Genomic DNA, 288,358 nt, shown 5'->3' on the forward strand with positions numbered 1-288,358 from the left:
TTTTTAAGTCTTGACCAAGGTTTTGACCTATTTTGCTTGATTGTACACACACACACACACACACACACACACACACACACACACACACACATATTTATATGGAAGGACTTCTATTTAGAGGAGGGGAGTTACTGGCCAGTGAGAGTGATGTAAAAAAAGGGCAAATGAGCATTCAGTGAAACATTTGTAAATACAGAGAAGGCAATAGAATTCAATTCAGAAGGGAACACAAACAGGGCAGTTCCCTGACTATATAGTAAAATTTAACATATACTTTTAAAAAGCAAAACATTTAACAAATTCATAGTTTCATGACAATCCCCTTTTCTCTTCTTTGTATGTTAAAATGTTCATACTTGTTAGGTTCAAAATAGAAAAGAATTTTTTTAAAAAGGGGAAACTCAGTGGCTTCATGAACTCTATTAAATCTGTCGTGTTCCTATGAGCAAAGGAAGGCAAATATTACTACTTATAACAGTCCATCAAGACTATGCCACAAATGGATAAAGTACATTCAACTCTCAAGAGCTAAAAACTCAAAAAACAAACGATGTAAGAGAAGTTCACAGTGTCATTTGCAATCCTATTTTGTCTTCTTTTTATATTAAAATGTTCATATTTGTTAAGTTCAAAAATAAAAGTGGTTTTCTCCAATACAGCAATAGAGACTTGGTAGAGTTCTTGAAGTCAACAAGTTTCTCTCTTAAACAAGTAAACAGACAACTCTTAAGTGTTGAGCCTAACAAACATGAAAATTTTAATTTGAGCTAAAACAATAGTGGGTGGGAAGCCAGAAAGCATCACTTCTGTATTCCTGTACTTTCAACAGAAATAAAGTATATTATTAGAAGCCAAAGAATGGATTGACTTCTTTTTATCAAGATGTGTAAGCTTAATTGGCAAAATGTATAGAAACTTAGAGGAAATGGACAGCTTAATTTTTGGCTAAGAATAAATTGTGAATCACACCAAGCACCACATTCTGGAGCCTGGCCAAACTTAAGGAGCGACATGGAAATAATCCAAGGTCCAACAATCCTCACCCCTAACCCCCAGTCCCCATGTTGCCAAAGCAGCCAGTATGCTTTTAGTTGATGTCAAAGACAAGGAAAATTAACCTAAGGAAAAGGAAAGTTCAGTATTTGATTTGCAGGATTTCAGTTTCTCTTTGCTAACATAATATGTTCTTCTCCCAAAGCAAGTTGATTTATTTCAAATATTCTACAGTGAAAGTGTGCCTCCTTAAAGGAAAGAGCTAAAAATATAATTTTAAATGAATCCTTACAAAGTGACTTATGTTTTTCCATTAACTTAAGTTATATTTTTACAGATGCGTTACCAGGGAAAATTATTTTGATCCCAAGCAAAATATGTTGTCTGCTACCAACAAATCCCCTGATATTTGATGGTTAGAGAGAAATTTCACTGTCCATCAGATATTGGAAAAATGTAAGATGCTCCCACTTCTTCTTCGTGAAAATGTTCTCCAATGACTGACAGAATATGGGGATACAGCCTGTCATCAACAAGTTAGAAAATCTCAGATCTTGGACTCGAGTAAATTCTTAATTTCTAAGAAATTAGAAATTCCTTAGAATTCCTTCCCTATCCCCAACCCCCATCATTAGATCAAATTTGGAGCCAAAAAGCACCTTAGAAATCATCAAGTCCAAACCTCTCATTTTACAGCTGAAGAAATTGAGACCTATGCATATTGAGTAACTTTCCTAAGGTCACACAGGTAGTAGATAGAAGAGTCAAAATTTGAATCCAATAAAACCACCCTATAGGTCCTTATTACCTCTCATCTGGACTATTGTCTTGTGACAATTTATTTCCCTTTCTTTTTTCTTTCTTATCTCCTTTCTTTCTTCTCCATTCCATTCTCCATGTAGATGCAAAAGTGGTATTGCTAAAGTATAAGTCACAGTCAACTAAATTTATTAAATTTCTACTACATATCAGGCACTGGGCTAACCCCTACAGGAAGACAAAAGCAGTCCCTACATAAAGGATAAATTGCAGATAGTCTTAGAAGGAAGGCACTAGCATTTAGGAAGACCAGAAAAGATTTCTTGTAGAAGGTAGAATTTAGCTAATCCTTGAAGGAAGTCAGGGAAACTAGGGGGTAGAGATGAGCAGAGAGAATATTTCAGGCATGAGGAACAACTGTTGAAAATGCTTGGCATTCAGAGATGGATTATTGTGATAGAGGCAGGTGTCAGTGGATCAAATAGTATAAGAAGGGGAGTGAGGTATGAGAAATCTAGAAGGGTAGTATAAGGAAAAGGGTAGTGAAGTGGTGAGCCATATATGTAGAGAGAAACCCACATATGGTGAGGGTGCTGTCCTTGTATGTGGCTCAAAGGGAGGCAGAATTGACATCTCTAACCTCTTCTCCCACCCTTCCCCACAGGAGACTTTCATTCCTTACAAGGGGGGGGAAGAGGGAGGTTGGGGTCAGAGACTACTCTGTTTTCTTTAGAGAGAAATGGTACTGGAATAGAAGTGTATCTATCTGTTCTCTTAAATATTCATCTAAGGATGAATATTTTGGGGGAAGGGGGAACCCAATCTGTATATACAAGGCTTGACCTTTTCCCCACCAAATACCAGTTTCCAAATCATAGCAAAACAGAAATCAGAGAAGGTATACATATGAGAATATATATCAGACAATAAAAGTGAAGGAGCTTTCCCACAAGATAACCCAGTTCAACCAAGAGAAGGTCCTGGATCTTATTCAAGTGAAATTCCATGAAGTTTACAGAATAACATTCTGGCAATAGGGACATGATAGAGACCTCTCCTTTTGTGTCTTCATAGAGTCTTTTTGCTTCAGCAACCTAGAGTGGGGTTGGCTTCTTCCATCTTCTCTTTTGAAGTTGGAGGCCAGGAGAACCTCAAGTGACTCAATACTCAAAGAAAATTTAAAACTTGACCGGTCCCAAAGGGGATTGACTCTGAAAAGCCCTCAAGGGGACTCAAAAGGGAACTCTGAGTTGGAAAGTCCAGAAAGGGACTGGTGAAGGCTGGGATTTTCTCTTTTCTCTTACTCTACCCCTAATTCAGGGCAGAGTTTTCATCTTTATCAATTAGGAGAGAGTCATATACCAATGGATTATGTTATGAAAGATTTTAAAGGAAAATCAGAAGATTTTATATTTGTCTCTGGAGGTAAAAAGGAGATATTGGAGTTTATTAAATGGGAGCAGAGAGGTGATGGGGAATCGTATGATCAGATCTGTACTTTAGGAAGATTATATTAATAGCTAAGTGGAGAATCGACTGGAGTTGGGAAAGACTTGAGGCAAGAAGATCAACTGAGAAGCTATTGCAGGAGTCTAAGTTTGAGACGATGAGGTCCTGTACCAGGAGGGTGGGCAGTGAGAAGATAGAAGGGGGAATATATGAGAGCTGCCATGAAGGGAAAAGTAACAGGATTTGACAACTGACTGAATATTGAGGAGAGAGGGAAGGAGGAAGAGGAGGAGGAGGAGAAGAAGAAGAACAAGAAGAAAAAGAATGAGGAGGAGTAGGAGAAGGAGGAGCAAGAGAAGGATAACACCTAGGCCTGGGTGACTGGGATAAGGGTACCTTCTGCAGTAATAGGGAAATTAGGAAGAGGGAAGGTTTTTTAGGGAAAGATAATGAGTTCAATTTGTCTACAAATCATTCTGTTTGAGATGTCCAATAAGCAGTTAGAGATGTGAGACTAGAGGCTGGAAGAGAAGTTAGGAATGGACAAACAGATATGAGATTCATCTGCATCGAGATGATAATTGACACTATGGGAACTGAGAAGATCATTAAGTGAAATAGCACAGAGGGAGAAGGAAGAGGGTCCAGGATAGAGCTTTGGCGGTGGTGGGGACACAAGCAGTAAGCAGATACGACCTGCTTGATCATTTGTGCACGACTAAGTGACTTTTCTGTTTCAATAAGCTCCCATCATTCCCTTTTGTCTCTAGGTTAAAACACAGCTTCTTCTCTTTGGCTTTCCAAACCCTTCACAATCTGGCTCTAGCCTATTTTTCAGACCGATTACACAGCGCTCCCCTTCACATACTCTCTAGGGAGAGGGAATAGACCTGGGATTCCCATAGTGTAGGACACTCCTGGGTGAAGAACCTTTCTCTCCCAATGCAGCTCCACCTTCTCTGGAACTTAGAGTCTTAGCAAGTTGCCTAAATACTCAGACATTAAGTGAGTGACACAGTGTCATACACACAGTATGTGCTCGTGGTGGGATTGGAAACCAGATTATCCTCATTACATTCACCTTGAACATTTTCCTGATCTCTTTATCTGTTAATTGCCTCCCTACTGAAAATTCTCTTAGATTTCTGTTTTATGGATTTACACATGTATATATTATTTCCCCTGGCTGAATATAAGTTCCTTGAGGGCAAGCACTGTTTCATTTTTGGCTTTTTTATCCAGGTTACTAGTTCCAAAGTTGTACCAGGTATCTGTGTTGCTCCTGAACACATGCCTCTGATGTATTTCAGAACCTTTCTTCTGTGCATTTAAAAATATCCTTCACTGGGGCAGCTAGGTGGCACAATGAGAAGAGCACTGGCCCTGAAGTCAGGAGGACCTGAGCTCAAATCAGGCCTCAGACACTTGACACATTTACTAGCTGTGTGACCTTGGGCAAGTCACTTAACCCCAATTGCCCTGCCTTCCCCCCTCCAAAAAAAATCCTTCATTGATGTTCCTTTCTTTTTTTTCATTGACATCCCTATACCTCTTTCTCCTGTTCCTTCTCCATTCTGTCTCCTTCCCAAAAGTTTAAAAACCTCCCTTGTAAGAAATAATCAGTCTTCTGGTTGAGATGGCTGTCCCGAAGAGGAGGCAGTTTGCTTCATATACCTACCCTTCAAAAACCTGAAATAAACACAAGACTGAATGATGATCAAGAAATACAATAAGAGACTACAATTACTTCTTCCACCCCCAAACTACATAAAAAACTAGAAAGAAGCCCATGGGCAGTGGGAAAAGTGGCAGCCAGCAAGGCTATCACTAGTGTAGGCAATCAATTCTGTAACCTGGCAAAGAAATAGGCCAAAAATATGTGTAGCTTGTAAGGCTCTGTGTCCAGAGACAGTAAGGGTTGGGGCAGGGGTAGGAACAAAGGCAAGAAAGACCTAGAGTAGTCAGAAAGCCCTAGCATAAGGATCTTGGAAGTCCCAGGTAGCAGAAACAATCAGTATGGTGTTACGGTGCTCATCTCAGGCTCTCAGGGGGCTCTGAGGTCTCTATAGTTCTATCCTGGGGCACTATAGAGGGCCCTGAAGATTCAATACTCTGAAAGTCAAAGAATGGGGGGTGTTTAACCCCAGATAGTAGAGGTCATCGCAGTAGACCATGTTATTACAGCAAGGAAGGATGCACAAAGCCCCAACTCAGAACTTAAAACTAGAGAGGTGAATAAATCCGAGAAAACCCTGACCAGTATAAAAGAGTATTGTAGATTTGGATGCATAAGGGGTCCAGAGCATGCTCAGTGTGCATCAGCTTGCTCAGGTGACGATACCTCCCCAGATGGAAAGGCTAGGAGCCTGATTCTGGGAGAGTTGTGAGGATGTGGAATGGAAATGCCTGTGGGGAAACTGCAGAGTATGTATAGACATTCTATAACTGGTTTTTTCTGCTAACTATGTGGTTAGGAGGTGCCTTTTGTATTTGTTGTGTAGCTGGAATGGGTGGCATCTTGAAAAAAGTTGATTCAATTTCAGCCTAGCTTATTGATCTCTTTCTCTTTAGCTCTGCTTTTAGGGAATCTAGGTAACTTCATTCAAAGAATCCAGTTAGAGACAATATGGTAGGGAGAGGCATGGGACATGTCACTTTTTTTTTGGCAAGGCAATTGGGATTAAGTGACTTGCCCAAGGTCACTCAACTATTAAGTGTCAAGTGTCTGAGGATGGATTTGAACTCAGGTCCTTCTGACTCCAGGGCCGGTGCTTTATCTACTGTGTCACCTAGCTGCCCCAGACTTCTCATTTTTAATGCTATGTGGCACTATGAAAGGGCTTCAGTTTTGGGCCTCTGCATTTCTTCTTTTCTGTTACAGGTCAAGGGGTTGGAGCTGCCAATTCTATGTGTTTTGAAGGAACAAAAGGGTGTTCCAGCAACCCAGAATCCTAGAGACCTAATATTGCAACCAACATACCACTGATTGTGTAAGGTGCAAGGAGTGACCTATGAGAGTGACCTTCAGAATACAACCTGGTGGTAGCAGAGACAAGGAATCATTCTAGCAGTCATGTAATATCTATATAAGAACTTGGTGGGACCAACATTCTATAGGAACTGAGCTAAAAGTGTGCTCCTGGGATGTTTGGGTTAATATTTGTACATTTGTTCTTACTATATTTTTTAAGTAAGTGCCCCTTTGTAAAAGCTAATTGATGTTAAATGGAACTGGAATGCTAGTCATTGGTGCCTAACAATTGGTGCTCCACAGTGAGTGGGGGCTTAAGCCAATGGCAGTAGAGAAGAGACTCTACAAACCTGTCAGTATACCCTAGAACCCCAAGGGACGGATGTAGCTCTCTGACTTTGAAAGGATGAGGCCAGACTGTACTCTCTACAAAGAGATCCTCCTCCAAAGAAAGAAAGAGTAATTCAATGACAATAGTAAGCAGAGATTCAAAGGGAAAAAAATGGATTTTCCACAAGGATTCATGAAAACCTAAAACAAAAGTAGCATTGGATAAAAAATGAAATAAAAGCTCTGGAGAAAAGAATTGGATGGAAAATAGTTTAGAAGAGAAAGTAACACAAAGTAACAAATTCCCTGAAAACTAGACTACATCAAAAAACAGTTTACCGCTCCACGAGACAGCAAGAAATATTAGAACAAAATCAAAAGATTGAAAATGATAGAAGAAAATATAAGATACTTGATATCAAAAATAACTAAGCTGGAAAATAGATCAAGGAGAGATAGTTTAAGAATCATTGGACTTCATAAAAGCATTTTTTTAAGCTTGGACAGTATATTTCAAGAAATTGTAAATGAAGATTGCTCAGACCTATTTGAACCAGAAAGCAAAATGACAATACAAAATATTCAACAATTGTCTCCTGAAAGGAATCTCCAAAGAGGAAAAGCCCCAGGCAAGTCACGAACAAAACTCAGTGCTCCAGCATCAAGGAAAAGATACTACATGCAGCTAAAAAGAAAAAAAATTCAAGTACCAGCGACTGAAACCTGTCAGCTTTTGTTATAAATGTGAATATATCGTGGAATACCGTACTACAAAAGGTAAAAGATATAGACTTAGAAGTAAGAATAACTTAACTTGCAAAGTTGAGTATAATACTAAAGGGAAAAAATGTACCTTTATTGGAAATCCTTTCAGGATTTTCATGCATTTCTAATAAAAGAACTATAGCTCAATAGTAACTCTAAAATGCAAACACTAAAGTTAAATTTATTTGATTAATTGGAAGGAACTGTATGTTGATATAATTCTAGCATTATAATGGCAGTAAGAAGAAGGAAACAAGTGACCCCTTCAGAAGTTTAATGTCTTCAAAGGGTACCGAGGTATTTAACTAAGAAAAATAGAGTCCCTGGGGGAAGATTGTCTCTGTTCTGAAGGTCTTAAGAGGGATAAAGAGAATGAGAATAAGAAGAATAGTGTAGAAAAAAGGAAGGAAGGAATGGAATGGGTTATTTCTCAAAATTGAGGTGTATGAGAAGATAAGCACACAAATGTGGAGGAAGGAGTAAGGAAAGTGGGCATGAGTTAAACCTAACTCTTATCCCAAAGAGAGGAAGGAGAGTTGAACATATGCATTCAAACATACATTCACAAATGGTTTGTCGTAGAGCTCCAACAGACTCCTGAGGGAAGCAAGTGGGTATAGGGTGGGTGGGGTTTAAAAAGGAGAATGATACAGGGGAGGGAAGAGCCAAGAGTAAAACCAACTTCCTAGTCCTGAAGGAAATATTAAAAAAGAAAAAAAAAGGTAACAGGGTAGCTTAGATTGCCTCTTTGACAATTGGTGAATGACCGTGGTATAATGTAATATGATAGATACAATATGATATATTATGATACATTATGATACGATGTAATATAATGGAACATCATATAATATGGGTATATAATAAAATGTAACACAACACAGTATAAATAATGTGATAGAGTAGAATGTATTATAATAAGCATCTATGTAGGGAAATTATGTAAGTTAAGTGTAAAGTAAAGTTAGGTGTAAAGTGGATAATTTCAGTTACATTAAATTAAAAAGGTTTTATACAAATAAATGTAACCAAGGTCAGAAGGAAGCAGAAAATTGGAGAAAATTTTCTATATACAGTTTATCAGATAAAGGCCTCATATCTAGAATATATAAAGAACTTTGTCAAATCTATAAGAATATGAGTCATTCCCTAGTTTTCCAATGAAGAAATCAAAATAATTGATAGTCATATGAAAATATGCTCTAAGTCATTATTGATTAGACAAAATGCCAATGAAAACAACCTCGAGATATTGTTTGAGATGGCTACCAGATTGGCTAAAATGATAGAAGGGTTGGAAGTGACAAATGTTGGAGGGGATATGGGAAAACTGGGCGACTAATTCATTGTTGGTGGAATTGTGAAATGATTCAACTATTTTGGAGAGCGATCTGGAATTATACCCAAAGAGTTATTTAACTATATCTCCCTGTATACCCTTTGACCCAGCAATACCACTACTTGGTCTATTTCAGAAGATAATTAGGAAAGAAGGAAAAGAACTTATATGTTCTAAAATATTTATAGCAGTTCTCTTTGTGGTAGCAAAGAACTGGAAATAACAGGGATGCCCATCGACTGGGGAATGGCTGAACAAGTTGTGGTATATGATTGTGATGGAATACTACTGTGCTATGAGAAATGAGCTCAGTAATTTAGAAAAACATGGAAAGACTTGCATGAAATAATGAAGAGTGAAATGAAGAGAACCAAGAAAACATTTTATACAGTGACAGCAATATTGTTTTAAGAATAACTTTGAGTGAATAAGTTATTTTGACTATTATAAATACCCAAATTAACTATAGAAGGACATATGAAGAAAGATGCTATCTACATCCAGAGAAAGAACTGATAGATAGAAGTATATATAGAACAATTTTATATATATATATATATGTGTATATATATATATATATATATTTTATACCAATTTGTGTCTAGTGATAGCTATCTCTAGGGCAGGGGAGCATGGGGGGAGGGAAGAAAAAAAGAAATGTACACGATAATTTTGTTGTATTTTTGAAAGAAATAGCAAGTTGTGCATAGTAGATTTGCAGTTCTATTTTCAATCTTTTTTAATTGTGCTATGTTATGGAAATGCTTGTTTTATTCCATAAATTAAAAATAAAATAAAAAAAGAAATGTATAGAGTGCTAGGAGTCAGGAAGATCTGAGTTCAAAACTTGCCTCAGACACTTACTAGCTATGTGATCCTGGGTAAGTCATTTTCTGTATGCCTTAGTTTTGTCATCTGTAAACATGGTGATACTAGTAGGACCTACCTCACAGGGTTATTGTGAGGGTCAAATAAGATAACATGAGAAGTGCTTTGCAAACCTTAAAGCACCAAATAAAGCTATTATTATTGTATAATATTGTTGCATTATAATAAATAATGAAAGAGACAATTTCAGAGAATCCTGGGTAGTATGAACTAACACAGAGTGAGGTGAAATTAAAAAGGTTTTATACAAATAAATGTAGCCAAGGTCAGAAGGAAGCAGAAAATTGGGGAAAATTTTCTATAGACAGTTTATCAGATAAAGGCCTCATATCTAAAATATATAAAGAACTTTGTCAAATCTATAAGAATATGAGTCATTGAATTTATACAAAGACAGCAGCTTTGAAAAGAAACAACTTTAAAAGACTTGGGAACTCTCATCAATGTGATGACCTGCTACATCTCCAAGGGACCTGTGTTAAAGCACCTCTTGACAGAGCAGTGATGGATACAAGGGGACATTCATTTTTGGACATGGCCACTGTGTGCATAGTTTTGCTTTATTATTTATTACAAGTTTTCTCCTTCTCCTTCCCTTTCTTTTGAGGGGGGAAGGCAGGGCAATTGGGATTAAGTGACTTGCCCGATGGCACACAGCTAGTAAGTGTGTCAAGTGTCTAAAGCTGAATATGAACTCAGATCCTCCCCACTCCAGGCCCCCCCCCCTTCCCTTTTCTATGGGTGTTAATAGGGAGCTATCTGGGATGGAGGGGTTTGGAAAGATGGGTTAACAATTGGGATATCTGAAAAAAAAAGAGGACCATTGAAACATTTTAAAAATACACAGAAGACAGAAGGATGTTCAGAAGGAAGCACTGTCAGTTTTGAAAGTAACTTATGGAATTTGGCAACTCAAACTCATTATGTCGAAAAAAAACCAAAACCAATCTGATTATCTTTACCCCCAAAGTTGGTAAAGATCACATTGGGCTGTGATCTTGGTGTACGCCTTGATTCTTCTCTTGAAATCATTCCACATATCCAAACTGTTGCTAAGTCTCATTGTTTCTGCTTTCACATTGTCCCTTCTCTTTAATCAGATAGTCATCACCCTGAAGCAGACCCTCATTTCCTCCTACCTGGCCTACTGCAATAGCCTGCTGGTGGGTCTGCCTGCCTCAAGTCTCTCTCCACTCCTAACCATCCTCCACTCAGCTGCATGGATGTGATCTTACAGGTCTGACCATGTCGCCATCTCCCCACTCCCCACCCCCTCAATCAATTAATTCCATTTACTACTTTTTACTATCTCCAGAATCAGCCTTTATTTGTCATTTAAAGGCCTGCACAACCTTGCCACTTCCCATCTTTTCGGTTTTCTTACACCTTACTCACATCCACCTGCTTTATGATCTAGCACCCTGAGTTCTTGCTCTTTTTCACTCTATGCCTTTCTCACGCCTGGAGCGTTCTTCATCTCCACCTCCTAGCTTCCTTCAATAACTCAGTACAAACCCCACCTTGTGTAGGCCTTTCTAGGTTTCTGCTCTCTCCACCTCACAAATTCCTAAGACTTTCATACTTGCATCACTTTACAATGTTGTAATGATTGTATAAATCATTCTCCAGATTCTAGTAACTTCACTTTGCGTCACTTCATGTCAGTCCTCCCAGGTTTCTCTGAATCTATCACTCATTATTACATACAGTGTGAACAATATTCTATTGTGTTTACACAGTATATTTTTCCCAACCATTCCCCATTTGATTGGCATCCCCTTAGTTTCCAGTTCTTAGCTATGTAAGAAATGCTTCTATGAATATTTTTAACATATATTCTTCCCCTTTCTCTTTTATTTCTTTAGGGTATATGACTAGCAAAGGCATTACTGTATCTGAGGGTCTGCAGGTTTTCCAGAATGGCTAGACTAACTCAACACTCCACCAACAATGCATTGGTATCCCCCTATTCCCACGGCTCCACCAATAAACAGTCATTTTTCTTCTTTAATAACTTTACCAACCTAATGGGGTTGAGTCACAACCTCAAAGTTGTTTTAGTTTGTATTTCTCTTTTATTATTAGTGATTTTGAACATTTTTTTATATGGCTATTGATAGCTTTCTCATTTTTCTTTCAAGAACTGTGTTTCATATCCTTTTACAATTTTCTGCTAGGGAATCTTTTTATCCTTTGTGTTTGAATCAGTTCTCTACACATCTTGGATGTCAGATCTTAGAGAAGTGAGAGGTAATGTGGCATTGGAATTGGGTAGAACCAGAGTTAAGTCCTGCCTCTGACAAATACTCTGACCCTGGGCAAATCGCTTAACCTTTCAGTATTGTAGGCACTCCCTCTTAAATTTTGATCTCTTATACTCACAAAACATCTTGGGATTTGGGGGCTGGATTGGTTTTCTTCCCTACTTATTTATTTTATCATTTTTTAAAAAATAGGAGAATTAATTATTTTGGAAAACCAGGCTTTGATAGAGTCCATTGGGGTTCAAATGGAGCTACTTGACCTTGCCTTTAAACCCAAATCACTCTAGCTGTCACTAATTGGCCAATAATAGGTCTCAACCCAAGTCTCACTTGCTCATCCTTTGGGTTTTGATGGCTCAGCATGAATGTTAATAGTAATTGTTTCTGTGTTGGCCAGAGAGTCTTCTCATCCCAGCCTTTTATGAAGGCAAACTAGGCCATTTTTTTGCCTCAATTCTTATCCAGCCTTAAATCACTGAATGGGTGTTACCTCAGACAGACAGACCTGGGAAAGACCTTACCTTGAAAAGGTCAAGGTCTCCCACTGCATCCAGGGCCATCATCAGACATCCTGACCTGTCTATCCACTGGACTCAGATGGTTCTGGAGGAAAGAGTGAGACTGATGACTTTGCATAGCCCTGCCTCACTTAAATCCAAATTCACCTGCAAGTTAAAATATCACTCTCCTGACGTCATTGGTCCTCTTCCAAGAAAGAAGGACAAACAAGGATTGTAGTCAATTGTCTAAGACTGTAAATTGCAGAGAAGGTGCTAATCTGCATTAGTAGAGGGAGTTTTCTTACCTGACAATTTCTTATAGCACATTTAGTCCATATCCCAATCAGACCTTTACTAAAAAAACTTTCTGCAAAGATTTTTCCCCAGTTACTTATTTCTCTTCTAATTTCAAGTTTCATCGATTTTATTTTTGTAAAAGCTTTTAAATTTCATCTGTTCAAACTTGTCTATTTTATTTCCTTGCTTGGTTAAGGACTCCACCTTTACATAATTGTAAAAGGGATCTCCAGCTTGAGCCTTTTATTTGTGATATGACCTTTATGTCGAGGACAGGAATCCATTTGAAAACTATTGTGGTATGTGGTGTGAGATCTTAGTCTAAATTTAATTTCTGCCACAGTGTTTTGCAGTTTTCTAAGCAGTTTTTGTTAAATAATGTAGCCTTGCCCTAGTAATTGGGAGTCTTTTGGTTTATCAAATATTATGCTTGCTTCTCGATCTTGTACTCTGGATTTGTTCCACTGGTTAACTTTTTTAACCAGTACCAAATAGTTTTCCTGATTACTCCTTTGTAGTATACTTTGAAATCTGGTACTTCTAGGCCCTCTTCATTCCCACTTTTAAAATTATTTATCCTGAGATTCTCAATCTTTTGTTCTGGCAGGTTAATTTTTTTTCTAGCTCTATAAAGTAACCCTTTGATTGTTTGATAGGTATAGCATTTTATAAGTAAATTAGTTTTGTCATTTTTAAAATTAGTGGTGCAGCCCAATCATAAACAATTAATACCGCTCCAATTATTTTGGTCTGTCATTATTTCTGTAAAGAGTGTTTTATAGTCATATTCATGTAATTCTTATGTGTCTCAAATATTTTATAGTTCTGAGGTTTTTTAAAAATGGAATTTCTTCTTTTCTCTGTGCTGGGTTTTATTGATACTATACAAAAGCCTGATGATTTGTGGAAGTTTATTTCATATCCTTCTATTTAATTTATATTCCTTGCTGAAGCAGTTTATAATATTTTTCTGAAGTTGTTAATTTTTTCAATTAATTTTTGTTTACAATATTTTGCTGAAGTTGTTACTTGTTTCAATTAATTTTCAGTTGAATCTCTAGATTTCTCTAAGAGGATTATCACATTATGTGCAAAAAGTGATAACTTAGTTTCTTTTTTCCTTATGATTATTTCCTCATTTTTTTCCTTGCATTTTGCTATAGTTTCTGGAACTATATCAAATAATAGTAGCAAAGTGCTTTATCTTTGACCTTATTGTAAATAATATTGGCTTTTGGTTTAAGATAGATACTACTTATTATCCTAAGGAAATGTTCATTTAATTCATTGCTTTTAACATTTTTAAACAAAAATGGTTATTTTTGTGAATTGTGTGTACATATTTGCATCTATTGGTATAATCATGTGATTACTATTATTTTTTATTAGTATGGTATATCATACTTATAGTTTTCATAATACTTAACCATTCTAGCATTCCTGTTATAAATCCAACCTGCTCATAGTATATAATCTTTTCAATATATTGTTTTATCTTCTTTGCTGATATTTTGTTCAATATTTTCCCATTGATATTAATTAGGGATATTGGTCTGAAGTTTTATTCCTATGATTTATTTTTCCTTGGTTTAGCTATCCAGACAATATTTACTTCACAAAAGAAACTTAGCAATATACCATTTTTTAATTTTTGCAGATAAGCAATGTAATCTATTTTATTCATAAGTCTGATTTTAGTTGCTTTTTCCCTTTGGGGATTCATTTTTCATTTTGTTCATTTTTTTTTTCTGTAGATCAAGTTTTAAAGTTCTCTAGTTCTTAGACTGTTAATCTGGATATTTGATATTTTCTAAATAGCAGTCCCTTATATTTTTATCAATTTTGTGCACAAGTAGACAAAGTGGTTTCCAACAATTTCCTTCTTTTGTTGTGAAATAATGTGTATCTGTTTTCACTTTCAATACTGGTAACTTGATTTTCTTCTATAAATCAGATCAGTTTACTTTTTGTCCATTTTATCAGTTTACCCCAAAATACAAACTCCTCATTTTATTTATCAATTCAGTTGCTTTTTTTAGTTTTAATTTTATTAATCTCTTCTTTGATTGTCAGAATTTCTATTTTTGTATTGTGTTGATATTTTTTTATTTGAGGCTTTTCTAGTTTTTAAGTTGCATGCCCCACCCACTGATCTGTTCTCTCTCTCTCTCTCTCTCTCTCTCTCTCTCTCTTTTTTTGATAAAAGTGTTTAGAGAAACAAATTTTCTTCTAAGAACTGCTTTGGCTATGTTGCAAAAATTTTGGTTATGTTGTCTCATTATTGTCACTTGATGAAATTATAAGTTGTTTCTATAATTTGTTCTCTGATCCACCAATTCTTCAGAATTAAATCATGAACATCTATTTAAGCTGAATCATTTCCTTAAAGATCCTTTTCTGATCAGAATTTTTAATATTTTATGCTCATTAAAGGATTTTTAAAATGGATTTTTTGCATTTATTTATGAGATTTTTTTATGCCCTAGGATATAGTTAAAATTTTTGTCAAGGTGACATGCATGCTCCTTTTGTTTCTTATTCAGTAATTACTTGAGACATGTCATGTCTAAGTTTCACAAAGTTCTATTCAGTTCCCTAACTTCTTTCTTGCTTTTGTTTTTGTTATATTTGTTGAGGTCTGAACCAGATACATTGAGGTTCAGCTTTGCTTACTATTTCTCCCTGTAATTCAATGAACTTTTTCTTTACATATTTAGATACTATGCCATTCAGCATATGTTAATTAATATATTGATGTTACTTTAAAATCTATTATATATTTTAAAATCTATCGTTTAAGCATAATATGTCTCCTCTACATTTTTTGTAACAATGTTTATTTTTTCTGTTGCTTTGTCTGAGATCATGATGGCTATCTCTCCTTTTTTGAATTCACTTGAAGCAGAATAGATTCTGCTCAAAGCCCTCATTTTAACATTGTATGTTTCTTTATTTTTCTGGGACATATGACAAAAACAATATATTGTTGAATTCATCTTTCTAATTGATTCGGCTATACTCTTCCATTTCATGGATGGACTTATCCCATTCACATTCATGGTTATTATTAATTGAGTATTTCTCTCCATCACATCCTCATGTATTTTTTCTCTCTTTGCTGCCTATCTTTATGAAGAAAATGGTGAAAGAGAAGGAATGTGGTCAATGTTAGTGATTTGCAATTGAGGTGATCTGTGGCTGCCCCACATCCTCTTCTCTCATCCCCTTGCCAAAACCTTGATTGCTGATTTTTACTTTTTCTTTCTTTACTTTCCTTTCAACCTTTACAGGTTGAAGTTGAAGTTTGTTTTGCTTCTGACCATTAGATCCAATGCACCCTAGCTCTACCCTCTTAAACTACTTTCTTTCTATTGTCTGTAACTATCTGTTTCCCTGTTAAATTTAATGTATTACTATATCAAATTCTGTGTGTGTGTGTGTGTGTGTGTGTGTGTGTATGTAGCTAGGTGGCATAATGGATAGATCACTGGGCCTGAAGTCAGGAAGACTCCTCTGTTCAAATCTGGCCTCAGACACTTATTAGCTGTGTGACCCTGGAGAAGTCACTTAACCCTGTTTTGTTTACGTCAGTTTCCTCATGTGCAAAATGAACTGGAGAAGAAAATGGCAAGCCACTCCAGTATCTTTGCTAAGAAAACCCCAAATAGGGTCATGAAGAGCTGGACACGACTAAAACAACTTAACAACAACAAAAGAAAAGTGTGTGTGTGTGTGTGTGTGTGGCTTTGTGTGTGTGTGTGTGTGTGTGTGTGGCTTTGTGTGTTTTCAACCCTTCTTTTTCTGGTTTAGATAAGAATGAGGTTGATATGATGCCAATACCTCCCATTCCTTTCTCCATGTTTGTACACTATTCTTATTTTGATCTCCAATCATACAAAAGAGTAAGCTCCACTCCTTTCTTTCTCATTTCTTCCTGAATGTATTACTTTCTCTTTCATTTTCCTTTCTCGACCATTAAAATGCAACAAAATCATCCCAAGCTCTGTGTTTGTGTACTTCCATGATCTTCGAAAACTTTTTTTAAAGAGACATTTGACTTTTCTCAACTTATTAGAATATAAGTACTTTACCATCACTTAGCACCTTGAAATTGCTCAAATATATTTTTCTTGAATTCTTTGTTTGTATATCAGAGTTCCTACTCAGTTCTGGTATTTTCATCAGGAATGCTTAAATGTCCTCTATTCCATTAAGGATCGATACCCCCTGCCCCTGTAGATTTATACCAAATCTTGAAGAGTAAGTTAATATTGGTTGTTAGCCTTTATATTTTGCCTTTCGGAAAATTGTTATTCCAAGACTTTCTCTCTTATAGTTGTTGCTCTTATTGGGACCTGGCTTCTAACAGATGATATTGCGTCCCTGGTCATCCTTGCTGTCACTGACTTCACTCAATCCCCTTTCCTCCACATTAAGTACACTGGTCTTGAAGGAGAATTTGGAATACTCCTTCCTCGCTACCAGCATTATTCAGAAACATCTCTTTCTTTGAAGCTTACACTACAAACATTTTCCACCCTGCTCAAATCACGGTGGCTGTCACGGTCCTTCCCCAAGTCATCTTTCTTTCTTTCTTTCAGAGTTCAGGCTGTTGCTCTGTCTTCCTCTCTTTATCAATTTCAACTCTTTTTTCCAGGGTATATCAATGTCCATGTTGATACTCCCTCAAGCTCCCTAACTTCCCAATTCCTCAATATCCTTAGATCCCCTTTTCTTTATTTCATTTCTGTATGACAGAGATGGTCATACTCTGGATCTCACCATCATCCACCAGCATTCCCTTTCCTTAATAAAAAATGCTGGCATTTTTCTGCTTGGGTACTCCTCTTATTCCATCTCACCCTATGCTTCAACTTTCTTAAACCTATTCTGAGAAATTTGGCCTAGAGTCACTTAGATCCCAAGTCTCTTGAGTCAGGGTGAGCAGCGGAGAAGGAAGGAGCGAACCCTTTGCCCTTTCTGGCTGTAACCTGGCTTCTCAACTCACATACCTTGGAGAGAATAATCTAAAAGTCTCCTTTCAGGGGGAGCATGTGTCTGTACTCGCCTCATCCTAGGGCGAGGGTAGAGTGGGGTGAAGGGGCAGGTAATCGGCATGTCCACTATGCGCACCTTCTTTCCCCTATCACATCACTCTGGTCTCACAGTACTGAGGGTGCCAGCTCATCGGGGCTGAAACCACGGCTGAACTGGAGCTGGATTTTCACCTTTGCCCTTTCTTCTCCCTTGCCTGAAGAAACCTATTGTGTCTCACCACGTTTCAGTGAGCACACTCACTGCAGCTCTTCCCAGCTGTTGTGCTTTTTCCTCACCTTCTCCCTAAAAAGGACTGCAGTGGTTCAGCACCCTCTACGTTTCTCACCTTTGGACGGATTTCCCGCCTCAGTTTCCTTACCTGGAGTTCTGGCTCTGATGGTGAGTAGTCTAGATTGGAAGGAGCATAAAATGCATGAAAGAGAATAGGGTGAGACAAGTCTAGAAAGGGTGCTGGTAACCATATTATGAACTGTCTTGAATACCAGCCTAAGGAATTTGGACCTCATTATATTGACAATGAAGAGCCTCTCAGGTTTTTTGAATAGGGGAATAACACAATCAGGCCTATTACCTATCTCATCCCAGTGCGGATTTAAAGGCTTTATTAAACTAGTTGCATCTTTAAACCACCATGTTATTTTCAAAATTCAACATTATAGGAAATTCAGTTTATGGAACAAAATTCTTCTTCTAGAGGGTGGTTTTGTCTTCAATCAGGCCGAGTGAAAGTTGAAGAAAGGAGTTTGGAGAGTTTCCCCCTTCCCAGACCATTTGGGGTAGACCAAGACACGGCCAATATAATTATGTCCCCACATACCAAGTCAACAATTGTCTTGGGCTTAAATGTTATTCCTTCTTTAAGAAGACCTCTGTGCTATGCAGACTGATCTGATTGTGGATAAAGGAGACTTTGTCCTTGAATATTTTAAGTCTTCCAGCCATTCCAGAATACTGATTACAGATTCAATTTGTAGTCATCTTAATGCACACTTAAAGGGAGAGGTTATGTTTTGAGGTCCTGGGATGCCCAAGTGAATTTAATATAAGGAAACAAGTGTTCTTTCCAATTCCCCAATTAGTTTAATGTATTTTCTTTTCCCAATTAAGGCCATTGTAGTTGAACAGATAGAGTAATGGGCTTGGAGTGAGGAAGTCCTGGGTTTAAATAACAATTTTGATATTTCCTAGCTGAGGGACTCACTCTACAGATCACTTAACCTCTATACGCTTCCAACAGAGGGCTTACCTGAAGACGTCCAGGGACTTAGCATTGAGTCACAGATGGGTTACAATTTGAGCTGGTAGAAGGCCTTACTACATTGACAAAGTCACAAATCCATCATGTATTTATGAATGGATTTGCCTGTGGCAGGGACTGTCTGTCTGCTTCCTAGCTAGAGCATAAAAATGCCCTTTCTTCCTGGGCCGTAAGGCATAATTCAGTTGAGATTGCCAGTCATTCTGGCGCGTCCCTAAATTAGCTTCTAAGCCATTCCTTAGAAGAGAGGCAGACTCACTGGCTCCAGAGTGAGAGGACCTTGGCTTGAATTCTTTCTGACACTACTGCTACTTGTGTGACCTTGGGAAAGTCACTCAGCCATCCCTGGACTCAGTTTCCTTATCTGTAAAATGAGGTAGTAGGAGTAAATGGCTTCCAAGATCCCTTCTCTCTCTAAATCCATGCTTCTTTTATATGAGGTTCAACACGTTGTCCGAACACAAAAATAAGACAAACCTACATTCCTAGTCACTCCCAGGAAGCTACAGTTTTACCTGCGTAGTTGAGCTATCTGAAAATCAAATTTGGTTATTTAGGTGAAAATGCTACCTTTATGTAACCAGAATGGCCTTTGTTTTCTTTGAATGACTCAGCTTACCTCATTGAGCCTCTGGACACTGGCTTGCTCTTCCGGGGCAGGAAGCCCAAAGAGCATGCCAGGAAGCAGACAACTTCCTGTGTGATGAGTCATGGGGCTGGCTGAGGGGAGGTGTTAGCTCCAGAACCTGGTCTACGCTAGGGGGAGGGGCCAAGTCAAGAAACAATCGGCCCTGGTCATTCAGGCGGCGCTTGATGATGTCAAAAACCCTATAAGAGGGGAGAGGACAGCTTGAAGCTCTATCTTTCCTCTTCCGGTTGGTGTGGGAGCAGCAGCAAGCAAGCGTGACTCTGGGCCAGCCCTTGCTCTCGGGCCGAGCCCAGATGTTGGTAACTATGAATTGTATTGGGTCTGTCTATTGATATTTGTAATTTGTTTGTGTTTTGGTTTTGAGGTTCGGGGTGCTGGTTTGTTTTTTCCCCCAAACTAAATGAATGTTTTGAACCTCAGGGTGCTGGTTTTTTCCCCTGAAGTAAGTCGATGAATCTGTATTTGGTCTGTCTCTTGATGCTTGTCTGTATGCTCCCCTGAACTCACCGAATGCTAACTGAATGCTGGCGTTTTCCCCTGAACTAAATGAATGTTGTCTGTATGCTAAGTGAATGCTGGATTAAAGTAAGCTGGTCAACCCCTTCACCGTGCTTTCCTTGTTTAAGCAGATAAAAAGAACCTGTGCTTTCCCGGCAGCCCCCTGGGTGCCGGCTGTGGGGGAGGGATCTTACACCCCCATCGAAGCTGCTAGCTGGATTGTTAAAACACTTTATCACACACCCTCAATATCACGAAGTGATTTCTTGTCTACAACCCTTAGACTCTCCTAATTCAAAGAATATTCCAAGTGATGGATATTGAATTGTTGCTATGAAGCCATGGTTCAGTCCCAATGCCAAGGCACATCTCTTTAGGGAAAACAGCATCTCTGTGCTTGGGTAAAGTTAAAAAAGGAACATATGTGGAAAGAAAATCTTCCTCTAACTAGATCTGTTTGGCTAATTATGGTACAATAGATTTAGTGCCAGAGGACCTGGCTTCAAATCCCAGCTCTCTCATTCACTGGCTGTGTGATTTTGGACAAATTGCTTAGTTTCTATAAGTCTCAGTTTCCTAAACTGTAAAGTGTGTGTGTGTGTGTGTGTGTGTGTGTATCAAGAGGATACAGGGGTGTGGCCTCGAGGACACATGGCCCTTAAGTGTAGCCCTTTGACTGAATCCAAACTTCAGAACAAATCCTGGGAGATAGACCAGATGACCTTGAAAATACCTTCCAATTCTAAGGTCCTATCCCAATATTTAAAACTAAGTAGGACATGAACAGAGGGAACCCAATGAACTAATAATTCAAAGTAACTTCCTAATCGGAAAGATTTGTTCTCCTGACCCTTCACCCAGGGGGCAACAGTCCAAATCATGACTATGATCCCAAGTAGCAAGTATCTAACTTAGAGAAACATGAGTTTGGGTGGAAGTGAGAGGACATAGGAAGCCAGTTTGTGTTGCTAATGATGTTTTTTAGGGCCAACAGGAAAACTGTTATCTTTTGTGTTAGTGTAGAAGAGGAATTAGGACGTTGTGGGGGCTGGGAAGCAGTAACTAAGGTGGGGCCAACGAAGGGAGGTCTGATTATATCTTTGCTCCTAAGTAGGCCCCAAACCTCCAGCTACTAGGTGCTAAGCAGATGTGGGCGCGAAGCCCTCAGGGTCCTAAGGGGAGTTGCTAAGACCAGAGCCAATAGTAAGAGCTTAAGTTCTGGTCACTCAGATGACATTTGATGATGCTAAAGAGTGCATAAAAAGGGAAGACATAGCTATTTGCTTAGGGCTCTCACTCTTGGTAGTGCACTGATGTGGAAACTCTGGGCAGCTGTAGTTAAGAGCCCTCCAGCTTGTAAACCCAGATGTTTGGACTTTGTTAAACTCTGGTAACTATGCATTGAGATTTGAATCAGACAAGGTCTGTCTGTTGATGTTTGTAATTTGTTTGTATCTGCTCTGAAGCTCAGGGTGCTGGCTTTTTCCCCTGAACTAAGTGAATGATATTTGTATGCTGGATTAAAGTAAGATTGTTAACCCCTTAATGTGCTTTCCTTAGTAAAGCAGATCAAAAGAACCTGGGCTTGTAGCGTTCTGCGTGCTGGTTGTTGTTGGTTTTACACCCCCACAGCAGCTGCTAGCCGGATTGTTGAAACAGAGGGCAACTTGGGCATGGTTTTCTTTAAACACTGCTGGGAACAGCCAAAAGGAGGAGCAAGCTGATTGAGTTAAATTTCTGTAGAGGTAATTAAAGATTGCCAGAGAGGAGGAAGGAAATTGATGCACAGATGGTCTATTTTCAGATTGTGCTTGGATACGAGAGGATGTAGTAATGAGAAAGAATGATGAAAACCATGAACCTGAGCTGAGAGTCAGTGGGGTGAAAGAGATGACTTATGTGCACAAAAATATTTATAGTAACTCCTTTCACTATATAGTAAAGAACTGGAAACTAAGGGGGGTGCCTATTAACTGGGGAACGGCATATGGTATCTAAATGAAATGAAATTTTATTATGCTATAATAAACGATGAAAGGGATAGTTTTAGAGAAACATGGGAAGTCCTGTAAGAACTGATGCAGAATGAAGTGAGAAGAACCAAGGGAACAATGCCTATAATAACAATAACATGCATGTTGTTGCCTCCATTAGATTATAAACTCCTTGAGGTCAGAGACTGGTTTTTGTTTTTGCCTCTTTTTGTATGCTAGCTCTTAGCTTGGTGCCTGACACATAGGAGGTATTTAATAAGTGTTTACTGATTATTGATCTTTTTTTTTCTCTGCAAGGCAGTCAGAGTTAAATGATTTGCCCAGGGTCACACAGCTAGTGAGTGTCAACTGTCTGAGGCTGGATTTAAACTCACGCCCTCCTGACTTCAGGGCCAGTGTTCTATCCACTGGACCACCTAGCTGCCCCAAGTAATGGATTTTAAAGTAAATATGCCAAGGATCCATGATTTTCTCAGTGTGGGGAACTTCTGGTGTGGAAACTCCCTCTGTCCAGTTTCCTCCCTTTTGTTTTCTCTTCTATGTCACTCTTCTATTCATATTGGTTTTGGCTCCTCAGAATTTTTATATTTCTGACTTTCATTTAGGATTATTTCCTTCATCTTGTCAAATCTTCAACCCTGCTAATAAGTCAAAGAATAAAAAAAACTGTTCCATAAGACTCTTCATCTGCCCCTTAACAGTACCACTTTGCATGTATAGTGCACATAAGGTTAAAGATTTAAAATGAAGATACTGAGGCCCAGAGAGGTCAAGTGACTTACTTTTGCCTGGGGTCACATGGTAACATATCGGATACCAGTCATCAGCAGCAATTAGCACCAGCCAAAATTTAGCTAACGAAGGGAAAAAGAAGGGAATAAGCATTTATAGAGCACCTGCTATATTCCAGACACCATGCCAAAGACTTTACAAGTTTTATCTAATTTGATCCTCACAACAATCCTGGGAACTAGGTGCTATTAATTATCTCCATTTTACAGTTGAAGAAATTGAGGCAGAAAAAGGTTAAGTTACTTGCCCAGAGCCAGTAAATGTTGGAGGTCACATTTGAACTCAGAGGCTCTGATTGCAGGCCTAGCACCCTCTTCACTGCACCACCAAATGACATTAGAAAAAAAAATACAAATACAAAGAATAATACAGATACAAATAGCATGCACAGACCCTTCACAACACTCTTGTAAAATCATCCCTTTTCCAGTTGCCCGCCCACTGGCTGTGCCTCTGCTGGCGAGAGTACAGGTCTGGGATCGGGGCAGCCTGGAGTCTGTGTCGCTCAGTCTGCGTGACTCACAGTATCACCTTGAGTGAGTTAGTTCACATCTCTACATGGCATCTAGATTCTGGAACATAGGGATGCCAACACATTTGTTTGCTCAATACTCAAAGGACTTTGAATGAAAATGACCAAATATTCTTTTTTCCTCTCTCCTCCAAGAAAGGAGACATTGCCTGCTTTCCTATTCAATTCCATTAAGCTACGGCCTTTGTCGTCTAATACAAATGTTTGGAAATGGCATCATTGTTTTGTGCAAATATACCATCCTTCCTGCACATCCTACGCAGCCCAAAATGCTGCCTCTCTGACATCTCCAGCCCACTCCTTTGTGGAGAGGGGAGGTCCATAGCTGTTACACACTGCACTCATTTTTGAACATTTTCATATGTATTGATCAGTTGTGATGATTTTTTTCCTCTCTAAAAAGTACTTATTTGTTATATGGGATGGCTTGCTGGGAGAGAGTAGGGGGACAATTGGGATAACTATGATGATATAAGAAATAAAAGATGTCAATAAAATTTATTTTTAAGCCTCTCCTCTAACACTCTGAATACTGGGAGATATATCCATCAGTCAATTGGGAAACAGATTTTCATGGGTCTGTTTTGACTACACTATATGACCTTGGACAAGATAATCGGCCTCTCCCGGTTTCAGTTTTGTCATCTATAAATTTTATAAAATAAAATCTTTATGAACTAAAGGATTTCTGAGGTCTGTTGCAGCTCCAGCTCTATGACTCCTGTGAAGCCTTGATCATCCTAGTTCCTATCAATTTCCCGTAGTCTCTGAATCCCGTAGACACACATTGTGACACACAACTAAGTAATTTTATTTAATATGTTTTTATTTACCTTTCTTTTTTGCAAAATATCAAATTATCTTGCCAACTAGATTTCAAGCTCTTTGAAGGCAGGAGGCATGGCATATGTAGAAACATAAAACATAGGGTATGCATTCCAGTGACACACTCCTGTATTAGCTATTTTGTTAGCACAAGCAGGAATCAAGTACAAGGCATAGGAAGGCATTATGATATGTTGGAAAAGAGCTTTGCTGTACAAAAGTAGTATTAAAAGTGAAATACCATATTAATATTAAATACAAAATTCCATCAAATGTAGTGAAAAATATGAACTAGCATCTAAAAATTTTAGGGCAGAAGGAAATTAGACGAGGAAAGAACCAGACTGTGCTATAAGGAAAGGAATGGAAGAGAAGAAAGACAAAGGGTTAGTGCAAGGGTCAAAGTGGAAGAAGGTTAGTGTCAGCCAGGTTCTAGATCAATGGTTCTTGTCCCGAAGGGGTCATGGAGAGATTTCAGAGAGTCTATGAACCTGGATGGGAAAAATGCATCTTCATTTTCATTAATCTTGAACTAAAATTTAGCATTAACCTTATGATTCTGAGGAGTCCATAGGCTTTACCAGATTGCGTAAGGAGTCTATGAAATAAAAAAGGTTCTGAATCCTGCTCTAGAACCTGAAAGCTGGTTGGGACAGAGCTCTGGCCCTCTACTAGCCACAGTAGATCTGGCTTCCATTTTATAGTCTCCCGATTCTCCCAAGTCCTGTCTAGATAAATGAATTTGGGACACAAATCTTCTCATCTCCCTACCTTGCCCAATCATCACACAAGGACTAAATCACCAAATAACGAGGCATCTTGTGGTGGAAAGAATGTTGTATTTGGAGCTAGCAGGCCCCTTCTGGGGCTCAGGCTCTGTCCTTTCTTTGTTTTGGATAAACCATTTGACTTGTATTTATTCTTGTAAGGCGAGGGCTTTCGTTCTAGTTCTAAATCTCCAGAATTTTAAGAGTGCAGCTGTGGTGGTCTCAGGGCCCCATCTTCTTGCTGACGGATATCTAAGATTCTTTTAATAATGGATAAAGCCTTTTATACCATAATTATGACATATAAAATAACATATCTGCTTACGCACATGGCAACACACATCAGACTGAAGTCACTCAGTTGATTGATCAACAGAGAGGGAGCCCGAGGATCCCAAAGACACTCTTCTTAAAGTTGTCCAGGATTGGTGTCTGACTATGAATTCACAGATGAAAACCTTTCCCACCACTTACTGGCAATGGTGCCATTGAGTTGACTGATATTGATTCCCATGTGATTTATGATGATTTCTGTTTTTTTTTAAAAGTGGTCAATACTGCCATCATAAAAGGGCTTCATCCCCAGAGGATTTGTTAATCGAGGCATTGCTGTACTTTTGTATCCCTCACTTACTAGGTACCAGTAAGCATATCGATTAAGTGATAATCTCTTCCTTCTATCTTGGGAAATCTAGGAATTGGGAGAGCAAACATACTATGGCCAAAAGAGAGCACTAGAGGAAAAAAAAAACATAACTTTGTGCTATTGTGGTGCATTTAACAGGTGGAATGTTTACAAGTTCTCTAAATCATTCTTTTTTTCATATACAAGGAGGTATTTGCATTTTTCAGAATGTTTTAAGGGGGATGCCAGATTTTTCCTCAATCATTTTAATTAATAGAGCAGTGATAATGTTGGTGCAACATAATAGATAATTTTTAAAATGACTTTTTTGCACTTTGGAATTCATTCTAATTTTTTTGCAACATATTTAACTTTCTAGTTATATTTTTCATAGGACAGTATTAGTATTACTTAGCATAAAGTTGAGCATGTACCAACTGGAGATCAAGATGAAGTAGCCAGGTGGTGCAAAATACATGGAGAATAAGTCTACAATTAAATATGATTTTTAAATAATCTGCAGAAGGACTAGTCTTCATGAGCACTGCACAACATTAACACAGTGTGAGTTCAAAATTTCAGTTTTTCATGCTTTACAATGTTGCAGAGCTAAATACTTATCTTCTTGCTCTTTTTATAATGGGAGAACCATCAGTGTGAAGTATTTGATGGGCTGGGATACAAATAGGGAATCAACTTGGGTCATTTGGCCCAGTAGTGGAAGTTGTAAAGAGGCAAATTTAGGCAAGGTCTAAGGAAAAACTCTTTTGCAATTGGAGCAATCCAAAGTAGGATGGGTCATCTCGCTGAAGGTCTGTAAGCAAAGGAAGTACCAACACTTGTTGGGTATCATCGTAGAGGGAATTCTCTTTCAGCACTCTGTAAGACCAGGTTGTCTTAGATTCCTTTCCCACTCAGATTTGGTGATTCTCCCAGTTCTGCCAGTCAGGAGGAGCACTAATGTATCTTTCATTTGTATCCCTTATTCACAAATTTTCTCAGGATCATCAACTCTGCTCTAAAAATGAGCCTTAGGCATTGAAAACAAAATATGAGTAAATCTGATGGATGAGAAATAAAAGAGACTGCTCAGTGTGCAATGGCATAATCCTTTTATGTATTTCCTGGAAAAAAGTGACCAAATTCCAACAGGCTTAAATGGCAAGGTGTTGAGATGCTACTTCATTACGGTTATTGAAATCGAGCTTGAGTAACACTGTCAACATTTCCAGGATGGTGGTTTGGTAAGTGGATAGTGTGGCTACCACAATGGATAGGGCATAGATTTAGAGCCAGAAGGGACCAGAGAGGTCATTGAGCTTAATTTCTCCAGTTTTTCAGGTAAGGAATCCTAGAGTTAAAATGATTTGCTCAATGTCACACGGGACTCCCGACTCCACATCCGGTGATCTTTTTTTTCTTTGTCCTTTCTACCTTTCATTAATCTGAAATGGAACAACACAGCAGAGAAGTACTGGCCTTGTAAAGGACTGTATGTTTGTTGTTCAAGAACCAACTAGTTTTGTTTGGAGAAATGCATCATCCAACAGAATAGAAGCACCTTGGGGTCAGGACCTATTTTTTCCCCTTCATCTCCAAGATGGAGCATGGCACCTTGTAAATAGGTGCTTAATAAACTTTATTTGCAATTTGCTAATAGGAGGCAGTGTCGTATAGTTATAGAATTGATCTTCGAGCTGGGAAGACTTGGGTTCAAGTCCTGTTTCTGGGCAAGTGAATTAACTTTTCACTGCACAAGGTGACTCTGTAAGTTGCAGAGAACATGCTAAAACACAATGGTAGAAAGAGTTTCCTTATGTGGAAATGACCTATATCAATGAAACCACGGATTTAGTCCTTTGCCCAATAATCATATGTTGAAATGAATTGAATGACTAGAATATTTGGCCATCAGGCAATGATAATTTATTTTTGTCCACAGCAACTCCAGGAAGATTGTCTTTCAAGGCAGAAAAGGACTAAGGTCTTCAACGAAACAAAGAATCCTTAAAGTCCCAATATAACAAAGCACAGAGGACATGTTATATGAAAAATAGGGTAAAAGCCTGCAAATCATATGTGGAGTCTCTTCTATCATTGACTCAAGTATTGCCTTGAATAAATTTCTTCAAATTATAATTTTCTTTTTGTATAAAGTAGAATAAATTCAGGTGAGCATTTGCTATCTGTTAATAAGACATACTATATATATTTTTTTGAAATTTGAGATTTTTTATAAGGAGATGCCTCTACCCTAAGCACAAGAATCAAAGTATGGTGAAAAAAATCCTCACCCAAGACTTCAGTGCACCATATAAAGCATTTTCAGAGCTTTTTCATGAGTATTTGGTACCAGTGACAATGGTGGTGATCCCTGTTTTAGAGAACACATAGGAATTGTATAATATAATTTGATTTGTCCGTATCATTTGAAGTTCACGTGAAGCAATCTTAAAGCAAAATCTGTGATCATGAAACAGGGTTCCCTGTTCAGTCACACACCATAAAAACCAACATGGATCATGAAAGGGAGATTCTTTAGCATATATAAATTTATTTTACTTGGCAATTATTTATTTACAATTGATGATTGATACCAACTGAGGTAAAAATATACATGAGGTATAAATATGAATATAACATTAAAATGCAATGATCATATTGTATTCCCAATGGCAAGATAACAATGAACAAAATACTGTATAGTGTCTGACACAAGCTTAATGCACATTTTTTAAAAAGGTGCGCCATGTTGTTAGGCAGTTTAGAGATGTAATGAGAATGTGAACAAAATTAGGTAATTCCAAAAGGGGGCCCACCAGGAATAAGTTTTTTTGGCCCCCCTCTGATGGCCACTTGGTTAATTATCCTCCAGATAATGCTTGACATCTTTTTTCTTGCTATATCTACCATTGTTTGCATGTTTTCCTTTTTTTTTGTCCCTACTGATGAAACATGTCTGGTAACTGGATAGTCTGAAGTCAGATAACATTTATTTTGATGCGCACAAAGGGACGACATGAGACATGACATTTCACGTGTTCTGGCAGAAGCTAGTTTGCTTGGCTGCTGGAGGGTGTCCCAAATGGCAGTAGCACATTATGGGCATTCTTTTGATACATAGGGTGCAAGAAACCCAGTGCCATTGGGGCAATTTTTAAAAGTTATTTTTTAATAACTGCCTTCACACCCGGTAAAAGTAAAAATAATGCAGCAAAGGTTCCCTTGCAAGTAACTGAACCAATTCAGTACTCACACCTCTAATACTTTTAGTCTCCTCTACAGAATGCCTGCATATTGCTGACAGCAGAAAACAACATAAATGCATGTAACATAAGCAGATTTAAAACACTGCAAGTCAGTAAATGAAGCTTTTTCTCCACCACCAATTGCTGGATGTCTTGCTCTAAGAAAAATCTCTCTAACTGAATCCAAATATTAATAAAATTCCTCTTCATACCATTGGCTGAATGCATTTAAAAAACAAACAAACCCAAAGAAAAACCATTGGCAATTGGTTTTGGGTAGTCTTCTGATTAGTCTATACAGCAATAAATAAGGTTGGGGCAAACACTTAGGTAGCTTGAGTTGACTAATGAAGAAACATGGTATTAATAAACTTGTACATTTTTCTAAAACTAATTTAGGAGTATATTTTTGGTTTTATGTTAATTAAAAACCCATTCTTTCAATTGTAAAACTTCAATGAACTATATTTTTTAAAAGTATTATATGTAATAAAATATGAATTCCCTGAAAGTGTAATGGTCCAGTACTCTTGAAAGGCCATTATTTCTCTTAAATTGGTGTCATTGTTAAGAAATCAGTGCAATATATTGGTAAGAAAATGTTAATTAACTATGACCAAAAAGTCTATTAGTCAAATTGAATTAAATTTATGAAAATTATGAAATGTCTCTATGAAAGCTTTAGAAAAAGTGTAGGTTCTTTTCTACTTTAAGTATAAAAAAGCCATTATATTTATCTCTAAATCTGGGTGGGAACACTGCTTCTGTTTCTATTAGAGAGTAAATACTTTGCCATGAGCTACAACAGTCATCTACATCTTACAGCTCCCTGAACATAGGCTGATGAACATAGGTGCTTATTGGCTACTGCATACATTCTAGTTCCATAACGGCTAATCACCTGTCAAGAGCTACTTTGTTTTAATGGAAACTATTATCTTTTACCTATCTCAGCCAACTCTCCATTGAAATTTTTTTTATTAATATGAGCTGATGGTCTGCACAAAAGAGAAGGACTGAAATTATTTTCCTTTGGTTAGGGATCTTTTGGTTAGACATCACAATGGGCTCCATATGCCTTTTCTTAGGGCTAATAGTGGATATTGCTTATTCTCTGTTGCATTGAGGAGATCCTAGAAGATCAGATAAGTAAAGGTCAAAATGATGCAGGTATTTTCCTGTTCCAAACACTCAATTATAGATATATGTAATATATATATATATAATAATTACTATACATATATACAGTATATAGAGATATACACAAATATGTACATATTCTACATAGAAGTTTATTTACAATTTAAAATATGCTTCGTAGAAGCGCTTAAATAGCAAAATTAGGCAATGCACAAGTAATAATCTTTAATTTTAAGTAACAGAGATAAGAGCTCTGATAAAAGAATATATATTATATTAGCAATGAGGACATCTTCAGGAGACAACCTTGCAGAGAAGTCTCTGCCTTCTGGTAGTTTCCGGTCACTTTTCAGTGCTTCCATGTTGAACACTTTCCAAGTCTTTCTCTTTCTCTCTCTCTCTCTCTTCGATAAAAGTTTCTGCTTTCTCTTCCTTTTTGCCCAACCATTTCAGATTTTAGTTTCTGGACCCTCAGCAATAATAGGCTGAAAAGAGTTTCTTATTCTGGCTACTTCAGCTGCACAAAGATGTCCAAAGCCTTTGTTGTACCACTCTGGGGAGTGACCTCTGGTGGGGGAAGGGGGAAACAGAAAAAGACTTAATACCAATGTCCAAATCAGAATTATCCATCATTGCTCATGATGGCTGCTCTTGTATTTCTCCAACACATTTGCTTGAAATGTCAAATGGCTACCTCAGTTTTATGAATATTTGCTTCTTATCAACATGAGATATATCAGAAGGAGCAATACCCTTAAAGTTAGACACCTCCAGGTTGGAATGTAGCCTCTTAAACTAGTCCTCAGGTGCTGGGCAATTATAGGGGAAGCAGCCTTGTGGCACCATGGACAGAGAACTGCACTTAAGAGTTAGGGAACCTGAGTTGTAAATCTGTTTTATATACATACTAGCTCTGTGACCCAGGGCAAGTCACTTAATGCTTCCTAGACCCAGTTTCCCCCTCTGTAAAGTGGCGATAATAAGAGCACCTCACCTCACAGACTGTTAGGGGGAATCAAATGAGACAATATTTACCAAAGCACTTTTCAAATCTCAGAGTGTAATAGTTATTATTACCATTATTAACATAAGATCATAGATTTAGGGCTGGAAGGGACCTCATTTTACAGATGGAGAAACAGGATCAGAGAGATTAAATGATTTTCTGAGAGTCACACTGCTGGTAAGAGTCTGATGTGGGATTTGAACCCAGGTCTTCCTGGCTCCAGGTCCAGCATTCTATCAACTACTGCAAGCTGATTCTCTAATTTAATACCTTTTCAATTGCTCTCCCTGCCTCTAGTTTTTAAGGATTGGTTTCTTTAACCATAAGACAAGGATTCTACAATTTACAACAGCTGCTTAGCATGGCCAGACTCAAAGTGCTATATAAATGTGAGCTATTATTAGTTTGTCATCATATACCTAGAAAATGCCTTTTTTTTGTCAAGAAATCTGGGTGAGTCTGTCCTATTCAATCAATCAATAAGCATAAGTGCCTATTATGTTCCAGGAACTGTGCTAAACAAAAAGAGGCAGAAGATAATCCCTGCCCTCAAGAAGCTTACAGTCTAATGGGGGAGACAACATTCAAACAAATATTCACAGAGGTAGTTATATAGAGAATTAATAGGAAATAATTAATAGAGGAAAAACACTAGAATTAAGAGAGGTTGGGCAAAGCTTCTGGTAGAAGGACTTAAAGGAAGCCAGGGAGGTCAGTAGTCAGAGAAGAGGAGGGAGAGTATTCCAGACATGGGGGACAGCCAGAGAAAAGGCCAGGAGCCAAGAGATGGAGTTTCTTGAAAATGATACTTTTGAAAATGATACTACCTTGGAGCAAAAAGAAATGCTGTATTCAATGTCTATCATTTACCAAGAAAAACACCATTCAGTGTAGTACCAAGAAAATCTTCAGAAACTTCATTGGATTTAAGTGAACTGGCTTCTCAGAGAAGGACAGGAGAGGCAGTGGGCTGGGACAGATGATTCTCTGTAAAGCCCAGCACAGATGGTGGTTCAGGAATGGAAGCAGAAACAAAACAGAAGCAAAGCAAAGGCAAAATTTGGTTAGATGTGGGAGAAGAGAGTCAAAAGGAATCAATAAAACAGCAGAAAAAGGTAATTATGAAAATAATACAGCAGGATGGGGTGAGGGACAAATGACCGAGCTCCAATAGCTTCACTGTGTGAGTCAATTCTGAAAGCGTCTGAAGCTCCATTCAGTTTGCTCCAGGAATAATATACTTACTTGAGGTCAATCCTGCAGATGTGAGTCAGCCTGGATTTGCCAGAGCCACAAGGTTCTATTAGATACTGAGAATCCATCACAAAAGCTCGCACACCACCCATCAAATGGGCTTCTTCATGCTCCACAGAAATAGACACCAGAGTGCACATTCCCTTTGGCAAATCAGTCTTCCAGGTCCTGAGTAAAACAACAAAGGACATTGTAGCTCAAGACATGAAAGAGAAAAGCAAGACCAAATACAAAGCCAAGATTTTCTGCTCTATTTTATTGTCTAAAACAGCAACAAAACCCCCCAGAAATACCCAGAAATTCATATTTTCATGCTGGAATTTATAGTAAGCAAAAACTTTTTTCTACTAGTTGGTTAGGTATGTGTGTTAATTCTCTTCTTACCTCATCTTTCCTTTAGCCACTGAGAAGGCAAGCAATATGATATTCATTATATATGTGAAGTCACGCAAAACATATTTCCAAGTTAGCCATGTTACAAAAAACACCTAGCAAGAAAAATAACCCAAGTGACAGAAAGTATGCTTCAATTTGTACTCTAAGTTCATTAGTTCTCTCTCTGGAGGCAGACAGCACTTTTCATCTTGAGTCCTTTAGAATTGTCTTGGATCACTGTTGTGATTAGAGTAACTAAGTCTTTCACAATTGATCATTGTTACAATATTGCTGTTACTGTGTACAATGTTCTCCTGGTTCTGCTCACTTCACTTTGGATCAATTCATATAAGTCTTCCCAGATTTTTCTGAAACTATCTCCTTGTCATTTCTTATAGCACAACAGTATGCAAAGAGTGACAGTTTTGTTTCCTTTTGGCTTATTCTTATTCATTAAAATTCTTTTTCTTGTGTTATTACTATAGCTAGAATTCCTAGTACAAAACTGAATAATGACAGTGATAAGAGATGTTCCTGGCTTCACCCCTGATCTTACTGGAAAGGCTTCTTGTTTGTCCCCATTACAGATAATGCTTGCTCTGGATTTTAAATAGCTACTACTTAAGATTTTAAGAACAGTTCCATTTATTCCTATGCTTTCCAATTTTTCTTAATAGGAATGGGTACTATAAGCTTTTTCTGCATCTATTGATGTAATCATATGATTTTTGTTGTTTTTGTTATTGATGTGGTCAATTAAGCTTATTTTCCCAATATTGAATTAGTCCTGCATTTCTGGGATAAATTTCACCTGGTCATAGTGTATGATCTTTGTGACATATTAGCATAGTCTCCTTGCTAGTATTTTAAGTTTTTTGCATCAATGCTTATTAAGGAAATTGGTCTATAGTTTTTCTTTCCTTTGTTTTTGCTCTTCCTGATTTCCACTAAAAAACTAATAAAAGTAATGGTGATTATGACTTTGTTCAATCTGAGGTCCTATTTCAATTCTCCTTCCCTTCAAAATTAATTAATATTTATTTTTAAGCAAATACTATGTGCCATGCTTCATGTAGAACATGGCAGTGGAGCTGAACTTTGAGGGAAAGCATGGATTATAAGAAGTGAAGATGAAGAAGGAATGGATTTCAGGCTTGAGGCTTTGCCCATGAAAGGTGAGGAGATGGGAGATGAAGTGACACAGGTGCTGAACAGCAAGGAATCTAGTTTGGCCAGATCACTGAGTAGAGGATGGGGAGTAATGTGCAATGATCCTGGGAAGGTAGGTTGGAATCTACTTGTAGAGGGCTTCAAATGCTAAATAGAGGCGTTTGTATGTCATCTTAAAGACACTAAGGAGTCGCCAGAGCTTACTGAGTAGAAGGGTGACATGGTTAGACAAATGCTTTAGAAAAATCATTTAAGCAGTTTTGTAAGGGATAGATTAGAAAAAGAAGATACTTGAGACCAGCAGATCAATTAGCATGCTTTGTAATAGTTTAGGGAACTATTAATATATGAGATCCTCTCTTGGGTATTTTTCATCTAAGGACAAATAGTCAAAATAGTCAACATTTATGGACATGCACTGAATATAAATCTTTGTAGTAAATGGTGACCTTTCACTCAGGTGTGATGGGTTTGGGGATATGAGAACATCACTTCTTTTAACATACTCATGCTATATAAAATCATGAGGGAGAACAGTTTCTGTGTAGTGTATTTTTTATTTACTTTGATTTGCCTTAGGTATTTACAAGATAGTATATTATGTGTAGCGCTTGAATATTTTTGAGATTCAGAAATTTTAAATATAAGAATTGACTGAAAAGAATAAATTAGTTGTTGTCTTTATGTTGGGGTTGGAACTTTGCACATACTATCTCTTTTCATAGTTTCCTGGAAATTTTCATCTATAGATCCCACCAAGATTACAAATCTAACATATTTAGAAGGAAACTTTTCATGCTTTCTTCAAAGTATATCTTCTGGATTTCATTATTGTTTTGTTAATGGTATAGGAATCACTATTCTTCAAGTTTTTAAAGTCAAAATCATCTCCAACTCCTCCTTCACCCTTACCCCTGACATTCAAGAATGTCACCAGGTGCAATGAAGTTTACTTTTATGGTATCTGTCTTTCCAAGCTATACAATCGTTTCCATTCCCATTGTTACTACCTTGGCTCAGTGCCTTATTACATCATTCCTGGACTACTGCAATTACTTGTCTTTCTGCCTCTAGTCTCTTCCTTCCTTCAATCTATTATAACATTTCTCTGACCAAAAACCTCCGGTGACTCCCCTTTTACTACCAAAGAAAATACTAACTTTTCAGCCTGGAATTACATTCATCTTCTACTACTTCTCTTCGGTTAGGATTATTCAGTGTTACTCACACATGCTCCACAGCATCCATGACTTTTCTTGACCCTGTGCAGAATGGCTCATTCCATTCTTTGCCTGGAATGACAAGATCTGAATGGGAAGGCACATTCTAGTCCAACCTCTACCCTTCTACTACACAAGTGACAAGAGACTGTCTAGCCCGTTGGCTGGAGGAATGAAAACTTACAGTGAGGAGGGACCCAAAGCAGCCCATTACATTTTGCATAGCTCTTACACTCTTTGGAAGCTGATCTTTACAACAAAAGCCCGAATTTGCCTCTTTGTAGCTTTCCCACTAAGGGTTTTTTTCCTACCATCTGGGGATAAATAGTCCTCCTTCCACATACAATCCTCCAAATCATTTCTTGAGGACAGTTATCATATCTACCTTCAGCTTTTCTTCTCCAGCTCCTTCAACTAATCTTCCTAAAGCATGATCCCAAGTTTCCTCACTGACCTGGTTGCTCTTTGATATTCTCCAGATTAACGATATCCTTCCTAAAATGTAGTTCCCAGAACTGAATAAAATATTCCATAGGTGGTATGACCAGGCAAATTACAAATAAAGATAATTCTGAGAATGGGCTCCTAGCCTCCTTAAAGAGAAATAAGTCAAATTGTGGTATATGATTGTGACTATCATTGTGGTATAAGAAGTGATGAAGGGGGTGGTTTCAGAAATACCTGGAACGATTTACATGAACTGATGCAAAGTGAGATGAGCGGAACCAGAACATTTTATACTGCAACAGCAATACTCTATGATAATTAACACTGGATGACTTACCTATTCTCAGCAATACAATGATCTACGACAATTCTGAAGGATTTGTAAGGAAAAATGCCATCCATCTCCAGAGAAAGAGTTGATGGAATCTGAATGCAGATTGAAGCCTGCTTTTTTATTAAACTTTATTTTTATTGTTTTTTCTTTTTATGGTCTGTGTTTTCTTTTACAACATGGCTAATATGAAGATATTTTGCATGACTACACATATATAATTTATATCAAAGTATATGCCTTCCCAAGGAGAGGAGAGGGAGAGAATTTGGAACCCCAAATTAAAAAAATGAATGTTAAAAATTATTTTTACATGTACCTGGAAAAATATAGAAAAATTTTAAAAAGGGAAACAAGTCTAGATTATAAAATAGATGGTGCTCCTACCATAATTTCTGTGCATATATATGTACACACATAAACACATACATATATATATAATCTCTGCGTATATATCTGTGCTTACATGCATATGTGTGAATATATGTGTATATCTTTGCATGTGTATATACATACATATATGTATTTCAAGATAGAAATAAAATTCCTTCAAGAAAGGGACTGTCTCATTATTCTCATTATTTTCCAGGCCTGACACATATGAGGCACTTAATAAATGCTTGTTGACTGATGTGGATGGAGAAGAGATTTAGTACACTGGCCAAATATAATCATTTGTATCAATGGCCATTTGGAGGCCACGGGTAAGCTTCAAAGGAATGTTAAATGAGAGTAAGTAATTATAAACTTGAAGGAAGACAGACCAAGCAAAAAGAGAGTGAGTATAACATTGAGTGAGGACCTCTAGTCATTCACAGGACTTTACTTCTCAGTGATATTCGTGAAATGCAGCGAGAAAGGAGGAAAACATGACAGCATCATCCCTTTCCCACCTTGCCCTGATGAAAGCAAGGAAACAGACTCCAGATTTCATAAGATGACAGCAAATAACTGTTGGTGAGAAGTCATATTTACGACTGCCTACATTCCCCATCTGGGTCCCAGAGATTTTGGCTAAGGTTGCTGAGAGAAATTCATATGTTTATAATGAATGGGTCCTTAAAAGACACTGCAGCTGAGAAACAGACCCCATAGGATAAGGATCCAGCAAGAAAGGCAATCCAATGCACTTTTAGAGCTTGCTGTCAAATGAATAATTTCATGTATGAAGTACTTAAAAATTCATTTGGGAGTGCCATTACTAATTCCCTTTATACTGGCAGTGTCTGAAAATCTATACTTCATGGGAAGTATTGCACAAGGGGGCTTGTTTTCCACGAGTTAACAATAAAAAAGGGCTCTACTGTTATAATTATATTTTATTGGATTCTTCTAGTATTTTCAATCCTTTTTCTCTCTGATGTAATCCTGACTCATCAGACCATTTACACTGTGAAAACTAAAGATCATTGGATTGGCATCTAATTCCAGTCCCAGAAAGCAAAGGTCTGGAACTAAATCCCATAAATCAGTTGAAAGCAAACTTTCAACAGTTAGACAGCAAACTGAGGTCCAGGCTCTGTTATTTCCTAAAATCTTAAACATCAGAAAGACTCCAGAATAGTTATGAACACAAGGTTGTGTCAGTGTTTCCAACCGAAGTAATTAGCTGTGAACATTTGGAGCTACAAACTCAATTCCAGGCACAGACTTTCCTTTCCTTAGGGAGGGGAACGAAATAATGACAAAAACCAGGCAGGCAACATTTGAATAATCAGGCAATGTCACCAATGGACAGACAGCAGTTATCATCAGGATTCTGTTCTAAGGAAATGAACAATATTTCTAGTCTACTAAAGTTGATACTGTCTTTGTAAGGATCAGGGCTATAAGGGAAGCCAGGACAAGACTATGACTGGGTGAAAGGCAGAAGAGGCTAGTGTGTCATACATAGGACAAGTTAGGTTTTACTGAAGAAAATACTAGCAAGGTAAGAGATCAGAAAATTTAGTCATTTGGAACAACAACAAAACCCCCACCCTCCTGTATGCAAGTGGAATAAAAATTTTGAAGGAAAGAAACTTTGTTGGTAATGTTGAACACGTGTCGAGGATTGGTGATAGAAATACATGTATGATTATTACATATATTGAGGGAAGAAAAGAAGTGGCAAGTCCTAAGGGAAGGAAAGCGGTCTTACCTCAGAACCACAAAGTCTCTAGAAGGATGAGGAGCCATACTATTCAAAACATACTGGTAGATTTCTGTCTGTTTGTCCAATGTCTCCACAATTTTCCATTGCACAAAATCCTCATCCCAAAGGTGACGCTCTCTCAGCACTCGATTCAACACCACTGAGGGGGGAGCTTCTACTTCCACGGAAGCCTTCCAGAGCCTCAGTGGATTTCCATCTCCAACCTTTGAGAAATAAATCAAAAGATATCATCTAATTACACATAAAAACAATTTTTAACATTCATTTTTAAATAAAATTTTGAGTTCCAAATTTTCTCCCCTCTCCCTCCTCCATAAGACAGTAAGCAATTTGATATAATTTATATATGTACAATCATGTGAAACATTTCCATATTAGTCATGTCATATAAAGAGAAACAGAACAAAAGGAAAATCTACAAAAAAATAGAGTGAAAATAGTATGCTTCGATCTACATTCAGACTCCATAGTTCTATCTCTGGATGTGGGGAGCATTTTCTGTCATGTGTCTTTTGAAATCATCTTGGATCACTGCATTGTTGAAAAGAGCTAAGGTGATTAAATCTGTTACTGTGTACAAAGTTCCCCTGGTTCTGCTCACTTCATTTTGCATCAGTTAATGCAAGTCTTTCCAGGCTTTTCTGCAATCTGTCTGCTCACCATTTCTTATAGCACAATAGTATTCCATTACATTCACATACCACAACTTGTTCAGCCATTCCCCAATTGATGGGCATCCCCTCAATTTCTAATTTTTTGCCACCACAAAAAGAGCTGCTATAAGATTTTTGTATACATGGGTCCTTTTCCCTTTTTTATGATTTCTTTGGGATACAGCTCTAGAAGTGGTATTGCTGGGTCAAAGTATTTGCGCATTTTTATAGCCCTTTCCTCCAATTCATTTTCCATAAAGCTGCAAAAACTAACCATGTCATTGCCCTACTCAAAAAGGTCCCAATGCCTCCTCAGTGCCCTTTGAATAAAAATATAAACTCTTTTGCCATTTAAAGTCATCCTTCATATGGTGGCTCTAGGCTACTTTTCTAGGCTTATTACACATTACTTCCCTTCATGCAGTGCATTTTCTACTTGTTTATCTTCATATACAACATTCCATCTCCCATCTCTATGCCTTTGCCTAGGCTGTCCCTCATGCCTGAAAGTGTACTCTCTCACTTCCACCCTCATAGAATCCCTAGCTTCAAATTTAGTTCAAGACCAATTTCAATATGTTATTTCCTGATTCATCCCCTTCTCAACCCTAGTTGCTCACCCTGACTCTGTATCCCTCCTTGAAATTATTTTGTACTTCTTTTCTCTTTTTTTTTTTTTTAAAGACCAAGACCCATTATTTTGCTGATGTAAGGAACTTCTGGTAAGGAAACTATTTCAACCAAAGTAAATCACCAATTGCTCTGCCACATGTTATTGTAAAGAGTTGCCTAGAGTGCTGAGAGTCTGATTGGTCCATAGTCACAGAGGCAGAATGTATCAGTAGTGGACTTGAGCTAGGTCTTCCTGACTGCAAGGCTTGCCATTTATCCAACATGCCACACTGCTACTTATTTACTTGCATACACTTCATAATGATGTGTGTGCAGATGGTTTCATTAAGCACCTACATCTGCTAACAAAATTGAAAATAGTCTTTGCCCTCAAAGAGCTCACATTCTATACTTGCAGTTGGCAGTAGAGAAGGTTGACTCCAAGGTTTTGAACCTGGAATAAAGTAAGGATGATGATGCTCTTGACATAAACAGAGAAATTTGGAGAAGGGCAGGTTGGCGAGGAAGAAACATTATAATAAATTCCATTTGGAAATGACAACTGTAAATACTTTCAAGATATCTAACAGGCAGTGGGTGTTTATGGGAGAGAGATTAGGGTTGTGTGTGTGTGTCTATATATATGTATATATATAGACACACACACATATACACACACATGTTTATGTGTGTGTATACACATACATACACACACATATATATTTGAATGTCAGTTGCATATGGCAAGGGAGCAGAACCCAGGGAGCAAATAAGAACAGCAAGAAAGAAGAGAGGAACCAGGTCTGATCCTGGGGGCACACTTTTGCTTAGAGGGAAGGATATTCATAAGGATGATGATCTAGCAAGGAAGTCTGAGAAGGTCAAATGGGGGGTGCATTAGGAGAGAATATAATCATGAAAGTCAAGCCTGTATCTAGGAGGAAAGAATGATGAACAGTAAATGTCAAAATCTACATGGAGATCAAGGAGTATGAAGTCTGAGGAAAGGACATTAGAATCAGCAGTAAAGAGATGACTGGTGACATTTGGGACAGTGATTTGGATAGAGAAGTTGAGCTGGAATCTAGATTGCATGGAGTTGAATAAGGGAGAGGAAACACAGTATTGCGAGAAGACTAGGAATTTAGCAATAGATATGAGGAGTGATACAAGATGGTAACTTGAGGGAGTGGTAGAGTCAAATAAAGGCTTCTGAAGGATGGAGGAGAATTGAATATGTTATTTAGGAAGCAGGGGCTTATAGAAAGGGAAAGAATAAAGATGAAAGAAAGTGTAAACTCCTTGAGGAAATTGAAAGGGAAGACATTAGAGGGATTGGCCTTGGCAAGAAGAGCCACTTCACCCTCAGAAAATGGAGTAAAAGAAGGGAAGACAAGTGAAGAGAAAAAGAGGTTGAGGCATGAAATAGGGAGATTCAGAAGCTTAAGAAGGATTGCCTCAATTTTCTCAGTAAAGCAGGAGTAGAAGCTGTCTCCTGAGAGAGGATATATGGTGGGTTGGGGGAGAAGATTTATAAGAGCAATTGTAGGAGCATGATAATCAAGGAAGATTAAAAAGGATTCCTGTGCAGCAGTGAGGGCCCAACTAGGATTACTATAGTGAACCTGGTAGGCACAGCTGTGTCACTTCCTCCAGAAGCATTTAGCAGCTCATGAGTAGGAACGGAGAAAGCAGAAAATGAGGGAGACTCAGGGCTGAGGATTGACAGGGCATAAATGGTAGAAGGTCAAGGTGGAAAGCTATTTAAGACTGGAGGTCAGTGCAGCATTGAACTGGTGAACTATTAGGCCAAGACCATGAAGGGGCATAATGAGAAGTGAGAGGTATGGCTAAACAAAAAGTTGATGTTTTACCGGACTATACATTCAGCATGAATCAAGGGTGTTCTATGGTGGCCAAAAATTATTATGTAGCCTTAGGTGCATTAAAACAGGGAATGGGTCTAGAACCGAGAGTTGATAGTCTGCTTGCACACTACTCTGGTCAGACCACATCTGCACTACTGGGTTCAGTTATGGGAATCATATTTTACAGAGGACATTGCCAAGTTGGAAGAATAGGCAGGAGTGCAAGCAAGCAGTGAAGTCTTGAGATCATGTCAGAGGAAGATTGGTTGAGGAAATGGGATATTTATCTTGGAAAAAAAGAAGACTTAGGGGCAAGGGTTCTTAATCTTTTGGTGTGTCACAGACCCCTCTGGAAGTCCAGTAAAGCCTGTGGAGTCTTTATGAAAAAAAAAAGTTTTTAAATGCATTATATATATATATACATATATATATATACACACACATACACACACACACACACACACACACACACACACACATATATACACACACACACAGGATTACAGAGGAAGCCAATTACATTGATCTACAGTACTCAAAATATTTTTGAAAACAAATTCACAGATATCAGGCTAAAAGTCCTTGCCTCAAGGTGACATGATAGAAACTTTCAAGTTTTTGAAGGATTCTCAAGCAGAAGAGCAATGACAATTACTTTGTCTTCTTCCTTCCCCTCCTCCACCACAAAAAGATGTACAAAACTTATAAGCTTTCCTACTCAGTTAATCTGGGTTCTTAAATAACATATTGATAAATTCAATTAATCTGACCAAACTGCTTTGAAATTTTTTTCTCATTAAAAGTGTTCCCTGCCTAGAGAGAATAAACAACTCCTAGGAAACTACATAGAGGCAGTTGTAAGGAAAAGCTTGATGTACGGAAAAGCTTCCCAACACGCACAGGTGCCCTGAAATAAAATGGGCTGCTTTAGTAGGTAGTGAGTTTTCCCTCCATGGAAGTGCTCAAGAAAAAAGTTGGATGGTTACTTGTTTGTTAATCTGTTGGACCAGATGATCATCTAATGTCCGCTTCCAACTCAGAGTCCATAATCCTTACGTCCTCTCACTTCTGAGCAGTGGTTAACTGTAGTTTAACTGGTAGTTTTTCATTATATCAAGGTCTAACCTAACTCTAAGCAATTTTCACCCACTCTTGTTAGTTTCACTCCTAGGAACAAGACAAAGTCTTAATTGCTTATTTGGTAGAAGTGTGTTGGGGTCAATTAGCCCAGGAAATTACCTTTTTGAAAGCAAGGTCTGTACTGTCTGTGCTTGAACAAGTGACCCATCCTTTGAATTTTTCTTTTGCTTCTTTCTGTAGACCTTGGATGAGATGGTCCAGGTACATGTGGAAATTTCCTCCATTCTCTTCCAGCTGTTTTCCCAGGTCTTCCAGTGTTGGAGAATGGATTTCAGCTTCCATATAAGAGTTACGAGATTGAGCTACCATATCGTGTGGGACCTATTCCGGAAGGGGGTCAACAGATTTAAGCGAAAGAAATATTTAGCTTTTCAAAAATCTTTTCATTCCTAACCACTCATTAAACAAATGTTTACTGTACTCCAACTATGTACAAAACATCATATCAAGCACTGAGGAGATCAATTAAACCACAAACATTTACAAGGCGCCCACTAGAGTCCTTGCCATTGAGGAGTTTACAATCTACTAGACCAACTGATGGATAATAGGTACCTTACTTGTCTAACTTAGGTTCCCCCCTCATCCCACCAAATATCACTGCTTATATTAACATTGTTTTTGGAAGATAAGAAATACAGGTGATATATATATCTGTAGTTATATTTATGGTAACAACTTTCAATAATTTCTCTAATTTTTCCTTCCATTTCCTTTTTACTTTATTCTTAATCCATTTTCAACCAGTTTGATTGAAGAAGATATATGATATAATATAAAGAATATTGGGCTTTGTATGTATGCATATATGTATGTATGTGTATATATGTATATGTATGCATATATCTATATATAAATATACCCATGCTTAATTGTAGCCTTCTGGGGTGGCGGTAGGGTGGAGAAAGGGGGAAGAAAGGACAAAGTAAAAAGTGCACAGCAGAGAACAAAAGAAAACTTACAAAGAAGCAAAGAAAAGATGGACAGCTCTCAACACAACTTGTAGTATTTCTATTCTATAGGCTTTCTTGAAATGTTAATTTATTGCTGTATATTTTGAATCCTTTCTTACATTCTGCTGTGCACATGACATGCTTTTTTCTCTTTTCTTATTTTGTATTTGTTTCAGTATATAAGTTTATATGTTTAATATATTTTTAAATTTATCATATTTTAAATATATATTTAATGTTTATATATAGATAAAAAATATAATAAATATACTCTTTTCTTACTGTGTATTTAAGTTTTAGTAATTAAAAAAGGAAAAAAAAGAATATTGTGCTTTGACTCTGAAGACCTGGATACAAGAGCCACACTTGCCACTTCCTAGGCACATGATTCTGGGTCAGTCACAATATCTCTCAGCCTCAGTTTCCTCCTAGGCAAATAACAGTCGATAAGACTTTCACTACCTATGTCATAGGTGGTGTAGTACACAGAGCACTGGACCTGGAGTCAGGAATACCCAGTCTGAGATCTAGCCCCAGACACTTAGTGGCTGTAATACCCTAGGCAAGTCACTTAACCTTTGTCTATCTATTTTCTCATCTATAAGATAGGGATAATACTAGCACTTACCTCACAGCGTTTTTGTGAGGATAAAATGGGATATTTGTAAAGTGCTTTGTAAAACTTGAAGTACTACACAGGGAGTCCCAAATGATGATGATGTTGTGAGGACTGAATGAAAATGACTGTAAAAGTCCTTTATAAATGTAAAGCAACATATGTACACATACATGCACACACATGTGAGTATATATAAATATGTAAGAATATATTTATATATAAGTGAACAATTATTATTATGGGTCCCGTTCTAGACTCAGCAACATGCCAGGTATGAATAAGGTTGGATCCTATAAAGCCTATTATGTAACCATGAAGGCAGGTCAATAATTTTCTTTCTTTTTTTTTTTTAAAGAGTACCTTTTTCTCTTGACATATTCTCAAAACACTTTACCAGCTTAAAAATGTCCCAAGAGTCTAGTTTACCAACTGTTCAAATGTGTTGACTACCATGCAGGAACATGAACAGTGTTTATTAGTGCCATGAAATACTGAATCCAGTCAGATCTAAAGGGGAATTTAGATAACTGGGATATAATAAACAGGCCACCAAAGCTGTTCTCTTACATTCGTGAAAGCTGTTGTGAGGTCTATGGTGTTTGTGACTAATCAAAACCTCCATTTCAAGGCTCATGTTTGAGCTTTTTAAAGCAAATGCTAGAGAAATACAAGGTGCTATTATTAATACGAAGGAAACGGGGGAACAAACAAGTATAAACCATAAATATTTTAAATATTCCAAGTGTCTCATCGAGTTCCAAGAACTATACAGAATGCTGCCAGAGTTGTTCACTCACCTCAAAAAGTTTGTCACATTCTATTATCATGTGGGCAAGTCCCTGAGTGGCTGCCAGATTCTCATTGAGGTCCTTTTGATCTGGCTTGCCTGTAGCATATTTCTTCTGTATCACTCTGTAATTGAATGCCAGTGTCATAATTGAATGTAAAACCAAATATATTTTTGGGACCCAGAGCCTTTCCCTCCTGGTTTCCATTCGTTACCAGATGCTAGCCAGATTCCAAACTTTCTCATTTCTAAACAAAGATGATTACCACACATCTTAGATATTCTGAATTAGGCTGGATCCCTGCCACTTTAATTATTTGTAATTGAAAGGCTTGGGAAAAGATGGGGATACTAACATTACATGGGGAGCAAAGGAACCATTTTCCAAGATTTGAAACACTTAATTGCATGGTTCCATGTTTTGGTTTTCAGCGTAGCCTGCCCCTGAGAGTTTATGACACATAACTTTGCCTTCTTCCTTTCCTACACCACAAAAAAGAACACAACTCAAACCTTCCTAGAAAAGCTGAAAGTCATTCTCTTAAATGACATCATGATAAATTCAATGAACTAAAGTTATCAAGATAAAACTGCCTAGCAAAATTTTCTTACTCAATAAAAGTGCTGCCATACTCACGTTTGAAGTACAACGAACAAAATTTTTAGGCCCCTAGGGCGGGGCTAGGTTGGGAATTCCCAGCCCACCCTCACCCCCTAAACAATTCCTGCTACTGTTATGGAAAACCTACCTTGGGGAACTTTCTTTCTTTAATAAATTGAGATGGAAAAGGGAAGGGGCCAGACACACAGCCAGGTTCATAGGTGTCATCTGATTTTCTTCCACTAAATTGACAACGTCATTCAGGAAACACAGCAGAGTCTGTAGGACCTCTCTGTTTTCATCTGCCAGCAACATGATGGCGGCCTGCACTGCCTGGAGACGCTGATCTTTTGGAACATCTGAGGAAAGACAAGGACTGGTCTGTGAGATGAACCTTCCAAACAAAGTAAGATACTTACATTGAAGTATATATTTCTCTTTCAGGGTTGCTGAATCTATTACGATTTATTTAACACAAATTGTCTCTGCATTTGTAGGATCTAGAGATATCTCGTCCTTGAAAACTGAGGGTGCTGACACATGAGAAAGATGGAACAATAAAATGGCTGAATACGGCAAATTCTTAAAAGTGAAAGGCTGGTAACATGGTGGTTGTTGTGGCAACCGAAATACGATACTCTTCAGTTGTTTCCCAAAGCTGGGCAGGAGTATTTTGAGTGATAGAAATAAGGGTTCTGTGAAAAAAATTTAAACCTTAGCGATATTTTTCTTTTTAAGATGTTATTTATAAAACAAAACACTATAATGTTAAATATTGAACATGACATGAAGAGAGGTCTAATACGAGGACAGAACACATGACACAATGGAAAAAGAATTGGCTTTAGAACCAGAGGACCTGGCTTCAAATTCCACCTCTGACATTTACTACCTCTGCAACCTTGGGCAGCTCACTTTCCCTGGGTTGGGCTAGATGGCACATAAGCTCATTGTTAGCAGGGATTGTTTAATTCTCTTTGTGGTCCCAGCCCTTAGCACAATGCTTTGCACACAGCAGGTGCTTAAAATTATTTGTTGATTGATGATCTCCTGATGCTTATTTGGCTCCCAAAATTTTCACTCTTTACTCTGCAAGTATCCTCCCAAGCCCCCAGCATTGGCCCTAGTGGATTCTTTTCACATAATTCAACTTTTGAAATATTCTGTAGCCAAATTATTTGGGGAAAATGCTGCTTTATAGGTTGGGTAGGATGGACTTCCTGGCTGCAATCCCCTAGACTAGCTGGATGCTGAGCTCCCAAAGGCTTTATGACTGTCTGGAGCACAAGTGTCTGAAAGAAGGAGGAAGGAAACAAGCATTTATTAAGTGCTTACTATGTGGTAGGCTCCGTGCTGAGCACTGGGGATGCATGGACAAGTGAAAACAGAGAGTCCCTGCCCTCAAGGAGCTTATGTTCTAATGAGGGAAGATGACGACTCAAAGGGAGCTGAAAAGCTTGGGGCGGGGCACAGAGATGAAGGCACCCAGTGTGGCAGCATGGCTTTAAAGTCCAGAAAGTCAGTAAATGAGGGGAATGAAGGCAGGCCAGCCTGGCCCCTTCCACAAAATGGAGGCTCCAGGAGAAACTACTCCATGGGAGAAGTGGGGTGGGCCCAGAGGGATATTCCAGGGTGAATGGGCTACTGGGGTAGCACTATTCTAGAGAAAGGATGCCCCAGGCAATGAGGAAAGCTCCAGGATGAGCCAGCAATTCAAGAGACACGGTTCTGAAATTCAGAAGTCAAGAATCAGGCCAGGAGGGGAATGAAAGACCATATCGCACAACTGTCATGTATAGAAAGGACTTATACCAGAATGGTAAATACACACACAGAGACAAAGACATACACATACACAGAGACATGCACACACATACAAAGGAAGACAGAGACAGACATACAGACATAAAGACAAAGAGCTTATGTGTGTGTTCTTCATAAACACCATGTAAATGGCTCAAGGGGCTTTTAACTCATGAACTTTTAACTACATTTCACTAAACTTTCTCCCCCAGTATTTAGTTTAGAAAGCCAAGGGAAGTAAGAGGGAAGCCTTCCATGCATGTCCTAAAGTAAACAAGCAATAGAATGAAAGAAACAGCCAGTCTGATGGAAATCCTCAGAGATGAGGTTTTCTCCCATGAGATCAAGTGCATTCCGGTGGGCCCCTGGAAGGGCTGTACAATACGCCGCTGTATGGAGTGACAATACCCTCAGCTTTAGGAGCCTGGTGATATTCGGCTTTTAAGTTTTCTTTGAGAAAGGAAGCAATTCAGCACTTAAGTTAAACTCTTCTCCACAGATATTAAACTGACAGCTTTGAGGAGTCATTTCTATAAGCAGTCATCAGTTCCACAGTAGCCATCTATCCAAGTGTCTATCATAAAGGAATCTGTTCCTTCCTATGTGACAATGAGGTTCTTTTGTCTAACAAAGACCTCTTGATTCATTCCCCGGCCCCTCCATTCCAATTTGTCCTGAGGCTTATGGGACTGTGACCAGACCTATCTTTCCCAAACAGAGAATCTCATTCAATTTCTAACCTCTGTAATTTCTACAAGGGACTGAAACTCACCTTTTCTTCACTACTTGACCACTCACTTGGGCATTGTTTTGGCATTGTAAGGCCTGGCTGCTCCTTCCCCCCCCCCCCAAGAGTTCCTCCTGGAACTTCCATTTTGTGGAGGGGCCCAGGTGGGTCTGTTTTCTGGTCCTGTTGCTGACTTTCTCTGGACTTCAAAACCAGGCCCCCATACTTTTATTAGCATCCTTTTACCAGCTCCATTTTCTGTGCTGCCTTCCCCTACTAGAAGGCAAGCACCTTGAGGGCAGGGACTGCCTTTTTGCTTGTATTCATATTCCCTGTGCTTAGCACAGCACCCAGAACAGAGAATATAATAAATATGAGTGTTTCCTCCTTTCCTTGCATGTTTGCTACTGAGCTTTGGTTTCCTAGACTGGATGCTCAGACTCCACAAATACTTCTGGGAAGCAAGGTAGCTTTAGCAAAAATCAGCATCTAATTTAACATGAGAATTAATTTACACTGATGCTTTGTGTCTAGTATTTCCAGTCAACTGTAGGTATAGTGTACTTGAAAACGGAATACTTCTGAACTCTCTCCTGGTGATTACCTCATCTTATAGCTTCACTTATCCAGCAAGATAATATATATCATTTATCCTTCCCTGGGTATCATCTGAACATATAAACTTTGTCAAAGGTAAGTCAATTTAGGGGCATCCACTGGTGTCATTTTTTCTAACGTTTAGTACAATATTTTTGAAATTCTACCATTACACATTCCTTGAGAACTGTAAGTATGGACTTTTCCTCACAGACATTTCTTAGAAATTATATAAATCTTGTGCCACCAACAACTTTAGAAGGATTGCTACACAGTCAACCAGTAAAAGCCTCTGTATTCAACAGGGCCAAATGTGTGGCTTGAGTACATTGTGATTTCTTCATCACAACAGTTTATTTTAATAAAATCACTAACCCTAGAGAAGACTTATTTTTATATTTCTGGGATCTGCTAACTCCTATAATGGACAGTGTCCTCTGATTAAAGGGAAAAAAAACAAATAAAATGAGATTGTTAGAATACATGTTTCAATTAAAGGTGCCTCCTCATGAAAAGATAAAATATTCTTAGGCCTTCCAGTGCTAACATTTCTTTGGGAAAATGAGTGACAAAATAAACAATGAAAATAAAATTAGGAATGTGGCACTTTGCTGCTTTATTTGCTGGGTAATGAAAATAGTCTCATTTATTTTTTGCTCATGGTCAATTTGGCCTCAGTTATATATTTGACCTTGAATTTCCTACTATTTTAAGGGAGTGAAATTATTTAAAAAAATGTCTTGTATAGATACTTCTGCCTCCATACCATCACACAGCCTCCCCTCCTTCTTTACCTTTGGAAAGGCAATTTAAAACTGTGGACTTAAAACTAACAAATCTGACTTGGCCCCAAATCCATGGAGACTTTAGAATCTTATGTCAAAAAGTCATCTCTTTAGCTGTGTTCTAAAGGGAGCTAAGTGCTGTGAGAGCCAACTTACATTGATAAATATGGAGGAAAGTTTCTCCTAGCTTGCTTGTAAACAGCGGCTCTGGCAGGTCCCGAAAGAACTGTTTGACCATATCTGCCACATCGTAAGCAGACTGGTCCTCATAGCTGACATTCTCAGGGAAGGTCTCGTTCATCTGACGCAAGGCTTGGATTCGAGACTTCACTCCTGATTTCCGAAACAGACCCACCTGAAACAACCCAAATAAATGCTTAAGCACAACATCAAACAACTCATTTATCTAGTTAGATTTTATTCCAGGACAGAAGAAAGCTTGGTGGAGGTGGCAGAAGGACAAAGATGTTCTATTTCTCCATGACCACTATCCTTATTTGCAGAACTTTTCAGGAAATAAAATGACACCTTGTTGAGTTTTAAGATAGATTTTGTTAAAAAAAAAAACAACAAAAAACCTGCAAACAATTTAACAGTTTATAATGTCACATAAAATCTTTTTGTTCTTTGTCCATAGAAACATTTGTTTGTTGACGATTAAATTCATCATAAAATCATTTTGAAGAGTAATGCTATGTTAATTTAAATTAGTACAAACATTTCGTTCAACTTACTCCCTTTTCTGAACTTCTATAGATTTGTTAGGGTCATCTGAAACCTAGAACATATTGCTTTCTAGTTAGTTATTCTTCTACATGTATAAAGTGGGACTGTAAAGTAATGAAAGGGGCAGCTACGTGGCGCAGTGGATAGAGGACTGCCCAGAAGTGAGGAGGATTTGAGATCAAATCTGGCCTCCAACATTTACTAGCCATGTGACAGCAGGCAAGTCACTTAACCCTGTTTGCCTCCGTGTCCTCATCTGTAAAATGAGCTGGGGAAGGAAATGGCAAACAACTCTAGTATCTCTGCCAAGAAAACTCTGAATGAGGTCATGAAGAGCTGGACATGCCTAAAAGGATTGAACAACAAAGCAACAAAACTAATGAGACCACTCTTTGCATGGCTTGTGGAAAGCTGACTCCCCAACTACACTTCTTCTGTAGACACAGTGCCTACACTAGTGACCCCCAGCATGTGCTTCTTCTGATGTTATTGCTGAAATGTATAATGAGAAAGAGAGGACTTAGGTCACCAATAAGAGTTGGTGTGAGTAGAACATGGCCCTAAAAGCAAGATGGATGCTTTTTTTAGGTACCTTTCACAGACTGTCCTTCTCTCTACTTAGTGATAAAGATACTTTAAGCTTTTTATTTCTGGAATCCTGTGTTATTGTGAAATCACATGAATAGTATTAAATAATACAAACTAATATAAGGTCTGTTGTGTATACATTCAACAAACTTTAAACTCACTCAAATACTTATTAAGTACCAATTATGTACAAAGCAGTGTGCTAGGTGCTAGGGAAGATACACAGAATAAAAAATACCTAATCTCTGTCCCCAGGAAGTTTACAACCTAAAAGGAGGATGTTGTAAAGGCACAATATGAAATAACAACAATGCATAAAGGGACAAAGCAAGTGCTAGTATGAAGCCCAAGGAGGGATAAACTATCACTAGCTAGGAGGATTAAGGAAGACCATTAAATTGGTCTTAAGTGGGGAGGCATCATGTATGGCACAGTGGAAAGAATACAGGCTCTGCAGGTCTATATAGGTTGTTGTTTGGTCATGTCCAACTCTTTGTGACCCCATTTGGGGTTTTCTTGGCAAAGATACTGGAGTGGTTTGCCATTTCCTTCTCCAGCTCATTTTGCAGATGAAGAAACTGAGGCAAAGAGGGTTAAGTGACTTACCCAGGGTCACAAAGATAGGAAGTGTCTGAAGCTGGATCTGAACTCAGGTCATCTTCACTCCAGGTCTCACACTCTATCTACTGTACCACTTAGCTGTCCTCTTTAGTCATAGGAGCTGAGTTCAAACCCTACCATGCTTACCACCTATGTGACCTTGTACTATTTAACCTTTACGGATCTAAATGTCTTCATCTGTAAGATGAAAGGGTTAGATTAGATGGTTTCTGAGGCCCCCCCCTTCCACCTCCCCCCAGCTCTAACTCTATAATCCTATGAGAGGAAGAACTGGATAAGGAGAGATACGCGCTGGCCCACCTCGGCTGGAGAATAATGTGGACAAAGGCACAACATCCAGCTTGATTGAAACAAAGCAGGAGGAGATGAAGCTGCAAGGCTAGAGTGTTTGAATTTTTATCTGGCAGCACTTGAAGTCGGGAATGCCTTTGAATTTGAATCCTGCCTTGGACACTTACTAGTTCTGGATAGGTCACCAAACCTCTGAGGCTCAGTTTCTTCATCTATAAAACGGGAATAAGACTAGCACTAGGTTGTTAATATATGCTTTGCAAAGCTTTAAAGCAAGATGGAAAGGTTTATTAAATGCAAAGTGAACAGGGAAAGTAAGCCTCTATTGCTCCCCTCCATTGCCTAAAAAAATGTAAATGTGCAATAAGCAATTGTCCTCTGGGGTAGGCAAACTTTGCTAAAGGTTCCAGTGTCTTTGTAGGGGTCCTGTTTGTTGTTCCAGATGGAAAGCTGTGTCTATTTTAAATTGCAGTTAACAGCAAGGGAAAGATTTCAAAGACTTAGCAAATGTTCAGGTCTATGTAAATGTCAGCTGGAAGGAGCACAGGGGAAATGACTCCGTGATACATTCTGTGGCAATAAAAGAACACATAGCAATATTTCCTCCTATGCCAAATCTTATCGACCTAATCCAAAAGATCAGGGTGTGCATGGCTTTTCTCAGTGCAACTGTCAGTTAACTTAAAAAGTTTTGCACGTATTCAGGACACAAAGCCTTTTATATGGTGTGATTAGCTACGGTTTAGGTAGCACTCCTTGAAAAAAAAAATCTAACCATGTTTCTTTCTCAGATATTCCAAATTCCATCAAGCTGCATGGGAACAAAAACAGACCCTGTCAAGAGACAAAGTCAAGACTTGGAAGGGATTCTTAGTGGAGGATTAGTAAGCTCTATCCTCAATTTGTTTACTTCCCTTATTTTTCTAAAGTAAGTGGTAATTCTGGAAGCAGCCCTGTAACGTGCCACAGGGGCTATACTGCACTAGAGTTTTCAGAAGTGAAATACCCTGAAGGTGAATCCTTGAGCATGACTCAAATATTTATTCCCACGTAAGCAGGCATCATCTCACTTGAGAATCTACTACCATTTTCCCTTTCAGCTTATAGCAGAGGAAGTGAAATATTGATGGAGGCCTATGAGAATTAAGCCAACATATTTCTTTTACAAATGACTGTCTGTTGTGTCTTGCATTTTCCTGTATATATTAATATGCATGTATATACCCCAAGGTTGTTTTCTTTCCATTGTGCCATTTCTAAGTTACTTTCTAGCTTCAAACATCCCCAAATGTGAATCTAATTACTTTAACCATGTCTAGGTCTGCTCTATTGCTTGCTCTAACTTAGGCCTTTGAGGATATTCTAAGGATGGACAGGTGTATGCACTGCTGAGAATTCTCGCCCTAACCTACTATTCATATACCCTCATTCCTATAGGGATATGTGGAAATATTGGGGGTTTTGTTAATTTTAACTGATTTTATATCCTAGAGAGCCTTTTTCTAACTTGCTAAAGGATAGGTGGTCTGAAGAGTTAGATAACAACAATAGCCTTGATGATTTTTTAAAGATTTGATACTTTTTTTTAGTGGGACAAAGGTTGAGAAACTTTTACGTATAGCATGATAGGGGATGAAAGGAAGCTTTTTTTTTTAAACTGGTGAAAAGGCAAGTATCAATATGCCCTCTGTTGTCAGCATGCATTGCTTCTTTGGGAAAGTCCCTGAACACACTGGATGTTTTTGAGATTTTAATAAAACTGGGGTTTATGCTTATTGCTTAAATTATTTTCTAAGTGAAAAATTATGGTAGCCCTAAAGAAAACATTCTTAAAACAGCTGCTTCCAAGGGGACCCCTCTGTCCTAACTACTGAGAGGTAGGCCTCTAACTTCCTCAGCTCCATCCCCAGCACAAATGACTTTCCACTTTTAAATAGGTCAAATAAGATAATATTTCAAAGTGCTTAACAGTGCCAGGTATATAGCAGGTGCTTAATAAATGCTTATTCTTGCCTTCTTAGGTGGGTGATTTGTTTAGTCACAGCATTCAAGAGGGAAAGTGGGTCCAATTCAGACAAAACTAAATCAGGCACAGGAGTGGTTCCAATGACATTGACCCACACTGAGGGCATTATCCTTCTGGTTAGCTCAATGAGGGGAGGGCAGTTATTCATTGCCTGCGCCTAATGACTACCAAATGCCCCCTTGACTGCTCTTTTTTGTGGATCAGAAGCCTGGTGTAGGCTCCTTGTCCCAGAGGAAAGAAATGAAAATAAGACTGTCCTGGCTGATATTCTAGAGAAGTCTGTTCATGCCTAACACACTAGGAAAAAAGCAGATAAATCGCTGCAAATACAAGTTTCTATTATAACAAAGGATACACCCTAATCTGATGAACAAGTGCAGGTCAGTCTGGCATTAGTTAAAAGTAGCACAAGAGGAACTAGAACCCCTTTGGCATAGTTATGTTTTAGCCTAGCAATTCAATTGTTATGAGATTTTAGGAAGTCAACCTACCCTTAATGTGACTCATTCTATAAGTAGAAACAAGTGTGGTTAGCTATAGCAAAATGGAGACAGATGAATTCATTTCTGCTACATGTTGACATTCCTGGATAAAGGGCATTTTATAAAGACAAAAGAATTGAGTGAAGTTCCCCCTTCCATCCCCCACCCCGGTTCCATTTTCCTTTCCTTCCTCTTTTGTCCTTCATACACAATCCAGGCTTTTAGAGAGAGGATTCAAGGTGTCATTGAAATAGTGAGGCTCCAGAGCATCATTCATTTTATCTAAGAGATAGGGAAGGGGGGCAGCCTTCAGTGCTGAGTACAAAGTATCTTTGGCAACAGAATTAGGTTTCTAAAACTTACAACTCCATTAGAATGATAGGTTGAACATATAGTGCATTAGAATTCAAATTTGATCTAAATAATACTAAACCTCCTCCATGGCATCCTGTTTATGCTAATTCCCTTTGGTGTTTACCGACATTTATCAGGACTTCCATTTCCCCTTCTTAGAGAAGAGCTTAGTTAACAAAGAAAGGTTGGCAAGAGAGAGACAGAGAGACACAGAGAGACAGAGACAGAGAGACACACACAGAGACACAGAGAGAGACACACACAGAGAGAGATACACAGAGAGACACACACAGAGACACAGAGAGAGAGAGAGACAGAGAGAGACACAGAGACTTTACACAAACTATTATGTGGCAGGTTTATATCACAGGTTTAGCCCTTAGCTTTGGTGCCTTCATTTTTGCCATGAGTGGAGTCTAATCTATTCTTCGATGTGCAGTTGATTTAGGACTGAAATTAGAGCTCAGCCAATAAAGAAAGGCACAGAGCCTCCTCTTACCCAACGCTACGTCTGAATACAAATGGTTCATAATTGAAGGCTAGATTTCCTCATTTCATCTACAACCAGCTGTAAGGGCCCAAAATGGATAAGTTATACTTGATCACACATAAACTACTCTGCATCAGTGAGTAGATGAGGTGGTAATTTTGGCGGTACTTCAGGGTTCCACAGTCCAAGTATTTAAAACAAGTGCTTGTTATGGAGAATTGGGTTTGTGGACTGCTAAGAAGACTCAGTAAAAAACCAATAGCAAAGCCTTGAAAGAGGCTTAGATAGTGGCAGGGGTGGGGGTTGTCAGCAGACATAATTAGCCAAGCAACCAACTCTTGGTGGTTCAGAGCCAGGCAGTGAGGGCAACCTTTCGGTATGTTATTTGGGGCTAGGGTCCAAAATTCTTAGCATGAACCATTCTTCTTGATTTAAAAGAAGTTGCTGTTATTAGAAAGATGAATTTTGTTCTATTTTACTTCTCTCTCTTTTTTCCTTATGTTCTTTGTTTTCAAATACCCCAGAATAGTCTTTTCCTTTTGACCCACATCATTTTAGTCCTTTTCTTTGTTTCATGCCTTCTATTTTGTACTGCTGTTTTCTATTCTCTTCCTTCCTCCTCCTCACTTTGGCTATTATTCTCCAATTCATCCCAGTTCTTTCCACTAGGACCTAGTTCCCTTTTTGGAGGCAGCTTGGCATAGCTGATAATAATAATATTGGACTTGAATTCACACCTGAGTTTGAATCCCACCTTAAGACATTCACTCCCTGTCTGACCCTGGGCCTCATCGTTCAGTATCTGTTTCTTCAACTGTAGGAAAAAGACACAATAAGAACATCAATCTTACAGTGTTGGATCAAAAGCTAGCCCTGGGGGCCAGGAGGACCTAAGTTTAAATTCTTGCTTAGACACATGCTGGTTGAGTGACCCTGGGCAAGTGTCTCAGTGGAGAGTCTAGGAAACTTTAAGACTCTGAAGCTGTAGAGAAGTTTCCAACTAGGATTGTTAGAGGAATTTCCTCATTTGGGAACTGCCTATACCAATGAAATCATCAATCTTATGATGACATAGATCTAAGGAAAGGGTAAAGACTTGTTTTCTGACCTCAAGGAAGGTCAGAATGTCAAATGGTAGGTAATGAGGACAAACATTAAAACGGACGCACAGACAGTTTTACAGCTCACCAAGAGATAACACTGTCAAGCAAGGAAATCAGCTCCTTTATTTCATGTATAAATGTTTTTTCCCCCTTCCTCTTTGCTTCTCCCCTTTTTTCCTTTGGTACAGAGGATAAACATAAAAAGTTATGGTTATAGATATAGTCAATGTCATCATTCTATTCTAGAAGAGAAGGGGGAGAATTTTAGCATTGTGGTGTTATCTCCATAGTCCATACATTAACATGCAGATAATCTTTTCAAAGAAATAGTTCATGAGACCATTCTGAAAATAAATGATAGGGTTGTGATGGCAACACCCTAGACAATTTAAGATCTTTGGGGATGGTGTTCTGCAGAGAGGAAAGCAGAGAGGTTGGTTTAATCAGATGGTCCAGGTCTGCTGAAGGCCAAAAGAACTACTACAGATTATTCTTTGCAAGTTATCTCTGTTTAAGAGTAGGACAAAACAAAACCACAATCAGCAGTGTCTCCACGAAATGACACATCATACAAGAAGACAGGCCTGATGGAAAGTTTGAGATATGGATGAACTAAACGGTTTGTTACTGATGTACACACTGATATCAAGACTTAATCTCTTAAGCACAGAGAAATTGTGTAGAACTGACTACATGCTTTTTAGGTTAATAAGAATATCAGACTATCAAATGGGAAGAAATTAACCCACAAAGCTATAGCTACGAGTAAGGTTTCACAGCAAGGGAATGTACATGCCAGAAAACGTTGCATAAAGCTTGGGCTCAGCCTCATCTGCAACAGAAAGCAAAAATCACTGACACAACCAGAGTTAATGCTTGGATGGTAATCCAACATTTGTAGCAGATGAAAACTGAGCCATTTGCACATCCAAATGTGGCTATTAGCTGGAGACAAGCAATAGAAATAGTCTTATTAGCCTTGTAAGAGGCATAAGACCTCAAAACACTACATAGGTGCTGAGGAACACATGAATGGTGCAGGCAGGGATTCCTTATATGTACCCTAAATTATGTACCATTCCCCACTGAAGCTACCACTTATCAAAGAGGGCTTGAAGATACTATTTTTACATAGTGGTGGAGACAGGAAAACCATGCCAAAGGCTGCTTGGGAAGGGCCAGATTCCCCTACATGTTCTTAGGAATGAAAAAGCATTTATTAAATGCCTGCTAAATGCTAGGCACTGGGAATATAAATTCAATAGGCAGTCCCTACTCTCAACGAGCTTATATTCTAATATTTACGTTCCTTCCACATTGACAAGGATATGTACTTTGCTACCAATCACCAACTTAGAGGCAGCTAGGTGCAATAGTGTCGGGAGTCAGGAAGACCTATGTGTGAATCCTGTCTCAGATCCTTATTGATGGTGTGACCCTAGGCAAGTCACTTAACCTCTCTCAGCCTCAGTTTCCTTATCTGTAAAATGAGAATGACAACAACACCTACTTCACAAAGTTGTTTGTGAAGATTAAATGAGATAGTCTATGTAAAGCACTCTGTAAACTTTAAAGCGCTTTATACATGCCAGCTATTATTATGATTATGCATGAAAATTTACTAGCCATTGTGGGAAAGCAATTTGTTATTTAAGATAACTTGTCAGATTGCCTTATTTGTGATTTTAATAATAATACTTCAATTTATGTAAGATTTTTAAGGTTTTCAAGATGCTTTCAATATGTAATCTCATTTGATCTTAGAGAATAGACTTATACTTAGTTGTCCCAAGCTAGCTAACTATACTTTTTCCTCCTAGAACTTAAGGGCCATAGGCTGGCTTCAGATCCTTCCATTTTCTTAGTGAGGAAAGGTACATAAAGCTGGCTGTGAATCCAAGGCATGAAATGGGGAAGGGACACAAGCCAGTGGGTAGAGACCTCTAAGGCTCCGTTGCCACTATCTCAAAACGTACTCACAAATTTTGCTCAAAAGGGGAGAAATGGACTCATTAATAGTAGTAACCCACGCTTTATTTTGACTTTGTCCATGCAAGCACAGTTTACCTTTTTCTCTATTGACTGTTTTGCTTGGGTAAAAAGAATATTTGGTGTAGCTGACAATGATTTCGTATTTTTCTTATACAGGCTTATTTTTTAATGTAAATAAATGTGGTTTTGGTCAAGGTTTTGTCACAATAGTGTTGCTCTAAAAAAAATGAAAAAGAATAAAGAGAGATGTATGGCCTAAATCTTAAAATAAAGAATGAAATAGGGATTAAAAGGAATGTAAGTAATCAGGGTGGCCCAAAATAAAAAAAAAATACAGAGCTTAAAAAACTTATAGTTTTAAATTAACCTAGTTTGGAAGTCATCTGCAACAAATCTTTAATGTAGGGGTTCTTTCTTATTGTGGGGTATATTATGAACTTGTTTTATATATATGCATATATACACACACACATATATACATAAATATATATGCTGAATTGGTTTCTTCCAAAATCCTATGTATTTTTATTCATTTATAAATATTATTTTAAGCCACAGGGTAAGGACTTCTAAAGGCTTTTGTCCCCACTGTGTCAAAAATATTCTCTTGCTTCTCACTTGAAAGAGGAGAACTGGTCTCATTAATAGTAATAATATAGTGCACTAGGCTAATGCCTTTTGACCTTGTCCAGACAAGCATAGTTTATTTTTTTCCCTCCATTGTCTATGTTGATTGGGTAGAAAATGGCATTTGGTATAGCTGGCATTATTTTCATATTTTTCTTTGTTGTTCAATTGTTTCAGTCATGTCTGACTTTTCATGACCCCATTTGGGGTTTTCTCGGCAAAGATACTGGAGTGGCTTGCCATTTCCTTCTCCAGCTCATTTTGCAGATGAAGAAACTGAAGCAAACAGGGTTAAGTGACTTGTCCAGGGTCACACAGCTCTTAAGCTTTGGAGGCCAGATCTGAAGTCAGGAAGATGAGTCTTCTTGACTCCAGGCCTGGCACTCTATTCACTGTGCCACCTAACTGCCCTCTATATTTTTCTTAGGTTTATCTTTTGATGTAAATAAATGTGTCTTTGGCTTAGACTAGTTTCCTTACAATAGTGAGCCTATTCCATAGGCTTTCACCAGCCCATTAAAGGGTTCATAACACGCAAAAAAGGTTAAGAACTCTCTGCTTTAAGGTGAGGGTTTCCCACATATCCCGATTATTGCAGAAGTTTCACTCAAACTTTCAACAATAAAACATCATATTGCTTGGCAGGCAGTTGGTTTGGGCCAAGTAAACATTTAATGAAGAAAGAGTGCCCCCATCTTTCTCCATGCTCCTCCTAAGCAGAACTCTGCTCTGTGTCAGGAGGCAGTTCCAAGGCAGCCTTGGCTCCTCAGAGGAGCCACTCACATTTTGGCTTAAAATGAAAAACACATTTACCTGATCAAGGCAGTTACTGCGCAGATATCTCAGTGCTTGCTGAATGCTCTGAGGAAGAGGCTGTCCTGTTCTCTGGACATGAACGATCAGTGGAACACCAAAGACATTCTTGTCTTTGTAGTCAGGCACTTTCATCCTTTTCATGAACTTTGGCACTGACCTAGAATTCACATGAACCAGGTTATACAGGCTCCTAGGAATGGTGGCTGCTTTTGCAAGAGCAAAAGTCCGGACTTTTTTTTTTTTTTTTTTTAACAATCTCATTGAACACAAATAGAGTTTAGGTTTTTCCACTCTTAATGAACATCATATAAGACTTTTAAAGACTATGAAGCAAAGCAACCAAATAGAATTTACTTTAGCAAGAGAGATGACAATAAACTCTGTTCTCAAGGATAAGAAAGCTTGGCAGCCTTAAAATGGGTGGTTGTGATCTGGAGGAAGGAATACATTTAAAACAACAAACAAACCAGGAAAAAGGGGGTATACCTATCTTTAAGACAAGAATAGAGAGGTAGCATCCCTTTACTTCAAGCTTTACTTTCAGAAGAAAGGAAATTGATACTTTATAGTAAATATAAATGAATAGTTTATTTAATAGCTAATTATGATAGATGTATAATTTTGAATATATGGAATTTTTACTGTAAAAATGGTCACATTTCTAATTTTTTCTAAATTCTTTTTGTGGTCAACCATGCTGCTAGTAACAAGATTTAGAACATTCAAATCCATGTAGAATAGATTTCTGACACTTCTCATATCTCAAATTCTCTAAACCACCCGAAACCTGTCCAGAGTTAAGTCTCAATCTACATTTTTGCCAGCTCCTTAGGCACAAGGTTTATTGTGTATTCTTGTTTGTATGTGCCAATGAAACAAAAATAGAAATTTTTTTTACAGGATTAGACACTCTTTGAATTCAATAAATGGAGTAAGTGTTGAGCTCTTCCAATAAGCTACACACTTATGAGGTACAAGCGACAGATGTTCCTTTTCAAACTGCCAGACTAATTTTATGGCAAGTTTATTTTTAATTCCTCTGTTCATAATTAATCATCCTTTACTTATCTTTTTTTTCTTTCCTAGAGCCTGCCTACCTTCCCTGGAAACCAACTGAGGACTACAAATAAAGCAAAACTTACTAGAATCTAGGTGTCTGCTAGCTGTGACTGCCCATAATGATGTGTGGGGCTGCAGATGGCGAAGTAAGGCTTAATGGATCATACTCAGTAAACTATAGAAAAGGTCACACTGCTGGGCTGGCTTTTCAGAACACAGAAAATAAAGCAGTCAAGGCCCTGCTACTACCTTAAGTTGCTTCAGACTAGAATAAACAATTTATTCTTAGGTAAATATATGCTCCTTACCATGTCCAGCCATGTTTATTTGACATGGAATACTTCTCCATGATGGCAGTGAGGCGAAGGAGTGAGAATCGCTGGAGGAGATTCAATTGGCCAGCTGTCTGATTACTGATTTGTGGAGATGCTATGGAGTGAGCTGGCTGATGGGAGATCTGGAAACTATGCCATCGTAACCTCCTTTACCAGAAGACAGAGAAACAGACTATTATATTACTCAAAAATGTATGACAATGATAATTTATAAGTATTTGGCAAGAGTTAATATATATGCAGAGCTAAGAAAACCAAAGGCAGCCAGGTGGCACAGTGGATAGAGCACTGGACTTGGAGTTGGGACTTGAATTCAATCCTAGTCTCCCACATTTCCTAGCTATGTCACCCTGGACAAATCACTTAACCTGTCTGCCTCAGTTTCCTGATCTGTAAAATGGGGATAATGACAGCTCCTACTTCCTAGGGTTGTTGTGAGGATAAAATGAGACAATATTTGTAAAGTTGCAGATAGCAAAGCAAGGCTCACTGGATCATATTCAGTAAAGTATGGAAAAGGTGGCATTGCAGGCTGGCCTTTCACAACACAGAAAACATTAAAGCTCTACATAAATGCTATCTATTATCATTGTTATTATTATTATTAACCATACAAAATAAATACAAAGCTTCATCTCCTTTTGGGTTCCAAAGAGATTTTTTTCTTTATAAGAATTTCCTAAATATTCAGAGGCTATAGAGTAGTTATCTATGGTACTTTTATATCTATACTACTTACTGTAGAAAAGTATTTTTCTACACTACTTTTCAAACGGTACCTTGTATTTCTACTTAAAATCATTGGACATTTCTATTAACTCCAACTTTTCAAATGAAATTCATTTGGGTTTGGGGGGAGGTGACAAATGCAAATGAAACATGTTCACAGTAACCATACTACATTTCAATGAACTCCAGAGATGTTTCCTGGTTCTGCCACACACAAGCACTAATCTTCATGGTGTTAATGTTCCTATACAAAAGAAATAAAGGGTTTGTGCCAGATAATCACCATACAGCCACTTTTTTTTGTGAAGTGGTATTTGGGTTCTAAGTCAAGATTCTGGAGTTTAATAAAGGGCATTTCAAACCAAGACCAAACTTACAAAAGGCTACCCTCCTAGGTCACAGAGATTCTCCTTTTGATTAAATTAAAAATTTTAAATCATAATCATACATTCTAGCTAAACTTATAAAGTAGAAATAGAGAATAAACATTCAGGATTATAGGAATTCAACTGTACTTTTCTGAACGAATGACATATTTCTGTTGACAGAGTTTCCTCATAATTAGCGGAGAAAAAAGGAAACAGTATCACTGTTATTACCAACCTGTTTGGCCTGGTGAGTGATGCTCCGACACCAGAATCTCTCCTTTCTCTGACTCCAGCTGCCTCTGAGTCATTAAGGGAGGTTCCATCCCTTTCCATATCACTAGGTGTTGTACGACCATCAGAAACAGAGTTCCCCTCAAAATCTAATGTAATCTGGTTGGGAGACGGAAAGGGCAACAAGCCAGGTTCCCCAGCTAATGCATCATCTGTCTGTAGTTCAGGCAAGACATTCTTTGACCAGTGGTTCACTACCTCTTGAAGTCCATTAACATGTTGCAGAATGTCATCTAAATGGGGAAAGAGGTCATCTTTCTCTAAGTCCAAAAGATCTCCAGTGCTGGCATACAAGTGTGAGCCAGGGACATTGTCATAAATACTAACTCTACTTTCTCTGTGACAAGAAGCCATGAGTCTAGGTTCTTTTGTACTAGGGCACTGTTGCCTGCCCAGAGAGATGCTGCCCGTCCTCCAGTTCACCCCATTGCTATTATCTGTTGGTGAGAGGCTTTCAATAGAAAGTGCCTTTGGGAAAGTTCCTGGTTTGTGGTCTTTGGGGATATGGACCACAAGATTCTCCTGGGAGTGAAAGTCATTTTTATGGTTTTGGTCAATGACTTCCCGCAGTACCGTCCCAGACAGAACGTCTAGGTCTTCCAGATACATCCCGCCTCGTTTGTTGGCTTCATGGCACTTGCGATCCTTCAAGCAGGGCGTACTCACGCCGCTGCTGCTGTTTTCTGATTGGCTGCTCTCGCTGCTGGATTTGGCAGAGAATGGAAGTCCTTTCTTGGCTGTATCTTGGGGCGAGTTTTGGAAATCCCCATTCGCTAATGGCACACAGTGCATGGTCTTCAGGGATTCTGGCTCCTGTTGAAGAACAGGCCCACTAATCACCAAGCCACCCGTCCTTGCTGATCCCTTTACCTTGCTGTGAGTCCCTTTAGGCCTTAGTGTCTCCATGCGTTTCAAGAAAGATTTGGCTCTGGTTCGCGCTGGTTTCTCATTCTTTGGGTGAAAAGTATAATTGGCAATGTCTTTGGGGTTCTGTAAGAAGCTGCCACTGACTAAAGTGGAGTCGAGCATGACTGGGGTCTCCCCACAGTACTGTCCAGAACAGTCAAAAGCCTCTCTACCAGTACTGTTAATGCCAGACTGGCTCCTGTTGTCGCTCCCTCCACTGCTTTCACTGTGAATAGAAGAGACCTCAGGCTCACTCAAGTCAGTGAGGACGCTCTCACTGCTTGTGGTGGTTTTCATTCTGACGTCCCCAGATGACCCATGTCTGTTTGCTTGGGGGAACAACGTGTGGATGTCGTCCACTCGAGACCATCTCCTGCTTGTCCTTTGAAAAGTCCATTTGTTACTGATACATAGGTCTTCTTCATCTGAGTCATCACTCTGAAAGACATGATGGCACAACAGAGTAAGTATTTTGGAGCAGTGGTAAGTATGTGGATATGGGAGTCAGGAAACCTGGGTTTCTAGTTCCAGTTCTGTTATTAACTAGTCATGCAATTTACCCTTTGAGCCTCAGTTTTCTCATCTGTATAATGAAGTGAGACATGATAGTCTTTAAAGTAGCATCCAGCTCAAAATTCTACAATCGCTATTCTTATTGAAATGTGCAATCTATTGAAAAACAGAAGCTTTCAGTCCTCTTAAGGATTATCTCTCACTTCCCCAGTCTTCACTCATTCACTTACCCATCCCCTCTAGCTTTCCCAAGGAAATTAAAATTTACTGTTCCTTTTATCCATTCATAGTAGCCCTGCTTCCAGTCCTCTCAAATATCCTATGATGCCCTCATTTCCTGAGCCTGTCCACATCTCTGCCTTCTATTACCCATATAGGTTCTAAAAAGATCACCTGTACAAGGCCTTCCATGATTGAGTGCAAAGAGGTGTTGGTTTTTTCCTGGCCTCACTGTCTAAACATAAAATTCCAATAATACCCCCTTCACTGTTCAACACTTTCCCCCAATGCCACTAAATGAACATTTACTAGTACTATTATTTTTACATTTATTTTATTTGTTTGGTGTTCAGTTATTTTGACTAAGCTATATCCTTGATGTGGTTTGCCTGTGCCAATGTTATCTAACATTATATCTTTAGAAGTTAAGGAAGGAATCAACCTGGTGCTTTATGATGACATTAATCTCATGGTTACTGGGGTGGTCATTTCTGGTCATCTGGCCTGAGAAGCAGCATAGTGTGATAGAAAGTACATTGTGGTTTGAGTCAGAAAGACCTAGAATTGAGATACAGAGCTTCTCCTCACCAGCCGTGTGATCAACTCACCTGAGCATTCTTTTCCTCACCTGTAAGTCCTGTCATAAAATCTGAATAGTTTCCAGTGTGATAAAGCAATCAAAGAAATTAAAGCAATCTACGGCAGAATTAAGAGAGGAAGAGTGCCCAGGTTTGGGGGGGTAGTATAACTGTTATACTTTGCTGAATATTGTGTTTGGTTCTTAGCACCACATCTGAAGGAGGATATCATTAAGTAGGAGATCACCTACTAGGTCATCTAGACCTGAGCAACCAGAATAGTGAAGGAAAGGCAAATGAGAGATACTTTACTTAGAGAAGAAAAGGTTAAAGGGTAAGAGGAATAATATGATGGCCCAAATATGTCCTTCCATTACTTCCACGTATGGTTCTTGATTCTGTTTTCCAGGGCCAAGCAGAACAAATCTGTTGTGACAGCCTTTCAAATATATGATGGCAAACAGGGTGGTAAAAGGTTGCTTATTCATAACATAGGATGATGGGTTGAACAAATTGCATATATTTAGAATGGGAATGAAAAGACTTGGTGAGGGGAAGGGAAGAAGGGATAACTGTCTTCAGATATTTGAAGATTTTTCATGTGATGGTAGAAGTTGTAGAACAGAATTAGGATCCGTGTAAGGAAAACTATTCCTAACAATTAGAGCTATCCCAAAGAGGAATGGGTTGTCTAAGGAGACACAGCGTTTTCTCTCTAACTGGAGGTTTTCAAGGGAAAGTTTCATGACCACTTGCTGGAGAGAGCCAACTAGCATTTATTAAGTATGTACTATGTGCATGCCAGGGGCAGCTAGGTGACGCATAGATAGAATGCTGGCCTGGAATCTGAAAGACTCCTCTTCCTGAATTCAAATCTCACCTCAGACACTTACTAGCTGTGTGACCCTGGGCAAGTCACTTAACACTGTTTGCTTCAGTGTCCTTATCTATAAAATGAGCTGGAGAAGGAAATGACAAACCACTCCAGTATCTTTGCCAAGAAAACCCCAAAATGGGGTCAACATAACTGAACAACAACAAAATGTGCATGCCAGTCAACAAAACAGCACTGTGCTAAGTGCTGGAGATAGAAAGAAAGGCAAAACACAGGGCTTGCTCTCCAGGGTATCATAGTATAATGGAGGAGAAAACATGAAAACAACTACACATAGACAAGATTTATAAATGATAAAGTAGGAGTAGTCTCAGAGGAAGACAGTAAGATTAAGGAGGACTGGGAAAACTTTCTTGCAGAAGTGGGACTTTACCTAAGACTCCACGGAAGCAAGAAATTCTACAGAAGAAATTCTTGCTCAGTTACAGTTTGGACTTTATGGCCCAACTCTGAGATTCCATAAAAGCATTTTGCAGTTATGATGTACCATATAAAGTTTCTGAGACTGCTGCTACTACTACTACTACTACTACCACCATTGTAAACTTCCAATGCAAGTCAGTAACTATTTTGCAATTTGCAATTGCCTGGGGTACTGAGAGGTTAAGTCACTTGTTTAGAGTCTCATAGTCAATTAGTATCAGAAGCAAGACTAACTTAGGTTTTATTGATTCCCAGGTCAGCTCTCTATCTGCATTACATCACAATGCCCTATCATAAGCCATTATTATTTGTTGCAATGTCACAGTGCAGCAACAAGAATGGATAATTTCCAGGTATATACACTTAACTAAAACTAGGAAAATTACAAAAATTAATTTTGCATGTGAGCATGTTGGTTGTATTGTTGTCATTCAGTCATTTTTCAGGTTGTCTGACTCTTCCTGACCTCATCTGGGGTTTTCTTGGCAAAGATACTGGAGTGGTTTGCCATTTCCTTCTCCAGCTCATTTTGCAGATGAGAACACTGTAAACAGGCAAACAGGGTTAATTGACTTGCTCAGGTCACACAGCTAGTAAGTGTCTGAGGCCAAATTTGAACTCAGGAAGATGAGTTCAGACCTGGCATTCTATCTACTATGCAACCTAGTCCTTAGCTGTGAGCTGGCTAGAAAATGTTTCTTACTAATGTTGAGTGTACGTGACTTCCTGTGTTCTCTGTCAGATTTCAGAACTAGGAACTTAAAGAAACTTTGATCATGAAGAAGACAACACTATTTTCATTGGCTGGTGACCTGGAAAGAAAATCAGTACTACTTATGTGGTATCAATGACTGTTCCCACTCCCCCTGTCCCGTTCCCCTCCCCCCCCAACAGACTCAAACATTCCCTGAGACCCTACTGCTTAGTGGAATTCAATTGACCAATGTGCCACTATTCAATTGAAGCCCTTTGCCTTGGGACATTGCTAGAAGTTATCTGCAACTACAGTTTTCCTCTATGAAAGCTACAAGTTTACATTAGACAAAAAGGTATAGTAAAATATTAATCATGGAATCTTAAAATTGTAATAGGCTCACTCATGGTATAGCAGAATGTATACTGGATTTGGACCAAAAGAACTAGGTTAAAATCCTAGCTTTTCTACTTACTCTTTATATGACCTTTGGCAATCACTGAAATTTAGTCAATGCTCTTTCAAAACTGTGGCACCCAGAACTCAAGAGAATACTCCAGGAGTGTTCTGACTAGGATGGGGCAGAAAAGGATTATCTTTCTTTGCGCTGGACATTATGCTTCTCACAATGCAGCTGGGTGGGCACATTAGCACTTCTTGTCATACAATGTTGCTAAGTCATAATGAGTTTGCATTCTGATAGAAGACTTAGGCGGAACAGTACAGCAATACCCTCATTAATGAAGGGGATGCTTTCTAAAAACATACTTACCAGAAACCCACTGATATAGGAGGCATAGAGATGTGTTCAAGGACACAGGTGGGGAGGAGAGGGAAGAGGAAGTTACAGTATGTAAGACCAAAAGTCAACTAAAATAATATCAAATGTGCCATAAAACCTAAAAACTGCTTCTAAGAGCCTTGGGATGGTTGGCAGGGAGATTATGGTTGGAAACAAGGTTAAGAAAGGTAGGAGAGGGCACTCCAGGAAACAGAAGCTAAAGAGATTGGGGTAGTCATGGTTTAATGCCTAAAGCAAAAATCTCCCCACTTAGATGCTGAAACCCCAAACTTCTTTAATGGATGATAAAGCCTTTTACTTCATATTCAGAATTACTTCTTCAAGGCTTAAAATCACAAATTCTTTATCGAGGTGACACTTTAGTGTGAATGAGTCTCAGCAAAGGTTTAGCCAATAACTACAAATGCCTACCATCGGAATTCCCATCACAGGAAGCAGAAGAACTCTGTGGGGGAGAAGAGGAAAAGAAGTAACCAAAGGAAGGGCTAGCAGAGATTGTTAACCTTTCATTCCTACATGGACTCCCCATTGACAGTCTGGTGAAGACTATGGACCCCATCCCAAAGTAATATTTTTTAAATGAATAAAATAAAATACATAGGATTACAAAGGAAACCAATATATTGAAATACGGTGATCAGAATATTTTTTTTAAAAAGTTCACAAAACCCAGATTAAGAACCCCTCCTCTACCCACTGCCATTAAAAACACTAGAAAGCATAGGAATCAATGGAGGATTGAAAAAAATGTAAGTAGTACCTGTTTAAAATTAATAGCAAGCATTATCTGTAATGCGGATAAACTTGAAGCTTTCCCAATGAGATTGGGATGAAGCAAAGATGTCCATTATCACCACTATTACTCAATATTATACTAGAAATCTTAGCTATAGCAATAAAGCAAAAAAAAGTAATTGAAGCAATAAAAATAGGCAATGAGGAAACAAAACTATCACTCTTTGAAGATGATGCGATGGTATACTTAGAGAACCCTGGAGAATCAACTAAAAAACTAGCTGAAACAATTACTCCAGTAAAGTTGCAGGACATAAAATAGACCCATATAAATCATCAATATTTCTATATACTACCAACAAAACCCAGCAGGAAGAGATAAAAAGAGAAATTCCATTTAAGATAACTACGGTCAATATAAAATACTTGGGAGTTTGCCTGCCAAGATAAATCTGGGGATTATATGAACACCATTACGAAAACACTTTTTGTACAAATAACAGTTTGAACAATTGGAGGAAGATTAATTGTTCATAGGTAAGCCAAGGAAAAAGATAAAAATGACAATTTACTTATTCGGTGCCATACCAATCATACTATCAAACTACCAAAGAATTATTTTACAAAGCTTGAAAAAATATTAATGAAATTCATCTGGAAGAAGAAAAGGTAAAAAATATCAAAGGAATCAATGAAAAAAGTTAAGGAAGTCAGCCTAGGAATACCAGATTCCAAACTATATTACGAAGTGCGGAATTATCAAAACAATGTAGTACTGGCTAAGGAATAGCCAGTCTGTGGAGTCAGTAGATCAGTGGACTAGATTAGGTACAAAATACACAGCAGTAAATGACCACAGTAATTCAGTGTTTGATAAACCCAAAGATCCAAGATTTGGGAATAAGAACTCAACAGTTGACAAAAATTGCTAGGAAAACTGGAAAGGAAGTTGGCAGAAACTAAGCACAGACCAATATCTCACATCATATTCCAAGATAAAGCTAAAATGTTTAAATGATTTCGATATAAAGGGTGATATCGTAAGTAAATTAGTGGAGCATGCAAAAATATATCTATCAGACCTATGGATAAGAGAAGAGTTTATGTCCAAACAAGAGATGTAGGGGATTATGGGAAATAATATAGATAATTTTGAGTACATGAAACTAAAAAGTTTTTGCATGAACAAAACCAATGTAATCAAAATTATAAGGAAAACAGTAAACTGGGGAAAAAATTAGCAAGTTTCTCTGATAAAGGTCTCATTTCTCAAATATATAGGGAACTGATCCAAATTTATAAAATAAGAGCCTTTCCCCAATTGATAAATGGTCAAAGGATACGAACAGGCAGTTTTTAGGAGAAATCAAAGCTATCAATAGTCACATGAAAAAAATACTCTAAATCAGAAATGCAAATCAAAACAACTCTGAGATACCACCTCATAGCTATCAGATTGGCTAATACGACAGAAAAGGAAAATGACAAATGCTGGAGAGGATGTGGAAAAATTGGGACACTAATGCACTGTTGGGGGAGATGTGAACTAGTCCAACCATTCTGAAGAACAATTTGGAACTATGCCCAAAGGGATATAAAACTGTGTATATTTTTGACCCAGCAATACCACTACTAGGTCTGTATTCCAAAGAGATCACAGAAAAGGGAAAATGCCCTCTGTGTACAAAAATATTCATAGCAGCTCTTTTTGTAGTGACAAAGAACTGGAAATCAAGAGGGTGCCTATCAATTGGAGAACGGCTGAACAAATTGTGGCTGAACAAATTGTGGTATATAATTATAATGAAATACTATATATAGCATTTCTGTACACATTTACATATCTATATCTACATATTTTTTATAAGAAAAGACAAAGAGATGGTTTCAGAAAAAGCTTATAAGACTTATATGAACTCATGCAAAGTGAAATGAGCAGAACTAGGAGAACATTGTACACAGTAACACCAATACTGTAATGATTACCAACTGTAAGACTTAGCTTCTCTGATTAAGATGACATCCAAGATGATTCCAAAGGACCCACGATGAAAAATGCTATCCATCTCCAGAAAGAGAACTGATGAACTCTAAATACATATTGAAGTTTACTTTCTTCATTTTTAAATGTTTTATTTTGTTTGTGTTTTCTTTTGCAATATGGCTAATATAGAAATATATTTTGCATGACCTCACATGTATAATCAAAATCAAATTGCTTTCTTTTTCAAAGAGGGGGGAAGGATGGGAAAGAAGGAGAAAATTTGGAACTCAAAATTTAACAAAAATGACTATGAAATTTTTTTTGCATTGGGAAAATATTTAACAAAATAATTTAAATTTTTTAAAAATCTTTTAAGACTCTCTAAAATCTGCAGACCATTTTAGCTGATATCAAAATCTTTCCTCTGGTGGGCTCTCTTTACCTTCAATTGAACAGGGACAAACTGAAACTGTTTTTGTGGATATTTCTGTCTTTGCAGCTGCAGATGCAGGCCTCTCTGCTTTGCATGATTTATGAAGTTTTTTTTTTTTAAACGTGACTGCCTTCATATAAGGGAGCTTTGTTCCCAGGGAATTCGTTCAAATAAAGACATCACTGTATATCAAAATTTATAATAAGACTACCAGGTCCCCTGAGTGAGCACTTAGGAAAAAGCCTATTTTGGAGCAGGGGACCCCAACAAGTATTTTAAAAACATAAGGGAAGAGAACTTTTTTTTAAAGTTGAAATCCTTTAAAATAGAACATGGGAAATGGTCTCATTTTGCTCTCAAAAGCTCACTTGAATCTGGTTGCCAATGCTAGAAAATGAGAGGTGGTCTTGAGGATACAGTGGTTAAATCAGGATTCTTTTATTGTTACTGAGCAGATGGGGCTCTGAGATGAAGAGTGGAAGCCCGCCTTTTGCAGAGGGCAGTACAATGAAGTCAAAGGACAAGAACAAGCGGGAAGACAACTAATAAAGATGAAGTTACTCCAGGGAACTATGGCTCTATTTGGGTCACTATGACCCATCTAAAGAAAACACAGAGGAAACAAGTCACCTATGAATATTTCAGAAGCCACCAAATTTCACTTGAGCATTCAAATTAGCTAAGACTCAAGGGGCTGTAATGCTAGCCACTGCCTGGGAGGGGCTGCATAAAACATCCTCACTTGAGCTCTCCCACAGAGGGTTGCCGGAAGATATTTAGCTTGCTGGGAGATGCGGGGGTGTGCCGGAGTAGGAGAGAACTAAGCAGGGTCATGGTTTCTGTGGTAGCAGCTGTTATTCCTCCTAAAATGATCAGGAGGCTGTGTGACAGCTGAGCTAGCTGTTCCATCCTCTTTCACTTGGGGCCATTCTTCATATTAGTCTACGAATCAGTAACGTGAGTCCCTATTTTTGCGTTAAGCATCTCTCAGATGTAACACCACAGCTACATCCTTCCAGGATAAGGATGAAGCACTTCCCTCCGGGTGTGGAGGGCTGGGTTGGGATATGGAGATATAGGCATGCATTGTTGCCTGAGTTTCAGATGGAAAGACCAAGGCATTATACATTCTCTTCCCCCAATATCACATATAGAATTTTGGCAGACCCACCAATTTCTGACTTCCCGTTCAGGCTGTTATGCTACTAGAAGATATGGAGGTTGCCATGAACTAAGGGTAAATCTTATGAGTAATGATGAGGAACAGTTGACGTTGCTTTCCATCTGGAAGCATGGGATTCTTATGATTCAGAGCTGCAAAAGGCAGGAAGTCCAGAGTTACATAGGGATTTAGCTGTGGAACTGACATTAAAGTTAACAGGAATTGAAAAGCTGAATTGCCCCCATGTAATTTAGGACTCTATATTGGTTGAGGGGTTTAGAGGATCAGAATGAGATGGCTCTCAATGACAGGGTTTCAAGAAAATATCTCTTTGGCCAGGGTGAATCTTCTAGATTAGGGATTCTTCAGCTGGGGGTCTGTGAACTCAATTTTAATATAATAAACTTTCTCTGTACTCTCACATATTTTATTTTTTGCACTAAAAACATTATTCTGAGTAGGGGTCCATCCATCACACTACACTATTAAACGGGTCCATGACATAAAAAAGGTTAAGAATCCCAGTAGATGCACAATTAAGACCCATAACTTTTCCAACCATAAAGAATTTCACTGGGACAGTAGGGAGATCCGGACACTATTTTCTACTGCAAGCCTGTGAATGATCATTAAGGTTTGTGTGTGTGTCTGTGCACGCACATGCATGGGTGTGTGTGATCTGCAGTTGGTATCTGATGAAGAATCAGGGGGCAAACAGGGGCATATTAACCACGTCTGCCTGAAGAATCATGGTTAGTCTCAGTGGAATCATCACACATCCCTTGGTTCAATCATCAATGTGCTAATTAGAACTAAAATCGAATAATTTTTTAAAAATGGCCCCATAGGGCAGCGAAGTGAAAGATTTAACCATTCACCTTCAGAGACCAATGTTTCATTTTTAATAGACATGGGCACAGGGCATAGACCTGAGATTTCACTGCGCTGGGTCCTATCAATGCTGGCTGGCACCTCCTTAACAGCTTTATTGTTGAGTTGCCTCAAGCACTGAGGTTAATCAATTTGTCTAGGGTCAATCATATAATAGGATGTGAAGCAAGATATTCCTGGTTCTGAGACTGTTCTCTAGCCATTATATTACACTGCTTCATTTTCAATACAAATTTAAAAATTGGATGACAGCATTAATATTAGTTCAGGTGACAGACAGTATCCATTTCTTTAAAAAAAACACCAATAAACCCTCACCTGTGCCTTCTGGGAAACTTGCACTTTTCTAATATTTAGACTCAAGAGGCAGTCACTTGTCTAGGCTGCAGGTTCCTATGCATCTTTAGAAGGTCTGGAGGCCTATGGAAATGCAAGTGTTCCTCTGCTCTCAGTGAGCTGGGTGATTATGCCCCCAAGATAAACCTTTATAGGACTTCCTTCCATTGGTTAAACAAACCTGAATTTCTACAGCTTGGAGAAGGGGTAATGGCTTTTGTATTCATTTCAGTTTTGTTTCTTTTTCTAACCAGATCAATCTTGCCTGACTTTTCATGAAGCTATAACTACAATATATAAGAAGTACTTCTGTTAAGGAAGTTGTCCTTGTGACAGCTGTGGTTAGGCAAGGATTTTATATTTTTTTTTAAAAGATTTTGATATGTAATCAAATTAAGTAGGTAAAACCAACATAGCAGTTCTGCACATTAAATTAGGTTTATGGAAGAGCATTTGCATAGTTAAGATGGTATAAGGCCACACAGTGAATAAGCTAGTGGCGATATCAAAAGTATTTCATGTGTATAATTTTCAAAAGTTGGCAATAATTAAAAAGGAATTTTTTATTTTTAGCAAAGACAAATGATACTATTAATTTTATGATTTTCTCTAGAAACATGCCACTACTATATGCAACAGCCTGTGATATACGTATATACCTATATACGTAAGTATGTTTGTACGGTATGAATGTCTAAACACTTTGGGTCTCTACACTTCAGGCACAAAGGTGTAGCTCTTCTCGGCTTCAATAAGAAGAACCACGTGTGTATTCAGAGCAAAATTGGACCGTTATACCTCAAACGGTGTGTACATTTCTCAAGAGGGCTATTCAGCATGGCAGCTGTTGTGAGGTTTATTCCCATGTCCTTCCCTGCTATTTTGACTAGATAAACCACTCAACTTTTTATGTTCTTTTGGATGTCCCTTTTCATTTTTTGCTTACTTTCCTTCAAATTCTGAAAGGCCCAAAATTGTGCTTTTGAGGTGAGCTTTACCAAAATCTATGTAATTGTGCTTTTTCTAGAACAGAAAGTCAAGTTTAAGATTATTTTAAAGTTTCAATTATTCAAGATTGACTCTGAAATCATCAGTTTTCATATATACATAAATATACATGGTCATACACATTCCTACACCCACCCCAGAATGTGAAATCCATACTTTTTATCAAAGCAGAAAACTACGTTTTCCCTTTTTCTGAAAAAAAAAAATCAAAAAACAAAAACTGAAGATTTCTTGTATGATGGAGGAAGATAAACATATGGCCTTCCATATGGCCACACACTCTCACTTTCAATAACTAGAAGTTACTGACCTAGCCTGCAAAGACTAACTTCTGAGTAATTATTACAAACATTATAGTTATTTTAAGGTATTACAGATCTTTGTACAAACCCTTGGGAAAAAATGACAAGAAAATGTCATGTTGTAGGATATAGCTAACCTGCATGATACAATATTAAATAAAAACACACACACATCCTACAAGCTTCAAAATTTTGCCTCTCACCATTAAAATGGAAAGTTCATCAATTTCAAAACTACAGAAGCATGGCTTTTCTACCAGTACAGATGTTATTTTGAAGCTGATTTTCTCACTTACCTTTTTCCTTTGGATGTTCACATCAAGTTTCATTGGGGCACACCTGTTCAATGTGTTGAGTCGTCTAAAAATAAAGCAAAACAACATTATCAGAAACAGTATTCAGGGCAGAAAAACCCCACAAAACTTCTTTTCAGTTGGATAGGCCTCCAAAAGGGGTCTTTTTTTCCATGAGCATGCTTGTAACATCAGCAAACAGCAGTCTGTACTCTTTTCTATACTGCCATGCCAGGACATGAGCTATTAAAACTATATTGATAAATTAAACAGGCTTTTAAGCATTTCGACATGTTGTTTGGAAAAACTGGTATTTTAGACATGGTCTTTAACTTTTAATGTTTTGTAGACATTCAACAGTCATTTTAGAAATTTTCATGATCTAAAGTAATGAACTCCCCAAACTCAGGAGAGAAGAGAGCATTTTATCACATTTGCATTTATTCACATTTTATCACATGAGGTCCTGGATCCTTATAAGTCTGGTCAAAAAGTGCTTTCTATCATGCTGAGGAAGGTTTAGTTTTGGAAATTCTACTATTATTTTTTCAGTACTTTATGAGATGGAAGCTGTTTACTTGAATGACTTTAAATGATACAAACTAAGAGAACATTTGAATTGAATTTAGTTAGCCTTTAAATTATGTTGACCATTTTAGAGCCACTTATTTTATTCACTCAATAAACACTTATTAAACATTTAACAAATGTAATGCACCATTACCAGGTACTGAAGAAGAGACAAAGATAAATAGGGCCCATGTCCCTACCCAGAAGGAACTTTTAATGTAGTAGGAGTAAGACAAATAACTTGTTGGATGTAGATAAATAATAATAGTATATTACAGCAAACTACGGGTGTTATGGGGCCCAATAATCCAGACTGTTTGCTTTCTCTCTTCTCACTTCTATCAGAAGGTTCTCAGGGGAAATGAGGTAGGAAACTAAAAACACTTAACTCTCCTTTTTCTTTTAACTCTGGCGACAAGTTTGATTAGGTGAGAAGTGAAGCTATTGATCAGAATGATGTTTTCCCATTATCTGTAGATTTCATTTATCTGTGTCATTACATTTTCTTATACTCCAATATTTAATAATGTCTGTGATCTCATCAACGGTGAGTACTCCATCAGTGAAGACAGAATCATTCATATTTTCTCATCCTGTGTGATTCTTATCTAGGTCTTTGTAGAAATCTACACAGTAAATTAGAGACCCGCCTCTGGGTAGTTTAATATTTCATGGATATCAAGAACAATATTTGGGCAGTTCATGAGTTCTCATCCCTTATTCTTGATAGATGAATAGCCCACCTTCTTTTCCAGATAGAAATGTCCCTGATTATATCTTTAATGTTATTTCTTCCATATAAGTCATCAATAGCCATATCCTAGTGTCCAGTTAAACCCAACAAACATCTTTCAATTGTCCTTTGGATCACATACTATTTGGACTCTTCTGATACTGTGGTGTTTCATGATTTATAGGTACGAAGCTCCACTGGGAATAACTGAACATTATAAACATGTATTTTGAGGGCAGAGCTTGTGATCTCTGAAAGCTCTAAGTTCTCAAATGCAATTCAGCTCATTCCCCTCCTGTTCAATTCTATAATTGGTCCTGTGAAGTATATAGGCAAGCTCTAATAAGGATTAACTTAATGGCCTGCCCATACAGCAGCATATTATACAGTTTGATGTAATTAGTACAATGTCATCACGAAACAGGAACATGTACAGGACACCTCAGTGAATCAATACACTGCTAGTTAAGTTGTGAATTATGAGAAATTCAAAGAAATATTGGAAGACTTAGAAGAATTGATACATAGTGAAGGAAACAGAACCTGAAGAGAATTTATATATGTATATATGTGTACACGTATATGTACACGTATATGCACACACGTACGTACACACATATATGCGTACACACGCACGTATATACGTACATACATACACATGCACGTGCATATGTCCATATATGTGTGCATACGTCCATATACGTCCACATATATGTGCATATGTCCATATACATCCATATGTGCACACACACACGTACACACATACACATTATAAATATATATGTGTGTGTGTGTGTGTGTGTATACACACACACACATATACATACACACTAAAACAATATAAAGGAATACAAAACCAAAATACATCAGAATTCACATTATAGACATTATCTAATCTTGGTCCCAGATGAACTGATGATAAAATGTACTTAAGTATTGTCAGTCACAGTTACTGTGTTAGTTTGTTTTACTTGGTTTTTTTTAAGAGGGCTGACTTGGGGGGTCTTGCTGAGAACTGAGAATGTTGTAAACATGCAAAAAATCAATAAACCATTTAAACATAAAGATGACTACCAAGTGACATCTACAGCAAATCTGTTTTCCATTTGGACACTGGGCATGGTTGTGGTTTAAAGGGCATATATTTTATACCTCATAATATTAATAATCAAAGGGCCACTGAATAAAGTTCTTTCCTGGTTATATCTATCAAGGAATCTTGTATAATACTAACACATGCATAGTGGACACCTTGCCTGAGAAATCTTCAAGTCTGAGATATGCTCTACTGAGCCAAATGCTTCCTAAAAAAAATCGACAATGCTTGTGTTCCACAAGAGGATAGGCAGACTTTTGCTGGTGATTTTCTAAAGCAGACTTTATCTTAGTGCTTTCTATACCATTCAGTCAGTTTTGTGACTAAGATGTAGTCTGTTGTAGAGAATCACCTGCAAAAAAATACCTATTTCTTGAAATAGGTGTGTGTGCGCGCGTGTGTATATGTACATATGAATATATAGATATGGAAAAATCTATCTCTATCTAAAATTCTTGTAAAGATTTTCCAGAGATGAGAAATTAGGTATGTGAACCAATAATTACTTATGTCTTCTTGGATATCTTATTTTATGGCAATACTATTCATGGTATTCTTTCTTTTGGAATGTTCTTTAACATATCTTAAAAGTTAAGTCTTGATTGCTTTTAAAATTGAGTAGGCTCCAGCACAGATTTCCTCTGTATTTATCCAATCTGGTATAGCAATTCTTCCTGACTTCATTTTATTGAAATCCATTTCTAATTCATCAGTACATTGTGAATTGAGATGTCCAAAGGTTGTGATTCCATGTCACTGAGGAAGAGGGTAGTGCTCTACAGAAATACTAACAAATTTCTCTTATTTCATATCTATCTATTGTCCCCTTTCCAGTGTTATGTATAAACATCCTTGGAATGATCTGGCTAATTTTAATCTGGCTAATAAGGTTGTGATTCCATGTCACTGAGGAAGAGGGTAGTGCTCTACAGAAATACTAACAAATTTCTCTTATTTCATATCTATCTATTGTCCCCTTTCCAGTTTTATGTATAAACATCCTTGGAATGATCTGGCTAAATTTTTTCAGGTTCATTTTCCTTTCCAGTTGGCTTTTGCTGTTTTGTGAAATTACTCTGCTTATAATCTTTCATCCTCTTTTTGTGTAATATTTTGTAAATGATCTTACATCCTAAATTCATGTTTCCCTTCACTGTCATTTCTCTCTGCCTGGCAACTATATTATGTTTTTGTTGGCCAAGACATTTTTCTGGGGTCATTTGGCCTCTTTGTTGTAATGACTACTTTATAATGACTGAACTTCCCTGAGAAATAGTGATAATGAAAACCAATGCTTTTGCTTTTTTACCCATTTCCCATATTTTATAGGCCACAGCTAATTTCAATAGGTTGTGTTGAAGTTGCTGTAATCATGTCTGATGATTATCTTTATCCTTTCTTCTAACCTGGTGTCAATTTTGATTTTTGTTCTAGCAATCAATGATTTGACTGAACACAGCTAATTCTGAAATGACACCTTAGTGATGAGCCATTTCATGAAAAGGAGCTAATTTCTTTCTTTTTTTTTTTTTGGTGATGCTGTTGAGGTATATGGCTTCCCAGCAGTTTTCTTAAATAAAGTATCTATGATCCCAGGTGTAAGGTTCTGCATTTTTAATCCTTATTTCTTAATCTTGAATTATATTTTCCAACTATTTTCACCATCTGTTCATGTGCCCACTTTTGCATAGAGGTCCTCAAGGACTAAAATATATTTTGACTTGGTTTGGAAAATCTTGTCAAGCTTATCATAAAATTTCTTTAGTGCTAAATTTTTGCAACAGACACTGGTCTACTTTTTGAAGATATCTTCATCATGGCCCCCTTGCCTATACTCATTCGAAGCATAGCAAAGGGATATGACCAAGTGTTCTACAAAAAGATCTTTTTTGTTGCCTTGGCCATGTGATGAAACCAATTCTGTTATTCCATTATTCTGTAATCCCAGGATAAGTTAGGAGCTACCTTGGTTTAACTAAATAGAATGACTGTCTTGTGTCAAGGACCAGCTCAGGTGCTACCTTCTTGTGATGTCGTCTCTGATTATTATTATTAATTATTAGTGCTCTCTTCCTCATTTTTCTTGCATTATACTTTTGTATACTGTTGCATCCTTCAGGAGAATGTAAGCATCCTGAAGGCAGATACTTTTTTTTTTTGCAAGAGACATTTAATAAACATTTATCAAATTATTGAATTGAATGGAGTTTCTTTACAGCTTCAGGGTTCAGTTTTGGTAAGAATGGAAACGGTTTAGTTCCTCCTCTACTGCATCATTTAGTTGATCATAGGATAAAGATCTTATATCTTGAAACCAATGTCTATAAGTGGCCTAAGAACGGTATAATTCTTAGCACCCTCTGTCCCCCTTATTATTATTTGCCACCAGAAGGAAGTCAAATGGAATTGGAGCCCAAAATGCATATTATCTGTTTGGTCATGCACAAAGATTTTATTAGGTGGTAGACAAATTGTTGGTCATGATGAGGCTCTCCAAACTTGGCATGTATCTGAGAGTTGTCATTAAATGACATAAAAAAGGCAAACTACTATGCAAGACTTAAAGGGCTTATGTCAGCTATAATGTTAACTCTAACAACACAGAATATAAGCTCTTTAATGGAGGGATCATCTTTTGTCTTTTGTGCAAGTGATAAATAGTGCATATAGTAGGGGCTTATTAAGTGCTAACTGAATGATCATTATTTGTTCAGGCTAGACCTTGAACAATGGACAGTCTATTATCAATTCTGTATCTGAAGACATTAAAGCTTGGTAGAATCCAACAGCTGGCTTTTGGAATCATGAGGCCAGTCACTGGGTTTTTGTGGAGGATTCATGTCCCATGACCAAAGATAAAACAAATCTGGCTTCATCTTAAAATACAAAGAAACCATTCTGACCTCTGCAAAGTGCTGAGTACATCATCTTAATGAAGGTAGATGAAAAAAGAAACCCTACCAGTTTTTTTTTCTGCTTTATGTACAAAAAGAAGTACAGAAGTCTTTATGTTGTACTTCAATATGCTTTTTGACACATTCAGGAGAGCTGTGGTTGCCTTTTAAAAGCTGAGGCCCAAGTGACAAAGTAATTCATCTTCTTTTCTCTTTCAATCCCTTCAATTTTTCAGATGTACATATCCATCCCTTACAACTCTCTCCTAAGTTCTGGTCTCACCATACCAACTGCCTGCTGGACATCTTTAGAAATCTCATTCTTTGCTCAAACTCAATGTGTCTGAAACATAACTGATCACCTTTCCCTCTAAACCTGATTCTTTTCTCAACTTCTCTAGTTCTGTTGCAGATACTAGCACCTCAGGATTGCTCTCAGTTCTTCCACTTCTCTCATTCTTCCCCCTTCTCATTGTTCGCTCATATCTGATCTGTCACCAAGTCTTGTTAATTCTACCTCTTCGACATCTCCTACATCTATCCCCTTCTTTCCATTCACTATCGCCACCTTAGTTGGCAAGCATCACCTCTTACCTGGACTACTGGAATAGCTCCCTAATTGATCGACTTGCTTCTAGTTTCTCCCTTCTCCAATCCACCCTTCACATAGCTGTAAAAAAACAATCTTTCCAGTGCACAAGTCTGACCATTTCATCCTCCTGCTTCACAACTTTTTGCAGCTCCCTATTTGCTCTAGAAAATACTCCTCACACTAAGAACAGGTCTATATCAGTGTAAATACATGAACTTGCAGTAGAGATAAGTGACTCATATGCTGATGAGGATCAGTGATTTATTTCATAAGTATGACTATTTCATCCATTGATGTATATTATTACCTCTCTTCCACTTCCACCACAACTCCAAACCATCCTTCCTGTATGATCCTTGTCCATATCTTTACACAAATGTTCTCTAAAAGATTATGAATCAACTGAATACCATGTAGAGTCCCAAAGGTATTTTACCACTCACAAATACACAATTCATTCTGCCTACAAACAAGATCAAAGTGGAGCTGAGATGTGACTGACTTTGGGTAATGAACAACTCATATGTATAACACACTTTAAGATTTATAAAGTACTTCTCTCCCAGCAAGCCTTTGAGGTAGGTTATACAAGTAGTATTGTTTGTATTTTATGGATGAGGAAAATAAGGATAAGAAAGTTTAAGTAACTTGCCTGTGGTCATATAGCCAGAAAATGTCAGACTCAAGATTTGATCTTAGGTCTCCTGACTCTAGGACCAGCATCCTCTCTTCTGTCGTACTTAGCACAGTGCCTGGTGTACAGTGCCTGTTGCTTAATGTTAATTGGCTACCTTCTTCCCTACAGGATTATTCATAGGATCTATTGCTTAATTATATTGAGAGACAAAGAGAAAAGACCTGCAACAGACAAACACAAAACAGAACCTTTCCAACTTAACCACAGTGCGAAGAAAATGAGTATGATTATGTCAACAAAGTAATTGACTTTTTGGGAAGAAAAGTCTTTCACCAAACTGAAGTTTTGTTATAATGTCCTTGTTTCCTACTTTTAGTTCAAGAATCCATTAATAGGACTAACATAGCCACTTAAAGGTGAAAAGAAATCTAGTTTCAAAAACTGAAATTTGAAGTTCTGAAGGAACTACTACAATCAAAACAGAAACACAGACAAACGGGAAGGGGAAATGTAATTCATGATTCTCACTCTAGCCCTGCTGATATTCTATTAGAAAACATTATAATAACCGCTTTTGTGATTCACCAAGAGATCACTTTCATCCAGTTTTGGCAAATAATGGAGCTTCACAGCTGCAGAAGACAAAACAATAGACCTATCAGTTTGAAGTTGTACTTCTTGCTTTCTGCATAGGGAAAATGAACAACTTTCTTTCCTAAAAATCTAGTTTTATAAGAATAACTCCCCTTCTCCCATCATTGGAAGTCAGATTGGTCAGCTAGCATCCCAGGCTGGCACAAACATCAGTTTTTCAATAGCATTTCCAACATTCCTGCCAAGGAAGCAAGAGAACTGACAACCAGGAGGAGTAGTTCATTTGCCACATGTGCTTTGAATTGAGCCCAGGCAGCCTGAACTTCTCACCTTTTGCAGAAGTGTCAGTGGATGCAGGTACCTAACCAGCCCAGTGTGCTCACTACTGCTCTGGGTGCGGCACAGGGAGACTTGATGAAACAAAATTATCTGAAGGAATGATCATTACTGACACTGAGATCAAAGCCAGGGAGAAACACCCCTCTGTGTGTGTGTGCGTGTGTGCATGTGTGCGTGTGTGTGTACAATGTTGCTGTAGGGCATGGGAAAGGTCTTAATGTCTTCAAAGTTCATATAAACACAGATTTTGGAAAGAAGGGCAGCAAAACATATGCCAAATAAACAACTACGGTATGTAACCGCATGAGGGTTGGGCCTCAAAAAAATTCATAGGCCATCAAACAAGAGAGCTCTATGGTATTTGGGGTGGGGGACGTGTGGGGGGAAAGAGCACTGTAAAAATAGAATGGTATCTGTCACGGTGTTATAGTAGTGCCGTGGAAAGGCATGATCAAAGGTCGGCTGATGTTTTCATTACAGCCCCTCTCTTTTCAAGGGGTCATGTTGTGGCCATAAATACTGAGTTCTGTTCCTGCAAGATGAGGCTGTACTCACAAACAACTGTTCTTTTTTTTTCCAGAGGGACAAAAAGGCAAACTAAAGAATGAGCTAAGCTTCTGTGCCAAAAATGAGATGTTATGAAACAAAAATCCAGATGTTCACAAAAGCAGTGACATAGTATTTTAGTTGACTTCCAAAGGAAAATAGGTCAAGCTCTGATGAATATGAGACATCATGGAAGGGGGAGGGGGTAAGCACAGGAGGAAGGCTAAGATCACAGCTTCATTTATCTAACAACCATTCATGAAGTCCACAAACCCTTTTAAAGCATCTACTGCATGTAAGTCGTAATGTGATATCAAAATGTAATTAACATAGACCCCCTCCCTCTTATAATTGAATACTAAGAAAAACATGTACACAAATAAGTGCTAAGGAGGAGTTTGAGCAAAGTGCTATGAAAAGTCTTTAGAGGGAAAGGTCACTTCCCCTTTGGGGAGGCAGGTAATCAGGAAAGCTTCATAGAGAAAGTAGTACCTGGTACAATTCCTTGAAGAAAGGGAAAGGGCTCTAAAAATGGAGATGAGGAATTCATTCAATACCTCAGAGGAATAGCCTGCCGTAAAGGCATGTAGAATGGGAAAGGGGAGAATCAGGAGAGAAGACAAAGAAAACCAGGAGTAGGGGTTTACTCTTTGTTTTTCAGTCAGTGGAGAGTCACTGAAAATTTTAAAATAGAAGAGTTACATATAAGAGCAGGGAACTTGGGTATGGGAACTCTATGTATGGAGTATGAAGAGAAAAGGAACATCTAAGACCTATTTCAGTCCCTCCTGAGATTATCACTTCAGTGGGAAGACAGAATTCCAGAAAGTTATTCACTGTGTACAATGAATGCTTTGTCCTGAACTCATGAGGTTAGACGGGATTTAAAAACTCATCTGGCATTTTTAGCAGATACTCACAATCCTGATAATTTTGACTAGGGAAGGAAGTGTTGCATGTAAAAGTAAAACTTCCAATGCCTTTCTGGTAACTTATTCTTAGTGAATCATTCATTACATGAAGAAAGCAGAAAGCAAAGGCTTAGTATTGCTTAAGTGCTATTGACCTTATAACATGGTACTGCTACATTCCTGATATTGTCAGCTCTCACCCTTTGACAATAAAGGTAATTACCTCTTTCACACTGTTGTTATTGTTTAGATTTTTTAAAAAGAGTGCCATTAAGTATTCAATACATGTTTTTAAAATTTGGAAACAGACTCTTTGCCCTTAGGACATTTAGAGGGAACTCAGAAAATAACAATGCAATGTAGACACAGATGGGAAAATTGTCTGCAGGGGGAAGAAATGGAAAGTACTTCAGGTAGTGATGGTTATATAAAAGACTCAGGACTTTTGCGAGGAAACATAATTGGTTATTGGGAGCATTTATGTATTCTGCTTTACGCTGTACGAAAAGAACATAAAAGTACTTGTATAAATATTCTAGCATTGAAAATAATTGTGCAGAGGATTTTAAAACCATAATTAATGAAATGCCAACCTTCTATTACTATTGTTTTTTAAAAATTTTAATTATTATTATATACCATTCTTTTACCATACTTAAAGCAAAGAGCAATGTTCAGGTGTGAGGCTAGAGAGTAAAAAACATGTACATACTACAATCCTCATCATTAGAATGGAGGAATGAACGGACAGTGGTTCCCATGAGAATGATTCTGGGTTCTTTGGTGGACTAAAAGCTAAAAAACTTTTAGTCAGAGAGTTGTCAAAGTCATGCCATAGGATCAGAGTGATGTAATAACCAAAGGAGCTTCCATGACCATAGGTTGTATATTAGAGTACAGTGTCAACAACAGTCAGAACACATTTATTTAAATGTGGTCTCCGACAATTTAGAATTATGCCCAAAGGGCTATAAAATTGTGCACATCCTTTACCCAGAAATACCACTACTGGGGCTGTATCACAAAGAGATGAAAGAAAAAGGAAAAGGTTCAATATGTACAAAAATGGCTGAACAAGTTGTGGTATATGACTCTGACGGAATAGCATTGTGCTGTAAGAAATGATGAAGGGGTAGTTTCAGAAAAACAGGGAAAGATATATGAACTGATGCAAAGTAAAGTGAGCAGAGCCAGGAGAACATTGTACATTGCAACTGTGATCAACTGTGAGGTACTAAGCTACTTAGATCAATACAATGATCCAAGATGATGCCAATGGACTTATGAAGAAAAAATGCTATCCACCTCCAGAGAGAGAACTGATGAACTGTGATTATAGACTGAAGCATACTTTTTTCACTTTATTTTTCCTTTTGTTTTTTATTAAATTTTTTGCAACATGGCTAATATGGAAATATGATTTGCATGACTTCACATATATAGCGGGTATAATATTACTTGCCTCCTCAATGGGTAGGAGAGGAGCTAGAGGGAGGGAGAAAAGTTGGAATTCAAAATAAAATAAAAAGTAATTTAAAAACAATCTAGCAAAAAATAATAAAGACAAAGAAGAAGAAAAAAGTCATCTCCCTTAGACCATGAGCTGGAGAAGAGGGATTTTTTTTTGTATCCCCAGGACTTTTGCATAGTGCTTGGCACATAGTAGGTGCTTAATAAATACTTACCAAGGAGAAAAAGGCTGGGGCTTGCCTGAGCTCTCCCAAATTCCCCTCCAAACAACTTTAAATAATGTCTCAAAACAAATTCTGGAACAGCAGAACCCACAAAAAAGATGGGGTGAAATAATTTTTCATCTCAAGACAACTAACAAGGTCATCAGGAAAGGTCTGTTTCATGACGGGCAGAGGGGTAATGGAGTGCAGTCCAAGACAGGCCATATACCAGCAAACTAGCAGCAGGCCTGGGGGTGAATGAATCAGCAGTGGCAGTTTCAAGCTTCTTGAGCTCTTAGCCACAGTTAGTAAGGAAGTTGGACAACAGGACAGAAAGAAATTACAGGGGTCTCTTTGCTGGCACTGGATGCAGGACTCTGTTGCATTGCCCATATATGGATCCTGATTGCAGCCCTGGGTTGAAGTCATAGGATGAGAAGGAGTACTATCACACCAGAGCTTGTGGTCACAGGAGAGCAGGGATCCTGGTCATAGTTCTGGGATGGAAAAGAATGCTTGTGGCTGCTCACAAACCAGAGCACAGGACAGGAGAGTAATAGACACATCTTTCCTTGGCTCATACCACCTTGGAAGATTCAAAAACTTATAGGTCCTCAGAATTAACTCTGAAAACAGCTGCACAAAAAAACCCTGAAGCTTGGGACAGTGCCCTCTGCACCTCAGGAGCAAAGGCCCACTTTAATATAAAGCTAAAAGTCGAGAAATAGTCCGGAAAAATGAGCAAACAACAACAACCAAAAAAAATCTTGACCATAGAAAGTTACTATAGTGACAGGGAAGATCAAAACACAAACTCAGAAGTCAACAAAATCAAAACTGCTATATCCAAAGCCCCAAAGATAAATGTGAACTGATGATCTCAGGTGCAAAAAGAACTCATGGATGAGATAAAAAAGGATTTAAAAAAATCATATGAGAGGTAGAAGAAAAATGGGAAAAAGAAATGAGACTGATTCAAGAAAAGCATAAAAAAAGAGTCAACAGCTTGGTAAAGGAAGCATAAAATAAAACACTGAAGAAAATAACATCTTAAAAAAACAGAATAGGCAAAATAGTAAAAAGGTACAAAAATTCACTGAAGAAAAGAACTCCTTAAAAGGTAGAATTTGCCAAAAGGAAAAGGAGGTACAAAAGGTCACTGAAGAAAATTTCCTAACAATCAGAATCGGGCAGGTGGAAGCTAATGACTCCATGAGACATCAAGAAGCAATCAAACAGTCAAAAGAATGAAAAAATAGAAGAAAATGTGAAATATCTCATTGGAAAAACAAATGACTTGGAAAACAGATCAAAGAGAGATAATTTAAGAATTACTGGACTACTTGAAAGTCAGGATAAAAGACTAGACATCATATTTCAAGAAATTATCAAAGAAAACTCTAACCTGAGGGTAAAATAGAAACTAAAAGAATCTACTGATCATCTTTTGAAAGAAATCTCAAAATGAAAACTCCCAGGAATATCAGAGCCAAATTGCAGGGCTCCCAGATCACAGAGAAAATATTGCAAGCAACAAGAAAGAAACAATTCAAATATCGTGGAGCCACAGTCAGGATAACACAAGATTTAGCAGCTTCTACGTTAAAGGATCAGATGACTTGGAATATGGTATTCTGGAGGGCAAAGGAGCTAGGATTACCACCAAGAATCACCTAGCCAGCAAAACTGAGTATAGCCCTTGGGGGATTGGGGGGAGGGGGGAAATGGATTTTCAATGAAATAAAGGACTTTCAAGCATTCCTGATGAAAAGACCAGAGCTGAATAGAAAGTTTGACTTTCAAATACAACAATCAAGAGACCCATGAAAAGATAAATACCAAAAAAAAAAAATTGTAAGGGATTCAATAAGGTTAAACCCTTTACATTCTTACATGGGAAGATGATACTTGTAACTCCTAAGAACTCTCTCATTATTATGACAGTTAGAAGGAGTATATATAGATAGAGGGCATGTGTATGAGTTGAACATGATGGGGTGATTATCTAAAAAAATAAAATTAAGGGGTGAAACAGAGGAATGCAGTGGAAGAAGGGAAAGGGGAGAGGTAGAATGGAGTACCTTATCTCACATAAAAGAGGTATGAAAGCTTTTACGGTGGAGAAGATGAAATAGGTGGAGGGGAATGCATGAGCTTTACTCTCATCAACATTGGCTCTAAGAGGGAATAACATACACACTTAGTTGGGTATAGAAATCTATCTTACCCTCCAGGAAAGTGGAGAAGGAGACATGGGGGGAGGGGTTGATAGAAGGGAAGGTGATAGAGGAAGTAGTAGTCAGAAGTAAAATGCTTTTGAGGTTAGATAGGGTGAAAGGAGAGAGAGTAGGATAAACAGGGAAAAATAGGATGGAGCGAAATACACAGCAAACATAACTGAAAAAAATTTATAGCAAGTTTCTCTGATAAAAGCCTCGTTTCTCAAATATATAGAAAACTGAGTCAAATTTATAAAAAATAAGAGCCATTACTCAATTGATAAATGGTCAAAGGTTATGAACAGCTCATTTTCAGAAAAAGAAATCAAAGCTATCTGTAGTCATATGAAAAAATGCTCTAAATCACTACTGATTAAAGAAATACAAATCAATACCTGCCGCTATCAGGTTGGCCAATGTGACGGAAAAGGAAAATGACGAATGTTGGAAGGGATGTGGGAAAATTGAAACACTAATATATAGTTGCGAACTGATTCAACCATTCTAGAGAGAGATTTGGAACTATGACCAAAAGACTATAAAACCATGTATACACTCTTTTGATCCAGAAGTACCACTACTAAATCTGCATCCCAAAGAAACAAAAACGCAAAGGAAAAGGACATACATGTACAAAAATATTTATAGCAGCCCTTTTTAGTGGTGTCAAAGAATTGGAAATTGAGGTGATGCCTATCAATTGAGGAAAGGGTGAACAAGTTGTGTTATATGATTGTGATGGAATGCTGTTGTGCTATAAGAAATGATGAATAGGATGCTCTCAGAAAAACCTGGAAAGACTTACATGAATTGATGCAAAGTGAAGTGAGCAGAACCAGAAGAACATTGAAAACAGTAATAGCAATATTATATGATGATCAACTGTGAATGATTTAGCTATTCTCTGCAATACAATGATCCAAGATAACGCCAAAGGATTATGAAAAATGCTATATATCTCCAAAGAAAAAACTGATGAAGTCTGAAAGCAGATTGAAGCACACTTTAAAAATTTTTTTTTTCTTGGTTGTTTTTTTTGTTTCTGTTTTCTTTCACAATATGACTAATATGGAAACATGTTTTGTATGACTGCACATGTATAACATATCATATTGCTTGCCTTTTAAATGACGGGGGAGAGTAGGAAGGGAGGGAGAAAATTTGGAACTCAGAATTTTTAATAACAAATATTAAAGTTGTTTTTACATGTAAATGGCAATAAATAAAATACTAAATACTTAAAAATCAATACTGACACACATGGAGTATTATGTTCAGTGCTAGAGACTACATTTTGGAAAGAACCTTGACAAAATGGAATATCCTCAAAGGAAGGTGATCAGCATATTGAAAATGCTGGTGATCATGACTTTCAAGGGCTCACTGAAGGAAATGGTGATGTTTAACCAGGAGAAAAGACTTCAAAGAGGCATAAGAGTGCTCTTCAAATTCAGAAGGATGTCATTTGGAAGAGGGATCAGACTTCTGGCAGACCTACGAGTAATGGGCAGGGCCAGGGAGGGAAGACTGGCCAGTAAGCCCAGTCCTTATGCTCACGCGCAGTATGTTTAAGTTGACGTGATCCCTATGTGGACTTTGGAGCATGCACACACATTATGTAGTTGGATCTTATCCACTAACCAAGTGGTGAAGAGTAGCCTTTGTCTGACTCTTTTCTGGCTATAGTAGGATGCAGAATTGGGGAATGCTATAAATCTCCATGGCAGAAGAGAGGCCTCAGGACTTTCTCCTCACTGGATGGGGAACCTAACTAGCATCTGGCCCATCAGTACATGATCCTGCTGTTACTTCTATCTCTTTGCATTTATTATTCCTGCTTTTAGGTAAGGAGTACTGAAGATAGATGTAACCTTATGAGCTTTCAAAGGTCAGCATGGTGAGCCACTAGAGGTCCAGGATCTATAGTCTAGGCCAGGTTTTGCAGCCAGTCAGGCCAGAAGCAAGAAGGATTCATTTTACCACTGACTACAAGATCAGACTGGGATTAGTTCATCAGGAAAAGGATTAGGAACAGCTGGAATAAGGATTCACGTGTCAGTTTTGTCCCATTTGGAAGCCACCTTGTGTATTGGCAATCAAGATGGGCTCTTAGCACTTGTTCAACCAAGTGCCGTGAAGAGTTTGGCCTTTGTTTCCTTGATTAAATTAGGAGTCCTTGATGACCTCCTTGCCTCAAGGGAAAGCCTAGTTTACATGGGTTTGAGTGACATGTTTGTGACATCAGAGGCTTTTAGACCACATGGGTTTAAGTCGCATTTTTGTGAGGCTTTTAGGTCACATGGGTGAGTTGCGTGTATGACTCACCTTTGACCCTGAACAAGATATATAAACCCAGAGGTTGGCTTTCTCCCTTGGAGCTCTGAGCCACAGCAGGAGTGGTGCGTGACTCTGGGCCAGCCGTTGTTATGAGTTCTCCGGCTTTGGAGAAAACTCAGATGTTGATGCTTCACTGGTAACTGTATATTGTGATTTTTGTCAGATGGAAATCTGTCTGTTGATTCATGTTTATTTGCTCTGAAGCTCAGGGTACTGGCTTTTCCCCTTGAGCTGAGTGAATGATATTTGTATGTTGGATTAAAGTAAGATTGTTAACCCCTTAACGTTGCTTTCCTTAGTAAAGCAGATCAAAAGAACCTTTGCTTGCAGCATTCCTGTTATTGGGCTTGTGTTGGTTTTTCACCCCCACAGTAGCTGCTAGCTGAATTGTTGAAACACCTTGGTAGGGCCAATGGTATACAGAAATGGCTTTAAGTTTGAGCTTATTCTCCCTAAGGTCTGAGGTGCCATAGGGGAGAGTGCTTCCCCATGAGTTAGGGAGAAATATTTGTGCTTCTATTCTTGCTATCTCTTTGCAGCAAATATCCCAACATAAAAGGTGGTAGTAGTGGTGGCAGCTGCTGCCACTGTTGTTCAGTCGTGTCTGACTCTTCATGACCCCATTTGGTGTTTTCTTGGCAAGGATACTGGAGTGGTTCACCATATCCTTCTCCAGCTTGTTTTATAGATGAGGAGTAAGGCAAGCAGGCTTAAATAACTAGCTCAGAGTCATATGGCTAGTATGTGAGGCCAGATTTAAACTCAAGAAGATGAGTCTTCCTGACTTCAGGCCAGGGACTCTACCCACTTTGCTTTCTAGATGCATTGTAAAAGCTAATTGATATTAATTGTTAAGTGGAACTGGATCACTAATCATTGGTAGTAAACACTAGGGTAAACATACCAGAATGGGGGAGGGTTGAGTCAACAGCATTAGAGAAAGATACCCCTGAACCCTTAAGGGTAGTTCCCTAGAAACCTGTGGGGGAGATGTAGCTGATCTCACTCTGGAAAAGTGAGTCCGGAGGACTTCTATGTAAGAGAAAATTACAGCTGTGTGAAAGTGTGGAATAGGCTGCCTCAGAAAATGGTAAATTTCCCTTCTGCAGAGTTTTAAGCAGAGATAGGATGACTAATTGTCTAGAATGTTGTAGAGGGAATTTCTGTCCAGGTATAAGTTAGATTAAATGAGATCTAAGGACATCTTTACTATTTTAAAAATTAATTTTTAGTTTTCAACATTCACTTATATAAAAGTATGAGTTTCATTGAGTGGCACAATGGATACAGTGCTTGGTTCTGGAGTCAATAAGATCTGAGTTCAAATCCTGCCTCAGACACTTACTAGATGTGTGACATTGGGCAAGTTGCCTCACCTCTGCCTCAGTTTCCTCAACTATAAAATGGGGATAATAATAGCACCTACTTCCCTGGGTTGTTGTGGGGATCAAATGAGATAATATTTGTAAAACACTTAGCACAGTACCTGACATATAGCAGGTGCCATATGAATGCTTATTCATTTCCCTTCCTTCTACTGCTGAGATTTTATTGTTTCCCTGCTTTCTATTTTTCCCTCATCCAGGCTATTCTACACAGTAATGTAAAAAATTCACCTTCCTTAAGCATAACTCAGAGCATGTTAGACCCTGTTCAAAAACCTCCATTCAAATCCCTGTCTCTACAGAGTGAAACCCCAAATTTTCTGCCCAGCATACAAAATTTACCTTCCCAGCCTTACCTCCCATTACTCCTTTGCCTGTACCCTATGCTCAAACCCAATCCAGACCACTCTTCATCCCTTCAACATATTCCATGCTTTCTATTTATTCGTCTCCCTATAACAGTCCTTTCCCTCTAACTCCCCCAGCCCAATTCACTTTATAAAAGCCAGTTGGAATAAATGTCACTTTCTTCCAGAAGTAATCTCTTTCTCCTATGAACTACACAGTACTTTATTTGTACCTCTTTACTATACTGAACACATTCTAATTTATAGTGCCATGTATGTACATGTCTAGACTGTAAGCCCATGATGGCTAAGCTCGTGTTATGCATACTTGCATCCTCTCCTAGCCTCATGCTTTGGCATATAGCTTGTGCTTTGGCACATTGTTGAATGAATGAAGCTCTATTACTCATTAATAAACATTTATTAGATATCTACATTGTACTAAGTACTAAAATTGCAATCCAGAAATTCAGAACTAGGAATAAATGCAACATTGTACACTTAAATACTGAATCTATTTAGAAACATAAGCTAATAACCCCAAATAAGCATGCTTTATGGGATCCTTGGTTATGGCTTACCACTGAAATGCTCATGTCCCTCACATACTTCCCCCTTTAGTGAGCTATGACTTGTTAGATGTGTTGTGTGCCTGACAACATATCCCCAAATCCTTCTAGCGCAGTTATCCTACAGCAGCCTTTATATTTTGAGCACATAATCCATTTTCAAAAATTTTATCTTTTACTTGTAAAGCTTTTATATATAACATAGAAGATGGCAGCAGTCTGAAAGAAATGGACATATTTTATCCAAAATACACAGCACAGGGAAAAAGGCAATTGACCTCTAGCTCAAACAATCTTATCTCACATCATTCCTGAAAACTTGTGCATATAGCTGTCAGTCATAATAGCAAAACAGATTTTCTGCTGCTGCAACTATGATTATCAAAAGAATAGCTGAATATCAGATCCCGAGTGTACTGATGACCTGACTATAAATAATCATACTAATATAGAGGCAGTATAGCATAATGGATAAAGGACTAGCTTTGGTGGCAGGAAGACATAGATTCTAAGTCCTGCTTCTGATATATACCCCCGGTTTGACCCTAAGCAAATCACTGAATCCTATAAGACAATATGATACAGGGGAATTGCCACTCTTCATATGTAGAGGAAATTTTATCCTGGGAGTCCCATTACTTCACTGGTAAAATCAAAGATCCGACCAAAAAGCAAATATATTTCAGATTCGAGCTTCTATAGGTTTCTGGGATCTACAGAAATACATCATTCTTGAGCATTTCAATAAGTATTTTAAAAGTATAGCTAACAAACCTTTAAAATATAAAATCAAACAGAACAGTGTAGATTCATTCCCTCCCTCTCTTCCCCCACCTGGTTGGTAAAAATAAATGAACTCACTTTTCTACAACGTAGCCTGGCATCCACCATACTCACCATGCATGAGTCGTTGGTTGAGTAGCTAATTCCAAAGTCTTTTGCTTTTCACTTCTCTCCACCTGGATCTGTCTACTGATGGCTGTTTTTAAGATGGTGAATCTGTCCCTTGTTGGCAGAACTCATTCCAAGGGGGAAAAATATCCCTATCTGTTTCTCTGAGCTTTCTTTGCCTGGCCTACTCACTGACACAAGAATTGTATGAGGACAAGCCCATGTCTGCTGCTTCAGTAATTATTCCTTTGATCCTCCAAAACAATGGGGTGGGGCTCCTTTTGTCTCTCATTCACCAAACGTGGTGTTTCTCTCCTGCTTCTCTACCCCATGGAGGGTCTAAGCAAACCCTAGGCCAAAGGCCTTCTTTGCTTGAAAATATTTTCTGGAAATATATCTTGCTGTTAGGAGAGTTCCAAGTTCAACAATCTCCTGCCATTCTAAACCTCCTTCTACATACAAGACTGTTCCATTTCAATAACACCTATTGTGTGGCAACCTTTGTAAATAAATAAATGCAGAGGGAGTAAACACCCATTCAATAACTAAGGTGAATCATACACAGCTCTTCAAAATATAGGACTTCAAAAACGGTAACAAAATTGTTGCCCACTTTGTATCACATGGAATTATCAGTACTACATAGCAAACTGGGTACACAGACATGGTACATCATAGGTAAAACACATGCAAGAATAATGAAAATCTACCTTATTTAACTCTCGTTTGTAGAATAACAGGTCATAGACTCTTAAAGAAAATGTTCCTTGATTTTCTTGGGTGACACTGTTATTATTTAGAACTTTACATCTGAGAAGTATTTTTAAATTATTTTGATGGCTCTCCCTCATAACACTCCTGCAGAGAATTTTGCAGAACATGATATCCTGATAGAAAAGGTCAATGACTTAACCAAGGCCACAGATAACAAGCATCAGAACAAGAACTATAATTCACAGATCACATGTCTGACATTCATAACTATGTCCACTGATACCACATAACTTTCTGTAACATAGATCCCTTCACATACATATAGCATAATAATATCTGATTTTTTTTACTTGGTTCCTTGATTGAGACCTATCATTTTAGAATCACATCTAATTATTTTGGCTTACAGTTTACAGCTTAAATACCCTCATATTCCACACTTGAATACAATTTCAAAATATTCAGTTCTGTATTAGCCAGCCATAGCCACAGCACCCTGGGGCGAGATGGGGAAAATACGCACACGTAAGTAAGAAACTGCTTTTGTTTGAAGCACTTCTGGGATATTCAAGAGCAAGCTAGCACTGTCTCTCAATTTTATCACCTGCAGCTAACAAACGCTTCACATAATACAATCTCTCACAAAATAGTCAACATTTCCACCCTGCCTTTCCTCCCCTAGCTCCACCCATCTACAGTCATGATTTGTGAGGAGTTAGAGTACAAACTCCCTGGTAAACACACAATATTGCCTTTCTGTATGGACAGAAATCGCATTTGATCGAAGGAAGGTAGGAGCAATAGACAAACATTAAGCTCCTGTTATATGCCAGGCACTGTGCTAAGCACTTTATAAATATTATCTCATTTGATCCTCACAATAATCCTAGAAGGTAGGTGCTATTATTATTCCCATCATACAATTTAGTAAACTGAGGCAGACAGACTAAGTGACTTGTCCAGGGCCACACAGCTTGTAAAGTGTCTGAGGCCAAATTTCAACTCAGGGTTTCCCTGACTCCAGTCCAGCACTCTACTCACTGTGCAATCTATCTGCCTTACACTAGTAAAGTCTATTTTTGACTTTGCGAGGGAAACCTACATGTTGTCCATGGTTGTTGTCCTTTGTATCGGAGAGGACCAAAATGACATCACCATGCTGGGGTCAATGTACAATGTGTTCAACTGTGGCTGATCAGACCAACAGGTGCTTGAAAGGCTCTACCACAGGTTGGGCACAAATAGTTCTGTAAAATGTTACCATAAATACCTGCTCTAAGGTGAGACAAGCTGAAGTGAAGGGGCACGGGTAATTCAGGTTATGTATACCTCTGATAATTTGCCCATTTTATATTATATCCTCTTTGCCTTTAGAGATGTGAGCTACTCCGATGGAAGGAAGGAAACAGGAAGGAACCATTCCATTCTCACAAGATAAATTTTGCAGTTCTTTCATTCCATTCAGTTACTTAGAAGCTAAAAGATTAAATTGCCAAATGCAGCAAGTGGACAAATAAGACTTGAGGCAAATCACCGCAATTCTCTGGGTCTCAGCTTCCTCCCTTGTAATCTGAAATGATCAGAGCAGGTGTCCTCTAAATCCTCTTCTAGCACAAAAATTCCACTGTTATATGCATCTCCTATCAAAATTCCTACTAAACATATAATCTACATCAGTTGATTACATTTCCTTACCATCCAATCTATTTACTTTATACTTCTGAGTCTGAGTTTCCTCATTTCACAAATGAGATGAGCCCTTAAAAGTCAATTCAAGCACTAAATCCAGTCAACCTATAATCATGTTCAACCTGCCTTCTATACTTACAACTTTGTTAAACTTCACTTTCAAAGGTCATTAACGTACCATTGGTTGCCAACTCCAAAACATTTTTTTCTATCTTTCTTTCTTGACCTCTCTGACACATCTGACATCGCTAACCTCACCTTCTTGGAAGGAGGGAATGGGGTTCAGGCATGGAGGATGGACAGAGACAGATGGAATGTCATAGACGTGAGGAGCAGTGAGAAGGTCACTTTTGCTGGCTCACATAGTATGGAAGGGTAGTCGTATCCAATGAGAGTGGAAAGATAGGTTGGGTAAGATTTAAAAAGCTGACCAGATAAGGCAATAGAAAGACCTGGGCTTAGTTGCATAGAGAGTCATAGAGCTGACACAAATAAATTAAGCTATTATTATTCAGCCCCTAGAAAAGTGCTTTGCACAGAGTAGGTATTAACAATGTCCATTGAGTGAATGAACAAAACTGTGCAAGAACACTCACAATCTTTGAATGAATTAGTGAATAAATTTAAGTACATTTATGAAGGGCATTACATAATCTTTACTTTTTGCAATGAACAGGACATTGTATTCTTTGTTTGAAATGTGTCACAACATTATTCATGGAGACGACCATAACCCAAATCCTTCTGGAAGCTGAAAGATGAAATGTAAAAATATTTCATGTGCTTTACCTGCAAAGAGGCTCTACAAGGTCTTTTTCAAGAAAATCATGATCTTTCTTTACAGCTTCGATGTTGATGGGAAATTGTGAATCTACAAAAAAAGATACATACAAACATTTGATTTAAATAATAAAATTCATGAGGACCATAGCACCTTGTTTCTGAAAGAGAGGGCATCTACTTTAGCCATTAAAATGCTACATAATCCATGAATCTAAATAGTAGTTACTCCTGGGTAAAAGCCCTGTTGACAAAGTTTAAGAGAACAGATGGTTTCATTGTAAATGTGATAAGTGCTTTTAAAAGTGTGAAGAAAATTTGAGCTATGACAACAATTACGTGCCTGACCTTGGGTATGATCAAATATTAAGCAGCCTAAGCTTTTCTATCTCCACATTATCAAAGAGGTATGTTGACCTGGGCTCTGAGAAACATTCTTAGAGTTGACATCTGTACTAAGGCCACTTATTCACACTCAACTGAATTTATGAGCTATCTGGCTGAAGAGACACATTTGATCTCAGAAAAGAGAGATGTTTTTGCCTTTAGTTTCTAAAATGTCTTCCAAATCCCAGGTACCTCAAAAAACTTTCTTTATTAAGACTAGTAAAGAAATGTCTATTCCCACATTGCCACAGAAAGCTAACCATCTTTCTAATATTTATACTGAGAAATTAACTGCATGACTAACACCATGTTCTGCCCCAAGAGCATCGTGGGATACCAGTCACCTGGTGGTTTTCCAAAGTACTCTCTATTATGTATGTTTGGTTTTTAGATCAGTACTCAGAACTAAGTGTTATTAGCCATATGTAAAGGGCCAGTAAATTAATTCTCAGCATTATCATTTGCATTATTTTACTTTCTGTTCATTAACTCATATTTTGGACCCCAAAGCAACTAAATTCAAGATAAATTACATCTCATTTATCTGTACTCAAACTGATGTGTAAACTGCAACCTACAATGATGAAAACTATTCCCCCTCTGGTGGCCAAAGTTATGAAAGTGAATTTCAGCCATGTTACAATAAATACTGTTTCACCCATAATACATAAACATATCTGTTTATATGCGTCTGGGGGAGCACAGCTTAATTAAGATTTATATAAATTTCTCATCAATTATATATGGATGTTTCACATTTTAAACTAATATTTTAGATTCACAAAGAACCTTTTGTTGAAAGATTCCAGAGTATGTTTCACAGACATTTCTCCCTTCCCCCCCTCATATTCCAGCAAGAGAAGGGAAATTGAGTATTTTAGTTAAGAAGGTGGGGCACAGAGAGGGTAAGTGTCTTGCCACAGGTCAGTAAATCAGTGAAGGCTTGCTCTGGCACATTTTCACTACTCCTCAGTCTCTGAATATCATCCACAGAGATGAATGTGTAGGTAGAATTGGCGAAATAAAGACGATTCTGTTTACAAATAAAAAGTTCCACTAGTGTTAGCTATAGCTTTGATAACATTTTAAAGAAGGATGGTTAATTTATTAATTTCTATATCAGTTCAAGTCAACAAAAAGGAAGTGTTCCAGAGGCCATTAGACACTTAAAATATTTGATCCCAAAAGTTTGCCAAGATGAGTCCCACATAAGATGATCCAAACTAGAGCGGGTGCATTGACGTATTCTGATGTGATTTCTAGGAAACTTATCATAGGATAAAAATGTTAACCCTTTTTCTGCGGCTTCTTGGCAAGGTAAAAATAGGGAAGAAGAGGAAATGAAAGATACTGCAGAGAGATGACTAAAGACTTGGGGCCTACGGTAAAGAGACGCTCAAACTGGTGGAAAGCATGAAGAAAAGAAAGCAAAGGAAGAACAGATTTTTTCCTAAACTACAACTGTTCTTGCATTTCTACACAAAACCTTAAGGCACAAGATAATAATAATAACTACCATTTATACAGCACGTTAAGGTTTGCAATGGGCTTTACACATATCATCTTATTTGACTCTCACAACGACCCTCCAAATTAGGTGCTATTATTAATCGCACTTTATACATGTATAAACTGAGGCTGAGAAAGGTGAAGTGACTTGGCCCAAGTTATAGAGAGTAAATGTCTGAGACAAGATTTGAACTCAGGTCTTCTTGACTCTACATTCTGTGCCATAACCACAAAAGGAGGCAGCACAGCAGAAAGCTCTGGACACGGAGGTCCTGGTTTCAAAACTTGCCATTGATACTATTTGTGTGACCTTGGACAAATAATTTACTTTCCTGAGTCTCAGTTTCATTATGTACCAAAGAAGGAGATTTGATTAGAGGGCCTCTGAGGCCATCCTGCCCTAGACTTAGGATCCTATGAAGGGCTGAGGAAATAGTTAAAAGACAAAAGGAATCTTAGGGCATTGGCATTAGGTTAGTCCAAATTTATTCTCTCTAAATGAGAAATGAAAAAAGTAAACATACCCTCATAGAGCTGAGCATATTGTGGAAATCCAGCAGCCCGCAACCAGTCACACGCCTCCTTTGCTTCAATTTCTGGAGGGTGGAAGAAAAAAAAAAACATGGAATATATGAATCAAAAAGTCACAAAGTTTCACAAAAATTTCTTTACTGAAGGAAAGAAGAACAAGAAGTTATCACTGTGCCTATTATAAACAAAATTATGCAAATGATTCTTCAGTAAGCTGTAGAGTGAAAGCAAATAACTGTGTACAAAGATGGATAAGGAATGAATTCATATTATGAATTGCTTTAAGAAGCCTAGCATAATCTCCACAAATATTTTGAGCATAAAAAGACAACAAAATGGACTCTAAAGAACACAAAAGCTGGGTCTCTACAATTTGGACAAAATGTGTTATTTACCAAAATATCAGAGACTCAGATGACTGAGTATGAGGAAATGCCAAACTACCGTCTCTCTGTGCTAGGACTATTATAAAAAAAAAAAAAAAGTAAGCTTTGAACCTGAAAGCCAGAGATAATGATACTTTTTCTCTCCCTCCCTTCTTTGTTTCTTTATTCTTAGGGATATTGGGAGGATAAGAGTAGATATCTATGTGAAGTCCTTTGAGTTCTCAGGAATAAAGGTGCTACAGAAATTGAAGTTGGCATTATATTTGTTGACATTACTGTTACTGTTCAATTGGTCAAAACACATTATAACAATATGGGGATTAGATAAGTACATGAAAAAGATGCAGCATTTTTCCCATGCACTAGAAAGCCACGCTGCCAGGTTCCTGTCTTGAGTCAACAGAAAAAACTCTGAGTGGATGCCAGCCCCATACTCTGTCTTTTCTGCTAATCATTTTCAGCACTGACATACTAAGTGATCATTGAACCACCTGCCTAGAGAAACTGTCTTGTGAAATAAGAGAGTACTACAGTATGTGAAATAGAACACTTTTTGACCTCCTGAATCCTGGATTATTTCCTAACCACAATTCTGTTAGATAAATACAAATGTAAGGGAACAGAAATTCATTCATCAAAACCAGTTTTCCCCAAACAAGATTACACAGCCAATTATAACAGTTTTATAACAAGTCCTTTCCCCCAATGCTTGGATGAATCGTTGTCAGATCACTGTACTTGCATGTACTTTGACGTGAGTTTTTTTCTATGGTCATAAGCCAGAGAGTACACAGGGTCCTTGGGGACTGTTGCTTAAAAAAAAAAAAAAAAGTGACAAACCCTTACATAAAACAGCATGTCTGTGCTGAAAGGCAGAGATAGCTGTACAGCACTATGTTTCAGTCTGACAGAGTTATTTAGAATATGCTAAGCAAACAAAACAAAGGCCAGATACTAAGCCTGGCCAGGAAAACAACCTGGACAGAGACCCTAAACGTTCAGGATAGCCCACACCCAGAGCCTCTCTGATCTAGCTAGAGCTGGGCTGAACCTGTCAAAAGATGGCTAGTTCAAGGATGCATGCAGCCTGTGCAGGTCTCTGCCTCAAAGCAACAAGTCTTGTGAGAGAAGTGGCAGGATTTTAGGGAATCAAGTGCTGGGGATGGTGCCAGAAGACCTCAGTAGCTGTGTGGCCTTGGGCAAGTCAATCTAACTCTCCATTTCCTGCAACTGTTTTTGTATCTTTGTAGGAGGATAAAGGGATTTCACTTTGATTACCACATGCAAATACTTGAAAAGAGTTGCAGGAAATGCACAATCTGATTGTAACTCATGGAGGGGGAGGGGTTGATGAATCATTTCTTAGTCATAACAACCTCTGGTCACTTAAATTTGAATATTTTTTATCAATATGACTGAGGAGGTGGTAATGAGGAAATAACTTGAATTTCTTGACATGGTCTGAACTTAAGAGAAGTTCACCATGTCTGAGATAGAGCCAGAAGACTGTGGTGAAAGATAAAGATGTTTTCCCTTTTGTATCATTTAACATACGCTGTTAGACAACAGGATTTCTGACAGAGACAGGACGTAGAATTATAGACCTGGATTTGGGAGTGGCCTTACAGACCATCCAGTCTAAATTCCTAATTTTACAGTGGAGGAAAATGAGGTTGATAGGCCAAAAAATAGGCAAAGTCCCACAGGAAGTTATGAGCTTAAGAGACTGAGAAGGGAAAGGCAGTGGCTTGAATAGAACAAAGAAAGGTTCCAAACAGACAAGGGACCAGAAGGAAAGAACAGACTATTATTCAGAGATGAAAGGAAATTTGTCCTAGGGAAAATAAAGAATGGGAAGGGATAGGGGGTCAAGGGAGGGCCAGATAAGGATAGCTGGGCAGGAGGTCATTGTACATTGGGGAGGATCACAGATTTTAGAATCAGAAGAGGCTTCAGATGTCACCTAGTCTAACCTACTGTTTTTTAGATGAAGAAACTCAGGCTCAACTAGGTAAGGTGGTTACCCAAGGTCACAAGGGCAGTAAGTGACAGAGCTGGGCTTCAGACGTAGGCTCTCTGACTCCAAATCACTCCACTGCGCTGCACTGCCTCCCCTCACTAAACTCCTTGTAGAAAAGTAGCTCTCAAATTTTTTAATTTAAAATTTTATTTTGTTCTGAATTTAACAGAGAACTCTTTCGTATGCACAAAAGAAAAAAAGAGGATTAGAAATCACAAATCGCTATTACATACAGCTTGGTTTTTTAAAAGTATATAATAAATTGAACGTTATTTTCAAATCTGTCCTGCTTGTTTATGTTTTCCTCTCAACTCCAGTAAGAGGCGTTTTAACTGAGCACCTCAGGTGGCTAGTGAGATATACTTTAGAATAAGCATAATACCTTGATCATTCAACGTAAGGGAGTAATAGACTTCTTTCTTAATGACTAGTGACAAAAACATAATAGCTCAACATAATTAGCCACTATCAAATTTGATTGTAGACTATGAACTTGAGTTGGAAAAAGCCCTGCCATTCCTTCTAATTATGTAACCATTTACTAACAGTTCCCAATAACTCTGAATTATGCTTTTTGGGGGCATATTACCCTAGGTTGGCTAACAAATTTGAGGGTTAAAAAGGAGACTTTGTTACCAGTATCAGCATTTCAAAAAAGATCTATGTAATGTCATTTAAATTACATTCAGGAGAATAACTTGAAAAATTCTTGTTTTTCATTGTACACTAAGTAGCTAGCACAATATATAAAATCCTTTAAGAGCTATTAAAGATCTCATTTTGACAGTTTTATTTGTTCCCTCCTTATAGCACACACAATTGTCTCTGTGGCAGCCATAGTGCTATGACAAAAGAAAGCTACTCAGCACTTCTGCTCATGAAAGTTTATCACTGGAAGCTAAATACAGTGCGGTGCTCTAGTGAAACCACACAAGTGTCACCCTTGGTTCATGTTTTGCCATTGCTGAAACCAGTTTCATTTATTTCAGCCTAAGATTTCATAATACTAGGCTCACACTCTGGAGAAATACTTTCCTTCCCTTCCCTCTGAGCAATCAGCATTTCCCCTGGGAAGGGAAGGAAAGTATTCCTTATATGGATTTTGCTATTGTCCTAATAACTGTTGTCCTCCTCTACCTTGAGGCCTCAACCACAGGCCCCTGTCATCAGCAGCTTCATTAAATAAATGATGTCTGCCACAGACCATAAGACTTATGAGAAAGGGGGAAGAAGTGGGAAGGGATCAAAATGCTTGCCCTTTGTAAGCACTGAACTTCTGAGAATTCTACTTTCACTTGACCTCTCTTCTGCGGAAAAGGAGTGGCTCCATAGTCCAAGCAAGGAATTAATGGAGAGAAGAGATGGGTGAAACTCCATTGACAACGGGGTCATGACTGATTGAAAAATGAAATGCTTCTCTTCTCAGCACAACAAACTACAACTTATTTATTTTGTTCCCTGATGAATTTCGTAGAATTGCTCAGTTTTACATTCTAGCTGCTGCTCTGCTTGTTTTCTAGTTATAAGGAAAGTAACCAAACCCTTCTGTGACACAGTTTCCTCATCTGTTCACTGGGAATATGATGTTGACTTCCAGATACAAGGCACAAAGTCTGACTCTAAACACTGTGAGAGACAGCTGTATCTGTCTGATGAAGTCTTCAGGGGCTGGGGCTTTGGGATTTGTTTATTCCATTATATTCATAAGAAGATCATAGAATTTTGGAAATAAAAACCTTAGGTAATACTTTGGCTTAATGGTTTTTTTTCCTCAGAAGAATTGGTTTTGTAGTTTAAATAAGCAATTTACAATGTAGCCTGATTTTTTAATATTGCTAAGTATGTGTTAGTAATAGGAATCCAGAATATCAAGAGTAGAATTTAAATATAACACAAGAAAATGTAGAATAGTAGAAACTCACTGATTTAGACAAAATGGGGAAGAGAAAATCCATAAAAGTCTGGTTTACTGTACATTTTTTAAAAGAAAGGTTGTTTTATTACTTTCAGATGTACATGATTATATAGTGGGGCTGTTATAAACACACACACATATATGTATCATGTATGTCTCTACATACAGGGCAACTAGGTGGCACAGTAGATAGAATGCTGGGCTTGAAGTCAGGAAGTCATCTTCCTGAGTTCAAATCTGACTGTGTGACCCTGGGCAAGTCACCTAACCCTGTTTGCCTCAGTTTCCTCGTCTGTAAAATGAACTGGAGAAGGAAATATCTTTGCCAACAAAACCCCAAATAGGATCATGAAGAGTCAGATATGACTGAAATGACTAAATAACAACAAATATACTTATAGCTACAATACACATATAAACTTGTGATATAAGAAATATATATGTATGCGTAATTACAGAATATATACATCATTTCAACACATGTATACACTGGGCATTACAAAAGTCTTAGTGCAGTTTTAAAGCTATCAAAACTTGAACAAAATGCTGCAAAGCAAAGATCTTCTAATTAAGAAAAACACCTAACTAGAGAAGTAGCTAATAGAAAGTAGACCAGTCTTAGATTTGAAAGAGTTAGATTTTAGTCCTGTCTTCAGTACCTCCTAACAAGATGAATGGGAGTAATTCACATAACCTTTTTGACCCTCCATTTCCTCATCTGTAAAACAGGAGTATTAATAATACTTGCATTCTACCTCATACGAGAGCGAGTTGCTTTATAAACTTCAAAAGCATTGTAAAAGCAAGCTATTTTTAGCGAATAATCCAACATAATTGCTAAGAAAATTCAGAGGAAGTGATAAGAAGAGAAATTCCATTTAAGTTAAAAACAAAAGAAAATGGATAAATTTACAGAAATTAACCTACAGAACATACAGGGCTTACAGGAATTTTTTAAAGAAGACCTAAATAATTAGAAAGTATTCAACATCCTTAGCTGGGATAGACCAATATAATAACATAGTGCTAATAGTCATATGACTCTATAAATTGAATGAACAAAATGATAACAAAATACATTTGGAAGATTAAAATATCTCCAAGAATAGAGGATTAAAAGAATATGGAATGAGTTTAATTGTAATTTCTAAACAGATGTCTCCTAAACCTATACATTCAGCCCTAGTTTTCTTCTGTGTTCCAGATGCGAACCTTCAGCTATAAACTACACATTTCTAACTGACTATCCCATAAGCATCTCAAGCTACAAATTCAGCAATCTTTCCACTGGATCTTCCATGTGAGAGCCTTTCAAATATCTAAGGACAGCTTTTACCTCCCCTGAGTCTTCTCTTCCCCAGAGTAATCATTCCCATTTCCTTCTGTCAATTCTTACATAGAGATGAACTTAAGACCCTTCACTATCCATACCTCTAAAATTAAGAATTTATTGCCTAATATTGTTAGTTATTTTGGTAGGATGAATCTTATTTCATCAACTAAAACTGAAAAGCTGCTCAATTTGAGGCAGAGGGCCCACCTGAATCAGATTTCTGCTGTGTATTACCTGTATTGCTTTGGGGAAGACATTTAACCTCTTTGGCCTCAGCTTCTGCACCTGTAAAAAGATGGGGTTGGCCTAGATGACTGCTATGATCTCTTTCAGCTCTAACAACATGACTCCTACATGCCTTGAGCCCAATAAACATCTCAGAAGCATACTGTTATATAAATAGTAGGTATTCAAATAAGTATTTGTAGACTGATCTCACATTAGGAATTAGTTGAATAAATGAATTTACACTTCAGCAGTCATCAAAAGTGGGTCTTTTTTTTTCTTTGTAGAAGACTCAGGGATCTTCTCTATCAGTATTGGACTTTTAAGTTAAATTATTTCCAGTAAATCAGTTTTGGTGGATGTACAGAAAATTATAACAGGTAAAAAAACATTGTTAATAGCATGACTGCTACCAGGGTCTTTATTCTAAAATAATATTATCCTCTAAGAATACCAGTAATGGCATATGTGGTTAGAGTTCATTTACTAGTAATGTTGATGGATTTACAGTGACCAGATGGACTAACAAGGTCACAATTTGCTAAATAGCTGGCAAGGAGGCAGGAGGTGGTCAAAGAACAGATCAAAGTTAACTGATTCTCACAGGGATCTAACTTATGCCCTTGGTTCTTTTAGATTAGTACAATGCTCTAACCTTGTATTTTCCACCTCATTTATCATGACATCCCAATATCTCATGGTGCATCATAGCAAGCTGACCTCAAGGCTTCAGACCTTCTTACCACCAAGAGCATGCCTGTCTGTGTGCTCTGTCAATTCTGCTTTCCATGTCTTTTGCATCTCAGCGTACTTCAGAAAAAGAGGTTTGAATGTTTCTTTTCTTAATTCAAACCAGTTATACCTGTGGGCATATAATTTTTGAAAGCTCTAACTGGTACTAATATAGGATGAATTAAACTCCACGAGACGTCTGCAGTAGTCACAATTATCACTATTGAGGTGTATAAAAGTATTAAATTTCAACAGGCCCATAGTTGTTGGTTGGGGATAATTTATACGACTGAGTTATTAACAGACTATTTAATGTGAATACTACTTCTTTGTCTTCAGATGGAATTTCCCAGAATGATTAAATAACAAACTTCTAATAGCACCTGTCTCCCAGGTTTGTTATGAGGATCAAATGGGATAATAATGATAAAGGTCTTAGCATAGTGCCTGGCACATAGTAGGTGCTATGTAAATGTTAGTTGTTATTATCTCTGCTTAGTGCAGTTTTTTTTTGCCTTGTGGCCACACATTGGTCTGGTTTTGTTTAGCATTGCTACCTAGATATCTGTTCATTCCATGAATGGCTATATGCCTAAGTCAAGTGAAACATGTAATCACCATTGTGATTATTATATATAAAGAGGGCTGGGCTTGTAATTTCATTGCCATAGGAAACTCTAAGATAGGAAAATCCCCTGTCGATGCAGGTTGGCTCCAGGAGTTGCTTAGACTCCTAAGAGGACTCCAAGAGGAGCTCTGCCTAGGGTCTCACAGCTAGTAAGGACTTTGAGGCAAGATCTGAACACAGGTCCTTCCTGACTCCAGGCCCAGCTCTCTATCTATTGTGCTACTTAGCTGCCCACCTTCACATCAAGATTTGAAGGCAGGCATTCCTGATTGAGGCCAGCTCTATATCTACTATACCATGTTGCCTCTCTTCAGTATCTAGAAATATAAATTGCCCTCAAAATTCTTTTTGGTCTAAAAAGGTACTCTATGTTTTTCTGATCACATGTCATACATATAAAAAAATAACTCCTTTCAATCTACTTGAAGTTAGAGCATCTTTTTTTTTAATTAAAGAATAAAGATGAAAATTTTTAAAAACATGTTAGATAAAATACAGAGGCTTATCTCAACTTATACATAAGGAGAAAATCTCTTTATTTTGGTTTAGACCTGTGATTTTTTTTGGGAGGGGGGTGGGGAAGCAATTGGGGTTAAGTTACTTGCCCAAGGTCACACAGCTAGTAAGTGTCTGAGGTCACATTTGAACTCAAGACCTCCTGATTCCAGGGCCAGTGCTGTATCCAGTGTGCCACCTAGCTATGCCTGTGATCTTAATGCACAAAACACCTGAGCTCATTGTGGAAATTCTCTCCACCAATGTAGCTCAGTGGGCAATTCATCTGTCTTAAGAGATTAAACGATGTACTGTTAAGTAACTTGTCCAGCACCCTCCTCCTCTGAAATACGCTAGCTGTGTGACCCTGGGCAAGTCACTTAATCTCTGTTTGCCTCAGTTTCCTCATCTATAAAATGGGGATAATAGTAATAGCACCTACCTACCAAGGTTGTTGTGAAGATCCAATGAGATAATCATAAAGCATCCAGCATAGTGTCCGCGGCATGTGTAAGCATTATATAAATGTTGGCTGTTATTATTATCAATTATATTTGGGAGATATAAAATACTGCAATTTTCACATTTATAATGATACAAGAAGAGATACTGAAAATCATATTGAAAAGCAGTACATGCAAACACTAGATTTCAAATCATGATGTCTGCCCTTAAAAATTTTATTAATGTTTCTCCCTATGATCTTACTAGTTATCAGATGAAATTGTCTTTAATTTTCAAAGATCTTAAACTGTACTTTGACTTGTCTTCTTTTACAATGTGGTCACTATTTTTCAAGGTGGCATTTCCAAAATGGAAGAACAAAAACATTGAAGCCACATGCAAATATCTGTACTTGTATCAGAATTCTGAAGAAATTCTCAATTTCTTCTATGATCTCCACTACTGCAACTTACTATCTCTGTGACACAAGGCTCTCCACTTCATGTCTCTGGGCCTTACCTTTCATATATGTGTAATATTGAACTAATGACATCTAAGTTCTGTTTCTGCTCTAAATTCTCTAATCCTCCGATTTGTGCAATTATATCCATTTGGGGCCAATACTGCTTTCCCTCTAGACCTCCCACAACAGACAATTTCTTTGAAGCCAGAAGCCAATGGAAACAGCTTTTAACCATTGATCTAAACTCTCTGCAAAGATAGAAATTATTACCTAGCGACAGCTTGACCAAGGGAGCTCTTTAGAAACAAGATTCCTAGTCTTACGTAAATATCCTCAGCAATGAAAAATAAAATCCATAAAACCCCAAACCAACAATCCCTAAGAAAACTGAAACAGAAAAGTCATTCTCTGCCAGTCAAATAGTTTTTAACCAGATTGTTTTGACTCAAGTTTTCCATGAGGCAGAGGGAGCTCTTTATTCTTCCTGTTCATTTTGTACATACTGTTCCAATCAAGGACTTGTAGCATTTCTTGGGGATGCTACATGGATAGACAATCACACATACATTTCTAACTTTTTGAAAAGGCTAAGCCATCAGTTGCCACCCAATACCAGGAGAATAGAGTTTTTAGCAGGCATGCCTAGTCAGGCAGCAGAGATAGAAGGCTGGATGACAGGGACTTGATCTGAAGCCGTAAGAGGCATACTGGATTAGAAGGAAGAGTATAGTGTAATTAGCATCCTGGATATGTGCTTTGAGGGACTGGGATGTAATAAATACTACTGCCTGTGAGCAATGGCTATTCAATTCAATTAACACTTATTAAGTGCCTACTGCATATAGAACCCTGTGTAGTCCTAGGGATAAAATTCAGATAAGACATGGTCCTGCCCTCATAGAGCTTGTAGTCTTACAGAATCATAACTCATTTATATAGCACTATACAAAGCATTTTCCTCCCAAGAACCTTGTGAAGGTAGGTAGTGAAAGTATTGTCATACAAATTTTGAAGATAAAGAAACAAATTTAGAGTGGTCCATCTACTAGACAAATATCTATCAAGTCCCTAATTAATTGCCAATGGTGGGTTATTTGACAAGTCTAACAGTCTAGAGTGCATCATCAGAAAGTTTTCTGATTTTCTACCATAGCATTGTTTTCTATACCCATTAAAACTTTTCAAAATATTCAAAATGTTATACTATTATTTCTATGAACAAGAGGGCATATTTGCATATATCATATAATAAACCCACATATTTATATAATTATTGTTGTTGTTTGTTGAGTCATTTCAGTTACGTCCAACTCTTTGAGATCCCATTTGGAGTTTTCTTGGTAGAGATACTGGAGTGGTTTGCCATTTCCTTTTCCAGTTCATTTTACAGATGAGGAAACTGAGGCAAGCAGAGTTAAATGACTTGCCCAGGGTCACACAACTAGTGTCTGAGGACTGATTTAAACTCAAGAAGATGAGTCTTTCTGACTTCAGGTCCAGTACTGTATCCACTGTACCACATAGCTGCCCCATCATAGATGTAAAGATAGGCATATATACACTCTATCTGTATTTATGAAGGACTATTTTTTTAGATTTAGTCCAATTGTTGTCTGAGCATCCTCATGTTCCAAAGCTATTCTGATATAAAGGCATTTAGCATCAGAAAGGATATACAGGCCAACAGGATCACATAGTACCTTGGCATACTTCACCCCAATCCCAAACTCAAATAGTTAGACCTTACTCAATTTCTAACATCTTGAGAAACATGGTAAAAGGAATATATTACTTTCCATAAATTTAACTTCCAGTTCACTTATTGATGTCTTTGGTTTCCCATCAAATGGAATACCTTCATCAAAAAACCCAGTCTTAATTTAATTTAAGGCATCTAGGTGGCACAGTAAATAGAGCACTAGGCCTGGAGTCAAGATGATCTGAGTTCAAATCTTGCCTCAGACACTTAATAGCTATATGACCCTGGGCAAGTCACTTAACTCTACTTGCCTCAGTTTCTCAACTGTAAAATGAGCTGGAGAAGGAAATGGCAAATCACTCCAGTATCTTTGCCAAGAACACCCCATAGGGGGTCATGAAGAGTTGGACATAACTGAAAATGACTGAACAACAACATTTAATTTAATGCACAGAAAAAGCTTATGGTGTATAAGTATAATTTTATTAGCTCGCTAGTTATAAAAATCAAATCATTAGCATCCTTATTTGCTGGCACAAGGATAAAAGGTTTATGTAAAATGTTTCCAGGGCATTTGTCCAAGAGTACCTTTGGCTGTCAAAAGCTCAAGACAACTACAGTATTGGCTCGGGGATCTGGCTTTACAAGGAGCAATCCTCTTTCTCACAAGGAAAACTACCATGTCCAGTTAAACCAATGAAGTTTTTAATTATTTTTTGCTGCTACAGAATCAGACTCAGTGCATTTTATTCAATTCAATAAGCATTTGTTAAATGCCTACAAAGTGCAAGGCATAATAACACAGTAACAAGATAATCCCTGCCATTAAGAAGTCAAGGTTCTAGCAGGGAAGGGGGATACAATGTGTTTCCGAGTAAATGAATGCAAAGACCATATAAAGGTTGATACAAGATAACCTCAAGAAGAAGAAAGTGCTAGTAATTGGGGCTGGGTTGGGATCTGGAAAGATGTAGAATACAGACAGCACCCAATCTAAACTTTGAAGGAAGATAGAGATCCTATTAGAGGAGGTTTGAGGAACATCATTCGGCAACTGTATGAAGGATGAACTGGAAAGAGAAGAAACTGGAGACAGGGACACCAGTTGCAGGCTATTGCAGCAGCCTAGGAAAGAGATAATGACAGTCTGAACTGTGGTAGAGGTTATATAAGTAGAGAGAAGGGGCTCATAATTTTGCAAAGAAGACTAAGAAGCAACATTCGGCCAGACAGGAGGTTAACAAAAAAGAGACAGCAATTGTCACAGGAGCCAAAGGGAGGAGGAAGTGTCTGGGGGGAGGGTGGAGCCAACAGAGTTAGATGCTGGAGAGGTCAAAGGAGGATGATGGCTGAGAAGAAGTCATGATACTACATTGGAGGGAGTAGTCCTTATTCCAGTGGCGGGGTTGGAAGCCAGATGGCAAAAGATTAAGATGTGAGTCAGAGACAACAAGTGGAGAGAATCCTTTCTAGGAGTTTTATAATGCCCAATGGAATGTCACTGATGGGGTTCCTACATGATCACTTAAATTTTGTGCTACTCCCACTTTGAAATTAAGTTGACTAGTATAGAGATTGTACTTCCTTTCCCAATAATTTAAAAGTAAATATACATGTTGTAAAATAAAATTAAAATACCTTTATCTGATAGGAGGAGATTGAGCCTGGTCCTAGAGAGGTTCTGTCCTTCTCTTAAACCCATAGCACAGGATCATGGCTTTTTTTCCATGATTGATGTTGCAATAGACTATCAAATACTGATAAATTTTATCACTCCATAGCCAGCCCATACATAGATCAGAGAATTTCAATTAAGAATAGCTCAACATGTTAGTAGTTTTCCAAAAATATGGAGTGCATAACTTCTACAATAGGAAACAGTGATCAAAATGACAACAGAATTTTAATTCTCTATAGCTTTCCAAGTTAGATGCCAAATAGCTTTTTGAAAAGGTTTCCATAAGCCTTAATGCTTATATTCATACATCCTGAAAGACAATCTCCTTCATTTAAAGGCAAGCAATCTTTGGTTGAGAGACTATAATGGGAAAGAGTATGACTTTATTTTTGTGAAAACCAATCTCATTCAGACACAAAATGAATGGAAGGCAGGCATGCTTTTGGGAGACAGAACACACTTTGACTTAGCTGGGTTGATTGAGCTAGCCAAAGTCCATGCAGAATACCCTCAAGCAACAAAAGATTGCTTTACAAACAACATAGGACAGAAAATGTAAAATTCTACTAAAGAGAGATTTACTTGAAATACAGAAAAATTCTAGGTTTAAAAGAATGATCGAAGAGTATAAAAGGAGGAAGATGTCAGATTTTTTACTAATTTTTCAAGTCTTCCAGGAATGGAACTGCTACTGAATTCCAAAGAAAAGACTTGCTAATACTCTTGGGAACATAGAATGATAGAATATTAATAGTTGTAAATAACCTTAGCAATCAGCTGATCCAAGCTCATAATTTTACAGATGGGAAAATTGAGGCTCTGAAAGATTAAGTACCCTAGGATCTAAGTTACCTTAACTCACTGGACAATGACCACCATCTAAAAGAGCATAGTTGAATAGTTCTGGGCATGCTTGCCAACTATTGGTAGAACAAATGATAATGAAGTTCATTGTGTCTAGGGTTTGGTGCATAATGACGGACTGGTTAACGGTTAACTGATTTGGAGGGTTGCATCTCGCCCATATGGTGGTTGTTTTAATATATTTTATCGATTTATCTTCTCTATCTATAAAGAACTGTATCTGTGCTTTTGTTATCAACTCCAATATACTAGGCCAGTGTGACTTCATTGAAATGCATCTTGTGGACAAGGGTCAGAAATTAATGAGACAAACATTATCACCTACAAGGTGGCCTTTTTAGAGGAGAGGTACTCCCCAGTACCGTCTTTTATTAAGTGGAATATATAACTAGCACAGTGAACACAAGACTTCCATCCTCTATCCTTCACCAATAAATAGGGTTGAGTAATTGAGCAGCAACATTTTTTGGTTTGTTCAAAATCCATCCTCTTTTCTCTGAGCACATTGCCAATACACTAGCTTAGACCCTCTTCACCTGTCACATAGACTAACTTAACAACTTAATTGATCTCCCCACTTCCGATCCATCATTCACATAATTGCCAAAATAAAACAATCTTCCTGATCAGGCCTACTTTAGATGCTCACTGCACAAAGACCTTCAGTGGCTCCCTACAGGAAAAAAAAATATGTGTTTCTTTGTCTGATCTTTGATGAATCCTAAAATTGGGCTCCAACCTACCTTTCCAGTTTTGTTCTTACCCTCCAAACACTCCACATTCTGGCCAAACTAGATGACTAGCTATTCCCAATTTTGTCTGATATACTCCCATTTTTATGAATTTTGAAGGGCCAATATCCTTACTCTCTTGTCATCTTGGCCAACTGAGAGCTTTCTTTGCCTTCACTGCTCAATTCAGGGTACCATCTTCTCCATGAAGCCTCCTTTTCCTCCTCGGATTTTCATAAAACACTTGGGAGGCTCCCTCCAATAGTATAGAAATGATTTTGTCTAGAATTCTCCTTTACCTCTTATCACTTATTTAGATTAGCATTCTCATAACAATGAGGCAGCTGGGTGATGCAACGGATAGAACACTGGGCTTGGAGTCAGGAAGACATGAGTTTAACCTAGCCTCAGACTCTTGCTAGCTGTAAGATAAGTCAGGTTTCTCAACTGTAAAATGGGAGTAATAAAAGGATCTATCTCCAAAGTTGTTAGTGAGCATCAGATGAGATCTCTGCAAAGTGCTTAGTGCTTGGAACATAATAGGTGCTTAATAAATACACACTCCCTTCCTGAATAGATGGAAGCTTGAGAGCAAGGACTGTCTTTTTCATTCTTATAGCTCCATAAACTCGTAGTGTCTAGCACACAGTAATAATGATAGTAGCTAGTATTTAGATAGTGCTTTTGGGCTTGCAAAATACTTTACCTATGTTATTTCCTTTGATCAACAACTCCAGGAAGTAGGTATTATTACTATAATGCCCATTTGAGAGATGAGGAACCTGATGCTAAGGGAGGTTAAGGGAGGTCCAATTCTCTATCCATTAAACCACTAGGCTGCCTAGTGGTAGATGAGAAGTACAATATAGTGGAAAAGGCTGCCAAACCCATAAACTACCAGTTTAAAGATATAAAGGAGCAAAAGCACAAGTTTTAAGTTGAGCTCAATGGTATATTAAAAATGACAGGATAGTCAATTCAAGGCATTAGTATTTATGACACTTTCAAAAAACATCTCTTTAATTTACCAATTCAAGTTTTCATAATTATGAGCCTAATAAAAAAACGTATCCAGCTCTTCTGAAAGCTCTTATTCTAAATATGGATTGTCAATAGAACGTGCATCCTAATGAATCTTTTTTTCAGAGTGCTTTTGATTTGAAATTCCTAATGCTATCTTTTTTTTATAATCTAGATAAGAAAGAATCATATGGTTCTGATTTAAATTCTCAGTAGACTTCAAAAAGGAAATTCCAAGTGAAAGTTTGCTCATACATCAAAAAACGATGTTCAAATGATACTATGGGGATGTCCTAAACTAACAAAGTCAGGAAGTTCAAAGTTAACTCTGAAACTTGGTCCTGTTACCACTTCTTTTCTTCCTACTGGAATTTGGTAAGCATTTCCAAGTGGGAGAGTTCATATACTGTTAGTGCTCACTGATCTTCAACCTGGTAGATATTGAATGTCCTTTTTTTGTGGAGAGTGATGTCAGTCAATCAATCAGTAAGCATTTGTTAAGTGCCTACTATGTGTCAGGCACTGTCCTAAGCACTGACAATACAAAGGGCAGACTTTGCCATCAACATTTTAGAAAGAGTGACAGCCAATGTGAATTAGTGAATAGAGTATTGGGCCCAGAGCTCAAATCCTATCCGAGATACTTTTGAATGATATGATAGGTAATGAGCAATTCACCTAACTTCCTAGAGCCTTAGTATCCTAATTTGTAAAATGAAGGCAGTAATAGTTGTACTTATTATCTGACAGGGTTGCTGTAACAAAAAAGTGCTTAAAATTAGTAATATCTGGATCATCCTGAATTTTTGTGGCAAATGACAACAGTTTCCCTATTAGGGGAAGAGAATGGAATAAGTCTTTATATATAGCACCTACTCTGTGCCAGGCACTAAATATGCTATCGTTTTTTAAATCTGGTATCTATTATTTTGACAAGAGTTTGTTGTTTTACTCTTGTCTAATAGAAGAAAGAGCAACTAGTTGGCACAGTGGATAGTTTGCCAGGTCTGGAGTCAGGAAAGCTTAATTTCTTTAGTTCAAATTTGGCCTTATACACAGAATAGCCAATGACCCTGGGCAAGTCACTTAACCTTGTTTGCCTCAGTTTCCTCATCTATAAAATGAGCTGGAGAAGGAAATGGCAAACACTCCAGTATCTACCAAGAAAACCCAAAATGGGGTCACGAAGAGTTGATATGACTGAAAATGACTGAACAACAACTAATAGAAAATGATGCTTACTCTCTATGAAGTGTCAACTTTCTAAAGTGTTGGGTCTGTGTAATCAGAATCCTTGCCTCCTGTTAAGTAGGTAAATTTTGGGTACAATGAGCTGTGCCCCATTTCTGCATGAGTAGACTGTTTCTTTCAAACTAAAAATAAGCACCTCTCTAAGACACAAATTACAGCATTGGATTCAGGCTGAAATTGTCCCCTTATGGTGACTCTTCTTAGGTTCTTAGTATGTCTGATTTCCGGTTGTTTCATGAAGCTTATTTTAAATACACAAATGTGTGTACATATACACATCTATACATACATTTGTATACATGCATGTGTACACATATATACATATACGTGTGGGTATATATGCTTATATACCAGTGCACGTCCACACACCTTTTTTTTTGTTTGTTTTTACAGTGACATAAGGTTGCTAGTTATGATCTATTGATATCAAGTGGTAGTTCTATGACTACATTCTGGACTAGCTTGTTCCTTCCTCTTTGATTTCTTTATCTTGATCTTAAGTAGGCTGGGGGCTTGCATTTCATTAATCCATTCAACAAATGTTTATTAAGCACCTACAACATGGAAGGCATTTTGTTAAGTACTTGAGGGAAACAGGATGCAGAAAAGTCTTTTTTTTCCCCCAAGGAACTTCTGGTTTAGTATAAGAGACAAAAACATATTTACAAACCTACTACACACAGCTCTGTTAAAAGTAGCCTAAATCCTATGGCAAAGTAACATTGAAAATTAATTAAACAAAGTGCTAAAGGGAATTCCTAAGGGAGAGAGATCCCTTCTGTCTGGAGTGATTAGATTTAAACCTTGACCTATGACTCCCTGGAATGGTATATTGCTAAGTACCTTGTGTCCTTTGGGGAGTGTAGAAGGACGCTCCCAAACTGGTAATGCTTGTTATTAGACTATTTTTAGTTGTTGCACCTGAAGACTTCCAAATAAAGGAGCAATTTCAGTTCAAGTTTTGACTACAACTGATGATGAATGGATTTTTAGATTAGTTTTTTTTAATGACAACTATTAAATTTGTAAGTGGTGGATAATTAATCTTTGACATTCAATTACTTTCCATTATATTGTTTCTGTCAAATAATTTTGCATTACAAAATGCTATATTTCATACAACATAAGCTATTTAGAAAAAATGTTTAGCATAGTGACTCATAGCCACAATGCGACATTTTAGGAATGACGATGAATTCTCCATAAGCAGTCACTTTTAGGGTGATCATTAAAATCTAATAGATAATATTCTTGCATTTGCAGTTTACAAAGTGTGCATCAATTAATAAGCACATTAGCAACTGGTATGCATGCTATGTTCCAACCTGAATAGGTTCAAACAGACAAAAGATACCAGAACCTTAGGGGGAAAACATCCTATATATGACTTATACAAAGATTAATTTTTTAGTACTGGAGGTGAAGGAGTGTATAAAAGAACAAATACTTAAGAAATTAGGCAAGGGGTCCAGTATTTCCTGGGGATTAATGATAACCTGAGAGAAGCCGATGGTTGGAGAAACAGACTCAGGCTATTAACCTCCAAATGATTATTAATCATCCAGAAATGCCCACTGTTAAGGTCATTCTCACTATTATAACCCACAAATAGAAAAGGAAAAAAATCCTAGATACACACACACACACACACACACACACACACACACACACCCTGTAATTGGGAGGATATGACTGATTGTTGGGTAGCTACCAGCAACTATCCAAATGCCTATAACGCTTTTATATTCAAATCCAAAAATCTACCTCCTCCAAAGACAGAATTTCCAGAAAAAAAGAAAAGGAGAGGGGGTATAAGGAGATAGATGCAGATGAAGAGGAAATTCATTAACCATCTGATGTATGCCAGTATAATAGCACATAGACTCTCACACTACCAGGTCTGTGACCATAAGAAAATCACTTTACCTGTCCAAGCCCATTTTTCTTCATCTGTAAAATAGAGAAAATAACACCTAACACTTACTCCTATGTAAGATGCTTTGCAAACTTTGAAGTGTTAAATGTCAGGTTTTTAAAAATGTTATATTCTATCTCTTCAAACTAGATTTTAAACTCCCAGAAAATAAGACGCTGTGTCTTAACCAATCTAAGGGATCAACTGAGGAAGGTACATTTGCAAACTGGCAGAGGTAATGTATTTGGACAACTAACTTCCAAAGACAAAAACACAGACTCTAAAGAATGAGAAGATGAAAAATCTTCACTGAAGCGAAGCATAGGGAAAATGGGAGAGGAGGGCTGCTGGGAAGGAGGAAGATCAGGTTCAAATTTAGAAAAGAAATTCTCCTCTTAGAGGGATGATTTAGCACTTAGTTAGCAGCTTCCTGTCTGACTACACCACGAACATGCAGAAGCAAACTGGAATTTAAGTAACTTATGAGTTCATTCAGGGCACAGTGCCTTTCTGGTTGATCCCTAAGTTCTGCTTTGAAAGGCCTGAGAGATGTAGAACTTGGTATCTGATTGTCAATTCTACTCAAGATCACAGGAAAAGAATAATATCTCTGCTCAGCATCAATGCTAGCTTGAAAACAAAGACTTTCTCCTATATTTCCAATAATAACCTCCCACAAAATAATTTAGGACTGAAGTTCAGAGAGCAATTTTCAGCCCCTTTACATATGGGATGCAACGTAAACCATACAAAGGTCATTGGAAAGACATGAGACCAACCTAACTTCAGGACTTGGTTCCAATTTTGGTTCTAAGCAATACCACTGTCTGTCTTATTATAGGGAATCTGGCAAGTTACAGTGGCTCCCTTTTCTCCAGGGAAGAGATTAAAACCTATCCAACCTAAAGTGATTGTTGGGCTATTTTCTTTCATTTTATTTTCTTTCAATCCTGACCTTAAAAAATGCCAAATAAAATGAGCATTTCCATATACAATGCAGAACAGGGAGGAATTGTACATGAAACTATAAATAGAGATTATATTACAGCTTACAAAACAGGATGTTCTGTGACAATATGGTTAAATGTCATACTCACAAATCATAATTAGTATTTGTTGCCTTTAAAAATGCACACTAGTAGGTACAGGGTAGAATATGAAAGGCTCAGGTTTTTATATAATAGTACTCTAAAAATATCCCCAAAGAACACTAAATATTTATGGAAATTTACCATAATAATAATTTCTTTAAATTTTTTTTGAGAAAGAAAAGAAAGCATAAATATTAAAAAACCAAGTCAACGAAATTTAAGAGAATGGGAAAGTTTATTCCTTTCTAATATACTTCCTGCCACTAAGAGTCTGAGTAGAACCATACAATTCCCAAATGACCTCTGGAGCATCAGCTAAGATTCCAAGCCTCCACACTTCCTTTTCTCATTGTTTTCATTCATATTAAAAATGAACGCCAAGGATGTTCAGTACAACTTCAAAATAGTCACATATGAAAAGGATTATGTTTTGTAGAACAGGCAAGCCAGGCACACTTTTCTGGGGAATTAAGTCTCCAAGCATAATTAAAGTGGAACGTATAACTCCACTTCAGGATATCAGAGGTTTGGTGGGGTGGGGCAGGGAGTAATGACAAGAACTTTTGAGGCCAAAGAAGAATCACATCGGGACTACTCCTAAACTCAACCTTTTCAAGCACTTGGTTCAAAAGGACTGTGAAATGTTCTGCTTGCTGACCCCTATAAAATTTTTGGATGGATTATAAAACCACTTTTTCCAATTTTCTTTTCTAAAATTGTCTTAATTGGACTAAGCAGGCTTCTTTAAGCTGCTCTCAGCTTTAGAAGCAGCTGGGCCTGGAGTCAAGAAGATCAGAGTTCAAATCTGGCCTCAGATACTTACTAGCAAAATGAGGACAACTACTTGTCAGGATAAATGAGATAATCTGTAAAAAGCATGCCTGGTGCATTCCCTTCTCTTCCCTCACTACAGAATTAAAAACATTTTAAAAAATTGGATTAGGATAAACCAGACTTTGAAGGCATATTCCCCCTAAGGGATATAGGGTGTGGGAGGAATTTACTCATTTGTTGTATATGTTCAAATGATCAGGGTTTCCTTCCAGTAGGGAATCTTTCCCCCAGTTGGATTACTGGAGAAATATGACAATATAGTGAAAGCTTTTTGCTCAAATAAGGAAAGTGAAATCCTTTAATGTCCTTGTATTTTATTCTGGATTAAATTGTGATTTCCAGGCTAAAAAATAATATATGTGTCGGCTGGGCAATTTTCTACTCAACTTATCTTTATTGTCTAGTAAGAATATTGTTGATGTCATGTACCACTCAAAGACTTCCTGACTTTTATGTTTGTTGACTTTGTCATTTCTAAATGTTTCATTTCCTTTGCTTTAATTAAAAAAAAATAACATCACTTAAAAGACATCAAATCAAGCCTCTCTCATTCCCTTCACTTTATCTACATGAGATGTTGGCAGGCAAGTTCAATAATGAAAAACTTTGAAATGTATGAATGAAATAAAAGTTGGGCCTTTGAACTAGTAATTAATGACTATATGTGTATTTTTCCCCAGTAGATTCCCAGGCAGACTCTCTTCAAGGTTAAAAAAATAAAAAAGGCACATTCTCCTCATGTTATCAAGTCAACAACCACCATCAGCAATCCATCAGGTAATACCATCTTTCCAAGGACATCTCTCTTTGGTTGCTCAGCTCCCACCTGAAACTTCAGAGAGAGCTCCCTCCATCCCACCTCCCCAACCCTCACTGTCACTGCCTAAATTACTTGCCTGGTGCCTCCAAAGGAGGGAGGCACACCTGGACTTCTTTGTCTCTTCCATTTATCTTACCCTACTAGTTGCCAAGTGTAACCACTTTGTCCCCACAAAACCCTCCTCCTCATTCCCTTCAGTACTTACACAGAAGCCTGTTCCTGGTTGCCCTATACCAGGGCTATTATCATTACTTTCTTGTTAGGTTTCTCACCCCTACCTTCAAGCCCACCCTTAACATTTTAAAAATTAGATTGTTAAAATGACAACAACAACAACAATTTTCTAGGCCAGATATTGTGTGGTTGTGTGACTGAATTGCTTACAAATCTTCTGTGGGTCCCTAAGCACTCCCAGGTAAAATGAACAAACACAAATCAAATCCTTGGGCTATCCCGTACTAAGTACCTATTGACTGACTTAGTACCTAATCCAGGTCTGCGATTTTACAGCTAAACTTATCAATATTATTATCCTTATTCTTCTTCAGGTTTTGTTTTGGTTTTAATCCAAGCTTGGTTGATTTCAAAGAGACTTGAGGTAACACTGAAAACAGGTGAGCAAAGCTCCAGTATGTAATGTCCCAACTCATCCTCATCTTCCCTGACCAAGAGTTCTCTTCTTGACAAATATTTGAGGAAACACAGTGAAACTCTGCAAGATCCCTTTCTGAATATATTCAAATAATATCCTTTATAAAAACCCGAGGTAATGGCCCATAAAGCAGTGTTTTCCAAAGTTTTTTTCTGCATGATTTTTTAAAATGGACTTTAAGAAACATTTAAAAATGTACATACACATATATTCAATGAATCATGATACCAAATGCTACCACAAACTATCAAGCTAAGTCATGGATGTATATTTAGGAAAAATACTTACACATTTTCAGTTTTCTAGTCATATTTTTCATGGGATAGCTCTGTGAAGATGCGTTTTGATTTCTTAGAGACTACTGGTGTTACAGGCAGCTCCAGACTTAAGACTGAGAGGACCAGCATACTGAAAGAGCCCCAGGATAGGGTGGCTGAGGGAACTTCCCTTTTCTCTCATCTAGTTGCTGCTTGAAATTTCCCTCCCCTTTTTTCCCCCTTTTCTCCTCCTCTTGGGGCTGCCTGGAACCTCTCTGCCCCTCCCCCTTTCTCTTTACTCCAGATGGCCTCTGGAGATGGCCAGCCCAGTGGTGAGGGAGGAGATCAGGGGAAATTAAGGCTGTTCCTTCTCCCCTAAGCTCTTCCCCCACCCAATAAATGACTGTTTCGACAGCCCTAGTAGTGGCCTCCTCTGGTTTACCACCAAATAAGTAGAATCATACCATCTGGAGATCCTGATTCCCTCTCGCCCCCCAGATTCCCTCTTGTGTTTTCACCTCAGAGACCCCAACCCTGTGCTTAGAATAACTTGATTCCTCCTTTCATCTGAAATACTAGATTAATCATATTTCAGTCCTTTGTGTACCCAAAGGGCCCATTTTCTCCTACAGGAAACTTTCCATAGGGAGTCTTTTAACCCCCATCTGTTAAAAGTTCCACTTTTAAGTGAAAGCAGGCAGGCCAATCCCCGGGTCTCACAGGAAAAAAAAAAAAAGAGGTATATGTAGATTTTGTGTTTATCAGTACATGCACAGGGGGCCAGAATAGAACAGGTATATGTTGGCAAGAATCTTTCAGGTTCTGCATTTTTTAGATTTCTGATGCCATCCTCTATATTCCTAGGCCTAGGTCTTATTGAAGTCTCTGCCCTAAAGCCACCCAAGCAACCACGGGGGACCTAGAAAAACACTCCTAGATTCTGCTCTTCAGAAAGGAAGACAAGGAGCCCATAAATCACGCTGTAGTACAGGGAGATGTTCTCAGTATTCCAAGTTGGAATGCTGAATGTGTTTTTCCACAGAATGTATTTATTATTTGTAGTCGTTTGTTTTTCTGGCTCTATTAGAGTAGTACTAATTAAAAATTAAATTGCTTCTATGAGCTAACCCAGGAAACCTAACCACCAAGGATAACATTGTTTCTATGAAGAAATTCTTTCCGAGTTACAATTGACTTGACATATGAACTTCTATATGAATTTGATCCTTCTGCCACACTTTGTAAGTTGATAACTGCCTGTTCTTTAATAATTAGATGATACAGGCTGAAATATTTACATCAACTCAATCAAAAGCAGAGAAAGAAGAAGAGAGGGAAAGAAGGGGAGAGGGAGGGAGGAGCGGGAATCTATTTACTTTTATCTATCTCAGTTTCCTGTTCTACTAGATCTTCATTCAGGCAAGATTGTTTCAAGTAAATTAATGAACATTTCCTTTCACTTTCTGGAGAAAATATCCAGTAAACATGTTCTAAATAAGAGTCAGGACAGGGCATACAATAAGCCAATTTTCTACATCAATTTCAGAATTAGTATCAACAATGTCATATCTGTGACAGTGGGCGTGTCCCTTCATCCCCATGGGCCTTACTTTCTGCTTTTACATTTGTGTGTGAACACACACACACACACACACACACACACACACACACACACAGAGTCATGACAGTCCTCTGTTTAAAAGAAAAATCTTCAATAGCTTATAATTGTCCAACAAGTAAAGTTTAGACTTCTTTGCTAGGAATTCCAGGCCTTCCACAAGATGTGTCTTCCTTCTACTCTGGGTCTCAGTTTCCTCATCTGTAAAATGAGGAAAAAGGGTTTGGGTTCTTTTTTTAAGCTTCAACTCCTATAATTCTATGATCTCTAAGTTTCTTCCTAACTATAAAATTCACTCACCTATGAAATATTAATTGATGGACAGAAACTGTCTTTCAATTTTTTCTTGCCATGCTAGTGAATCTATTATTATACACGCATGTATTAAGTTTCTATCTGCATAAAGGGGCTCAACTACATCACTCTCCTCAACCACCGTTCACGTGAAGAATCTGCAAATCAAAATGGCCTTGATGTTCAGAGAAGTATTACACACATGTTCTTAACAAATGTAAGTTAAATTAAACTGATTTTGACACAAGATATTCCTATAATGCTTTAAAGACCTAGACTCTAGACTAGTCCCTGCTCTGTCACTGACCATGACTTATTCTCTACCCCTACCTATAAAATATAAGGACTGTACCAGAACTCTTCCTCTTCTACCCTCATTTATAAGATTTGGGGATTGGATTAGATAATCTTTAATGTTCCCTCAGGCTCTAATACTCCATGGCTTTATGGACACAGATGGCTATGTTGACTTTTTATAAATTCTATTAGGCCAGAATCTACCTTGGAAGAGTTATAACACTAAGAATGTAAAAAAAAAAAAAAGATATTCAGTACCTCACTTTATATATAATTGCAGAGACAATAGACACACCCATGCCAATTAAATCCAAGAAAAACTGTATGAACTCTGAAGGAAAGTTACAGTTTGTATAAAGCCTTGTTGCTAGGACAGTCTGTTTCTGACTTGCCTTAATCCAAATGACTTATAGGATTTTGTATTGTGGTTCCTGACATAGCAAGATAAACATCCTGAGAAACCACAGTCTCAGCTGCTGTACTTTTGTTCCTGAAATCAATCTCCATTTGTTTCTCTTTTCAATTTTATTCCTAAATATGAAATTCAGATCCTTCACAGCCTTACAATCTCAGACGAGTAGAAATGAGAAGCTGAGTAAGGGTTGGAACTGTTCATGTCTATAGAATCACAGACCTCTGTGATGTGATGGGTTTTGACATTTCTGCCTCTGTGACCTACGCCATGGCACTGGAAAGCAAACCAACACAAGGCAACATCAGGTCCTGATGATATTGCTCTTATTGGTCCAGCTATGAATACTTTGTCTTCTTCACTAGGCTGCAGTTAAAGAGTAAATGGTGCCAGATTGAAGATTCCTTAAGTTATGTCAACAAGCATTTATTAAGCACCTATGTACCAAGTACCATCCGTGCAGAGTGTGGGTTTGCAAAGCAGCACACATTCTGTACAAATATTTAATCAATGATTGTTTAAGGAAAATTTTAAAGAACTCCACTAGAGTGTGAAGGTTTTAGGCTTCATTTTTGGGGTCTGACTAAAAATATTTACAAATAATAGAATAGGTATTTAAGAAACACTATCAGAAGGGAGAATTCATTTGAACACTTTCTCTCCCTGTATCTTAATTACCTTGGCATTTAGTCTTTCATGCTTGCTATCAGAAATCATTTCATTTGTAACTATCACCTGAAGGACCTTTTTTTGTGTGTGTTTGTTTTGTGAAGTACACACCCATTTGGTCCACACACTTTGTACCACACACATGTATTGTCTATCTCCACATGGCAAGATAGATTTCAACTGAGGAAAGTTTCTAGGCCCTTACTACCATTCCTAACATTCTTCCATCCATTGTGCTTAATAATTAGATAATGTAGGCTATATATGTGTTTCTTTTAGTTCTCTTTCTCCAATTCCACCATCTATCTCCTCATCTTTTTCCAGATTCCTTAATGTAGGTAGTTATCAAAGATCTATTCATCATTCTTTTTTTCTTAATGCCCTCTTTTGGCAATCTCATTCAACCTCACAATTTCAATTAATCATCTTTATTCAGCCAATTCCCAAATCTGTTTCCCTAGACTTGACCTCTCTTGAGTTTCAAACCCACATGCCCAGTTGCCTACTGGTCACTTCTACCTACATGTTCCACTGGCACCTCAAACTAAAGTTTCCATGTCCCAAAGCTATAAACCACATCTTCTCCTCTAAGTTTATTCTTCCAATCTGCATATTACCTCCCATATTTATAACTTTGGGGTTTCTTTGACATTTCAATCTCCCTAAATTCTCCTCATTGGTAAACAAATCTAATCTTGTATTTCTCCCCACCTCTCCATTCCCATTGCTACTACCTAGTATAAGCCCCTACTACCACTTACCTGAAGTCTAATATTATTTTCCTAATTAGTCTTCCCACCTCTTTTCTTTCTCCAATCCAAACTTTATACTATCGCCAAAATAATCTCTTATACCTCTGGTCATATCACTCCTGCTCAAAAGTCCTTAATAGCTCCCTATTACCATCTGAGTAAAGTTCAAATTCTTTTGCCTGGAATTTAAAGCCTTTCAAAATCTGGTCCCACCCTACCTTTCCAGCCTTTTCATTCTACCAGTTCATATTTCTCAAAAAACACACCATCGTCTACTTATGAGAGACACACTGTGCCTTTGTTTATGAGCTATTCCTAATGCCAGGAATGTCCCCCCCCTTTTCTTTTTTTTCCCCATTGAATTTCTATCCATCCTTTAAAAGTCCAATTCAAATACCATCTCCTCCATGTAGTTTTCTCTGCTTGCCTCTCCCTCACAACCTTTTTGCAACTCTGATGCTTTCTTCATACAAGTGTCTGCGATCTTCTGATAAAGTCCTGGTAAAACAGATGCAACCTGCATGTAACTTAGTAGACAGGTCTTTGAACAGGGCTTCTTAACTTCAGGAAGTCTGGTAAAGTCCATGGAATCTTTCTCAGAATAATGTTTTTAAATGCATAGAGCAAAAGATATAGGATTGCAAAGGAAATCAAACATTAATGAAAATAAAGATGTTATTTCTTCCCTCTCCAAGTCTGTGGGTTCCCTGAAATCTACAGTTCCTTGACCCCAGGTGAAAAACCTAAGAAAGCTGCCTGAGATTCAGAGATGACATGACTTGCCAATAGTTGTACAGTTAGTTATAAGAAGCAGTATTTGAATCCAGGTCTTCTTAAGTCCAAAATTCTAGGGGCAGCTAGGTGGCACAATGAGTAGAGCACTGGTCCTGGAGTCAGGAGGACCTGAGTTCAAATCCAGCCTCAGACACTTGACACACTTACTAGCTGTGTGACCTTGGGCAAGTCACTTAACCCCAGTTGCCCTGCCTCCCCCCCTCCAAAAAAAAAAAGTCCAAAATTCTATCCATTGCATAAAAATACCTTCCATGTACTTTTCATGTAATATTATCTATCAGTTATCTGAGTCTGTGTCTTATCCCCATCTAGAATACAAGTTCAATGAGTGCAGGGACCATATCTATCCAAACATTTTATCTCCTCACATATCATGATCTGCAAACAGTAGGTGATTAATATTTGTTAAATGAATGAGATAACAGAAGGAAAAGAAAAACCAAGGGGACTGATTTCTTTAAGTAAAAGAATTAATCACACGGCAGTTTTTGGATAGCTCTCCTGTTGCTGGTAAGAACACCACCAACTTCTCAGTCACCTAGGCTTGAAACCTAGTGTCATCCTCGACTCCTCATTCTCTCATCCTCCATATCCAATATATTGCCAAAGTTTATTGATTGTACCATAGTAACATCTCTCCCATACATGCCTTTCTTTCCTCTGACCTGCCACCACCCTAGCACAGGCCTTTAATCACCTTATGCCCGAGCTATGGCAAGAGGCTATTGGTTGGTCTCCCTGGCTCAAGTCAATCCTTCCTCCACTGTTTCCTCCACTTAGCTCTCAAATAGATATTTCTAAAGAGTAGGTAGCACTATGTCACCCCACTCTACCTCCATTCAGCAAACCTCCATGGCTCCTTATCTTCAGGATGAAAAACAAAGTTCTGTTTAGCTTTTAAAATCCCTTTATAACTTGCCCCCTTTCTTTCCAGTCTTCTTCTTAACTCCTCTTACCTTACTCCTTTTCCTGTACTCTGTGATCCAGTGACCTCGACCTTTTTGCTGTTCCTCAGTACAAGATGTTCCATCTGCCACCTCTTAGCATCTTCACTGGCTCTCCCCCTTGCCTGGGAACCCCTCTTTCCTCTTCTCTGCCTCCTAGCTTCTTGGCTTCCTTCCAATCCCAGCTAAAGATTTCATTTCCTGTTCGATGTCCAGAACTATTCTGTGTTAAGTACTGATGTGGGTGTGAGGGTGGACATCATTTATGGGAAATGATGGAAAGCTAAAATGCTACCATAGTATACTTGGGATATTTAAGAACCGGAGGAAGGTACATTCCCTGTGAGGGCCACTTTACATACAGAAGGACAAAGAGGAGATTCCAGCTGGATGAGAAGGATGGTGGGGGCTGCAATCTGCACAGGTGGTGGGAATACAGTCGATCACAAATCCATCAAAGTATCCCTTCAAAAGAAGTGAGCCTGGTTAGATGATAATCTCTTCTGGGAAGCCTGTTATCCCCAAGGGCAGCATTTCCTTTTAGAAGGACCCTCTAAAAGCTTGCTAAAAGCCACTGAAGAGATGTGAACAGTGATTGATTACACTTAGGGTCCTTTCAGCAGAGGTGGGTTTTCCCCCCACTCTATAATATCAACTCCACTAGAAAAACAAGACAAATAGGATTTTACTTGAGAAAAAGTGCATCTAACCGGGAAATGAAGTTGACATAGCACTCCGGAGTATTAATTAAATTTTGCTATTTACCAGCTAAGTGCTTCAAGGCTCCAGAGTGATTATCAGGACTAATCAGAATTTCAAATGACACTGATAACTAAAGGTAGAAATATTACCCTACAAGTACCCAAAGGCAGAAGTAAAATCTTAAAACGAACAAAGCTGAGATCTTTAGGTTGTTTCACCTACTCTAACCTTTTTTCTTGAGGGAGAAAGGAATTTTAAATGTTTCCCACCAATTGTTAAACAAAAATCAAATTCTTTCCACATAGTAAACAAAAGCATAAAATGTGTGACTGGGGGCTGGGGTGGGACAAATTACTTTAATCTCTCCGGGTCTCAGTTTCTTTATCTGTCAGATGAGGGAAGGATTTGGCCTAACTGATCTCTAAGGTCTCTTCCAGACTAAAAATTCAGTTCAAGTCTATAATATGAACTGATGTAGTATAAGGCAAAACATGATATCTCATGTAGTACTTTGTTCAATTCACCAAAAAGCACTTAAAATATGATTATCTCAGAAATTCTTGAAGAATAGTGCCTTGCACAGTGTGCCTCAATATATACATTTAAATTTCATGTGCCCTGAATTACAGATTTATCTCACCTTACATAACAGACCTTCTGGAAAAATTACTTGTAAAACTTTTAAAATGGAATCTTATTTTAAATACACTGAATGTTGATTTTAAAAAAGACAATCATAGCAAATCTTAAAAAAAAAAAGCAAAAACCAAAGATGACTTCTATAAATTAAAAATGACCTTCCTTCTATTAATATATTTTATAAATTTGAATTTTTATACATCAGAATTGATTAAAGCTGGATAACTTGTATTTTGTTTTTAAGCTGGAAGTAAAATTTACCCACTCTACATGTATTCCACTCAGAAATTCAGAGTACTGAGACAAATAAAACATGCCTTATTCAATAATGAAGGCCATATTTCTGCATGTTTGTCTATGGAAAACTACTTTCCATCTGGTAATTACTTTTGTCAGTAGCAAAGAGCATGCAGGATAACTCTAAAAAAAAGTATGGGAAGAAGAAAGAATAAAGGGAGAAATTTTTTTTGACTCAAGGAAATGGGCTTGTTTGGGAAAATGAATTTGTAGTATTTCTGAATGAATAATGTACTACAGCTGTGCAGCCAATTTATATAGTCCTAACAATTTAAAGCAACAAATACTGCAACTCTTGACATCACATACTTTTCATGGGACACACAGCCCTTACTTATATAAACATATACACATACCAATATGTTATGTGAACTTCTGTAATCTTGAAGCAACTTCAAGGAAAACATTGTTTTTATAAAAGAACACATATTTTCCCATGCTTCTTCAATTCTTGTGCAAGACATTTTTATGAGATTTAAGTAAACTATATTTTGTTTGGTTTCTTTTGTTCTTCCCTTCTTGCTAGATTGAAACATACTCTTAGAAACATTTACAATGATAAATTCTCTTTTTATTCTAATAAAATTATTTAAACTGATGGTTAACTAGAAAATCAAACAATTCAAATGGATAAATCCTTTAACCACTCTGGATATTGCAACCTCTTATTTTCTTGAGGCAGACATTCATTTTAGATTCATTCTGTTCCCCAAAAATGCTTGTTTTGGTTAGTATGAACTTTATTCCAGTAACACAACATTTGATCACTGCAACATTATTTACGTTTTACTGCTATGCTGAAGAACACTCAAAAATTCTTGAAAAAGGCCCAGAGAACCTTGCTTTATTTACAATTCAACTGTAAGAAGTGTTCTTTAAAGCAATGAAGACACAATACTGAAAATGCCTTGCCCACTATGAGCAAAATCCATGGAGAATACTCCTCTTAGTATACCACCTCATAACTCACTAAATTATTCCTCCTCCTTGTGTTCACCCAAGTAATGTTCAGCCTGTGTTTAGTCACCTGGAACTGACAGATATTTCTCTAATGTTAAGGATGCCATGGCAACTAGATCTGTAGAATCAAGAACAACTATGATCGACAGCAAATACAATCTGAGTCAAGGAAAAAAATACACTTGTTCTATTACATTAGGGAGGTTTAGGAAGGCAGAGCTCAGGAATAGTCATTTTTGACTGACTGGAGAACTTAAACTTAGTTCAGGGGGCCATATGTGGCCCTTCAGGTCCTCAAGTGCAGCCCCTTTGACTGAATCCAAACTTTACATTTTACATTTCTGCCATACTTGAGGCCACAGGTTCCCCAGACACAAGAAACTCAGCTTTTCTCTAGAAATGTGAGGAGTATAGTTTTTTGGGGGATACATATTTGGAAGAGTCCAAAGAGATCTGGGTGAAGAACTGCCTTTGAAATCTGGAAATATAAATTATATTTTATCAACTCCTCAGAAAGATGGAGGAAAGACTAAATAATTAAGACATTTTAGGAAAAAAAAAATCTGTTGTAACTAAATTGGTTTGATGGGTAGGAATTAAATAGTAATCCTAATCCAGCATACCCAGTTGGGGAAAGGTATAGCTTTTCTATACATTTATGAACAATTTCTTTCCTCTGTAGTAGAAATTTGAGGTTGTATTAAGGGACAGAGATTAAGGTAGGCCATGACTAAAGTTCTGCTCCCCAGCACAGTGTGAAAAGGACTCTGGTTTCTCCCAACCAGGCAAAAGGTCCTAACAAATCAGAAAGGCTTCTTGTATGGGCCCACCAGTATGGGTCGTTTAGTTCACCCATCTCACAGCCATTGCCTGAACCCTGCTAATGGCCAAGTAATTTTTTCTAACTTTAAAGTTCTATGAGAAACTTCCACACTCTAAGTATTTTCTTATTAACAGTTTTGACTTGCACATACTGACCAACTCAACGTGCCTAATACTGAATTCGAAAGCTCCCCTACCTCCTCCTCAAACCTCTTCTTCCTTCTGACCTCCCTATTTCTGTTCATAAAATGCTGATTTTCCTATCATCCCGATTGGAAGCCTCACTGTTGCCTTTGACTCCTTCCTGTGACTCACAACAAATTAGTTGCTTAATCGCCTCTTTAGTTCTCGTTTGCTCTCCTCCATTCCTACTATTACCACCTCAGTTCTGGTGTCTATTGCCCAGATCACTGCAAGAGCCTCCAACTTCATATCTCCGCATCCAGGCTCTCTCGCCTACAGTCCATCCTATGCATCATTCCTGACACAGGTCTCCATGTGACTACCCTCCTCAAAAATCTTCAGTGGCTCCCTATTACCCACCAATCCTGCTTTTCATTGTGCTGCATGATTGGAGCTCAACTGTCAATGGTGCTGGGGAGCAGGCTAGTGCTGGGCCCAGAACTGAAACAAGCCTTGCTATCTTTTAACTCAGCTCACAGACTATCCTGCTTTGGTAAAAGGGTATTTGAAGCACTTCTGTGGTTTCTCCTGATAAAACATGCAGAGAAAATTATGATAAAATGTCTCTGCCTCTGCCATTTATACTATGTGAAAAGAGATTAAATAAAAGATTATAAATGCTTCCACGGTTTACATAGTTTTCTTCACAGTCACTTAACAAGTAGGCCCAAGTTTTCTCCTTTTAACTATTCTTAACCTCAGCCTGAAATAGAGAAAGAGAGAGAAAGAGAGAGAGAGAAAGAGAGAGAGAGAGAGAGCTGTGTTTTTTTTTTTAATCAGACCTGAGACTTCAGTAGTATAGGGAACTCCCAGCAAGGAAAAGTCCCTCTACCAATGCACATCAGCACCTTCTCTGCAATTTATAGCATTTGGAGTTTTCTGGAGTACCAAGGTTAATGACTTGCCCAGGGTCACACACCGACTCTGTGCCAAAGGCAGGATTAAATTTCCTGATTTCAAGGTCAGCTCTTTACCAATTCTCCACCACATTGCTTTTCATCAATGCATTAGATATATTTTTAAAAACCTACTTAGAAAAAAAAAATGGGTTAGTAAGAAATTGTTACCCATGAAATGGTTCTAACTTTTCTTTGGTTCTACCATATGTATTGCAAAGGAAAATACCCTCAGATCAACCATACTCATCTTTGATAGGAAACCTTTGCGCCCTTTTTTTTTAATAAGTCATAAAATGAACCTCATCATATATCTGTCATGGTTCTCTCATCCAAAGATCCAACATTAACTGTTACTTTTTACTTAAGTAAAAGTGTGATGGACAGGTTAGTGGTTCTTTTCAAACTATATGCAAGCTTATTGTCTATTTTTGTCTCTTTTTCCCTAACAACTGTTTTCCCATAGGATTTTTGCTTAATGGTAAGCACATTTATAGTCTAAAATGGTTAAATTTCTCTAAACAAACTAAAGAACTAGCCTCATCCTCTCTCTATAGTAGAGGTTGAGGGGGGAGGGGAAGGGAGGATGATGATCTGTTAATTTGGGTGGGAGGAAAAAATTCCATCTTTATTTTCATTAACCTCTTATTGAAATTTAGCATTTTCTTTAATTATTTTAAAAACACTTTAATAGTCCCAAAGATTTCACCAAATTATCTAAAGGGTCTATGCCAGAGAAAAAGAACAACTCCTACCCTAAAGGTTACAGGTAAGAAATAATAAAGCCATCTACAAAGAGGAGGCAACGAATAGAAAAGGCAAAGATAGCTTTAGTTTTCTGAGTGGGATAATGATTATCCTTGAAAATTGCTTATTATAATGAAGAGGAATGCCTCAATATCCAAGATGAAAGACCTGAGAGACCATCAAAACAGTGGGCCTAAGCCCAGTACAAGAATGGATTATTAGCTAAGGTAGGCAAGGGTGAAGAGATGGGGCAGTGCACTCAGTAGAAGGGGGGTGGGCAGCATCTTGTCACTCACCTGTAAGAAGGAAGCTAGAGACAGTATTGGAAGAATTATCTCTTTGGTTTTATGAAGACAGAGTAAAAAGTACTGGATGGCCTAGTTCAAAATTAGACCTCTTAGCTCTCTAGTGCATCATGTTTCTAAATCTAAAGGTGGCATAACAGGTAGAGTGCTGGACTTGAAGAAATGAGTTAAAATCTGGCCTCAGACATTTACTAACTGTATGATGCTGAACAAATCACTTAACTTGTCCCTGTCTCCATTTCATCTGTAAAATGGAGATGTGCAGTGGACAGAGTACTGGGACAGGACTTAGGAAAACTCATCTTCCAGAGTTCAAATCTGGCCTCAGACAATTACTAGCTGTGTGATTCTGGGCAAGTCACTTAACTCTGTTTGCCCCAGTTTCTTCATCTGTAAAATGAGCTGGAGGAGGAAATGACAAATCACTTCAGCATTGCCAAGAAAACCCCAAATGTAGTCATGAAGAGTCAAACATGACTGAAAAGGACTGAACAGCAACAAAATGGAGATGGCAATAATAGCACCTACCCTACAGGATTGTTGTGAGGATCAAACAAAGTTATAAATAAAATGCTTTGTAAACCTTAAAACATAAATGCTACAGTAATGATGATGATAAGAGTCAATGCACCCTAAACTCCAAAATAGATGGGATAGTACATAAGAAATTTAGCATATCTACACGGATGTCTTCTTGTTTCTTTACTGCTGAAGGCCCTACCCTGGCAGTTATAAAGCAAACTTCCAGGAGAATCCTAATTAAATTCTCACTAATGGATAACTGAGAGGTAAAGTTTCAATTTTGGCCTTTACATTGGAAAAGTATAAAGGGAAGGGGACAGGAGGTTACTTATATTTACTTGTTCTTTGTGGTCCCTCATGGGTATCAGTTGTTGCAGTTTTAGGACAAAACTACAGTAGAGACTGCTAATTTTTATTATTTTATGTGCTATTCCCTGTAATAGAAGGTTCTGAGGGAGAGATTATAGAAGGCAGAAAAAAAAATACTACACATTCTTATACTGTCTTCTACAATTCTGATTTGTGAGTTTTTAAATTATATTTTAAAAAGTCAATTATAATAATCAGGCAATTTTCCTTTATCACACTAAAGTATATTAATACCATTTTGATGACATCAAACTATTTTCATGTGTGGAAATGGCTACTCTTGGGATTAGATAATTCTTTTTAAAAAAGAATTCTACATGACAGCATATACTGAAACAAATATCTTCAAAAAGAGGGATAAGAACAAAAATATACATAACATTATCATACTGGACCCCTTAATTTTAACTTAGGATTTACAGCACAACCAATGTAGAAATTTTGCTTAAAAATAATGAATAACTAAAATGATAATTGTTTAAATGCCTTTAGGGATATTATTTCACTGGCATTCAAAATATTTCTGGGAGGCAGAGACATGGCTAGAATTATTATCTCTATTTAAAGTGGAAGAAACTGACCTACCAAAATATTAAACGTCTTTCTAGAGATCACCAAGCAACACCACAATGTTAGAAAACTCAAGCTTTCTGACTGTATGTCTATATTGATGTCAATATCAATATATAAAAAATCAATAACAATATATACATAACCAGTAATCTGCATGACAGTCCACAAATTTGACAAATGAAACTTGACATGAGTACCACCATCAGACATTGGCAAACATCCTTTCACACTTTAGAAAAATATAACTAGGGTGCTATCCTATTATATCTCAGCACATGGGATGATACTTAGCTCACTAAAGATGCTGCCTGGCACAGTAAATATAGTAGATGACTTATTAGCATAAATATGTTATGACAGTACATCCTATGAATGGCATGTCTTTAACATTGGAGAGGATACCCTACCTACGGCACTAATTCACTACACATGGATTGGCAATTTAGATTACATGGAACGTTGTCTATTGATGTTATCCTCTATTCTCTCGTTTTTCTAGACAGAAGGAAACAAGTTAAAACTCAAAAAGAGAGGAAAACAGGATCTTCAACTATTAATTTACTGAATCTTCCAAATACAATGATACACAAATATGGCATGTTTAAAAAAGCCAAAGAAAGATCCCTATAGAAACCACGTGGTTGTTGGTAATTGTACACTCTCATTTAAAGGTGCCAACTCCCCCACCCCCCAAAAAAAACCTAATGAGATCAGGATGTCAGGAACACCATAAAAAGGATCAATACTTTTTTTCTCTCTGGTTGTCTCCATCAGCAGTCACTATGCCCTCTCTCCATGTAAATGAAATCAATCAGTGGGGATTTCTGTAAAATACATAAAACAGTCATCTTCCAGACTCTACTAGAAGATAAATGATTCCAGACATTGGATTGCAGCCATTTTCCCACACATGCTACGGAGTGTTTGTCATCCATATTGGGCCATAACACTGAGCGGTTTTGACTTTTTTTTTTTTTTTTTTAGTTTACAGCCAGTGCTTCCACTTCTGGCTTGGAACAGACTGCACACACTAGAATCACTGCAAAATAGTAGTCATTTTTCTGCACAAACTGTAAGAGAATCATCTAAGTCCAAATAATGAGGCTCATGAGTTCCCTTTCAGAACTCTTCATGTATATTTTGCTATTTCTAATGTAATCTTATCATTAGCCTTAGTTTTAGACCCCTCCGGAATTAATCAAATTGCTGCCTAATGAACCAAAAGGCATCTAACACCAAAAAGCATAAACACTTGAGCGTACCTTATTACTATAAATAATGCAAGTCCAACCAATTCAAAATCTTAACACAAAACAGTAAGATTATTTTACAGAATATTTTGCCCTACAAGAGATGATGTCCTCTGGAGAACGGTAAAAGCAAAAAAGATCTTGGGGCAGCTTAGACTTAGTTATTTTTCCTAAAAATGTATGCCAATATCAGCAAAGTGATTTAGGAGACACATAGGAAATTTGGGGCATATCCAGGGCTAGCTGAGTAACCTACGCTCAATGGAATAAACAACCAAGTACAGTTTCTTGCCAGCTGCTTAAAACCGAAAGATAGGCCACTCTCTTACTAAAGCTGACTGTTAGGAAAGATGTCCAACAATCTTCAACCACTTTAAAGAAAAACAAGAACCAAAAATAAGGTAAAACCACCATCTGAGGTTGAGTAAGAAGACTTCTAAGTTTTGTTTGTATGGTAGCAGCTTTCAATTAAAAGACAAACAAACATGAATAACTAAAGTGGCAAATACTGCCTTTTATTTAAAACCAAGTTCCATTCAAACAGGATGTCAGTGCTTCTAAATACAAAGTACTCTTTGGGGGATATGGTATATATCCATTCAGAGCTCACCAAAGTGGGAGAAAAGTAACTGCCTGTCGACCCACCACTGCAGTTTCTACTACTATCCGATAAAAACTTACTTTGTCTAAAAATGTCCTTAGGCTGTGAACCCAAATCACTTTCTTCATTTCATTTTCTGCTTCCTTCAAAACAGCTTCTCAGACTCTGACAGATGGTCTCTCTGTCACTGAGTGCTTCTTTCTCCTTATCTTTGCCAGCTAATCTTTCCCCGATGCTTAGCTGTTGTCTGTGAGACCGAGTTCTACATCATCCCTGGTCTGATCAATGGTCTGCTCAGTTTGAGGTTGCTTTTTAGCCCCGCCCCTAGCTCTAAAAGAAACCAGGAGAAAAAAAAAAACCCTAACAACCTCACAGCTGGATTTCCTATAAATCATCCCACTTCACACTGGCTGTGCAGCTACGGTAAAGTCCGCTGCTCCATCACTACTAACCCGAAGAGTAGTGCTTCACCTGGATGGTAGGCACCCCGCAGTCACACCCATATTTTCCAGTAAATCCCATACTTGTTTATAGGAAGAGATGAAATAGATGAAGCATTTCTAAGCAGACACATAAGACCAGTAAAAAAAAATGTGCCTGGATGATTTTAAATAATTAGGTCTGAAAACCATGAATTTTGTTCCATATCTCAAAAGAATATGGAGAAAGAATAATGAAAGAAAAAAAAACACACTGGTTTATTCAAGTTACCTAACCTGAAACAAAGGTCATCATTTTCATTCAGGTAAAGCAACATCCCAAGCACCTAGCTGTTTTTATCTTATATGATTATATCGCCAACAAGTTCAGGGAAGAAAGAATAGACATTGGAAATGGTACTTTATATCTAACTTTTTAGAAATAAAGTTTTATTAAGGTCTTTTGTTCAGATATCACAGTCATCTTCTGATATTCCCCCTAATTGAACCCTCCCTTGTGACAAAGTAAATTGAATAAAACAGCTGCCGCAGACAGTATGGCAACACTGTCCCAGTCCCACTTCCCCTTGCTGTCCTAAGTTTTCTTCCCACCTCTACTGAGAGGAGAAAAGGATGCTTCCTTATCTGTTCTCTGGGACCAAGACTGGTCATTGCAAGTAGTCCGAGTTCCACTGCCTTTCAGCATTATTTTGTGTATTTATTGTAGTTCTTATATGTGCTAAGTTCTAAGGTAGCCCTTCAAGAGTTGGGGACCAGTCAATTACAAAGGAAATGCCAACCTGGAAAATCTATAGACAAACCAACCCATTCTAGTGACTGAAATATTCTGCACAGCATACAAGGATATTAAGCCCTGTTCAACAATACTGCCATGATATTAAGACTTTCAATTATTGGATCTGAAGGAATATATGCCACTTGAGCCGGGTTAAAGATATGAATGATGTATGTCTTCAATCAGGAAAAGACAAGCACCAAACTAAGTACAATAGCCTGTGACAAGATAAATGAAGGAAAGATGTTTTGTGATCAATGGAGAAGAATAGGAAATGTACTGAGGATATGTGACTTTTTAATACTTCAGTTATTTCTATGGATTTATTCCTACTTGTCATGGAATTACTAGGGAGGGAAGGAGGGAAGAAGAGAGAGAGACAGCGACAGACACACACACACACACAGACACACACACACACACACACACACACACACACACACAGGAGAGAGGGTGGGAAAGGAAAGAGAAAGAAAGAGAGAGGGGATAGGAGAGAAATACAAGTGGACCAAGGAAAAGACTGCAGATAAAAGAAAAAGTCTTCTTGCAGATCTGTATAATAAAAGCAGAGTCACTTAGGTGACTCCTACATTACTACTAGACAAAAGTCTAGTATAAGTCACTGAAAAGTAGAAGATTTACCCTCCAGGAGTTAACCATGAGGATGACGTTTAAAAGTCAAAGCATGGGCCTTCCTAGGCTATGAGAAAGCTCAATCATTTTGATTCTCAGTTTCCCAAAATGTGAAATGTGGACATTTCAAATGTGATTTACAGAATTATGAGCAGAGGAGGCAGTGCGGCATGTTGGAAAGAAGTCTGAACTGAGAATCAAGACACCAGAGCTCTTAGCCAGGCTCTGGTACTAATTACCTGTGCCACTTTCTCTAGATCTTAGTTTCTTTACTGGTAAAATGAGGAGGGCTGAAAAAAAATATTTTTAAGGCTCTTCTAACCTTAAATTGCAGCTCAAATTGAATCAGATGAAAGTTTACACTAGAGTAACAGATTAGGTTATGCCACTGATTTTTGGAACAAATGAATAACTGATAGCTATCTAAATAAGTACTTTTTTAATTGATAAATTCCATTTTGACACAACAGATACTCCCCAACACACACACTCATACAACCTCCCACAAAGTACATTCCTTCCAAACAGTTAAGCAAAACCATCTAACAGTTACTGTGACTGATACTACATATCATGTTGTAGTGCACAACACGTGTTTTGTTTTGCCCTTTCCAACCCTTCCTACAAGGATATAACTGTTCCTTTTAATACTTATATTCGTCAGATCTTACACCACAATAACATTTCACAGAATTAATATATGTTTGGTTAGCCATCCCCTAATCACTGGTCACATTTTCCTTCTAGCACTTTTTTGAAACAAATAATATTACTATAAATATTTTTATACATGTGACTTTTCTGTGGGTACAAATCCAGTAGTAGAATTTCTGGATAAAAGGGTATTACCAATTCAGTAACTTTTCTTGAATAATTTCAAACAATTGTTCAAAACAAAATCAGACCAATTTAGAGAGGCACCAGCAGTGCATTAGCATGCCTATACTAATATACTAATTAGTGCATACTAATTAGTATGCACAGTCCCTTCAACATTTAATTTTCCCACCTTAAACCATCTTTGTGAACTTGGTGAAAGTGACATCACAGTTCAGCTGCTTTGCTTTTCATTCACCTGATTATTCTTGATTTTGAGTAATTTTTCAGATTTGATTATTTGCATTTCTTCTTTTGAGAAAAATTTCTTTATGTCCTTTTTTTTTTTTACTTTTTTTTTTTGGCAGGGCAATTGGGGTTAAGTGACTTGCCCAAGGTCACACAGCTAGTACTTGTGTCAAGTGTCTGAGGCCGGATTTGAACACAGGTCCTCCTGACTCCAGGGCCGGTGCTCTACTGACTGCGCCACCTAACTGCCCCTCTTTATGTCCTTTGATCTCATCAATTAAGGGAGAAATTAACCTGGATTTGTGTCAATTCCCTATTTTGGGGGGACATTAACCATTTATTATTGTTAATTAATGTACATATTTTTCCTAACCTGTACTTTTTCTTTTCATTCTAGTTGCACTAGTTTTATTCATTAAGAGCCTTTAAATTCATAATTAGGATTGTCTATTTCATTAAAAAAAAATCCGGGGTGGGGGGAGGAGGAAGGGGAGGGAAGGGAAGAAAATTTGAAACTACATGTTGTAAACTAAAAATAAAAAATCTAATTAAAAAAATTTTTTTAAAATCCATCTTATCCAAGTATTTTCCTCCCAAACAACTTGTTTTATTTTAAAATCCCACTACTGGGAGAGAAAAGACACAAACTTGGCAGTCTGTTCCCATATATGTGAAACAAAGGTCTTTTGACGAATTGCAAATACCTACATCGAGGACAATTAATGATGCTTTTTATTTTCACTGAAATCCAAATGTATGGAGTCAACTAATCAACATGAACGCCATCTGATACCAATGCATATGATCTAATACAAAATTTCGCAAACTAGGCAAGTATAGTATAAACCGACTAGATCTTCATTCTTGTCAAGCTTTTCATTCAGGTAGCATTTTAACTATGGGTCAAAATTTTATTTCTTACAATTAACATGAGTCTTCTTCTGCGACTCTGGGCAAGCTGCTTAACTTCCCTCGGTCTCAGTTTTTTCATCTTTAAAATGAAGAAGTTAGTTTAGATGATTTAGACCTGAAAGGGATCTCATCTCTCAATTTACCACTGTATGATCTTAATGTCCATATCTTTTAAAAATTATTTACTTTTTTAAAAATTTATGGAATAAAATGCATTTCCATAACATAGTATAATAAAAAAATGATTAAACATTAAACTGCAAATCTATTATGTTCAACTTGCTATTCCTTTTAAATAGTTAATAAAGCTATCATATAAATTTCTTTTTTTTCCCTTCCCTCCCGCCCCCACCCTACAGATAGTTACTTTAGACACACTCATGCAAAATTATTCTATACATACTTTTATTTATCAGTTCTTTCTCTGGATGCAGATAGTGTTTTCCTTCCTTCCTTTGTAATTCATTTGGGTATTTATAATAGTCAAAATGACTTAGTCCCTCAAAGCTGTTCTTCAAACTGTTACTGTATACAGGGTTCTCTTGGTTCTGCTTAATGCCCTTTCTTTAACCCTCCCCAGTAATATGCCATATCTCCTTTTACTGTTGAATCTTTGTATTCCTCTATAAAATCCTGGGGGCATGAGACATCTTCTATATCCTTTCCATTTCCAAGTTTCAAGTACAATATCTTGTATGTAGAAGATCAGGCCCTCAGCATCCCCCTGTTCTGGTTAAGATTAAACGCCACCTTCCAATTTTTAAAACTGCTCTTATTTAAAAAGTCAAATTTTTAAACTAACGGTCGCTTGGACAACAAATGTACCAGAGTATAAACAAGTAAATACATGCACCAAGTACACAGGTACGCATAGAACGGTAACAGTGGGTGCAAACTTGCATAACGAATGCTTAAAAACTTTCAAAAGTCTCTAACATCTTATGATCCCTTTTCATGTTGTAACATACAGAATTTTTCTTTTAAGTGATCAATGTTCCAGGGGCTTTCAAAATACTACATTTGCTTTTGACATTGTTTCAGTTGTAGTCACCCTGGGTACAATGAAGGGAAGATAATTTTGCAAAGACAAACACTATATACAGTAAATCCTTTTCCAGAATGTCACACCTGTAAATGGGTATTAAAATTTTGCATTTTGTAGTTCCTATTGCTTCTGATTCCCATTTCAACAGCTTCGCCAAAAAGAAATCAACTCCTATCTCGTTACTATAAAAGTTCACTTTATTTGCCTTTTAAAATGTCAAGTTATTAGGTTATAAGGCCGATTTCTGCAAAACCAACCTACCCTTTGTCTTTGTGCTATGTTATGTTACATGCTATGCTAAAGTAGTTTAGATAATAGGATAAACTATAGAGACTAATGAACCCACTTGTTCAAACTTTCTAAAAAAAATAAACGAAGTAGACTGAATGATGGACAGTATGGGGTTTCCATAGGGAAAACTCAAGAGCAAATACACATGTTTGGCTTCATCACATCAATTACAGTTAGAAAATGTCAGCGCTGCCTTAACCTATACTTATGTAATTCATTTAACTTAAATATAAGAGCATAGAGATCTTTTTTTGTTTTGGCATTATAACATGCAAACAAATATATGGCCTTATGATTTACTTTATCCCATTCAGGTAGGGAAAAAGTGGTGAAAAGGGTGGGGGCCGTGGGGGTGTGTGTGTAAACCAACCCAAACTCTTAACATTATGCACTAAGTATTTCAAACCTGGAAAACAATTATAAGAAGACACAAAGACTCAGAGGATGTATTAAGTGGGAAAGATCTAAAAGGTCACATCAGCATCTCTCCTACAAATCTAATGCTTGTCTGGTCCTTTCATGCCAAGGAACTGAATTTATTACTTTTCTTCTTTGTGGTAAAAAAGGTGGTAAAGTTTTGGAGTTCATCAGCTCCAGATATAAGAATATTAACAATGAGGCAGAAAAGTACCAACTTCTTACTCTGATAATGATGATTTCATGTTGGGTATTAATAAAGTAAACCCACAGCTTTTCTGCCCCACAAAAACCCCAGAAAGCAGCTCTGGACTCACATCAATCCAAGTTCATATCTTAGGGATACTCTTTGGGATAAGGTTCCCATCCAGAACAACTCAGAAACCTTGGCTAAGGATATTCATGTGGGAAAAGAGAATAAACCTAATTCCTCTTTCATAAGATAGCCACCCAAATACTTGAAGATTAGTGACATCTCCTCTCAAGTCTTCTCTTTTCCAGGGTAAATATGATCAATTCTCCAGCCTACAATTGTATGGCATAATCTCAACACCTTTCACCATCTCGATCAGTCCTCTGGATACTCTCCAGTTTATGAATGTCCTTCCTAAAATGTGGAGTCTGCAACTGCAAACAATGCTCTATAAATAATCTCACCACACAGAATACAGCAGGACTGGCATCTTAGTGCTAGACACTATTCTTCTCTTAGGGATACTGATAACTTTTGTTTTCATTACCATCAGAACTTCTAGGAGAGGGAGGAAAGGCCCTCTACTAATGCAGGCTGGCACCATCTCTGAAACTGAGAGTCATTTAGTTCACCAAGAAGTTAAATGACTTTCCCAAGGTCATTCAGTCAGTGTGTGTGTCGTCAAAGGTGGGACCTGAACCCAGGTCGTCCTGGCTGGCTCTCCAGCCACTACATCACACTTCCTCTCCATTCCTCCATTAATATAATCTAAAATCAAATTATCTTTGCTTCCTCACCTTGTTGGTTCATGTTTCTATAGCTCTTAGCTTGGCCCAGATCTTGATCTTGGTCTAGAATTCTTAGACACTGCTGTTGATCTACCTGGAATCTACCACTTCTGCCTCCACAGTTACCATCCACTTTCCCTCAGCAAATGGTACCAGTCTTTATTTGTATTTCCAGCACTCGCCTCAGTGTGAGGCATATTAGTAGGTGCTTAATAAATGCTCTACAGCATTTGATGACTGAATGATGACGAGGCAGCCAAGGCTGAAATGCCTCTGGGACAATTAACAGCATCTCCGGCTCCTTTGTTAATCAAGCCAACAACTTCACCAGTCTAGTGCATAAAAAGGCTCCTTAAGGGAGATGGCAAGACCCATTTTAAGCAGCAGTCCCTCAGCCCTCATTTGTAACTGAGTTAGTACTATGGCATTTCTGTTAGGGGAGGGGCTCAGACTAGATCATCTCTAACATTCCTTCAAACTTTAATCTATTGTACAGTGACCTCAGTCTTATGATCCTATGATTATCAGTGACTAAATCATGCATCTTGATATGGGGTTCTGAGGAGATTTATCTAAACGGTCTAGTACTTTTTTTTTCTAGTTCTTGAAAAATAGAATTCCATTTTCAAGACAAAAACAGGCCTATTTTTGTTAGCTCGTAAGTCATGGCTTAAAAATAATCTCAACCTTTTCCCCATCCCCATTAAACAGAAGGCAGTCATTTTGTTTTGTGCATTTGTAGTCGATTGCTGACAATAGTTAGAAAATATTTTTAGACTAGAACAATCTCAGATTCCCAGCTTGTCCAAATAAACTTAAGAGATCTATTTAAGGGGCCTTGGAATCCTATACACCCCAAACCTCTTGTAGAAGCAGCCCGATTTCTCTGGGATAGCTGCAAAGTGTGGGTGGCCATAAGTGTCCTTGCATTTGGCTTTAAAAGTTTTTAATCATGCTTATCAATATAGGTGAGCAGCCCTGGCCACAAAAAGATTAGCCACTGCTATAATATTCCCCTAAATCCAAATGCAGAAGCTTGAGTAGAGAGTGTTAACAGACTTTGCCACCTTCTTCCCTCCCGACATTTTCCAAACCTTATTCCCCACCCCCATCCCCCTCCTTTCTCCAGACAGAACACACAATAACCTGACATCTTTTCCCCAGGGAGAGAATCAAAGGCCAACCATTTACATAGCTTTGAAAAACAAACAAATAAAAAGCCCCTAGAACTACCATTCCCTACAAAAAGAGCAGCTTCCTGCCTCGGTTTCAAGGTGACTTTTGCTGGCAACAGACTATGGTGCTACTGATCCTGCCTTTAAAAATGTGTGTCACCAGCAGGAAAGGACCTGGTTGCCAGGGAAACCAAATCTTGTTTAAATCCTTTGGAAACACTGGGTTCTAAGTGCAGCATTTTCCAGAAGAAACACAAACATTCACTCCTGAGAAGGAATGCCCTTCTATCACAACAAGATTCTTCACCCAGCTCCCCGCAATAAAAATATCATAGGAATTTACTTGAACTGTGTATTCTGTAGAAGTCTTGGTGGTCCAGTGGAGACCTTGTCAGTCATTGACTGTAGGCTGTTCACATTCACTGAGTGCAGAGGTTAAGCTTCTATTCCTTAAAAGACAATACGTTTCATTAGCAATAAACTCTCCCTAGTTTTGCCAAGTTCCTTTTGCTTGAGGAATGGCATGTGATCGAAGAGTGAGTGCCCTCTGGTTTTCCTGACCTACTTTAGCTCTACAAGGCTAATATTTACTTTACCTTGGACAAAATGCAGCCAAGATTCATGCGAATTACGTCCCTAAGGGGCAGCTCTCCAAACAACACCTTCTTTTTTCATTTTATTTTAGTTTCCAATTAACAATCATTTATTTTCTCTTCTGCTCCCCCCATTTAAAAGAAAAAGAAAATCAATCAAAACCCTTGTAACATTGTCAAGCAAGACAAATGTCTACACTGGCTTTGTCCAAAAATCTATGTCTCAGGCTGTACTCTGGGTCCATCGACTCTTTGTCAGGATCATCATGATCCGGGTCATCATGAATCCCCTGGAGCCATGGTTGGTCATTGCAATGGTCAGAAAACTTAAGTCTTTTAAAGTTCAAACAATATTAAGGGACCTCTGAGTCATCTTTTACTCTACTGTATAAGAACATAAACCAATGATAATATTCAGATAATCTCCTCTGCTACGGTAACATAATATTCTATCTGATACGGTTTTTTGGCTTGTTTTTTTGTCTCTACTAGGGGGAAAAAGGAGTATCAAAGAAGGGATAGGAGTCCTGTTTGGACTGGGCAGGAAAATGATAATTGAGGCCAAAGATGAGGCAGAGCTAGGCTGCTCGATTCTACTTTTGCTTCTGTCACGTCTTCTATAGAGCATGCCCTTTGGGGCAGGAATGATGGAACAAAAATGTCTAATGTGGAGTTGAAACCCAAGACAAGGAAATAGTAAGAGAGTACCCAGCAGCCAAGCCACCAGGCCCAGATGAACTACATCCTAAGAAAATGCAAGAATTGGCGAATATGACTGCTAATTTGCCATCAGGGATCTTTGAAAGATCATGGAGAATTAAAGAAGGACCAAAGGATCAAAATGGATCAAATGCTGTCCTAACTGAAGGAAGTAAGGATAACTAAAATAAAAAGGTAGGTGGTATGGCTTTCAGAGTTGCAGATGAGCAAAGATAGGAAGACTAGCTCACACTGAAGTACAACCAGGGTACACAGAAACTTTGCACACAATAACATTGGGTTGAATCAAATAAGATGAAATTTGATTAAGATAAACAAACTTGGATTAAAAAAAACAATTTTACAAGTAAGAGACAGAGAAGGTATAACTAAACAGAAGTTCATCTGAAGAAAGACCTTGGGGATTTAATGAACAAAAGAATAAAATGTGTCACTCGAAAAAGTTAAGTCAATCTGAGGATTCATTAAAAGAAGCACATTAACAAGGACTAATGAAGCGATCCTGAAAGTGAGTACTTCTATCAGTGTCGGACTCCCCATTTTAGGATGGACACTGATGGAGTACAACTAGGAGGATGAAGGGCCTGAAAATTATGCCATATGAGCATCTGTAGAGGGAACTGGGATAGTTTTGCCTGAAGATGAGAAAATTTGTTTAAGTTAAATGGGATATCGTGGTAACCAGCAATGTTGCATTGGGAGGGTGTAGGGGTGGTGGTGGTGTGGAGCATGGTAGCAATCTACCAGCATCTAAGAGACTGACATGGGGCTCCAGATGGCACAATGATAGAAAAGGTAAACACTGCAGAGAGGTAGATTTAGGTGTGATGTAAAAAATAAAAGTTCCCAACCATCAGTTATCCAAAAGTAGTATCAACAGTCTCAGGAGGTAGGAGCTCCTCCTCCTTCGTACTAGAGATCTTCAGACAAAAGCCTGAATGATGACCTGTCACTGAAGACGCTGGGAGGGGAATCTTGTTATAAGATTATTACATCAATTATACTTATAAATATCAGATTGTCAGAGGCCTCTTGATCCAACCTGGCCCTGGCTGAACTAAAAGGCCCCTGACAATCTGATATTTATGATAGGTATCATCGCTATAATACTTAAATAATTTATAATAAGTATAATCAATCATATTAGCTAGCATTTACATGGTATTTTAAGGTTTACAAAGTCCATTACAAATATGATCTCATTTTATCCTCGACAGCCCTTGGGATGGACATGCTATTATTATTCCCTTTTGACAGGGGTTAAATGACTTGCCCAGGGTTACACAGCTAGTAAGTGTCCAAAAAGGGATCCAGATTCAGGTCTTCCCTGACTCGAGGTCCAGTGCTCTGCTGGCCCCCCTCCCTAACCCAGCTGCCTCATAACATGAATTAAAATAATGTTAATAATACTTGGTCAAGTTCATCCTACTTATGACCAACTTCATTACCGAAGGATACATACTACAGCTGGCCTCCATGTTTTATTAATAACCCTCATGGTAACTGTCAAAAGAAGAGAACACGTGAGTTTACTTAAGCTCCTTTAGGAAGGTAGGAAAAATGGAGATGCCAGAGTGAGACACCAGAATGGACTCCTGAGGGAAGTTGTGAAATCTTCTTTTTGAGGGACTGAAAATTAGAATAGGTTTTCACCTAATAATAGCTTACATTTTTATAATACTCTAAGTTGCAAAGAGCTTTTCTTCCAACACATTGTACAATATGTAGCATAAATATTTCTGTTGTTCAGTTGCGTCTGACTCTTTGTGACCCCTTTGGGGTTTTCTTGGCAAAGTCGCTGTAGTGGTTTGCCATTTCCTTCTCCAGTTCATTTTACAGAGGAGGAAACTAAGGCAAATAGGGTTAAGTGACTTGCCCAGGATCGCAGAGCTAGTAAGTGTCTGAGGCCAGATTTGAGCTCATCAAGATGAGTCTTCCTGATTTCCTGGCTCTATCCACTGCATCACCTGGATGACCCTAAGCATTATTAACATTGCCTCATAGTTGGGGCTCAGAGATATCTATTAGTCCATGGTGATGGAGCTAGGCAGCCTCAAGTTGGAGCTCAAACTTAAGGTTCTGACTTGGAATAGAACCAACATTCCACGTGCCACTTGGATTCCTAAGCCATGGAAAAAGAATTTGCTTAAAAGACAAGATATTCATTGGGTCTCTATTCTCTACTTTCCTATTTTTGAGGGGCATCATTTTTACTTTTTGATTATTCATTTTTATAAAGGAAACACGCATCTAATCTAAACACATGCCATGGCTTTTTTGATTTAGTTACTAGAAAAAAAATATTAAGCCTCAGAAGGCCAAGGCAAACCACTGGTCATTTATTGTTGTTGTCATGGATAGATTGTTGTCCTTGGAGTCAGACACTCAGATTTGCATCCCTCATCTCAGATTCATCTTTTCTGGTGCATCTTAGCCTGCTGGGCAGGAACACACCTCTGACCCATAGGCTCCCAGGCACCCTGTGAATGTCAGCATAAGAAGAAAAGGGCTAAGCTTAGGAGTTCAGGCACCAAACTTGGAATAGGCACCTTCTGAGCTGATGCCAGGATAGTCTGGGGTGACTGTGTTGTTTGATAGTCACAGCTGAGAAATTAGGAGCTTTGATGATAGATGTCAGAAAACAAGTGGGTTCCAAAGTCACCAAGGTAGCAAATGTCAGAACCAGGCACATTCTTAAATTCCAAATGCAGCAATTTTTCTACTGCACCAGGATACATTCTGGACTCCTCCACCATGCCCTGTTCTTCCTTATTTTCTTAGAATCACAAAATGCCATTTGACTACGTAGGGTTAGGTATCTGCAAATTCTATTCATATTTTGAGGTTTGCAGAGATTTTGACATACTTTGTTTCCTTTGAGCCTCACAGTTCTATGAAATAAATACTACAGTTATTATTATCACTATTTTACCAATGAAGGAAACAGACTCAGAATGCAAGTGACTTTTCCATGCTTGTATGACTAATTATCATAGACAGGACTTGAAGCCAGGTGTTCCTGTCTCCAAATCCAATATACCACAATGCCTTTTCAAAGGCAGACTGATAGGTGACACGACTCCCTGAAGCCAAGAATATCAATACTCTATCCATCTTAGCGAGCAGAAGACCACATTTAAAAAGAAATCTAACTTCAAACATAGCTTGAAATACCACCGAACCTTAGAGATTCAGCATTAGCACTACAATCTTGTGCATGTGTTTTTCCTACTCATCATTAGGCCACTGACACTATACTATAAATTTAGAACATACTCATTAGTAAGAAGATTCCAAATACGATTAGGGAAAAATCGTGAGAGGATACAGTTTACCTTCTGGTACTGGGAATAGCAGTGAAATCACCAGTTAGATATTGCTTCATGAGATATCTTAAATATAAAACAACCTAATTAGGTACGGCATTTGGGAAAATAATGTTAGGTTAAGATACAGGGAATTGGCTTAGAAGATAGGATATTTGGGCTGCAATCTTGACCTCATTATAGTAATAATATAGTAATAACAGTGCTATGCAGCTGGTGATGCTAACAGCTTTACAATTTTTTTCTTGTTTGATCCTCCCAACAACCTTGGGAGATAGACGCTACTATGATCCCCATTTTAAAGATGAAGAAACTAAGACAAATGGAGGTTAAATGACTTGCATTTTGCCGCCTGACTTCTCACAAGGCATTTGATATCTGTGTTAAATAGGATGTCCTAATAATAAGCAATGTGGTATATAAAATATTTTAACTCAGTACAGTGTGGCATATAAATTTGAAGGAATATCATAGTCATTACTTTTCTGTGTCATTTATTTTTCTGTGACTACCAGACAGTAATTTTATTTTTACTCAAAATCTAGCTCTCAGACATCGCAGAACCAAGAGATGACAAGACACTCTGTAATAAAGACATGTTAAATCATGCTATGTCATGCTGAATTACAGAAGGCTATAAAAACCAAAATGAAGAAAACGATCAAGGAATTTGATGACTATTTTTAAGAAACAAAAATAAACATCCAAAATTTAGGGCCATACATTAACAAGTCTGAGATATACTCTGAAAGTATACCTCACAGTTCTTTTTGTTGTTGTTCAGTCATTTTCACCTGGGTCAGATTCTTTGCAACCCCGATTGGGGTTTTCTTGGCAAAGATAATGGCGTGGTTTGCCATTTCCTTTTCCAGCTCATTTTACAGAGGAGGAACTGTAGTACATAGTAGAAACATGGAGAAGACACAAAAATGGGGAAAACTAGTGATATTTAAAGTTTGGTAGATATATCATTGCTAACAACCAGGAAGAAAAAAACAAAGTCTTAGATTCTGAAAGCTTATACTATGTTGAGCAAAGAGCTGCAGAGGAAAAACCAGCACAGCTCCTATGAGAGTTTCTGCTTTCCACTGAGAAAGAGCCAAAGGTTCTAGAAGCAGAAGAAGGCTCAGAATTCATCTAGTCCAACCTATTTTTACAGATAAAGGAACTGAAGCCCAGAGAGATGACATGACTCCTCCAAAATCTCCCAGGTAACAGAATGGGAACATGAGTCTATGTCCTAGGACTCTGAATCAAATGGCCTTTCCCCCACACTACAAGCCCTTCATTTTACCCCACCCCCACCAGGGGTCTTTTAATTTGTCATATTCTATAGAGGTACAAAATGGGAGACCATTAGGATTCTTACTAGTTTTCAAACAGCTGGCAGGGATTGGGCACCTACTACACAGCTCCTGAAATCTGAGAACAGAACAGGTCCAGTTCTAAATCAGGGAACCAGGTACAGAGGTACGTGTACTCTGGGCCCAGCTGGGCTAGCATTCCCCCACTCCCCATTTTTCCCTAACACCTACTGAGAATTAATAGTTTAATCAATCTTTGCTTTGAATAGCTAACAGAAAGGTTTATTATTCTGTCTGGCTCATAATCTGTATCTTGCCTGTTTCAAGAGCTACTGCCCCTGAAATCTTTGCTTCTCTGTCAGGTCCAGACCAATGTGATAAGGCATTTATTTCAAGGAAAGAAAAAAGGGAAAAAGGAGTGAAACTAAGGTGACTGCCAGGCAAAGGTACTTGGCATCCAGGACTCAGGTGCTTGACTTCATGGCTAATGAGATCTTTCAACTACTAGATACATTTGCATACCTCAGTGCCTGAGAGGCTTTTTCCTAGGGGAAAGGCATCCTCTCTTCTTACAGGGGTTCTGTAGTTCAAAAAAAGCAACAGAAAAGCTCCTAATAGTCATCTTTACCTTTCTCCTCCCAGCTCAGAAGATATATTTTTTGTGGCTCAGTTAGGGAGTACCTAAAAGTCCCACTATAAGCAAATCATTCCTCTGGGTTAAAGCATGAAAATATACATGGGTAGAGAAGGAAGGTACCTTGGCCTATTAGGAGCTATTAACACTGAGTACAGATTAACTGATGCCTTAAACATGTCTTTGAAAAGCAGAATACAGAACACTAAGGGAATGGACACAGGACTAGTAAGTTTTGAATAGGAAGTAAAGATGTAGGAAAAGGTAAGGGAGCATATTGCTGCATAAGGAAGAAAATGAGTATAATGGGGTACCATTATACTATGGGGGGAAAATAGACAGGACTTACAGGAAATACCATGATGCACTGGCTTTTTGGGAGGCATGCAGAAGGAAATGAGTACACGAAGAGAGAGATGAAAATAGTAGCTCACCTTTATTTATAGTGTATTTACAAAGTTACATTTGACCTTCATAACAACCTGCTAATCCTATTAGCAGGTATTAGTTATATTATTTCAATCTGACATATGACGGTTAAATGACTTGCCCAAGGTGAGGTGGCTATTATATATTGGAATAAGGACTTTGTCTTCTCATACATCCAACACTTCTTCCATTAGGGCCGGGGTTCTTAATCTTTTTGCACGGTCAGGGTTCTCACTTTGGCAATATGGCAATACAGAACACCCTCTCTGAATAATGTTTTTCAAAATGTCTAAAAGAAAAATTACAAAAGGAACCACTTATTTTTTAAACACCAAGTATTAAATCAAAGCATTAAAATAAAAGGAGACAGCAAGGTGGCCTGGAGTCAGGAAGACCTAAGTTCAACTCCAGCCCTAGGCATTAGCTGTGCGACCTTGAGCAAGTCACTTAACCTCTGTTTGCCTTAATCCACTGGATAAAGGCAATGACAAACCACTCCAATATCTTTGCCAAAAAAACCCAACCAAAAAAAAAAAAACCGATTCATGGACAGTATGGTCCACGGGGTCACAAAGTGTCAGACAACTGAACAACAAATTAAAAACAAAAGTTCACAGATTCTAAGTTAAGAATCTCTGTTGCCTCTTAGGGAAAAAGGAGGAGGTATGAAGGTTCTGAAGCATGATAATCTACTTTATAATTTTCTAAGTGCCAATTCTGCAACTAGTGAATGAGGATTAAGGATAGACAAAAAGAACAAGAGAGGAATGGTGATGTTACCAGCTGCTAGTATTCTTTAAAATTGTAAGTTCCGGTCATGTTAGGCAGCAGTGTGAGATATTTCTGGTCTAGACACTTCTCCACAGCCTCATCGCATGACACAGTATTTAACTACCAAAGTGATTTTCCTAAAGTGCAGTTTGGACCACATCAAGTCCTTGGCCCTTCCCCATCCCCCATTTCAATAAACTCCAGTGACTTCCTGTTGCTTTCAGGATCAAAAACAGAATGCTGTTTAGCATTCAAAGACCTTTATGACCTAGCCCCCTCCTACCTTTCCAGTCTTCTTACATCTTACTCACCAACACATACTCTTCAATCCAGTGACACTGGCCTCCTGGCTGTTCCACAAACAGGATACCCTATCTCTTGGCATTTTCTCTGGCTGCCTCCCATGCCTACAATGCTCTCCCTTCTCTTCTCTGCCTAGTGGTTTCCTTTAAGTCCCACGTAAAGTTTCATTTTCTGTTGGAAGTTTTTCCCAACTCATCTTAATTCTAGTGCCTTCCTTTTCTTATTTATCCTGTCTTGCTTGTTGTTTCCCCAGACTGTGAGCTCCTCGAGGCAGGGACAATCCTGTGCCTCTTTTTGTATCTCCAGTGCTCAACATTGTAGGTACACATAGTAGGTGCTTAATATGTGTTTCCTGATTGACGCTGGCAAATCCTTACTTTTACTCCTAAGACTGGGTCTTGGCTGGGGGGGTGGGGAGAAAAGATTTAAGAGTTAGATGTTGGGTTAAATCCCATGAATGTTCTTAAATGAAAATACAGGGTTAAGGACAAAAACATCATTTTTCTAGGATAGACAAGGGAGAAGGAGCAAGAGAGCAAATTATTTTGGTACTTTTTTATTATTTTGATTAGACCAAGCTTATATTTTAGGATCCAGACTGAAAAATCATACAAATTGGTGAAGAAAATTTTTATAAAAATCAATATATTTTATATATAATCTCTCTGGATTATAGAAGCTATTTCAAGACTAATAGTCTCTGAAATGGAATATAATACATCAAGAAATTACAAAAATTCGTTATAATAACACAGAGCATATACATGGTACCTGACCACAGAAAATGAGAAGAGCTACAGATTTACACTGGTAGTAGATAAAGCAATTCCACCACACAACCCTCAACCCAGGATAACATTTCCTCACAGCCATGATGGGGACTAGATTGTTAGATGAGAATCACTACAACAGGTTTAGAGATGGTATCACAAAGGTTTTCTGACTCACGAAAACGGCTCGTTTTCCTTAGGCCAATTCATCATTTCACTTTGTTTTAGCTAATATTCTTCTAGGTACATGGGGACTAAAGATGAAAATACACTCTCAGCATTTCAGCATGGTTAGAACTAAAAACTGATATTGAAAAAAATAATAAATCAATATTCCACTTGTGAACAGTATTACTATTAGCCCTTACCCATATTAGTGCTATAAATATATATTTCCCATCTACTTTAAAACATTCTACTTAGCAATTATAGAAGACAGACAGAAAACATGAATATAAAGAAACATATATGGACATCTAAAAAAATCCTTTCCCACTTATTTCTATGTCTATGTAGTTCTACTTTTCTTTGGTTTAATCCTTCCTCTTTACCCACGGAGGAAAAAAGATATAAACGTAGAAGTTGCTAAACATACCTGTACACTAGGTACAATGCAAACAACATGTCTTTCAGGGAAACTATAGGAACCTCTCACCCAAAGCTGTAGTGGCTTCCCGTTGACTAAAAATTAAATTCAAACTCTTTAGCTTCATTCAACTTCTAAGCAAAGCAAAGTCTTCCCCAATTTTGTGATCCTCTTGTCTTTCCAGCCATATTTCATGCCCCTTACCCATACTCTATTCTACCGACAAACTGGCCTATCTACTAGCTCCCTGCTCTCAACTAGACAGCAGGCTCCTTGAGGGCAGGGATCTCTTTTCAAAACTTTGTACAATGCTCAGGCTTAGCACAATACTTTTCACACAACAAGCAGTTAATGCTTACTAAATGTCGAATCCAGATTTTCAGCAGCCAACAAAACAATCATAAATTTGTCCCTGAGCGATCAGCAAATGCTTATATATGCAATATGTGTCCGTGAGCTGATGCACCTGATGGTTACAAGGAAGTGACAATAATCTGAGGAAGCCCAGTTCTCAGTGATACTTCTGTCATTTACAATAATTCTTATATGTTCCCAGGCTGATGGTTTTACAGATCTGATTAATTTCTTATAGAATATAGGTCTTTAGAGCCCTGCTAATTTGAATTGGTAAATATGATCATTTTATAGCAATAAAGATGATATAAGACCATCTTCTGCTCAGAGGTTGCTGCAGAATCTTAATTCTGTCAATTTAGCATATATTAATCCAGCTAAAGCAAAGTGTTCAGTTAAGAAAACTTTGGTGGTGCACATTTAATCAGTCTTATGTTATCTTGGTATAGCAGAAAGAATACTAGATTTGGTGTTAGGAGATCCAGGTTCTCATCCTGACTTTTCCTAGCTGAGTGACCTTGAATAAGTCATTTAACTTTTTTAAAGTCCAGTTTCCTCACCTCTAAAATGGGAATAAAACTACTACACAAGTAAATATAAGGAGACTGAACTAGAGTGGAAGCAGTTTGTGATTATATTCAAATCACCAATTCTGCATAACAATTTATTGATAATTGCTTAAGATTATTTTATCAAGTTTCTCCATGTGTGGTTATGAGGAGAAAGACAAGAAGACATGGATAAAGGGGAGTCAGCATAGTGCAGTGTTAAAAAAAAAAAGACTGGGATAGAAATCAGGACTCCTGGGTTCTAGTCAAAGGCACCCAGGTGGTACAGTACATAGAGTGCAGGACAACCCAACTCTGGATACACCATTTAACCTGTCTGCCTTGATTTCCCCCAATGTAAAATGAGAATAGCACTCACCTCCCAGGGCTGTTGTGAGGATAAAATGGGATGATCTGTGAAGTGCTTTGCAAGCCTTAAAGCACTATATAAAGTATTATTATAAATATATTATCATTATTATATTAATAAATGTATTATCATCATTATTTTTAGTAGTGACCACTCTGCCATTAGCCATGAGCAAGAATAGAGAAGTTAAGAGACTTTCCTCCTTCCAGGCTTTCTGGCTCACAAAACTGAAGTCCTCCTCAGCTCCTCACTCTTCCTCACTCCTGCCCTATCTCCAAACATTTGCAGAATTTTATGGATTTCACCTCTGACAACATTTCTCACATCTGTTCCTTCCTACTTATGTGACTGACATCCTAGTTCTGGCTCCATCACCTTTCATATTTCAATAACCTTATTACTGATCTCCCTTCAAATTAAGCATGGGGAACCTGTGGCCTTGAGGCCACATTTGCAAAAGGCCACACTTAAGGACCTAGAAGGCTGCAGGCTCCCCACTCCTGTTCTAATCTTTCCCCTCCATCCTCCATCTGACACATAGTTGGCAGACTGCTGATATTCCTAAGGCACATATCTGACCTAAAGAAAATATTCATAATATGCAGATATGTCTTCCAATATAATTTTCACTTTCTTCTCCATATGAACCTTCCCACTGAAATCACCTGATTATCAAAGTATATGTTTGGAGGGAAAAGTTAGCCAGCTTTAATTTATTAGATGCTTACATGACAGGCACCATACCAAATAGTAAGAATACAAAGAAAGGCAAAACCAGTCCTTACCTTCAGGAAACTTACATTGAAATGAGGGAGACAATGTACAGGTGACTACATACACAAAAGATTTAGTAAAAAATATAAGATAAACCGGATGGCTAGGTGGTGCACTGGATAGAGCACTGGGCCTGGAGTCAGGAAGACTCAAGTTCAAATACAACCTCACTTACTGGGCAAGTCACTTCAACCTGTTTGCCTCAGTTTCCTTATCCGTAAAATGAGCTGGAAAAGGAAATGGCAATCCACTTCAGTATCTTTGCCAAGAACACCCCAAATGGGGTCACGAAAAAGAGTGGGACACAGCTGAAACAACTGAACAACAATAGCCCTTAAAGGGCAACCTTTGGCTTGTGATCAGATATATTTCTGGAGGAAGAGGATCACACCATGCTCTCAATGAAAGTAAAAGGCACAAAAAGAGGGGCAGCTAAATGGAAGGAAAGTTTCTAGGCTCTCACTGGAGAGACAAAGAAAGGAGCTGGTTTCCTCATGCACCCAAAGGCAACAAGAAGCATAACTGCATGTTACGTTACTTGATCATTTCACCTCGGCAGCATTCATGAGTATAAGCAGCCAGCCACTGTAGAGATAATCGTAGCCTTTATGCCATTACATTATAAAGGAGGAAGAAGTGGAGAGGGTTTATGAAGAACTTGACTTGCCTAGGATCACACAGCTAGCTTCTGAGGCTGGATTTGAACTTGGGAAGATGAGTTTCCTGACTCCAGACCTGGCACTCTAATCACTGTGCCACCTAGCACATTAAAGGTACCAAGTATCAAATTGATGCTTATTGACGATAGAATTGGATGGATCCCAGACACAGAACTAGAGGGGAGCTCAGTGGCCATCTAATACAATCCCTTACATTTTACAAAGGGAATACTAAGGCCTGCTGGTTAAGTGACTTGACCACATCTGCAGAAAGGTCTCTTTGGTCTTTCATGATGGTTGACAATGGCCTCAGAGAACCTCTACAGACATTCTGAGGTCTCCTCTCATAGCATGCTGGCTGTGAAGAGGTAGTCCTGAGTTCTTGAATGTGATGCTAATGGAACCCAAAAGTTCTGACAGGATCTACCAAACTGGAAAGGATTTGGGTGTGAACCCCCAAACAGACTGCCATCTGAAGACTAGCATGGAGAGGCTTAACACCACAGAGTTGGCCACTAAGTGGTGACTATTTTGAACATGGTAGTCATAAACAGATGAAAACACAACACAGCCTTTGGTCCTGCAAGACTAAATAGACTTCTCAGCAGAGTTCAGTCCACTCTCAAGGTACCTCAAGGGCCCATGAAAAATCCTTTAACATGCCATTTAGCTCCTGTCAAAAAGGTGCTTTATTAAAAATGCAGTAAGAGACATAAGTTTTTTGGGACACGGACAGTGAGGGAAATTTGTTTTACTAGGCTATGCATCTATGTATCAGGGTCTTTATTTTTTGAATTTTTTTTTCAATTGGAGGGACTGGGGGGAGGGACAGATTAATAAAAGAAGAAATATAAGAGATGGTTCTCTGGAGGGAAGAGGGAGGCATATTGGGTAAAGTTAAATTATGTAAAAAACAAAACATAGCAATAAAAATTTATTTTGAAATAAAATCCTTTAATATCACTGACAAGTTGTGTTTAACCTCCAGCTTGGGACTGCCCTTCTCTCAGTGGTCAAGTCTTATGATTTTCTTTTTGGTAACCGAATTCTTTTCAAGTCACATAATAGCAACTTTGTATCCATACTGTTTTGGGGGTAAGTTTCTATAAATTATTCTGCTCCCTCCCCTGCCAATAACTCAAAATACGATCCCAGGTGGTGTCATTGATAATTTATTTAGCACATAATTGGTGCTAAATGTACTGTACTGGATGCTAAGCACACAAAAGCTGAAAGTTAACACTCCTTTAGGAAGCATATATTTTACTGGGAGGATATAACAGAGATAAATCCCTGATAGGAAAGGATAGGGAGAATACTAACAAGTGGCTGGGGGCTTAAGGGAAGGTTCAGATCAGGAAACATTAGAAGATGGCATTAGAGCTGAGACTTAAAGAAAGCTATGAATTTTAAGAGGCAGAGGTGAGGAAGAAGCGAGCATTTGGGGCATGGAGTATAGGGCAATGGAAAGAACTGAGTTTGAAGTTGGAGGACATGGGTTTGAATCTCACCTCTGCCTCTCTATGTGACCTTGGTAGAGTAACTGAACTTCTCTGTGCCTCAGTTTCCTCTCTTGTAAAATGAGCCATTTGGGTTAGAGGACCTTTAAAGTCCCTTCCAGATCTCTGACCCTGTGATCCTAGACATGAAGGTAGGGGATGGGATGTTATTTATTGTGGAGTGGGGGCAGGATAGGATGGAATAGAAAATGTAGGAAGGAGAGTAAATGTGGGCGGGGGTCAGGCTGTGACTCTGTATGCCAACATCTCCAAATATTTTTAAAAACTGTCAGCACTTTAAGAGATCAACATATATCTCCCTTAAATGTACTGCCAAAAAGTCTTAATTCAAAGCCAGCCTTAGTAAAGAGTTCACCTATGTGGTATGCCTACCCAAGTAAAAATACTTCTTCTACTCAAGAGGGGCTTGAAATAAAACTACCCCGATAGAATATTATCTTCTTTTCTAGATGACTTTTTTGATAAGAGGCAAGAAGCTTGAGATCTATATTTTCAGGCAAGAACCTAATTAGCTTAGTCTGGGATCAGTGGCCACAGTCTATCCCAACGTGTCCAGCTCAGGCCAGCCTCTCAGTTCCTTTCTGCCAACGATAGGTGATTGATGAGTGTCCCCATCCCTTCTCACTCTTTAAGGCTCCTGTTCTCTCAGGAACATTTGACTCTGAATATGTCAAGGTATCTCCCTCTGTATAAAGACTCAAATGAAGAATGAAGTCTAAGCATTATAGAGATTAAATTCTTTATGGTACGATATTCTGCATCAATGTTCTAATTATGGAACCACACAGTTTCCCCTCTGCAGCCAGCTAGAAAGTATAGCCTTATCAGAGCATCTGTTTCAGGGCCTTCCTTGACACTGGTCAGGAAAGACCTAGCTTGATGGTTCCTGGAGAGGGTGGTGTGCTAATAAACAAGCACAAGTCCACCTGCGGCACATATTGACTAGCCTCTACACATTTGTAACCCTTTTCAGGTGCTTCTCATTTTTATTTAGAGAAGTCTCTATACTGCCAGTGTAGAAAAATCACTGAAGGCCCCATAAAAGAAATTATGGATTCTGATCTCCAGGTCGGAAAACTATGAAAAATGGAAAACATCATCCTATTGTCTCACCCATTTCTTGCCAGGAGAAATCTGTTATTTCCATCAATCTTGAATCAGCTATTTCTTATTGAAGTGACAGACACGTGAAAACTCCAAATATTCTTAATGATAAACAGAAGTCACAGATCAGGGAAAATCAGGAGTAAAATCTCAATCAATGACCATGTGAGTGAAGTGGTTCAAGGTTATCTGAAAATACCCAGTAACATGAGCAATCACCCGAAGAACCCCAAATAATGCAACAGTTCCAATGATAATGGTCACAAGCAGTAAGAAATACACTCTGGCTAAGATTATGCAAGGAAGTGACATCTCGAATCCATTTCCCCAGGCCCTGCCTTACGAGCAAGCTTCCTAAACTTTTAAACCCACCAACTGTCATCAAACTATCCATTGAACAGTGTGCTTTCTGGAGCTCCTGGTGCCTGCCTTCATTACACTTCCTGCACAAGTTTCTCTGGTTCAACAAAAGGTTCCTGCAGTTCCACCTAATGTCACTAGAGGCCTGTGAAGAGCTTACATTTTTTTTTTCCATTGCTAAGAGTTTAATAAAATAACCAAAAGGGTCCAGGACAACCAAGTAGTTAATTTTACCAAAGGTCTTCTGTTCAAAGTCTCATTTGATGGGCAGCACTTCCCCCTCCAACCTTCCTATGAGGGCTTTGAATGAAAATTAACAAAATGCAAGCAGCTTCCAAGAAGCAACTAAAACTTCTCATCTGTAATTTGTAAGTGAACTGTCTGGTATTTAACTCAAGCACCATCTTCTTCACTGAAAGGAGAGGTTTCCATTGGCCTCACACTCTAGAAGGTTTTCATTAGGTGAAACAGAAGGCAAGAGCAGCACCAGCTAAACACATATCACTGGGGAATGGTTCATTTGCTATAGAAAGAATTCTCAAATACATGCTAGGCAGAGACATACAACAGGGCAGAAAGGGAAATTGTTGAATGAGGAAGATAGGAACAGCTAGCATTTAATATAAAGCACTTTAAAATTTGCAAAGCACTTAAAATATTTTAACTCATTTGGTCCTTACAACAACCCAGTGAGGGAGATGTTATTATTATCCCCATTTTACAGATTGGGAAACTGAGACACAAAGAGATTAGGTAATTTGCCCAAGTTCACACAGTGAGTGTCTGAGGCAGGATTCAAACTCAGATCATCTTGACTTAAAATTTTACACTCTATGCGCTGCATTATCTAGCTGCTTTCTATTTTTGGAGAGCTCAAAGTGATAGCTTGAGGAAGACTCATACAAGGACCATGGAATTTGTGGTTTGTGGAAGTTGAAGGAGAATGAAGCTGTTGACGGATGAATAGAATACCTCTAGGACATAGTCTTGGAAGGGCACACCCATGGGAACTAGAAATACTCTGAAGGGAGGAGATAAATCTGTCTTAATAGAGACAAAGACATAACCTATTTAATACAATATATCCTAGATAACATTTTCAACTGAAGGAAGCCAAACAATGGAAAGTCCAAAGAATCATAAAGTTAGAACCTGAAGGGATTTGAGGGTCATCTAGTCCAAGCCACTCGTTCTATAAGTGAGCAAAGTGGGTCCCAGGATGGTTAAACAAATTGCCTAAGGTCACACAAATGGTAAGTGTCAGAGATGGGCCTTAGACCAAGATCCTCTGATTCATAAGGTACTTGAATCTTTCCACAATACCATAATGCCTCTCTCTTTGCTAAACTCTATGGCAGAAAGCAGAACCACACTACAGAAAGAAAACTGGTTTATTGCAAACACTTATTTTTCATCATATCAATCCTTAAGAAGTGGCTTTATTGGCTAAAAAAAAAAATTAAACTAAAGAAATAAAAAAGATGATTACCCCCTTCCCCCTTCAAACCCTGCTGCCTTTGTGACTTTCATTCTTCTTAAAGAGAGGACTGATTTTTTTCCACTGGCTAGGTTTGGTTAATTAGCAATGAGAAAGAAATAGGGTTTGATGAAAGCTTTTCGTTTGAAAAATCTGTGAAAAGATTCCGTCAGAAACTTGTAACTTCCCTTATAGATCACTCTAGCCCTGAGGATGACTGCAGGTGTCAGAGTTCTGTGTGAGGGAGCTCACAGGCAAAAGAACTTTTTTTGGTCTATTAGGAGCTAATACTTAATGAGTTTACGATATTCAGGCTTTTTGGAGAATGTTGTTTGCTGTTTTTGTCAACTGACAGAAATGGGGGCAGAGACAAGCCATCATGAATCCCACAGCTGTTGTGGCTGCTTCACATGAGAGAAGAGCAGTTGCTTGAGGCATTTCAGAGACATGCAAGAACAGAGAAAGAGCGTATTAATACTGGAAGTGAATTTTCAATTATTGTGAGCAGATGGTCAGTTCACATGGTGAAAACATCTTAAGCTAGCTTTACTTAAGGCAATGGCAAATGACAATACATTGAGTCTTGGTCCCCCCAATAAGTCTTGTATGCACATCATGTTCAACTGCAATGAAGCCTGTCTTTCAGAGCCTGTCAGGTACATTGCTGCATTTCTGTTTTTAAACAAAGCAATCATGATGCAGATGGAATACAGGGAGAACAGAATGCAGTGGGAAGAGGCCTGAATTGAGAATCACAGGACCCGAGTTCAAATCTCAGTTCTTCCAGTTATTAGCTGGATGACCTTGCAAAAAGTCTCAACCTCTCTGGGCCTCAAGTTTCCTCATTCATAAAAATGGCGGATTGGATTGATTACTTCTAGGAAGGAAGGAGAGGAGGGAGGGAAAGAGGGAGCAAGGAAGGGAGCAAGGGAGGGAAGAAAATAAAGTACTTTTAGTAGATGGAAAATGTGTCCTACATTTCATAATAATAACTAGAATTTTGGGGCTCCAGGTACAAAGTTCTATTCTATCCCAATGCACCACCTAGCTGCCTGAAATATTAAGCAGGAAGAGAACTCAAAACCATCTGGTCTTATCCTTTGGCACTTAAAACCATACAAGGGATGGTTGTGGATTAGATTTTTCAGTATTATTAAGAGATAAGGATTCTATAAACTCCTTTGGAAGTCTATTAGGATAAAGTATTTTTTTAGCCAAAAAGTCTTGATTCTTCCAGATACTTGGTAGTCTCTCACCACTGCATATTTTTTGTGAATATATCCGATATTTACTTATCTATGAACGTAACGTATCCCCCTAGGATGGGGTTTCCTCACTTGGGGGGGGGGTCTATGGACTCTGTGGATAGATTTCAAGGATTTATGAAGCTTGATGGGATAAAAATTACACCTTTGTTTTCACTGACCTTTGGTTTTCTTTGTTATCTTACATATTTTATTTATTTAATAAGATTGAGAGGTATCACCAGACTACAAAACGGGTATATGATGCAAAAATTAAGAATCTAAGCAGAATGTAAGGTCTTTGAGGGCAGGAGTGACCTCACGTTTGTATTTGTATTCCTGGGAGGTAGCAAGCACAGTGTCTGTCACATAGTTGGCCCTTAATAAATGCTTGTTGATTGATAAAATTCATCTTATTTCAATTCACTTTTTCTTGTTTAACCTCAATAAATAGCATCATCCTTACAATAACCCTTCATATATATGGATACAGTTAAGGCACCCAATTCTCAAGTTATATTCCTCAGGTAGAATGTAAATTCCTTCAAGGTATGCACTCTTTTGCATTGCCTTTGTAGCATAGTACCTTGAACATAGCAGACACAAAAATGCTTGTTGGATTGGTATTTGATCCTACCTTTTCAGGTAGGTACCCTTAATTTTTCCTTAGTGGTCTAGGAAGGATTTGGCAGGAATCTGGTATTGCAGCCTGGTTACTATGTAACCTTTGGTTAGTCAGTTAATGTCTTTGCACTTTTATAAAATGGAGGACTTCTACATCTCATCATCTCATGGGAACATTGTGAGAACCAGTGACAAAAAAAAATATTAATTTGCTCAAGCTCCTCAAAAAGAAATGTAAAACACAGAAATTAATTAGAACTGTTTTCCTTACATCTACTCATTTGTTACTCTTTTTGAAAGCACTATCTCCCCACCATGAGTCTCTACGTTAAAGATGGAGAGCACAAAAAACCCCAGTAAATATGGGCTATCATAATTATATTGCTGTAAGTAATATCACATTATATTGATGACTTTTTACATGGCAGAATTTAATCTCACTATTATTTCTTCATCTTGTATCTGTGTAATTCATTGTTGTTTTTGTATCTAAGTGCATTATCGTGTACTTGAGCTCAATCCCAGGCTTGAAGGAACACTCCCTAACTTACTGAGGTCACAGAATTCTAATCTCTATCTTCTAAGATGTTAACTTCCTTTAGACTTGATAATAGCATGGTGAGCTCAATTCTATAATTTAGATCACAGACAAGCACATAAAGTAATAGTACCTCCAGGAAATTACTCATAAGGATTAGCAGTCAATGGATAACTATCTTCCTCACTCTTTCCTTTCAGGTTCAGCAAATCACTTTGGATATACCCTCCATTAGACAGGTCAGCATCGTTGTGTTCATATGCATATGAAATGTAGAATGAAAGTTTTGGGGTTAAATGTGTTTAAATATTTTCTGAGCTTCACACCAACATCCTGAGAGGTAATTTAGTCCAACTCATATCTAAAAAAAAAGACTCCCCCACCACAATCAACAAGTAGTCCCCTAACGTCTGCTTTAAGTTATCCAGTGAGAGGAAACTCACTACTTCATGAGGCGATTCATTCAACTTTCTGACAGTGCTAATTATTAGGATTTGAAAAAAAATATCAATCCTAAATTTGCCTCTTTAGTGCCAGAGGGCATAACTACAAACAGAATAAGTCAAATTCCTTCCTGACAGCTTTTCAAATACTGGAAGATGGCAATCACCGTCATATGGCGTGGAATGAAAAGTTTTACCATTCTAAGGTACCCTCTGGATACTCCAGCTTATCATCATTCTTGTAAAATGCTGTGCCTAGAACTCAGCACAATACTCTAGATGTGGTCTAACCAGAGCAGAGCATGACTGACTAACTTCCTTATCCACTTTAAAGTCAAAATTTTATGTTGGGTATGGTTACAGTGATCAAAATAAACAGAGCATGGATAGCTGCCCCACATCTCTTTCCCCCTACCTTTGTACTATGAAACAGTCAACAAGCTTTCGAGATACTCAATCTAATGGGGGAGACTTTAGGCAAACATAAGCTTAGCTCAGTGGAGCATAAGATCTAGCAATTTCTATCATACTGTAAGGTCTCAGCTACAGACCAAATGAGAGGCTCTCCCCAACCAGAGGCAAGGCTATTTAACAGAAAGAGCTAGAGTCTCCCCACCATGGGCCACCTGTGCATCCCACCAGCACCTTATTATGGCCCAAAGCAAGTATATTAGCTTTACCCAAAGGGTGTTCCTTCTTTTGACTTCATTATTTCTGCCAAATATTCTCATACTTGCTGTTACTTTTAATTCTTCTCTTTTCTTCACCTCTCACATCCAATCAGTTAAGAAGTCCTCTTCCTCAGCAAGATGATGCACATCTAGCAAGTTTTCTTTATTGCTTTTATTCCCACTGTCATCACCTTGGCATAGGCCTGGATGAATTGATACAATAGCTTCCTAACAGGGCTTCCACTGTCTTCCTCTTCCAACCCCATCTGCGTGCCACTTGTGTATAGATCTGGCCATGTCACTCTGTGACTCAAAATTTTTGAGAGGATCCCTGTCCATCAAGCTTTAAATCCTTTTCTTGGCCTTCATCTTGACACAATCTGGTGTCATCCTACTTCTTCAAGCTTATCTAATTTTAGTCCTCTCTCGATACAGTACTCAATATTTCAGACAAATTAAATTATTCTGTCTGCTGATTATATTCTATGCCTTCCTGCCACCATGTCTTTGACCATATGATTCCTTATATCCCCTAATGGAGTTTTTGTTCTTGATAAGGACCTTATTCTTCAAAGTTTAAAACTCTGTTTTGTACATAAGAATTTTATCATCAAACATTTCAGTTATCCATGTATATACTATCTCTTACTGGACCCTATGAGGGCAGTGATCTTGTATTATCTTGATACTGTATCTCCCCAAGGGCCTCCCCAAGCACCCTATTACTAGTGATACTTAATTTTTCTTTTTGAATTAAAATGAATTGAATAACATGCTGGTGATTTTTCAGCCCCTACAGGATTTGGCATCTTACTTGCAGGTGACTGCCTCTCTTGAGGGACAGCTTCCATTTACTAATACTTCTCTTTCCTTAGGGGCTGGTCTCTGTTCTTTTGGCATCTCAGGTATTTGGTCTCTGTCCTTTTGAGATGAGAGTGGGTTCTTCTTCCTGCCTTGCCAGGACTGAATAGAAAATACATTCTCCAATGGATAAACAGAACAGAATAAGAACATAACCTTAGCATTTTTAGTAGTGGGCATCAGTCAATTGCCTTTCAACAGGCAATTCCATCCCCTTCTTCTTTTCTTCCCTCCTCTTGCAAACGCTTCAAACCCAAATCTTCCTGAAGGACTCCCATAATTTGTCTTGGTAAATAGTATTAACACTTGCTATACACCTACCACATAGAGTGATGTAAGAATCCACTGCTGTGTCCCAACTAGGAGAGCCCTGGGGTGAAATGAATCATTTTCAATGAGAACAAATAAGCTGTGATTTTATACTCCTGGTAGGAGTCTGACATTCTGGCTCTAATACTCATGCTCTCTGTGGCCTAAGGCAAGTCACTTAATTTGGTGTATCGGTTTCCCCATCTGTAAAGTGAGGATGATAATAATTATGTACCTCATAGGGATTGCCAGGTTTAATTAGTAATGTCTGCAAAGTGCTCTGAAGAAGAAAAGTATTTTTTAAATGCTCTGTAACAACATTTGATGGAGACTTAAACGTCAGCTTCCACACCACCATCATCTTCTCTGCTCCTTTTGTGGCAACTTTATGCATTTTTCAGATTCATTCCTGTTCAAGTCTTCAGTCAAAGAATCCACTAAAGATAAATATGAATGGAATTATCTCAATTTCCTGACTGCTGATATTTTAAAGATGCTTGTTTTCTTCCTGGCAAACAAAAACAGAAAAGATAACCTAAAAATTGCCAAGCTCTGTTTTTTTTTTTTTAAGATCAGCATTATAGTTATACTAAAAAGCAAACCTGAGTTGGCTTGCAGCAAATGTTTAGTTTCAGAATTAACAACATCTGCAATTTCACAGTTCAGGCAGAAACCATAGAATTGACTATAACCAGGGCATAAGATAAGCTTCTACAATAATCATGTTTTCATGTCAGGAAGCTGATTCCAGCATCTGAAAATGATGAAAATTGTACTGTAAATAATTTTGTGCTTCCAGCTTTATTCCCTAGTCTGCTGAAAAGCTCAAGATGCTTCCTAGCTTTTGAGATGCAAACTGCATTATTATCCTGAAGCAATTGTTATGCTATCAAGCTTGGAAAGAATCACTTTGACTTCATCCCTTCTTTTAGAAGACAATGCTTGGACTGAGTTAGTCAGCAGGACTTCATCCAGGGCAGGTAGTTTTCCTTCAGAACTGATCTGTTTAAGATGGCTAAATACTAGGCAAAGAGGAATCAGTTTTAATAAAACATTTTTTCATTTTTATTTTTGCTACCCTACCTGTTTCCCCTCCCCTCAGTTACCACAGGGAAAAGACTGGATAAGGCTAAGGACGAAGCCTTAAGGGAAACTTCTGCTTTAAGAATTCAGGAAGCCCCAGGAATGAGAACCAACATGGTGCAGTGTCACAGAAGCAAAGAGAGGCGAGGCTATCAATAAAATGGGGGTTACCAATTCCCATTAAAATGCTACAGAGACATCAAGAAGTATGAGGCCTGAGAAAAAGATTTGGTGCCTAAAGGCATCATGGTGCATTGGAAAGAAGTTTCAGATTTGGAATCCAAGGAACTGGGTTCAAATCTTGTATTGTACAAGTTACTCAACCTCTCTGGACTGAAATTTCTCACCTGCAAGATGAGGGGATTGGACTAGATGACCTTTCTTTGTCATCCTGCGAGACAGCAATTTCCCCAGAAACATTGACAGAAGATAGATAATAAGGGGTTAAGAAAGTAGAAGCAGAAAGCTTTACTTTTTATAAACATGTGGCTTTGAAAAAAAGTTGAGAGATGAAGTAACAGCTAGAAAGGATGGCAGAGAAAGGGAAAGGTTTCAATTAGGTTAGGGAAAACTAAGCAAGTTTGTAGATGGGCGGCAGGAAACCTGTAAGAGAGGGAAATATTGAAGTTGGGAAAAAATAGATGAAACAGAGCTAAGTCTGAGAAGGGACAGGATCCTAAGCATAAATGAAATTAGCTCTGCAGAGAAGGAAAGCAAATTTTCTGAAGTTGAGAAAGAAGAGGTGAAATGAAGATAAAGAAGAGTTTGAAAGTGTCAAGGGCGATTGATGGATATGACCTCAGTGAAACAGAAGGGAAAATTATATCCTGAAAGGGAGAGGGTGGGTGTTATCTGGCATTAGGAATCAAAAGAGAGAAGGGAAGAGGAGAAACATTTACATATGAAGACAGTGGAAAATAAATGAATACACAGATTACTGAGCAAAAAGCTGAGATTAAATGAAAATTTGGAGTAGACCAAATCAGTAAGATTTTGTGTTTTTCTTCACTAACACCCCATGAATTAAGAAATAGGGAAAGAGCAGCTCTAGAGAGGAATGACCAAAGTTGAGCATTGCCAAAATGGGCAAAAGTCAAAGGGTGAGGAATTCTAGTGTTCAATCATCATTTGGTCATAAACAAATAAAGAAAAAGAAAAAAATTCTACCTTATAAAGCAAAAAGCATACTGATAGGTTTGAGAAATATTTTTAATAAGGGCTAAAACACACAACTTAAATCAGAAAAGCGGACTGAGCTCTATTATTTAAGGTTTTACTGAATATTGGTGGCCTGCTATACTTTTGCTAAATGCACCCCAAGACACCAGGCAGACAATACTATCCTATCAATCACTATCACTCTGACTTGTCTGATTTGGCATACAGATTTCTTCAAACCTCTTTATCAAACGAGGTAAGGAACCTGGAAGTTGAGGGGCTGAAAATCTTGCAGAACTTAAAAGAACACTTAATAATCCATTGTTCTAGCATTAATTTCTTAAGAGGAAACAAAATAGTGTCGAGGGTTTAGATCTTTTTAAGGAGAACATTGAACCATCAAGCAAAGTACCTTTAGAGCGTCCTCTAAAAAGAGAGGCAAAATCTTCTCAAAATATTTCTGGAGACTGATGATTTGATTGGTCTGAGTATTCCCATAGCTTATGAAGACTGTAGCCTTTTCTTGCCCCAAGGTGTTGCATCACCTGGTACCAACCTTCTGGAAATGGCCTTTTCCAAGTCTTCATTAGGCTGGTCCTGGATGCACAATCTTGTCATTGGGCCTGTATCCAAAACCTTCTCAAGCTTGGGAATAAGGATCTGCCAGAACCTGCTCTTTGATGTTTATTTTCCTTTAGCACAGCTTTCTAGGAGCCCAGGGTCATCTCCGTGTCACTTTTCATGAAGCACAAGGAAAGAACATGGGGGGCTTTAAAAGTTAGATTTCAGCAAAACCTAGCCTATGAACCTTCAATTTCTTTACCTTTGACTCCTTCTGATTTTGGCATCAGTACCATGTATATCAAGAATTCTTTAAGCTTCTGACATGATGCTTTGGGAAATAACATTCCTCCTTTGGAAATATTTAAGAAAATACTGTCTTGTTGTTTAATTGTTTTTAAAAATCAATGTGGTTCAAAGAAAATGAAACAATGCTATCTGGTTTCAATAGGAGGAAAATTATACTAGACTCAAAATACTGCTTCATGACATCTTCATAAAAAGAAAGTGACAAAAATAAATATTTTGGCACCGCCGCACCTTCTGTTTAAGTGACTGCAGAAAAAGCAACTGATGAAGTGTCTAAAAGTATCCCTTACCCGGAGGAGGAGTCAGACCACCTCAGTTAAGATTCTGAATTTGCCACAAACTAGTTGAAGAAATTACTTAACCTGAAATTCAGTTTTTTGGATTTTTGTTTTGTTTTCTTTGTTTTTTTTTTTAAATCTGAGGCAAAAGAGGGCAGAGAGCTATATTATCTCCAAAGTCCTTTCCATTTATAAAATCCTGAAATTCTTTTCTAAATATTCAGTAACTTTTAAGTAACATCTTTGCTTAATCAGGGAATGGAAGGTGTTAAGATTTTGATCAAACATATACTTCTTGTCTATTACATTAAAGATCATTTTACCATTTCCCTCCTAGGTGTGGTGATATAAATTACTTTATACACTCTTACTCAACAGTTATAACCTGCCTAGATTATATTTCCCACACATGGAATAACACATAATAGGTAAATTTTAAATGTGGAGGTAAAAGGGACATATTTGACAATGTCTCTTCCCTGACCAAGAGCATTTAGTCGTTCCCTGGTACCTCTAAGACATAAACTCCTCAGCTTGTCATTTAAGGCCTTCACAATCTGGTTACAAAATAGCAGAAAGACCTCCTAGCTGTGGATTCAGAGGATCTGGGTTCAAATTCTATTTCTCACACTTATGACCTGTGTAACCTTGGGAAAATCCCTTCAATTCTCTCAGCTTGAACTTCCTCATCTGGATGTAATGGGCCAATGGTGGCCCAGTCTTTAGAGTATAAGCAATATACCCTTCCTGGTACCAACCTAGCATGGAGGCTTAGCAAGCCTGTTTACAGACGTGTAAAAGGAAGAGTCCTACTTCAAATCACAAGTAAGTATCCTCTGATTAAAGTATGGTAACAAAGAGCCCACTTTTGGCTGCTGAGCCAGAACAAAATATGCATACAAAAAGATGATGCATCACTTGCTCTCCCCTCACCATTTTCCAGGGAAGAGCAGGAAATGCTGTGGGCCTCTGTAGGGAGGAGGCAGCAGCAGGGCTGCCTCTCAGGAGCCATGTGGCCATGAACGCATGGCACCTCTTTTCTTGGGGTGTATCTCATGGTTATTATTTCCTGATCTGAGGTGAATGAGTAGAGAACAAAACACACCAGGTTATGAGCTTTGAAAGTTCAGAAAATCATCTGAGGTCCAGCAACTAGAATCAGTAGCAGTCTTCTAGTAGCTGCAGCAGCCAAGACTAGTGAGAAGAAATTCCTGTTCCCAACAATGGTGGATAGAGAGAAAAACAAAAAGTTATTTAAAAAAAAGAATCCAAGACTTTGACAAAAGTTTTCAGTTCAACAAGGTTTCAATCAATGCCTATTATGTGTAAGGCACCATGCTTTGAGTTTAGCTGAGCCCATACTTGGAAATAGAGAGCTACAATATTAGCAATAAAGCCACGACTGAACCTCTAACTCAAAGGTCAAGAAAGAAACACAAGAAAAAGTAGTTTAAATTCCATTCTAAACATCTTAATATGTTATTGTCCATCCAAGCCTGGACAGATGTAATAATGGAGGAAAGTATAAAAATTAAATGCCATGGGGTAATAAAAAAGCTTGGTCTCAAATGTTATTTTTGGAAATATGGCTTCACTATCAGCTATTAGCTCTCAAAGTAACTATTAGTTTGTACATGTACATAATACATACACATATTACACATGTTGTATAGATAGTATCTATATAATACATGTATGTATACACACATACACATAAAATACATATACATGTATACTTCTTGTTATCTAAATAGTTTCACTTGAATTAGTTCCTTTAACCTGATGTGTTAAGTAGCTCTGTTGAAAGACTAAAATTAATGAAATGTATGCCAAGTTCTTGTGTTTCAACAAGCAAGCAAAATATACTTTAAAAAGATCAATTTAGAGGACATCTGTGATATTATTTCAAGCTAATCAATACTTCATCGTTCTTTATGTTTTGCTAAAAAGAACTATGTACAATGAAAAAAAAATCTATCTGTCCTTGGAAGTGACATAAGCTTTTCACCAAATCCAATTAAAGTAGAAGTCCCATTGCAGACAAAGAGTAATTGTGAAAAGCAGGCATACCCAACACCTCTTCTAGTCAGCGGCTGCCCCTGGATTCAAAAGCTTAAGCAGCTCACTTCCTTTACCCCTCCACTGCCAATACCCCTTTTCCATCAAAATCAGAAACAACCCTGTCTCAGCCATCTCTATCCAATCCCCCCATAACTCCAAGTAACCTCCTTTTAAGCCACAGGAAGCCTCATCCCTTCCTCCTCATATGCCAGTAGAGGGGCTACCGTGAAGTCCAGAACCATTACACAGCTACTGTTATTCTGCCACCTGTGACAACTTCCCACTCCTTACTGCGATAAAGCAAGGGGATGACAAATGGCAATACTGTAGTTGGCCTGGAGTTTTAGGAACATCCAAGTTCAAATCCAGCCTCAGGCACTTACTAGCTGTGTGATCTGGCCAAGTCTCTTGATCTCTGTCTGCCTCACCTTCCTTATCTGTAAAACAGGGATGAGAAGGGCACCTACCTCCCAGAGGGGTTGTGAGGATTAAAAGAGATAATTTTTATAAATCACTTAGCACATGTCTGGGACATAACAGGCACCTAATAAATGCTTGTTCCTTCCCCCTCCTCCTACTGGTTGGCCGTCTGATGCCAAATCTAGTGTTTTTTCCCCTTGCTCCATCATGATACATCCCATTAATACATCACTTTGTGAAGCACAAATAGGAGAATGAAAGAGAAATGCATGGTAATTCTAAAGCACTGTAGTGTATGAATGTTAGCTATTATTATTATTATAATTCTCATTTATTTAGGGATCTTCACTGATAGAGGTACAGAGGGGTGAGAGAGATGGGGTGGAGGGAAGATATCATCAGAGCACAAAAGAAAAAAAAGACTAAGATCTCTTCTTACAGTTGCTTCTCTGTAGCAATCTTTATGCAAGGATCTCAGTGAGTACAAAGATGGAAGCATTAGACACACACTAGGAGACTGTAAGAGTCCTAAATCTCATGTTCTGGGAAGAGAATGACTTTCAGCCATAATTGAATCATTCAGGGCCATACTCAGTGGATGCCCTAAGGTGATTATGTTGAGAATGGAGGCTTTCAGAATGCCATTTAGTAAATGAAAACAGGGCTGGATACCCGTAATAAACTAATGCCTTGCAGCTACTCATTTTTTATGGCAACCTAATTGAAACATACAAATTGTTTACTGCTCCCTGCTTTCAAGATAGGGCAGACCAAGGAACACATGATTGATTCTGAACTTTAGCCAATAAGATAAGGTTTAGTCTTCAGCAGAGAATAAGTTACTGATCTAATTATCTTAAAGCTAAGACAAGTGGAACTGTCATTCTGTCCTCCTAAAGGGAGACGCTCTGTCTTCCATGTGACAAGAATGTGGCACTGGTGCATGTTGTTTTCTGAAACACTGGCTTTCTATTAAATAATTTACAGGGAACAGATTAAATTAACCTGTAAACTCCAGGGGCCAGACTCCTGTTTCAGATGCATGTGGTGGTTCTACTTAAAATCAGGGCAACCGCACACAACAATTACCCTTCATTCAATAGAGCACATGAGTAAAAAGCATAGGCTCTGGCAGGGGAAGAGAATCACGTAAAATATAAAGATCTGTTGGAGCATTTTCACGGATAGGCTCCATTATTAAAAAAAAAATTAAAGCAAAGTGTTGTTTTTTGCCTATGGCAGAAAAATTCATAAAACAAACACATACCCCGTATCTGTCCTTTGGATAAGGCACCGAGAGGCAATCCTGAAGTTGTTATTCAGGACATGCATGCCAAATAGAGACAAATGGAGACAGACTTAAAATGAATAGTCTTCTCACTTCATAAAGGAGAAGTACAGACGAGTCACTATGCTTTGTTTTGATGATTACTTATTCATTTGATCGGTAAAAGCTTCACCTATTGTGGACCTGGAATGTGCACGTAAGCCCTTGCACAGCACAAGCTAAAAAAAAAATATTAGAGCTCACAAGATTTTTATGGCTGCCTCTTCAGTTTCCACCTCCAACAAGAAAAATGAGGCTCCTACTAGGGTTTAATCTACTTAAGCCCGGTTGTTTATGTTCCTTTTAATGTCTCTAACTGAACACCCACTACCCCAACAACAAAAGATATTTTGCACATTTTACTTTTATCCATGACCATGTTTTTCCTCTAAGAGAATGTAAACTACTTGAAGGCAAGCATTGATTTTTTTGTATTTGTATTCTTCACACGGTGCCTGGCACATAGCCGGTACTTACTAAGGACTTGCTGAATAACTGGATGAATGGAAAACTTCTCCGTAGCACTTAAATTCATTCAAACTCTTTCAATCAGATGGATAAATGCTTGTCTGGCAAGTCCCAGGGCCATTTCCTATCTCAGTTTTAGAGCCTCTCGTTTCTGTTTTTCAGCAGGAAGAAGGCAGTAGCAATGTTGGTGGGAAAATGAAGAAAAACAGATTGTTTACTGGCCCAGCTGTGTGTGCTCAGAAGGGACCGAAGTATTTTATCCTTTGCCTGACCTTTGAAGCACTGGGCCAAAGACTGTGGAAATCATTGGAGTGCACTAGTAGTGTGAAAAGAAGTACCAGTAGGTCTAAGAGTGGAAAAAATGTCTACACAATTATCTCTAATCAGACTTTTTTCTTCCCTTGCCCATTTCCCTTTTTGCCCCTCCTACTAGTGGCTGCTGTTGTTCAGTAATTTCAGCTGCATCCAACTCTTTGTGACCCCATTTGGGGTTTTCTTGGCAAAGATACTGGAATGGTTTGCCATTTCCTTCTCCAGCTGATTTTACGGATGAGGAAACGGAGGCAAATGGGGTTAAGTGACTTGCTCAGGGTCACACAACTAGGAAGTGTCTGAGGCCAGATTTGAATTCAGGTCTTCCTGACTCCTGGCACCCTGTCCACTGTGCCACCTAGCTGCCCCCCTCCTACTAATACTTCTCTTTACTTCCCCTGCTCTCTTCTATTATTCTTCTCGTGTCTTCTCTAAACTACACAATCTTTGTTCATTTCCTGGGCTCTTTCCTCCAATCTTGACACTTGTTTAAAGAAAACAAGGCCAAACATGTAGCTTGACGATGAAGAACAAGGCAACATGGTCTCTGAGGTGCTTTCCAGACCTAAAGTTGTGCCTATTCACCCGGTATCTACTTCCACAGGCCAAATATACTAGAGTAATGGCCTGGGTAAAGACTTCCTTACAGGCTAACTCTCAGGACACAGGTAAGTTTATATCTGTGTCTCCAGAGGATTCTAATGGAAGACACTGAGTGTGGCTTCAAGGCTACCTGGCCTAGTCCTCTGCCAACTACGGCCCTGAAGATCTGACTGAGACCATAGTAGTCCAAAGGCTGCCAGGCCTCAGGCTCCATTCAGACCAGGACATCCCAAACGCCAGTTCAAGAACTTATTTAGCTTCCCAAGGGTCTTCTAGACTAAATGTAACTCAGGGAATCCTCCGACTCACTGAATCCATCATAGTGTGGTTCACCTCCTTTTACATGGAGTATATGACCAGTCTGATATTCTTCTTTGCTACCATTATCCCTAACTTCAAGAAATTAATTCCCTTTATTCAAACTAAGCTTCATATATTCTTCATCTTATTTCAAAATATACTTTGACTATGAGCAAAATTATCCCTGGTCAAAAAAAAGAAGTAATAAATTATTGAAATATAAGAGGATTATTGGATTTATAGCTGGAAAAGATCTTAGAAATTATTCGGTCTAACTCTTATTTTGCAAAAGGAAACTGCGGTCCAGGTAGGTTAAGTGGTTTATCACACAGATAATAAGAAGCTAAACCTTCCAGGATTTGAACCTGAACCCTTTGTCTCAAAAAAAAATTTTCTTATAGAATAATCGATTTATATGATTTATGTGATATGCCCCAAGGACATAATCTTTATCAATTAATAGCATGGTTATCACCTAGTTTGAATAGCCTGCTTTGTTTATAAAAGGAAACTAGAATATAAAAGTTTTGGTTTGTGCCAAATATCTTATAATATTTGTACCAGATACCTAGTAACAAAAAAATTTAAAATAATAGTGCTTTTAGGTTTGTAAATATCACTTTCTTACATGATCTTCACAACAACCCTGAGAGGTAGATGCTATTATCATCCCCATTTTACAATTAAGGAAATTGAGGCAGAAGGAAGTAAAGGGATGTTGTCCAGGGTCATACAGCTCTTCTTGCACACCTAAGGCCATGCCAGAACTCAGCCTTCCTGATCCCAGGTCCAGTGTTCTGTCCACTGGGCCACCCAGTGCAGTACGGGGCTAAGGATAGAGATTGGGCCTATGATTCCTTTGTTATATACACTTCTGGATAAAGAAAATTCCTCTCCGAGTAACGGTTGGTACCATCTTTGAAACTTGGAGTTTCTGACAGGTACTCAGAACACTGAGAAATTGAGTGAATTGGCTAGAACTGAATAGCCATTATTTCTCAGAAGTGAGACTTGAACTCCAAGTCTTACTGACTTTGAGGTCAGCTATCTACTGTATCATGCTGCCTCTCATATTTAATTTAAAAAATACAATATTAATAAGCAGAAAGTATATCTGAATGTAGCCCATGACAGGTAAATTTGTTTTTTGGGGTCTTTCTTTTTTGTGGGGATGGGATCATTGTTTTGTTTTCAACTATGATAAATCCAGAGACATGACAAGGCCATTTTTTACTATATTTTTAAAAACATTTAGGAATTTACACATGAAAATTTAAGCATAATCAAGGGTTAAGTAAAACCTTTTAGGTCAGTATTTTTCTTAGGAAAGATCCATTAGCTGATTATTTCATCAAATATGGATTACCTTATATTTAGCTATGCATATGTTAAAAGATGTAATATCGAAACGGCCTAAGAAAACAATTGTTTTGAATCCTTAAGGCACATTTTTCCAAAGCAAGTCTTTATGCAATGCAAAATCTTTTGGCTAAAATAACTTGCTTTTCTCTATATTTTTACTTCTTTCACATTTTAGTCTCTTTTCTAAGCATAATTAAAAATGGCAAGTCAACAATAACCTCTAGTATCTTCTCTTAGACACTTAGAGAATCAAAATAAAGACAAAGTTTTATTTTGTTTTTTAACCATATTTATTATCTTCATGAGAGAGACTACCAGAAGTGGGAAATATTAAGTAATTATAAGTTATTTTGAAAATGATTGGCATATTCAGGGTTTTTTTTTTAATCTCTCAAGTTTGAAGACGCTGATGTTTATCCTTTACTTTAGGTGACTAGAAGGGCTGTATTTCTAAAAGAACAAGGGGGACAGTGTTCCATTCCCCTCTCTTCACAATGCCATTAAACTAAAGAAAATGACATACAATTATGTTTCAGAATTGTTGCAATTACCAGAACACTGACTCTGCTTGTTCAAATGCAGATAAGTCACTAAATTAGTGTCTACTGAAAAATCCTGGGGCTGTACTATGAGCTGGGGTTATACAGCATATTCTATTATTTTCTTTTAAACTTCCAAGTCTAAACATTTAAATTCACCTTCTTTAAAACAAGCCTACTATATTTTACACCAGTAAACCTGAGATCACAGGTCTAGAGCTGGAAGCAATCTTAGAGGACATGTTATAGAACTGAAACCCAAGAAGTTAAATAAAAAGGAGATGATCTCTAAGGTGCCTTCTAACTCTAAATCCATAATCCCACAATCCTATTTTACAGAAATATTCTAAAATATCTCTACTAAATTCCCATACTTCATTGTAGAATGGAGTTTCCCCTGGGTTGTTCTCCAAGGTTATGCCACTGTGAGCTCAGTGACAGAGTATGTGCCTGTTCTTTGAAGACTTTCCTAGTTAAATTTGGAGAAGCTTATCACCAAATTGTTGGCTACTATGCAAAGCTGAATTTTTCTACCATAGCAAATCATAATGGCTATTTACTGAAGTATGGATGGGTTATCATCCGCATTGGTGGATAGAGTACCCACGTGAGTGAAGTCTCAGGTCCTTGGAATGAAGATAAACTTGCATGTTCTATTAATAACAAAAATAATAATACTTCAAGAATCTGTGATTTCTTCAGTCTGGATAAGCCTTCTACCAATACAAGAGATGTTAGACAATCTTTGTAAGCATGAATAACATATTTGTCAGTCGGGGACCAACTTTCTAGCAATAAGAATCTCTAAAGTGAGCAAGGGTGAGGCTGTTCCTTGGACAAAAGACAGTCAAGTTTATGACTAGGCCTGATTTGGAGGCCTTCCTTGCTTGGTAGGACCAGACAGAGCTTGTGCTCCACTTGTATAGCCTTTGAGAAACCAGGGTCATCCAAATCCCCACTGCCAAGATTATCATAGTAATTCAAATTTATAGAAAGCTTTGAAACGGATAAATCATTTCCACTGACCTTCAGTTAGAATATGGCTCAGAGGCCATCTAGTTCAACCCATACCTGAAAAATGATCCCCTGTAGAGGATGCCCCCAAAATGAGCATACAGCTTTTGTTTAAATCTCACCCAGGAAGACTGCATAAGTTTTGTTATGTTCATTTTATAGAAGAGGAAGAGAAGAGAAGAAAAGGCTGGGGGGGGGGGCGGGGAGCAGGAAAGGGAGCCCCTTCCCATCCTACTGGCATTCAACTCAGCCAGCCAATCTCTGGCCTAAATTTTCTGGACTATTCTCAGAAAGATGACTTGGCCCTGGGATACTATGAAGTAGGGGTCAGAGTCCTATTTAGATGAGTTTATAGTTCCAAGTAGACTTGAAGACTAAAAAATAGATAGTGATATTCAAATTTTACACCATGGTCTCCATCTAAGTATCATAAAATCAAAACATTTTTAGAGCTCTGGACGGGGCCTTAGAAATTGAACTTCTAATCCAAACTCCTCCTTCTACAGCTGAGGAACAACAACAACCCAAAGTCACTCATCCACTGACACACTTAATTCATGTTACAGTCAGGACTATAATCCTGATTCCCCAGTCTTCTAACCACTATACCAACATAGTCATATTTGTGTGTGTGTGTGTGTGTGTGTGTGTGTGTGTGTGCGCACACACGTGTGCATGGGTGCGTGTGCATGTGTGGGTGCGTGTCTGTGTGTGTGTGTATTTTTTTCCAAAAGTGACTTATATACTTTAAAATACATGAACCAGAAAAAACAATTCTCAGCATCATGGGTGCTCACCGTGTTGAGAATAAAAAAAGGGTAATAAATTTTAAAAATTATACAGGCTCCAACATTTGGGATTCCTGCTTAGTTTACTACGTTTACACTCCCGTCTGAAGGTGAACAGTAAATCCAAACGAAAAGGAAAACATATCTGGCTTTGAAATTCACCAGTTATCCCCACACAGCTTTACTCATGTCTAATAACAGAAGCAAAGCAAGCCTACACCAAAAGACTGAATTGTATAGACTGAAGCTACATTAAGTTAAGAAAAAGTTTCCTGAGTTCTCTATGAAAGAGTCTGGTTAAAATTATAGCCACTGACTGTCCTACTTTTCGGTTGGATTCTAAAGAGAATGCAAGATTTTCCCAGAGTCCCCAAAGAATGTAAATTTAAGTAGAGTAATATTCTATAACCAATCATTCATTTAAGCACTACAAAAAGACTATATATAACCTAATTCCCAGGAGTCCTTTCTCAGCATTCTATCAGTATGTTAATCTATTCATTCTGATTACACTGTGGGGATTCAAGGCTGACAATATCACCTTTGGGCAAATTCCCTGTACAGTGATATATTGTTCTTGTGAGTTTTGACACCGAGTTTGGGAAAAATAAAAGCGTGTGCCATTCTGTTTATCACACAAATCTTCCTGGGAAAAGCAACAGATTCTTTAAAGAAAAAAATTCCAAGTCTGCCATCATATACAGCATTTGTTTTCATTTCAAGTTTCACAATAACAGAAATAAACTCCACCATAACTATGTTGCCAACTTTTAAATGAGCTGTTTCTTTAAATAGCAAGATCCTAAAAATAATGCAAATTATAGATTCTAGAGCAGCAAAGCCTGACACCATTATCATTTCTAAAAATTATCTGCATATCTAATATAGCACTGTTTCCATGACTAATCATTTATGTTTGGGGCTTATTTCTTTTTTCTTCTGTTTTGGGCTTCATACACTCTGCTCCCCAAATTAAAATCAATTTTTAGCTAGTCTAGAAAAACAACTTGTAGAGGTTACATGAATTTCTATACACAATGAAATATTTATCACAGCTGAAAACTCACTTTCTAACTTTTTTTTTCTACCCAGTTCCATCTTCATGATAGGCTGCCTGACTTACTTGGGCTTGACTGATTAGGGGACAGACTATGACTAACAAAAGTTTCCCCCAAAATAGAACTGTGCTGTTTCTGCAGTCACTCTTCTCCTCCGCCTGAGGACAGGGAAACCTTCAACATTACAGGAATCACTGACCCTATTTAGTCCCACTGGAACAGTTATTCTATTCAGAACATAGCCACCAAAGGCTTGTCCACAGCATCTGAAGAATTTCCAAGTGATAAGACCTTACACTGAAAATTAATGGTTCTGTTTCTCTTAATATATTGTAAGCTCCTCAAGGATGGGCATATTTCTTAATTTTCCTCTCTGGCACTGGTTTCTTTCTCTATACTCACAGCACAGCCACCCTAGCAGCTGCCTCTAGGACAAAATACAAGTTCCTTTGACATGTAAAGCCCTGAATGATATGGCCTTGACCTATCTTTTTAGATTTTCATATTACATAGATTTAATTTCATATTTCACATAAATTATTAATTATTGATTTCATTCTATTTAACATTATTCTGTGCTTAGCACAGTATTACCTAAGGGCTGCAAGATGATGCAATAGACAGAGCACGGGGTCTAGAGTCAGGAAGATCTGATTTCAAAGTCACTTAACCCTCTTTACCTCCATTTCTTCATCTGTAAAATGAGCTGGAGAAGGAAATGGCAAACCATCCCAGTATCTTTGCCAAAAAAATTCCATACAGAGTCAAGAAGATTCCAACACAACTGAAAACAACTGAACAACAACAAAGCACAGTACCTGGTACGTAGTAGGTGCTTAAAAATGGTTATTGACTATCACTCATCGTGTATACCTTTCCTAGCCAATCAAGGTTTCTTGCTGTTCTGCCAGGACATTCTTTCTTAGGCCTCTGTGCTTTTGTATAAGCTGTCTCCTTATGCCTGAAGTACTTCCCTTTTACCCCATCTCTGGGTACCTCTTGCTCCCTTCCAGTCTTGGCTCAATGGTCACCTCCTACAAAATGCCTTTTCTGAGCCTCTCAGCTGTCAGCACCCTCCCCTCTCCCATTCCAAAATATCTTTGCATATGTTTTGTATTTAGTTATCTGTATACAGACATGTAGTTTTCCCTGGCTCATGGGGCGTTAAGACGACTTTACTTTTGTCATCGTATCTCTAGGGTATGGCGAATAGGAGCTTAATAAATGTTTGTTGGATTTTACTGAGTACTTAATCTTGCTAATAGCTAGCCCAGAGAAATGCCTATATTAGACTCAATGAATGGTCTACGCATGAGGCCTCAAGTAAACTTTAAAAAGCACATTTAATTTGGGAAAAACTGGAGGGTTGGATGACAATTAAAAAAAACACCACCTCTTATATTAGATCTTGTCCTATCATTCTTCTGCTAAAAACCCCTTGAGTTCCTTGGTCAAGGTCCTTTCACCATCCTGCCTCTCCAGTCCACTCATATTACTCCCTTCTGGCCACTATTTCCTAGGCCTGGAATTCTCTCTCATCCCCTGACTTTTGGATTCTTCCTCATCTTCTGTAACCCAACTCAAATGCCACCTCCTCCAGAACACCTTCGCAAACCTCCCAGGCAGAGGATAACCCTTCCCCTCTCAGACCTCACACAGTCAATAAACATTTATTAAGTGTCTTCTGTGTGCCAGATACTGTGCTAAGCAATGCGGATACAAATAAGATTAAAGACCATCTCTGCTCTCAGGGAGCTTACAGTCTAATAGAGGAGCCAATGCACACTACGTACAAGCAAACTATAAACAGGACAAAAGCTGTACCCTCTACTGGATCATGTGGTATCCCACATGATCATATCCATATAGCCTATATATAGGAAGCCCCCAAGCTGGAAATAATCTACAGAGAGAGGACACTGATATTAAGGGGGAACTGGGAAAGGCTTCCTGTAGGTAAAATTTTGGGGGCACCTAGGTGACTCAGTGGATAGAGTGTTGGGCCTGAAGTCAGCAAGACCCAAGTTCAAACCCACCTTCAGACACTTACTAGCTGTGTGAACCTTCTCCATTGGAGAAGGAAATGACAAACTACTCTAGTATCTTTGCCAAGAAAACCCCATGGACAGTATGGTCCGTGGGGTCATGAAGAGTCAGACACAACTGAATAACAAGTTGGGACTTGAAGGAATCCAGGGAAGCCAGGATATGAAAATGAGGAGAGAGAGAACATTCCTGGCACGGGGAAAACACATGAAATCATGAGTTGGAGCGTTGTGTTATAGAACAAAAAAGCCAGTGTCACTGGATCATAGCAAGCAAAGGGAATAAGTATAGAAATAAGTGGTTTTTCTAGGTCAAGATATTTCCAAGAATTGATGCTAAATGGGTGGAGACACTTCTACCTTTCCCAGATAAATTTTGAAAACCCCTATTTTCTTTGCACTAGTGTAAAATCTGTAGAATCCAATAAGAAAGTTGTATTTATTGTGCATACCCTTTGATCCAGCAATACCACTTCTAGAGCTATATCCCAAAGGGATCATACAAGGCGGCAAAAGGATCTGTATGTACAAAAATATTTGTAGCAGCTCTTTTTGTGGTAGCAAAGAACTGGAAATCAAAGGAGATGCCCATCAGTTGGGGAGTGGCTAAACAAACTGTGGTATATGAAGGTAATGGAATATTATTGTGCTATAAGAAACGAGGAGCAGACAGACTTCATTACAACCTGGAAAGACTTATATGAATTGATGCTGAGTGAGGGGAGCAGAACCAGGAGAACATTATACACAACCACAGGCACATCGTTTCTGTGATGACTACCTTTAATAGACTTGGCTCTTCTCAACAATGCAAGGTTCTAAGACAACTCCAAAAGACTCATGATGGAAAAGACTACCCACACATCCAGAGAAAGAATTAGATTGAAGCAGACTATTTGCTCCCTCCTTTTAAAAATTTTTATTTTAGGTTTTGTTTCATCTTTCTCATGATTCACGTCATTGGTTATAATTCTTCTTTACAACTTGATTATTGGGAAAATAAGTTTAATGTGAAGGTATATATAGAAACTATATCAGATCACATGCCGTCTTGGGGAGCAGAGGGGAGGAGGAGGGAGAAAATTTGGAACTCAAACTTGTGGAACTGAGTGTTATAAACTAAAAATAAAATAAAGAATGTATATCTTGAACAATAATGCTGTTACTATATTGAAAAGGTTACATTTATTTTCAATAACAACAACAATAACAAATACTCAATGCAAAGATTCCCTCTAAGGACTGTGCAACACTTCACATATATTATCTCGTAATTCTCACAACTATGCTGAAGGTAGGTGCTATTATTCCCATTTTTTAGAAGAGGAAAGAAAAGATTAAGTGGCTTGTCCAGGGTCACACAGTTATTAAGTTTGAGAGGCAGGAGTTGAACTGAGGTCTTCTTGACTCCAAGTTTTCAAGCTCTACACACAGCACCAGTTACCTTCTACAGCTTTGGAGTTTGAAAAATAAAAAAAAAAAAGAAAAGGACTCAAGGAAGGATTTGTTGCTGTTGTACAGTCATTTCAGTCATATCTAACTCCACTTGGAGTTTTTTTGTGGTTTGCCATTTCCTTCTCCAGCTCATTTTATGGATAAGGAAACTGAGGCAAACAGGGCTATGTGACTTGCCTCGTTGGTGAGGCTGCATTTGAACTCGGGTCTTCCTGACCCCAGGCTTGGCACTCCATCCACTGTGCCACTTAGCTTCCCTCAAGCAGTAGGACAGCAAATCCCAATTTCAAAGGCCAGTACTTATGAGTAATAATGTTGAGTCACCCCAGTCCAAGCGAAAGCAAGTTATGACAAGAACTCATCTGAGTTGCAGCAAGTATTTCATGTCCCACCCTCAGTGGATCTCTTCTTTCCCTCCCCCTTCCTTATCCCTTTTCCTCTCCTTCTTTTATTTTTCCCTATCCACAATACCCCTCCCTTTCCCTTCATCTGTCCTCCTCTTTTCCCCTCCCCCCTTGTATTGATCATAATATAGATCTGGCCTTCTTGTTCCAGTGACAAGTTAACGTGTACAAGGGTGATATCCAATCTGATCCAGGGCCTATTGAACTGTCAGCGTTTCCAGGATGACCCTTAACAGACTATGTTGAAAGGCTGTTTAAAGGTCAGAATAAGTTAAGGTAGGAGAGGCCAATCATCCCCAGAATTATTACCAAGTAATCAATTGTTTTTCAGTCACAGTAATTCATGAATAAAAATAATATATCGGTGGTAGAGAAATGGCCTAATGACAAAATCTCAGGTCTTCAAAATATCGATAAATCAAAATATCTATATTTTTGTTTTATTGTATTATTAAATTGTTTTATGTTACCTGTTCTTTATTTTAAGATGTGACAACTACCAGTCTAGAGAACCAATCATGAAACATGCTGACCACTTTCTAACAGAGAAATGATAGAATGAAGATGCAAAGTAAGATAGAACACTTTTTGATACCATCATTGGGGGAATGTTTCATTTGAACACACACACACACACACACACACACACACACACACACTCCCACCTCTCCCTTTAAGACTGGATTTCCCTATCTTAGCCAGGCTGGAAGGGCAGAGGCTAATCACAAGTCAGATCCCACTCTGACCTGGACCAGGTAGCTCCTTTTTAGGCAGCCTCGGGGCTCACCATATTAATGCCAAATTGACTGTGATCACCTTAGCCTATCACAGGTCACCTCAGTTTCCCAGGTAGCAGAGATTACAGGCATGTACTACATCTCTTACAAAGGGTTTTTTTTTTCTTTTCTTACTTCCTTTTTTAATGGGGATAAGATGGAGGCAGAGGAAATAAATGTTAATTTAAAAAAATAAAAACGAGAAAGATTAGCAAAGGCAACACAAGATTGGTGCAGTATATGTGGAATGAACCCTGGATGCTGAGTCACATCATTACAGGAACCTAGATATAAAGCTTGAAGGCCTCTCAGAGGTCATTTAAGTCCAAGCCCCTCATTTTACAGCAATCTGAGGTCCAGAGAGTAAGTGACTGGACCAGGGTCACAAGGTAGTAATTTCTCAGAGCTGGAATTTGAACTTGGGTCCTCTGACTCCACAGTCACAGGTGAATAAACTGAGGCCCAGAGAAGTTAAATGATTTGCCTAGGTCGCACAGGAAGGGAGTAGCAGAGGTGAAATCTGAACACAGGCTCTGTGGATTTCAACCCCATTGTTGGTTTGACCCAGCCATGCTGGATTTAAATTCTGGCTCTGTTACTGATTAGTAGTATGGCTGTAAGGAAGTCACTGGCCTCAGTTTCCTCATCAGTAAATGGGTTCTGAAGTTCTCTCATACCTCCTAATGCATATGGATTACTATGGCTCATAATTTTTTTTTTTGGCGGGTTTGTAATTCTCAACAGAAAAACACAATGTTCCCAACCACATCCTACTGCTGAGCATATTTAGAACATTTAAATGTTCTATTTAAAGCAATCTAGGAAGTATGTTATGTGAACAATGGTTCACATTTAAATAGCACTTTAAGGTTTGCAAAGTGATCTACAAATGTTACTTCATTTGATCCTTGCAAGGTCCCTGAGAGTTAGTTAAGTGTTTTAATTTTTTCATTTTACAGATGAGGAAACTGAGGCAGACAGTAGTTAAGTGACTTGCTCAGGGTCACACAGGTAATAAATTTCTGAGACAGGATTTGAACTGTGGTCTTCCTGACTCCAGGCCCAGAGCTCTCTCCACTAGCTGAACTGTTGTTGTTGTTGTTAAGTTGTTTCAGTCCTGTCCAACTTTTTGTGACCCCATTTGGGGTTTTCTTGGCAAAGATAACGTAGTGGTTTGCCTTTCCTTCTCGAGCTCATTTTACAGACAAGGAAACTGAGGCAAACAGGGTTAAGTGACTTGCCCAGGGTCCCACTGCTAGTAAGTATCTGAGGCCAGTTTTGAACTCAGGTCTTGCCAACTCTAGGCCCTGTGCTCTATCTACTGCACCATCTACCTGCTGAGCTGTAGTAAGCTTAATTGGTGTTTTTCCTTAGGATATACCAAACCACACTGAAACGTCTTTTAGTTTTGTAAATAGAAATAGGAAGAACTTAACATCAGCTCTAAAATGCTAGGACTTGAATACCACAACAATGGAATTTATGGCCAGGGAAATTATACAAAGCCCAAGGTTTTCATTGGCAACACGGAGCCTGAAGGATGCCAATGAATTTTGCTACCTAGGCAACAAACACATGAAACTCTAATTAACAAAAGAAAACTGGCCAGTTCCTACACATGACTTCCTAATCAGTCAAAGATTTATTAAGCTCTCACTATGTGCCATTCCTGTGTACCAATCCCCTTCAGCTCAACATGAAGAATTAAGAATCGGAGGCAAGACAGCATAGTACAAAAATCAGTGAGGTTGGGGTCAGAGGATCTGGGTTCCAATTATGCCTCTCTAGGTCTCAGTTTCCTCATTAGTAAAATGAAGATGTTGGACTAAATTAGGTGTCCAAGTTCTCTTCCATCTCTAAATTATTAGGTTGTAAACTCCTTGAGGGCAGGGACTGTCTTTGGCCTCTTTTTGTATCCTTCGGGCTTAGCACAGTGCCTGACACATTGTAGGTGCTTAATCAATATTTACTGATTGATCTTACAGATTAAATTGACTATATTATAGCTTTACAAAAGCGGAATAAGCTGTCTTGGGGGTGGTGGTGGTGATAAGCTCTCATTCCTGGAAGACTGCAAAAGCATGTTAACTGACCAAATTCGAAGATGCCAGAGGCAGAGGTTCTTAAGCATTTTTGTGCCATGGACCACTTGGAGAGTCTGGAGAAATCTGTGCAATTCTTCTGAAAAAAGGTCAGAAGAATGCATAAAATATATAGGAGTAGAAAGAAAAGCAATTATATTGAAATATAATTATCTAAATATTACTAAAAACAAGTTTGTAAGAACCCCTGTGAGGAAATTCTTAGATAGGTTTAGAAATTGGTAGCATATGTTCACTGGCTGTTTTGCAGGTGTTTTCCAGCTACCTTATTCATCTCCTCAATTATACTTTGGGTTCCCGGAAGAAACATGTTTTCTACTTGTTTTGCATACTAAGTTGTTAATGGTGTCCCAATTCTTCGTGACCCTATTGGCGGTTTTCTTGGCAAAGATACGGGAGGGGGTTGTCATTTCCTTTTCTGGCTTATTTTACAGATGAGGAAACTGAGGCAAATGGGGTTAAGTGACTTGCCTAGGGTCACACAGATAGTAAGTGTCTGAAGCTGAATTTGAACTCAAGGAAGATGAGTCTTCCTGGCTCCAGGCCTGGGACTCTATCCACTGTGCCACCTATCTGTCCTTTTGTGCACTATTCCTCCTGCTAAACATTCATCTTGATGCTACAGTATCCAGTAAATGCTCAATAAATCTGTTGAATTTACTTGAAAATTGAATGAAAGAAACTAATAGGTTTTTCCAAGACCTAGAAGACATAGTCTAGTAAAGTCACTTCAAATATCAATTTTTAAAAATGTACAAAATATTGCCACGTAAAGGATACTTTAAGAAAATTATTCTACTCCAAATTAGTTCGTGAATTGTAGCCAAGATTAAGGGTAGTTAGCTCCCTTGGTACAAAAACTCCAATTATTGCAAGCAAATTTACCCAGAAGTTCTTACTTTGAGAAGTGAAAGGAAAGGCCAGGATATTCAGAAAAAAATATATTTTATTGGGGAAAGAGTCAGAGGAATTTTTCACTTTCAATGGCAAAATCGCTGGGATATCTGATTGGGTGATAAAGTTTTTTTTTTTTTAAATTTAACATTTTCTGTGTATGCAGAATTTCGTAAAGGAGAAATTCTGAGAGCAGTTATGTTGAAACATACTAAGAACTTTAATTAGACTAAAGAGTTTAGGTAGGCTGAATAAAATCATGGCATCAGGAAAACAGAGTTTCAGAGTAGCAAGGGAAATTAGAGATCACCTAGTTTGATCTTCACATAAAAATCGGACTTTTTTTCCTAAAAGCTTCCTGACTAACAGTCACCTAGGCTCTGCTGTAATACTGCCAGTACCAGCAGAAGCTCCCTACTTTTCAAGGTAGCCCATTTCCCCGTGAACAACTCTTAATTGTTAGAAAGCTGTTTGTTATATTGAGCTAACATCTGCTTCTACATAATTTCCAACCACTGATATCTAATTTTGGTCCCTGGGGAAAAAAAAAAACTCAATAACTTCACTCCTTTTTTCCACATGCTAGCCCCCTTAAGAATCATTCAGACTAAACGGCCTCAGTTCCTTCAACAATTCACATATGATCTATTACCTAGAGGGCTTCCTGTCTGGCCTTTTTCCTCTAGACGCTGGTTCGTTGAGTTCTTAAAAATCTTACATCCCCAAACCAGACATGATGCTCTGAGTATATGACTAGTGAACAGTTCAGCAAAAATATTCTCTGCTCTAATCTGAGCACCGTATTTTTATGAATGGAGATTAAAAGTTGTTACCTTTTGAGGACAGCAACATCATGGTATTGTCATAATAATAGTAATAATAACTAGCATTTACATCACTGTATAAGGTTTGCAAAGCACTTTACAAATTTGATCTCATTTTTATCCTTACAACAACCCTAGGAGGTAGGTACTATTATCCATTTTTAACAAATGGAGAAACTGAGGCAGAAAAAGTTACTTGTCCAGGATCACAGAGCTAGTAAGTATCTGGGTCATGTTGAACTTATATTAAACTAAATCTTCCAAGTTTTGTTTTTCTTCTTTCCGTATCACCTGTTACCAAGCAAGGTCTCCCTCATTTTGGACTTCTGCCACTGATTTTCAAAAATCTAAATCTGAGATTTTTATATTTATCCACAGTTAAATGTCATCATTACAACCTATCAAGATATTTTTGACTTCTGATCCTGTCGTCCAACTTGTTAGCTCTTTCTCAGCTTTGTATCAGCATCTTATTTGATACAGGCATACATATGTTCGTCTAAGTCATTAATACAAAGGTTGAACAAAGGAAAATCAAGGATGAAGTCTTATGTCATTGTAACAGTAAGGGAATAACAAGGTAGATGATAATTGTCAAAATGCCTATGTGGGTCTGTATCGCAAAGTATATGAGACTCTCCACATAGAAGGCAAACCATTTATTCAGATACCAGAGAACCATATCCCACATGTCATTTATCCAATCTATCAACATTCAACATCAAACATTCAACACACGATATTACAACATGGAGCCTCACCATGCCAAAATCTCTCTGACCCCCTGCTGGAGCCTTCCCCAAAACGAAACACACAGTACAGCTAAGTCAGCCTGTTCAGTTCTAACAATCACGAGGGCGGCCATTAGCAGCCATAACTGCTCTCTCTCAGCATTTCCTGGGACATAACTTCCTTTTCCTGTCAGGAAGCTCCTCCCACCACATGTAACTTAGGTTTCCTATGATGTAAGCAGGTCACATGGCCTATTAATGGATGGGAAAGATCTTCCAATCTAAATTGCTACTACAGTCATTCATTGCAGGTATCGAGGTGGTGCAGTGGGTAAGAGTGCTGAATTTGGAGTCAGGAAGAACCATGTTGGAATCCTACCATTCAGCAGTTTTGTGACCCTGGGCAAGTCAATTAACCTCAGCCTCAGTTTCCTCATCTGTAAAATGGAGAGAATTATGGAATCTACCATCCAGGGTTGCTGTGAGGATAAAATGGGACGCTATTTGTGAAGTGCTTCACCATCCTTAATATGCTAGGTAGTAGTAGTGGTGCTAGGAGTGCTAGTGCTATTACTAGCAGTACTAGTAATATTAGTCCAGTAAGGATCTTTCTCCACATTAAGCATATTCGGCATAGATGAGGAGACTTTATAACCAGCAGTTAAGTCATGAGCAATACTGAACATGACCTGAGGGTTGAGGATAAGTCACTGTATTGTTAATGTATTAAATGTATTGCTGATGCAATGGGAAGACCTTTCCCATCCATTAATAGACCCATGTGACCTGCTTAAGTCACATGGAAGCCTAAGTCACAAGAGTTTGAGTCATATGAAGTATGTGGTGGGAGGAGCTTGCTGAAGGGGCAGGGCAGAGCTGAAAAGAAGGGAGAGAGAGCAGTCAGAGCTGGGAGAGAGAGGGTGGGAGTTGCAGCTTGGAGAGAGAGGGGGTGGTCAGAGGTGCAGCAGTTAGCATGAGTGAGAGCCAGGGAGTGATTTTGCTTGAGGGTGTGGGAAGGCCCTAGCAGAGGGAAGGCTTGGGAATGGTGGTGTCCCTTGAATCAATGATATGTATAGATTTCTTTGTTGCTGCGGTGGATTCGGCTTTCTGGTGTTTGAATAAATGTTTTGGTTCTGTCTTCAATGAAGAGAGTCTGTTATATTTTGCGATTCAGAACTAGCCGGCGTATTCATAGCTGCCGTGGCTCTGTAAATATTGCATTGGTGCTACAGTCACCCAAAAGCACTTTTGCTCCTAAATTAAGAGTCCCAGTGTCTGCCCAAAGTAGGTACTCAGTGAATGTGTTCAATGATTGAATGTGTTCAGGGTGGGTTTAGAAAGGAAAGGGTCAAAAGCTAGCAGAAAAGATTCCAAACTGGTGCCTAGAAAGGCCACTTACTTGTACAGTCAATGGTAACTCTATTTACTAGGTGCTTGCCCTTTGACAAGTCAATTAACTTCTGTGAACCTTCATTTTCCTCCCCTATAATTGTACAGATTGGACCAGATGAGCTCAAAGGTCCTCTTTTTAGCCACCTCCACTCAGGCCATCATCTCCTCCTCACTGAGGTTCCTTCCTCACTGAAGCCTTGAGTCTTCATCCCTGCTACAACCCTGGGTTCTGATATAAGGCTTTGCCTTATCTTGCCCAGATCCAGGGATCTGCCTTAGTTCACCTGACACTTCCTTTTCCCCTTCAAGCTCACCTAGATGTGTTGTCTTCCCCCATTAGAATCTAAGTCCTTGAGGGCAAGGACTGTCTTGTCAGCTTGTATTTGTGGTTATCACAGGGCCTGGCACACAGTTAGCACTTAATAAATGCTCAACCTGTTCATATCCTCCAGTTCTAATTCCTATGTAGCCCGATATTTTTTTTTTAAATCATTCTGAAACAGATTTTGTTACGCTGGTTGATGTTGTTTAAGACCTACTATTTTAATAGTGATTTATTTTCTAAGAAAGAAAGAAAAGTAATATGCTTATCTCTTTCAATCAAACACAGACATAGTTTATGCTTTACAGCTTGGAGTTAACTGACTAGGGGCACACTACTTCTGTCTGGTAGAAACACTTAAATCTTAGATTCAGGGTTTTTTGGTTTGCAGAAGTGAATTTTTATTCAATACTAAAAAAGGCTACCAGGCTCTTGTGCATTTCTTACCCAATATTGGCTCATGAGCCTTTTTTTAGAAGAAAACCTATAAAATTAAAGTTCCCAAGTGACAGCAGATGTCACTGTCATCAGAGAGGCATCAAACTTTAAACCTAAGTGGGAAAAAATTTTAGAGATGATTGGTACCGAGCAATTTTCTCTATGGCTTTGGGATTTGAATATGTCAAAGACATCATTCTTGAGCAACAAGGTCCTGGAATATAAGCAATTGAAGAATGATGCTTATTGTATCAGGACTCCACTGAGAACTTTACTCAGGGAGGATGAACGATAGCACAATAACCAAGAAACTGCTATGTGGAAAGCTGACATGGGGGCAAGTCAAAGGTACATAAGAGATACTTTAAGGATTTAAGTACAACTTCAAACAAAAAGATTTCAGGCAGTTAGGTGGCAAAGTGCATAGAGTGATGGGTCTGGAGGTCAGGAAGATCCAAGCTCAAATCCAGCCTCAGACACATATTAGCAGTTTGGTCTATATCACTGGAAAGAATATTCATATCCATAAGATCAGAGTTCCATTTTACTATTTGTAGCTGTATAAGCAAGTCACTTAACTCTGTTTGCCTTAGTTTCTTCATCTGTAAAATGAGCTGGAGAAGGAAATGAATGGCAAACCACTACAGTATCTTTGCCAAGAAAGTCCCAGATGGGGTCATGAAGAGCCGGACAGGACTGAAATGACTGAACAACAACAAAAACTCTATGTTATCTCAGAAGCAGTCATCCAGTCTCAGGCTCAAGGCCTCTCACCAGTGGCTTTTGAGAACAGCCCACTACACTTCTGGAGAGTCCTACTGTTTGGAAGCTTTTCCTGATAGGCTTAAGCCTAAATTTTCCTCTTTGTAGCTTGTAGTCACTGCTTGCTAATGGTTCTGCCCTCTGGGGCCATAAAGAACAAGTTTAATCCCTTTTCCACATGACAGCCCTTCAAGTACTTGAACACAGTAATGATCACATCCTCCCCCCAACTCTTCTCTTCTCCAGGAGAAGCATCCCCAGTCCCTTTAACTTACCATCGGAGGACACAGGCACCTAGAACTCAACACGACACTCCAGATGACAGCTGACCCAAATAGAGTACACAGGTGTTAGTGGTGTTCAGCCATTTTCAATAGTATCCGACTCTTTGTGATCCCATTTAGGATTTTCTTGGCAAAGATACTGGAGTGTTTTGCCATTTCTTCTCCAGCTCATTTTACAGATGAGGAAACTGAGGCAAACAGGGTTAAGTGACTTGCCCAGGATCACAGAGATAGTGTCTGAGGCCAGATTTGAACTCAAGAAGATGAGTCTTCCTGACTCCAGGCCCAGCACTCAATCCACTGCACCATCTCCTTATTTGGGGAAGCTATACCTCTCAATGAATCCCACAAAGGCTTTAGCTTTTTTGATTTGCAGTTCACTAAACTTTTCTCTCCTAGTCCCCCCCTCTCTTTTCCAGAACAATCATTGTCTAACCACGCCTGCCTCATCTTGTAGTGCTGAAGATGAATTTTTTTTTCAGCCCAAGTATAAGACTTTACATTCAACCTAACTGAATTTCATCTTATTAGATTCACAGACATTTGATGACACACCCAGCTCAACCATTGTATACCTATGATTAAATTCTTCCCAAGGCTCCGGCTTGTCAAGATTTTGGATTCTGACTAGTCATCCAGGGTTTTTACTACCCCTCCCAGCTTGGAGTTATGTGCAAATTTGAAAAGCATATCACCTATGCCTTCAACAAAAGCACTGATAAAAATGCTAATTAAACAGGGCAGGACTAAACACAGATCCCTGGGGGATTCCAATGGAGACCTCCAAACAGTTTGACCACCCGAACCATCAAATATTTCTTGAGTTTGGCTATTCAGCCACTTCCAAATCCACCTAAGTGAATTATCATTTAATCAACATTTTCACACCTTTCTACATTAGGAATAATATATCATTCCTACCCAGGTTGAGCATTGGAAGCCTGGAAAAATATAGCATCAATACTGTGGGATTATATTTTTTTCTTATACTTATTAGTTGAACCTGGGCATTATATTTATTTCTTCCTTCAAATGCTATCATGTATACACCTAAATTTAAATGTTTGCCTTAAGATAATGGATAAAATTTAATTTTATCCTTCCCTCCTCATCTAGCAGTTTACCAAAACTCAACCATGAGGATGTCACTTTTTCAAAGAAGAATAACATTACATAGCTTTGAGACCTTTAAGTCTGAATATTTGTGCCTTAACCTTATTTCATTGCCTGCCTTTCCTGAATGAATCATTTTGTTAAAATTGAAGAGACTTATTTGCCAGGTTAGGATGATTCACCCACCCAGATGTAGCCATCGTCATCATCAGAAAACCATGTGCGTTTAGCTCAGCTCCTTAGTCTGAATAGCCTCTGATTTGCAAGGATTTGGTCTCTGTACCCTTTATTTTTGTATTTTAAGACAGGAAGTGTACAAGACAGAAATAAGTCAGAAGTACGCAATAGCCTGGTAGGTTTTCTGTAAGTGGATACACATCTACATTTCCAAATGTTTTTCTTCAAACCAAAATAAAATATACACATCTAATTGGCTGTTTGTGTAAAGTTCAGGCATGTTTGTCTATATGCCTATGTCATTTCCACGGCCTCATAGTTATGCGGTAAGGAAACAGTCATAGAACCAAGTTAAATGTGGGTTTTAAAAATCTACCTATTCCTTTCCCTCCACTCAACTCAGCTCTGGATACCTCATCTCCATGTGAAGGAAGGCTGTGCCCACAGAACACAAGCCCTGGCAATACTACCAAGTTGGGGCCCAACAGCAGACCGTTATGTCTTTCAAGGACTAGCCCTGATAAGCTTGGAGGTGTATCACCAGGTTGGCTTCTGGGTGATGAACTTTTTGGTTAAACCAACTCACCTAAAATAAGACTTAGAAGAGCCACAATTCTCGTTGGTAGAGGTGAGGATCACATTGAAAACAACAACAAAAATACTAATGATGACACCTGACATTTACAAAGACTTTCTATACCTTCTCCCTTGAGCTTCAAAAATACCCTATGAAATAGAGACTATGGGAGGCTTATCCGCATTTTTCAGATAAGGAAACTGAGGCTCAGAGATGTTAAATGACTTGTTCCTCATGTGATCCCACAGGACAAGAAGCAGGATTTGAACTTAGTTCTGACTCCAGGTCCAACAATTTGTTTCCATCACTTGTTCCAAATGTCCTTCCTGAATCTTTGAAACTTTGAAGTATTAGTCTCTTAAGGAAAATGTTTAATTCAGTAATTACTTTGTCAAATAATGAAACTTGAGATTAATAAGTAGGTAATGTCAAGCTGTAAACAATAGGTCAAAAATACATTTCTTCCCTTTTTTCCTACCTGTAGACATAAGGGCAAAGAATACGTCTATGTGAGTTTCTGCGTGAGTCGATACAGCTGTATATGAATATTCTTTCCAATGATATAGATCACATCATTGGAGAGATTATTTTTTCTGATCACTCCACTTGTTAATGCTCTCCCCTACCAAAAAAATTATTGTGCATTTACTCCCTATATGTTTTGTATATACATATTTGTGTATCTGTTTCCCTTCAGTAAAGCATAAGCTCTTTGTGGGGATGGACTGCTTTATTTTCCTCTTTATGTTTATAGCTAGGTACAAAACTAATATAGTACCTGGTATATAGTAGGTGTTTAAAAATTCCTTGTTGAATGTAATTGTCACCCATTGATCCATAAGTCCACTACATGAAGTCCAACCAACCTGCTAGAGCCCTTCTTCACACTCTTGACATCATTAAGATATCAATGGAGCACCCAGAAGGTCTGCTGATTATCCTTCTCCCTTGCCATGTAATCAATCCATATTTTTTGCTTATTCATTTGACATTCTGCACACTTCTCATTTGTGGTATTTCATGTTTCTCTTTCAACCTGTGTGCCAATTTTCATCCTAAGTTTTTAAAATAAATCAACACTATTTTTAATATTACCAACACAGTAATCAAATGACCCATTTGGTCTTTAAAGAAGCCAATCTTATCACATGCAAATTCAACTTAATTACATCCTAAGACATGATTTAGCTAAGACAAGTAACCTCAAACTCACAATCTATCCTCCTTCAGTTGGAATTTGCTGCCTTGTTCCCTCAATAACTTTCACACTTACCCCATCGCCTGCCTATTTTTGACACCTGGGCAAAAATACATGGGTGAGGCATGCTGAGATGCATGTCCTGAGAGGCTGTCACTGAAACAGTGATAACAGAATGCTACACATTCCATTCAGGAAACTTAAATAGCTGGGAAATAGTTCTCCCGTTTTCAAAGTATTACCTTCTCACGGTGAAGGTTTTCACTTCACCTCGACATTTTCCCCTTTTTACATAATCAGAGATCCAGCTTTTGCAAGTTCCCATTTTACAATGACCCGCTTTGAAAATCCATTCCCATCACAAGACAGTAGCTTCCAGCAGAAAGCAGCTTTCTTCACTACACACTGAATTTTATTAGTATCTTGGCCCTGCAGGTATATGTTTCATTTCAATTATAAGTGCATTGTTCAAACTGAACCAACTGGGGACATCATATAAAAGCAAAGTATTGTTTAATCATTTCAGTGCCTCTCCACACCTTAGCACTGAATAATTTTATAGGAAGCTACTTTGGCTACAGAATCAGATTCTTCATAGAACAGAAGAGCTCCTCGCTTTGCCAGGATGGTTTATATCTAGGCCATAGACGACAGAAGATGGATTTCTACTTGCAAAAATTGTTGGGTTATGCAGGTTAGGACTGGGTTGGGCAACCATGTCTCTCAATAACCCACCACTCCTTTTACCCACTCCACCCTATTGAGTAAAGTTTACTTCACCCCTCTCTTCATGCCTCTAGGCTGTCTTAGGAATGCAAAGAAGCCTGGAAACTGCCAGGAAATAATGATGCCATGTGGAGCTTCATGAGCCCCTGACATAAAGCACCAAATGGTGGGTTTGTATGAGCCAGCCAAAGGCAGGTAAAGAAGCATACCCCTTCCTCCAGATGCTAGGGTTGGTTTGATTTTAGGATAACTTCACGGCATTGTCAACATGATGGTTGTATCAAGTTTAATGTTGTTAAAAGCTTATGTTTTTAAAGATATTCTTCTCAAGACACTGTATGGCAAGTCATGGAACACCACAGCCTCCAAATAAACTGAAGTTGAGGGTCACTCAAAAGGCAATGGAGGCTTGTGCAACGCACTACAAACTAAGAATATACAAGAGAAGCTGCTTTAAGTATGTCATCGGAGCAGTCTAGGACTGAAAAAGGTGGTGGGTTGGTCATGTGGTGAGACAACATGGGTGCTACATTGGTATCCAGGTTATGAATAATAAGAGATTCAGAGGAAAGGTCCCAGAACCTTGGGTGGCAGACCCCCTAAGGAGATTTCCAGGAAGATATGGACAACACTGGTAAAAGATGAGAAAGCATGGATTGGTAGCATCTACACTAATAACTTATGCTATCAATTGTCTTCCTGAGGGTCAGCTAAAAGACAGTGGGACAAGAGAGTGGTTCCTTATCTAGACCAGCAGTCTCTAAAGTGGGAGCCATGGCCCCCAGAGGCTACATAAGATGGCCGATAGGGGTTTTTGAAGAAAACAAGGATCTAAGGTCTCCTCACTCACACATAGAGGGTTTCTGACCAAGGCCACTCTATTTGGGTGGCTGCTGATACAAGAGGAGAGTTGCTGGTTTTTCTGTCTTTCTACCTCCTTCCAAGGAGTGGGATGTAGCACTGGCTATGGCAGTGAGCACAGACACAAGCTAAGTGAAGGGCCTATGGGAAAGGGCATCAAGACAGACCTGAGATGAGTGGGGGGCCTGGGGCAGGTAAGTAGAAGTCATAGCCTAGCCAGGCCTTTACTGAAGGATCAGGGGCCCAGGTGGCAGCAGCTATGAGAGGTGGGAACAATGAAAGCAGTGTGGCACATGGAATCCATCAGGGTAGACCACTAATTCTCTTTCTCCTAGCTTCTTCTCCAGTAGTAGGCCTGGGGCAGCAACTGCTGAGAAATTGGGACCAGCGGCCTGGTGGAAAGTAGTCATCAATAATACATGACTACTACTTTCCAGGCATTGTTCTAGATTCTGGAAATACAAAGAAAAAAAGAGACCTCTGTTCTTGAGAAGGCTACAGTCTAGGAGGCAAGACAATATGTTCATATATAAGCCTGCACAAATAGACATAAGATACATAGACACACACACACGGAGACATTAACAGTAGGAGAATGAGAAAGGTTTTATATAGAAGGTGGCACTGTAGCCAAGCCTTGATGCATATGAAGGAGTGGGCATTCAAATTTTTACTGAAATGTCTGCCTATTGGGAGGCAAAGAGGATATCTGAAGACTGCTGATCTAATTCACCATGTGCCTAGTGACAGTTCTTGCTCCAGCTTTACAACATACACAATTCAGACAAAATTTTTACAATCAGTTGCCAAATCTTATCATTTCTCCCTCCATATCATCTCTCCTATCTGTTCCATTCTCTCCACTCACATGACCACCACCATCCACCAGAGTTAAGGCCCTTATCAGCTCTCAGCTAGAAGACTGCAATAGCCTCTTAACTGGTCTCTCCTGCCTCTGGTGTTTCCTCCCTCCAATCTGTCTTCCATACAGCTCCAGCTAGTGACTTCCAGAAGACCAGGTCAATCAGCAATGCTACTTTTCCCCCTTTTCCATCAAACTCTAGACTCCCTATTATCTCTAGAAGCAAAGATAAATGCTTCTGCCAAACAAGGAATCCCTCGTTTCTTTCAAGGCTTAGCTCCAGTACTGCCATCCACAGGAAGCCTTCCTAATTTTCCCAGTTGTTAGTGCTCATTCTTCCCAAATCACACAATGCCTGGTATATAAGTGTTTAATAAATGCTTACTGCCTCAACTTGTATCCATTTTGTATATAAGTACATCTTGTCTCCTCCTCCATTGACTATCAGCTCCCTGAGAACAAAGACTGCGTCTCATCTTCCTAATACTCAGTGCCTAGCACACTAAGTGGCACATAGCACTCAACTGATTGACTGAGTTCAAACCATGTATTTCCTTGCTCTTTACCAATGACCAGAGAAGACTAGGTTGAGCAGAGAACATCTACAGATTGCTTCCATTCAAAGAAACCTGGGCTACTCTGAGGAATTCTGATCAATACATAAATACTGGTGCCCACTCAAACAATTCACATTCTAGACATGTAACAGCAACTCTCCTAGCATCTCTAGATGTAACAGTAAGGCCTAAATGGTCCAAGACTGTGAAGGAAATGTTTGCTAATGAGCAAGCACTAAAGCCAACCACACGAGCCACAGAACATCCTTACCATCTCAGACATCATATTGGAATGTGGTTGCAACAACAACCACAACAAATATTTATGGAGCACCTACTGGGCATGTTGTGCTACATGCTAGGCCAAGAAAGACATGAATGGAGACAATTCCTGCTTCAAGCAGCTTAAAATTCAATTGAAGCTAAGAGGGCATGAGTACAGTTGCAGCAATTAGGTGAAATGCTGAACACGGGGGTTTCTTCAAACCTGTGACAGACACCACTCCTTGTTCCACTTAGTGTTTACATAATGCTTTAATGCTGGTAAAGTGTTTTACAAAAGTAATCTCATTTGATCCTCTAGACAACTCTGTGAGGTGGGTGCTATCATTATCTCAATTTTACAGACAAGCAAATCAAGAGAAATTAAGTGACTTGTCCAGGGACACACAACTAATAAGTGTCTGAGGCAGGATTTGAACTTGGGTCTTCCTGACTCCGAGTCCAACACTCCATCCGCTGCACCATCTAGCGGACAAACCTGGCTTCACTTGAAAAATGAATGCAAATCCAATGAATTGTGCTCTCAAGACTAATTGGAGAGTAACATCTTTCAAATTGTTCTTAAATTCCCATTCCAGTTTTGGCTTTTGATCTCCACAGAGGTACTCAGATAGCGACTACCCAATCAGTTCCTCTGATGACTTACAGTCAAGTCTCACTCCACTTGGCATCCGCTGCCCTGCCTGGTTTTAACCCCACAGTAAAGATGCCCCTCCCAGGATAAGCTCAATGCTTCTAGACTCAGTACCATCATGCTAACTCAAACCTTGACTGATACCACCTCCCTCAGACTCCTCTCCCTTCTAGAGGGTGGAAGATGCTGCACCGAACTCCTCCCAGTGCCTTCCTCTAGAGAGGGCAGAAAGCGGACTCTCACATCACTGACTTGGCATCTATTGCTCTGCCTAGCTGATGTCCCATCCCCCTCTCAACCCCATTTTCCTTCCTCCTTTTGTGTGGTCTCCCTCTTTAGATTCTAAGCTCCTTGAGGGAAGCGATTGTTTTTCTTTTTCATTAATCATATCCCTAGTGTTTAGCACAGTGCCTGGTACTTAGTAGGTGCTTAATAAATGTTTATTGGATTGTGGGTAAGCCCCTACACCAGAATCTTTCCCAGCTTGGTAGAACCTTCGAAGGCTTGTGTTATTGTGGCAATAAAATTGTGATACGTGGTCAGCGAAGGCCTGGAGAACATAGCAGCAGAGATTCAGAGCTGGAAATGACACCTCAGAGGCCATCTAGTGCAAAACCTTCATTTTACAGATATGGAAACTGAGGCTCAGGAGGATAAGCATCACAAAACATCAGAAGTAGGATTTGAACCCAATTCCTCTACCAGAACCAGTGTTCTTTCCACTGTACCACATGTATTTTAGAATATAAGTAAATGTATATAGTAGAATAATAATAACAATAAATAGCAGTTCACATCACTTAGTGCTTTATAAACATTATCTCATTTGAAGTCTAAGGAGGCCAGGCTACCCTGGCTTCCATCCTGGGTCCTAGGCTCCTCATTGGTGAGTTCTCTCTATCTAGCCCTGACCCAGACCCATCAACACTGCCCTTTGGTCATCTTCATGCCATGCTGCCAGGAACATACCTTATACCTACCCCCAGCTCCCTACCTCTGCATTGGGGGAGACTATTCAAATCAATACTGCCTTTATTGGAAAGGTGGCTCCATTCACCATCCCTGGGATCTCACAGACCAAAACAACCCTCCCCAACTACCTACCACTCCCCTGTATGTTGGTTTCCTATATTAGAAAGCAAGCTCCTTGAGGGCAGGGGCTTTCTTAACCCTTTGTTTTTGTCTCCAGCACCTAGCACAGTGCCCCACACATGCTCTTTATTTCATTCATCCCTATTTTATGGATAAGAACCTCTAGCACTCAGATGAAATGACTTGTCCAAAACCATACAGCTAGCAAGTAAATGACAGAGCTGGCCTCGAGTCTGAGGACCACAGCTCTAAATCTGGTGATCTTTCTCCTGCAACTTGCTCCCTTATTAAAGGGAGTGAATGGGATATTTTAGAAACCCACCTTTTAGAAACCCTGCCAGTGCAGAGCAATGTGAATGAGGAACTAGACCAGGTCAGCAGGAGACCTGGAATTAAATACTGTCTCTGGCCCTTACTAGTTCTTTGACTATGGGAAAGTGAGCTTGTGAGCCTCACTGTCATCTGTAACATGGACAAACAGTTAACATCTGTTGCCTATATCCCACAATATGGTTGTGAGGAACAAAAAAGGATGATGTATGTAAAAGCACTTCCAGCTATAATGCCATGCACCTTTGGTCCTACATTTGCAAGGGGACTGATTAAGAGGGTCCCCCTTATCTTCTAGATGAGTTTACCTGGAGAGGAGCATTTGTTTGGGACCGTTCGAAGTATCTCTGTTTAGAACATATGAATATGCCCATTAGTACTTTTAGAAAGTGAATGAAAGCTCTTAATTTCATCTTAGTGACAGGCAAAATGACCAATCTGAAATCACCAATACTTCTTGGAAGTTGGGTATCCTTGATAGGGGCAACTGACCCCTAAGGTGACTTGTTCTGGACTTTTAAAAAGACTTTTCGTAGTAAGAATGACACCCCCCCCCTTTTTACTGGCCTATAAAAGGAAGTCAACAAATTGTTTTCAGCCCTTTTCTCTTTCTATTTTTCATCTTCTGCAGTAACCCTAATAAAGTCATGGGGATAGGAAACATACCATGCCCCACATTGCAGCTAGGAACCCAGTTACTTATATCTGTAGAAGCTTAAACACAATTTATATTCTCTCAGAATAAGCTCTGAGTGAAGGCAATACCTTAAAAGCTAAAAGGAGATGTTTATGGTACCATTCCCAAGGTTGGGTCCAATTTATTAAAAACAGAATTTTAGGGTTCCGAACCACGGGTTATAAGATTTATCAAGCTACTTACGGTACAAAAAAAATGCTTCAAGCTATATTTTGTAGCCAATCTGAAATATCCCTGAGACAAGCTGAACTGGTCCTTTGTCGCACTTTTATGACAATTTTTAGGCTTGAGAAGTTTGTTTCCCACTACAGATAACACAATTGGTTAAGGCAAAGGCTGATTTTACTAATCAAAGGACAGCCAGAAGTGGCCTGAACACAATAATTCCACTGGGCAGAAGCCAAGGCTGAAGTCCAACTATAGCACCATTTGCAAAGTGGGAAGCTTTTTTACAGCCCCTATGAAAAAAGTACCACATATGCATTCATAGACTTCATCAGCTCAGTGAATTGAAAGGTTTAGAGAAGAGTTTCTCAACCTAAGATCTAAATTTTTTTAAAAATTTTGATAACTAATTTTTTTTTTGAAATACAGTTTCTTTGGTAATCCTACGTATTTTATGCATTTAATAAACATGATTCTGAAAAGAGGCTCACAGGTTCACCTGACTGCCAAAGGGGTCCATGACATAAAAAGGGTTAACTTCTTGTTTAAAGGACTGAAAACAGTTCACCCTCCTAATAAGGTTAGGGATCTCTGCCCTAATGGATTGATTAAAATGTGTAGTTGTTTTAAGGACTCCTAATGAGTAGCTTTCTCTCTCCCTTCCTTTTCAATTTCCAGCTTATTTTTATCTGGTGCAGAATCAAACATTGAAATGAATTTAACTTGTTATCTAGCACTCACTCCTCGATCTCACAGATTCCCAGAGCTTAAAGGGACCTTGGAGATCATCCATCCCAAACTCACTTCTGACACAGAGGTCCATTCTCCAAGCGCAATGAAGAATCTTTGGTTGGCCTTTGTAAGGAAGGCAAATGTGGTAGTTTCAGTAGAAGTTAGGTGACTGGCGAAATAAGTCTGTCAAAGAGCACGATTTATTTAGCTATGACAGATTCTAGACAACAGATTTAAGTTTCCCCTTCAGAATTAATTGATGAGTTTGCAAACCAGCAAATCAAAGAAGGCCAGATATTTGAAAATTCTTGCAAACAGCCTTGTGGGGCTGCAGCTCAAAAAGAAATGAGATTTCAGACCACAGTGACAGCATGTATTGGCACTATAATAAGAAAACAAAATACAGTAGGTTTTCCATTATAGGATGGAGAAATGGCTGGAATCTTAGAAATCAGCTCATCTAATCCACTTATTATACAGATGAGGAAACTAATGACAGAAAGGGGAAGTGCCTTGTCAGATGTTACTGTGGTTTTCCGACCCTAACCCAAGTCTCCTAATTCCCAGGCCAATATTCTTTCTGCCACACCACACTTCTCAAAAACAAAAATCCCATCACAAGATTTGGAATTGGAAGGAAACTTGGAGATCCTCCAAGTCTGACCCTCTATTTTTACAGCTTAGAAAACTGAAGATGTTAGAGACATCCACCAAAGGTTATATAGGTAGCAAGCCATCTTTGAATCCACGTCTTCTGACACCAAAACGCAATGCTCTCTCCCATACATTAAACTGTATCTTGGGTTACTTTCTACTGATTTGGCAGCCAGTTTTTTTTTTCCATCCACTTATTTTTAACATAAGTTCCCAGGGAACTTTCAATGGTCACCTTAATGCTTGGGATTGCTTTGAAAACAGCTAATCACCCAAAGTATATAAAAGGATTTTCTAGTGGAAAGAACAAATCTGAGTTTGAGCACTGACTGGTCTTGAATAAAGCACTTAACCCCTCTGTACCCACAGCTTTAATACGAAAAATTGTAACAATAAGATTGCTCTTGCTTATCTTACCTGATATTATAATACAATATACATATTATAATTAATATAGTATACCTGAAAGGATTTTACTGCTTTGGGGAAAAAGCTTTTTTTTTAATCAAACCAGTTTAATTTAAATTGAATTAACATATTTAATTATTTTGATTTATTTTTATAGTTAACATAAATCTAGTCCTAAATTATAATAGCTAGGGCTAGGCCCTTACTCAGCAAATACATTACAGTGATCTACTATGCAATCAGAAGTCTTATGGAAATTTTGCAAATGGCTAGAAGTACCCACTGTCTGAATTGATGTCAAATCAAAATAGAGTCTTAGCTTTTTGAGATATCCAAGCAGTACATGTAAAATCATCCTTATCAAAAAGAGCTTCTCAATTTCAGTATTTTAATCTATCAACTAGTATTATCCAAGCACTTAGTATTTGGCTATGAGTATGGAACTTATTATCTAATTGGAAAGATAAAAAATACATACACACATGCATTTATACGTACATATATAGATACATACATACATGATATATCTACATACACACAAATATACATGTATACATACATACATAAATGTAAACATATGTATATAAACGTGTGTATATATGCATTTTTTTTTTCATGAAATGGTAAGAAAACAGTAAAATGTTAAATAATGAAGTAATGACCAGAAGATAGAAAGGCAGGTCTTGAGCTGCCAGGGAAGAACAACCCTGAAGACTGGATAAGATCTAGATAGGTTGAAAGGAATGGATATTTCAATGGGAGTAACTATATATACAAGAAACAGGTGGACCAGTTGATAGACTGCCAGACCTGGAGTCAGGAAGACTCACCTTCTTGAGTTCAGATCTGGCCTCATACACTTACTAGCTGTGTGACCCTGGACAAGTCATTTAACCCTGTTTGCCTGAGCTTCCTCATTTGCAAAATGAGCTGGAGAAGGAAATGGCAAACCACTCCAGTCTCTTTGCCAAGAAAACCCCAAGTGGGGTTATGAAGAGTTGAACATGACTGAAAAATGACTGAGCAGGAACAAAAACTATATACACAAGACACAGAATCAAAACTTAAGTGGTATGTATATGAGGAGAAACAGTGAAGCCAACATTCATGCTTGAATAGAGTCTGTTGGAAGTAGTGTGAAATAAGACTGGATAGAGAAGATAGGAAGGGATGATTTAAGCCTTAAAAGTCAGGTATAGAAACTTGGGTCTTCGTGGAGTTATCAATAGGAAGCCAGTAGTTTCCTGAGTAACACGAAGAATATAATATTTTTAGAAGATTAATCACAAAATAGCACAATGTTCAAAGGGTCAAAATTACAGTTTACCCAAATAGCAATGGAGAGATGTGGTACTCTGCAACATATTATCAAGAGCTATTTGAAACAAGTTGTATAGGACAGTGCTTCTTAAACCATGGGTTGCTACCCGACACAGCGTCATGAAAAATCTGGCAACAGTAAAAGGTTTCTGAATGTGCTACGACCAAAAATTTATTAAAAATCAAATGTGCAATGAATCCGAGGTGTTTCTGGCAGCTTGCCCATGATGCATCAGACAATTTCACTGCAGCCTTGGTTCTGAACACAAAGCGTACACACTTTGCACTGAGCATGCCCTCAGGCCTGACACTGCTGAAAGGTGGAAAGGGATCTCAAGCGGAAAAAGTTTAAGAAGCCCTGGTATAGAAGACATTGCTCAAGAAATATAGGAAAATGGGGTGACCCAGTCATGAAGTGAAAGCAAGAGATATACTGAAGATGTGTGCTTTACTATTGCCCATGTGATGTTAAAAAGCTTAGGGGAAGCTCTTTGGTGGATTCCCTTCTGGAAGATTTATGGGAAGGATGGACAAAGGTCATATAGAATGAGGTAATGCACGGACAGATTTCAAACTACTCTGCTAAAAAGAGTCAAACCAATATTGATGAGACTGAAGTGATTAATTTGGTAATAAATACAAGATGGACCAGGAGACAGGTAATTAGCTAAAAAGCTGATGCCAAGCTCACTTGCTTGTATTCTGAAGCATGCCTCTTATTCCCTTTTAGAAAATTGAGACATTTGGCCATCCTGAGCCTTACTGCACCTCTCCCATTCTCTACAGTTCCCTAAAGGTCACTAACTGCAGGCCATCGACCACATTCAGGAGCACCAGATGACTTGAACATATTTAGAGTAGCCAAGCGCTTTCTTACTACCATCTCAGTAACCTCGGGTCTCAATTCCCAAACTATTTTTTTGTTTTATCCATCAAAGTCTGAAGTTCATCCTCCTTTGTAATGAGGTTGGAGGATGGAGCGGGTGGGGCAGGGAGAGCAGGGGAAACAGTACTGCCTTCTAGCATACATTATCAATTTCCTATCTCAAACAAAGGTCTTATCCCTTCCCTCATCTTTCTAATTTTATTACTCTGAAACATATCTAGCATACTAATTTGTCATTTCATCTACCTTCTGAAAGATAAAGTTATCAATGAAACAAATTTTTAAAGTATCTATTGGTCACTTTGCTTTTATATGTCTGTCTAGCCAGCAGTCACCTCCATATCAGTTTTGTGATTTAGGCCATCAATCCATCACCTACTCCTCTAGCTGGCCTGATGGTTTGTAGTATGGTCTCACTTCATTATTGTTTCTGTTTTTGCCTCCTTTAATCTTCACTGAATATTCTCCGTCATTCCCATCTCTGACTTGTTGATATTACGTAGGTAGAATATCATTTTACTACCCCCCATTTAATCTCCTCCTTTTGAACAAAAATCGTAATCTTCTTCCCAAGATGTATATTTCATAGGGTCTTCCTGATACGTACAAGGTCACATTTACCTTTAGTTAAGAGATACCAAGATTACTTTATTATTTAAATGCCATGCATTAGCACCTCTGAGCTCATGATTATGGTTTCTGTTCCTCACCCCACCAAATGCCCTGCTAGTCTCCCTTTGGTCATACCTGCTCTTCTTTACGGTTATCTAGATACTTTTCTCCTTCATCTCCTATTTTCACTTTCAAGTCTTTTTATCAGATGAACCAGTCTCTAAGGCAAATACATTTTACCTGGCTCTTGTGAGATACATCCATCATTCCCTTATCTCAAGCCACAATTTGCTTTCTGACATTACAGGATCTTCTTTGCCAGTTGTTCATTTCCCAAATCCTACTTTCTTTTCTGAAGAACCTATCACCAATAGATAATTGCAATGAAAACATTACTTGTGTCTTCAAGTCGTTCAGCTTCCTACCTAGGTCTTTATAATTCCTAAAAGTTATTTCTAGGTTCTTACTGGCTATTTTAGTCATTTCTCATATGAATCCCCAGATGCGTATAACTTTGTTGGATAAATCTTGAGTTTCTCTGCCACATCTGGGATATATGCTTGCAGAATATAGCATATTTCCCAATTTTTTATGTCAGTTCAATGTATCTCTATCTCTCTAAAATGATTCACCTGCAATAAAAAGTGCTTTCATTTTTCTAGGGTTAATAAAAGATGTCCTGACTCTGGATAGCATATGTGGATCATTCATTTTTTCCATGGAACATGACCAACTGCCATCTCCATCAGAAAGCCTAGACCCATCCTCTTGGGAACAACCACATACCTGTTCTACACGTCCAACTACTTAAAGGTCCTTCTCCCATTTTTCCTCTGTGTCATGTTCTTCCATCTTCCAATTCCTTGATCTAGCATGGTATTCTATAGATGGCAGATGCTTAATGTCTGTTGAATAAAACTGACTAGTGGAAATCATGAGAATAGAGAGGAAGGGAGAGACAATAATCAGAAGTAATAAGAAAGAAGACTGAGGCTATAAAACCTTGGGAGAACTCCCACAGCAAGGTAGGAACATGAGGATCTAGGCATAGACATCCAATAAGTGATGGAGGAGAGGTAGGGTACGAGCCAGGGCAAAAATCAAACCAAACAACACAAAAGTTAAAGGAATAGGCAACTTCAAGAACGATCAGTGTCAAATACTAAGAAATGGTAAGGTAGATGAGAACTAAAAAAGAACATATTTGTTTTAGCTTCTTTTTCAAAAGCTCATATTGATTTATTCCCCTTGTAGGATAGTACAATATTTTTACAAATGGGATTGTTTCACCAATCAGTCTTATTGTATGATTTTTATTGAATGTAAACTAAGAGAGTGTTTGATTCTTTTTTTTTTTTTGGTCCAGACCTGTGATTTCACAGGTAAAGGGAATTCCTAGTGAGAAAGTGCCCTATATTAATCAATGCATATAAGCAACTATTTTAAAACTTATTGAATTACAGAAATTGCCCCAGACTTGACCTAGAGGTCAAGTAACTTGCTCCATCTTACACAGCCAGTACACTTTTACGTTAGAAAATGGGACTTGAACTCATCTTCCTAACTCCAAAGCCAGCTCTCTATCCATTCTACCATGCTAGCTCTCTATACATTTTATGTATGATGGTCTCATCTTTGTATCCCCAACACCTAGCACAGCGCCCAGCACACAGAAGGTACTGAATGTTTACTGCTTGTATGTCTGTTATAGGCATTCCGTTGAAACCAACAATGAACCATACATATGGCTTTATCTATGACAAGATATTAATTTTATTGTAGCCTTCAATTCGTATCATAGAGAAAGCCATGAATGATTGATAAGAATATGGAGCTCATTTGATTCTGTCAGTTTTTTCAATGTCTACACAAGAGGGCAATAAAAACAAAGCAGGAAAGTCAAGCTTCAGTGTGAACAGCCTGGGATGTTTGCATCTCACAAAAAAAGGATCATCACTGTAAATACACTTTATAATCTATTACAGTCCAGAACAGCTGAGCCTCATAAATTGAAAGTGCACGTCAGCCTCCCAGAACAGCTGACACGTGCGCAGTGGTTACCAGCATGTGTTGGCAAAAGCCCTTTGTCTACTAAAGACTAAATGAAACTTGCTATGACTTTCCAGCTGCTTTATCTACTCCATAAATCTCATTTTGTCTTGTGTGCACGTGATATTGGACAATGTCTCCTTCTCTAAGATTCCTGGGTTAAAGACAGTCACATCACCTTGACTGCACATCTCCTTCTAGTCACAGTACTTACGAAGTATTGTGGGGTGTGAGAGACAGAGAGAGAGCAAGCACAAAACATCAAAATTGAAGTCAGGAAAGACTTGAGTTCAAATTCCAGCACCAGTTCTTAAGTTCAGCAAGACTCAGAATCACAGTTTCTTCATGTGAAGAACAAGGATAACATGCACAATTGCCTACCTCAAAGGTTTTTGTCAAGAAAATATTTTATAAACCTTAAAGTAACATAGAAATGTGAAGTATTATCATATTTAACAGACACTGATTACAATAGGTCTCCTTTTGGTAGAAAATATCTGCCAATTCTTGTCATAACCAAGAGATACTAATAATCCAAATCATATCCAAAGAGCCACCTGAGGCAGGTAGGTGGTATAGTTGGAACTGGAGTCAGAAATTCCTAAGTCAAAATTTTGCTTCAGATACTTGACTAGCTATGTGGCCCTGGGCAAATCACTCTATCTTTTTCTGCTTCAGTTTCTTCATATGTAAGAAAAGGACAACAAAAGTGCCTACCTCACAGGGTTATGGTAAAGATCAAATGAAAAATTACAGGTAAAGCACTTTGCAAACCTTAAGGCACCACTATATGTTAATAATAATAATAATCATTATTATTATTATTCAGCAACTGCTTTCTGAAAAAATATGTATATGGAATAATTATTTATCTTATTTCTAAGTGGAACAGTGCAAAAGGGAGCATTAATTGCAGAAAGCAATTAAATTTAAAAATAACAATGATTATAAGGCCCATTAGATATAAGGTGCATTATGAGGAGAAACCAAGAAATCTTTTCCAGATATTAATTTCTTTTAAGTGGAATACTATCTTTTAGGGTTGGTTAATACACACATACACACACGTAATCTTTCAAGCTATTTCTACCTGCAAAGTCACAGAATATTTCTGAGACAAATTCCAAAGGAATTTCAGCCAAATCTACCACAAATAGCTGACATTTACAAAGTACTCTGTTCACACTACTGCCCTCCTTACAGCTAAAAGACTCAATAGCCATCAAGCTTCCAACTTCGTCTTGTTCACACATGACTCCATGTCACTATCCAGACATTTACAGACCATGCCATTGTGTACTTATCCTCTCTCACTCTGCTTAATGTGTTGCCTTCCACTAGTAAAACATAAGCCCCTTGAGGGCAAGGACTGTCAGTCAAATAGCATTTATTGAGTGCCTACTATGTGTTAGGCATTATGGATACCAAGAAAGGCAAAAGGCAGATCCTGTTCTCAAAGGAATTCACAGTCTAATGGGGAATACAAAATGCAAACTACATACAAACAAATGACATACAGAATATGTTGGCAGATAATCAGCAGAGGAATAGCAGGGATCAGAAAGACTTCTTACAGAAAGTAGGATATCAGCTGAGACTTGAAGGAAACCAGGAAAGCTAGGATGAGGAGATGAAGAAGTAGAGAATTACATGCATGTGGGACAGCCAGTAAAAATGTCCAGAATCAAGAGATGGAGTGCCTCGTCTCAGGAACAAGAAGGGGGCGAGTGTCACTGGCTCATAGGACACATGTTGGGTAGGAAGAGGGCAAGTTAGGGAAGGCTTTGAAAGTCAGAGATTTCATATTTGAACCTAGAGGCAATAAAGAGCCACCGGAATTGATCAAAACGGGGAGGGGGAAGGGGACAAGGTTTTTTTGTTTTTTGGACACAGTTCAACATGTTTCAAGAAGATCAATTTGACAGCTGAGTGAAAGATGGATTAGAGGAAGAGAAACTTGAGGCAAGGAGACCAAGCAGAAGGCTACTGAAACAGTCCAGGCATGAAGCAATGAGAGGCTGCACCAAAGTGATGGCAGCGTCAGAGGAGAAATGTTGAGAATGTAGGAAAAAATGACAGGACTTCATAACTGCACATGGCGGGTGAGAGAGTGAAGAGCTGAAGATAACAATTAAGTTGCAAGTCTCGGCAACTAGGAGGGTGGTACCCTCAAAAATAATAGGAAGGTTAGGGAGAGGGGAGGGTTTAGGAGGAAAGATAATGAGTTCAGTTTTGGACTTGTTGAATTTAAGATGTCTACAACACATCCAATTTGAGATGTCCAATAAGTAGTTACAGATGTGAGAACGGAGATCAGAAAAGCAGTTAGGTCTGGATAAGAAGGTCTGAAAAGAAGGGAGGAAGGGAGGCAGGCAATTATTAAGTGCCTACTATATGCCAGGTATGGTTAGAGTTTTACTAATATGTCGTCTTTAGGTCCTCACAAGAATCCTGCAAAGCAGCTGCTATTACTATCCCCATTTTACAGTTGTGGAAATTAAGGTCAACAGAGGTTAAACAACTTGTCCAGGATCATACACAGCTAGTAAATATCTAAGGTTGAATTTGAACTCAGGTCATTCTGATTCCAGGACCAGAACACTATCCACTGCACCACTTAGATGCATAGAGATGCTTGATGAATCCATGGAAGCTAAGAAGATCACCAAGTGAAATAGTATAGAGGGAAAAGAGAATGATTCCCCAGGAAAGAGCCTTGGCATGGTCCATAGAAAGAACCCTGTAAAAGAAAATGAGAAGTCATTGGACAGGTAGGGGGAACACCAGGAGACAGCCTGCCTGAATTTGTACCCCTGGTGCTGAGCACATAGTAAGCATTTCATAAATATTTCATCATTTATTCATAGACCCGAATAACCAAAGGTTATTTTAGGGAGCGGCACCAGCAGCTGAGGAGACTGGGAAAGGACTCATGGCATTTGGGCTAAGGATTGAAAAGAAACTGGGGATTCTAAGAAGTAGGGGTGAAAAGGGATACATTCCAGGCATGGAGGGCAGCTGGTACAAAATGATGGACACAGGAAATGGAATGCTGTGTATGCGAAGAACAGCAAGAAGGCCAATTCGGTTGGATGGCAGAATTCATGTTCACGAAGGAGAGATTTCAGCACTCTCTGGTCACAGACAAGACTATAAAGTCCATAACTAACACCATTACCTGACACCACCCCCACCCCCAACCCACACTTCCTTTATTAGGTTCCTTTTCTCTCTTCCTGGTAACTTGAGAGATGTTAGCCAATCTTATGTTCCCTCTCTAATCCCTACTACAATATTAACTGATAAACAAGGCATGATTCCTCCCAGGGGTATCTTACTCTTGAGTGGGAAAAAATGAGATAAAAAAGATTGGAAACTATAATGGTAGAATGACAAGTGGTGGAATAATTTGGGGGTGGGTAGGAAGTTGTGACTGGAACCCCTTCAAATAATAGCTCTGCTCAACCTGCCTACTCTTTACAGTCACTCATGACCCAATGGGATCTGCTACTACGAGCTTAGCGTGCACACCAAGGTCAATTTCCCTTTTCACTTTCATCAGATTTCCTTTGTTCCATCCTTTAGATTTTAGAACAAAACTGCAATCTCACCTCTGCCTCTGGACCTTGAATACTATCCAGTTCTCATTCATCATTAATCTCTGAATCACTAACCAACTCAGCTAGCAGATCCCCAAGCCACTATTCATTATGTTCAAGTATACACTCAGTAGTGAGGGGGCTTGCCTATGTCTATCTGCATATTTTAGTGTATGAACATATACCCCTGTGCCTACAGGCTCGGATAGAAGGTAAAAGAAATGCTGAGCCCTATCACACAAAATAACTAGCCAACAATAAAGACCCAGGGTGCATCTTCAGTTTCCACTTCCGGAGAAATGCTTGATCTCTCTTCCCTCCATGGTACAATAAATGTTTCTAATTACAATGTCCTCTGAAGAAAAACCTGTTTTACAGAAACATAAACCAAACTTAGTGTTACAGGTGGTCATTTTAATTTTAAAAGTCATTTTTCCCCTCCTAAGCATAAGTCTCTAAGGATTTCTCTGCATACTCAGAGGTCAGCATTTATGTGCTGACCAGCAGCCCAGAATTTCCAAAAGAATGAGACTTTCATCCAATAATACTGGCATTATATTTTATCTCGGGTCACGCTCATAATATGCAATTCATCTGAAAGTGAAAGATACAAAGCATTTGAGATGACTTGCAGCAGAAAAAATCTAAAAATGCTCTGGCACAAAAGGGGATTAAAATGTCACAGGAAATTTTTTCTTGAAAATGGAACAGCTTATGAATGCTTCATTCTTTCCAGAACAGTTAAAACACTGTATGTGCATGCTGGATGGGTGAGGGCAGCCCGGGCTGGCTTGCTCTTTTGTTCTAGCTTCATGTACTTCGGAATGCTTTCTTTAACGATGAACTTGGACCCAGGAGCCACGAAGAGATAGGGGCGGAAGAAGCCTCATCTAAGTGAATGATCTTGATTACATTTAGTCTGTCTTTTGGAAAAGATGAACCGTCTCAAACTGAGAAGTGATACAAACAAAGAACCAGGAGAGTCAATCCTTTCACCATTTGCCCAACATTGTAAGTGTTACCCATTACCAGAACACTCATGTGTCCAAGGCAGGATGAAGACAGCCCTTGCCACTGACACATGATGCACAATGATGAATGGGCCTATCAGAAGGCATGAATCACCGCTAGAGATATTAGATTCATGATGCATCAAACAGCTCAGCCCTGCCAGAAGGGCTCTTGCCTGCCTGTATCACTTTCTTTCCAGTATAACTAACCACACTGTATTAGAAGCCTAACAAAATAGTGGCAACAGAGCAGTAGTTGCAACAAATGTAGTAGCTTTAAGCTTGTCAGACACAACTGGGACTGTGAGGGGATGCTGAGAGAAGTGTGTTTTTAAAAAAATTTTTCTAAAGACCAATACTTTCTGAACTTAAGATTAATTTCTTTCTCATTTTATTTCCAGGAAAGGAAAACAATTACCTCTAGAAGTTTAAGTAATTGCCAGCTTGCCACTGTAAGATAGGATCAAAAATGAAAGACATTCTCTCTCCTCACCTTACAACTCTCTTTCACCTGACTTCCTACACCTACACACCACACACACACACACACACACACTTTCTCTCTCTCACTCACTCCAGCTTGTAACAAATAAGTCTCAGTCTGTGAGGTTTGAGTCCAACTCCCACCCACAGCTTACTCAAAGTCTTAAAAAACACCAGGATTTACACTACACCTATTTCCTGAGGGGTGAAGAAAATTACTTGGAACACATAGACTTCATTCTCATTAGTACAGCAGGGATAGACTACAGATGGAAAAGTGTGTTCTAAATACGTGCGAAAATTTTCCTCCTCTCCCCCCCCTTCTCAAAACAACTTGAAAGGAAATAAATTAACATGGATTTCAGATGTGACTACAGTTTCCAAATTCCAAAATCAAGATACAGAGACTTATATTTTTTAAAAATTCTAAATGGGAGAGAATATTTGAAATCAGGATACATGGTTCTCCTACACAGTTTACAATACTGAATTATGTCTACAAAGGCTCAACTCAAGAATTAATGATAAGTTCCAAAGATGAAGACTCACTGAGGCACTGTCTCCATAAGAGTTGACAGGCATATTATAAACTGTTTCTTGCGACAGTTTTCAATCAAACTGTCCAAATCAAAGCAAGATGGGTAGAGACCCAGAATTTTTATTAGAGTCAAAACTGTCATGACATGACTGGAGCTTTGCCTCAAGGTACTAACATTCATTGTGAGACCTCCTCCATTCTTTTCTTCCCCACGAGTCTCAGGCCACTTCCTTTAGGGTCACCCACTTCCCAGGGTTAACTTGTTCCACATATGAGCACTGACATGATTGCACTGAACTGGGATGAACTATTCTATTGAGATAAATCAAGTTTTCTGGAAAAAGAAAAAGATGAAAGTGGAATGGATGTAGAACATCCACCACTTAAAGGAAACACTTAAAAATGGCTATCACAAGTTGCTGTGGAAATAGCCTCATGTATGCAAGGACACCCTGAACCACTTGGTGGGTTCTGTTAACATGAACAGTAGAAACAAATTAACTGATGTGGCTATGCTGCTTTGGAACGCATAGGCACGGCTGCCGAAGACCCTCAGGTATTCCCATTCAATTTGAAGTTGATTGGGGCTGGATATAAAATCAGGACCTCAATTCCATATAGTGAGTTAAACTTTTCATTAATAGCTCTTGTAAAGTAGTATATGAATATTTCTTATTCAACACCATCAGGGAGCCCGCCTGAGGCAAATATATTTGATTTAGTGCTTCATAAAATATTTAAACACCTTAAAATTACTTCTGGAGGGTCTCCATTTGCAATTCCTTTTCTTGACCAAGTGCTGACTCAGTTCTTAAAAACTCTCTACAAACCACCAGAACAGGTGTCTTAGAAGAATGTTTATTATTTAATCTCTTTGCAAATTTATCTTGAAGTTCATAACTATTTAATCTGAGTTAGCCTAATTTAACTAATGTTTTGGGATAATCACATTTCTGAAAACTGGCACTTTTCCAACTCTTTCCTATATTCAGAATTCAGCATGATGCAAATGGAAGGGGGAAAAAAACACATTTTTTTAAATTGTTGAAAGGTTTCAAACTAATTTAAAATAAAAATTCCATTACCATACGAGTTTATGCTGAACCTTTAATGTTAACGTTTGATTTTATTCATTCGTCAGTGAACTTTTAAATAAACTATCTGTATACCTATAACAGGAAGAATAGTGGACATCTTCCATAGGTACTTACAGCCATGAATATTTTAATTCTAAGGTGATCCATTTCCATCCAGTAAGGAATAATTCTCATTATCACTAGTCACTGAATGAGTGTGTTCTTGTTTAATGAAGGTCTCTTCTGAGAGGCACTAGAACCAACTAATAAGCATTAATCAAATACCTCCTCTGTGACAGACAAAAATGAAGCTTTTTCTGCCCTCAGGGAGCTTATATCCCATAGTGAAAATAACCTGCACACACCTAAGTAAATACAAAGTAATTTAGGCATTAGCAGCTGAGCTAGGCAGAGGTTTAGCCAAGCTTTGAATGAAGCAAGGAATCCTAAGATGTGGAGAGAAGAGGAAGAAGCTCATGCTGAACAGGTTTTGCAAAGGTATGGGGGCGAGAGATGAGATATCGTACATGAGGATTCATCTAGTTCAGCTGGCATGTAGTGTGCATTGAAGGGCAATAAGATGTGATGGTCTAGAAAAGTAGGCTAGAACCAAACTGTGAAGGGCTTTAAATGCCAGTTTTTATATTTGATCCTATGAGCAAATGAGACTCACTAAAGCTTCTTGAGCAGGGGAGGCCCACGGTCAAACTGGTGCATTAGGCATATCAGTGTGGCTGCTGTGTAAAAGATGGATGGGAGAGGAGAGAGCCTGGATGTGGGGACACAAATTAGTAGTCTAATATAAATAGATGATGAACTGCGGTAGCTATGCTATATGAGGAAAAAGGAGGAGGCATCAGATGCAGGGGGTTTTATGGTAGGACAATGAACAGAAGCTGGTAATTGAATAGAACCAAGGAGGAAGCGTAAAAGCAGGAAGATTTGAAAAAGGCTCTGAGGCCAGAAGGATGATGCTATCAGAAATAAGGGTGTTTAGAAGGAGATGGAGTTTTAGGGAAGAGATAAGTTCTATCTGGGGCATTTTCAGTTTGAGATACGTACGATGTCATCGCCAAGTTCTTGCTTTCACCCTGATCTCCACATTCAAGCGACTGCCAAGTCCTGTGGTTTCTACCCTCAATTTCTCACATATGACCCTTTCTCTCCTCTGACAAAGCCACCATCCTGGTGCAGGCCTTTATTACCACACCTCTGGACTATTACAATAGCTCTGCCTGCCTGAAGTCTCTCCTAACTTCAGTCCATCCTCCACTCAACTGTCAAATTGATCTTCCTCAAGTTCAGGTCTGACCAGGTCACATACATAAATGCTAGCTGATTGACTATGGAGCATCCAGTTGAAAAAGTCTGATCGACAACTGGTGATGCAGGCCTGAAGTTCAGAGAGAGACAAGAGCTATATGTACTGTTCTGGAAGTTAGCTGTATCGAAATGGTAGCTGAATTCGTAAGAACTGATGAAAAATACTTTTTTCCCCTCTGTCTTATCACTCAAAATGGGAACCCATTTGAGTAGGTAGATTAGGAATCAAACTGTAATCACAAATGAAAATGGTGTAACATATTACAAACATGTGTGTTGGTGGGTGGTATCCAAAACTTTTAAGAAGACAAGTCATTCATATCTAGCCCTTCCATTTCAACAGCCACAACCTTGGTTCAAGCCCTTATTGCTTCATGCCTAAATTACTGTGATACTATCCTCACTGTTTTATCTCTAGTCTCCTTTCTAATCCAGGATATAGAGCCTTATTAATCTTCTTAAAGCACTATTATGATCGTATCTCTGCCCTGGTGAGATTTACGATGGCTCCCTACTGCTTAATGAATAAAGTCCTAAACTCTTCAGCCTGGCATATTCTATTATTTTGTCCCATTTTGCCTTACCTCCTGAGACCCCCTATTAGGATCCCACTTTCCAGCCAATGTGGTCTACTTGCATGCAAATTTTACTTTTCTGCTTCCTCACCTTTTGTTCATGCTATTCCCTTCTTTTTTTCTTCAATTAACAAGATCCTACCTATAAATGAAAAATCAATAGTACCTACCTCCTACATATTCCTTTCCCTGATCATCTGGAGAGGGGAGAGCTTCTTATCCCCTAAACTCCCAAAGAATTTATTCTGCTTTATTTGGAGAGCAATTATCACTTAAGGAAGACACTGACAATAGCTTATTTGTATATACCCCAGAGTATCCAGTATAATGCTTTGCAAATTGTAGTCAATAAATGATTATTGAATGAATAAGTGATGCCTTGTATACTGATATTTGTATTCTTTGCTCATCTCTCTCTCCTGTTATGGGGGAGGAAGGGTATTTCATATCATTTTATGTCCATGGATCTAAGAAGTTTTCAACAAATGGGTATGGAACAAATGAATGAGCTGAATTTGTAGTTAGATGTTGATGGTGCAGGAAGAGTCATGTCTATTTCTAATTTCAGTCCCTTTCAAGTTTAGGATGAAAATAATTCTTTATCATCTTCCCTCAAGATACTCTCCAAGGGCAGCCTAAAAGGTAGGGGGAAAATGATGGCCCAGAGGCTTGTGTTAGAGATTGGCAGAGATTATGTTTTAACAGGATAGAGAGTAGCAATAAATGTTACACTCAGAGAGGATTCCAGTATTCTTGGATTGGGGCCGAGCTATTCAGGGCTTGTTGATAAGAATGTATGAAGATAAAGCATGTGTCCGATGAAGCCTTGGTCAGCTAAAGTAAGGACTGTATGTATACCTTCTGATGCCAGGCATGTGCAATTCCTATAAAGGTGATGAAACAGCGGCAAAGCAGGCTAGAGATGAATTCTGTTCTCCCTGCTGTGGAAAAGGCAGCTTTCATCACCTTTCATCAAATGAGTGGGGCCCAACAAAAACATAGATCATTAGTTTGAGCTGAACAACACTTACTAAACACAGAAGGTTTAAAAAGAACTCTTTGACAAAAAAGCCAATATGATACTAGATTTTAAAGATATGCTACCCCCAACTACTCAGGATGTCTTAATTCTCCTGGACTTTAGACTTTAGACAGGTGGGGGTAAATGTCAGGTGCTCCTCTCTGCTTATCTTCCAGGTGTGTCTGGAAGAGAACAAACATAAGGCAGTGCCATGACTGGACAATGTGGTATAGCCACTGCTCAAACAAATGCTTTGCCCAATCTCCTGGGTGTTTAATTTAGGGTTTTTGGCTTCTGGCAAATAGGGTGACCATATTCAAGAACATAAACTCACTGAGAGTTGTTTTGGCATCCCTGGCACTAATACGGTTCTTGGCACATAGTAGGTACTTAATAAATGCTTGATTGATTAATGACAGCTAGCATTTACATAGAGATTTAAGGTATGCAAAGTGCTTCATATGTATCATCTCATTTAGTCCTCACAACAATACTGGAAGATAGGTGCTATAATTTTAGAGATGAGGAAACTGAGACAAGAGAGGTTAAGTGACTTGACCAGGGTTACACAGTATGTCTGATGCAAGATCAGAACCTAGGTCTTCCTGACTTCACGCCCAATACTTTACTTACTACGCCATTTAAAGGGATCCTTCTATCACCATCTGATAGTTGATGCATAAGAACAATGCAGTTATGGAGCTAAGCTACTACATTCTGACATGTGAATTAAAGAATACTGTCTTTGCTTAAAGGCACTCTGGAACCAATGTGTGTACATGGGGAGGAGGGTAGGGAAGTAGGAAGGGAAAACAGTAGAGGGGTAGGGAGAGATACATATTAGGAACTAATTAAAGTACACTTATTTTAAAGAGGGAAACCACATTTAGACACAACCATTTGTTTATCTATGTTTTTTAAGTTGCAACAGTTTCCATCAGTTTCCCTTGTAGCCTTTTCCCCATACCGTAGGTCTATATAGATTCCCAGTGCATTTTCCTTTAACCCCCATTTAGCTTCGCCAATTCAAATTTGGTTCCTTTTATATTTTCCCATATGTCAATACCTACATAGTCTTAGTCAGCTTTGCTGACTATTACTGAAAACCCTCCAATTTAGCTATAAGCTTTGCGGTAAGAGAAATTCAAAGATCTAGGCAGAATCCGGGGTAGAGCTTCATAAGAGCCAAGAAAAGAATGAGTCAAAAACTCCTTCCCTTTGTTTCTGGGACAGACCAAGGTGCTTAAAGGCAGCAGTGGCTTTTTTGCCTTCTCATCTCCAGCTACTCATAACTCTCATGCCAAATTGTCGGCCTTCATCACAAATTTCAGTGATTTACAAACGGCTGCTCACATGGCCAAGGCAGGTATAAACAAGAAGTGTGTTCTTTCTTTTAAGCCAATTGGCTGCAGGGAAGCTGTCAGGAACCTCACATCCCTGTAGGTGGGGAGAATGACTGTCCAGATATGGAAGAAAGATGTCACTAAAATCTGGAGCCCTATTTCTCTTGAAAGTCAGTGGGATATTACTCTATACAATCTGGATATTCTCCCATCTACCACAATCCCTTACCCTCCTTCAAAGACTCTTCTCAACCCCTATTACAGACAGCAAACTTTCACAGACTCTAGTTTTCATTTTTGTGTCCCCAGGCCCTAACACAGACCTGGAACATAGCAGGTGCTTAATAAAGGCTCAGTGACTGAGCTAAAGAATTTGTGTGGAAGTGTATACCACAGGAAAAGTCAGCTTCTGTCAATCACCAAGCATTTATTAAGCACCTAGCGGGCACCAGAGGTACAGAAACATAAAAAACAAAATAAAAACAAATGCAAACTGCCATCAAATAAAAAATAAATAAAACCTTAAACATATACATATCTATCTATACACAGATATCCATGTGTATACCTACATATGTCCATATACATATATGTACATGTGTATTTATCAGACCTGTGATTTCATTGGTATATGGAGCTACAAGTGAGGAACTTCTTTTCCTAGCCTAGCCAGAACCTTTTCAGTATGGCTAAGATTTCCTGGGGCACCAAGAGGTCAAGGTGACCTTGTCAGAGGCAAGGCTTGAATCTGGGTCTTCCCAATTCTAAGACCAACTCTCTATCCATGCTACGGATAGGGCAACACTGTAGTTACAGCTATGTACTTCATTATTGAGTCCAATGGCCTCTACACAATCATCTTTCATATATGCTCAAGCACCTCTAGTAAGTGCCTCCCATTTTATGGAAACAAGCTTTTGTAATGTATGGCTCTAGCTAGAAATTAGGCACTCTGCAAATCTGCTTTTATCCACACAATTTGTTAGGATTATTTTGTAAAACCAACTTATCTGGAAATTCACAATAAAAGTGTTTCTGTATGGGTTTTACTGTATGTTAAATTGTCAAAGATTTCTATAAGTATCTAATACATGTAGATCATAATAGAAATCACATTAAATAAATGTCTTCTATATGTTATTCATGTGAGAAAGATTTCGAGCAAAATACAGGCCTGTTTCAACATCGGAAAATTCATACTGAGAAAAAACCTTAACTAAACATAGTTTAATTTAGCTATGTGATTTTGCACTGAATTCATGTTTCCTGTAAGCAATATAACAATGGACTCCCTTCCTCATTTCATTCATTTCATTCTGTAATTAATTTTTTATTTAAAGAATTTAAAACCTTCACCAAAAATACATATGTACATTTGTATATACATATATGTCTATATCAAATCTATGTTTAGCCCATTATTTAGTCTATATAGTTAGTTGAAATCATTTATTTAGGGTAAAATGCTTAATAATCAAAGGATAAATAAAAATTTTCAACCAATCACATTGACTGAGAAGATAAAAGCTGAGATTAAGATAATCCCAATTTGCTACAACGTACTCAAATTAACCATCCTTTTGTAATTAAAAAAGTCTCAAAACTCACAACATTAAAAAAAAATCTAAAAATGTAAAATGGTGCAAAGAATTGCATTAACAAACTAAGAATAATAAACAAAAGCACACTGGCATAGTTGACTTTTTTCCCCCAGGAATGGAACATAATTTTCAGAGAAATATGAAATATCAGAGTTGAAAGAGACAGAGACCATTCAGTTTAATTCATGCCTGGACAACATTCTCTGTTAAGCGTACCTCAACACAAGGTCATCCAGCCTTTTCTAGGAGGCCTGCCAGATCTATTAGGACTGTTAAAACTTTTTTCCCCTTTACATCAAGGCAATTTTGTCTCTTAGAAACTTTCGTTTGTTGTTCCTACTTCTGTCTGCCTTCTGGAGCCAAGGAAAAATCTAATTTCTCTCTTCCAACACTCCTTCAAAAACCTGAACACAGCTATGTGTCTTTTCCTCAAGCTAGAATTCTTCAGTTCCTTTAAATTATCCTCATATGGCATGAATTTGAAATCCTCTTCCACCTTTACTTCCAAAATGAGGCACCCAGGAAAGTGTGCAATAGCCCACGAGGCCTTCTTTAATGCCAATTGTGCTAACCTTCTTGACTCCCCTAGAGTACTGTTAACTCATGGTGATAACACAGCGCACCAAAAACTTCCAGATCTTTGTCCAATGAACTAATGTTAGTCTCGTACTTATGCAGTCAATTTGGTTTTAACCCAAATGTAAGACTTTGTCCCTACTAGTTTGTTTTGTTAGATTTGGCATATATACACACATATAAAATTATACGCATATAAATGTCTATACACACATGTATGTATGTGCTTCTATATACATATATATTTTGTTACACTCTTTATTAATCCTGAATCTGTCATCCCGAGTGCTATCTCTCTTAGCGTTTTGCCATTTGCAAATTTAATAAGCATGAAATCTATGCCTTTATCCAGAGTACTGGTGGGGGACAAAAGTCAAATAATGCAGAGCTGAGCACAGATCCCTGAGGCATGCCACAAGAGGCTTCCTTCCAAACAGACACTGAATTTTGGGTCCCATCATTCACCTCTGATTCCCTTTTACCTCCAATCAGTCAGCAAACATTTATTCAGTGCCTACTATGTATCAGGCACTCTGCTAAGCATTGGAGAAACGTAAAGAGGCAAAAAATAGTTCCTCCCCTCAAGGAGCTTAATGGCAGAGACAACATGCAAACAAATATATACAAAGCAAGCTACATACAGGATAAATAGTAAATAATTAGCAGAGGGAAGGCACTAAAATTAAGAGGGGTTGGGGAAGGTTTCCCATAGAAGGTAAGATTTTATTGGGACTTAAAGAAGCCAGTGAAGTCAGTAGTGAGAGAGGAGGAGGGATATTAGTTCCAGGCAAAGGAGACAGCTAGAGAAAATGCCTGCAGCCAAGAGATGAAGAGTTTTCTTCCTGGAACAGCAAGTAGACCAGTGTCATTAGATCTAGGAGAATCTGTCAGGGAGGGTATATTAGAAAGGCAATGTGTTTATTGCCTTACTAATACTAAGGGGAGTAAGGTGTAAGAAGACTGGAAAGGTAGAAGGGGGTTAGGTTATGAAGGCCTTTGAATGCCAAACACAGAATTTTGTATTTCATCCTGAAGGCAATAGAGAATCACTGCAGCTTATCAAGTAGGGAGGTGACTTGATTGGACCTGCACTTTAGGACAATCACTTTTCATGGCTTGGAGAATGGATTGGAGTGGGGAGAGACGGGAGGCAGGCAGAATCATCTCCACAGTGGTACAGGTGTGAAGTGATGAAGGTCTGCACTAGAGTGGGGGCAATTCAAGGGGAAGGAAGAGGGAATGTTTAAGAGATGTTCCAAAGGTGAAATTGATAGGCCTTGGCAATAGACTGGATATGCGGCGGGGGAAACGACAAGAGATAGTGAGGAGTCCAGGATGATTCCTAGGATGTAAGCTTGAGGGACTGGGAGGATGGTGTTACTCTCTAGTAATAGGGAAGGTAGGAGGTGGGGGAATATTCAGAGGGAAAGATATTAAGTTCTGCTTTGGCCATATTGAGTTTAAGATGTCTACTGGACATCCAATTCAAGATATTTAAAAGGCAGCTGGAGATTCAAGACTGGAGGTCACAGAAAGGCTGGAGCAGGATTGGTGGATCTGAGAATCATCAGCATAGAGATGGTAATTAAATCCATTGAAGCTAATGAGACCCCCAAGTGAAGTAATAGAGAGAAGAGAAGAGGGCCCAAGACAGAGCCCTGAAGGATACCTATGGTTAAAGAGCATGATCTGGAAGAGAAGCCAGCAAAGGAGATGAAGAAGGAGTAGTCAGATGGGTAGGAGGAGAACCAGGAGAGAGTGATGTCCTGAAAACCTAGAGAGAGGAGATTATCAAAGAGGAGAGAGAGATCAACGGCATCAAAGGCATGCAGAGAGGTCAAGGAGAAGGAGAATAGAAAAAAGCCCATTGGATATGGCAACTAAGAGATCATTAGTTATTTTGGAGAAAACTGTGTCGGTGGAATGATAAGGTCAGAAGCCAGATTGTAAAGGATTAAGAAAAGTGTGAGAAAAGAGAAAGTGGAACCACTTGTTGTGGAAGGCCTTTTCAAAGAGTTTGGTTACAAAGGGCTGAAGAAATAGAGGATAATATTTGGGATGGAAGGATCAAGTGAGGCCACTCCATCAAATGAAACAGGGGTGAAGGAAGAAATAGAGGCAGAAGGCATGTGAGTGATAGGAGAAGTGGGAGTTCATAGTGAACAGCCTTAATTTTCTTCTGTAAAATATGAGGCGAAGTTTTCAGCTGAGAAAGTTGCGGGGAGGAGAACAATGGGAGGTTTGAGAAGTGATGAAAAAGGTTTGGAAGAGAGGCTATGGAGAGTGGGATAATGAGTTGAAAAGGGAGGTACAGTAGGATTTCCTGGTGGCAATGAGGGCCCAGTTGAGGTTATGTAACATAAATGTATAATAGACCTGTTCAGAACATTTGCATCATTTTCATCCAGCAGCACATGTGTAGGAATGATCCTCGGCTGAGGCTTGGCTGGGCATCAGTGATTTGGGGAATTAAAGAAAGGAGGACAGTCTAGAGTCCTCCAGAGTACTAAAATCTCATTTCCCTTCCTATAAACAGGCAAGAGCTAGTGTTCTTGGTGCTCTGCTCCTTACAATAACATCCTAGCAGGGAGAGATGAGCTTAAAACGGCATCTATGGTCCGAGCTCCAGTGAATGTCAGGGAAGCACCTTGGTGCTGTAAAAATGATTGAATTTGAAGTATTCGAATTCAATTTTTTTCCTCTCAATAATCCTGCAAAAATAATATCCACTTGACAGATAAGGAAGCTGACGGAGACAGATTAAGTCAATTAGTCTAAAGTCAAGCAATAGACTAGTGAAGGCCGAATCACAGAAAGCAGATCTCCCGGCTTGTTCTACTCCCCCAACACTCCCACACTAGACTGTGCTATTTCTCTGCATCAAAAATGCAATCACATAACTTTCTGCTCAATCTCACATTGTTTTATGGCGAAGAAGGACCCTAAAAACCAAGGAAGTTTTATAGTATCACATTTCAGAGTAACTTGTTCTAGAAATTCAGTGTACTTGTTCTCTTATACAGACCATTCTACTCAGAAGAGCCCTGGTTTTGGAGACAGAGGACTTATATTGAAACCTCAGCTCTGCCACTTTCTATCTGTACGATTTTGGACAAGTCACTTCCCTCTAGGTCTCAGTTTCCTTAGCTGTAAAATGAGAGGATAGAACTAGATCAGGGGTGGGGAATCTGATCTTGAGGCCACATGTGGCCTTCTAGGCCTTTTGACTGAGTCTAAGTTTTACAGAACAAATCCTTTTATTAAGGGGAATTGTTCTGTGAAGTTTGGATTCAGTCAAAGGGCTCACTTGAGGACCTAGAGGGCCACATGTGGCCTCCAGGTTGCAGGTTCTCCAATCCTGCAGTAGATAAACTCAGTTCCTTCCAGTTGTAAGAGCCATGGAATCTTGATTATTTGATAAAATATTCAATCTTACACATATCCCAACACCAAAGTATTTAACATTTCTTCCTAAAAATTCCCTTTCCTGAAAACACACACACACACACACACACACACACACACACACACACACACACACACACGAGTTCATCAATCTCTTTGGGTAAATACTATGCAGGCAGTTGAGGGAGGAGGTCTGTTTATTATTTTTGATCCTGTTTTGCTGCTGGCAAAATTTCACAGACATCAGAACCTGGCAGAACATTGATATTTTCTTCTGACTAGCTACTGTTGTCTGGGGTACAAGTGCAAATCACAACTGCAGCTAAGAATGGTTTTGTCCGATAGAATTACAAAAGCGTAAAAATGAAACCTTCACACAGGGCTTCTCTCTGTCTTAAAATGGATACACTCTGATCATCCTAAATTCCTTTCCATGTCAGTATATGGTTGGTGAAGTTGCAATATAATAGAAAAATATACTGCCCTTCTTGTCTTTCCACAAACAATACAAGGCTAAATTCCCTTCTTCCTCTCATCTCATCAGTGAGCAGTTCTTCTCTCTGAATAAGTCACATGTATCACTGGGGTCTGTGGAACCTAAGACTTTTGAAGAAATCTGGAGGAGGATGGGGGTATGGCCTCAAATGCTTTCCAGGAAGAAAAGGCCTCACTTTGGAGAAGCTGAGGTAGGGTAGGGCACATGGCGGAGGAGGGGGACAGCCTGGTTTCCATATCATACCAGTTCCTACCTAAACATGCTAGTATCTCTGCCAAATGTCAGAATTCTGGCTGCCCTGGCATTTAATTTGGACACAGTGTTCCTGCTAAGACCAAGCAACACTCAAGTGGGCAGCAGGAGAGGAAGTGCCTGAGGTCTGCCAGTAGATGTTGCTGACTGGGCTGGCTTTGGCCTCGCTAACCTAGAATTTTGTATGTCGAGAGCATCAACATCAGGCCAATGACAGAACTATAATCAAAGTGAGTCTATAGAGTTCGATTCTTAGTACAGTGATGATGCTTAATATGTACTTGTTCCTAATTATCTTGAAATAGTGCAAAGTCAACAAATAAGTCTTGAAACTTGCATAGGGTCTACAGTCTGGGCAGAAAGCCAAGTGACAAACACCAAATACTAAATATTTTCATTGAATCCACATAACTTTAACTGAAAAAGTCCTTCCATGACCACTGGCTTCATGTCTTTATAATCATGTCTTGACAGCAGTAATCAGGACACAACTTGCATTTCAGGGAGACTCCAAAACAAAATTTAGTTTCCTGCAACTTATGGATGGACATACCCGAGTATAACTGCTGCTGAATAAGCTGAAGATGTGTCCTGAATGAATTTTATCCCTGGTATCACCATGAGGAACAATTGGCCTCTAAGAAAATTGTCATGAGGCAGAGTTCTACAATACCCTTCACAAAGCCTAGGAGATGAGAGATGTGGCTTCCAAATGTCCCAGTGGTGATTAGGACAAACCTTAGTTCAAAACAATCAAATCTAATAAAGTGGTCAAAAATGTAATCATAAAGCAGAGGGAAAAGTATTTCATTTTAATGAAAGGTAGACAGAAAATAAATTCTGAAGCCTGAACTGTTCTACTGGTTAGTTAATGGTTTACAACTGCATATCCTCTAATCTGCCAAGTCACCTTATTATATCAAGTAAGAAAAGTTATCTAAAGAGTAGATACAAACAACTAAATGGACTTTTAAATGCAAAAAGGTTAAAAAAAAGCCCTTATCAAAAGGTGGATTTTTTTTCCAAATGGTAGAATTTTTCCAAATTTTATAAATGAGAAAAAAATCAAGATATATCGGTTTATTTTATGTGAATAATAACACCTCTCCTGAATTTCTTCTCAAATAATGCCCTTATTCTAGCTCTAAAATTGGCTCACCTCCCTTTAGAGGGTCTGAGGTCCTTAATGATGTTTTTCACAACAATTCTCATACACTGTTGGCCACTGGTAACTTCAATGCTAGCATGTTGTAACCCCCGGCATATCAAGTGCTTATTCATTTTTTTAAAAACTGACCTGATTTGGATGCTGTATACCACTTTTACCCATCAAGCAACTGTCCATTTACCTTTGGGTTACTTGTACATTTGTAACTCTAAGTTCATAGCGTTCCTTTACTTACAGCTACATGGGAGTAATGGAGTAACAAGAATGCTAAAAAGATGGACTTTCACAGTAACAAGCAGTGTGGGATCATTGAAAAGCACTTTGCAAAAGCACTTTGCAATTTCCCAAATGCAATTCAGCCAAGCTCTTCCTCCTACTCTGTTCTGTGCCCAAGTGATTGTCTGCCTGAAGTGCCTGTCCAAAATATATTAATGGACTAACTAAATGGACTGCTCATTCAGCTGTATGCCAAATTCCAGTAAATTTTCTTAATCCTTTTTTTTCCTTCCATTGTGGATAGCTAGGTCTATTTGGTATTCTGGTAGATTTAATTAACTAAGAAGGTCCCGTAATAGTACAGGTTTTAATGCAATATGCAAACTGTCTTCCAAGAGAGGCTTTTGGATAATCTCACCATTGATAGGAAACTCTCCTTTGGTTTGGACTTTACTCTATATATCTTCCATGACAGTGAAAAAACACCTTTTGCAAACATGAGCCTCTCTTTGGAGAGAACCTTTGCCCTACCTCAGTGATTTGCTCTCTGGAAGATTTGGGATCTTTTGGAGCTTCTGGGGTCAGTCTCAGTGAACAAAGCTGGGAATGTAGCAGGAGCAGGGAATTGGTTTGAATCTGTTGTATCTTCTGTATATACTCTGCTACATGTGACATTTCTACTTGGGGTGGGGGGAGGAATGTGATTTTTTAAAATACAACTAAATGCTGCAATTATATTGGCCCCAATACATATTACAGAACCACCCAGGCAGAATAAACTACTAGTGAACTCATGAGAGAGATGGCATGGTCCCAAAGTCCTTTTTTATAACTCATACCATGCTGACCCTCATTAGAGTAAAATTTTGATGGAATAAGAAGTCATTAGCAGTAAGTAAACTAATGAATAAATAAATCACCCAAATGAAGGATTACATCACTACCTGTGTTTGAATCTACAGCCGATAAAATGAGAATGAAACTCTTTTGCAGGACTTTCTTCCAAAAGTTCTGCAAGGCTGATATCCTTTTGGCCTTGCCAAGCTTTCTTGTCCCTATGAGGCTAGCAATAAAACCATCTCAAAGACTTTATCAGCTACCGCTCTCATTTTTTTTTTTCATTTAGTAACACCCTTCTTAGGGGGGGAAACCTGCAGGTGGATTGGAATGCTAATAGCTAGAGGGTTGGAATTTAGAAGGAAGACAATGTGCATAGCTAGCTCTTCTGGGTGCCTCATTCTCAGTTTTGCAAGATGTGTTTAGTTGGAAATGTGTCCTTCAGGGGAATTCTATATATGACCATAAGGTCAATGATAAATGTCTGGAGATTCTTTTAGTTTTCACAAATGAGTAGTGTGGTTTTACTTAGGCGGACCTAGATATCACCAATGCTGGCTCTATTGCCCATTTCATTTCTTCAGGTAGATTTGGAAGTTATAATTTGATGGGAGTAAAACATTCAGTGGAAAAAAAATACCATTTCATCGACATCTTTGCTTCCAGTGCATTATTTGGTGAATATAAATGTATGAGAAATATTATAGTTCACTTATAAACTGAATACTAATTAAACATGCCTCCCATTAATATTTATGGTTTTAAAAGTTAACTAGGAACCCACTTGAAGTGGAAAGTTGAAATGCCTACGCAATATATCTCCTCAGCTCAAAAACGGTACAGATATATAGACTGGGGGACCATGAGGTCCAAATTAGACTGCAATCTCAATTCTGTGACACCCCTTACCATTGTGCATTATTAAAAAATGAGGGAGTCACTTTCAAACAGCACTATTTCAAGTCAGAGTTAAGTTTGTCAATTCCACTGACTTGAGAGTCAATTTAAGCATGACTGAGATTTTTAAATATTGTACCTGTGTTAGCCAAGTCACATAGGCTGCCTTTGTTCCTGTTGATTTAGCAAATGGTGCCACATTCAAATTCATGTGGCTTATAAAACCTTAAAGGTCAGGTCTTTTCAGTCAATATTATGAAAATCCTTTTGGTGTTCTGTGTGGATTTACTCTGGCCAGTCACCTGACTCTTGCCAAGTGGTCACTGTGTTCTTACACTCCATTCTGGGGTCACAAAGACACAAAAGGTACTTTGATCCTATGGTATAACTTTATGTACATACTCTATTCTATTCTATAGAATCTTCTGTTTGGCATTTAAAGTCTTTCTCAATCTGGCCCCAACCTACCTTTCCAATCTTTTCACACTTTACTCCTCTATTTCTTTACACACTCTACGGTCGAGCTAAGCTGTACTTCTTGCCCCCGACTTTTAAACACAGGACACTACATCTCCCACCTGTGTGTTAACCAACTCCTCCACTCAGATGCCACTAGCTCCCAATTACCTCAAGGATCAAATACAAATTGCTCAGTTTGGCTTTTATACTCTTTCCAACACACACATTACCCTGCTCCTGCATTCTAAGCTCATGCCATACTGTTCTACTTGCTGTCCGCTCACACACACCCCTGATATTCCATCTTTCAGCTGCCTGTCTCTGCACCTGTCCCCCAGGCCTGGAATGCTCACTTCCACCTTCTGGAAGCCCTAATTTCCTTCAACAGGCAGGTCAAGCAGCACTGACCATGTAAGCTTTTCCTGGTCTGCTGGTACTTTCCTTTCAAAGGATATCTTGTATGATATCTGATTTGTCTATCTTGTGTGTACCTGCAGATGTACATGTGGTTTTCCCTATCAGAACATAAAATTCCTTTAAAGTATGGACCACTAGTGTTTCATAAGTCTCTTGCATACAGCAAGTGCTTAATAAATGCTTGTTGATGGTTCATCAATACCTAACCATAAAGCATATGTCCAGGCTAAAAGATGTGGCTGGTGCCTTATAATTTCCAGCAATGCCAATGATTCCTATTGTGGTTTGTTCTTACTCTATTCCTGTGTAATTTGCCAATAATTACTGTTGGTGTGTCCTTGGGCATATCATTTCATTTCTCTGGGCTTCAGTTTCCTCTTCTGTAAAATGAAGGGGTGGGAGTAGATTAACTCTGAGGTCCCTTCCAGCCAGCACTAAATCTTGATTCCATATTAGACACACACACACACAGAGCTCATATCACAGACTGTAGTAATATATTAACACTGCCAATAAAAAACAAAACAAACTCTCCCAACGAAGCATTTATAGACTGGAGATACACAAGGATTGTTTATTTCATGGGGAAACTAAATTTATTTCACAAAACTAAATTCTTTTGACTTTCTTCAGACCTAGTGGGAGAGACCTTATAACCAGAAATATCTTAAAACCACAAAGCCAAAATTTTCTCTGAGCAACTATCCTCTTTATGTCCTGCTCTACTGTATCCTTTCCCCAACTAAACATATTCTCACATTACCTCCAGCCACCTAACAACCCCCTAGTGGTTTCCTGTTCTTTTCCTGCTGAGAGCCCCCTCCATTCCTGTAGCAATGGAATATTCCACATTAGCTAAGCTCTTCTCTGAACACATGCAAGGTCTCATAGTAATTATAGCTGTGAATAGAGACGAAGCCAATGAGTAAGGAGAGTGCCATGATCTCCACTCTTCATTAAACTATCATCTCTAGGTCTGGTCAAGTCCATTTCTGAGTCCTTGAAAGTAAAAGTAAAACTCTGGAAGGCCTTGTCCCGGACCTGGAAACAACAAACAAAATGTTCTAATTAAACTTGCTCACCATGATCCCTGGGCCATTTTTACATCATGTAAGCCAAGGAGGCAGCGTACTATAGTGGAAAGAATGCTAGCCTTGGATCCAGATAGAGTTGCAGGCATATCCTCCTAGAGACCCTTATTAGCTGTGCAAACCTGAGCAACTCAACCAAAGTTTCTTCATCTGTAAAATGGGCCAATTGCATCAAATGAGATGATATACTTAAAGAGTCCCAAGAACCTTAAAATACCGTATGAGTGGGAGCTACATATGGGAGGAGGGGTGAACAATCCTGTAGATCTAATACAAAGGTTCTTGACCTTTTTTTTCCTTGTTGTGAATCCCTCAGAAGTCTAGTAAAACCCATCTCAGAATAATGTTGGGGTTTTTTAAATTCATAATTGAAGAAAATGCTAAATTTTAGTTAGAAGTTAGTGGGGAAAAAAAGATGTGTACTTTTTCCCTCATTCAGGTTCATGGACCCCTTGAAATCTAACCATGGACTCTCCCAGGTTAAGAACTCCTAATCTAACTGAACAGCGCAAGACACAAATTCTGTAATTGTGGCATTAGTCTAGCCAAAATTCAAAACATTCAGAAGACACATTTTTAACCAGTAAATCTCTTAGATCTTAACTTAGCTCCTCGGGGTTCTCTTTTTTTTGTTTTTTGTTGGTTTCCGCCTCCCTGCCGCCCCCCCTCCCCAGTTGTAGCAGAGATACCCTGGAGAGATGGGGGAGATGGAGACTCAAGAGGAAGGCAAAAACATAAATAATCCATCTGGTGCCCAGCTCCAGCCATCACAGCTGAGAAACTTCAGGTAAACAATGGAATTGAACCTATTAGACACATGTCTTCATATCCTCCCTGAAAATGGACTTGTTCTATTTTTTTTTTACCGATGTCTGGGAAGAATCTGGTAATGCCCAGGTACGAGCTGTGTGTCTCCTCCCAAAAAAATCAATGTCTTCAATACTGGTGGCAAGGGAAATGTATCATAGGAACAGAGAGCTAGAGCTGAAAAGGTCCTAAGAGCATATCCAATCCCTTCATTTGATAGTTGAAGAAACTGAGATACCGGGTTGGTGAAAAGACTTGCCCAAAGCCATACAAATAGTAAGAGAGATGGGATTTGAAATCAGGTCCTCTGACTCCTCTATTATACTACAATGCCTCTCCCAGGGAGGATTGAAGGGGTAAAATAGACCCATTAGGGTAAAATCTTGTGAATGTGTGAGCATTAGAAATGAGCTGATGGACTTTCCCGTGCTTGAAAAATGGTGAAGGGCAGTAACTACTGATTAAAACTGGCCTGAATGACATTCCACTGTAAAGCGAGTGTCTAGGCTGGAAGATGTGGCTTTTTGCTACCTATATGTTTATGACTTTCCTGAAGTTACTACTGGTAACTAGACTAATTGGACTATTGTCTGAATGTATGGATTTGAAGATCTCTCTGGTTTCCCTTATTAACGAGTAAGGCACAGAAGAGACAGGTAACATTGCTTCTCCCTAATTTTTGTTCATCTAGCTGCATAGAAGATGATATAAGGCCATTTTTTGGAGACTTTTATATTGCTCTGATATTGGTTTGCTTTATTAGTCAAATCAATTAAATTTTATTAAGAGCCTACCATGTGCCAGGCACTGTGCTAAGCACTAGGGAATATAAAAAGAGGCAAAAGACAGTCCCTGCCTTCAAGGAGCTCACAACTGAATGGAAAAGACAAAGAAACAAGTATGTATAAAGAAGCTATATAAAGGACAAATAGGAAATAAGAGAGCGAAGAGTTTCTGGGTCAGTTTCATTGAAAAGACCTGGGGATACAGCAGGAGTAGGGAACTGGTTTGAATCCCCTATATATACACTATGTTGTATCCCCCATATATACTCTGTACATGTGGCATTCCTACATAGAGGTGGGGAGAGTGACTTTTTAAAAATATAACTAAACGTGCAATTGTCTTGGCCCTAATGCATGTTACAGAACCACGCAGGCAGAAAAACTACTGGTGAACTCATGAGAGAGATGGATTATACAAAAGATGGAATTTTAGTTGGGACTTAAAGAAAGACAGTAAGCAAAGATGAAAAGGGAGACCATTCCCAGCATGGTGGAAAGCCAGAGAAAATGGCTGGAGCCAAGCAATGGAGCATCTTATCTGTGGAATAGCCAGGAAGCCAGTGTCACCGGATTGAAGAATACATGTTGGAGAGTAAAGTATAAGAAGACTGGAAAGGCAGGACTGAGCTATTTTATGAAGGGCTTTGAAGGCCAAGCAGAATATTTTGTATTAGATCCTAGAGTTGATAGAGTCACTAAAGTTTATCAAGTAGGGAAGTCTGTGGTTAGATCAGCACTTTGGGACAATCGCTTTAGTGGCTGACTGTAGCAGTTTTGCGACCTAAAAAAGAAACAAAACAAAATCCCAGTTCCAACCTCTAGAAAATGGATTTTATCTGAGCTAGTCAAGAATCATGAAGGATGACACCCATTCTAGGGAATCAACTCTGGAAACTTACTTTCCTTCCCAAGAGTAAGTGGTTCATCTCATAAGAAAGTATGCAATAAAGCTTTACATAAATTAATGTGAAATGGGCTACATTTTCATTATGCAATAATTTCTAAGGACACATTCATCTTTGAGAAAGAAAGTTCCAACACCCTCTCATGTCAGCATTATACCCTGGTTTCATTGGGGATCCAAAAGATATTTTACTGAGCCGTTCCACCTCTATAGAAATGCATGTGCACTACAGTAGCATGGTACCACCTCGTCCTCCAACATCAATCTATAAGCTAGTCTCCATATTCCTCTCCCCTGAACGTAGAGCATCCTTCTAACTGGAACATCTCAGCTAAACTCCATACCTATATACTTCACTGAGATAAAAAGAGGACCAAAACTCAAAAGAGCATTTCTCTGATTTATTCTCATTGGGCTCTTCAGTATGTTGAACCGGCATTGCCCCAGTCCCTAACAGTGTTGCTGGGGTTTTCTGATCTGTGCGTCCAAGTCTGTTAGTGACTCAAGAACTAAGAAAATGAAGGGACTTCAGGTATAAAGGAAGAAAACCTGATAGGATTTATTAAGGATTAAAATGCTATGGGGAGAGAAGATAAAAAGGATGCTTTTCCTCTCAAATCTGCATCTTAAAGTGGTAGCCACTTGCATCTGCTCACATACCAGAATTCCTCCTCTGCAATGAGCATAAGATCTGGGGGCATAATTTTATTAAATGTAAAATTTAACGTTTATCTATGTATACTTGGGTACCTCTTTACAAAGCACTCAAAATAATGAAATTATGCTAATTTCTACTTGGTCCAGAGTCCCTGAGTATTTATATAATTGTGACTTAATCTGATTCAGTTAGCTATTGATGCTTTCCAAAATTAGTCAGTGCTAGCTAACTTTACTCCACCTCACTAACCATATTTTCTTGTACTTTTTATTAAACAGTATCCTTTATATGTCACACTTCAGCCATGAGCTTTGAACAGCAAGAGAGTCTGACTCACTAAATATAAACCCATGACAGTTGCCATTTTATTTGCTTTAAAAAGCACTTGAGTAATCATTATTGCATTCTCATCATGCATTCTAGGCTACTGCTCCACCCTAAAACTCCCCCAATAATAATGGGGTGGGAAGGAAGTAAGGACATCTACACCTTGTGAATATCATGCTGTCTCCTCAAGGTCTGGCAAAGAAGGCTGGGCAAATTCTCAAAATGCTAGACCATCAGGCAAAATTTCCATGTGTAGTAATGTACTACTGCTTCCTCCTGTGCCCTGACAATGTTTAAAAAAAAATATGTTAACTTACTCTATAGAGTCCTGTGAGAAGAAAATCCATTGAAGATTCAAGTTTGATCTCTCCTTAATGTCTTCACTGGATGTTTGCATTTTTAAATCAAGCAATGAATCTTATTTCGAGAATAGGTGCACCTGTACCAGTCCATTCCCCAAGTGGCCATAAAATGGATCTCCCTTGCCTTTGGCTGTCCCTGTAGGGTAACTCATTAAACGAAGCCTCTTTACAATACAGCATTCGAATAAAAAAAGTTTCTGTAAGTTTTTTTAATTAATAAAGCTCTACTGATTAAATTAGCATTGCAGATTAGACCTCCCCAATTCTTCCATTAAAATCCTACTAGACTATAGTGGGTCGCTGGTGGTACCAAGAAAGCACTGAAAGCTGGAAGGTCCAATGTGGAAAACAACAAGGAAACACAAGCAAATAAATTTAGAAGAAGGGAGGGAGTACAGGGAGCCATTCTTCCTGTCACACGCTATTTGTGTTTCTGGAACAGAAAATGTTAATAGAATCACAGTTCATCATGGAGCCACAGGGTCATTTCTGAGATGCCTTTAATCTTCACTTCTGGACTGTGGCTCCTAATATGTTGCTGTTAAGATTCTTCCTCCCTGCTCCCTTCTTATATTCCAGTCTGGCACAGAAGAAAGAATTCTAGAATAGAAGTCAGAAGACTAGGGTTCAAATCTTACTATCTATGTATCATTGAGCAAGTTATCAGCTCTCTAAGACTCAGTTTCCATTACTGTAAAATGAGGCAGTTGTACTATGTCTAAATCTATGATACCATAGATAAGGAAATTAAGCCCCCTAAAGGTTCATCTTAGATCACTCTGACATCTAGAAGAAGAGCTAGAATCAAAATCCAGGCTTTCCGATTTCAGTCCTGATGCTACCTACCTCTTAGCCATCCTGCTTCTTAGAGATCACTGGGGCAGGAGAACTTTAATGGAAGTCTGCAGTGAACTATTTCATTTTATAACCCTAGATAATTCTCTTTCAATGTAAAATGACATCTGATCTGTCTACCTTGTAAGTTTGGACTTAGATTTTCCAATACCAGTTTTCTTAAAGTCAGGGCACACTTGTAGCCATTATGATCTTTGCTTTCAGAAAATGGAAGGAGGATCCAATGCCACCTTGCTTTTGCAAAGCACCTTCCAACCTGAGAAGCTAAAAGCATCTTCTAAGCACTAGCTTACTCATACTTAACTCCCATGGTGCCTACCTGTAAGGTGGGCAAGGAGTAGGTATCAATCTACTTTTCTCTCTCTTCCCTCCCTCACCTGCATACAAGAGTAAGAGGAAAGAGATGGGGATGACAAACTTCCATGAAGTGGAAGAACTTAACTTTAATAACTCCCATAGTTTTAAACTACAACTGGAAAAATCTATAAAGAAAAATACATTAATCAGGGGCAGGAAGGTAAAACATTTTTTTTTTAGTAGATGAGTCAGCTTAGATTCTCCTTGGCTTTGAATAATTTTAATTCTGATCCTGTGCCTCATCACAATCCGTTCTAGTGTTGGTCTGTTTCTCAACAAAAGCCTAGAAGTTGTTGAATCATTTCTATACTATTCACTGGTTATTTTACTGAAATAAGGTCAGGAGAGAGCTGTTTCTTTATTATTGGTTACACTGTATACAACAGTAATAAAATTTAAAAATAGGCAGTTTTAAGTGCAGAGTCTAAAATTTCATTAACATAATGCGATCATTTTTCCATGACAGATTCGAATAGAATTGATAAAAATCTGTTTTCTTGATGTGACTGTCAGTATAAGGAACAGAAATATAAACTGTAAAAAAAAAATTGACAGTATTGCCTATGTCATAAGCACTTAATAAACATTAGTGCGCTGATTACAGACCATAAAAGTAACCTAACATCATACATACTAAGGGTGATGGAGATTCAGGGAAAGCAAGTAAATCAAAGTTTCCATACACTTGAGAAAATAAAACCTGACTGGAAATTTCAAGTGTGAAGGCCTGAATCTAGGTCTGTAATATGATCATGCTCTTGGGGGATTCAATATTACCTTCTGGACATAACGTATATAAAGGAATAAAAGATTGGCCTTTTGACGGGTCATGTCCTAATCCAAAAGTGATTCACGGGGTCATAACTTTAATATCCATTGCATTAATTAAGATGCCTGGGCAATAATCCAAATCAAACTAGTAATCCAATACAAAATTTGCATCTTACCTGTTAGTTACATTTCTGTATGTATTTTTTTTTGCTCAAACTTGTGATTTCACTGGTGTAGGGAACTTTGGGTGAGGTAACTCCCCAAACCAATACAGACCAGCAACTATTCTCCAAATTATAGTTTTAGAAAATTGCCCAGGGCACTGGGAGATGAAGTGACTTAGCCAGCCTCACAGTCAGAATTTGTCAGAGGTAAGAAGGAACCCAGGTCTTCCCGACTCCGAGGCTGGTTCTTTAACTGCCTTTTGAAATGTCATCTTTAATTCCTTTTCCATGCTCTGCTCTGTCTATTATACTGCACTGTGTTATTTTTAGGATGCTAATCGCTATAGAGTTTGAATTGGTTCTAATCATGGGAATACTGAAATTCTCCCTCATTTCCAAAAAGCTAAATTCTTACTTTGGCCTTTCAGTGCTCCTAAATACTCACTAATATACCTAAGTGAGGAAAGCAATATGACACAGGGGAAGAAAAAGTGCTTGATTTAGAAGAGGGCCGGGATTCAAATTCTAGCTCTGCCATCTGCTACTTTTGTGACTTTAGCCAAGACACTTAATCTTTCTTGGTCTCAGTTTCCTCATCTGTAAAATCAGAAAGTTGAACGAGATGACTTCAAAAGTCTCTTAAAACTTTGAATCCAGGATTCTAATATTTGCAGTCATAAAGATGAGATTCTCTACCCCAATCTTTCAATCAGATATTTTAAGCAAGGATCTATACACCAGTTGATGAGCATATGATGGCCAACAGAAGATCAAATGAGATAATATATGTAAAACACTTTGAACACTTTAAAGCCTTATAGGAAGAACAGCTATTATCAGTAGTCTTCAAAAGGGTAAATACATAACTCATATCTAAAAATTAATCAACATTTAGATACATTTAGGGGAAATTCACTAAGCTGGACTTTTAAATGACAAATCTGGACAAACACTGACACACATGGAGCCTACCAGCTGTCAGAAATATCAAACAAAATGAACACCTTTTTGGGTGGTGATAACAGCATGCTGTAAAGCAACTTTTTTTGTAGTCTCTAACTAAAATTGAGTTACTTCTGAAATTATGCCTAATGTATTTTCAAGTCAACCCACAGGGAAATAATTCTTTTTTTCTTTCTATTCAATCAAGATTTGTACACAGGGTTTATGGAATGACATAATATCCTTCCTGAAATCAGACCTGCATGGAGGACCAATATCCTTCACACATCACCAGTTCCTGAAACTTTACAAACAATTCCTAATTTCCAAGGAAACAATCTCATCAAATGCTAGCTACAAGAATATATATTGTTCATTTTGGATACATTACAATAAGATCCTAATCCAATTTCCCTCTCAAAATTGAATTTCCCTTGAAGGACTGCATATTTTCCAAACCCACAAATTTAACTGGTCACTATTTTACTAACAGACTAGAAATTACTGGTCTTTTATATTTCACTATTTTTAACTGAATCACCAGTTTCAGTTTTGGGGTATCATTAACTGATTATTTAAGGAAACAAGAGTCAGAAAAGAGCTTCTTAAAGAAAAAAAAGAAATTACTTTCCAATTTTTATTTCCTCTTTCAACTTTCTTCCATATGTTAAAGTTTCCTTGAGATGGACAAGCTTTAGGGACCTTTCCTATTGATCGCCCTTTCAAGCGGAGAAAAACTCACCTAGGAAGCTTGTAATCAATATTCTCCCACTTCTGCTTCAGGAAGGTAATTAAAGCAGCTCATTCCTTGCTCCTCGTAAAAGGTCAAAGGATTTGTTTTGAAGCTGGCCTATGCATTTAATCCTTTCCCAGAATTAAAAAGACAATAAATCTGTCACAACTGCTGAGATAAATATACAAATAGTCAAAGAATGTGAAGTCAGTTGACAACTTTGTAGACTTCCTACACAGCTCTTCTCATCCTCCTACCTCCAAAGATTTCCTATAAGATTAGGGCAGGGCTCTCTTTCTCTCCCTCTCTCTCCTCCCCCTTTCTTGGATTAAAATAAGGGACTGCTTATTTAAGTTAACCAGAGTTGGGGCTTTAAATGTGGCCATGGTAAGAAACCTCCAGCAAAGCGCCAAACCCAACCGGGCAAGGAGAAACCTTGTCCGCTTGTCTTGCTGACATCCATGGTCAAGTTCTGGAAAGCGTTTCAGGCGCTCCGTCCCCTACCTGGGCGCTCGCTGCTTCTGTTTACCTGGCAGCGCCCGGCTGTCACCGTCTGCTGAGAACAGGAGCCTCAGCCAGGTCGGAGGGAAGGGAGACTCAAGTGCAGCCCGGGGGCACCCCGCAATCCCGCAGGCGAGATCCTGGCAGGCACACCTTGCAAAATCAAAGGGCTTTCCGAGGCCAGCTGGCCAAGGGAAAGGGAAGCCTAGCGCAGGTGTCCGCTCCGCTCCCCAGCACTCACCTTGTTGGATTTTGGTCACTAGCTGCTGGCGCGCGAGGATCCTGCTCATCCTGTAACGAGAGCGCCTCATCTTCTGATCGAGCCGCAAGTACATCTCCTGCCCCTCGGGGGTCATGGGATTGAGATAGTAGCAGCCAGAGCCCGGGGTCCTGGGGACCTGCCTGAACATCTCCGCAGCTCGCTTTCTTTCTTCCTTTCTCTCTCTCTCTCTTTTTTTTTTTTACCTGCCACCCCCAGTCCTTTGCGTGGCCGCTTCCAACTTTACTCACAGTAGTGCAAAGGCAACAAGCCCGGGAGAGACGCACAGAGCAAGCCTTTTTTTTTTTTTTTAAGGAAAGAAAAAAAAAAAAGGAGTGCCAAAAGCTACAACTCCCGAATTCCAGCCCCCCCGCCCCGGGCCCGCACGTGACCCGAGGAGCCAATGAATGGAAGGGGGGAAAATGTGAAAGTACTCCCAAGTCAGGCTGGAAGAGCCGAGCCCAGGCTGCCGTAGCTGCTCCGGGCTTCCAGCCCTCCCGCTTGGAGGGCAAATGCAAACAGTGGAGTCGTGCCTCCCAGCTGACTAAGCACCCAGGAGTCGCCGCAGGAGAATTTAAAAGAAAGGAGCGGGGGTGGGGAGGGGGAGGAAAAACGACTGGGCACTGGAACACCTGGCGGCTCAGCCTCCACCAGTTACCTGTCTACCTGTGGCCAGATCATCAGAGAGAGCTTCCTTATGCATTGTCCTCAATCAATGCAAAAATGGCTTCAAGCAATCGAAACATCTGCCTTTCATCAACAAGATGTGAACCATGAAAGTTTTTTCAGTTAGAAAACAACAACAAACTTCAACTGCTTTAATACCAGAAGAAAAATTACAAAGAATTTAAGAATAGGACACCCATAAGGGAGCTTGAGACCAGAGCGTCTATTTAAAAAATAATGTTCCCTACATTCCTCTTCTTCCCCTTCTTTGATTCTATTACTTAATTGATATTTAATTCTCTTTACTACTACATTTACTTAAAAAAAATATGGAATGTCTGTTACACACCTGCCAGGAATTACAAACAATAAAACAGCCAACATTTATATATTGCTTTACATGTAAAAGTTGTTTGATGAAATATATCCCAAAGATGCCTTACAATTTAATAGTTAAGGCATACAGCAACACCAGTAACACAAATTGGTAGGAGGGTATCACAAGAGAGGAAAAGTTACATGAACTCAAAGGATGGGAAAAATTGCTGGGATGGGGCCCAGGCAGGAATCAAGAAAGTCTCAGTTTCCTCTTGATGAGGAGAGGATGGAGGAATGAGGGAAAAAGGAATGTCATGAGCCAAACCAAGGAGGCAGGAAAAGTACAGGGCGTGTTCTGGAACTGAGAGTAGTTCAGTTTGGCTGGAGCAAAGGGTACATGTAGAAGAGTAGTGGGAGAAAATATTTTTCTTCCCCCCCACTCCCTATAACATTTTGTTTGATGTGAAAAGCAGCCAAGTCTGTAGCAGTTATGTTATAGGATTCTGTGTATGGGGCTTAGTGAAAAAGGCACTTTTGGTAAGTATACAGCCAAGTTGGCCTTTCATTTGTCTGGTTCAAAGTTAAACATAGCTTGGTCTTGGGTTTGTAGTCCAAACAAAGAAAAGCTCCCAATTTAAAGCTTAGAAAAGACTAAATCAAGACATCAGCACCTCTGTATGACAAAAGGCCCTCCAGCTGCAGTCTTCCATCTCCCCTTGCTGTCTTTTTATGTTAGCTCTACTGAAAACCAGATCAGCCTTGAAGTCTTTTCCACAGGGGTCACATAGTGCTGATCTAGAACTCATACAGGAATTCTAGACTAGTTTTCTCCGGGGGAAGTTAATGAGACAATAGAGGGCCTGGCATAGAACATGCCCTTTGACTGAAAACTAACAGTTGCTGTTCTCCAAAGGTGATATAAATGCAATATTTCTGAGTCAGCATCAGATTTGGGAAGGGAAAAAGCATCACCTGCTGAAAACTTTTTAAAGACATTCAGGATTGAAGAGAAGGGGGAACTGGGATGGGGGTGGGGTGGGATGGAGGGATGGGATAGGGGAGAGAGATGGGTGAAGGAAGAAGAGAGAGAAAAAGAGGTAGAGAGGGAAGGAAGGGGGAGAAGGGGAGAGAGGGAGGGAAAGGGAGGGAGAGGGAGGGAGAGAGAGAGGGAGAGAGAGAGAGAGAGGTTTTAAGGCAACTTAAACATATTTATCAGCAGATGGAAAGGAACCAGGGGAAAGGAAGAGAATAAAGGTACATAAGAGAGAATGAATGCTGAAGGTCCTGGAGGTGGCAAAAAAGGCAATGGAATCAAAGTATTATTTTAAGGGCAGTCTCCTCTGCAGTGACAAAAAGGAAAGAAATCATGCGCTTCAATAGCTGAGAAATGTTGAGGAATGGGAAAAGAAGAGCAAAGGGAGGGGGAGATAAGATCCAGAGGCCTTAATCTTAGTAAAGCAAGGGGCAAGGTGATCTGCTGTAAGTGGGTCTGAGGATGTGTTTGGATCCTTAAGCAATCAAATACAGATTATTATCTACAAGCTAGTTTGAACTGAATTGAATAAGTTTAATGTTTTATTAGGAGAACACATAAACGAAGTTTAATTCAAAGAACGTATGTTATATTATATGCTATTGGGTTGGATCCCATGGGGTTGCGACCCATAGCTTAAGAATCTCTGAAGGTGTTGCTAGTGGAAAAAGGTTAAGAAGCTCTGGATATACTCTATGATTTTTCTCTATACTCTATGAAATTTCTTATCTGACTTTGAAATCCTGGTATTTAAAGCTTTAACAATTGAATTCATCAAGCATTTGTTTTTGAGGAGTTAGGAGGGAATGGAATCAATGGTACAGGTAGCAGGTTCATCCTTAGTGATGAGAAAGGATTTCTCTTCTGTGACTATAGGGAACATGGAGATGGTATTGAGATATTGAGATGGTTTGGGGAATAGAGGAGGGGAGCTGAGGAAATTCATGTTTAGATGGCCTCAAGCTTGTCTTTTATGTCATACATCCATTGATTTAGAACTAAGGAAACTTGGATGCCATCTAGTCCAACCCTTCCATTTTTCAGATGAGGTCAACAGAAGGAAATTGCTTAAAATCACATAAATAGATAGCAGAAGGGAGATTTGAACCCAGGTCTTTCTTCCACTGTACAACATTGCTTCATGTATTTTTGTATTAGTCTTAACTCTCCTACCACTCTCCATTAGTCTATGATCCCCTTGAGTGTTTCTTTTTTCATCTGGCCACTGAACCTAGATAGCTCCGGAGGAGAAAGTGAGGCTGGTGACTTTGATCAGCTCACTTGCATGTCATGGCATCACCTCCATGATGTCCTGGTCCTCTTCCAGAACAAAGGGCAAACAACAACGCTTTGCACATTTGACTTGCCGAAGGTCACACACCTAGACTGTGTCAGAGGAAGGATTTGAACTTGAAATTTTCCTGTTTCAAAGGCAAGCTATCTATCCATTACTAACCCACTCTGTGGGCAGCTAGGTAGTACAGTAGATAGAGCACCGGGCCTGGAGTCAGGAAGACTTATCTTCCTTAGTTCAAATCCAGCCTCAGGCACTAGCTATGTGATCCTGAGCAAGTCACATAGCCCTATTTGCCTCAGTTTCCTCCTCTGTAAAATGATCTGGAGAAGGAAATGGCAACCCACTCCACTAACTTTGCAAGAAAACTCCGACTGGGGTCATGAAGAGTCAGACAGGACTGAACAACAACAAATTACTATGAAAAGATCCTACCACTATGAACTGTCTGAAAGCATGGAGGAAGAGCATATTTATGATTACTAATGTATGATAAAGCTACACGATCTCCAGGAAGGGCAACCATCAGTCTTGTTTATATTGATCCATTTCTCTTTGATCGGGAGCTAGCACTGGATTGGGGGTTCTTAACTTTTTTGTCTCTATCATGGGACCCTTTGGCAATCTGGTGAAGCATAAGGACACTGTCTTGAAATGCTCACAAATGTTTTTAAATTCATAAAATACATAGGATCACAAAGGAAATCAATTATATTGAAATTGTTATCAATATGTTTTTTAAAAATTGAACCTGCTGAAATCTATTCAGAGATATCTAGATTAAGAATCCCTCTATTAAATAGCTTCTATACATCTAATTTGGCTTCTAGCATTCTGGGATTAACCCTGTCACAGTAACCATGTAACTAGGACAGGCATCTGTTTCCTGTCACTTTTACATTCAAAAGTAGCAAGGAGCATGGAAAATTTAGGAAAGGAAGGGAAAGAACATTTATTAAGAACCTACTATGTGCCAAGTACTATAATAAGTTCTTTATACATATCACATTCAGTCCTTAACTGACCCTGTGAGGTAGGTGCTATTAGTATCTCATTTTCAAGTTGAGGAAACTCAGGCAGATGGGGGTTAGGTGACTTGTCCAAGGTCACAGAGCCAGTAAATGTCTGAAGTTAGATTTGAACTCAGGTATTCCTGACTCCAGATCTGCCACTTTGTCCACTAAGCCATCTAGCTGCCTCTGAATTTGGGGAATTAAGGAGAAAACTGGATGAGAATTGGAAAACTAATTGGGGGAATAGTAGAGAGAACTGGAGAAAACATATAGTAGTCATATTCTGGCACCTGTATTTCAAAGCAAATGAGTATTTATTACCAGTATGAATGCTGTATTTCATCTCCGTCTTAGCTGCATTTTCAAAATGAATGTGTATTGATTCTTTTTAGAGAAGCACTGCAGTATCTAGGCGCCAAATTGTGAAGAAAGGCACTGTACGTCCTTTCCACATAAGACTGAAGGTCTCGGGGTATTTTGCTCTGAAAGCCACAAGATCACAAATACTACATTCTTTGGGTTCACATAAATACACTGAGGCACCAACATGACATAATATTCCCCAGCAGCCTGGCAGTTATCGATGGAGCCAAAGGGAAAACAAATAAACACACAAAAGCACTCGCATACTCCTTTTTGAAAGGAGGCTAAAGTCTCATTCTGCTAAAGTACAGTCTACGCTTCAACAGTAGCTGCTGAAACATGGTGGATCAATACAGGTCTCATTCCCCTGGGGAGCAGGAGGGAAGTGGGAAATCTGAAGCCCTGGGTAACACCCAAAGTTTCTGTAATTGAACATGATCCAGTGTGTGATATTTGAACCTGGTGGGTGGCATTGCTGTCTAGTTAGCATATTATTCTAGTGACCTATGATGAGCATACTCTCTATTGCTATGAAATTTAAAATTGATATTACATTCTTATATGAGAATCATTAGATGTAAGTGATTCTTTTCAAAGTTTTTTTTTTACAGGGACTTACATATTTTTGTTAAATGGTGAGTGTGTCATTTAGATATCAGATTAATAACTCCTTGAAATCTCACTTCCTTTTCTGATCCCCATTATAAAACTTCACACTTATTAAATGCTCTTGTTCCCCTTTCTCTGGGAGTGTGGAGAAAGTAGCCTATGTAGTCTCCTGGTCTGGGACCTTCTCACCCCAGACTGAGATAGGTAATCCTTCTGATCTTTTGGATTGGGAGCTTGCCAGAACTCCTTAGAAAATGTCCTGGGGAGATGACCACAAAAATGTAAGGGAAAACAACGTTGGAAGATTTCAGGCTTCTGATGCAGTGACCAATCATGACTTCAGAAGCCTTGTGATAAAGGGAGTCTACTACCTCTTGGCAGAGAGGTAACATACTACAGGGACAGAAGGAATGTGACATATATATTCAGACATAGCCAATGGGGGAGTTAGTGCTGAAAAGAAAGAATAGTGTCAATGAAATAAGGAAGTTCAGAAGGGGACACAGGCAAGCAGGGCAGCCATTTTCTTAAATTTAATATACACTTTTAAAAAAAGCTCTAATTTAGCAAAGGTTCCCAATTTCATGAACAAATCTCTTTTCTTTTGTTCTTGGTATAACAGTGGTTGAACTGACCTATAGGAGACATTTCTGGGAGTACAAAGCTGCCTTACCTGCTTCCAGACAGACGTGTGGGAGCTGTGGCTTCTGTTTTGGGCTATGTGTGATTCAGTGTTGAAGGGTTTAATGCTGAGAGAGATGAAGAGTCTTCTTATTAGCCAATGAGCCACAAGCAAAAGTGACTCAGTCCATCTTTAAAAGGGCTCAGTGCTCTCTGCCTGCTCTCTACAGATTGTGTTGAGAATATCTCAAGCTGCTTCTCATAAGGGGTGGAGGCCAGGGTGACCCCAGCAGCAATGCAGCCATGAGCACATATAAAGCAAGTGTCCTGTCTGGGCAAGCCTAAGACTGGGTATAAACTTTCTTTTGTGTTTGTTCTTTCTTAAACATGTTGTGTTGTTGTTGTTAGTGATTTGTGTCCAACTCTTCTTGACCCCTTTTGGGGTTTTCTTGGCAAAAGATACTGAAGTGGTTTGCCATTTCCTTCTCCAGCTTATTTTACAGATAAGGAAACTGAGGCAAACAGGGTTATGTGACTTACCCAGGGTCACACAACCAGTGTCTGAGGCCAGATTTGAACTTGGGTCCTCCTGACTCCAGGCGTAGCACTCTATCCACCACACCACCAAGTGCCCCTTCCTAAGATTAGGAGAATAAATATCCTGAGGTATATATATCTAGGTTTGAGTTCATGAAGTCTAAAAGTCCTAAGTCTTTTTGTGCAAAACTACCCAACAAGGGGTAGGGCTGGGAGGGGTGTTGGGGAGTCCCTGGCAATGATCTTAGCATACTTGAAGAAGGTGACCGTCAAAAAGAGGATGGATCCAAGCCTGGCCCCTTTTGCCAAAAGATATGGACTGGTCTTTTGTGGACACTATAACAATGATTATTAACAGTCATTTCCAAAAATACTTTATGTTCTTATGAGGTTTAAGTATAAACCTTCTAGGAATATATAACTGTAGTTAGAAGTTAAGTTGCTGAATCTTGTTTTAAATGTTCTGTCTATATGCACTGTGCATCTTTTGTTTCTCTGAGTAATTTTGGGTGTAGAAAACAAATACCTGTCCGATACCTGATTTACATTGTGCACTGAGTGCCTTTTACTCCCTCTCTCATCATCCTGGCTCTCCTCTGTACTTCAGGTGAACATTTATTATTTTTTGTCAATGTCCCTCATAAAACAAAGTACCTAGAATTGCATACAGTCAATCAGGTTTGTTCTGACAGGCACAGAATATTGCTGTGGACTATCACTACTCTTAATCTGGTCACTATACTTCTAAAATGGCAGCCAGGTGGTGAAGTGGATAGAGTGCTGAGCTTAGAGTAAGGAAGACTCCTCTTTCTGAGTTCAAGTGTGGCCACAGACACTTACTAGCTGTGTGACCCTGGTCAAGTCACTTAATCTCTGTTTACCTTAATCTGCTGGAGAAGGAAATGGCAAAGTACTCCAGTATCTTTGCCAAAAAAGCCCCAAATGGGGTCATGAAGAGTCAGACGTGACTGAAATGACTGAACTACAATGACACTTCTAAAAAAATAGAGAGAAATTATCCATGCATCGATAAGAAAGGAAATATTAGCCAATGAATTCTCAGGGACTAGAGAAAAGCAACAGGGGCCTTTGAGGAGTCCCATTATTAACAGGTCACATACTTTCATCATGACTTCCCATTGGTGCAGTGTCTGTTACAGACTAGGATATTTGGAAGGAGAGACACCCCTCATTCACATACAAACTGTCCAGATTGGCAGACTGTGTCTATGTTTCTCTCATGGTTGTTGTTTGTCCTTCCTTCTCAAAGAGCACCATGACATCAGGAAGGTGAGAGCCACGACATCAGGAAGGTGATGCCATGACTTGCAAGTGAATTGGATTTAAGTGAGAGAGGTCTGTGCAAAGTTACCAGCCTCACTTTCTCCTCCAGAGCCATCTGGGTCCAGTGGCAAGACATAGATCAGGATGACTGGAGACAGCCCTTCTCTGGTGGCAGTTTGGGTGCTGGGTGGGATGGGGTGGAGTGAACCTAATAGAAGTTTCTTACTTTTCCTCCTCCTCTGACCATTCTCAAAGCTGGCCTGGTCTACTTCTACTGATTCATGGACTCAAATGCCACAGCAAACACTCCAACTACAGCCAAAAGAACAACATTGCCGTTTGACCTTTAAACAAAATGTTTTCTGTTTAAAATTTCCAAGTTTGTCTCTTGATGGATGAACACAGATTAACGCCTGGTAGAATTTAGTTTACACATGGCCAACAGCATGGAGTGCTTTTACTGAAGCCAGGAATCTCTCCTTGTAATTTCATCCTTCTTTGCATACATTCCAACTTTATAAACACATCACAGGGAATCCAAAGTAATTCTGCCTCATAAGCAATATAAGTGATAAGCTTAAAAAACTGATGTAAAGAACTTTTTTTTAATTGACAACTCTACTCTATTTTCCATCTCTTTAACACACACTACTTACTATTCATTTAAGGATGAATTCCAGTCATCTCCAAGAATACTTCTGTCAGTAACAAAGGATCTCTTACCATCACTTGTGATCTAAACACTTGTAAACATACAATGATACACACATATGATAAACTTATAAACATATATGATTTGTAACTTACATAATTGTATTGATAGTAAATCTGCATTCACCCACACTATCTCCTGTGATTGTCCCTTCAATCAATCGATAAACCTTTATTAAGCACCTACTATGTGCCAGTCACTATACTAAGCCCTGGGGATAAAAAAAGAGGCAAAAGGGATCCTGCTTTCAAGGAGCTTACAATCTAATGGAGCCTTTAGGTATAGAACTTTCACTTTTTTGTTCAGATCTGTGATTTCATCTGTATAGAGAAAGTTATTGAACTATGGAGTGACACTCAGATATTTATATTAGAAAAAAAATCTGGCAGTGATGTGTAAGATGCATCAGAGTGAATCTCTCCACTGATGCACCTGTTAACAAATACTTTCAGAGAGTTGCTTGGGGATACTGAAGGATTAAATGTTTTACCCAGGGTTGCAAAGGACAAATAGATTTGGCAATCCAGAAGACCTAGGTCTATTCATTATGCTACATTGCCTCTCTACATTTAAATACTAGAATTGTAAAATCTGAAGAGATCTTAGAGGTTAATTAGTCTGACCTCTAGAGCCTCTATGGGAAAACTTTCAGATAGGAATGGAAAATGCAGCAAATTTAGTCAACTTTTCAACTGTTCAAATTTTTTAAGTTTTCTTACATTGAGCCAAAATGTTTCTCCTTGTAACTTACAAACATTTGTCCTAGTTCTTCTGTCTAATCATTCTTCCACATGACAGCAATCATGTCATCCTCCCCCACATTTAATTTTCTTTTGTCCAGAGAAAACACGCCTAGTTCTTTCAATTGTTTATTGTGTGCCATTGTTCCACAACCACTGCCTGGCAATTATTTTGTTCAATTGACAGCCCTTCATAGGGCCTACTTGGTCATTCCAAAATTTTTTCACTCTCCTTAACCATACAGCCTCACCCTTAGCTACCCCCACCTCTTATTTTATTCAGATCAAGGTCATTTGGACTTCGCCTTCCTTAGCTCTCATCTCTCATGCTTCAAAAAATGCTTCTCATTCATCTTGGAGTAAGTCCTCCTTCTGGTCAAAGATAGCCCTTTCATATCAGCTGTTTTCACTGTTCTCTCTCAGATCCTCCAACTTTCTTCATTTTCACCCTCTTCCTCTTCACTGACTCTTTCCTATCAGCCTGCAAGTATCCTTGGGTCTCCTCAGTGTAAGCTCCTTGTCTTGAAAGCCTTCTACTCCCTCTTCTCTGCCCCCTTTCATTGTCAGTCTCTGTTGTCTCCACTTGTTCACCACCTGTTCACTCCTTGTTGAGGTGACTTTTTTGTCTCCACCACTGCGGAGACAAACCTCTAAGGTCACCAGTGATTTCCCAATTGCCAACTATAATGGCTTTTTCTCAGTCTTCATACTCCTTGCCATTTCTTCTGCATATGACAGCATGGACTGTCCCACCCCCAACTCTTCCCTCCTTGATGTTCTCTTCATTTGTGGCTCTCGATATCTTCTTATGTTCTTTCCCCATCTCTTTAATCACTTTCCCAGTCTTCCGTTGTTGTTGAGTTGTTTCAGTTGTGTCAGACTCTTTGTGACCCTGTTTGTGGTTTTTTTGGCAGAGATACTGGAGTGGTTTACCATTTCCTTTTTTTACAGATGAGAAAACGGAGGCAAACAGGGTTAAGTGACTTGCCCAGGGTCACACAGCTAGTAAGTGTCTGAGGCCAGATTTGAACTCATGAAGATGAGTTTTCCTGATTTCAAGTCCAGTGCTCTATTCACTGTGACTCCTAGCTGCCCAGTCTTCTTTTAGGGCTTTTCTTTTTCCCTCCTGTCCCCTTTATGTAAATGTTTCTCAGGGTTCTGCTCTCCTCATTCTTGTTTTCTCTTGCTATGTGCTGTTCCTTGCAATCTCAACGAATCCAACATCTTCAATCATTGCCTTTACATGAATGACTCCAAAATTTGTATTCTGTAGACTTATCATCCTTTTTTTCATGAGTTCCAGACTGATATTTCCAAGTGCTTCCTGGCCATCTTTATTTCTCCCTTCTCGTGATTTCCCTATTTCTCTTAAAGGCACCAACATTCTTCCAGCTATCTGTGCTTGAAACAATGATACTTGATTCCTCATCTTTCAAAATCCCATTCAATCAATTGTTAAATCTTGTTGGTTCTAGCTCTCTGATACCTTTAGGATCTATCTTCTCCATTTCATGTTCACTGTCTCCCTTCTTCATTATTTTTCAGTCTTATTCCACTCTGATGCATCTTACACATCACTGCCAGATTTATTTTCTAATATAAAAATCTGAGTGTCACTCCATAGTTCAATAACTTTTGATGGTTCCCTATTGCCTCCTGAGCTCTTTCAAAAGCCTTCCCAACTGACCACCTCCTACTTTTCCAATCAATTTAGTCTACTTGCTATTTCCAGAGTATGTCCTTCACTTTTTTCCCTTCATTACTTTATTCACGCTATTCCCTATGTTCAGAATATTCTTTACCTGTCTGTACATGTTGAAATCCTAGCATTCTTCGTGACCCATTCTTTGTGACGCCGCCTCCTTACAAAGGCTTCCCTGATTACTCTCTTCTCCCAAGTTATCTTTCCTCAAATCCCTTTGAGCACTTTGTTCATACCTCTTTTACACATCGTATACTATTTTTATTAGTTCCTAATGTTTCTATTTATTCTTAATGTTTTATTTCACTTGCTAGACTATAAGTTATTTGAAGGCAGGAACTGAGTATGTGTAGCCAGAATGGACTTTGTTTTCTTTGAATGACTCAGCTTGCCTCGTTGAGCTTCCCTGGACGCTGGGGCTTGCTCTTCCGGGGCAGGACCAGAGCTTCCTGTGTGATGAGTCGTGGCGCTGGCTGAGGGGAGGTGTGTTAACGTGGTCTACGCTGGGGGAGGGGCCAAGTCAAGAACCAATCGGCCCTGGTCGTTCAGGTGGCGCTTGATGATGTCAAAAACTCTATAAGAGGGGAGAGGACAGCTTGAAGATCCTCCTTTCCTTTTCCGGTTGGAGCCAGAGACGCCTACAGCCGAAGCTGAGCTGCCGGTAGCAGAGCTGACTAGAGGCTAGTGGGTAATCTTCTTACCGTAGAGGGGAAGCATGTATACGATTTTGCCTTATACCATCTCGCTTCTCTGTGGCCTCCTAGTTACTCTTGTGAGGTGGACTTATTGGGCCTGGAAGCTTTTGATGAAAATATCAAAATGGGGACGCTGGTTTGTGGGATTGTTACTGTGGAGTGTAAATACATGCTTTAGTTCTCCTGCCTTCTGCCTAGAGAATTCCTTATATCCTGCGGTTCCGGACCTTTTAGGCACATATGAGATTCTCTTTGAAATCATAAATTCTGCCTTCCTAATATAGTATGTACCTTTGTATGTCTCTTAGAATGTAGCATAGTGCTTTCTCTATAATAGGCACTTACATGTTTATTGATTGAGTTCATTTGTGTGTGAGTGTATGCATGCGTGCACATGTGCCAACTGTGAGCAAGGCAATAAACTAGATACTATGAGCTGTAAATTTGCAAGAAATATCCCCTTCCCCCCTCCTCATCTTATCTCTGAGATAACCTCCCATTTAAACTCTAAATATGTTGTATGTTTATAGTTATTTTTATGTTGTTTTCTCCATTAGGAGCAAGAACTGTGTTTTTGCCTTTCTATTCCCAGTACATAGCACAGTTTTTGTGCTGAGACATAGTACATGTTTAATAAATGCTTGTTGATGGACAATGAAGAAGGTGGTCATTGCCTACCCTCAGAAATGATACCATGGGGTAAAAATGGAATCAAATCATGTTAGAAATGCACTGCTGAAGCCTGATATTTAGAGGTATCTTATGATAAATATTTTTGTAAACTGAATGCTCAATCCCTACCTATGTGTTTTATAAATCTATACTACTATATCAAATATACATAATTTTATATACTGGATATGCTTGAAGTGGCACACAGCTTATTAGGATTTTAAGCTAATCTCAAATCTAACTAAATTGTCAATTCAATAGGATGGTATCATGAAACCTATGAACACTCAGTAAATGTTGAAAAATCATGACGGCTTGTGAAATGTCAGAGAAAGATGCTATAGGATTAATAATGCCAAGTGCCTCTCTCACACCTTTAAGTCAAGCATCTCCTTGGAAAAATTCAGCTCGAGACACTCAAAACTATGATAGAATTTTTTTTCTCTCCCTTATTATTTTTGACACCAAGAGATTATCAATCTGTACTATAGGAAAAGAAAGCAGTGAAGAAAGAGTAACAGTTGTAGAGCAGATCCCATAATTAGAGAAGTATTAAGAGCTTGAGCCCATGGTAAAATCCCTCTGATATCAACAAGAGCTTTGGATTTAAGTGTCAGGGGAGGTTTGAATGTGATGGGAGAGATGAATTTAAGATTTTGGTTGAAGGAAAAAAAAAAGGTTTTTGGAGGAAATTGTTTTATCAGTGGTGATACAGGCATAATGAATGTTGTTTTTTGTTTACTTTAAAATGTATTCCATAGGGACAAGGCTCCAAATGACTCATAATATAGGACACCCTCCCCTATTCAGAGGAGATAATGTTTAGCAGATTTCCCTGAATAGCAGAATAATACTTCATTTTATATAGTGTTTGACAGTTAATAAAGTCCTTTCCTTACAACAACTGTGTGAGGTAGGAAGACTTAAGGCAGCTAGGTGGCATAGTGGTTAGAGTGCTAGACCTGGAGTCAAGAAGACCTTCATTCAAATACGGCCTCGGATACTCACTAGCTGTATGATCCTGGGTGAGTCACTTAATTTCTGTCTGCCTCAGTTTCCTCATCTGTAAAACAGGGAAAATAATAGTATCTATCTCCCAAGAAGATTGTTGTAAAGCTAAAATGAGATAATATTTTAAAGTGCCTGGTAAACCTTAAAGTGCTATATAAATATCTGCTGTGGTTCTTATTGTATTGTTATCCCTGATTAAGAATGCTGAGAAAATAAAAGTTCATTGACTTTCCCAAGATCACACAGATAGGGTAATGGTGGAGTTAGATCCTGAATCAAGGTCTTGTAGCTCTACTTGTGATGTTCCTTTCAATTAGGAGAAGAAAGAAGTATTGCTTCCTGGTGTATCTCTCTATTCCTTTTTATCCTAGAATATTTTCTCCTGTTAGTGCTCAGTAGAAATATGAAAATTTTCTGATACTGAAAAATATATATTTAATTTCAGGATTTCCTGGTCTTCAAAACATGATAACTTTCTAGTAATTCAGTGCTTTGTCGCCATAGACTAGTCCCTAATAGTAAAGTCCCTCTCCAATGCCTAATATTGTAGATAAATCAGACAATCAGTTATTAGTTTTTCCTCTAACCCACCAAGACCAACAGTAATCTATCACAGAAAACAATTGTTAGTTACCCAAAAGGTACTTTACAGTGTTATTCTAATTTATAACTATGAACAGTCCCCTCAACCCTCTGTTTTTCTCCATATATATGCATTTCCTCAAAGAATTAATCATATTACCATAGCTTTCAATTGGTTAGAAAATATTTTATAATTTTCTCTTTCCACACACTTTCCCTTTTCTGAAAAGTAGAACATCTCCGCATTTCTACTTCTTTTCTACATCTTCTTTTTTTTCTATGTTTCTTCAAAGATCACTGACAGAGACTCAACAATCACTCAGGTTTTCCTGACTCTAAGCCCAGAATTCCCTATACCATAGCTTCATCCCTTTGGTAGAGAAAACAAGCTAAGTAAGAGGAGTAGCTCTACCTTCTTGTTGTTCATCATCACTCTTTCATTTATCCTCAGCAGTGGTAATGTCCCATTTTCTTGCCACCCACGTAGGTTAAAAAAGCCCTCTCTGTTGCCCTTAGCACTCATCACCAGTCTGAAATCATTTGGAGCTTCCATGCTCCTGATGCTCTTTTTTTTGTCTTTTACAATTAAGTCCTATACCACTTTTACAAGTCATCCTCAGGTACCTGCTTTTATTTCCATTGTCTCTACATGCCTATACCAAATCTGAGTGGCTTGATGAGTTCTTTGTGCATAAACTGTTCTCTTTAGACAGCTTTCCCTTTTCTTCCTCATCAGAGTACTTTATTGAATTTGCCTTTTTGTGTTAAGATCTGTGTCTAATTTATTACTGACATTTTGTAATTTGTTTATAAATGTCTGAGGCCATGAATTTATTGTGGGCTTTCTTCTTGGATTTTATCTTTTGTGAGTTACTGTTTCCTCTACTGGTATTCTTTTTTCTATCTTGTAACTACTACTCTTTGTGGTATCTGGCTTAGGAGATACTTGTGGACAGATTTCTCTTTCCCTTTCCATTTTTAGCTTAAAGCCCTCAATCATATTTTCAAGATTCTATTCAAGCTAATATAGCCTTTAAAAAATCAGTTACAAATTTTATTAATATCATTTTTTACATCACCTTCATTTCCAAATATATCCTTCACCTTTCCTTCCATAGAGAGCCATTGCTTATAATAAAGAATAAAAAAAAAACTGAGAAACCAAAAAAAAGCATTTCAGGAAAACTAACCAACATATCAACTAACCCTGATATTATATGCAATATTTCACACCACACGTCTGCAACTCTGCAAAGAAGGCAGGGAAGTATATTTTTTTCCTTCTTCTTCATGGGCAACTTTGATCATTATAATTCTATAGTATTCAGCTTTGGTTTTATTTTTGTTCTTTCCACTGTTGTAATCATTGTGTGTATCGTTTTACTGAATCAGCTTATTTTGCTTTGCAATACTTTATATAAGTCTTACTATGGTTTTTTGTATTCTTCATTTCCATCATTTCTTATAGCACAGTAATATTCCATTATATTCATGCACCATGATTTGTTAGCCATTCGCCAATTGATGGGCATCTACTTTTGTTTCCAATTCTCTGCTACTACAAAATGTGTTGCTGTGTACATGGGATCTTTCTATCTTTGGCCTCCTTGGGGTATGTATCTAGAGTGAGGTCTCTGAATCAAAGGGTATGGACATTTTAGTTACTTTATTTACATAATTTCAGCTTCTTTCTCAGCATAATTCCAAATTCAGGCAAGTATGTTCATTATTATCCCTGGTTAAGTAGATGTAATCTATGGCTAGAGCTAGCAATCCTACATTTTAAACTATAGTCCAAAACTCAAAATCTCATTCTCATCTACCATTTTTTACTTCTCAGATCTTCCTTTATTTACCTCTCCTTAAGCCTCTACCTTCCTTTGGCAGCACTGTCAAAAATATTACTTGTGTTTTTTCATGTCTTTAGTTTCTTGCCCAGAGTGTATGTACACACACACACACATATATATATATATATATACACATACACACACATATGTGCATATGTATGTATATGTGTACGCATGTATGTATGTGTGTATATACACAATAGATTCCTTAGCATTGCTTTCTAGGTTCCTTCTGCAGCACCATTTGTTCCAACAAGTATCACTAAGAGTCAGCCGTAGTCATTACACTTGACAAGTCTTGGTGTGCACTCCTTGCAACTACTGTGTACTGCTGATCTTTGCCAGGGATGCAGGTTCTTTGCTTCTCCGCCACTGCTGCTAGGGTGACAGCTTTGAAAAGCTTATAGGCTGAGGCTACTGCAGCTCTATTGAGATTCAGACCCAATCCACCTGCATTTAACTGGCTAGGGAAAAGATCTTAGGCATTTATTTTCTTCTGCTACCAAATCAAACTTGCTTTGTCTAAACTTTCATTGTAGGATAATTCCTTTTAACTTCCTTCCACACCCACAATAACAGCCGCAATCCATGCATATCAAAGAGACTGGATGGAGAAAAAATTAAGAGATTGATGGCAACTGTCCTACTTCCCTTTTGTTTTACATACCTTCCAACAACAAGATCACTGGCCTCTTTGATGCTATTTTCCTTTGGCTAGGTTATATTTCTTCTTTCTCTCAGCCTATTTAACTCTATCCACCCAGAAGTGTCCAGCTCAAGGCTCACCCTTTCCATGAAACCTTCAAAAAACCATTGCAGCCTACATTGTGTATCCTCTCTATCCTGATCTCCAAAAGCATTACCACCCACAGCCCTCATTCTGACAATTAGTCATAAGCTGCCTTATTTGGTTGTTTCACTGTTTTGTATATTTTGCTTCCCACTGAAGTCACAAGTTTCTTTTGCTTCCCCCAAAGCATCAAATACACTACTAGCATTCTACAAGCATTTATTTTTTATCATTATTTATTTACTTAATATTTTTAGTTTTCAGCAGTAATTTTCACAAGAGTTTGAATTACAAATTTTCTCCTTATTTCTACCCTCCCCTCCACTCCAAGATGGCATATATTCTGATTGCTCCGTTCCCCAGTCAGCCCTCCCTTCTGTCACCCCACACCCCCCATCCCCTATTCCCTTACTTTCTTGTAGGGCAAGATATATTTTTATGCCCCATTGCCTGTATATCCTATTTCCTAGTTGCGTGCAAAGACTTTTTTTGAACATCTGCTTTTAAAACTTTGAGTTCCAAATTCTCTCCCCTCTTTCCTCCTCACCCACCCTCCCTAAGAAGGCAAGCAATTCAACATAGGCCAAATATGTATCATTATGCAAAACCCTTCCACAATACTCATGTTGTGAAAGACGAACTATATTTTGCTCCTTCTTATCCTTTCCCCCTTTATCCCATTTTTTCCCTTTACCCTGTCCCTTTTCAAAAGTGTTTGCTTTTGATTACCTCCTCTCCCAATCTGATCTCCCTTCTATTGTCCCCCCTTTTTTATCTCCTTCCTCCTTCTTTCCTGTGGGGTAAGATACCCAATTGAGCACGTATGTTATTCCCTCCTCAGGTCAGGTCCAATAAGAGCAAGATTCACTCATTTCCCCTCACCTGACTTCTCTTCCCTTCCTACAGAACTGCTTTTTCTTGCCACTTTTATGTGATATAATTTAACCCATTCTATCTCTCCCTTTCTCCCTCTCTCTATATATTCCTCTCTCATCTCTTAATTTGATTTTATTCAGCTACCCTAATACTGAGGTCTCATGAATTATACACATCATCTTTCCATGTAGGAATGTAAACAAAACAGTTCAATTTTAGTAAGTCCCTTATGATTTCTCTTTCTTGTTTACCTTTTCATGCTTCTCTTGATTCTTGTGTTTGAAAGTCAAATTTTCTATTCAGCTCTGGTCTTTTCACTGAGAAAGTTTGAAAGTCCTCTATTTTATTGAAAATCCATATTTTGCCTTGGAGCATGATACTCAGTTTTGCTGGGTAGGTGATTCTTGGTTTTAATCCTAGCTCCATTGACCTCTGGAATATCATATTCCAAGCCCTTCAATCCCTTAATGTAGAAGCTGCTAGATCTTGTATTATTATGATTATGTTTCCACAATATTCAAATTGTTTCTTTCTGGCTGCTTGCAGTATTTTCTCCTTGATCTGGGAGCTCTAGAATTTGGTGACAATATTCCTAGGAGTTTTCTTTTTGGGATCTTTTTCAGGAGGTGATAGGTGGATTCCTTCAATTTCTATTTTACCCTCTGGCTCTAGAATATCAGGGCAGTTTTCCTTGATAATTTCTTGAAAGATGATATCTAGGCTCTTTTTTTGATCATGGTTTTCAGATAGTCCAATAATTTTTAAATTATCTCCCCTGGATCTATTCTCCAGGTCAGTGGTTTTTCCAATGAGATATTTCACATTGTCTTCCATTTTTTCATTCCTTTGTTTCTGTTTTATAATATCTTGATTTCTCATAAAGTCACTAGCTTCCACTTGCTCCAATCTAATTTTTAAGGTAGTATTTTCTTCAGTGGCCTTTTGGACTTCTTTTTCCATTTGGGTAATTCTGCCTTTCAAGGCATTCTTCTCCTTATTGGCTTTTTGGAGCTCTTTTGCCATTTGAGTTAGTCTATTTTTTAAGGTGTTATTTTCTTCAGTATTTTTGGGGGGTCTATTTTAGCAAATCATTGATTTATTTTTCATGGTTTTCTTTTTTTATTAATTTATTTATTTAACATATTTAGTTTTCAGCATTGATTTTCACCAGAGTTTGAATTACAAATTTTCTCCCCATTTCTACCCTCCCCCCACTCCAAGATTATGTATATTCTGGTTGCCCTGTTCCCCATTCAGCCCTCCCACCTGTCACCCCACTCCCCTCCCATCCCCTTTTCCCTTCCCTTCTTGTAGGGCAAGATAAATTTCTATGCCCCATTGCCTATGTATCTTCTTTTCTAGTTGCATGCAAAAAACTTTTTTTTTTGTTTTTGAACATCTATTTTTAAAACTTTGAGTTCCAAATTCTCTCCCCTCTTCCCTTCCCACCCACCCTCCCTAAGAAGTCAAGCAATTCAACATAGGCCACATGTGTATCATCATTTCATGGTTTTCTTGCATCACTCTCATTTCTCTTCCCAGTTTTTCCTTTATTTCTCTAACTTGCTTTCCCAAATCCTTTTTGAGCTCTTCCATGGCCTGAGACCAGTTCATGTTTTTCTTGGAGGCTTTTGTTGTAGCCTCTTTGACTTTGTTGACTTCTTCTGGCTATATGTTTTGGTCTTCTTTGTCACCAAAGAAAGATTCCAAAGTCTGAGTCTGAATGTGAGTCTGTTTTCACTGCCTGGCCATGTTCCCAGCTAACTACTTGACCCTTGAGTTTTTCATCGGGTTATGACTGCTTGTAGAGTAGAGAATAATTTGTTCCAGGCTTGAGGGCATGTGCTATTGTTTTCAGAGCTATTTCTATACAGTAAGCTCTGCCACACCAGTGCTCCTCCTCCCCCAAGAACTGCCAACTGGGACCTCGACTCAGATCTTAAGCAGACTCCGCACTCCTGCTCTGATCCACCACTTAATTACTTCCACCAGGTGGGCCTGGGGCTGGAAGCAACTGCAGCTGTAGTTCTGCCCTCAGAGCTGCACCACCTCCACTGCCCTGGGGCGGTGGCCAAACTGCCAACTCCTTTCACTCTGTCCCCGCAGCTTTTCCCACTAACTTTCTCTGTTGTCTTTGGTGTTTTTGGGTTGAGAAGTCTGGTAACTGCCACAGCTCACTGATTCAGGGCACTAGGGCCGGTTCCACCTGGCTCCTGGTCTGGTTGGTCCTGCCGCCGCCCACGCTGGGCTCTGCTTCCCTCTGCTCCCAGCTCCGTGTGATAGACCTTACTCAGTGGCCATCCAGGCTGTCCCGGGCTGGAGCCCTGCTTCCCTCTGCTATTCTGTGCATTCTGCAGTTCTAGAATTTGTTCAGAGCCATTTTTTATAGGTGTTTGTAGGGTCCTGGGGAAGAGCTTTAGGTGAGTCCCTGCTTTCCAGCCACCATCTTGGCTCTGCCCCCTCTATAAGTGTTTATTGAGGTGGATCTACTCAATTCTTCCATGTTTTGAAAGTTTTGTGCCCCCTCCCCCAATGTCCACCATAACACATCAACAACCTGTCATCCACCTTTTGCTTAAAGACTGAATGAGGGAACCCACTGCTTCCCCAGGCAGCCCACTGTACTTTTCCACAGCTTTAATTGCTAGGAATGTTTTTCCTCACACAGAGCCTAAATCTGCCTCTCTGGAGCTTCTACCCATTTCTCTTAGTTCTGTCTGTGGGAGCAGTCTAAACCTTCCTATACATAACAGTCTTTCAAGAATAAAAAGAGAGCTATTGTGTTCTCCTGAGCCTTCCTTCTCCATTATAATCATCTCAGTTCTTCCAACTGATATTCCTATGACATGGTTGTGGTTCCAAGAAGCTATAGTATGCACAGCAGCCACACCCCAGTAAATCTGTCTCAGGCTAAACCAGGTTGAGGGTAACCAACAGGCCTCAAACCTGTTCTTGAATTAGAGGAATGTCTACCCCAAACATGTGAAGACTTCTTCCCAGCAGGGGGAAGATGACAACAATTTGGTCCAATGTCCATTAAGGCTGCTGAAGAGAACTTGGAACTTGGTCAAACATCAAAGATTTCAAGGTCATCCACTGCATCCCAGGCCATCACCAATCATCCTGACTTTAGTCTTGTCACTGGACTTTAATGACTCAGGAAGAGAGAGTGAGACCAATAACTTTGTGCAACTGTACCTTACTTAAATCTAACCTGTTTACAATTCAAGATATCACCCATGATGTCACTGGTCTTCTTCAAAAACGAAGGACAACCAACAACATATGACATGGACTTAAGGCTCTTCATCATTCTGTGTGTACCATTCTATGCTCTCTGAATTATCACCTAAAATATGGTGCCCAAAATTGAAAATAATTCTCCAGATAGGGTCTGACTAGAGCAGAACATTACCTCCTTATTCCTAAAAACTATACCTCTCTTAATATATCCCAAGATTAACTTAGCTTTATCAGCTGCCAAATCATACTATTTACTCATGGAAGTTTTGGTCTTACATTTATAGAATACGTTACATATTACAAAATACTTTCCCATTTATTATCTCATTTTTATTCTCATAATAAAATAGGGCAGGCAGAAATTTTTATCCCCATTTTGCAGAGAAGTAAAAGTGTATTAAAGAGATGGTAAGAGAACTTTAGAAAAGGAGGCAGTAATCCTAAGGAACCCATATCATTACATTAAGAAAAGGTTATGCCAGACTAATTTTATTTCTTTTTTAAACAGGGTTATTAAGGTTATAGATCAGGAGAATACCCCTGGAGTACCCCCCAAAAATCTATGCTTCACTCTGTGCTATTTAGCGTCTTTAGCAATGATCTGAATAAAAGCCTAACTAGCATCCTTATGCTCCGCCAATGATTCAGATCTGGGAGGAGTAGCTAACATACTGGAAGCTAACATATAGGCTCCAAAAAAGGTCTTGAAAAATCAGAACAGTGGACTAAATGTAAGAAGATGAAACTTAATAGATTAATAGTTTGGGTTCAGCTAGGTGGCATAGATAGGCCTAGAGTCGGAAAGACTTGAATTCAAATCCAGCCTCAGACACTTATTAACTGTGTGACCCTGGGCAAGTTTGACTCAGTTTCCTTAATTGTAAAATAGGGATAATAATAGCACTCACCTTGCAGGGGTGTTGTGAGGACTAAATAAGATAATATTTGTAAAATGCTTAGCACAGTACCTGGCACATATTAAGTGCTATATAAATGCTAGCTGATGGCACAGTGGAAAGAGCACCAGAGCTTGGAATCAGGAAGACCTCAGTACAAATCTGGCCTCGGACACTTACTAGCCGTGTGACCCTGGGCAAGTCCTTAACCCTGTTTGCTTTAGTTTCCTCCTCTATAACATGAGCTGGAGAAACAAATGTATCTAGTACCTTTGCCCAAAAAACCTCCAAATGGGGTCACAAAGAGTTGGATATGACTAATACACTAAACAACAAGAAAATGTAAGCTATGGTTATTGTTAATAGCCATTATTAACAAGGATAAATGTAAAGACTCAAACTGGGGTTAAGAAATTTATTTCACAAGCATAAGATGGGGGAAAAATGAGTAAATGGCAGTTTGTCTGAAAAAGATCTGTGCTGAATGCTGAGGATGCAAAGAAAGTCAAACAACAACAACAAAGTCCCTGCCCTCAAGGAGCTCACAGTCTGTCTGAGATTGTTGTAGGTTTTTGAATGATGATGAAAATTCTATTGTTGTAGCTACGTGTTCAAAGGTTCCGAATTCATACAAGTCTGCTTTTAAATGTGGGGAAACTCAGGGCTAAGTGGCTAGACCAGATGGTATTTGAGGAAAGACATCCTTTAAACCAAAATAGCCGTGAAGTGCTGTGTGCATTTAGTGCCAGAGGTCATGAGGTAGGACGCTTAACATGTTGCTCATTCAATTCTTGCTTCCTTCCTGATTATCAAGCTCTCACACTTGAACTTTAAAGGGCCCTGAAACATCATCTAGTCTAAATCCACTTATTTTATAGGTTCAAAAAATAAATTCCATAGAGAGATTATGTGAATCCATCCAGGGAGTAGCAGAGCTGTTACGGTAAGAACTTGAACAACTTCCAGTTTGAGTGTTATTCCCAGCTTGCCACACTGCCCTTTGTTTTGTGATTTCTCTAGTAATTCAGCTTTTACTGCTGTGATACAGGCAGGGACTTCTCTTGTATGGCTTCAGGGGCCCATAATGGCAGGTCAAAGGAGCTTGATGTTCACTGGAGAAAGTTCCAGGATGTCATACTCCCATGGGGTCTTATGCCGGGACACAGGGTTTTCATAAGGCAGTGAAAACTTGGAAAAGAGAAGACATAAGATGGGGAGCCACTTGGGAAAACAAGATGGAACTAAGAGCTGGGGTAGAGGTGGAGACTAGTACAAAGGGAAGTTCTGGCGTATTCTGAGCAACTATGAGCAGGGAGAGACATGAAAAAGAGATAGAAGTAAAAGAGCTAGAGGGAAATCCCAAGGCCTGAGCAAAGATGCGAGGTAACCGGAACAGAGACGTGCAGATAGGGGAAGGTCTACACGTGGAGATTCAGATGAGGCTGCCTAGGAGGGGGAAGACTGTTCATTTGCTTGGCCTGGCTAAGAAACCACGGGAGGGAGTAGGTGTCTCAGCGGATAGATCACTGCACCTAGAGTCAAGAGATCTGACACTAATCCCTTACTAGCTGTCTGATCTCAGACAAGTCACTCAGTTTTGTCAACTATAAAATGGGGACGATGACAGCACCTACCTCACAAAGTTCTTTGTAAAGACCAAATGAAGCAATATTTATAGAGTGCTTAGCACAGGGCCTGGCATATAGTAGGTCTCAAAGTATATTCTATGGTATAAAAACAGGTTAAAAACCTGTTAGGAATGCATTTAAATTCTAAGTCTTAATTGCATTTAATCAAATTCCTAAGTTCTTTCTTTTAATCTTAAAAAGGTACATTTATCAACATTCCAAGCACTAAAAATCATTTGTCTTAAAAAAAAGCAACATTTGATTTTGCCCACAGGTATAAAGATAAGAATTTTTCTTCATTTTCCCCCTCCCCCCATCCATGAATCAAAGAATTATCTAACTTCCCTGTCTTAGGTATCTGTGAATTATATATTAAAAAAAAAAGTTAGGTAGTAAACACTTTCTTCCTCCCTTCCCCTTCCCTCCCTTCCCCAACATGGTAGCAGATGACAGCCGCGGGAAACAGGAAGTAGTTCCTGGAAAAAGGTAGGAATTCCAGGAAAAAGCATCATGGACACAGAGGAAGTGCTGCAATCCTGTACAACAGAACTCCTGGACTGAAGTGGAAGAGTTCTGGGACTAAGCAAGAATAGGAGTCAGAGCTACAAAGTACTAAGAAGATGAGGAGCCAGAGTTCTCAGTGGCTTCAAGGGCCGAGCTGTTTCACCCTGCTATTACAATTTCTACTGCGAGTAACAATTATTATCTTATGTAGTTTTAAGGTTAGAAAACATTTTACATACAGTATCCCATATCAACCCTATGAAGTATGTAGTACAAATATTATCATATCCATTTTGTAGATTCAGAAACTGAGGTCAGAGAAGCTAAACAACATATACAAGGTCACATACCCAGGAAGGAGGAGTTGAAACTGAAAGCCAGGTCATCTGACTTCAATCACAGTATTTGTTCCACTACTCCATGGAACATCTATAAAATATTTTAGACATTGAAGTTTATTTGCTTCTATTTAGAAAAGAACATTACTTTTATATGTCTTCATTAGCCAACACAGCTCTCCTTTTAAAAATCTTATTAATTCAAGTCTTTAGCCCTTAAAAAAAGTCTCAAAGTATATTATTTGCTATAAAAATAGGTTAAAAACCTGTTAGGAATGCATTTAAATTCTAAGACTTAATTGCATTTAATTAAATTCCTAAGTTCTTTCTTTTAATCTTAAAAAAGTACATTTATCAACATTCCAGGCATTAAAAATCATTTGGCTTAAAAAAAAACCATTTGATTTTGCCCATGGGCATAAAGATAAGAATTTTTCTTCACTTTCCCCCTCCCCCCATCCATGAATCAAAGAATTATCTAACTTCCCTGTCTTAGGTATCTGTGAACTATATATTAAAAAAAAGTTAATGTATGTGCTGCAGTTTGTCAACAAGTATTTAAATATATTTCAACCTGTGTTACATTTCAACAAGTTCAGATCTTTGGGAATGATTGCTTTTATTATTTCACAAAAATGTTGGATAACCCCAAAAGGCTCAGATTTATCTGATTTTCAGTAATCAACAAAGAATCATAAAGACATAGAATTTTAGAGCTTAGAGATCACGGGAGCATAAATTTTAAAGATGTAAGGGATGTTAGAGATGATCTAGTCCAATCCCTTCGTTTTTACACACAAAGAAACTTAGGCCCATAGACAGGAATTTCCAAAGATAACACTGGTATTAAATAGTAAGTTTGGATTTGAACCCATATTCAGTCTTACCCTTCCAATGAAGAATGGTGCACAGAACTAAGAAAAAAGCATGAGAAAAGTAGGACCCAATTACTTAAATGTAGTGTCTTCTGTGGCTATTTAATCAGGTCAATAACATTTTGGACTCTCTTCTCTTTTCTACTTTCTTTGTCATTGTGATTTCATTAGGTTCTATGGGTTTGATGATCATCTTTAAGCAGATGACTCTCAGATTTACATGTCTGACTCTCTTCTTTATATACCATAGCTATCCTAAACTCAACATGTTCAAAAGAAAACACATCTCAATTTCTGTCAAGGGAACTACCATACTTCTAAATCCTACAAACATGTTGACAACCTCAATTGGTCTGGATTTTTCACTCTTCTTTTGTCCCTCCCTCCCACCCCCCCAATCAGTTACCAAGTTTCATCAAGTTGACTTCTGTAGCAACTTTCATAGCCATTCCCTTCTCTCCAGTTACACAACCGCCCTACTAGTTAAGGCCTTTATTGCCTCTCACCTGGACTATTGCAAAGGCCTCTTAACTGGTCTCCCTGCTTTCAGTGTCTCGCTTTTCAATCCATCTTCCATACAGGTGTCAAATTAAGCATGTTACCCTCCAACACAAGAAAGTTCAACGGCTCCTTACTGCCTCAAAAATCAAATTCAACTTCAAATTTCTTTCATTGATTTATCATTTATTATAAAGGTACATGTGCCAGGCACTTTGCTATTCATTCGGAATACCAAGATAAAATGAGACAGTCCCATCCTCAAGGAATTTACAATTCTATTGGTGGGGCAAGGGGAATTATACACTGGTAAGTAAATGCAAACTACATGAATTCTGCCAGAGTCATTGATTTAACACTGAAACATGGAAAAGAACAGTTTCTGAAGAATTAACAATGTGTACTTAATCACTTAGAGTATGATGCAGAGGGGGAATGGTAGATGTGGGCAGGCAGTGTTATATAATCAATGAGGAACTTCAAAGAGGAACAGGAGAAAAAGAGGACATCAAAGAAATATATAAGAAGAAAAGATGGTCTAGTCATGTGGTAAGGGTGTGTATAACAATAGCCAGCCATAAGTATTCGACTGATGATCTGGAGGAAATGAGGAAGACCCTCTGGCATGGTGGGTGGGTTCCCTGTGATGAACTTATGGCAAGCTTTGGACAAGAATCATGTAAGATGGGCACATATGGATAGGTTGCAATTGGTATTGTCAGAGGAAAAATTCAAATCATTGATATATCACAGACCATTTGAATATGTATTTGAAGTAAATACAGAAAGCAATAGATAGATCCCTGGGCCTGGAATCAGGAAGACTTACATTCAAATCTTGCCTCAGACACATATTAGCTGTATGACCTTGGCAAGTCATTTAACCTCTGTTTGCCTCAGTTTCCTCAACTGTCACACAGCAATAATAAAACCTACCTCTCAGGTATTTAGATCCTTACTACTTGTGAGGATCAAATGAGACAATATTTGGAAAGTGCTTAGCACAGTGCCAGGCATATAGATGGCACTTAATAAAGGTTTGTTCTTTTCTCTCCTTTCCTTCTCTAATTGGTGGGGGGAGGGCATTAACAATTTGGTGGGATCATGATAGGCCTCATGTAGAAAGTAGTACTTTTGTGGAGCTTTGAGGGAATCTCTTGATTCTAAGAGGTAGAAGAGAGGAGGGAGGGCATTCCAGGCATGGGGGACAGCCAGTGCAAAGGCATGCAGATGGGAGATATATTGTCATAGATGGGGAATAGCCAGTACCCTAATTTGGCCAGTTTATCATGTATGTGATAAGCCTGGAAAGGTAGGTTGGAGCCAGGTTATGAAGGACTTTCAATGCCAAACAGAGGAGTTTATATTTGATCCTACAGATAACAAAGGGGCCCCTGAAGCTTTTTTGAGGAGGGTAGGGGTTGGGGGAAAGATGTTACATGATCAGGCCTGTTCTTTAAGAATATGAATTTGGCAGCTATACGGAGAGTGGATTGTAGCAGGGAGAAATCTGAGCCAGAGAGGCTAGTTGTGAGAATATTAAAGTAGTCCCAGCAGGAGGTGATGAGGGCCTAACCAAGGTGGGTGTAGCAAGAATGGAGTAAAGGGCACTGGTGCTAAAGAAGTTCTACATATATAATTAATAAGATTTGTCAACTGATTGCATAGAGAGGGTAAGGGATAAGGAAGAGTTGACAATGACTCTGAAGTTGCAAACCTAGATATAAGTTTCTACGTTGTATCTGCTGCCCTGTCTGGTTTCAACTTCCCAAAACAAGATACCCCTCCCAGGATAAGCGCTTCACTTCTATACTCACCACCATTCGGCTAACACAAAGCTTGATTGACACTGTTTCCTTCAGCCTCTTCTCCTCTCTGATTGGAGGGCTGAAGAGTGGAGTACCAACCTCCTCCCAATGCCTTCCTTTATAAAGGGCAGAAACTAGACTCTCGGAACTCTCTGTTTCATCTGCTGCTCTGCCTGGTTTCAACTCCCCAGAACAAGATGCTCCCTTGCTGGGTAGCCTCTGGTATCCCATACCCAGCTGCCCCACTTTCCTGTCTTCTTTTGGGTATCATTTCCCCCTTTAGACTGTAAGCTGCTTGAGGGCAGGGACTATCTTTCTTTTTATTGTCTCCCTAGCACTTAGTACAATGCCGCTAGCACTTAGCACAATGCCCACACATAATAGTCACTTAATCAAGACTGTCTACAGCTAAGAGATATATACAAAATGTTTTCACTCAGTGATCTCATCAGCTCCCGCGGTCTCAATAATTATCTGGGCAGAGAGTCTCAGATCTTCTTATCCAGCACTAAGTTCTCTCCTAACCACCAGTCTTGCATCTCCAACTGCCTTTTCGACATCTCAAACTGAATATCTCCTAGATAAACTCAACATTTCCAAAACTGAACTCATTATCTTTACCCCAAACTATGCCCTCTTCCTAAATCCCCCATTCCTGTGGAGAGTGCCAGTCCTCCCAGTCCTCCCAGTCTCCAGGCTCAAAACCTAGGCGTCATCCTCACCTCTTCACTCTCTCACTCTCCCTGCCGTATCCAATCAGTGATAAAGTCCTGCCATTTCCACCTTCATAACATTTCTTGTATACATCCCTTGTCTCCTCTGATGCCCTCATCACTCATGCCTGGACTATTGCAATAGCTTGCTGATTGATCTCCCTACCTCAAGTCTCTCTCTGCTCAAAACCATCTTCTGCTCTGCAGTCAAAGAGATCTTCCTAAAATGCAGTTGTGACCATATCACTTCTCCCACCCCCTTTCAAAGCCCTTAAATATCTTGGCACCTTCCTGTCTTTCAGTCTTATACCTTATTCCCTTCTAAATATTCTGTGATCCCATTTTACAGATGAGGAAACTGAAGCTCAGAGGCAGTAAGTGACTTGTCCAGGGTCACACAAGCTAGTAAAGTATCTGAGGCTAGATATGAACTCGGTGTTTTCTAGATCCCAAGCCCACCTCTTTATCCAGTGTGCCACTAAGCTTGGGAAACCCAGGCTCTGAGAGGATTTTTCTTTTTTCGTACATTATATTATTGCCATCTAAAATTGTTTCACTGGTTTGCAGTTACACTAACCATGGGTGCCTGATTCCCTATAGCCCTGACAATGTTGGATTTAAAAAAAATTCCCCATTCTTTTTGGTGCTGGGTGGTACTTTTCAACTCTGTTATCCTGCAGTTAAGGAAATGGAACATATTTTCATGTAGTTATTAACAATTTGTATTTCTTTTGGACCATTTCTACAATTTCTTTTGGACCATTTCTACATTGGGGAGTATGCATTGCTTAGATATATATTAGTTTTCTATATATTCTGTACATCGAAAATTTATCTGATATGTTTACCAAAAATGTTTTCCCCTATCTAGGAATTTTAGATACAGCAGTTTCTATCAAATTTTAGTTTTCTATTTGCTGTTGTTTTTGAAGTGTAGGTTTATAAAATGCTAACACTTCACATAAATGGAACATTATTTGGGGTTTTTTTTCAGTTCCATCGACCTATTTCTTGATTTTTCTTCAGGACCGGATAGTTTTTATAGTTGAGTTGGACACCGGGTAGTGCTAGCCTCCCTTTGATGGTTTTCTTTATCAAAATTTTTGTTGATGTTCTTACCCTTCTATTTTCCAATATGAATCGTGGCATAATTTTATTGAATTCTAATGAAAAAAAAACAATTAGAATTTTGGACGAAATCTATAAATTAGTTTGGGAAGTGATGATGTTTTATACTATGGTCTTCTTGACCTAAACAAGAGCAGAAGACATCCCTCCATTTGTTCTATTCTTCTGCAAGTTTTCTCAAAATTATTTTGAGTTGGTTGTGCATAGAGGTTGCTTGTAAGCCTTGATGCCTTAATACCCAAATATCTGATATATTTTGTCTTTATTGTAAAGGTTAGTCCTATTCAATGTCAATTTCCTTGTTTCTTGGTGGTAATATGGACAAATGTGAGGACTTAGGGGTTTATCTTGTATCCTGCTATTTCATGAATGTATTTTATTACTTCCATTAATGTATTTTTTTCTAATAATCTTGATATTTCTAGGTGTACAATCATGTTGTCTGCAAATAAAGATAGAATAACTTCATTGTTAATGCTTATTCCTTTCATTTAATTTTCATGCCTTATTACTATTGTCAAGACTTTTACAGCTAAGTTGATAGGAAAAAGGAAAGTGGAAATCCCTATTTAACATTTTTTTCCTTTATTTTTGGAGGGGGGGAAGGCAGGGCAATTGGGGTTAAATGATTTGCCCAAGGTCACACAGCTAGTGCGTCAAGTGTCTGAGGCCAGATTTGAACTCAGGTCCTCCTGACTCCAGGGCCGGTGCTCTACTCACTGCACCACCTACTTGCCCATTAACATTGGTTTTTAATGGGAACGTATCTAGTGTTTCTCTACTGATATATTAGTTCATGTTCTCTAATATAAGCTTTTTTAAAAATCATATCACAGATTTTCCTACATTTTATATTACTATATTTCTTTTCCCATATTTGACATAAATGAGTGCTATATCCAATGATATTATAATACAATTTTTATATTTTCTCTACTTGATAAGATTTATTTTATTGATTGTTTTGCCAATAAATCACCCTTGCATTCCATTTCTAAGTCTTACTTTATCATGACGAGTAATTATTTTTATTCTACTCATAGAATTATGTGCCATCAACTGCAAGGGAACTTTGAGGTGTTCTAGTCTAACTACTTCATTTTACAGATGAGGAAACTGAGGACCAGAAATATTATATGACTAGCATAAGGTCACAGAAGTACTAAATGATAGAATTGGGGTTTGCACTCAAATCCCATGACCCTAAATTCAGTACTCCAAATTCAGCTCTCTTTCCACTATACCACACTGCCTCCTTGCCTTTTCTATTCAGAATAGGTTGAATCACATAGCACTTGATGTTAAATCGAACTGTCAAAGTTCTGGGTACCGAGTGATCCTTACCAAGAAGGGTTCAATCCTATTTCCTGCCAATTTCAGTTATAACTTCATTTTATTTGAATTTAACTAAACATATACTTTACTTAGCATAAAGCTCAATCTGCTTTTTTGAAGAAACTGGGTATGTTTAGCTTGAACAATGGAAGAGTTGGGGTTGGCATGATAGCTGGCTTCAAGTATTTGAAGCTTTTATGAGGAAGGGTTAAGAGGAGAGAACTAGGAACAATGAGTGGAAGTTACAGATTCAAACCTGATAGGAGAAGGGAAACGGGAGGTTTCAAGGTGTAGTGGATAGAGTGGATTGGAGTTAGGAAGACCTGGGCTCAAGCCAAAGCTCTGATACTAGCTATATGACCCCCAGAATGTCACTCAATCTCTATATATCTCAGGAAGTTCCCTAGGACTTATCTTTGTTGAGGTAGTTCAGTCATTTTGGTTATGTTTAACTCTTCATGACCCCATTTTGGGGTTTTCTTGGCAAAGATACTGGACTCATTTGTCATTTCCTTCTCCAAGGACTTAGCTACCAAGTGGTAAAGGGATTACGTATGATCTGTCGCGTGGGTAGAGATGAAAGCACAGATCATTCATTCATTCACCAAGCATTTATTAAGCACCTTGGGCATGTCAGACCACTGGGGATATTCAGGACAAAAATTAAATATACTTCCCCCTCAAGAAGTTTATATTCTTATTGGAATTATGCATACATGGTTAATAAATATCAAATATATAAAAAGTAACTTTGTAGGGATGGGCATTAGCAACTGGGAGGTGAAGTGGAATAGATCTAAATATCAGAGGTAACATTTGAGCTTTAATTGAAGCTAGATATTCTAAGAGGTAGTACATGCCAGACTTTAGGAATAGCCTGGGCAAAGGAATGGTTGTGGGAAATGTGTCTGGGGAATAACAAACAGAAATGGAAGGTCACCTTTAAAGGAAATGATTGTATCCCTGGAAAAGGCATCAGGCAGGTCATGTAGGAAGAGACAGGAATGGATGAGCAGCCAGAGTCGGGCCTCCTTCACATTGGGTATATCCTTTGTAGAAATTCTCTGGGAGAACACGAGCAAGACTCCCATAGAATGAAAATGTATGGATAGGTTGTGATCTGCACCACTGGAGAGACTGCAGATCCATTGAAGTATTAAAGTAGTAACTGTAGCATCTTTTACTGCAAAGGGCATTGATAAATCAAGCAGTTGTTGGCTAAAGACCAGCGCCTGGATAATGTCCATAAAATAAAATTAGGTACTGAGTTTGATTTCCCTGAAACAAAGTACGATTAGGGAATCTTTTCTAGTCTTTCCTTCTTTGGTAAATGGTGCTGCCTTGCTTTTAAACCTCGAAATACTATATCCTTGTGAATCATTATTACACTGATAACAGATAGGTTTAGATATATGTATTATGTCATTGGAACATCGCAGCAATCCTCAGAAGTGGAGGTTTGATTGTCATACCCATTTTACAGATGAGAAACTGAGGCTCAGAGAGAGGTCAAGTGCTTAATTGTGTTCACACAGAAAGAGTTCAGGTAGAGAATTCTAATTGGGATTCCAGCCCAAACTCCCACAAAGACAGCAGCCAGCCGCTTACAACGGGAGTATTATTGACTTTCAATGCATTTTCTTTTTAAATATTATTCAAATGTCAGTGTGTCTGTGTCTATGTCTGCGTGTTTAAACAAACACCAATTATTTGAATTTGGAGTGTTGTTTTAGCTAATACTTAAGCATTTGTTTGCTTTTTATTGCAAACATACTTTTCTTCAAACTTCTTCATGTTTTCTAAAAAAGCAGGAAAGTAGACCTGAAATTTTACAGTTTTCCAGGAGAGGGGCCCTGTTCTCTGCTTTGGATTTGCCATCATAAATCAAGTCCTCGCTCATGACGTACTCTATGTTGGCATGTCTACCTGCTGTCTGCTATCTGTGACTTAGGTTATATTATGTAGACTCTATTCCCTGCAAATGAAAACATTTGCAAGGTCCTGCAAACCTGTCAGCTCACAGGCTCTTAGCTCTATGTAAACCTGTCCTTTCACTACCTCCACACCTTTTTTTCATTTCCACCCCTGGGAGGAACAAAACACTTAAAAAAACCTTCACCTTCTTGGTCACGAACGCATAGTTTTCTGTTGTCGTCATGTATTGCTCCCTTCAAAGATATATACATACCTTTTCGAGAAGCAACTGTATTTTCTTGTGAAGAGATTTTGCTGACCAAATCCTTTCTTATAATCCTTTCTAGGCAAGATTCCATTCTTTTCTCCCTTAATTATCATTTTTGTTTTTATATAAAAGGCCTGTATGAGAATGCTTGAAACATAGAAGCTTTAGAGGGGCCCAAACTTCAGGCAAAATGGTCAAACCCACCCTGTGGATTGTCTTTGAAGGAAGAATTAATTATGGATTTTAAGGCTCATTTCCTCCCCGGACTGTGCCCACTGCAGCTAGAAGAGACTTTTCAGACTTGCTACACAGTTCTAGCCCTTGGGCTTGTTGCCCAGTTAGCTGCTGTTTATTTCTTCCTTTGATTATTTCTTTTAACCAAAATTTTCCTGTATACATAAGTGATACACAGACAGCGGATGGTGAAAAATAATTGAGACAATGGACTACGTTAAAGCCATTATGTCACTAAATGAAAACATAAATAGTTTGCTGTTTGAAGAAAAAAAATGTAGGAAAGCATCTGGCAAGCTGTATCTTTGCACTACTTGGTGGAGCTAAATCTGGACCCAATTAATGACCTGTTTATTTTTTCAAAATTTTCAATAAAATGTCTTGGCAAAAATGTAGCCTGTCTCAGGAGAATACCCATTTCCTCCCATATGGTGCCTGATCATCTGTCCCAACAATAAGTATGCTAAGAACTTCTTCCAAGTTTTAAGGCCATTAACAACTGTACCAACTGATGTCTTCTTATAAAAGAGGAGTTAATTGTTCCAGGCCTTTAAGAGTTACTTTGTTTCCTACCAAGAAGGCATTCTGAAAGGTCCAGTTTTGCAGTTCTCATGTAAGCAAAATACCCAGTAAACAGGATTCTGACCTCAAATAAGCAATTTGAATTTAATGAAAATGCCTGAGTTTTCTTCCAAAGTAGTATTATACTTGCTGACTGACCAGCATATTTGGCCAGTATAGATGACATAATAAGCTAGACGTTTTCAAGATGGAGGGAGAATGCTGTAATGGAAAAAGGCACTGGACTAGAAATCATGCTCCACAGGGAATTCTATGATCTTGGCCAAGTCATCGAACAATTTTGGACTTGGGTTTCTTCAAGAGGGTGCTGATGATCTCTAAGAACAGTTAGGGGTGATCTTTAAGGACACTTCCAGCTCTAAAATGAGATAATATTTGTAAAGTAGTTAGCATGGTGCCTGGCAAAGAACAGGCACTCAGTAAATACTGATCCTTCCCTTCTTTGAACTCCTACTACATTTAATTGTTCTCTAATTATTTCCAGTAAGTTAATTTTGCCTCCTTACTGAGAGACTCCTTTAGTAGATTAGGAGCAACTCATATTTATACTTTTGGCATCCATCTGTTACACAGTACAGAGCTAACAGGTCCCCAATAAATACTTTTCTATAATTAGAATCACAGAATGAGCTAGAAACAACCTCAGAGGCTGTCTAGCCCAACCCTCCCCCCACCCCATTTTACAAATGAGAAAGCTGAAGCCCAGGAAGGTGGCTCCCAGTCTGCAGGGTTAGCGGCTCTTCATCAAGATCAGAGCCAATGGTTCTCCTTACTTCTCCTGATTCCTTTTGTTTTGACTAAAGGTGTTTTATTATACCCACAACATGCCTGGGTTTGAAGAAAATAGAAATCCAGGGGAAAAAAAAAACTCTTCTCTTCCTCCAAAAGGCCTTGGCCTTGCTTTAATTGCCATCTGGGCTAGATTTACACAAAAGTCTTTTCATTTAAACCTGAGTGTCTTGCTCAAGATTGCTTTTCATCTAGAGAACTACATGCCTAATGAACAACTTTTTAACTTAATTGGCTTATGCCCATCTGAGTTCTTACACACTGCAATGTACACGCACAAATCTCCCTCCTCCATTTTGGAAGAAGTACACTTCTTCTGGGATGGGTATATTCTTGTACTGTTCAGCATTTGCATTAAATCCAGAAATTTGTTCTTTCTAGTATTCTTAAGGAAGCACTTTTGTTTATCTGTTTACCCACTAGCAAAAGAGGTAAGCTAGTGATCCTGAAATACTAGTACACAGATGATACACATTTAAGCCAGATCTGCTTGGGATTTTAATATTCCTATACAAGACTCATTTCCCTACTAGAGTTCACTTACGATTTGTGATTCCTATTTGTTTGCAGTAATTAAAAAGGATACTAGGAAGAGACATAATAATCTCGAAGCATTTGAAAAAATTTGTAAGAGACATTTTCCTTTGTATAAATAAGAGTGAAGACAGTGATTCTGAAATAAATGACCTCTTGTAGCCTCAGTCCGTTTTCTAGTTTAATGTATTCCTGAAAATGCTTCATAGCGCAAGAAGATTCTACTGAAGCGGATAAGTATCCATAGATGATCTGTCTGAGATTAGTTACTCATATCCTCTATGTAGCACCAGATTACATAAGGTCAACAGACTGAATAACATGGGCAGCCTATGGAGGCATACTTAGGGTGGGGTGATCTTGGCTTCGAATCAGGATGCTGAATTTAGAGGATGTCAACAGCACTTGAAGTCCTTCAGTTAGCAAGAATACTTCATTAAAATCATAAGCTATCAGATGGCAGGCTGCAGTGACCTCTATCTCTTCTCCCCCTGCACCCCAGAAGCAGTCAGTTGTCTGGGGTCTCTTTTTCCTGCCCATGTCTGTTCAATTGAAGGTATGCTTTGTGATGCTTGTTGTAGGTGCAGAAATTCCTACTCATGGCTCTGTCAGCCTAAGTAATTTAGGAGAAGTAGCACCATCCTAGGTAAATGAGGACAGCTGCATGGGCAGTATGATAAAATCACTCCCTGCATTTTGGTGAAGCGGCTGTTTGTGGTTGCTCACGCCAAGGACTATGGTCCTATTGGGGTACATACAGTTAAGCAGCACATAGCAGCAATAATATTGCTCACCTGATTGCTGAATCCTTCATTGCCACTCACCAGGGCAAGGGAATGTAGAAGAGGAAGATATGACCACACATAATAAAAGGACATACTTTGGTTCACATCTAGGCCATGAGACTGCTCAGAATAGAGCGGCAACCGAGTGAAGGTGAGGATGAGTGGTTTAAAGTATTTATGACCACTCCTGGGCATATCTGAAGTAGAAAGGAGATAGAGGTCGTAAAACTTGAGGAAATTAAGAAACTGGGAGGTCAAGTTTGGAAGAGTCAGGGGTTGGGATAGAGAAGAAGAATGTGAAGCAGGTATTGAACCTTTGGGGATGAGATCCATGGATGATAGTAACTAGGATCTGTATAGGATGGATTGAATTTTAAAGGAGTTGCTGAGTGACGATGGCAGATGGAGGATTTAAAAGTGGCAGCAGGGGGCAAGGAGTATGCCATCTTCTTCTCCTGGCCCTGTGCATCATGTGGGATGACAGAAAGAGCAGCCAGTCAAAGAGAAGGTACCTAAAGATGAATCTTTAGGAGAAAGTCAGAAGAGAGAATGAATGTGAGAAGAAGAGACACAGGATGAAGGATATTTCTTAACAATAGATGAAGGTTCCAGACGGCAGTGTGGAAAGGGAAAACAGAGGAGGATGGGGCCTGGAGAGGACTGGGCTTGAGCTTGCTCTAGGTGGGGCTGGGAAAAGAGAAGCCAACATGCCCAGCTTTCACAGCTGATCCCCTTCTTTCTTCTGCTTCCTCTCTCATCCCCTCCCCCTTCACATATACACTCTTATTCTAGGCATCCCACATGGCATAGGTTGCCAGGCCAACCCGCAGATTGGGGACAGACTTCCTGAGTGGAAAAGTGTAGGCCCAGGAGAAGGATGAGAGGGATGGCAGCCTAGTGTGAAGGTGAGGGTGTAGGCTAGTGAGGTGGCCAGCTCTCTGCTGGAAAAATAAGAAAGCAAGCTCTTCCCCACCTTCCTTGATGTCTCTATCTGAGGCAAAACCTCTGTCACCAGTTCCAGTTCTGACTGGGAATAAAGCTACAGGCACTGGAGGAGGCCTTTTCTCTTTTGGCTCTACTTGCAGAAGACAGAGGGAAATGTCCTGTCTTAACACCTCACAGGGCATAGTGCCAACACTCTCTGGCTGCATTTGTGGGGCTCTATTTTCCATCAGCCAATAGAAGAGAGCTAGCTGTTCTCTTGGGTGTGAAGTAGAGCTGGAAAACTACATGAAAGCCTATCACTGCTGTATTGTCAAAGGGAAAAGGTATCTGCTTTTATTTTCCTCCAGTTACAGTAGGGCATTTTGCTCCCTCTGTCCCCTCTTCTCTCTAAATGAAGCATGCTGTATCTGGACTCTGCAATTCAATACATCTGGACAGGCTGATAAAGAGCTATAATTACATCATTGTAGGTAGCCTAGCTGGAGAAGGTTAATAAAATACCACCAACTGTCTGTTCCCTATCGGCTTTAACGTTAAATCAGAAATACTGTTCCATTTTAGAAAAAGAAAAGTCTAATAAACCACATGAATGTGGGCTGCCATAAAATATGGTTAATGTGCTGTTGGGTTGAAAGTAGAAAGCTTCCCTCTTTCCATGGGCACAAATTCTTGTGCAAAACCTTTGCAGCATCTACTTATTATGCATGCCGCACATCTATTGTGTGTGGCTTTCTCTCCCAGCCTCAAAATCCTGACTTTCCTGGCAGGAAGCAACCCCACAGGTAAGTAAAATTATTCATATTATGTCTTCCTTGCTAGAGAAATCATTCTCAAACATCTCACAGAAAAGAGATGAGGGTAAAGGAGCTATTTTCAATTTCTAACAAATGTGTGGTGGGGAAAAAATGTTTGGTTCTTGACTTATCCCCTCAGCATCATGCAGCCCTTTGGCTCAGCAACAACAGCTCTCCTGGTCAAATAAATCACTGAGGTCTCACTTAAGAAAATTAGGCTAACAACATTGCTTCACACATCCATGTTCAATTAGACAAATCTAAATAAATTATACCTAAAATAGCAATATACTAAATTAACATCAACAAATATTTCTACTGTATGTTTAAGATTTCTTTACCATTTGATTTTATAAAATCCTAGTATATTATATTGAAGTTAACACCCTGATTTCAGATAAGCAACATTTCCTTAGTTAAAAGAGCTACTTTCTCCTTTCTTTCTCATTGAATGGCAACCATAGGTGCTAGGTGCCACCTAGCTGGGGAAGATATTGTGCCAAGGTGAAATTCCCTTGTCAGGGTATCTCAGCATGTGAATCTCAGCAGCACTTCTAGGCAAGGCTCTGAAGTACATTTCACTTTGTAACAGCTTCTGTCTTCTCAAGTCAGAAAAGCACAGATTAATAGACCAAAAATACTGTCCAGATTAAATCATAATCTTTCCCACTCCTAAGGCTAGATTTATCAATGTCCAAGAATTCTGCCCCCAAAGAACAGCCTCACCTAAATACAATGAATGCTATTGACTAGTGTCATTACTGACTCAAGATAATAATAAATCCAAAATCAACCCTGTGATTTTCCATGTAGACTGCATTACTAAGATGATCAGTCTTGGTCCCTAACTTTTCCCCAAATGTATATCAGGAAAAAATAATAAACGTCTCTAAGCTTCTCCAAAATCCAGTTTAAAAGAATGTAGTTTTAACATGCTGTAATTGAGAAATTTATAGAAAGCATCATTATTTTGATCATGTATCACATGCTGATATTTTATGGTATCAAATGCTCATTTAAGCTGCTTGCCAACATCACAAAGATAATAATAACTCAAATGAGATATGAATTGAAAACTGCTTAATACAATGACTGACATATAGTAAGCACTATATAACTGTTAACTATTATTATTAGCTTTGAGATCCTGGGTGAGTGACAACCTCTCAGTTTCCTCATCTGGAAAATAAAGGGGTTTTAGATGATATCTCTAAGCTATAAGTCTATGATCCTATGAGAGCACTAACAGAATTGGGTACAGTTGATAGCATTAGGGAATCACTCTGTAAAAGTCTAATTGTCAGGTGAACTCTTTCTGGATAAGCTATTGAAATTTAGAGATATGTCATTGTAGTTGAGTGACTGCCTGGAAGAGAGTAGTGATGAGCGAGCTAGTGGCTGATCAGATTGGGAGGAGCTATTGGGGATGTGAAATAGACGGGAATGGTTGAAGCAGTCCTTGGGGCAGGCAGTCCCTGACTGCCAGCCACACTAACAGAAGAACTTGCAGAGAACAAACAGACAAGGGGAAGGAGAAGCCTGACCTCAGGCAGTCAAGCTTGACAGAGGGCTAATCAGATCTCAAGCAGACAATGCTGGATAAAAAGATGCTAAGATGGGAAATAAGAGCCACCAAGCATATGAAGAAGCATGAGAAATCTCACCAATAAATTAATACTAGCATGGGATGTTGGGATAAACTTTTACTTAGAGTTCAAGTGACCTTAGAAGATACACTTTGGTCGTAGGAAGAGGAGAGGCCATCTACACCTCCATCTTGTTGAGCCACTGTCACCAACAGCAAATTGAAAGATACTTACGACTCTCCTTTGAGAAGGTGGTTTGGGGGAAATGGGAAGAAAAGGGGCCTTGGAACAGGGAATAAGGGAGAAGGATATTATAAATAGGTCAGAGAAGGCCATTAATGGTCCAGATCCCGTGGGGCTCTAGCCTTTCATTAAAAGTTGATGTTCTTCAAACATTCTGTGTTCCAGCCAAAATACCCTACCTATAGGCTCCTACATTTAGAGCTGGAAGGGATCTCAGAGGTCATCTAGTCTGACTCCTTTATTTTACAGAGGAGGAAACTGAGGCCACAAAACACACAGGTAGCAAGTGCCATAGGCAGCCTTTGAATGCAGATCTCCTGACATCATCCATTGCTTTTTCTACCACATGCCCCCATACAGTATTTGTTCTTCCACCTCTGATACTTTACACAGGCCTTTCTATGACTGAAACTGCTCCTCCTTCACCTCTGCTTCTTAGATCTCAATTTCCATTTGAGACTTAGCTCATATGTGTCTTCCGCCTGTTCTCCTCAGGTAATAGTGCTATCTTCCCACAAGTTACTTGTTTTGTTCATATGCATTTTATATATGTTGTTCTCTGAGCATGCTGTTTTCTCCAAGTAGAATGTAAGCTTTCAGGGCAGGGATTCTATCTTTGTTATCATATACCCAGTGCCTAGCAGAGTATTTTGCAAATAACCCGTGCTTAATAAATGCTAGGGTGGAGACTGTTTGGGATCAAGAGCCCCAGGAAATGCAGTGCCCCCAGAGCATCAGTCCTGCTTGTAGCCTGGTCTCATTATGGGGAAAGCAACCTGTGGAGAAGGGGACTGCCATCTCCACAACCATTAATATCAACCAACTGGCACATACAGGAAAAGTAGGCCAAGAGTGCTAGGAGCAGCAATAGCCCTTTACCCCTCCCCCCAACATTGGGAAGAGACTCATTATCCCCACCAGCACTACTACCAAAGACCACTGACCAAATGCCACTGATGAGGAGAGGCAAAGAGGGATGGAGGGAGAGAGAGGAGAGAAAGGGGGGATAAGGAGAGAGACTGGGGGGAGAGGGAAAGAGGGAGAGAAGAGAGAGAGAGGGAGGGGGAGAAAGAGAGAGAGAGAGAGAGAGAGAGAGAGAGAGAGAGAGAGAGAGAGAGAATTGTTTGGAACATTGTATTCTTTTATCTCCCTACACCCTAGCTTCCTTAATCCCAACCTAGGTTGCTCACCATGCTTTTCTTTGCTTTTTCTGCCCCATGTCTTGATCACTCACATCAGGGAGGAGTGTGACTCTCTTTGAACTCCTTACTTTCCTTTTCCCTAACCAGTCCTGGACCCTAACTCATCTCACTTCTCCCTGGTATCCCCAAAGAAAGGTGCATTGGCTCTGGATTCAGAGAACCTGGATTTAAATCCAGCCTCCCTATCTGTGTGACCTTGGGCAAATCACTTAATCATCCTGGGTTGTGTATTTTTTTTAATCTATAAATTAAGGAGGTTGGACTATAGTATGAGGTCCCTTCTAGCTTTATAGCTATAATGTTATGATTCAATCTCCAGCTTTCTTGAACCAGTATCTACCAAAGTTCTGTAATAACCAACTGGAAAATAGCTGTGTTCAACGGTGCTTCTAAATAATTATTACTGCTCCCCTCATACCACAGATTTTGGAAATGCCCGAGGACTTGCCTGCCCAGACAAGCAAGCCCCAGGGATTCTGCCCAGCGGCTGGGGGCCCTGGCCAACACATCTCTCCTGCAATTCCCAAACATTCCATCTACCATTCTCCATCCTCTGAAGTCCTCTCCCATCTTGTTTTGGGCAAACTATGGCCCTTACCCATTTCCTTCCAGCGTCTAGCATTCAGCGTCCTCAGATGCTCAGTAAATGCCTGATTAAATATTCAGGTTATAGAATGAGAGAGAGCTGAGGCTAAGGAGACACCGTGATGATTTATTAAAAAAAATATCTGCCACAGAGTCTAACCTTTTGCTGACAGTAGGAAGACTTGGCACAACCTCCTGTTCGACCATGTGAAATCTCCTACATTCCTGTGATGAGACAACACAAGACAATCTTTTGATTCCATCAAGAAACAGACATATGTTCATCTTCAATCAAGTAGGCTAAAAATACCCTCATCTGACTAGAACACAGCCCCCATTTGGATGTCTGCCTGGCCTAATGGAGTTACAAAGCAAAAGCTGGAGAAATGGTATTTAGCACATGAAAACATCTGGCAGACGCTCAGGTCTGAACTTCATACCATTCAATTCATCACACTGCTTTCACTTATCTGGGATCTCACCAGAGCAGTCTGAGAGGCTACCAATACAAGTCAACCTCATTCAAGGCAGGTTAGGATTTACAATTTAATAAAGCACAGCTGTGATCCAATTTGCATATCTGATCTCTCAGGGCTATGCACGGAAGCTCCCTTTAGGCCCCATTCACATTAGAAGACTCAACATCTGCCCTCAGTCTAATAAAAATGTCTTCAAGACCCCTCCCCTTGCTTCAGTTATGGAGGCTGTCAGCACTATGGTTAGCAGTTAACTATTAAGGGAACCACAGAAATTGTTAAGACGTCAAGGTACAGAGATGCTTCTTTTAAAGTGAAAATGTAGTAATGCTGTACAGGCTCAGTGCTGTTGAAGAAAGTATCTTCTAGCTAGGGAATACGGTAATGGCCTTGCAGTGTGCCTACTCCAGTACCCAAGTCCAAGGGAACACCAAAAACAGGCAAAGAACTAGGAATAAATTGGTGTGACCTATCTTCATTTGTTCATTTTAAATGAGTATGCAAAGAAATTTACCCACTGGAGCTCCAGGATCCATAAGATCAGACCCTGGAAAGGCTAATATACTCAGCTTTTTGAATTCTTGCCTGTGGGCTGAGACTGAAAGAGTACAAACTTGCCTGATCTGCTACATCTAGCTGGCCCCAGTACAGACCAGACTATGCTTCATATCCCAACCCACCCTCAACCCAGGCCATCTCGCCATCTGCCTTGCCAACATGAATGTACTCCACTCACCTCTTTCCACCTCTTTCTTTGGACACAAAAATCAAATCGACGATGCAATTACTTTTGGAAAAGTCCGGTCAACTGACTTCCCTACCAACCTCCTTGTGACTCTCCAAACAAATGCTTGCTTCCCCAGTCTTTGGCTTTCCTATATATAATGTCTCCTATTAGAATACAAGTTCCTTGAGAGCAGAGGTTATCATCATTTCTTGTATTCATATACCCAGCCCTGAGCACACTACCTGAAGTGTAGTGAGCACTTAACAAAGACTTTTTCATTTATTCATTCGTTCACTCATTCTTTCATTGGTAGTTCATTTTTCTCATCGATGGAGATGGTTAAGGAACAATTTTCCAAAACAAAACAACATACTCCTTGAATTTAGTACTAGGGTTTTAAAGGGTGATGGTAAAAAAAAAAATACATATTGGAGCCTTAACTGTTTTTCTCCATTTTTAATGGAAGTCAATAAGAAAATATGAGTTATGCAGAAATTTTCTTTACATGCTACCCATTTCCACCCCAAACATAGCTAGGCTGTTCCTAAGACAACATGCATAACAAGGAAAAAAGACCACATTTAGAACTTTTTCCAACTTGGTAGGACTTCTAGAGTTTGTGATAATAATAATGAACGATTTGAGCAAAAAGTCATCAATTTTTGCATTCAATAGACTGGTGCTCTCCACATGACATATTCCTTCACAAGTCTTCCCTATAATCTCTGCCATCAGTACCGTACCTCTCTCCCTACCCAGAATATAGTATGTTATGAATTAATTATATATTGTTTTGTATTATTACATATGTCATATTCCTTTACTAAACTATAAACTTCATTAGGGCAGGAACTGTGTTTTATCTAAGCTTTGCATTGTCCCCTTCTCCCCTGATATTTCCTTTCTCCCTCCACCCCTAGTTCAATGCTCTCTATATAGTAGACACTTAATAAATGTTTACCGCAAAATGTGAATTGTCAGAAACTCAATGTAAGAAATAATGGTAAACTTTTTGAGTACACGGTCATCTTAGCATTCAATTTGTATTCTCCTTATATATAACAATGATGGATCCAATCCAAAATGAATAGGATGATTCATTACATAAATGTCTAAGAAACATGCTTCATCCTGTTTCCATACCTGTGTACATACCATCTACTGGACTTAAATTCATTTAATTTTCAACAAACATTTACTAACCACATACTATGAGCAAGGCACCTGGATAAGACCTAGGGACATGAAAGTAAAAATGAAACATTCTCTATCCTCAAAGAGCTTCCATTCAATTGTGTAGCTTATGACATTTACACAAGGACATGCAAGATACACACAAAGCCATATAACATGATTTCAGGAGGGAATGTGCGAATGGCTAAGGGTATCAGGATGAGTCTGGTGAAGCAGAACACTTGATTAGTGTTTTGAAGGAAGCTAGAGATTTTCAGACATAGGGGACCACTTATACAAAGGTATGAAGGTAGAAGACGTAATGTCACATACCAGGAACAGAGAGAAAGCTGATTGTCTAGGATAGAGTGTGTGAAAGGGAGTGAAATAAAATATGAGGAGCAGGTGGGAGTCAGATTATAGAGGGCTTTAAATATAAAACAGGGGAGTTTGTATTTTATCCTATAGGCCAGGAGTTCTTAATCATTTTTTGTGTGTGTTATGAACCCCTTTGGCAGTCTGGTGAAGTTGATGGACCTCTTCTTTGAATAATATTTTTAAATACATAAAATATAAAGGATAGCACAGGAAACCAGTTTCCTTGAAATGCAGTCATCATCACTCTCTATAATATACACATACATGCATATTAAAAACCAAATTAAGAACTTTTGCTATAGGCAATAGTGAGCCACTGAAGCTTTTTGAGTAGGGATGAGTTGCTATGGCCATTATCTGTGATTTAGCAATATCAGTTTGGCAGCTGGGCAAAATATTGAAGAGGGAAGACACTGGAGAAAAAAAGACCAATTAGGAGGTTATTATAACAATCCAGGTAGGAGGTGATGAGGCCTTGAATTAGGAAGGAGGTAGTGTGAATGGAGCGAAAGGGACAGATATGAGGCATGTGGAAGTAGAATCCTTAAGACATGGCAGATAGGGATTGAAGGAGGGGCCTCCTTGGAGTCAATGATGATCTCATGATTGTAAATCTGGTGAGTAGAGGAGGTGCCATCAACAAGAACAAGGAAATTTGGAATAGGAGTCAGTTTTAGAGGAAATGATGTATTTTTAAAATTTAAGATGCAAATGGGAGATCCATGTGGGGATATACAACATATTCTCTTCTTTTCATTAATATACATCCTTTAATTTCTGTATAACTCAAATCAAATTTCATCTTGTTTGGGAAGCCTCTGCTGACCGAATTACCTCAACTGATTCTAATCACAAATGCTAATATTAATCAGATGAATTGTGTTAGTATTTAATGACTTCCTTTATGTAGGATTAATTTAAATTAATTGATAAGTTGATTCTTTAGTCTTAGTTACATTTCAGAAGTTCATGGATTTAGAGGTAGATGGGAACTTAGTGGTCATCTTCCTGTTCAGCCTTCTCAGTTGATAGATGAGGAAAGCAAAAGCCAGGAAAACCAACAAATTCCCCAAGGTCATACAGGTAGTAGTAAGTTGCAGAGTATGGATTTGAACTCAGTTCCTTTGACTGTGAAATCGGTGCACTTTCCATTGTACCATATTGCCTATATTGATTCATTCAACAGCTGCCTATTAAGTGCCTTTCATATTCAAATCACTTTATTAGGTACTGGGGTCCATGTAAAGATGAATAATATGTTGTTCAGGGAAGCTTAGCCACATACATAAGTAACATTAATGAGCAATGGAATGTGGATGCTATGAGAACCTTGAGAGAAAAGTCAATTATTTTGTCACCTAGACTGTAAGCTAAAAAAGAAGAAAGCTTCTATTTCTTTAGCACTGCTTTTCCTTCCATGAGATGAGTGTTCTTCAAGAACTTGAGGCTGAATAAATGTTGTCTTGTTTCTTTGATTATATTCAGTTGTTCAAATGAGCAAATCTGTGAACTACTTCAAAACGTACTTTGTTCATTAGTATGTAACAGTTCACTACTATAGCTGATATCCTCGTTTATATAACATATTTGTTAATCTGAGAGCATCAGTCAACGAGGGTAGTTTACATTCTTTCATGATGTACAAATGAACAATCCTTTCTGCCAAAGCCTTAGTAACATGATTCTTCACCACAATGCCTTGCAACAAATTCTTGGCCAAGCAGCTGAGGGAGACCATCAGCTTTTGCATGTACTCTAATACATTACACAGTTTCACAGATTAATTAAATGAGCACAAGTACCGTGTTTGATTGGAAGTAACTTGAAAGTTTGCTCCCAGACAAATGGACTAGAATCAGGCAAACATGGAGGGCACATTATGTTCTGCTACAACTTTTAAAGAAACAGCTGCACATATAAATGTTGTGCCTCCTAAAACTTGAACAAATGCCTGATTTTTGGGGAGGGGGTGACCAAGCAGTCGATTTAGCAGCTGTTGTACATGCAGATGTGATTTAAAGCTAGAAATGCATGCTATTCATCCATTCAGAAACGTAATCTGGAAAGGCCTGTATGGCTACACACACAAGTTGATGTTTCTTTCCCTCATTGAAAACTTGGCCAAGAAAGAGGTGAAAAGAATGAGCCACCATGACAACAGCTATGGTCAGGGCAATATTAGCTCAGATTTCTCCCAATTTGAACGAATTTGTCCTATTTTAGAAAGAATTTCAACCTAAATAAGGCACTAGTCAGCACTGGGCTTTTGATTGATTGCCAAGTCAGTGAGAACAAGCAGCAGTATTGTACATTTATGAGACACTCGGAAATTGCTTCATCTCCCAGGAAACTTTCAGAAGCAGGGTAGATGGAGACACAAGGCAGATCTGTACCAGAGGAAGAAAATCGATTGTTAAGTCTCTATTTTTTTTTTATTTCAACTAGGAAACAGGTGGCAGCCACAACACCTAAATGCACTCTTTGTGACATCCTCCAATCACCTCTTTTTCCATCTTCCTGGTCTTCACAAGAAATTTTTGCCCTTATTAGATTAGCTGTTGGGCAAGGAGAAAAATGAACTTTGCCAAAAATTTGGCTGGAGAGGTGCCCTTGGGTCACAAGGAAGGCCCTGGGATTCGATACAAAGTCTCTGATCAGGAAATGTCACTTTGTTCTATGAGTCAATATGGCCTCTATTCCTAGCCTTATTCTCTACTGGTTCTACTTCACAGTCGCTACGGGGGAAAAAATTGACTGGGGAAACTAGGTGACGTAGTGGGTAGAACACAGACTTGCAGTTATAAAGAACTGAGTTCAAATCCTGCCTTAGAAACTAGCTGTATAACACTAGGCAAATTACCCATTCCCTCTAGGGCTATTTTTATAGCTAAAGACTACTTTGAATTGCAGGTCTGGTTGGTGGTGGGTGGGCAGACAGAAGTTGCTGAAGTGCATTGCTTCAAAACAGCTGAAATCACTCTGATGAAGTCTGTTCTGAATTGTAAAACTTATTTGCTTTATTTCTTTACAAGGCATCATGTCTAGAGGTGGGATTTTCTGATATATTAGTTTAGCTCTGATGTATCAGAGCTAAAATGCAGAATCAGATCACAGAATCTTTAGATACTCCTGCCAGTGATGCTGATGCTGATGATGCTAGTTGTTTAACTCACCATAGGCAGATCCATATTGGTTTTCAAGCACTTGCCCAGTTGTTACATAGGAATATTGTAAAACATTTGGTAAAAGGGTGTGAATAGTTGCTTCATCAGAATCCATCTGTCTGAACATATTAACTGACATTTCCCCAGCTGTGGCATTCCTTAAGCCCCATATAACAGAAGCCTCTTATGACAAACATAAAGGCCAACACCTCATTTGGAAAGTGGATTTATTTTAGACTAAATTCAAAGCTCAAGAAAGGTTTTCACTTGTAGATTTAAAAAAATCCAAAACAAAACACAAACCATCCTGATTTTTTAAGAGCACTGAGTCAGAATTTTGGCTTCAGAATTATGATAGTGATGGCGCTTACTTTTCCAAATTCTCTCTTTCACAAGCTCTCCAAAGATTGTTACAGAAACATTCCTGGAAAATTCTAATGCCAATACAATGATTTATTTTATCTACTGCAGCATGGCTTAGTGGATAGAGGGTTGGTCTTGGAGCCAAGAAAAACTGGGTTCAAGTCTTGCCTCTGATATATACTGCCTGTGCTACCCTGGGCATGTCCCAGCAACTCTCAGTGCTCATGCAATTCTCCAAGACTACATATTTCAAAGAAAGTTCTGACCTGCATTGGTAAAGGAATCCCAGCAAAGAGCCAGTAAAATCGCAGGTCCTGTCCCTATTTCATATTCCAGTCCTTGCACAGTGAAGTTATGGATTCCTCTTTTGTACAATATTTTTATTCATGCCTCTTTCCCATCCAAGTGCCTGAATATTAAGCAGGGACTATACACAGACTTGCTAGCTGATGAATACTTCTACTAAAGAATCAAGAAGCAGAGAAATAGGAACTGGCTGCTTTCTTTCTTTTTCTTTGTCTTCCTTCCTTTCTCCTCTCCTCCTTCCTTCCCTTCCTTCTTTCCTTCCTTTCTTCCATGTTTCCAAGGCCTGAGCTTTCCATGGTTTTAGGAGTCTATAGGAAAATGAGAGCTAAAAAAACATCAACTATGCTTTGGTATAGCCCTTTAAGGTTTTTTGAAACACTTTCCTCCTAACAGCCCTGTGAAACAAGCATATCATGAGTGGAGCTGGATATCCATCTCTCCACCAGGAGAATGGTATTTGTTGGCCACTCAGAGTGAAGTTGGACCACACTCAGAGAGTCTAGAGGAAAACCACAAACCGCCCCAAAACTACTGACAAACTTTTTGATCCACCCAGATTATATCTTGAAGGCTATAAGTAACCTAAGTATTTGCTCCAGTATTTCAAGGTTCCATGATTCCATCATTGTGGCTACTCACTTGACCGATCTCAGCTCTTCTACAACTTGGTTACTATGGCTGCAACTCTCTGGTGCTCATAAAAATTCATCACCAGGTGGCCAACTTTCTGGCAATAAGCCTTGCTGTATTTAGCTAAGAGGGTCTGTGGATGGCAGAAACACAGATCATTGCCAAGCCTGCATTTCAAGTTTTCCGTGCTAAGGACTTCCTTTTTTTTAATACTTAAGAGTAATAAGTTGTCTTCTTTTTTCTTCCTTTTGCTGTAACATCCATTCCTCTCTCCCCCTAGATGTACTGAGCAGTGAGATGTCCAAAAGGCAAGCAGTGGAAAGAGGGAGAAGAAAGTGGCCTATATAATGCAAAAACTAGACATTCAAGCTGTAGATAAATGATATGGTATATGAAAATACTCCACAACTCAAATTATTTCATTAATAATATGAAAGAAAATAAGGAAGTTACTGATATGCAAGAAAATGAAGGATAAATTCTATAAAAATTAATTACTTTGCTAAAAATGGTACATATTACATACTCAAAAACAAAGATTAATGTAGGATCACTTTTTCAAAACAACCATGAAAATCATAGTATATATAAATATATAATTACATACATTTATACATATACGTATTTATATAGACATATAAGTACATGTCTATATAGTATCTCAAAAGTAAGTTTAAAACTTCACTAAGACTTTTCAGTCACCCTGTATATATTTCCTGTAATATATATATATATATATATATATATATATGCATATATATAGTTTGGGGGGTGTGTGAGTGTGTGTGTGAGAGAATGTGTGTGTGTGTGCGCGTGTGTGTTTTATGTGGTTTCACTGGTATAGGGAGCTGACTGAGAGGTGCTTTCTCTAAGCATATCTACAGTTTTGTCTTTGAGAGTTGTCTGGTGCACTGAGAGATTAATTGGTTTTTTCCGCACTCCGTGGTCACACTTTCCTGACTCTGAAGTCAACTCTCTGTCTACCACCTGTCCCTCTGTTTCTCTACCTCAGTCTATCTCCGGCATTCTCTGTTTGTCTTTGTCTCTCTCTCGCTTCTCTCTGGATATCTCTATCTATATATACACATACAAACATATATATGACAATATACACACACATACACGTACTATAGTATATATAGTATGTATGTATGTTTGTGTATTATATTTCTTAATTGAATGCCACCAGTTTAAATAAGTAAAAGAAAAAAAAATAGGAAATAATCCTTATCCCTATCTGGGCAGCATCCCAATTAATTTCATACCTCCTGGTACAGAATAACTGGTTCTTTTTTTCTAGGGGTATTCAAAAGAAGCTTGTCAAACAGAAATTTGTTGTATATGCACACTATGTTTTGTTAAGTAACTTTTTTAGAACATCTATTTTTGAAAAGGAGAAAATAAAATAGGAGGTTTCATTTTAAATGAAACATTTTATCTGGTTACATTTCAATAAAGTAACATAGTGCAGAAAGACCATTTGAAATCATTTTTCAAAGTTGTCAGTTTAATCTAGTTCCCAGTGGAAAGTACTTTGTTTTGTTTCCTTCTTTTATCCAGATTATATTAAATAAACAATTCACCTGAGGTCCAGGTGGTCCTATAAAGCACCAGTGTTACCCAGGTGGTAATCGTTTTAATTTCCTGTTTATTTCTCTTACCTATCTAATAAGATAAAATTACTTTGTTCTCCCAGCATGAAAGTTTAATGGTTCTTTTTCCTTGATGAAAAATAAAGTTTTGTGCCTAGTAAACAGCTCTATATTTATTCATCATCATTACCTTAATTACTATCTTACTTAGAGTACACCTATGGGAACAATACATGAGACATATTACAAAGTAATATGATGGATTTTTAAAAAACAAATATATCAAAACCAACCTATTCAAATGAATGTTATTTCCTTCAAAGTAGTCATTTTGGGAGGCTACATACTCACTCATTCATTCCTTCACTTAACATTCAAGAATTGTAATTTTAATACCTACTGGGTGTAGATGTGAGGATAATTTCCAAAATCAGCTAGTGTAACCCAAGGCCTGTGGCCCCCAAAAGCCCAGGAATCACAATGACCAGTCTGATCCCAAGGGCCTGATCCAAGATTCATTTTATTTTTTTGGTTTGTTGCTCCTATCAGCAGCTACTCTAGAAAAATCTTCCAATGTAGCTCAGGTATAGCTCACATCTAGGCTGTTTCCCAAAACAAGCAATATGCTACTTAGTTTCCATACCAGAATTGGAGGTTATAAGTGCACGTGTGGTATAGGGCAGCCTTTATTTCACATCACAGAAAATGTATATCCATAAATAGATACAATAAACACACACAACACTCAAGTAGCTCATAAACTTCCCCCAGATGGAAACTGGACTTGGGGTTGAAACTGGGCCAATCCATTAACTCTCCATTGAGTCTTTTCCGCACAGTCCTACACTGGTAGTGCTCAAGACTTTATAGTACCATCTTGTGGTTTAGATTAACACCAGAAAGCAAAATACCTTGATAGCTGCTAATGAATAAACAACTCCCTTTCCCACTGGGCCTACGCTGTTTGAATAACTCACTTTAATTGCAGGAGATGACAAAGTCTTTATCTCCTGCCTCACTCATGATATGACTTTGTTTCTTTGGCTATGGGGGCCATCTGGGTAATTCTTTCCCCAAGGCAGGACACTATTTAGCAGCTACAGGGGTGATTCTCTTCTCTTTCTGGAGGTCTGATGCCCCCACTCTCAAACTCAAGATTCCTTAAAGATGGGGTTATCTGTGAGTCAGCCTTCCTTGGAGAAGGTTGGTACTGCCCAGGAAATACTTCCTTTGGCCACAAGTCCAGATTCTGGTAATATGCTGCTTAGAAATGTTTGATCTCTTCCTTCCTCCCCTCCACACAGAAGCTGGTGTTTAAGAGCACTCTCCGTGAACGCCTTTCTTAGGCCAAGAAGGCAAAGTTTTTCCATGTTCTTCTACCATAAATCAGTATCAACTGCTCTTGGTGGGGACAAAAGGGAAAGATTCCTTTCTGCTTCCCCATGTGGCAATCTAGAAAGAAGGCATAAGTGAAAAGGACCTAAAAACAACTGAAAGGGGCATATCTTTCCACAACAGTATGTCTCCTTGAGCCCCAGCCAGACAATCTTAGAGACAATTCCTGTCACAGAAGGGAAGGGAATAAGCATTTATATAGCACCTACTATGTGCCAGGGTTTGTGCTAAGTGCTTTTGACAAACATTATATCATTTGATCCTCAAAACAACCTGGAAAAGTAGGTGGTATTATTATCCTCATTTTAAGTTGAGGTAAGGGAGACAAATTGAGACAAATGACTTGCCCGGAGTCACACAGCTAGTAAATATCTGAGACCTGAGGCTTGATTTGGACTCAGGTCTTGGCTCCAGGTCTGGAGTTCCATCCTCTCTGCTACAAGCTGTCTCCACTGAAAACTCCCTCAAGAGCAGTGTCCTAAACAAGATGCCAATGTGTTTGTCCATGTGCTGCATGGAGAAATGCCATCCTCATCACAGACAAAGGTTCCTGCTCTATAAGTTCATGGAATTGAACACAGAGTTGAAATTGAGCAGGGATTCATCTGATCAACCCCATGCCCCCCATATAAAAGCAAAGATAAAAACACAAAACACAAAGAGAAAAGAGAGGATAGTGTGACCTTGAAGTACTTCTAACTTTGGCTAGAGGCCATTTAAGCAAGCTTTTAATACAAAATAGGAAAGGGATATAAGAACCAGTGTTGACACAGACTATCACCATTTCTTAATAGGTTTAAGCTTTGTAAATCAACTAACACAATAAGGAACCCAAAAGAACCTTTAAACTTCTTTAGAAAATGATTTATCTCCTTGCAAAGTACAGAGATATAACAATCAAGGGCAAAACTAGTTTAGAGTATAAATTTATTTGCAAGAATTTATGCAGAAAGATGGCAGAAAAGTCTGAGTAGTACAACCCCATAAAAGAGCAAGAAAGAAAGAAGGGCGAAATGAGTTCACAGCATGTTTGCTTAACTAAGCAAAGTCATTTTGAAGGCATTTACAGATGAAATTAGGACAACACACAAATGAAAAATGGGGAAAATATTTACAGTTTTTTTAATAGTAACTTTTCTCTATCAATGACAATAGAGTAGTCATGTTTGTACTCTGACATCACAGTCCCCAATGTATTGCAGAAAGAAATAAAAATGGAACTAAGGAAAAGAAAAATTTAAAGAAAGAACAGTTGGACCAGACAGAAAAGTGGTCTGTGCTGGTGGAGACAAAATGTTGAAGGTTTGAGGAACAATTTTCCACATGTATCAAAGAGGGAAGAATAGCAAACAATACAAAAAGAC

The 288,358-nt window shown here is 38.6% G+C and overlaps 1 protein-coding gene across 2 annotated transcripts; it reads right to left on the minus strand.

The window, feature by feature from the left end:
* Positions 1 to 28,087: 28,087 nt before the first annotated feature.
* On the minus strand, positions 28,088 to 236,219 carry STARD13 (StAR related lipid transfer domain containing 13). Of its 2 annotated transcripts, XM_036742620.1 has the most exons (14): positions 235,978 to 236,219; positions 98,053 to 98,124; positions 95,642 to 95,723; positions 74,120 to 74,183; positions 61,887 to 63,286; positions 60,528 to 60,701; positions 59,158 to 59,317; positions 49,201 to 49,399; positions 45,281 to 45,491; positions 44,542 to 44,656; positions 42,272 to 42,493; positions 37,885 to 38,102; positions 32,193 to 32,369; positions 28,088 to 30,508 (listed from the first exon to the last, which is right to left on the minus strand). In XM_036742620.1, the coding sequence occupies exons 1-14, from the start codon at positions 236,144 to 236,146 to the stop codon at positions 30,391 to 30,393; spliced, it is 3,381 nt and encodes a 1,126-aa protein (XP_036598515.1). In that variant the 5' UTR covers positions 236,147 to 236,219; the 3' UTR covers positions 28,088 to 30,390. The 2 variants fall into 2 exon arrangements, with proteins under 2 accessions (XP_036598515.1, XP_036598517.1); XM_036742622.1 differs by lacking the exons at positions 95,642 to 95,723; positions 98,053 to 98,124; positions 235,978 to 236,219 and adding an exon at positions 67,384 to 67,417 and having other exon boundaries at positions 74,120 to 74,151.
* Positions 236,220 to 288,358: the final 52,139 nt, after the last annotated feature.

The sequence above is a fragment of the Trichosurus vulpecula genome, chromosome 2, assembly GCF_011100635.1.
Source record: "Trichosurus vulpecula isolate mTriVul1 chromosome 2, mTriVul1.pri, whole genome shotgun sequence".
NCBI lineage: Eukaryota > Metazoa > Chordata > Mammalia > Diprotodontia > Phalangeridae > Trichosurus > Trichosurus vulpecula.

Excerpts from the sequence above, each read along its gene's own strand:
- STARD13 (XM_036742620.1), bottom strand. The coding sequence starts at position 236,146 with ATGTTCAGGCAGGTCCCCAGGACCCCGGGCTCTGGCTGCTACTATCTC. Across the intron at positions 95,724-98,052 it reads ATATGCTCAGCTCTATGAGG|ATTCACAATTTCCCATCAAC; the intron begins GTATGTTTACTT and ends CTTTTTTTGTAG. Across the intron at positions 44,657-45,280 it reads AAGAAAGAAAGTTCCCCAAG|AGTGATACAGAAGAAATATG; the intron begins GTAGGTTTTCCA and ends ATTCAATTACAG.